This window comes from Hyperoodon ampullatus (assembly GCF_949752795.1).
Source record: "Hyperoodon ampullatus genome assembly, chromosome: 10".
Lineage (NCBI taxonomy): Eukaryota > Metazoa > Chordata > Mammalia > Artiodactyla > Ziphiidae > Hyperoodon > Hyperoodon ampullatus.
The window spans coordinates 74,058,297-74,334,082 of NC_136923.1; the positions used below are offsets into that span (position 1 = coordinate 74,058,297).

General features: G+C 52.5%; 16 protein-coding genes, 1 long non-coding RNA gene and 2 pseudogenes across 39 annotated transcripts in view; 12 read left to right on the forward strand and 7 right to left on the reverse strand.

Annotated features, from left to right (window-relative positions):
• Positions 1-6,581: 6,581 nt before the first annotated feature.
• Positions 6,582-12,392, forward strand: PTCRA (pre T cell antigen receptor alpha; the record flags this gene model as incomplete). Its single annotated transcript, XM_079713683.1, has 5 exons — positions 6,582-6,639; positions 9,245-9,277; positions 10,102-10,422; positions 11,251-11,295; positions 11,902-12,392. The coding sequence occupies 5 exons, from the start codon at positions 6,582-6,584 to the stop codon at positions 12,390-12,392; spliced, it is 948 nt and encodes a 315-aa protein (XP_079569809.1).
• Positions 12,393-15,767: 3,375 nt separating this feature from the next.
• On the forward strand, positions 15,768-24,245 carry CNPY3 (canopy FGF signaling regulator 3; the record flags this gene model as incomplete). 2 transcript variants are annotated; one of them, XM_079713836.1, is made up of 7 exons in its annotated part: positions 15,768-15,942; positions 19,739-19,862; positions 20,519-20,570; positions 20,648-20,770; positions 22,533-22,655; positions 22,891-23,008; positions 23,566-24,245. In XM_079713836.1, 7 exons carry the CDS (start codon positions 15,768-15,770, stop codon positions 23,787-23,789), a joined length of 939 nt encoding a protein of 312 aa, XP_079569962.1. In that variant the 3' UTR covers positions 23,790-24,245. The 2 variants fall into 2 exon arrangements, with proteins under 2 accessions (XP_079569962.1, XP_079569963.1); XM_079713837.1 differs by lacking the exon at positions 20,519-20,570 and having other exon boundaries at positions 20,674-20,770.
• Positions 24,246-31,277: 7,032 nt separating this feature from the next.
• On the forward strand, positions 31,278-34,263 carry GNMT (glycine N-methyltransferase; the record flags this gene model as incomplete). 4 transcript variants are annotated; one of them, XM_079713835.1, is made up of 6 exons in its annotated part: positions 31,278-31,522; positions 32,574-32,737; positions 33,175-33,291; positions 33,437-33,579; positions 33,686-33,807; positions 33,900-34,263. In XM_079713835.1, 6 exons carry the CDS (start codon positions 31,278-31,280, stop codon positions 34,069-34,071), a joined length of 963 nt encoding a protein of 320 aa, XP_079569961.1. In that variant the 3' UTR covers positions 34,072-34,263. The 4 variants fall into 4 exon arrangements, with proteins under 4 accessions (XP_079569961.1, XP_079569960.1, XP_079569958.1 ...); XM_079713834.1 differs by having other exon boundaries at positions 32,610-32,737; XM_079713832.1 differs by having other exon boundaries at positions 32,646-32,737.
• A 135-nt stretch (positions 34,264-34,398) lies between these two features.
• On the reverse strand, positions 34,399-46,388 carry PEX6 (peroxisomal biogenesis factor 6; the record flags this gene model as incomplete). 2 transcript variants are annotated; one of them, XM_079713504.1, is made up of 17 exons in its annotated part: positions 34,399-34,828; positions 35,023-35,162; positions 35,315-35,392; positions 35,516-35,632; positions 35,933-36,041; positions 36,265-36,326; positions 36,444-36,649; positions 36,731-36,863; positions 37,013-37,089; positions 37,287-37,482; positions 37,860-38,068; positions 38,435-38,546; positions 39,184-39,317; positions 39,680-39,782; positions 43,259-43,342; positions 43,816-43,979; positions 45,771-46,388. In XM_079713504.1, 17 exons carry the CDS (start codon positions 46,386-46,388, stop codon positions 34,692-34,694), a joined length of 2,679 nt encoding a protein of 892 aa, XP_079569630.1. In that variant the 3' UTR covers positions 34,399-34,691. The 2 variants fall into 2 exon arrangements, with proteins under 2 accessions (XP_079569630.1, XP_079569629.1); XM_079713503.1 differs by having other exon boundaries at positions 45,507-46,388.
• A 5,394-nt stretch (positions 46,389-51,782) lies between these two features.
• Positions 51,783-70,191, forward strand: PPP2R5D (protein phosphatase 2 regulatory subunit B'delta; the record flags this gene model as incomplete). Of its 6 annotated transcripts, none has more annotated exons than XM_079712408.1 (16): positions 51,783-52,037; positions 56,925-57,002; positions 65,689-65,905; positions 66,155-66,354; positions 66,453-66,563; positions 66,685-66,777; positions 67,217-67,347; positions 67,485-67,544; positions 67,651-67,759; positions 67,968-68,021; positions 68,330-68,500; positions 68,609-68,736; positions 69,380-69,481; positions 69,576-69,648; positions 69,791-69,907; positions 70,054-70,191. In XM_079712408.1, the coding sequence occupies 16 exons, from the start codon at positions 51,783-51,785 to the stop codon at positions 70,189-70,191; spliced, it is 2,037 nt and encodes a 678-aa protein (XP_079568534.1). The 6 variants fall into 6 exon arrangements, with proteins under 6 accessions (XP_079568534.1, XP_079568539.1, XP_079568538.1 ...); XM_079712413.1 differs by having other exon boundaries at positions 51,847-52,043; XM_079712412.1 differs by having other exon boundaries at positions 52,011-52,037; positions 65,689-65,823; positions 66,169-66,354.
• A 948-nt stretch (positions 70,192-71,139) lies between these two features.
• Positions 71,140-72,742, reverse strand: MEA1 (male-enhanced antigen 1). Its single transcript, XM_079713873.1, has 4 exons — positions 72,685-72,742; positions 72,029-72,308; positions 71,843-71,945; positions 71,140-71,535 (listed from the first exon to the last, which is right to left on the reverse strand). The coding sequence occupies exons 2-4, from the start codon at positions 72,296-72,298 to the stop codon at positions 71,384-71,386; spliced, it is 525 nt and encodes a 174-aa protein (XP_079569999.1). The 5' UTR covers positions 72,299-72,308; positions 72,685-72,742; the 3' UTR covers positions 71,140-71,383.
• Positions 72,743-73,208: 466 nt separating this feature from the next.
• On the forward strand, positions 73,209-79,095 carry KLHDC3 (kelch domain containing 3). The gene is made up of 11 exons (XM_079713656.1): positions 73,209-73,259; positions 75,528-75,740; positions 75,919-76,095; positions 76,248-76,363; positions 76,552-76,623; positions 76,732-76,945; positions 77,024-77,110; positions 77,257-77,365; positions 77,493-77,566; positions 77,690-77,768; positions 78,891-79,095. Exons 2-11 carry the CDS (start codon positions 75,587-75,589, stop codon positions 78,955-78,957), a joined length of 1,149 nt encoding a protein of 382 aa, XP_079569782.1. The 5' UTR covers positions 73,209-73,259; positions 75,528-75,586; the 3' UTR covers positions 78,958-79,095.
• An 823-nt stretch (positions 79,096-79,918) lies between these two features.
• RRP36 (ribosomal RNA processing 36) lies at positions 79,919-84,585 on the forward strand. The gene is made up of 7 exons (XM_079713092.1): positions 79,919-79,992; positions 81,996-82,143; positions 82,275-82,341; positions 82,421-82,525; positions 82,815-82,889; positions 82,996-83,113; positions 83,588-84,585. The coding sequence occupies exons 2-7, from the start codon at positions 82,007-82,009 to the stop codon at positions 83,722-83,724; spliced, it is 639 nt and encodes a 212-aa protein (XP_079569218.1). The 5' UTR covers positions 79,919-79,992; positions 81,996-82,006; the 3' UTR covers positions 83,725-84,585.
• Positions 84,586-88,447: 3,862 nt separating this feature from the next.
• CUL7 (cullin 7) lies at positions 88,448-101,808 on the reverse strand (the record flags this gene model as incomplete). 6 transcript variants are annotated; one of them, XM_079713494.1, is made up of 25 exons in its annotated part: positions 88,448-88,839; positions 89,063-89,268; positions 89,358-89,484; positions 89,601-89,746; positions 90,424-90,715; positions 90,830-91,046; positions 91,209-91,369; positions 92,925-93,107; positions 93,208-93,314; positions 93,575-93,757; positions 94,097-94,230; positions 94,353-94,528; positions 94,663-94,758; positions 95,062-95,167; positions 95,341-95,512; positions 95,616-95,706; positions 95,983-96,210; positions 97,559-97,664; positions 97,751-97,982; positions 98,541-98,769; positions 99,041-99,237; positions 99,335-99,473; positions 100,006-100,503; positions 100,644-100,795; positions 101,229-101,808. In XM_079713494.1, the coding sequence occupies 25 exons, from the start codon at positions 101,806-101,808 to the stop codon at positions 88,516-88,518; spliced, it is 5,082 nt and encodes a 1,693-aa protein (XP_079569620.1). In that variant the 3' UTR covers positions 88,448-88,515. The 6 variants fall into 6 exon arrangements, with proteins under 6 accessions (XP_079569620.1, XP_079569618.1, XP_079569621.1 ...); XM_079713492.1 differs by having other exon boundaries at positions 97,751-97,988; XM_079713495.1 differs by having other exon boundaries at positions 89,063-89,280; positions 97,751-97,988.
• A 1,570-nt stretch (positions 101,809-103,378) lies between these two features.
• On the reverse strand, positions 103,379-106,846 carry MRPL2 (mitochondrial ribosomal protein L2; the record flags this gene model as incomplete). The annotated part of the gene is made up of 7 exons (XM_079713072.1): positions 103,379-103,627; positions 103,988-104,061; positions 104,340-104,450; positions 104,527-104,642; positions 104,752-104,893; positions 105,442-105,610; positions 106,751-106,846. The coding sequence occupies 7 exons, from the start codon at positions 106,844-106,846 to the stop codon at positions 103,415-103,417; spliced, it is 921 nt and encodes a 306-aa protein (XP_079569198.1). The 3' UTR covers positions 103,379-103,414.
• Positions 106,847-108,807: 1,961 nt separating this feature from the next.
• KLC4 (kinesin light chain 4) lies at positions 108,808-119,372 on the forward strand (the record flags this gene model as incomplete). Of its 2 annotated transcripts, XM_079712268.1 has the most annotated exons (15): positions 108,808-109,065; positions 110,068-110,298; positions 111,950-112,031; positions 112,639-112,849; positions 113,289-113,376; positions 114,629-114,730; positions 114,971-115,144; positions 115,459-115,558; positions 115,758-115,810; positions 116,024-116,094; positions 116,275-116,383; positions 116,980-117,120; positions 117,422-117,537; positions 117,892-117,955; positions 118,825-119,372. In XM_079712268.1, the coding sequence occupies 15 exons, from the start codon at positions 108,808-108,810 to the stop codon at positions 118,873-118,875; spliced, it is 1,851 nt and encodes a 616-aa protein (XP_079568394.1). In that variant the 3' UTR covers positions 118,876-119,372. The 2 variants fall into 2 exon arrangements, with proteins under 2 accessions (XP_079568394.1, XP_079568395.1); XM_079712269.1 differs by lacking the exon at positions 110,068-110,298.
• Positions 118,539-119,916, reverse strand: LOC307058681. The gene is made up of 3 exons (XR_013811102.1): positions 119,695-119,916; positions 119,144-119,269; positions 118,539-118,719 (listed from the first exon to the last, which is right to left on the reverse strand). It is a non-coding gene; the product is annotated as an uncharacterized lncRNA (long non-coding RNA).
• A 782-nt stretch (positions 119,917-120,698) lies between these two features.
• On the forward strand, positions 120,699-180,517 carry PTK7 (protein tyrosine kinase 7 (inactive); the record flags this gene model as incomplete). Of its 4 annotated transcripts, XM_079712264.1 has the most annotated exons (20): positions 120,699-120,798; positions 157,779-158,066; positions 158,440-158,542; positions 158,906-159,096; positions 159,192-159,342; positions 160,314-160,462; positions 160,712-160,978; positions 164,575-164,708; positions 164,865-165,000; positions 165,112-165,231; positions 166,764-166,913; positions 167,031-167,181; positions 167,279-167,406; positions 168,735-168,938; positions 170,023-170,178; positions 170,807-171,039; positions 172,029-172,109; positions 178,718-178,869; positions 179,686-179,864; positions 180,357-180,517. In XM_079712264.1, the coding sequence occupies 20 exons, from the start codon at positions 120,699-120,701 to the stop codon at positions 180,515-180,517; spliced, it is 3,234 nt and encodes a 1,077-aa protein (XP_079568390.1). The 4 variants fall into 4 exon arrangements, with proteins under 4 accessions (XP_079568390.1, XP_079568392.1, XP_079568391.1 ...); XM_079712266.1 differs by lacking the exon at positions 167,279-167,406 and having other exon boundaries at positions 167,031-167,150; XM_079712265.1 differs by lacking the exon at positions 165,112-165,231.
• Positions 143,099-144,088, forward strand: LOC307058813 (large ribosomal subunit protein uL10-like; annotated as a pseudogene). The gene has a single exon. The product of its transcript is annotated as a large ribosomal subunit protein uL10-like (transcript).
• An 8,585-nt stretch (positions 180,518-189,102) lies between the features above and the next one.
• SRF (serum response factor) lies at positions 189,103-196,067 on the forward strand (the record flags this gene model as incomplete). 2 transcript variants are annotated; one of them, XM_079713398.1, is made up of 8 exons in its annotated part: positions 189,103-189,621; positions 190,532-190,606; positions 191,244-191,510; positions 192,982-193,243; positions 193,804-193,923; positions 194,970-195,161; positions 195,559-195,635; positions 195,861-196,067. In XM_079713398.1, 8 exons carry the CDS (start codon positions 189,103-189,105, stop codon positions 195,954-195,956), a joined length of 1,608 nt encoding a protein of 535 aa, XP_079569524.1. In that variant the 3' UTR covers positions 195,957-196,067. The 2 variants fall into 2 exon arrangements, with proteins under 2 accessions (XP_079569524.1, XP_079569525.1); XM_079713399.1 differs by lacking the exon at positions 190,532-190,606.
• A 4,747-nt stretch (positions 196,068-200,814) lies between these two features.
• Positions 200,815-236,508, forward strand: CUL9 (cullin 9; the record flags this gene model as incomplete). The annotated part of the gene is made up of 40 exons (XM_079712818.1): positions 200,815-201,409; positions 201,960-202,114; positions 202,420-202,932; positions 203,451-203,586; positions 203,736-203,929; positions 204,201-204,600; positions 205,018-205,210; positions 207,636-207,843; positions 209,661-209,857; positions 210,422-210,639; positions 211,472-211,718; positions 211,808-211,913; positions 212,445-212,672; positions 212,931-213,021; positions 213,145-213,316; positions 214,764-214,869; positions 215,160-215,255; positions 215,459-215,634; positions 215,880-216,013; positions 216,377-216,553; positions 216,738-216,847; positions 216,928-217,110; positions 217,236-217,396; positions 217,660-217,888; positions 217,977-218,166; positions 226,886-227,031; positions 227,182-227,311; positions 227,460-227,659; positions 228,115-228,365; positions 229,345-229,690; positions 232,582-232,722; positions 232,851-233,015; positions 233,181-233,344; positions 233,712-233,805; positions 234,332-234,406; positions 234,555-234,665; positions 234,797-234,914; positions 235,244-235,377; positions 235,992-236,065; positions 236,148-236,508. 40 exons carry the CDS (start codon positions 200,815-200,817, stop codon positions 236,359-236,361), a joined length of 7,578 nt encoding a protein of 2,525 aa, XP_079568944.1. The 3' UTR covers positions 236,362-236,508.
• Positions 236,509-237,066: 558 nt separating this feature from the next.
• Positions 237,067-239,601, reverse strand: DNPH1 (2'-deoxynucleoside 5'-phosphate N-hydrolase 1; the record flags this gene model as incomplete). Its single annotated transcript, XM_079712647.1, has 4 exons — positions 237,067-237,200; positions 237,381-237,493; positions 237,662-237,734; positions 239,190-239,601. 4 exons carry the CDS (start codon positions 239,599-239,601, stop codon positions 237,067-237,069), a joined length of 732 nt encoding a protein of 243 aa, XP_079568773.1.
• Positions 239,602-251,781: 12,180 nt separating this feature from the next.
• TTBK1 (tau tubulin kinase 1) overlaps positions 251,782-275,786 on the forward strand; it is a gene marked incomplete at its 3' end in the record, with an annotated part of 39,118 nt that continues 15,113 nt past the window's right edge. The window contains exons 1-13 of the mRNA XM_079712292.1: positions 251,782-252,079; positions 255,061-255,222; positions 260,136-260,283; positions 260,531-260,604; positions 260,805-260,945; positions 261,738-261,842; positions 262,279-262,344; positions 262,805-262,897; positions 262,984-263,109; positions 264,411-264,565; positions 265,496-265,727; positions 265,962-266,140; positions 269,278-269,839. Of these exons, the coding sequence (XP_079568418.1) occupies positions 251,783-252,079; positions 255,061-255,222; positions 260,136-260,283; positions 260,531-260,604; positions 260,805-260,945; positions 261,738-261,842; positions 262,279-262,344; positions 262,805-262,897; positions 262,984-263,109; positions 264,411-264,565; positions 265,496-265,727; positions 265,962-266,140; positions 269,278-269,839 (2,340 nt within the window). The 5' untranslated portion in view covers position 251,782. The remainder of the gene's footprint in view (positions 252,080-255,060; positions 255,223-260,135; positions 260,284-260,530; positions 260,605-260,804; positions 260,946-261,737; positions 261,843-262,278; positions 262,345-262,804; positions 262,898-262,983; positions 263,110-264,410; positions 264,566-265,495; positions 265,728-265,961; positions 266,141-269,277; positions 269,840-275,786) is intronic.
• LOC307059580 (small ribosomal subunit protein uS8-like) lies at positions 258,739-259,150 on the reverse strand (annotated as a pseudogene). The gene has a single exon. The product of its transcript is annotated as a small ribosomal subunit protein uS8-like (transcript).

Sequence of the window (275,786 nt, forward strand, 5' to 3'; positions counted from 1 at the left end):
TTCCTCGACTGCAAAACCGGGATGAAAATACCTGATGCGTGGTTGTGAGGATTAAATGAGATGTCTGTGAACATGGCCTGGCTCTAGGTAGCGGGTCTGCAAATGGCAGGTTCAGTCCCAAGTGAGGAGCTCAGAGCAGGGTTTCAGCTCGGGGATCTAAAGCCAGCATGTCAGGGCATCCTCACCGCCCTGGGGGAGGGCATCTTTAGGACCAGCAAGACTGTGGAGTCAGGGGGAGATTCCTGGGGCTCCTGGAAGGAGGGAACCGTTGTAAGAGAGGGCAAAGAAAGCTTCCAGGCCGGCCTGTGTCCAGGGAGCTGGGAGTGGGGCCAGGGGAAGGGTAGCTGTCTCAGCGCTAGGGGGCCCAAGCGGGCAGCCAGCGAGGCAGGCGGCTGGCTGCGCGGGGTGGGGGTCTTCGTCTTTCTCGTCCTGGGAACATCTTGAAACTCAAAAAAACGAAGCAAGCCGGAGGGCTCTTCCCCATCTGTATTGTGGTAACTGAGCCCGAGCTAGCACCTCCCCAGGATGGAAGGCGGGAGAGTCGTTAGGGACACCTGCCTCTCTCCCTCCCCCGCCCGGCGGGAACCCACCGAGACTGCGCGCACCTGGGCACCCGCTGCGCCTGGGAACACTTGGCGCCGGAGGCCGCCAGGCTGCCCCGAGGGAAAAGGGGCGGGAGCGCAGCCCTGGCTGCAGGGAGTCCCTTAGGACACCGGAGAGTGCTATTGACATGATTATTAAAATAACCATCCAGAAGGAAACGGAGTGAGGCTGGCACCAAAATAAAGAAATCCGGGAGCCAGGAAGAAGTAAATCCGCCAATGTAAAAGACATTAACACGTAATAGAGAATGTTTTGCAAATAGTGGGGACAGAAAGGATTTTTTTTTTTTTTTTTTTTTTTTTTTTTTTGCGGTACGCGGGCCTCTCACTGTTGTGGCCTCTCCCGTTGCGGAGCACAGGCTCCGGACGCGCAGGCCCAGCGGCCATGGCTCACGGGCCTAGCCGCTCCGCAGCATGTGGGATCCTCCCAGACCGGGGCACGAACCCATGTCCCCTGCATCGGCAGGCGGACTCTCAACCACTGCGCCACCAGGGAAGCCCCAGAAAGGATTATTTATGAATAATCCTGGGATAACTGATTAGCTCTTTGGGGAAAAAAAAAGAAATTTAGATGCACATCTTCTATAATACACCAAAATTAATTCAATTCCTGATGGGGTTAAATTGGGGGCGGGATATTAAAATACAAGTGCACAAAAAGACAATAGAAGTAGGAATGTATTCATCCTTTGGAGGAGAGAGGACTTTCTAGGCTTGAAGGAATGAGATAAATCCCAATAAGGAAGATGGACATGTTGGTTCATACAAAACAAAACAAAAACAAACTGTAGGCTTAAAAACAAAGTGAAATTAGAAGTAGTCAGTGAGGAGCTTCCCTGGTGGCGCAGTGGTTAAGAATCCGCCTGCCAAAGCAGGGGACGGGCTCAAGCCCTGGTCCAGGAAGATCTTACGTGCTGCGGAGCAACTAAGCCCGTGCGCCACAACTACTGAGCCTTGTCGCCTAGAGCCGGTGCTCCACAACAAGAGAAGCCACCGCAATGAGAAGCCTGGCACCACAGCGAATACCCAACGCAGCCAAAAATCAAATTAAATTTTAAAAAATACATTAAAAAAAAAAAAAAGGCTGGGGCTTCCCTGGTGGCGCAGTGGTTAAGAATCTGCCTGCCAATGCAGGGGACACCGGTTCGAGCCCTGGTCCAGGAAGATCCCACATGCCACGGAGCAACTAAGCCCGTGCGCCACAACTACTGAGCCTGTGCTCTAAAGCCCACGAGCCACAACTACTGAGCCCGCGTGTCACAACTACTGAAGCCCGTGCATCTAGAGGCCGTGCTCCACAACAAGAGAAGCCACCACAATGAGAAGCCCGCACACCACAACAAAGAGTAGCCCCTCCTCCCCGCCTTGCTGCAACTAGAGAAAGCCAGCACACGGCAACGAAGACCCAACACAGCCAAAAATAAGTAAATAAATAAATTTTAAAAATAAGAAAACTAGTAAGACACTAAGACTACAAGCAGACAACAAACAGACAATACAGTGAAGGAAACAAGTAAGATGGGAAAATAATGTTATCAGAGAAATGAATACCATTTTAACTGAAGAAATTAAGATTTTTTTTTTTTTTTTTTTCGCGGTACGCGGGCCTCTCACTGCTGTGGCCTCTCCCGCTGCAGAGCACAGGCTCCGGACGCGCAGGCCCAGCGGCCACGGCTCACGGGCCCAGCCGCGCCGCGGCACGCGGGATCCTCCCAGACTGGGGCACGAACCCGTGTCCCCTGCATCGGCAGGCGGACTCTCAACCACTACGCCACCAGGGAAGCCCGAAATTAAGATTTTTAATTTTTTATTTTATTTTATTTTTTAAAGAAATGTTAAATGCTGATGGGGATGAAGTGGACCTTTCATACATTGTGGTGGTTTTATACTAACATAAATTAGTACAACAGGTGTATCAGGGAGACTTAAAACACAGAGGCCTCTGATGCTCAACATTACTAATCATTAGGGAAATGCAAATTGAAACCACCATGAGATAACACTTCACACTATCAATTATGATGGCCACTATCAAAATTAAAATTAAAATTAAATTACCATATGATCCAGCAATTCCACTTTTGGGTATATACACAAAAGAACTGAAAGTACGATCTTTTTGTTTATTTGTTTGTTTTTGGCCATGCCACGTGGCTTGCTGGGATCATAGTTCCCTGACCAGGGATTGAACCTGGGTCCAGTGAGTGAAAGCACGGAGTCCTAACCACTGCACTGCCAGGGAATTCCCTGAAAGTAGGATCTTGAAGAGAGATTTGTATGCCCATGTTCACAACAGTTAAAACAGGGAAACAAATGTTGAGGGATGTCCACTGAGAGATGAATGGATAAGAAGCAAAATGTAGAATGTACGTACAGTGGAATATTATTCAGCCTTTAAAAATTTTTTTTAATTTATTTAATTTATTTATTTTTGGCTGCATTGGGTCTTCGTTGATGCGCACGGACTTTAGTTGCCGTGAGCTGGGGCTACGCTTCGTTGCAGTGCGTGGGCTTCTCATTGCGGTGGCTTCTCTTGTTGTGGAGCACGGGCTCTAGAGCACAGGCTCAGTAGTTGTGGTGCACGGCCTTAGTTGCTCCGCGGCACGTGCGATCTTCTCGGACCAGGGCTTGAACCCGTGTCCCCTGCATTGGCAGGCGGATTCTTAACCACTGCGCTACCAGGCAAGCCCCAGCCTTTTTTTTTGTTAATGTATTTTTATTTTATTTTATTTTTGGCTGCATTGGGTCTTCGCTGTGGTGCGCAGTCTTCTCATTGTGGTGGCTTCTCTTGTTGTGGAGTACCGGCTCTAGGTGACAGGGCGCAGTAGTTGTGGTGCATGGGCTTAATTGCTCCGCAGCATGTGAGATCTTCCTGGACCAGGGCTCAAACCCGTGTGCTGTGCATTGGCAGGGGGATTCTTAACCACTGCGCCATCAGGGAGGTCCCTCTTCAGGCTTTAAAAAGGAAGGAGGGGGCTTCCCTGGTGGCGTAGTGGTTGAGAGTCCGCCTACTGATGCAGGGGACACGGGTTCGTGCCCGGGTCCGGCAAGATGCCGCGGAGCGGCTAGGCCCGTGAGCCATGGCCGCTGGGCCTGCGCGTCCGGAGCCTGTGCTCCGCAACGGGAGAGGCCACAACAGTGAGAGGCCCGCGTACCACAAAAAAAAAAAAAAAAAAAAATCACAAGTTACAACATGGATGATGAACTTTGAGGATATAGTGCTAAATGAAATAAGCCAAGCGCAAAAAGACAAATACTGTATGATTTCACTTTAATGATGTAGTCAAAATTACAGAAACAGAAAGTAGAATTGTGGTTGCCTGGGGCTGAAGGAAGGAGGAATGGAGTGTTTAGTTTTGCAAGAATTCTGGAGATGGATGATGGTGGTGGTTGCACAAGAATGTGAATGTACTTAATGCCACTGAACTTGAAATGGTTAAGATGGTAAATTTTGTTATATGTGCTTTACTACAATTAAAAAATTTTTAAGTTAAACAAATCCCCCCCCAAAATCACAGACGCCTTTAAGCCAATTTTAAGGAAATAAGTATGAATTTGGAAAATACTTTATGACCAAAGATATTTATTGCCCCAAACTAGAAAACCCAAATGTCTGAAAGTAAAGGAATGGCTAAATAAACTATAGTACATCTGTAGTTTTATGTTTTAATAATGTTTATTTTCCTGATTTTAAAAATAATAGATTCATCATAGAAAATTTAATAAATGAGCAATTATAAAGATGAAAATAAAAACTATCCAAAAGCCTAACATGCAGAGATAACCATTGTTAACATTTGGTCTGCATCCTTCTAGGAATAGTTATATATTTCTTATACAAAATTGGGTATATATTGTCCATTTAAATTTGCATCCTGTTTGTTTAGACTTTCTGTGTATGTAATTATGTATACACATATATAAAGAAAGGGAGAACATTTATTGACTTCTTACTATGTATAGAGAATAATGCTAGAGCTGCTTCATGGATGATCTTGTTAAATATCACAGAACCCCTTTGAGGTATTATCATTCCCATTGTACAGATGAGGAAATGGAGGATTAGGGAAGTAAGTAATTTGGTGAAAGTCATACAACTCCTGAATGATATAGTCAGGATTGAAAGCCAGGTATTGTGGCTTCACAGCCCACACTCTGAACCAAACTCTCTTCTATATCCCATGTCATTAAACATTCTTTGAAAACATGTTTTTAAAAGCTGCTGCATAGGGACTTCCCTGGTGATCCAGTGGTTAAGACTGCGCTCCCAATACAGGGGGCCCAGGTTTGATCCCTGGTCAAGGAGCTAGATCCCGCATGCCGCAACTAAGAGCCCACGCAGCCAAATAAATATTTTTTTAAAAAGCTGCTGCATGGGGACTTCCCTTGTGGCGCAGGGGTTAAGAATCCGCCTGCCAATGCAGGGGACACGGGTTCGAGCCCTGGTCCGAAAAGATCGCACATGCCGTGGAGCAACTAAGCCTGCGTGCCACAACTACTGAAGCCCACGTGCCACAACTACTGAAGCCCACGCACCTAGAGCCAGTGCTCTGCAACAAGAGAAGCCACTGCAATGAGAAGCATTCGCACTGCAACAAAGAGTAGGCCCCACTCACCACAACAAAAGAAAGCCAGCGTACCGCAAGGTAGACCAACACAGCCAAAAATAAGTAAATAAATTTTTTAAAAAGCTGCTGCATAATATTCACTAATATAAATACACCAAACATCACTGAACCGTCTCCTAGCATTTAACAATTAGGTTGTTTCCAATTTCTCTTGGTTTTTTAATATAATACTTCAAAGAATATTTTTGTGCATAAATCTTTGTCTTATAATGACTGAATCTCTTATTATTCCCTCAGGGTATTTAGATGTAAAGTTTCAGGGTCAAAATAACAGCTACAGATAAAATTTAGTGGAGTCACTGAAAATAGAATTTATAAAGTTTTTTGCGGAGTGGGGGCCGTGCCCTACAGGAACTTAGTTCCCCGACCAGGGACTAAACCCAGGCCCACGGCAGTGAAAGCGCCAAGTCCTAACCACTGGACCACCAGGGAATTCCCTAAAAAGTTTATTTATTTATTTATTTTTATTTTTTATTTTTTTGCCATACGCGGCCCTCTCACTGCTTTGGCCTCTCCCGTTGCGGAGCACAGGCTCCGGACGCGCAGGCCCAGCGGCCATGGCTCACCGGCCCAGCCGCTCCGCGGCACGCGGGATCCTCCCAGACCAGGGCACGAACCCACGTCCCCTGCATCGGCAGGCGGACTCTCAACTACTGCGCTACCGGGGAAGCCCAAAAGTTTATTTTTAAGAAGAGGTTTGATATGACGGGGCAGGGAGTATGTGGGAAATCTCTGAAATTTCTCCTCACTTTTGCTATAAACCTGGAATGGCGCTAAAAAATAAATTCTATTTAAAAGGGTTGTAACTACATGGAAATAAGTTTATTGGGCTTTTTGGCTATAGTAAGGCCAGCCATCAGAAAGCAGTTCAAGCCCTGGCTCTGCCACCTGCCAGCTGTGTGGCCTTGGGAAGGTCACTCAATCTCTCTGAGCCTCAGTTGCCCCATCTGTGAAATGGAACTCACAGTTGTTGGCTGGATGGAGTGAAATGCTGTATGTTAAGCCCCTAACCTACTGTCAAGTGCTCTGGATCCTGTAGATGGCAGGGGCAGTGACTTGGAAAAGGCTTTGCACACTGTGAAGTGCTCTTCAGATGGGAGGGGGTGTGGCATCTGACTCCTGGTGTGGTGGTGGCACTCTGAGTTCCCTGGACCCGTGAGAGAGTGAGAGAAGGCTGGGTTTGGGGGCCAGGGTGAAGGTGGGAGGGGCCCCTCACCTGGGGAAACGGCTCCGTGGTGGAGCAGCTGAGATGCAGCTGGGCCTGTGGCCTGCGAGGCAGTCCTGTGGCCGCCTCCTCCCCCAGCCCACAGCCCAGGTCTGCAGTTGGGTCCTGCCTCCTCTCAGGTGGGCCATGCCTGGGACTTGGCTGCTGCTTCTCCTGGCCCTCGGGTGTCCAGCCCTGCCCACAGGTGAGCGCCCTCCCTGCATCCCTCTCTGTGCCCCATTAGTCTGCCCAAGCCTACTCCCTCACTCTGGGCGTCCCTAGGTGTGGGAGGGATGCAGGCAGGCAGGACAGAGGTACCTGGGTCCCCTGGGGAGGGTCTCACCAGAAGCCCATCATCCCCTTCCCCATTGTATACTACCTCCCAACTACCTTGCTCTGGGGCCCCCAATTCCTGCTCCCCTGGAGTCCACAGTGTTGGGAGGAAGGGTACTCACCTCTCAGAGCAAGCTGGACAGGTGTGTATGATGGGGTGGGTAGCCTGTCTGTGTTGTGTTATATGGGGTGATGGGGCACGGGCAACATGGTGAGGTCCCACCCTCCTTACTGTCCAGTCTCCTACCCTCAGGGCTCAGGGTGTCTCACATTCACCCCCTGCTCCCCCTAAAAATGGGCTCTCAGAAGTCTCAAGGCCTCAGTGACTTCCCAGTGTATTGACCCCCAACCCCGATCCCAGTCCTCCAAAGATCAAGGCTGGAGACAAAGGAGTCAAATTCTGAGAATTCCAGCTTCATCTAGAAGCTTGTGCATGTTTGCATGTGTGTGGTGGGGATAGGTCCTTGACTTTGAGTTGGGGCATCTCCTTGTTCTAAAGCTGGCCCCCAGTATGTCACCAGCTCGCCCTCGCTAGGGAGATAAACCACACCCATGTGGATTGGGGAGAGCCCATGTCAGGAGGCCTGAGCTCTGGGAAAGAAGCACCTAGGGTGAGGAGGAGCAATCCTGGGAGGTTTCATGGAGGAGGTAGATGCTGAACTCAGCTAGGGGAGTGTGTCTCTCTGTACAGCTGAAAAGACTCAGGAGGTTGATGGTCCTGGAGCTCATTGCCAGCCTTCTCTCCTCTCTTTGTTTGTGATGCCTTATCAATATTAGTATTGATGATACTTATCTGCCAAGGTATTTTATATTCATGATTTTTATTCTTCACAGCAATTTTACTGGGCTGGTGTTATTAACCCCATTATATCACTGGGACAATTAAGACTCTAAATTAAGTGGACAAGTCAAGAGTCAAATCAACTCTGTCTGAGGCCATGTCCCAGGCTTGGTCCACTGTGTCATGTAGCAAATCTTAGTCATCCTTCCAAGTGGGGTAGTATGTGGGATTTGGAGTCACAGAGGTCTGAATTCAAATCCTGAGCGGGCTACTTACCATACTTCTGCTTCTAGGTCAGTTATTCGACCTTCAAGAAATCTTTTGTGAGGGAATTCCCTGGCAGGCCAGTGGTTAGGATTCCTCTGCAGGGGGCACAGTTTCGATCCCTGGTCGGGAAACTAAGATCCCACATGCCACGTGATGCAGCCAAAAAAAAGAAACGTTTTGTGAGCACCCCCCACCTCTAAGTCCCCACGAGATTCTATGGCCTCCCTTCCCAGCACCCTGGAGCATTTCTTTAGCCTGGCTGCACCTAACTCATGGTGTGAATTTGTTTGTAGGTTTTTGTTTTTTTTTTTTGATTGATTGATTTATTTTATTTATTTTGGGCTGCGTTGGATCTTCGTTGCGGTATGCAGGCTTTTCATTAGGGTGGCTTCTCTTGTTGCAGAGCATGGGCTCTAGGCATGCGGGCTTCAGTAGTTGTGGCACGCGGGCTCAGTAGTTGTGGCTCGCGGGCTCTAGAGCACAGGATCAGTAGTTGTGGTGCACGGGCTTAGTTGCTCCGCGGCATGTGGGATCTTCCCAGACCAGGGCTCAAACCTGTGTCCCCGGCATTGGCAGGCGGCTTCTTAACCACTGTGCCACCAGGGAAGTCCCTTGTTTGTAGGTTTTAACCTTTGAGATTTTATTTATATGAAAAGATATCCAACTGTTCTTTTTTTTTTTTTGGCCACACCAAGTGGCTTGTGGTATCTTAGTTCCCCTACCAGGAAGTGAACCCAAGCCATGTCAGTGAAAGCACTGAGTCCTAACCACTAGCCCGCCAGGGAATTCCCGATGTCCAACTATTCAAAAATAAGATTTTGTTATATATTAAATGAGTCATCTTTACCAAAAAGAATAAGTTTTTGGAAAATCAGGACTATTCTGAAAAATATAGGACAAATGTTTGCAATACCCACATGACTTATTTTTGTTTTTTTTAATTATAAAATATATAGACGTACACTTTGTTTTATTTATTTATTTATTTGGCTGTGTCGGGTCTTAGTTGCGGCACTCAGGATCTCCGTTGTGGCATGCGGGATCTTTAGTTGCCGCATGTGAACTCTTAGTTGCGACATGTGGGATCTAGTTCCCTGACCAGGGATCAAATCCGGGCCCCCTGCATTGGGAGCGCAGACTCTTAGCTACTGGACCACCAGGGAAGTGCCCGGACATACACTTTAAATGGGTGAATTGTATGGTAAGTGAATTATATCTAAACAAAGCTGTTAAAAAATACTACAAACTTACAGAATAGAACGGGGAATAATACAACAAACAACCATGCATACTCCACTCAGATTAGCAAATAGTTAAAATGTTGCCATATTTGAATCAAATATTATTTAAAAGAAACAAAAAGTTACAGATATGTTTGAGGCCCCTTTTGATCTCATTCCAGATTCTATTTCCTCCCTTTCCTCCTCAGAGGTAACCACTCTCCTGAGGCTGGCACAACAAGGTACTATAAATATTTGTTTGCACCTGCTGTCTTTCTCATGGGACTGAGATCATTGAGAGCAGGGACAATACTTTAATTAATGTTGTATCCCCAGTGCCTGGCACAGAGAGATTCACATATGATAGATAGGTGACAGAAGGATGGAAGGATGGATGGATGAATGGAAGGAAGGAAAGATGGATAAATGGATGGATGGATGGATGGATGGATGGATAGACATATAGATGGAAAGTAGAAACAAGAGATGTGGAGAAGATGGATGATGGAAGAAAGGATGGATGAGGGACTTCCCTGGTGGCGCAGTGGTTAAGAATCCACCTGCCAATGCAGGGGACACAGGTTCGAGCCCTGGTCCGGGAAGATCCCACATGCCACGGAACAACTAAGTCCGTGTGCCACAGCTACTGATCCTGTGCTCTAGAGCCCGCAAGCCACAACTACTGAGCCCGCGTGCCACAACTACTGCAGCCCACATGCCTAGAGCCTGTGCTCCGCAACAAAGAGTAGCCCCTGCTCACCGCAACTAGAGAAAGCCCGTGCGTAGCAACGAAGACCCAACGCAGACAAAAATAAATAAATAAATAAATAAATAAATAAAAAAGAAAGGATGGATGAATAGATGGGAGAATGAAAGGATGGAGGGAAGGAAGGTGGTTAGATAGGTAAATGCAAGGAGAGAGGGATGGATGAGTGGATAGAAGGATAGACTGATGGTTGGTGGAAGGATAGATGGAAGGAGAGAAATCCAGAGGGGAGGATATGAGATGCTGACCTGGGAGGGCATGGACAGACCTAGCCCCCTACAAGTGTGTGCTCTCTTGCAGGTGTGGGTAGCACACCCTTCCCCTCTCTGGCCCCACCAATCACACTGCTGGTGGATGGGAAGCAGCAGACTCTGGTGGTTTGCCTGGTCCTCGACGTTGCACCCCCTGGCCTTGAGAGTCCCATCTGGTTCTCAGCTGGGAATGGCAGCTCACTGGATGCCTTCACCTATGGCCCTTCCCCAGCAGCTGATGGCACCTGGACTAGCTTGGCTCAGCTTTCCCTGCCTTCTGAGGACCTGGTAGCCTGGGAGACCTTGGTCTGTCACACTGGACCTGGAACTGGGGACCACAGCCAGAGCACACGGCCTCTACAGCTGTCAGGTGGGGACAGAGCCCGGGCCCCTGTGGTTGCTCCCTGCCCCTTTCATACACCCTGAAACCAGGATATGGTGGCAGGGAGGGCAGAATCCAGGCCATGGGGGCGTGAAGGGCATCTAAGTGCCAACCATAGGAGGGTGGTTTCAGGGCCCTGAGTTCTGGGATTTAAAACAGTGATATCTCATTCAAATCCAGGCTCTGATGCATGACTTCCAAGAGGTAATAATGTCTCCTCCCTCCTAGGTTAATATCTTTCTATGTATACCCAGGGTTAATATCTATATCTATATCACCCTAAATATGACACCCTATTAGAATCAAACAATAATTAAATATTAAGTTGCTCTCACTTACTTATTGTTTATTCTGTGCCAGCCACTGATGTAAACACTTTACACTTATGAAGTAGGTCATATTATTCTCCTCATTTTATAGGCACAGAAAGGTTAAGTAACATGTCCAAAGCCAGCTATTATTATTATTGACCAGATGACTTACTTTCTCTTTTTGAATTATGTTTGTTTTCTCATCCTCCAAATAGGAATGTTTGTTGAATAAACGTACTGCCTTCCAAAGAAGGCTGCTAAGAAAATTGATTCCTTGTCTAAAAGTGCTGAGGTATCTCTAGGGGCAGGAGGACAGCCAGGAGAGAGGGAGATCTGGGCCCCTCAGAGGACTTGCTGCAGATGGGCTCAGGATTCCCACTACTGGTTCATTTGTCCACTTATCCAGTGCTCCAAGAAGAGCTGCCCTGAGCAGGGCCAGGGCATAGCACTGGGGTGGAGGGCACAGCCCACCCCAATGACTTACTCCTTTCTCCTTGACTGGCAGGAGAGTCTTCCTCAGCCAGGACCTGCCTCTGGGAGCCTCTCAGGGGTGAGTACTGGGAACCACGACCTCAGTCCCTGTTGGGCTCTGGGCCTGATGGGTCCCCTCAAGAGGCTGCCTTGCTGGGTTGGGGCACTGGCTAGCCTGGGCCTCTGTCTACCCCTGGGTCAGGTGGGGATAGATCCTCTGACCCCAGCATAATTCCTGGACGCCAGTTGAGAAGCACAGGTGAGAGCTAGCAGAAGGGTCCTTGAAGCTCTCCTTGGGCAGCTCAGAGGGATGGTCTCAGCATCCGAGCCTTGGGAGACTCTTGGGAGTCTAGGGAGCCTCGGAAGACAGAGCGGAGGAAAGTCCCACCCCCCGCTGGATGCAGTCATGAGCCAGGTTCTACTTCCCTACCAAACAGATAAATCTGAGCTGGTGTCTCTTCTCTGCAACCAAATGCTAATTCCTGCCTGGCTTGCATCCCCTTGGTTGCTGGGGAATAAAATTAAATGAAGGCTAGGAAGGTGTGTGTTATTATCACCAGTCAGAGCTGAGGTTAGACACCAGGAAGGACGTCCCCTGGATTCCCTCTCCTCTGGTGAACCTTCTCGGGTGCGTGGCGCTGAGCGCCAGCCTCCAGGCCGCTCACCGGTTCCTTCTCTCCTGCAGGGACCCGGGGCCAGGCGCTGCGGCTCGGGGCGCTGCGGCTGCTGCTCTTCAAGCTGCTGCTGTTGGATGTGCTTCTGACCTGCAGCCGCTTCCGCGCCCCGCCCGCCGCGCGGAGGGACCCGGCCCGGGCGCCTCGCCCTGGGGACCCCGGGCTCCCCGCGGCCCCGCGGGCGGACCACCTTCTCCTCCCGCAGCCTCCGCCACCGGAAGGATCGCCCGCAAACCCCACCAACTGGATTCGCCGCAATGATGGGTGGACCACAGGCCGAGGGCTCAGCCTGTCCACCCCGCCGGCGCTGCAGCGCCGGGACGGCCGCTGGGTTCACACCCGCCCTCCGGGTCAGGATCCCAGGAGCCCTGTCTGGGAGGAGGGCCCGCTGGTGCTCAGGGCGTGGCGCTCGGGACCCGCCCTCAGTATTCCTGCCTCCAGCCTTAGAGCATTTCTCTGCGATCTGCCTCCTCCAGTTGACCCGAGCTTCCCCGGGGGCTAGGCTCCGTCTCCCCCTTCAGACTGACGGCTTTCTGAGGGAAAAGGCTTTGTCTCTCCCATCAGATTGGAAGCCCCTTGAGGGTGGTGATTGACCCAGACACTGGGACATTTGAGGTGCTGATAACTGAGAACAATTAAAGGAGAACTTATATGACACAAGCAAATGAAAATGTCTGCTCTGGGAGGAGGGAATTTGGCAGATTTACAGGAGACAGAAATCTGGGAAGGCTTCCTGAGGGTGAGAGCCTGGAAACTGCAGAGTGGGGCTGGGTGTTGGGGTGGATGTGGTCCCAACTCTGTCTCCTTTCCTCATCACCAGGCATGGGGCAAGGCCCCCTCTCTGTCTCCTCACCCTCGCCCTGACCTCTCTGAGAGGTCAGGGTGAGGAGCCCAGGAACCCAGGAAGATGGGGCGCTGGGCCTGATGTGAAGTCTTGTACAGACTTGACAGAAAAGAATAGGACCAGGGGCTTCCCTGGTGGCACAGTGGTTGGGAGTCCTCCTGCCGATGCAGGGGACACGGGTTCGTGCCCCAGTCCGGGAAGATCCCACATGCTGCGGAGCGGCTGGGCCCGTGAGCCATGGCCGCTGAGCCTGTGCGTCCGTAGCCTGTGCTCCAGAACGGGAGAGGCCACAACAGTGAGAGGCCCGCATACCGCAAAAAAAAAAAAAAAAAAATAGGGCCAGGATTCCAGAGTAATAGGATCATAACCACTGCCAAGAGCACAGATAGTAATTCCAAACTTATACATTATTAATCAATTAAGGGTCATTATTCATTTGACAAATATTCACTGAGCTTCAACTCTGAGCCAGGCACTAAAGAGGTTTTAGTTTCGTTTTGTTTTGTTTCCTAAAGAGGGTTCTTGCACTGATAGAATATGAGGCTCCCACAATGGGGTGTAACCTGTGTGTCTTCTGTTAGTCCAGCTCTTGCAGGAAACCCTGCCTTTTCCAGAGTTTCCTCTCCAGTAATCACCCCAAGAATCTCTGGGTGCATTCATGTGAATCCAGATGTCCCCTGGGGCAGTGCAGGACAGTTCCCTGGATCAATGGCCCTACTTCAGTCTTCCTTCCGCCAACGTGGCGGTGAGGAACTGTACTCTAACACTCCCCACACACATGGCGTCAGTGACTCCCAGCTTGCCAGAGCCCCTTTGCCCTTTTAGCTACTCTTCCACGAAAACCCTCACCTCTCCTCCACTGTTCATCTCTCACCAGCCTGTAAGGAGATTCTCCCAGCTCTTTTTTGGATCCTTCAAGGAGGGAGAGGGCAACAACTTCTGGGGAATCAACCTGTCCACCATCCCCACAGAGCCGGCTCCTTCCCTAACACACAGAATGAGGGAGGGGTAGGCTGGGTGGGGGTGGGGGCGTATCCAGCCATAATCTCAAAGTTTCTCCAGCCATTGTCCCTTCCCAGCTCTCAGCCCAGATGTTGAGCCCAGGGCTCCTGCCAAACTAAGCTGTGCCTCAGTAAATGTCCTCTCAGAGGCCCTTTTGTTTATTCTGGAAGCAGGCTTCCCTTAGCTTCAGTGCTCCTACCCATCTTGCCCCCCTTCCCCCAATCCTGCCCTGCCCCAGACTCTGAATCCCCACTGTGGTGGCTTAATGTTATTTCCCAAGAGGGCTCCTGGCCAGACTCTTGAGCCTCCTCAAGTCTTTTGAAGCCTAGAGAGCATGGAGGACCTCAGGACAATGTCCTGTCCCTCTACACTGTAGTATGAATTCTACATACCACAGCTCCTGCCTAACCAAAGTGCCTTGTCACCCACACAACTGTTTTGAGCAAGAAACTAAGATCAGGGGCTTCCCTGGTGGCACAGTGGTTAAGAATCCGCCTGCCAATGCAGGGGACACGGGTTCGAGCCCTGGTCCAGGAAGATCCCACATGCCTGGAAGCAACTAAGCCCGTGTGCCACAACTACTGAGCCTGTGCTCTAGAGCCCAAGAGCCACAACTACTGAAGCCCGCTCGCCGAGAGCCTGTGCTCTGCAACAAGAGAAGCCACCGCAATGAGAAGCCCATGCACCACAAAAAAGAGTAGCCCATGCACCACAAAAAAGAGTAGCCCCTGCTCGCAGCAACTAGAGAAAGCCCACACATAGCCAAAAATAAATAATTAAATAAATAAATTTTTTTAAAAAAGAAACTAAGATCAGGAAATGACAAGTCAATGGACTGAGCATCAGTGCTTTAAAGTCTTTATAAAATAGCATAAATATCCAACCTCTAGGAAGGAAACAAGAGGCACTGGGAAACACAGATTTATGGACAAAAATGGAATTTGCAGACAACCTCCCAGAGAAGCCAGCCTTGGTCTGTGCGTGTCCATAGAACACTGAGCTCAGGGGCAGCCTGAAGCAGCCCCAAAGACCCAGAGAGTCCTCCTCTTGATGACACAGCACAAGGGGGTTTCACTCAGCAACTCCTTGTGCTAGGCACCCTGTTGCTGGGGAGATGGAAGGGAAATCAATCATTCATTAGCCAAGTCCCTGCCTTGTGGGAGCTCAGAATCCAAAGAAATAAACAATAGGCCAGAAAAGGGAGCCAGATTACACACTAAAAAGAAAATTATTGCATGAACTTTTTACAATCTGCTCAATAAGCTTTAATTCTATTAACCCCTTTGAGCGTCACAGGAACAGGCAAGTCTTGAACAGCAGCTAGGAGGATCACTTTGTCATCATACAGATAAAAGCTGAGGCTCAGAGAAGAAATTATTTGTTCTAGTTCTCACTGGGACAAATCTAGGGTTACTGGGCCCTAAGAAAGCTGATTGAAGGCTGGGGACTCTTTGAATCGTCCAGGTCTCATCCACAGCGCCTACTGGAGTGACTGGCAATTAGAACAATAACAACAGCAGCAATAATAATAATAAAATTTAAAAACTGGTTCTCTGTAAGTACTAGCTTCATAATGACCCCAGGGGAGAAGCGACGTGCAAGGAGGTGGCGAAGGCAGTGAAGACTGTCTTTCCCATACCTTTCAGGACCAGGGCGCTGCTTCCTCTCCCCTAGCCCTGATCCTCCAACCCCTCCCAGAGCCTCCGTTATGGGATGGGAAAAGATGTTGCCATAGGTCACTGAGGGCACCATCCACTCTCTCATTGGCCGAGGACGAAAAAAGATCGTCCTCCCTTTCGCTAGAAGGCAAACCCCGAAAAGCCCATTGGCTGACTAGTCCGCGGGCCTCGGTCGGCTCTGGGGGCCGGACGAGGCGGCCTGAAGCGGGAGCAGGCGAGGGCGGGGGGCTCCCCGTTGGCCTGGTTACGCTGAGGCACGTGTGCAGTCCCGGAAGCGGCTCCGGGAAGCTGCCTAGCTCGCGCAGCCGGAGGAAGCGCAGCCGGGTCCGCTCGGGTCGGGTCCGGCTGGGCCATGGAGCTATTACCTGAGCCCGCGTCCCCGCCCCGGCCCGGGCCCAGGCCCCGCTGTCTTCTGCTTCTCCCCTTGCTATTGCTGCTGCTGCTACTCCTGGCGGCCCCGGAGCTGGGCCCGAGGCAGGCGCGAGCAGAGGAGACCGACTGGGTTCGACTGCCCAGCAAATGCGAAGGTGAGGGGGCGGGGCTTGCGGAGAAGCGTCGGGGGATCGAAGGTCCTGGGCTCTCCAGCGGGTCTCCACTCCCTGACCCTGGTATGTGCCTGGCCCTGTGCTGGACGTTGGGGACACAGGGGCGGGCGAGAGTTCAGGTCTCAGTGCACTTGGAGCTCAGAAGTCGGTGAAAACAAGCACTTATAATCGGGGTAGTAGATGCCGTGATAAGGGAGGCACAGAACTTTGGGGGCTGGGTGAGGAACATCTAAATCTAGCCCAGAGATGGGGGGAAAGGCTACGTCCAGGAAGCCCTGAATGATTAGGAGTTAGCCGGGTGAAGAGAAGCGAAGCCACAGATGGAGAGGCCTACAAGCAAAGGACAAGTTTGAGGAACTGAAAAGATCCATATGACTGGTCTTGGGGGAAGAAGAGCTTGAGACGCTCCCTTTGTGCCCTCACCGCAACCTACTTTGTGTCACTGGAAGTCTCCCCCACTAGCTGTGAGCTCCTTGAGGGCAGCGACCTTGACTCAGATAGCTATTCACACAGTGCCTAGTAGGCAGCCAGTAGTTGTATTTGGAATAAGTATGAGTGAAGGGGGGTGGGGGTGCTGTGGGTGTGTGGAGGGGGGAGGAGGGTCTGAGCCCGAAGGGGTCACTTTAGGAGAAGAAGAGAGCTTGGGGGAACTTCCTGAGGGAGGAAGATTTTAGGAATATGGGAAAAGAGTAAATCCCAAAGGCCTCCCAAGGTGTGGCACTGGAGAGAGAGAGAAGGAGAGGGCGTGGGAAAGAGAGAAAAGAGCGCCAGCACACAAACCAGCGATTCAGGACTGCGAAGGGCCTACCTTTTTTTCCCTCCCCTCCATTTCTGTTTCCTCCTCAGGCCTTTACACCCACTCCTTCCTTTTCCCCTCCCTAACCCCAGCCCCCCACGAAAGTTGGCTATAAATCTGTTGCATCCTAATACAAAGCGTACAGTCGGCCAGAGGTTCCCCAAGCACTGGGAAGTGGGGGTAGTTTGGAAGGCGTAATCTTTTTGTTTGAGAGATTAAAGGTGAGATGCTTCAGAGATGAGCTGACCTCACTGGTCGGCCTCCCAATGTGGATTCTAGCCTCTACTTTCTCCCTCACTGCCTTGAATAGACAGTCAGAGGGTTATGATGCCTTCCTTTCACTCTTCTTTTAGTCATAGCCAACATCTTTTGGGGGTTTCAGTTCCCCTTCTCATTTCCTATCTTATTCTAATACCAAAGAGCCCTTACTGTTTCTCTTATTATTCTCATAGCCTAAGAAGCTCACATTTCTTTTCCTAAGACTCAAAATAGCACAGAGCTGGCAAAGATCTTTAGATCATTCTAGTCCGACCTGATTTTGTAGGTAATTAATAAAAATAATTTTAAAGGGATTTTCAGTCATAGGATGGCTTGGCAAACTCCAACCCTTTGGCTCCTCTTAATCATGTATATTTACTTTTACTTACCACTGTGACATCTTTGATATTAAATGCTGACTATCTGGCCAACAAATCCTGCCTCCTGGCTCAGTAGCCTGAGTGGAAGAGGCCTTGGCACAGAGGAAGGAGAACCTGCCCAGAAAAAAGTGGGTGGATGTCCATGAGGATCTGGGGTCTGTGCCATGGGTCTCCTCCAAGTCTGGTTCTGGGTGTGACCCCCAGACGGGGTCTTGAAGAGGTAAGGTTTGGAAGAGTTGGGCAGCAAGGTTGTGGTTGATGGGTATAAGAGAGATGAGTTGATGGGTTCCAACCTCCGGGGCCTGGCATACTGCATGTTGAGGGTGTGGAAGAGCGGGGCACAGGAGCCATAACAATGATGAGCTTGCACACAGTACAGGACAGAAGAGAGGAGGGAGCCCAGATCGTCCTGGATGGAGAGCCAGGGAGGTGAGACACCCTCAATTCATTGCAGACTCTGAGGTCACTGGCTTACATTTTGGAATTTTCATGTGTTCCAAGTTCTCCAAGCCATCTATTAATGCACATGTTATAAAATTTCACCAAACAAGCCTGCAGGGGATTTATTTGTTTCAGTAGTAAGTTGCTTTCCTCCCCAACTCTGCTGTTGGTGTTATAACAACGCTGATGGCATTTAGCCTGCAGACCATGTTCCACTCGGAGACATCAGAAGCTGCTCGAGCACCAGCACAGTCTCTGTGAGCAATATTTATCAAGTATCCAACACATACAAAGTCCAAGACTAGAGGAATAAAGAAAAAAATCCAGTACATTATCCTCATTTTGAGTGCCCTTGTAGTCGAATCAGAGAGACACATGAGATGACGGAGGCCCTTAGTGAGAGCATGGATCCTACAGAGTCTCAGAATGAAATCAAGAGCAGGTGGGATTCATCCAGAAGGGCTTCCTGGGTGAGGAGGTTTTTAAGGTGAGGTTAGGAGATTGGACAGACAACCCCTGAAGGGGGACATCATGCACTTTCCTGAAGCCCCAGGCACTGCCCACTTTCAGTGCTAGCACTCCTTATGCAATGGTAATTATTTGTTTACACTTCTCTCTTCTCCATTAGACTGAGTATCTGGAAGGGAGGGACCTTGTTTCTGTCTGTGTATCCCCAGGCAGTGCCTGACACACAGGATTTGCTTAATAACTGTTCGAGGAAGTGTAAGAGGAAATGTGAAAATAAATGAACAAAAACAGTAGAAACAGGCCTGTGGGGGGAATGGAGCAAATAAACTTGGTAGGAATAGAGTGCTCGTGTTGGAACAACATATGAAATCAAGAAATAAAACAGCCATGAAAGACATTTTGGGGGGCTTCCCTGGTGGCACAGTGGTTAAGAACCCACCTGCCAATGCAGGGGACACGGGTTTGAGCCCTGGTCCAGGAAGATCCCACATGCCATGGAGCAACTAAACCTGTGCACCGCAACTACTGAGCCTGTGCTCTAGAGCCTGCGAGCCACGACTGCTGAGCCCGCATGCCACAACTACTGAAGCCCGTGAGCCTAGAGCCCGTGCTCTGCAGCAAGAGAAGCCGCCGCAGTGAGAAGCCCGCGCACCGCAACGAAGAGTAGCCCCCGCCCACCGCAACTAGAGAAAGCCCGTGTGAAGCAAAGAAGACCCAACACAGACAAAAATAAATTAATTAATTAAAAAAAATTTTTAATAAAAGATTTTAAAAAGACATTTGGAGAGCAACTGGGGAAATTTGAATGTGGACTGAGTATTAGATGATATTGGAATTGTTGCTAATCTTCCGAGTATGGTGATTTTTATGGTTAGGTAGGAGAAGGTCCTTGTTCTCAAGAGATGCGTGATGACTTGTTTAGGAGTGATGTAAGTCTACTTACTTTCAGAATGATTTAGCAAAAACAATGTGTATATTGTTGATATCTATTATTATCACATTGCTTTATATTATATATTGGGGAGAGAGTGATAAATCACTAACGACTGTTTTTTTGTTTTTACTAACAACTGTTGACTGTGAGTGGAAGGTATATAGTTATTCATTGTACTCTTTCAGCATTTCAGCTTTTCTATATGTTTGAACATTTTTTAAGTAAAATAAATGATTGTGGGGGTGGGGAGCAGGAAGGAGCTGGGAGAAATGAAGCCAGTAGGAATAAGGGCCAAGAGTGGACAGGGGACAGTGGATCTTGGAGCCCGCTTTCACCTACTGAGCTCCATTTGGTGGTCTGGTGCTAACTCCTTTCTGTGCTCCAAGCATTGACTCAACCCAGTCTGGGAGAGGCGTCCACTTGGGTCTGTTTTGCTGGGAGCCAGCTCCCGTCAAAGGCTCAGATGCACTCAGTAGGCTGTGCTGTGTCTCCTTCCCCCAGTGTGTAAATACGTCGCAGTGGAGCTGAAGTCAGCCTTTGAGGAAACTGGCAAGACCAAGGAAGTGATTGACATGGGCTATGGCATCCTGGACCGGAAGACCTCAGGAGTCAAATACACCAAGTCGTAAGTGAAGTGGTAGGGAGGGGGGCACTGGCCTGGTCTGCTTTTTCCTCGAGGCATCAGCAGCTTGAAGTTCCCTTCTCCCTTCTGGCTAGGCAGACCCACCAAAGGGAGGCAGCTCTGAGACCTAAGTTTGCCCACTGGTTCTATCCCCAACTAATTGTGTGGCCTTCATAAATCCCTGAATGCCTCTGGGCTTCACATTCCTCATCTGTAAAAGCAAGACTGTTGGACCTTATCAGTGATTCCCAGGCTCTTGGATTTTATGGATTAATTTTTTTAAATATAGGATTACTGGGGAATTCCCTGGCGGTCCAGTAGTTAGGACTGGGAGCTTTCACTGCCATGGCCTGGGTTCAATCCCTGGTCAGGAAACTAAGATCCTGCAACCCTCACAGCGTGGCCTAAGGAAAAAAAAAATGACCAACTTTTAACTTTGCCAGGTATAAATATTAAAAACAAACCAAAAAACACTTCCATCAACTATGATCATCCTTTCAAAATGAAGTGATATCCTAACATCAGACTTTAATACATTTTGCTTTATTTTTTAAAAATATACTGAATCATTTAGCTTTATTAAAACAAAGCAAAACAAAACTTCCTTCCCGTAGAGCTGTTAAAATTGTGTCTCTCTGGTCTGTGTTCCAGCATTTCAGAGCCCCCCCGCCCCAGATGACCTATCTTCCTTCCAGCTCTGCCTTCCCGTTGGTGAGATGTGCAGGTGTTGGGGTAGCAGGGCTGGAGGGACAGACCACTAATCCACCGGGGTGAGGAGGGGAACTCAGGCCCTCTCGTGCTGCTGTCTCGGCAGGGACTTACGGTTAATCGAAGTCACTGAGACCATTTGCAAGCGGCTCCTGGACTACAGTCTACACAAGGAGAGGACTGGCAGCAACCGATTTGCCAAGGTTGGGTTTATGCTGGCCCTTCATCCCCACCGGGGCCAGGCTGCATGTTTAAGTGTGTCTGCTGGTCTGGGTGCCACTGGAAGATCGTGCCCTGGGAGCATCCCTCCTCGGTCTCTCCCCATTCTTCATCCGTTGCTGTTGGCACCCCTCCCCTTCTGAGCAGCCTGACTTTTCAGTGGCAGTGGGCACATCCCTGATGGTCTGGGCCTGCCCACTGGGGTCTTGCCTCAGCCCCAGATAGAAATGCTCCCGGGTGGCAGCCCCCTCGGAGGCCTAAGCACTTGCACAGAGAGAACTCAGGCTGTGCCGAATTGTGAGGGTTTAGAGGAGATGTCAGAAGACTCTTGGGGGGCGGTGACTGCCACGTCCCTCCTCTGGGCCCACAGGGCCCCTACCTGGACCTCCATCATGGTGCCTTTGTGACATTTATTGTGCTTACTGTGTACACGAATGCTTCTCTCCCTGGAGAATGAGCTTTCTTGCAACAAGGCCCATGTTTCTTTGTCTCTGCATCTTCCATGTTTGGTAGGAGAGTTGTCTCCCACATTTCTCCACCTAAGTACCCTTACAGCAAAGGAGATCCATCAGAAACCCCTGGGAAACCTAGATGAATAGTATCAAACCACAGAAGTCTTAGGTTTTATCTTTATAATTGGTGTTAATGTTGTACTTGGTAATAAATCCATGTTTAATGTAAAAATGTTTAACATTATTTTCCATAGCAAAAAAATTAGAACCAACCTAACCATTCACCAGTGGTTAAATAAATCAGTGTGGCCGTTCAGTAGGCCATTTTGCAAAGTGTAAAACGAAGAATGAGATAGCTTTTTATGAACTGAACTAAGATCATCTCCAAAGTATATTATTAAGTGAAAAAGGCAAGGTGCCGAATGGTGTGTATGATACATACTGCTGCTTGTGTAAAAAGTGGGGGTGGAAGAGAGGATATATTTGTGTGTATATTTGCTTCTAGTCACGTGCATGATCTCTGGAAAGACAGAGGAGAAATAGATAGTGTGTTGTCTCCGTGGAGAAGAATATTTTTTACGCAACCAAGAGTCCTCCCTGCTTCGCTTGTGCCTCTTCCCCGCAAGGAAAGACACAAGCCATAGGAAGAACCGAAGCAGGGAGTGGGCTTGGATATGGGGGAGGCCACAGTGAGGGGAAGGAGCCAAGACCAACTTATTTCCTGGAAAAGGAGTATTTGTCCAAAGGGCCTGAGGGCAACAGCAGACTTTTTTGGTTTTTGGGTTTTTTAATAAATTTATTTATTTTTATCTGTGTTGGGTCTTCGTTGATGCATATGGGCTTTCTCTAATTGCAGCGAGCGGGGGCTACTCTTCATTGCGGTGTGCCGGTTTCTCATTGCGGTGGCTTCTCTTGTTGCGGAGCACGGGCTCTAGAGCACAGGCTCAGTAGTTGTGGCACATGGGCTTAGTTGCTCCATGGCATGTGGGATCTTCCCAGACCAGGGCTTGAACCCGTGTCCCCTGCATTGGCAGGCAGATTCCCAACCACTGTGCCACCAGGGAAGCCCCAGCAGACCTTTTGGAAAGGAGTGTGGGGAGGCAGGACAGGGCGTGTGTGTGGGGGGGTTGTGGGATGCAGGCCTCAAAGAGGGGAGGGGAAGGTCAGGACAAGTGTGAGAAGCTGTAGGGGGTCTTGACTTCCAGCTGGGTCCTTGGGCCCCCAGCTCCACCGGGAGAGGAGGAGGCAGGGAGAGGAAGGGTCTCTGCCTCTCATGTCCGGTCGCCTCTTCCAGGGCATGTCGGAGACCTTTGAGACGCTACACAACCTGGTGCACAAAGGGGTCAAGGTGGTGATGGACATCCCCTACGAGCTGTGGAACGAGACCTCTGCAGAGGTGGCTGACCTCAAGAAGCAGGTACGGACCCCTCGGCCCTCAGAGGCCAGCTGTGCCCCACAGAGCTGGGTGGTGGGGGGTCCTCGGCTGAGGAAGGCCACCAGGAGCCGGGGGACCGTGGTCAAGTCGTTTCACCCCTCTGGCTGCAGCCTCCTCGGGAATCAGCCACCAGCCTGGTGGGCGGCGGGGCTCGGCTGGGCTCCTCTGGGAGAAGTCGGCGCCAGGCTTTGCCAACGCGAGGCGTTGTGGTTAACAGTGTGACGTGCTGGTGGAGGAGTTTGAGGAGGTGATCGAGGACTGGTACAGGAACCACCAGGAAGAGGACCTGACTCAGTTCCTCTGCGCCAATCACGTGCTGAAGGGCAAGGATACCAGTGAGTCTGAGGGCATGTCGGCCCTCGATCGTGTTGTTTGCCTCCCCCTCAGGGGACGTGGGTAGGGGGAGGACGGAAAAGAAATAAGAAGTGGGGGGGGCCTCCCTGGTGGCGCAGTGGTTGAGAGTCCGCCTGCCGATGCAGGGGATACGGGTTCGTGCCCCGGTCTGGGAGGATCCCATATGCCGCGGAGCGGCTGGGCCCGTGAGCCATGGCTGCTGAGCCTGCGCATCCGGAGCCTGTGCTCCGCAACGGGAGAGGCCACAACAGTGAGAGGCCCGCGTACCACAAAAAAAAAAAAAAAAAAAAAAAAAAAAAAAGAAGTGGGGGCATCGTAGCATCTGTCCTCAGGGAGCTGGATGGGACAGGGTGGGGTCAAGGCCTAACATGCCCAGTGCAGAGTAACGTGCGGATGCCTCAGATGCCCCAGAACGGGCCTGGGGCCACAGCGAGGCAGAGCTGGGACCCGTTCCAGTCGCCGCCCCCAGTGGCTCCGCAGCCAGTTCTCCTCACCCAGCAAAGCAGTCTGTTGACGGTGTCTCTCCTCCTTGCCCCAGGCTGCCTGGCAGAGCGGTGGTCTGGCAAGAAGGGGGACACAGCCGCCCTGGGGGGGAAGAAATCCAAGAAGAAGAGCGGCAGGGCCAAGGCCTCGGGTGGCGGCAGCGGTGGCAGCAAACAGAGGAAGGAGCCGGGTGGCCTCGAGGGAGACCCCAGCCCCGAGGAGGACGAGGGCATCCAGAAGGCTTCTCCCCTCACCCGCGGCCCCCCCGAGGAGCTCTGAGCCTAACTCAGCGCTCCTGCTGACCCAGAGCCCTGACCTGGGAGCTGAAGGATCTGGGCCCTGCCTCTGGCAGACAGAGCGGCACCGGGCTTCAGCTGTGCCTGCCTGGGCTGCGCCTCTTCTGCCGCAGACGGACTCCAGCCCTGGAAGAACTCAGATCAGCTGCAGGCAGCCCAGGCCGGCCTTTTCCCTCTGCCCAGCGTTCCTCTCCTGACCCAGACTTCAGGCGGGCTCTGCGCTCTCAGGACTGCCCAGGACTCCAGTGTGAACTCGGGCAGGCAGGTGTCGAGCTGGGCCCCGGAACTGGGGCTCCAGAGCCCCGCACGCCCTCGCTCCTCCGGCACTGACACCGGGAAGCAAGACTGAGGCCCCAGCTCCTCCTCTCTGCACCCACCCCTCCTGTGGACACCTTGCACTCTGCCCGGCCCTGCCCAGGGCTCACGGAGTAAAAACCTTTCGGCCTTTTTCCGTTGGATTTCTGAGTCCTTTTCAGCCCCTCAGAGGGGCCTGGAGCCCCCTGTGGCTCTTCCCTGCCCCTCACCTTCCAGCCTTGGGGGCTGAGGATGGGAGGCTGTTCCCATCCTCCCATCACTGAGGCCGAACCTGCTGACTGTGGGGAAAGCAAGTGCAGGGAGGGCCCGGGGGGGCTGGGGCGAGGGGTGGGCCTTGGGTATGCGGTGGGGCCAGGCACAGTGCTCCGGTGCTGCCCCTCAGCTGCTCTTGGTCTCCCCGAGCCCCCCAGGCCGGGAGGGGCCTCACTTGTGCCCTGGCACCTGGCTGCCCTCATTCCTTCCCTCCCTCCCGCCTCTCCTCTCCCCGCCACCAAGGCCTTCCCGTTGGTTGTGTAAGGTGTACGCCAGTGACCCCACCAGCTCCCGCCCCTCGTCTCCACCTCCGCCTGGCCCTGCCTGTTGGTCTTGACCCTTGTTCCCTGATGACCACACCTGACCACTCCATGCTCCCCAGCTGTTGTGCCCGGAGCCCGCAGGGGAGGGAGGACACCCCAGTCCCCCCAAAACAGCTGGTTGCACCATGTTCTCTGGGAGTAGGGGAGAAACAGGAAGGCTGGCCTCTGGGGAGAAGGGATGGGCGGCTCCGGCACCTCCCTGTCTGTCCTGAAGGCAGAGATCTGTGGTGGGTCAGAAGCATTAGTGGTGACAGCTGCGAGTAGTCAGTGCTTTAACCCTGCAGTGCACTCGGGTGGGTGCTGTTAGCCCCATTTTGTAGAAGAGGGAACTGAGGTTCAAGTCACAGGACGCGCTCGAAGTCCTGTTGACAGTGGCACAGCTGCCCGCGGACCCTGGCTTTGAGACCCCCGCCCACTGTATTCCCGCAGCCCCAGGGCCCCTCTCCCAACACCTGGCATCAGCCATGTGATTCGCATTGAACTGGTTTGGTTTCTTGCCCGTAACCCATGCCCACCAACAAGTCTCTTTCAGAAGGAAAATAGGACGAAACCCCTGCTTCTGGAAAGGAGAGGAGGGTGGAAGTTCCCGCCAGTGCTGCGCCCACACCACATCCCCTGAGCACCCGCACCCAGGCTCCCTCACGCTCCAGGCTGGGCCCAGCAGGTAGGAGGGGTCACTGCTGAGGTGCCCCAGAAGGATTTTCCCAGCTTCTGGCAAAAAGGCTCTGGGGTCCCCCCAACTGGGGCTCAGCCCCTCCCCCCTCCCCAGGGCTGGGAACACCAAGGCCATAGAGAGTGGAGCAAATTGGAAGCTGCTTCTCTGGCCCATGAGGCTTAGAACAGGCCCTTGGAGGATAATACTTTTTGGTCTAGCGCCCCCCTCCCCATCTCCAGCACTGATACTGGCGCCTGTTGAAGGGGCTATGGGCAGAGATTCCAGCCTAGACTGTGGTCCCATCCTGGACTCTGGTCTGAGCATAGGAGGTGACTGCGGGGGTCCGGGATTGGAACCCAGGGCTGGGGAACCATTTGCAGGCCCCTGGACTGTCTAGGATTTGGTGGACAGTCTCTGACCACCCCCATCCTGTCACTAACCCACAGCACTTCAATACTTGGCTTAGGTCTGTCCACAGAGCTTCACTGTCCTTAGAATAGGATGAGACAAAGACCTATCCCCTTACTGGGGTGTTGGCCCAGGGGCCCAATCCCAGGCCTAGGCCCAGACCAGAGGGAGGGCAGCGCTGTGACTGCTTTGCTCTTTGACCTGTGGCTGCTGCAGGATGAGTGCCCTCACTTGCCCCCCATTCCCCACAAGGCCAGGCGTGTTGCACACTCACTAGCTCTCCACGCACCCACCCCAGCAGGCAGCTTCGCCCTGGCCCAGCCTAGAAAAGAAAGAAGGCAGGATCTGGCTTCCCAGGTTTTACTTTTCCTCTCCCCACCACACACACAAGCCTTTCTGAACTGGAGTACTGCCTCCCACTTTGCCATAAGGTGAGGGGTCTGGCTGAGCTCGAGTGAACCTGATTTCAGTCCCTTTGTTAGAAACCCAATTAGAACGGGGTCTCCTACCCTCACCTGGACATGGGAGTCACTTGGATGCTTGTTAAACATGCAGATGGGCCCCCCTCAGACTTGCTAGGTTGGGGATCTAGGAGTCTGTGTGGGTCCTAAGATGAGGCCAGCTGGAACCCACTCCACCAGGAGAAATTCGGGTGTTGTGCTAAGAGGGGCCAAGACCTCAATGAAGCCACACTGGAAGGAAGTCTTGTCCTCAGAAACATGAATTATCAGAACCCCAGAGGGGATCTGTCTCTCTGTTGGAGACTTTCATCATCCAGAACCACAAAGGCTGATGGACAAACCACAAGGCCAGTTTGTTCCAGTTCAATGACAGTCAAGTCTCGGGGGTTGGGGTTCAGTAGCCTCAGAAGTGGCTGCATCGGGGCCTCTGTGTATTCGTTTTAAGGAACAGCTCCTAGGAGGCAGGCTCCTCTCTTTATTTCCAAGTTCCTGGGTGGTATTTTCATGCAACATCTTTTCACAAGTTAGAAAGTGGTGCTTTTCACACCTTTGACTGCCATCTGTCAGAAAGTTGTTTTAATAAAAGTTTTGTTAGAATAAGACACTTGACTGCCAGAATTCCTGCCAGAAAATGATAATAAGTATACAAGCCCATGAGGTTTGCAGTTTGAGTGGAAGCCCTTTAAATAAGGACACCTTGTGCAGTTCACAACTTGTCCACATGTGCACAGCAGCCCTAAATCACTTTAGTTCACAGGTATGAACAAAATTCTTCATATCTTTGATCTTGAAAGAAAAACACATTTTTTCGTGACAGGTGCATGGTCCATGCCTATCTGGTTTGTGGAAGGACTCTGTGTACTAATCCTAGCAGCAGGGCCAGCTGAATCCCTCTTGAACATCCACTGATGGCCTGGTTTGCACTATTAAGAAACTTCACTGGAGTAATAATAGTAGCCACTGTTTTTTGAGTGCATATTACTATGTGGCAAGCACAGCTCTACATGCTTTAGTTAACTCATTTAATACAGCTGTGATCCACACAAGGCCATGGATTTTTAAACACGTTATCGAAGTAAAATACACATACAGAAAAGTACACATAAGTGTAAGCTCAATGAATTTTTACAAGCTGAACACCAAAGTCACCAGCATGCAGATTGTGAAACATTATTACCATCACTCCAGAAACATCCCCCCAGAAACATCCCCCACACACCCTACAAAAAGAACAGGGATTTTTGTCTACTTTGTTCACTGCTATATTCCCAGTGCTTAGTACAGCGGTGCCTGGCACAGAGTAGCTGCTTTCCCCCCCACCACCGGCCATACCACAGGGCTTGTGGGATCTTAGTTCCCAGACCAGGGATTGAACCCGGGCCCTCGGCAGTGAAAGCTCAGAGTCCTAACCCCTGGAATGCCAGGGAATTCCAAGAGTAGCTGCTTAATATCTGTTGAATGAACAGAGCACAGAAAGGTTACACAACTTGCCCAGGTCACACATTTAGGAAGTGGCCCAGCCAGGTTTTGAACCCAGATGGAATGGCTTCAGTGCCCCGGGGCATAGCCTCCATGCCATAGAATCTTGCAGCCATAGCTGGTTGGCTCATCCACCATCCTCCCTTTAGACATGGCTCTCTCTTCTAGAAAGCAGACCAGCTGCTGTCCACTAGTCTATTTATGTCCTCAGAGTTTAAGGTTGGACATGCAGTTAGGAGTGAATTAACCTTCAAGTTTTTCTCCCCTTTCAAAGTTTACAGTTGTGTATAGCTTAAAGGCAGCTTGACCTTTAACGTTGCCCTCAAGAGCTGGCTTCTCTTTACAATTTCTTTAAGAGGAATCCGATTTTACTCATTCTTTCTTTAAAAGTGTACTCTCCATCTATCAAGTTTATACAGGCCAACAGAGCTTAAACTTCTGCTAAAATGGGTGTGATGTGATTCTCTACAGGAGATGTAGCTGCACATTGAGACCTGAGAAGTGGGCCAACCCCATCACCAGCTCCAGGGGTGGCAACATCTCCTACCATCATTACTTTTCTAAAATAGAAAAGGTTCTCTGTCCGAAAAAGAAAACAAAACAAGACACTCAAAAAGCCAGGTGTGGGAATTCCCTGGCGGTCCAGTGGTTAAGACTCCGCACTTCCACCACAGGGGGTGCGGGTTCCATCCCTGGTCCAGGAACTAAGATCCCACATGCCATGCAGCCAAAAATGTAAAAAAAAAAAAAAAAAAAAAAGTAATGTAGCCACCATTAATTAGTGTTATAACCCACCAATATAGGGACCAATTTTATACTCATTTGATGGGGCTTTATTAAAGCAGAGTGAGTCATATCGTATATTGAAAAGGCTAAAAAAGGATCCATTGTAATAAATCTGCTAGCAGAGTTCATGTGGGTGGGTGGCATCCCAATGGTCAATCTGGACAGATAATCAGCAGAGAAGAGTTTTTTCCAGCGGCTTGGACTAGAGTTTGGAAATTGGCAGCCCTCCTCTGAACAATGTATTTCTACCTGTTCTGAATCAAAACAAAACCAGCCAGAATGTCTTCCATTTGTAGCTACTGTATATACATAATTCATAATTCTAAGATTTTAATGTGTCCTCAAATAGGTATAGCCTTGGAGTTTGTCCAGTTGCAGCCATGTTCCCAACCTAAAATCTCTTTGCAAACATATTATACATTTGGGGATGAAGAATTTAGTCTTTTCAGCCTGTTGCAAATAATAAGCATTGCATTTAAAAAATATCACCTATTCTTATTTTCAGCTAAGTCAAACTGTAAATTGATTTATATTCTGTGACCTTCTCTTCCATGGCCCAGGGTTATCTAAATTTGGGTTTGGGTTATCTAAAATTCACATAGAGTAACCAAGTAAAACAAAAGGCGGTTTTGATATATTTCAGTGGGTAGAAGACATGGACAAACAATTTAGCAATGAAGGACTGCAATTACTTGGTACATTTTGGTGGTAATTAAAGAAGATTACAACAATTAAATACAATTTTCTACCCAATGAAATATCAATGAATAATATCTTCATGTAGAGAAGGTTGAAACAAACATTTGTTTTGGGTGACAGCATCAATTAATAGAAAAATTTCATTTGGAAAATAATTTCATCATAACCATCCACATGTTCACTCTTCTGAAAAATTGTGGGAGCATTTTAAATGTTCAGAGCTTGGGGAGTGAGTAAACAAGTTGCAGCACATCCTCTCAGTGTAGCCAAAAAATGCTTAAGGCCAAGTAATTTATGGTCAAGAGAAGAAAATATGCTTTTGATAGTTAAAAGCAAAAAAAAAAAGAAAAATGGTCCATGCAATTCCATGTGTACTGTGATCTCGACATTTTTTTTTAAATGCCTCTGGATGAGAAAGAAATCAAATAATTACTAACTTCAGGACAAAAATCTTGTCTTTGAAATGATAAGTACGTTTAGAAGCTATTCACAACCTATATATTTTTTTAAAAAATCAAGTTTACCATCAGCATTCATATTATTTTAAAAAATCATATTATAAACTCCCCAGTACAGTGTCTTTCTAAGCCTGTAGCCAAAGACCTGTCTGTAGGGTCAGTGTGAGCACAGACTCCACTGCTTGGGCATGGGCAGGCCCATTTGAGGTCGTCTGTGTGCTAAAAATAGAAAGGTAAGAATGATTACATATCTTTGGGATTCCTCCAGCTCCCGGATTCTATAGATGGTAAAAGGGGGAGGGGATGGGAAGGCTCCTTTGTTCTAAATTCCATACCTCTGCTTTTTCTGAAGCCAGAAGAACAAAGACAGGTGGGGAAGGTTCTTGCTTCCCTGGGTGGCATCATTTTCCTGAATCCACCTCAGTCCAGGGTCTTGTCCCAGGAAGAGACCTTCTGCTTTGGGGAGGAAGGATGGATGTACAGTAACCAAACTAAACGACCAATTTATGAAGTGACAGTGAGCAATACGATAGCAAGAGCACCAAGCACTCCCAGCCCTGACCCTGGACTTCGCACTCTGTGGGCACCTCCATGGAAGGCAGTTGGTCATTGGAAGGGCGCTTGGTTGGAGAGGAATTGGAACCAGACTTCACCTTAGGCAGCTCAAAAAAAAGCTTGATGCCTCACCTACAGGACAGAGGAACACCTGCCCCCAGGTGGGTGGAATGATTCCTTGGGCCAGAACTGCTCCTGGACTTGAATGGCCAAGCCAGCATTTACCCAGATACTCCCCATTCCTTCCTTCCCTGGCTGACCAGGCCCTCCTTCAGCTGGACAGGTTTTTTTTTTTTAAGATTTATTTATTTTATTTATTTTATTGTCTGCTTCCGGTCTTAGTTGCAGCCCGTGGGATCTTTGTTGAGGCACGCGGGGTCTTTCATTGTGGCGTGCGGGCTTCTCTCTGGTTGTGGCGTGCGGGTTTTCTCTTCTCTAGTTGTGGCGTGCGGGTTCCAGAACGTGTGGGCTCTGTAGTTTGCAGCAAGCGGTCTCTAGTTGAGGCCCGCGAGCTCAGTAGTTGTGGGCTTAGTTGCCCGCAGCATGTGGGATCTTATTTCCCTGACCAGGGATCGAACCCGCGTCCCCTGAATTGTAAGGGGGATTCTTTACCACTGGGCCACCAGGGAAGTCCCTGGACAGTCCTTCTTTATTTTATTTATTTCTTTATTTATTTATTTGACAGTCCTTCTTTAGATACTCGAATACCTTTTTTTCCCTGCTAGGGAGGGTCCAGCCCTGGGCGCCCATCTCTGTGGACTTAAAGTTTCTTTCCAGCTTGGGGCGGGGGTAGAGCGGGCACTCTCACTTCTCCCCTTTCTCCTGGCCCTTCCTGGGCCCTCCTGCGACCTGGGTTAAGTGGGCAGGGGTCTGGGAGGGTCCCTTCCCGCCGAGGGATCGGCCAGAGGGCCGGATCTTCAGGCGGGCGAGAAGGGCTTGTCTAGGATTGCCGTGCAGCGCCCTCCCCGCGGCCCGGGCAGCCGCGGCCCCGGGCCCGGAGCCCAGCAGGGGCGTGTCCCCGCGCTCACCTGCCATTGGGCAGGTGGGGCAGCCGGAGCTTTGGCAGGGGCCGTATTATAAATGCGGAGCCGGTGGCAGCGGAGCCACGCACGTCGCAGGATGGTGGACAGCGTGTACCGGACCCGCTCCCTGGGGGTGGCGGCTGAAGGGCTCCCGGACCAGTACGCGGACGGAGAGGCGGCGCGCGTGTGGCAGCTCTACATCGGGGACACCCGCAGCCGCACCGACGAGTACAAGGCCTGGCTGCTCGGGCTGCTGCGCCAGCAAGGCTGCCAGCGGGTGCTCGATGTGGCCTGCGGCACTGGGTGAGCCCGGGCAGGGGCCAGGGGACCGGAGTGAGCGGGAGCGGGTAGTGGGTGGCGGGTGGGGACCCGGGTGAGCGGGCGCCGGGGGACCGGGGTGAGTGGGGACCCGGGGCATTGGGGCGACGGAGTCGGCTCGGCCCGGGCAGCCTGATCGCAGGACTACGGCCGGGCACGTCAGGGCAGCCTCCTCCGCCGACCCTGAGCCGGGCGGGGGCACGACGCCAGGGCCAGGAATGAGTGTTTGCCCAGGCAGAACAGGCAGGGCGAGGCCGACGATGGCAGGACGGGGCCCAGGAGACCCAGGGTGAGAGCGAGGGTGTGGGCACATCGGGTGGGGAAGGCGGGTTCCGGAGGGCGGCGCAAGGGCCAGGCTTTGGGGCCACACGGACGTAAGCTCTGTTCGGGCTCCAGCGCGGCAGCGTTAACACTTGTTCGACATGTGCCTCGAACAAAGTACTGTGCCAGGTGCTTTTGATACATCAGTTTTTTAAATCCTCACAAAACCCCATGAGGTAAGAAGTGATATCCATTTACAGCTGTAGAAATTTGGCCTCAGAGAGGTAAAGGTGGAGAGAAGATGCGGACCCGGGTTGTTTAGGGTCTGACCTGTGCTCTGAACCACCATGCTGGGAGTTCCCCGGTGGCCTAGTGGTTAGGATTTTGCACTTTCACTGCCGAGGGCCCGGGGTTCAACCCCTGTTGGGGGAACTGAGATCTCACAAGCCCTGTTGCCCGGCCAAAAACAAAAACAAAAAAATCATGCCATATTACCTCCTGTGCTCAAGTTACCTAACTTCCAGGAGCCTCAGTTTGCCCCATCTCTCAAATGCGGATAACACCATCTACCTTACTGGATTGCCATGAGGATTAATGCACATTTGTAGAATACCTGACTCGGTGCTAAAACAAAAAAGAAAAGTTGCTACCGGGTTCTCAGCAACAGATTTGCCAGGTCAATTGAGGTCAGTGGAGAGAGGCTGGGGACAGGATATAGAGGAGACAGAAGTGTCCAGCACAGGGTCTCCTCCTTGCTTTCCCAGGCCCCCCTGACTGCCCCTCTCTGCCTGTCATCCCTGGTCCTGCCCAGGGTGGACTCCATCATGCTGGTGGAAGAGGGCTTCAGTGTGACAAGCGTGGATGCCAGTGACAAGATGCTGAAGTATGCGCTTAAAGAGCGCTGGAACCGGCGGCACGAGCCTGCCTTTGACAAGTGGGGTACGTGGGTCCAGCCAGGTGCCCTCAGCCCAGCCACCAAGGACACGGTTCTCTCTGCCCTGGGCTCCTTAAGCTCCTGTGGTGGGGTGTTTGTTTTCCTCAAGGGAGACAGTAAAACCACTGTCATTTCCCTGAAAAGGGAGGCTTAGGCACCAGAATGAGGTATTGAGTATGAGGGGCTAGTTTTAATTATGTTTATAGTGTCTTGTCTTTCCCCCATAAGCACAGAGCCTTCCTTCCCACCCATGGCTTCCTCCTCCCTGGGCCGCTCTTCCCCTTCACCCTCCATGTCCATAATGATCCCCTCCCCCTGACTGGATGGGGAGTCCCTGGGTGTGTCTTGAAGGGGAAACTGAGGCAGGACTCCACTTGGTGGAGGTGGGTACTACTGGTACCGTGGTGCCACCCTGATCCCTCTTCCCCTTCCCGGCCCCCAGTCATTGAAGAAGCCAACTGGATGACTCTGGACAAAGATGTGCCCCAGCCACCAGGGGGTGGCTTCGATGCTGTCATCTGCCTTGGAAACAGTTTTGCCCACTTGCCAGACTGCAAAGGTGAGAGAGGATGTGGCCTTGGGCATGGACACTGCTTTGAACTGTATCCTTTCCAGGCCCCTGGGGAGGAGAAAGAGGGGAGGGAGACTGGTGCTGGGGGCCCTGAGCAGACGCAGCCTCTCTGTCCCTGGCCGGCGGAGTTCAGGGGACCAGAGTGAGCACCGGCTGGCCCTGAAGAACATCGCGAGCATGGTGAGGTCAGGGGGTGTGCTGATCATCGATCATCGCAACTACGACCACATCCTCAGCACAGGCTGCGCACCGCCAGGAAAGAACATCTACTATAAGGTGGGGCCCCTGGGGGAGGGGCCGCCCAGAGAGGGAGGTGTGGTACTGGGGTCCAGGTCCCACTGGTAGTTGCAGAGGCTAACGCAGCTGGCACCACCACCTGCAGAGTGACCTGACCAAGGACATCACAACGTCAGTGCTGACGGTGAACAACAAGGCCCACATGGTGACCCTGGATTACACGGTGCAGGTGCCAGGGACTGGCCAGAGCGGTTCTCCTGACTTGAGGTACCCACCTGGCAAGGCAGGGCGGGTGGGGGGGGCGGGGTGAGGGTGCTGAGACCACCGGTCCTCATGGCTGGTCGGGGGCTCTGTTGCAGTAAGTTCCGGCTCTCCTACTACCCTCACTGTCTGGCATCCTTTACGGAGTTGCTTCAAACAGCCTTCGGGGGCAAGTGCCAGCACAGCGTCCTGGGTGACTTCAAGCCTTACAAGACGGGCCAGGCCTACATTCCCTGCTATTTCATCCACGTGCTCAAGAAGACAGACTGAACAAGCCCTCAGCCCTCTGCCCAGGCGCTGCCAGGCTCTGTCTGGGGAGGAGGGGACCAGTAGCCCCACACCAAACCCAGCTCCCTCCAGTGCAGATCTTGGGGGTGTGGGGAGGGGCAGACTGCAGCTGGGGGCCAGGGATTTGGGTTCAGGCGGATGGAAGGCTGAACAATATAGTTTATGCCTTTTTCAGGTCCTGTATACCTTGTGTTTGTATCAGAAGGATCAGGCTCCTGCGGTGCCCACCCTGCCCTCCCCTGAGTTTACTCCGCCACCGGCTTGCTCTTCTCCACACCAACCTTTTACACCACAACACCAGCAGGGGGCGGCATACGCTTTATTTTCAGCCACAGATGGGGCTCCCTCAGGACCTGATCCTTCCTCCTGAGCAGAGGGGTCTTTGTCTTGGAGCTGGCCTGGAGGGCGGACAGGTGGGCAGAGGATGCCTCCTGAGCTCTCTCGGGGCTCCCGATGCCACTCGGCACTCAAGGCAGTGCCTGGAGGTAGGCAGCGTTCAGGTGGGTCGGTGGCACTGGCCTGAGAAAGAGCCTTTGCTCTCTCAGGTCTCTGTGGAGATACCTTTAGCCCCTGCGGGCAGAGTCCCAGGCTGCAGGAGGCTCCTAGCAGGCAGCAAACTTGCGCTGGATGCTCTTGTACCGGAGCAGCTCGTGCTCGCTGACCGAGGGCTGTAGCCGGGCCGCAGCCTGCAGCAGGTCCTCCATGGTGAGCAGCAGTGCCGAGCTCCCGGGCTCCAGGCCTGGGGGTGACAAGGGGAGGTGAGGCCAGCTGGGGCACAGAGGCTGTGGTCTCTGCCCAAGCAGGGGAGCACCCTGGTAGGCACCTTCTTGCCCAGAGTCCCCCAGTGGTCAACAGTCCCTCCTCTGAAATCCAGAACCAGGCCTGGTGCCCACTAGGTCCTTGGCTGACCTCTGGGGCTGGTGAGTGGCTCACCTTCCTCCAGGTCCCGAACCCTGCGTTTGAGGGCAGCTGTCATGGCATCGGAGCATAGGGAGTAGAGGTCTGCGCCCGTCAGCTGGGGCGGGCAGTGGTCCAGCACGTCCACCAGGCTCACAGAGGGCTCGAGCCTGAATCTGTTGTGGGAATACAGGAAAGAAAGAGACTTACCTGGCATCCCCTACTCTGTCAGAAGGCATCCCTGACCAGCTTATTGTGCACTCTGCACTTATCCCCTAACCATCCCAAGGCCCAAGCCCTATGGGGGTCTCCCTCTAACAGGGCATACTTGCGCGTGATGGCGCTCAGAACACGCAGCTGGGAGGCGCGGTCCTCGCTCACTCCCACAAACACCAGCTTGTCAAACCTTTAGGGAGACAGGTGGGTGTGAGTGCCAGGGTGCCTGGCATGGGGGTGGAGAGGCACCGAATGGGGGTCAAAGGACAGGCCCAAATGGGCCTGGCGGAGGTGAAAGGTATGGGGCGCACACCTGCCGGGCCTCAGAAGGGCAGAGTCCAGGAGGTCTGGTCTGTTGGTGGCTCCAATCACAAACACATCCTGAGTGCTGTGAAGCCCATCCAGCTCGGCCAGGAGCTGAGACACCACCCTGTAAAGGAGGAAGTGAAGGTGAGAGTGTGCTTGGTGCATCCTCAGCCTCTGCCCTGCTTGTGGTGCTCCTTGCAGGCTGTCTCCACAGGGCCCCCTGCCCGGTTGTGCTTTGTGTACCCCTCCACACAGGCCTCCATCTCCTCAATGCCCCACACCCAACTCCATGGCCCCTTTTAGCTTCCGTTATACTATCGCAGAACCAGAAGGGCAGGAACTCTTTGGGCTCCAAAGACTAGTGCAACCTGTCTCACATCCCTCTGTCCTGGACCCCAGATTCCATTCTGGCTCAGACCCCCACCTGTCCATCACACCTCCAGAGTCTCCACTTCGCCCCCGGCTTGGGGCCAAGGAGTCCAGTTCATCAAAGAAGATGATGCATGGAGCTGCGGCCCTGGCCCTGGCAAACACTTAGGAGAGAGAAGGGCCCACAGGACGGGGAAGCCCAGGGGGGTTTGAAGTCAGGAGATGGGGAGGGAAACCCATGTTGACAATTCCTCACTAGCAGTTCAGGTAAGAGGCCCCACCCAGCAGGAACCTGACCTGGGGAGAGGAAGACTAGCAGTGACCGCGAGCAGCCTGAGGGTAGGGGCGGCTCGAGGGCCAGAAGCCCTGCCCCCACACCCCGCTCACCTTGCCGTACATTCTCCTCACTTTGGCCCACGTACATGTTGATCAGCTCCGGCCCCTTCACGCTGAGGGAGGGGATGGGAGAGGGTGAGACTCCTCAGATGCAGAAACACACAACACACCTCCTGCCCCCTGCCGCTGCCCCCAATCCACCCGCCCTCCCTGCCAGGCCCCCTCGCCACCTGAGGAAGGTAAGGCTGCACTCAGTGGCTACTGCCTTGGCCAGGAGGGTCTTGCCCGTGCCAGGGGGCCCGTGGAGCAGAAGGCCGGAGCGCCTCAGGCCCAGGCTCAGCAGCTCAGGGTGCTCTAGAGGGAGCTGAATAGTCTCCAGAATCTCCTTCTTCACCTCCTGCAGCCCACCCACATCGTGCCAGGACACCAGGGGGATCTAGGAGATGGAAAGGGCACAGTTGGGCACGTGCTGGTGGAGGGAGCTCTGGTCCCACCTCCAAGGACCTGGAGTGTCTACCTTGGGGGCTCCGACAGCCTGGGAGTGAGCTGACTGCAGCTGCTCCAGCGCCTGCCCGAAGTCCTCAGCCAGGAGAGGAAAGCCAGCAGCACACAGCTCCCCCTCATCCTCCTCACTCAAGCCACCTGCCCAGCTGCAAAGGAAAATCCAGGGAGGCCTCTGGAGGACCTAACCTGAGGTCTCCTCCCCATAAGGGCCCTCACCCTCCTCCCTTCCTCACCAGCCCCTACCCACCCATACCGCCTCTTGCCGCCTTGCCCCTCCTGTGCCCAATTTCTTTACCCCGAGTTCTTGATCCTGGTGCAGGCTGCCCGGCTGCTGTGGGTCAAAAGGGCATAGAGATCCCCTACCACAAAGCCCTGGGGAACCACAGAAGAGGACACGTGAGCAGGGCACAGTAGGCAGGAACCCATGGGGGGCTGGACCCCTGGCTGGAGCAGAGGCCCATCACTGACGCCTCGGGTTTTCTACCCTCACTCGCACACTTGCATGGCAGCAGGACTGAGTACCCCCGGCAAAGAGTGCAGGGCGGCCCGTATCCTGCCTGGGTACTCACTGCACACCGCCGTGCCAGCTGCGCCAGGTTCACCTCTTGGCCCAGCGGGAGGTGGGCAGTGAGGGCCCGCAGTATGCTGAGCCGCTGCCCCTCTGACAGCACAGGCACCTCCAGCTCGTGAGGAAACGCTGTCTGCACATCCACAGGCAGGTCCTGGGCCCGGCTTGTGGTGGCCACGACCATCAGGGGAGGGCAGCTGCAGACAGGGAAAGGGCAGCACTCAGGGCAAGAAGGTGGCCGGCAGGCCCTGAGCACTGCCTCGTCCTGAGGCTGGTGCAGGAGGGCAGGGAGGAGGGCAGGGCTGGGATGGGACCGGGAGATGGGCACCCCAAAGCTTCCTGGATGGGGCATCCCCCCCACACAGGGCGCTCAGTGAGGGCAGAGGCTGTGCTTTAGTGTCCCCCAAGAAATACCAGGGACTGCATCCTCCTCCCTCTGGGTACCCCCATGCCCCTCAGCTCAGGGTTGCCTGGAAAGCTGCCAGATGGGCGGTAGACGTCTAAGAAGCCACTGAGGGGGTGGTGAAGAGAGGGCTGGACCCTACCCCCTTCCAGGCCCAGCGCTGGATGATACCTGGTGAGGGGGTCTTCATCCAGGAGGAGGCGACGCAGTGTGGCCACCACACGGGCGTCCTCGCCTAGCCCATCACGGTCCCGGCCCAGCAGGTCCACAGCTGTCAGCAACAGAACCACAGGCCGGCAGCGCCCGGCCCGGGAGAAAGTGGCCTGCAGCTTTGTCTCCACAGCCCCGCTACTGTCTGCACAGAGGCTGGAGCAGGGCACCTGGGGAGGGGGTCCCGATGGGCCTGTGAGCAAGGGGGCAGGGGTGACTGGGGCAGGAGAATGGGGGGAGGAGTCACAAGAAGATACAGGCCATCTCTCTTTGGAGGGCAGGGATGGGGGAGGAAGGTAACACTGCCCGAGCCCTAACTCTTCTTTACCCTAACCTCATTTCCTGGACTGTCCACCAAAACCTGGGAGCATCGTCCTTGTTGAAAGCATCTCTCAGTAGCTCAGCATCATGGGACTATGCCTGACCCACTGGCCCACTAGGCTGAGGTGGCAGGGTCAGGCTTGTAGCCAGGGGGAGAGGGAGAATCCGGGCTGGGGAGGAGACGTGGTTGGGACCTACTCTCCAGGGACCCTCACCTTCAGTAAGTGGAGCCCGAGGCGGCTGCAGGCGGCAGCGACTGCAGTGGTCTTCCCACTGCCTGGGGGGCCCCGTAGAAGAACACTGCCTGTTCCTGTCAGCAGGGCACCCCTGCAACCAGAGAAGAGACGTCTGTTTCCTCCATTCTGCCCAAATGTGAGAGTCCCCAGTGACACAGGGCCCTTTGGATCCAGAAAGCAGACACCGTCCTTGAAGCAAACCCCCTCCCCAACCCCCGGGGCTGTCGCCACATGGTGAGGCCATATTTCCCACACCACCTTGGTACTCTGGTAGGGGCATGGAGCATATCCAGCAGCTGAGACTAATTCTCTTTTGTTATCAAGAAAGCCTTGGCTATTCTGTCTGGTTTGGATTGTACTGGGCGGAATTAGGGAGGCGTGTGTGGCTACACTTAGGCCAGTGGTATGAGGACCTGTGTCTTTCAGGTACAGGATGGTGAAGGTCAGGATGGCTAGTGGGCTCCCCAAGGGGGATGGCAGTCTCAGAGACAGTTGTCCCCGATGGAGATTCTTCCTCCATAGCTGACCCTGGAGGACAGTGGTTATCCCAGGAAAGGAGCCTGGGAATTTGCTTACAGAAAGGACATGGGCTAGTGGCCTGGGCCTAACAGTTGGAGGGAGGTCCACCTAATTCCACTCTGAACAGGGCATTAGGAACTAGTTGTCTGGCCTGCCGCTCCTCCAGGGACGTTCTGAGCAGGTTTTTCTCACACAGAGGCCTCACTCACCCTGGCTGGAGGCGAGGCTTCAGGGCAGCACAGAGCTCGGTCACCAAGCCCTCCAGGCCTGGAGGAGACAAGCTGCTCCAGGGAGTGGATTCACCTGAAGGGAGCCTTGGAACAAGGCTCAGGGTAGAACCCACCTGTGAAAGGTGGGAGGAAGCTTTAGTTTCTAGAAGTTTTTTTTTTATATTTATTTTATGGTTAATTTACAATGTGTTAATTTCTACTGTACAGCAAAGTGATTCAGTTATATAAACATACACATTATTTTTCATATTCTTTTCCATTATGGTTTATCCCAGGATACTGAATATAGTTCCCTATGCTATATAGTAGGACTTCGTTGTTTATCCATTCTATACATAATAGTTTGCACCTGCTAATCCCAAACTCCCAGTCCGTTCCTCCCCCACCCTCCTTCCCCCTTGGCAACCATAAGTCTGTTCTCTAGAAGTTCTTTCTGCTCCTTTCCCCAAGTCTACCCCCACCGCTAGGGCCTCACCAAGTACAAGGAGGTGTGAGTGGTGTCAGCTACGTAGGCCCTGGTTGGCCCATCCGGAGCTTCCCCAACTGTTTTCTTCACTTTAAAAAACATCTCCCGCCACCTGCAGGAAAGAGGCCCAATGAACCCCAGATCCAGAGCACACACACCCCTCCCCAAGGGCAAGGTGGCTGTCTCAGTCAGAGGTCCACTGCAGGGACAAACTCAAGAGCAGCATAAATAAATGTCCCTAGACATGGCGGAGGTGGGGAGGAAGTGGGGGACGTGGACGAAAAGGAAAGCAGATGGTCTTTCTTATCTCCCTGACTGGATCATATGCATTTTTTTTTTCTGTGGTGCGTGGGCCTCTCACTGCTGTGGCCTCTCCTGTTGCAGAGCACAGGCTCTGGACGCGCAGGCTCAGCAGCCATGGGCCTAGCCGCTCCGCGGCATGTGGGATCTTCCCGGACTGGGGCACGAACCCGTGTCCCCTGCATCAGCAGGCAGACTCTCAACCACTGCGCCACCAGGGAAGCCCAATCATATGCATTTTGAGCACAGGAACTGTGCCTGTCCTCCACATCCCTCATGACAACATCACCTGAGGGTGTGTTTCTTCAAGTAAATGGCCTGCCCACCCACTCCAATGGGAGCAGCCACCCCTGCACCAAGCAGTGACCATCTGTTTTCACTGGCTTCAGAACACAGTCTCTCCCTCAAATACGTACCCACCAAGGCCACCCAAAACCTCAGAGGAAAGAGTCCCTTGGCTCTTATTCAAGCATCCACAAAATCTAATTGCAGGCAGATTCCTTCATAATGACATTTAATGATTAATGATTCTCTATTTTGGCTGCACATTAGAATTATCTGTGAAACTTAAAAAGAAAAATCAATACTCTCAAATATTGTATGATTCCATTCAGTAGATTAGTGGCTGCCAGGAGCTGAGGGAAGGAGGGAACAGGGAGTGACTGCTAATGGGGAGGGGTTTCTTTCTGGGGTGATAAACATGCTCTGGAATTAGTGATGTTGATGGCACAACCTTGAGAATATACTAAAAGCCACCAAACTGTACACTTTAAAAGCATGAATTTTATGGTATGTGAATTATATCTCAATTTAAAATTAACAGGGCTTCCCTGGTGGCGCAGTGGTTGACAGTCCGCCTGCCGATGCAGGGAACACGGGTTCGTGCCCTGGTCTGGGAAGATCCCACATGCCGCGGAGCGGCTGGGCCCGTGAGCCATGGCCGCTGAGCCTGTGCGTCCGGAGCCTGTGCTCCGCAACGGGAGAGGCCACAGCAGTGAGAGGCCCGCGTACCGCAAAACAAACAAACAAAAAAATTAACATTTTCCTTCCTTTGGAAAAAAATAAAGACTGCACAGGTCCCAGCCTCACCCTGCTGCTCTAATAGGTCTGGGGTGGGACTCAAGCATTTGTATTTTTCAAAAGCTCCCAGCCATAACCAGGGCTGTGCAGTCACTGGCTAGTGTCAGAGTGAGTTAGGGTTACTCAGCCTACTAAGGGGGTGGGTAGCAGAGAGCAGTCACTAGTCCAATTTTCCAGGTAAAGAAATGAACTACTCCCATCTTTAATCCTCAGGCAGAACAGCAATGACAGAACCTGGGCCTCTTTAAGGTCCAATCAGGGTGCAAATTCCTTTGCTCAGCGTCGCACAGTCACAGAACTGCTCCCTCTGGCAGCAGAGGAGGGTGGGGGTGGGAATGCTTTCAGGTGGAGGGGGAAGCATACCAGGTTAGTATTATGAAACTCATGTAACTATAACCATAGGCAGTGACTGTGGTAAAAACTAGAACATAAGGAAAACTGTCCTACTGTTATTCATTATAAATAAATGATGGAAATAAATAAATAAATAAATGATGGGTGGGTCCATAACCTAGACTGTCAATCAAGCTGAACATCCTGAGTCAGAGTGCATATGGCAGGCAGTGGAATCCAAGGAGGAGCAGCACTGGGGTGGGGAGGGGGGAGGGAGACATGCCCACCCCTCTTCCACGGAGAGTGGAGGGACCACCTCAGTGAGTACACGGGCCAGACCTCTGGAACATATCTGGACACTGCTGGGGAACACCGGGTTGCGTTCCCGAGAGCCAGATGGGAAACAGTGGAGCTGGAACCCATAGGCCTGGTGTGGGAAAGTGGAACGCTGGGGAGTCTGAAGGGGCTATAGTGGACTTCCTTGTCAGGGATCACAGAAGCCTCCCTGCAGGCCTTCCCTTACCAAGTCCAAGAAGTGTGGCTAAAGCACTCATCTCTGTCCTTGGACCCACCTGTCCACCCCGACCCTGCTTTCCAGGACCTGCTCAGGGGGGAAGAACCATGTGCTCAGCACCCAGAGGAGGGAGACAGGTCTCCAGGGGGCTGGAATGGCAGAGGTCCAGGAACAGGACGGGCTTGCCAGTCTGTCTCAGGAGGGCCTAGTGCCTGTTTTCCTTTCAAAGTACAAAGGGTGGGCATTCTGCAGTTTTCCTACAGAAAGCTAGCTCATAGACATTTGCTATATTTAAGATGGGATACAGAGTAGGAAGTGACGGACAGCAGCCTGGCATTCTCCACCAGGACCCAGTTGTAGATTTGAACTGGGAAAGCTCAAAGAGGTGCCCTGCAGCGCCAAGTGGGATTACATGGGGCACTACCAGCCCCTTCCTCTGGGTACCATAGCCCTGAGACTGGGGAGACAGAGTGCTGGCCAGAACCCAGCTCTGAATACCGACCAAAGACGAATCAGGTGCTCCAGACAAGGCGTCCCTCTCTTGGCAGAGGGCCCAGGCTGGCTCGGCCCGGGACCTTGGGCACTATGGCTCTTATGCCCAAGTTCCTGCAGGCGGGTCCCACCACCTCAATGAGATTTCCTGGCAAGTTGGGTTAGTGTGCCTACCAGCTGTCTTCACCTTCTAGTAAATCCCTACAGGAAATCAGTCCTGGGGTGTGGAGCTACACATTCTTCCCCCTTCACATAAGGCCAAGTGGTCTCTGAATTCTTCGTCTCACCATCTTACATGCAACTTCTGTAGTCAGAGTCAACAGGAGGAGGAGAAAGGCTGGACTCCTTGTTTTGGGTCCCTAGCTCAGTTATGCTCTATTTCTCATTCTGTTGAGGATAAGGAAAGGGGGAAGGCCTCCCAAGGACAGCAGAAATCCCTCCCTCCCCTGCCTTGGGAGACAGGATTGAAAGCAGCATGTGCACATTCCATCCATTAGGATAGAAATCAGGGCCTGGGTCTCCTCCTGCTGAGTGTATCGGAGGTGTGGCCTAAACAACACTGGTTAAGAATGGAAAGCAAGGAATCCCACCTTGGTCTAGGCCATTAAGCTGTTCTAAATGCTTTACTTTATCATAGGACCACCAATCGATTTGAAGATAAACACCCCCAAAAGCTAGTAGGCTGTGGTTCTTAATTCTTTTTTCAGTCACACACCTATTTGAGAACCTGAAGAAGGTATGTGCCTTCTGTCCAGAAATATGTGTGACAACAACAAAATGTTCCTATGCACAAAATTATTCCATTCAAGTTGAGGACTCCTGCACCCAGGTTAAGAATCCCAGCTGTAGGAAAGGAGGCAGCTGCATACCTGGGCAGTTTCTCTGGGCTTCCTTCCAGGATCTCTACTTGCCCGACTGTTGGCACACACAGAACATCCCCTTCCTGGACTGCCCTGTAACACAGCAGTGGCCCTGGTCAGCTCACAGTGGGAGTCAAGAGCATGGGCCTGACACGTGCCCGCACAGCCAACCCCAACATGCAGACTATTCTTAGGGGCCTACTGCCCACCCAGAGATCCCAAGTAGTTGTACAGAGAACAAGTCTGACCTAGAAAGAGCTGCAGGAAATGGCAGAGAGGCTAGAGAGGGGATCAGAGACCAGAGAGGGGCAAAGCAGGATCCCGGCTGCTTTGGGGTCCTCCCAAATCAAAGTGGTTTCTCAGTTTAGGATGTCTGGATTCACCTCCTGGTCCAGATTACTCTTCTATTGTCCGCCTGACACAGCAAGAGGCTTCTAGCCACAATATTGCCTTAAACTGTGGCTTTTTAAAATCAGATGCTCTGTGGTACCTGAATCTAAGGCATGGGATAGGAGGAGAGCAATGAGGGTAAGGTGCTATCCTCCTGAAAGGGGGACGCAGCTAACCTGGGTGTCTGAAAGTGCCGGTAAAGAACATGGTCATAAGTTCCATTAGTGCTGTAGTGAGGAGAGGACACAATTTCGATGTGTAACTCTTTGGCAAACGGAGGCCCAGGCAGCACTGAGCAGCTTCCTTTGTCTTCAGGGGTGCTGGAGCCCTCCAAGTATCTCTATTAGAGAAATAACCACCACCTTGTAACCTTCTCCCAAGGAGTCAGGCTCTACCCAATCCCTTAGCAATCAATATTTCTGCTTCCATCCTTTATCCTTCCCATAACCATAAGGCTTGTGGGAGAGGAGACCTAAGGTAGCAGAGCTGAATACCTATATCTTCCTGAGAAAACAGAAACCTCTCCTTCTAATGGGCACCAGGAAGAGATTTCTGACTCTGACTTTTCTCACTCTCCCTCCAAAAAGTTCACCAGGAAAGATAACCATTCCGTAATACCTTTATACTGGCCCAGAGCCAGAGAAATAGTAAAGACATTTAATGTCCACAAGTCATTTGAGTGACACCAGGCAGCCACTGGGAATATTAATTGGACATTAGTGGGGACACTCTGAATTCAGGCTGTAGTTAAAGGATATGATCACAATGAAGCTGAAAGGGCTGCGTTAGCTGAATGAGCTCCAGTCTGAGTAATCCAGTATTTTTCCTCCATTCAGAAGGAAATCCACACCTAACTCCCATTCGTGCATATCTTATATCTCTTTTTGACATCCCATAGCACTAACTGGCTACGCCAGCATTACCTAATATAACTTTCTACAGTGATAGAAATGTTCTATATTAACATGTGGCTGTTGAACACTCAACATATGACTAAAGCAATTAACGAACTGAATTTTTTACTTCATTACTTTCAGTTATTTAAAGTGCCACCAAGGGGCTAGTGGCTTCCATACTGGACAGCGCAGGCCTAAACCATACAACCAGGTGCTTAATTAAACAGTAGACTATATTTGTACCCCAAAAATAATTACCTTCTTGAAGTAAGCTTCTTAAAAGGCAGAAACCAAAAACTCCTCCTGGATATATTTAATAAAATATTAAACTTAAACACCAAGCACTAAAGATAATAAAGAGCCCTTCCCTTCAAGGAATTTACAATGTACAGTTGAGGATTAGACAGATTACATGATCATAACAAAACAATAAAATAAATGCTCTCTGAAAGGTACAATACAAAATGCTATAGTAAGAAGAAGTAATGTTAAATTTGTGGTGGTGAGATTATATAAGGCTTTGAGAAGATAGTGCCACCTTTAGATGGGCCTTCAAGGAAAGCATGGTAGTATTTTAACCGAGGAGGCTAAAAGAATAGGAAGGAACTTGAAGTCAAGGATAGCGTGAGCAAAAGCTGGAGGTATCCTCCTCCATACTACCCAGTACAATACTGGATACACTGCAGCAATTCAACAAACAACCGATTAGATTTAGTAGATTAATATATACAAGTGGTAATTTGACCGTAATTTTCACCTTTCACCCAAATCGTGAAAGCCCTTCCCATGCACCACCAACATGTTTTAATTGTAGAGAATGGGTAAACAAGGCTAAGAGGCAGTAAGTGAAAAGTCCAAGATCTAAGGAGTAAGGGACCTAAATTCTACAGCTCTGATCTTCCAATTCAGTTAAGACAAAGAAGAGGGAATAAAGACGAGGAAGCATTCCTGACCTCAGTCTGGTATCCTACCTGAATTTTAAGCTCTCCCACCTCCAGGGGCTCACAGCCGAGATTAAAAGCCAGAGTAGCAGGCACGAGGGCCAGTCCGTCAGCGAGGGGCTCTCCCAGCTGCCCAGAGCTGGGTCCCAGCCTTTCACAGAGGTCCCAGCGAGGCTCTAGGACCTGCACCGTGGCCAAGTGTGGCTGGGAAGTGTTCGATGACTCTCCAGCCCGGGTCACCCACACCCATTCGCCCTGGAAGAGGCTGAGGCTACGAAGACAGCTCCGGCTCACCCCCAGTGCATCTCCAGTCCCTCCCAGAACTCCCCGGAGTCGCCGGACTGTGCCAGAGGCCGCGAAGGAGGACACCACCGGCGGGGGTGGGGGCCGGCTGCTGTCCTCAGTCTCCGGACCCAGTTTGGCCCGCCCACGGAGCTCAGTCACAGCTAGTCGCGTCCCTGGGCCCAGCAGCCCTTGTAACGCCGGCCGCGTCTCCAGCACCCGCGGTCCGGGTACTGGCAGGGTCTCTCCGCGCCTCACCAGCAACGGCCCGACTCTCGGTCCGAGCCCGGGCCCAGACGAGGTGCCGAGCAGCGCCCAGCCCAGCGCCGGGGGCCGCCGCACCGGCCGCGCCCGCACCCATGCCCCGGAGCCCAGGGCCAGGAGCCGCAGCAGCGCGTGGCTCACCAGCAGCTGCGGAGGCCCCGGCCCCTGCTCTTCGGTGCCCGCGCCCGGTCCCTCCAGGGCTGCCACTAGCAGCGCCGGCCCTGCCGGGCTCTCCCCAGCAGGCCGCAGCGCCAGCACCAGGCCCAGCCCCGCCGCAGGCCACGGGCCCCCGGGCGGCAGCAGCACCGCCAACGGGGGTGTCTCCGTCGGGAAAGGCTCCAGGACCCGCAAGACTGCCAGCGCCATGGTGACAGGAAACCAACAAGCACAGAGCACAGCGAAGGAGGGCGCCTTCGGGAGCCGGAGAGCCAGACGTCCAGGCGGCTCACACGCCGCTTCCGCTTCCGTCAGGGGAGGTGCGAGGGGAAGTGGGCAGGACGTCGGATGCAAGAGCTTGCTCCGGGAGGGTGAGCTGCGCCTTGGATCGATCCGGGTGGTGTCTCGGTGGCAGTAACGCAGTCACTGTGGTCGGGTAGTCTACGCAAGCACCCTTTGAGAAGTGTTTACAGGGATTTACCTTCCACCCCTGCTTGGGGAGTAACGTCCTGTCAATTACTCTCCCCATAACATGTACTTAACAGTTTATTGAATGATCAATGAACGGTCATTGTGTTCTGCACCAAACTCGGCCCACTGCTGGGAGCTATGGGTGGAGTGTTTAGGAAGGAGTCCACTCTGTGGAACTGTAGGCACTGAGGTTTGAGGGTTGTGGGGAAGGTTGCAGGAGGGAGTGGTAGGATTATAAAACTGCCTCAGACGGGCTTAAGGGGATATGTAGTGGCTGCTGGCTGAATTACTACATGTGATTCATGTAGCCCTGGAGTGTTTGGTGCTGCCACACCTGTTCCAACACATCCTACACAAAACCCACGTTCCAGTGTTTTTTGTCCTGTTTGTTCTACTCCCACCAAGCTTGAAGCAACGACAAAGTAGCCTCACTTTTTCATCTCTCCAAAACCAGATGCTCTCCCCCCACCAATCCTTGCAGACTGGAGATCCATTCCTACTTTCACCCTACAGAGGAGTGGGCAGCAGAGCAGACAGAAGAGAGAGGTTCAAGGCTTCAGTCATGAGAACCAAACCAACAGCTTGCTTCCCATCTGCGCTGTTACTTAGAGTTCATCCTTGTCTCCACCTCCACTGCTCTGTATAAAACACTTGGACACTGGCTTGCCTCACTTTCAGTTATTAACAATATTCTTGCATTTAGAATCAATGGATTGGGGAATTCCATGGTGGTCCAGTGGTTAGGACTCCGTGCTTCCACTGCAGGGGGCACAGGTTTGATCCCTGGTTGGGGAACTAAGATCCCACATGCCGTGCGGTGTGTCCAAAAAGAAAAAAAGAAAAAAGAAAAAAAAAAAGCATCAGTGAATTGGTTGGTGGCAATCTCCTCTTTCTGGACCTTGCATTCTCTTCCTTGCATTCCCTGCCTAACCTCCTTTCCTTCATCTTGAGGCAGTCTTCTACTTTGTACATTCTACTTTCGTGCAAATCTGAGAGGTGAATATTAGATTTACATGTTATAAGGTATTTTTTTTTGATGTGGATCATTGTTTTCAAATTAATTAATTAATTAATTAATTTATGTTTGGCTGCGTTGGGTCTTCGTTGCTGTGCGCAGGCTTTCTCTAGCTGTGGCAAGTGGGGGCTACTCTTCGTTGCGGTGTGCGGGCTTCTCATTGTCGTGGCTTCTCGTTTCAGAGAATGGGCTCTAGGCATGCGGGCTTCAGTAGTTGTGGCACGTGGGCTCACTAGTTGTGGCTCACAGGCTCTAGAGCACGGGCTCAGTAGTTGTGGCACACGGGCTTAGTTGCTCCGCGGCATGTGGGATCTTCCTGGACCAGGGCTCGAACCCATGTCCCCTGCATTGGCAGGCGGATTCTTAACCACTGAGCTACTAGGGAGGTCTGATGTGGACGATTTTTAAAGTCTTTGTTGAATTTGTTACAATATTGCTCCTGTTTTATGCTTCGTTTTTTTGGCCGTGAGGCATGTGGGATCCTAGCTCCCTGACCAGGGATTGAACCCACACCCCCTGAACTGGAAAGTGAAGTCTTAACCACTGGACCGCCAAGGAAGTCCCTATAAGGTATTTCTATTCCCTAGAGAGACAAGAAAATATTTTTTAAATGTTTGATTATATTTCCTAGTCCTAAACCTGAAATTGCCCAGTTCTACATCTTTAAAACAGCTTGCAAGAGTGTACTAGGGGAACTTCCCTGGTGGTCCAGTGGCTAAGACTCCACGCTCCCAATGCAGGGGGCCTGGGTTCAATCCCTGGTTGAGGAAATATATCCCACATGCTGCAACTAAGAGTTCACATGCTAGTTCGCATGCCACAACTAGAGATCCTGCACGCGGCAACGAAGATCCCATGTGCCACAACTAAGACCTGTCACAGCCAAATAAATAAATATTAAAAAAAAAAAGACGGACTTCCCTGGTGGTGCAGTGGTTAAGAATCCGCCTGCCAATGCAGGGGACACAGGTTTGAGCCCTGGTCCAGGAAGTTCCCACATGCTGCAGAGCAACTAAGCCCATGCACCACAACTCCTGAGACTGCGCTCTAGAACCCCTGCTCTGCAACAAGAGAAGCCACCGCAATGAGAAATCCGAGCACCACAATGAAGGTAGTCCCCCACTCACTGCAACTAGAGAAAGCCTGTGTGCAGCAATGAAGACCCAACACAGCCAAAAAAAAAAAAAAAAAAAAAAGAATGTACTAGGTACCTGAATTCACAAGGATGGAAGCTCCCATTTGATAGGTCTAAATTATTATGTGGCTCTGTCCCCTGCCTCTCAGAGGAACCAAGAACTGGGAGGATGGTGGGGTGAGTCCAAAGAGGACATGCCCCCTTTACACAGTAGGAGGCAAGCTCCAGGCCTCAGGGCTATCATGCTCCTTGAGGTCTTGGGAATGGGTAAATACATCTGGTATCCTGCCTGGATCAGCATCCATACAGACACAAATATCCATCCACAAATAAACGTGCTTTCCTCCTAGGCTTTTCCCCCAGCGAATAATGGTTGGCATGCCTTCCACTCTGCATTACCTTGAAATCATCATTTGTCACTGAATGCCAAATATTACTTCTGTAAGATAGCCAGGAGCCTAGATTTTGTTGCCTTTACTTCCATACCTCTTGCTCTTCAACCTGCTGTAACATTCCTTCCATTCTTCTGAAACTTTCCTACAAAGATCATCTGTAACCTCTTAACTGCAGAATATAGGTGAGGTTGTTTGATTTTTTTTTTTGACAAAAAATGTATTTGTTTATTTGAAATTTAAATTTCACTTGTTTTCCTATATTTTATCTGGCTGCCATGCCAGGAGCATCCTATTTTACAATGAAATCATGCCTAAAAGGAAGACAATCAGCAGCAGCCTAAGTTTCATGATAAAGTATTTAAAACCACTACGACATGCATTGTTGAAAGAACACAAACAAAAACTTATTTTAAAAAACATAGGCTATACTAAAGTAGAAAACAAAATCCAAAGGGAAAGATAAGTCATCACTCAAAGATCCTTTTAATACACATGGATGGAACCCCACTGGGTTCCAGTATCCTCCTAAGTTCTTCACATGTCATCCATCCTTTGTATCACAGAGGTGACAAATCATCCTGAATTCCCTTCTTGGAGCAGAAGGGACTTGGACCTGAGTGCAGGGTCCTGGGAAAGTCATTTGCAATGTGTTTTCTGGTGGCGTTTGAAAGTCCCCAGCTGACAGAAGGCACTGTGACACTTGGGACACAAGTAGGGTTTGTGCACAGAGTGAGTGTGTCAGTGACTGTTGAGGTTCCCGCTGTGGCTAAAGACTTTGTCACAGTGCTCATGTCGGAAAGGCTTCTCCTTGGTGTGGATCCTCTTGTGAGCATGCAGCGTGGAGTCGTGGGTGAACTTCTTGGGGCAGAAATCACGGCAGTATGGCTTCTCTCCTGTGTGGATTCGCTGGTGAACCTGCAGGTCCGAAGGCTGCATAAACCCTTTGGAACAGATATTTCATTTAAAGGGTGTCTCTCCCATTTGTGTCCTCTGGTGAAGGGTAAGCTGAGATGGATAAGGAAATCTCTTCTTGCATACCATATTCATAGGGTGCCCATCCCCAGGCTTCTTTTCCCTCAGGAAGACTGGTTGGTCCCACTGTGCTAGGTGTACCAACAGAATGGGACCCAAGTTGTCCTGAGAATTCTCCTTTGTCCAAAGATGTGGCTTCTTCCTGACGCACTTCTTGGGAAGTGGGACTGTTGGCCTGTTTCCACTTGAAACATCTTAGACTCCTCGAAGAACCTCTTCTGTATCCACTGATAGTGGAAACTTCTCCCTCAGGACCCTTGAGAATTTCAGGCTCTTGAGATGCTGTTTGATCTTGATCTTACTCAATGTTTCTCTGGAATCTGACACTATTGACCAATCCTCTTATACTTCCTTTGCCATTATGACACCAGTTTACCTCCTACATTTCTGATGGCTTCCAGAATTCATCCTCAACTCCTCCCTTTCCCTTACCATCCTCCCCACAATCCTGTAATCAACAAATCCTGAGCAACCACAGGCTTATTCTTAAGCCTTCTCCAGTAGTCAACCTGCTACTGGAGTTGACTTTCTGAAACATATTCCTCCAGCCACCTCTAGGTTTGTGTAATTTATTACATTGTATCTTTTTAAAAATAAATTTATTTTATTTATTTTTGTTTGCGTTGGGTCTTTGTTGCTGCTGGCAGGCTTTCGGAGAACGGGGGCTACTCTTCGTTGCAGTGCGTGGGCTTCTCATTGCCGTGGCTTTTCTTGCTGCCGAGCGTGGGCTCTAGAGCGCAGCCTCAGTAGTTGTGGCCCATGGGCTTAGCTGCTCAGCGGCACATGGAATCTTCCTGGACCAGAGCTCTAACCCGTGTCCCCTGCATTGGCAGGTGGATTCTTAACCACTGCGCCACCAGGGAAGCCCTACTACATTGTTTCTTAATCATCTATTTGTACACGGCTGTTAACTTCACCAGACTCTGAACGTCTTGAGGGCAGGAACTGATCTTATCCATTAGGACACTGGCTTTGGCAGGGTGGGGAGTAAGGGATGTATTTCCGAGACACTCAGCAATGAGGTAGCATTTCCACTGCGTTCCCAAGTGCTCAGGTCTAGCCGGTTCCCCAACCCTAGGGCATATGCAGTAGGAACGGGGATCCTCTTCCCAAAGTTGCAACAAACCCTAGATTCTCATCTCATTTCACCCCGGTCCCGGCCTGCCAGGCTTCCCCTTTGATCCTCCTCAAGCCTTGTCTTGGAAAGGATGCCCTCGAGAGATCCTGGTAGCTCTCTCCACCAATTTTGCGTAGGCAATTAGTGTTACGTTACCCTGAAGAAGAAAGGCACCCTTCATTTTAGGGCTTCTTTCCTTCAATTCGGACTGGGCGGAGTCGCAGTGGGGAAAGAGTGAGAACCACTTTAGAACTGAACGGGCCGCGAAGAACGGCCGAGTCTGAAGCACACCAGATGCCGAAGTGCAGCACTGGGTGCAAAGCCCGGGCATCCCCTGACCCGCGCCTCTCACGCTAAGCTCGACCCCCTTTAGGGCGGGACCTCCCACTTCAGCCAATACTGGGAGCCGAACCCTGGCGGTTTGTACTCTTCCTTTCCAATGAGAAAAAAAGGAAGCCGCTTGCTTCCAATGACCAATCGGAGAAGGCGGCGCCTGGTTGTCAGGCAGGTTTGTAAGAGTTCGGGCCAATTGGAGGCACAGACACCGCTCGACCCGGGCGCAGCGCGCAGGCGGTGGCGAAGAGAAGCCGAGCGGGCCGAGTGCGGCCGAGCAAAGCCGGAGCCGGAGCGGGGCCGCAAGAGCCGGACCGGGTCCGGACGGGCCGAGATGCCCTATAAACTGAAGAAGGAGAAGGTGAGCGTGGCCCTTTTCCCCGCGCCTCCGCCTCGGGGCCTGCGCGGAGCTCTGGGAGGGGCCCGAGCCAGGCCCGGGACAGCCCCAGACTGACCCTCCCGTCCGGCCCCCGCAGGACTCCCGGGGCCGGCCCTCCGCCCCGGCTGCTGGTCGCACCCCCAGCCTGTGCCGCAGCTGAGAAAGCTCCCTCCCTTGTCCGGGGTAGAGTACCCCCACATGCACCTCCCTCCACCGACCCCCGGCCCAGGGTAACCTCCTCCCTCCAGATCCTGCCCCACTCCCAGGTTACTCCCCTGCCTTTTCTGCCCTCATCCCCTCCCCATCACCTCCCCATCCCCCACCCGTTTGCCGTTTGGGACAGCCGCTTATCTGAGACTGCACCTCCCTCCAGAACTAACCCACCTCTCCAACCCCGCGCAGCCCCTTCTCTTCCCTCCTCTTCCCGCCCGCCTGGGCCTGGGCCTGGGCCTGGGCCTGCCTTCTCCACCGTCCCCTACAGCCCCTTCGCCCTCCCTGCCAGGCTCCTTGACCTAGAACGGCTCTGCTTTCTCTCTCCTCCACCGAATCTGGCCTAGGCCCCTCCCTCTAGTTCTTCCTTCACACACAAACTTGTAAACCAGGACTGAGCCCTTCCTTCTGCCGATGGAACCTCGGAACGTCAGCGTGTCTGAGCGCATCCAGTGCAATCCCTAGTGATACAGATGAGGAGACTGAGGCCCCGACAGGGGGACAGGGGAAGGGACTTGGCCAAGGTCACACAGCCTACTGGAGGCCCAGCTGTAATATCAGGTCTCCTGACTTAAAGGCCTCCTCTGTTCCAAAGCCCCTCTAACAGGCATCAACCCACTCCCAGGTTCATCCTCAACCAGTCACCTTTCCTAATCTGGGCAGGCTACTCCCCTTATTCCTAATTGAAGATAACCTTTGCATTTTTCCTTTTTTGTACCAGTGCTGGGTTTCTGTCTTTCCTGGGCCACACTGTCCTCAAATTGGGAATCTGCCCTCACTATCAGATTAGCTGTCCTTCTTACTCCACAGGGCAGCCACCCCTGGACACCCTTGCCTTTGTCTTGGTGTCTTGACACAGGGCGTTTCTTGATGCTGCCTTCTTTCGCCTTTCTCTTCTACCTCCGAACTGCCTTCTCCTGTTCTTCATCCCTGTCTTTCCCTACCCTCTGTTTCCTGCTGCTGCTGATGTCTGACTCAGAGGTGTGGTTCCTTTGAGGTACAGACTCACACAGAGGATGCTAGGATACCAGTTCCAGCCTCCCCCAGCTTCTTCTTTCCTGGGGCTGGTCCTTCATGGTGGGCGCTAGCTCTGGCCTGGTGTTCTGCTCACCCACTTTATGACCCCAGAGGTGTCTTGCTTTCATTTGCCCTCTGATTGGCTGGGTTGCTGGGTTGCCATCTCTGACCTTATCAGTTAAACTCCCTATCCTGGGGCTGTTGGAGATTTGCCAGGCAGCTCTGATTCTGGATTGTCCCCATAACCTCTCAGGGCCTGAGAGTCTGAGTGTTGAGTTGGTGATGGTATAGCAGGCATTGAACCTCCTTGGGTGCTGAGCTGGGCAGGTTTGGGTGCCCCACCGAGGCCCTGTGTCCTTGGGGAGCAGGCATGCTGAGGTGGTTTGGGCAGCTTAGCTGTAGGTGATGCATACAAAAGTCAGCCACACCAGGAGCTGAAGGGCTCCTACAAGGAGTGTGGAGAGCAATGCAATTCAGGGGAAGCTGGTGAGGTCCTCACTGATCTGTAGTTGTTAGTCTGATGGAACAGGTACTGTCCCATCCACAGAAAGCCTTAATCTACTAGAGGATTGAGAAGAAGAAGAAAAATTCTTAAGACTTGCTAGGACCACAGGTGTTAAGTGTTTGGTTGGGAAAGAGTATGGGAAGGATTGGTGTGCATGGGGCCAGGCATCTCTGATCCCCTTTAAGGTTTAACTTTCCACTTTTGATTTCTAGTTGCATTTGGCCTCCTTCAATGGTTGACAAGTCCTGACGATGTCACTGGGGTTTGCCTAAAAGAGGTGGGGGCAGAGAGGAGGCGGGGGATGGATGGTCTGTATTGCTTATCCATCACCTCTCCCCTTTCTCCTTCATCTCTGCTGGTCCCATGCCTGGCCTAACCTCATGGCCTCCTCCCTGAAGCCCGTCCTGAACCCTTAGTTGGGGGTGAGCTCTCCCTCCTCCCCTGGATTTGCAGAGTACTTGGTAGGTCATTTATGGCCCTTTTGTGTTCCCTTGGACTGGAATTAATTGTAGACAAGTCTTTTCTTCCCCCTTGAGATAATAACTAAGTTCCATTTTGGTTTGGCATCTCCTTGTACACAGTAGGTGCTCAATGGATGAGTGCTGAGTCAATCCTTGGGGAGATTTGCATCCTTCCTCTTCCCTCATGTTCTGATCTAGGACTTCTCTCTTTTAGGTTCCTGGGTGGTGGCGTGCCTTTGCTCCCTCCCACTTTCTTCTTGTTCATAATAATAGTAATAACATTGACTAACATTTCATTTTTCATGTGCCAGACACTGTGCTAAAGGGAATTAGGGGTACTTCCCTGGCGGTCCAGTTGTCCCGTGCTTCCACTGCAGGGGGCACGGGTTCGATCCCTGGTCGGGGAACTAAGATCCCGCATGCTGTGTGGCACAGACAAAAAAGAAAAAGGTTAAAAATTAAAAAAAAAAGGGGGGGGGAATTAGGTACTTTGATTATCAGCACTTAATAGGTGAGGGAAACAGGCTCAGCGAGGCTAGTTAAGTTGCCCATGATTGTATAGCCAGTAAGAGCTGGGCCTGGAACACAGGGCTGGCTCTAAACCACATTGCCATGCAGCACTGGACAACTGGGCTGGGCTGAAGTGTGTGCATTTCACCTGCTCAGCGGGAGCCAGGAAGCAAGGGTGGTGGCCTGGTTCCCACGCCCACCCCCCAACGCCACCCCCCAGGCAGCCGGGATCTTTCTTCTGCACATTGCCTGAGAGATATGTCTCAGTGCTGCAGGGTGGGTGGAGGGGTACAAAAAGGAACAAGGAGCTCACGATCAAGGAGAGAGGTGAGACGTGGGTGCAGATGGGCCAGCTTTGTCCGAGAGGCCCACGTCTGGGGTGTGTGCAGACGGTCACCTCAGTGTTGCGTCCTGCCTGCACCCCCCTCATCCTTTTCCTCTCCACCCCACACTCTGCACCACTTGCTGGCCCCTCAGCAAGGGATGAGTGTGCCCCGCCTGGTCAGTGGGCCCTGGGAGAGCGCCTAGCCACCCAGAGCACAGGGCTCCTTCCTACTGCTATGACTGCCTGGAGCTGCTCCACACCTGGGAACGGCTTCCTGCCTCCCCACCCCCACGAAGCCTTCCCCCTGCTCCAGCCTACGCGGAGCTCTCTTCTCCCTGAAATCCTTTTGCCCCCGTGGGCATCATCACTGGATTTAACACTTCTCACTGAAGGGGCTCAGGTGCTATCAAGTGGCAGAATCTCAGAGCTAGAAGTGATTTCCAGGGTCCTCCAATCTGATCTGCATTTAAGGCTCGGGACCCTTTTGCATCATGCCTTGGAGGAGGCATGAATGCACCTCTGCTTGAATGCTCTTGGGTTGGGGAGCTTACAGCCTCACTAGGCAGCCGGTTTCTGTGCAGCTGCTCCAGGAGAAAAGTCTTCCTTCTTTGGAGCCTCAGCCTGTCTTCCTGCCACTTCTGCCCGTGGCTCTTGGGCCTCTGGATCCACATAGAACAAGTTGCATCTTTAGTCCACATGGCAGCCCTTCATTTATTCGTAAAGATCCCTCTTGTTCCCCCACCCGCCATGACTCCTCCCTTCCATTGTTAACTATCACAGTTCCTGCAGCTGTTGCTCTCAGGACCTGCTTTTGAATCTACTCCCTGTATGGGTTGTATTTTCCCCCGAAGAAAACCTAGCATTTGTCTTTGTCCCTCCCAAAGTGTGATGCTCTCGACTGAACCAGATCCTCCAGAATGGCCCTATCAGTGCCAAGGATGGGGCACTTCCATGTCCCCTGGTGCCAGGTGCTCTGCACAGGTCTGTTAACTGGATGGCAGGTCACATGAGCTGCCGTGGCAGCCACAGCACATGGATGATTTGTGTTGAGCTTGCAGTCAGACCTAAATCCCCAAGTCTTTTTCACATTTTCCTCATCCTGTCCCTGGGCAGTTGCTTTTTTTTGGCCCAAAGCATAGGAAGAGATGCTGGGCAGGCCAGGGCTCTGAGCCAGCAGCTAGGTTCCCAAGGGAGACTTTGGACTAGTGCTCATTCTTTATAGCAATTCTGGGCCTTATCCCCATCCCTGTCCTTGTGCTTGTCTACCGAGGCATTCTTGGGACGATTCCTATACCTGTTAGCATCCCTGGGCCCCACTGATTATGCCAGTAGCAGTTTCTAGTCTGGATGCTGTTTGTGATATCCAAAAAAGGCTTCCAGGTCTTTCCAGATGGCCTCGGGGGTAGAGTGGTGACCCCCTTCCCTCCAGCATGAGAGCCTCAGGCCCCCTCTGCCCACTTTAGCCAGAAGCCAGTCTGAGCAGCTTCTTCCATGTTGTTCTTCCCTTGAGCCTCGTCACCCTGGTTCTTACTTGACAGAGGCCCTAACTCATACAACAGCCTTGTGAGGTGAAGGAGCACGGTCATGCTGGATTATTGTGTGTTAGAGTTGTCTTCCTAACCAGATTCTGAACTTGTTGGTACCTTTGAGGGACTGAATCTCCCTTTGTGTACCCAACCTGCCACCCCACCGCCCCAGGTTTAAGGTAGGTGCTCAGTGGTGCTGATTGACTCATTGATTCAATTGGACAGAGGAGAATTACAACAGAGACCTGAGGGATGAGGATGAGGCCTCTCCCTTCCTTGGCATCTGTTAACTCTACCTTCGTCTTCTCCCTTCAGGAGCCCCCCAAGCTTGCCAAAGGCGCAGCCAAGCCCAGCAGCTCGAGCAAGGATGGTGGAGGCGAGAGTGCTGAGGAGGTAATGAACGTGGGTATAGCCCTAGTTATGGTGCAGGCGCCAGTTCCACCTGCTTGATGGCCAGTGGGGTGAGGGATCTCAGGGGGCCGGAGATTATTGGGGCAGAAGGGAAGGATACTTTCATAGCCAGGGAGGGGCCTGGACAGCCCATCCAGACTGCCCTCAGGCAGGCTTTCCCTTTGGCGGCTATGGACCAAATAAGCCCTCCAGTTTTTCTGATTCCGCAGGGATTCCTGTGAAAGTCAATTCTCTGTCTACCAAAGTGTTGAGAATTCCATTTCTCTTAGGGCAAAAAGCTAGGGGTACTGAGTCCTGGGGAGGAGGGAAAAGTACATGGGAGCACATGGGTGCTCAGTGGGGTGACTTCAGTGTAGCTCTGGGTGGGGCAGGGGTGGGGAGTGGCTGATGTCCTTGAGTCGGGCAGGGCTGGGCCCACCTCTCTTGGTCCCGATCAGATGGGAGCTGCTGAAGGACAGGCATGAGCAGAGGTCAGCGCAGCTTGGCAATCTAGGGCTGTAAAGCAATAAATGACAAGCAGAGAGCACACAGGAGGGTGGAGGGACTTAAGGAAGTCCAGAGTGTGTCCATGGAAGTTTGGGAGTGTGCTCAGTGGGATGCTTGGATGCTGAACGGTCCTGGGAGCACACTGAGCAAGCGCCTGTGTTACCCGGAAGCTGGTGATCCTTGGTTTCTGTGCTTCCTCCCTCCTGTGCTAAACTGTTCAGAGGGATGGAGGTGAATAGGAAATGGAGCTGTCTAATTCTGGGCAGGTCTTGTGGGTTGGGGGCGGGTCATGGAGAGGAGATAGATTAAAAAGTGTTTGGTTGGGGTTAACTCTGGATTTGGATTTTTCTGGATACTTCTGGTCCCTATCACCTCCAAAGAGAGCCAAGCACTTTTCACACCATCGCATCACCAATGATGCGACCATCATTTTACCCTCACTTGAGTGATGCGAGGAAGCAGGGTAGGTTGTCTCCATCTTACAGACGTGCGAGTTGAGGACCACAGAAGAGAAATTCCTCCTTCCTCTGCACATACACTGGCATCTGAACATGTCTCTAGGCCAGTCCTTATCACTCAGTGCTGGCACTGTTGGTTCCCAGATGTGTTTCTCCCCACCAGACTGTGAACTCTGAGGGAAGGAGCTTGCTTCTTCCCCACACCTGTGTGCTGACACCCTTGGTTCACAGGAGATCACCAGGAGATGCTTCTGGAGGGCACACCCTCTGGGCTCAGTCTCCCCTTCAGGAGCCGTGACATGTGTGGGACCCACAGGGAAGGTGGTCGGGAGCTGGCAACTGATACTCAAAGCAGCAAGAGACTTGGAAACAGGATTTAAAGGGACAGAAAGGAATAGCTTGGGGGGCCACTCCTGCCTTCTGCCGGACTCCCTCCTGCTCGTTCAGTTACTAGACAGATTGGCTGTCATTTCCTGGAAGCAGCCCTCCTTGACCACCCGCCCCCATCCCCATGCCCAGGACGCAGTCAGGGCCCCTGGTACCCAGCATCACTCCACGGCAGTGCTTAATCACAGCTGTAATGAAACAATTCCGTGGGAATTCATTGTGTGTCAGTTGTCTCCTGTGTTAACACTTAGCTCCTGAGAGGCTCTCGCTCACACCGAAGGGCCTGGCCCACTGGAAGCACCAGCATTTGAATGCATTAGTGAATGGATGAGCAAACAAACCAACTTCAAATTAGACCTGGAAGGAACCCTCTCCTTTCATAGGTAGGAAAATGAAGGCTCAAGCAGCTTAAGAAATAAGCTGAGACCAGCTGCTGTGATTTCTCCACCGCCCTCTGGAAAAGAAGAGTGTCGTGTTCACCTTGGGCTCTGTTTTATGAAATGCCACTCAGGGCTCACCTGTCTGAGGCAGCTGCAGGAATTCTGCTCCATGATTTTGCAGAAATGCACCCAGGTGGCCCCAGGCAGTGGGACATGGAATAGTTGGGGGCCAGGCTGTGAGGCCTAGGTCATCAAAAGCTGTTTGTCACAGTCCTTCTCTTGCCCTTTTTCTTTCTTTCTTTCTTTAGTTTTTTTTTTTATGTGGACCATTTTTACAGTCTTTATTGAATTTGTTACAAAATTGCTTCTGTTTTATGGGTTTTTTTTTTTTTTTTTTTGGCTGCGAAGCATGTGGGATCTTAGCTCCCGACCAGGGATCGAACTCTCAACCCCTGCATTGGAAGGCAAAGTCTTAACCACTGGACTGCCAAGGAAATCCCTCCCTTGCCCTTTTTCTAGTCCAGAATTTTGGGTTCTTACAGCCAAACTTACCCTGTGTCGAGCATTTGCCAGTCTTTCCAACTGATCTTAATAATTTATAGCAGCCAACATTTACTTTATTGAGCAGTTACTTGTGTATTAGTTTCCTAGGACAGCCATACCAGTTACCATGAATTGGGTGGCTTAAAATACCAGAAGTTTATTCTCTCATAGCTGTGGAGGTCAGAAGTCTGAAATCAAGGTATCAGCAGGCCTTGTTCCTCTGAGGTTCTAGGGAAGAATCTCTTCCACGCCTCTCTCCCAGCTTCGGTGGCTTTCTGCGATCTGCTCCTTGGCTTGTAGAAGCATCATTCCAATCTCTGCCTCCGTCTTCACTAAGCGTTCTCCCCTGTGCCTCTGTCTCTGTGTCCAAATTTCCCTCTTCTTATAAGAACACCAGTCATGTTGGATTTAGGGCCCACCCTAATCCAGTATGACCTCATTTTAACTTGATTACATCTGCAAAGACCCTGTTTCCAAATACAACCACATTCATAGATGTTGGGTTGATGTGAATTTCGGGGGAACACTGTTCAACGCAGTGCACTCTGTCTCAGGCACTGTGCTAAGTACTTGCATGCATTTAATCTTATAATCTTCTCATTTAATCTCTACAGCAGTCCCTGAGGTCATCTGTTATCATTATCAGCCCCATTTTACAGAGGAAACTGAGGCTTAGTCATGTTAAGTAGCTTTTACTCGGCAGTAAAACAGCAGAGCTGGAATTCAGTCCAGGTCTGTGGCCAGTCCTCCTGTGCTCTTAATGACCTAATAGGCTGGTTCTAAGATTCTAGAAGAGTCTTAGAATGGAAAGGAGCCTTGAGAGATTAGGTCGGACTCTGCTACAAGGCAGGGGTTTTTCCTGGCCTGTCTTTGGAAAAACCATTTCAGTGCTGTGGACTTTTCTATGTGCTGTGCCCTGTCCTGAGTTCTGGGAGCAGGGACAGAGGGAGGAAGAAACGATCCTGGTCTCCCCCACTTCAGCCTGACATCACTGTAGCCAGAGTTGTTACCCTAAAAACATTTTTGGTCCTTTACTTAAAGGACCAATCAGTCCTTTACTTAAAAGCCTCTCTTGGCATCTCATTGCTCACAAATTCAAATACGCAGGCAGCCTCAGGCCTCCTGAGCTGGCCCCGCCCTGTTCTTCCAGCCCCTCTGGACTTTCCATCTTCCAACCCGACAAGCCTTTTGTGGCTCAGGGCTCTTATTGGTGTCATCCCATTGGCCTGGACTGCTTTATCTCTCTCTTTTCATTCTTTGCCTAAACCCGTGTTTATCCTTTAAGAGCCAAAAAGTCACCTCTTCAGGGAGGGCTTCCCTAATTCTTCAGGCAGAGTTTGTCACTCAGCCCTCTGAGTTCCTGAATCCTTTGCGGCGCTCTGGTTTTGCATTGCCCTGTACTAATGGCCGCTTTCATGTCTGTCTTGCCCACTGGACGGTGAGCTCTTCGACGGCAAGGGCCATGTCTTATTCACCTTTTAATCTCTAATGTGTAGCATGATGTTTATTGAATAAATGAATTAAGAATGGGTTTTTTGTAAGCTGTTATGAAAAACCCAAACGAACTCTTTGGCCAACCCAACAGCGCTCTAGGTGTCAATACAGGAGAGAATGCCTCTCTGATTTTCAGGATTTGAAACTAAAATGATCTTCACTCAGCTAGTTAATTCATTTTGCAAAAGCTTTAACATTAATCTTTGCATTTTTCACTGATAATTTTATCTTTCATCTTTCTACTACAGTACCTTCTATAGTGCTTAAATTATATTTCTACGTCCTACTTTATGTTTAAATATATGGGTTTAATGATTACCGGTGTCTGTGTTAGGGTCAGGTTGGAATGGAATTGGTTCAGAGTGGGCAAGTGTAGTTGCAGTCTCCTGAGTGTGAGGGTGGTGTATAAATTCAAAGCCCCACTGGAGGGGCTTCCCTGGTGGCGCAGTGGTTGAGAATCCGCCTGCCAGTGCAGGGGACACGGGTTCGAGCCCTGGTCCGGGAAGATCCCCCATGTGGCGGAGCAACTAAGCCCGTGCGCCACAATTACAGAGCTTGCACTCTAGAGCCCACGAGCCACAACGAAGAGTAGCCCCCACTCACCGCAACTAGAGAAAAGCCTGCATGCAGCAGCTAAGACCCAATGCAGCCAAAAATAAATAAATTATATTAAAAAAAAAAAAAAAGCCCCACTGGATTGCAGGAGGCCTGAATCTAGGAAGGCTTCTTGGAATTTGGATCCTGTTGCAAGTTTAGAAGTGGGAGGAGACGGTTGTTCAGGCAGAGGAGACAGCCACTGTGGAGTCTCAGAAGTGAGAGCAGGCAGGTCACCAGCTTGCCTTTGGGCCGTGTCCACCCATGCTCTGATGGCTGCAGAAGGTTCTCCTGGGGATGCAGCTGCCTCTCATCTCCAGCCCAGGTCAATAAAGGAGAAGTTGGAAGCTAGAGCTTTTAGGAGAAAGGGTTGAACGTGAAGTGAGTTGCTGGCACACACCTATACTCCCTTCTGACAAGTATGTTTCCAGGGCTTTGCTGGCCGGCCCAGCTGTCTCTCAGCTGCTCCTTGTATCTGGGGCCTGGGAGCCAATGGTCCTTATAAAACCAGGGTGGCCCAGTGGGCTGGGGGCGGGGCAGACTAAGCCGGCTCAGCTGCTCTCCAGCCACCCCAGCCTTCAATAATGCCATCCTGAAGGGGAAGGGACCTTAGGCATCAACTCATTGGGTGGCTTTTTAAACTATGATTTTCAGCCATGCAATCTCTGTTTTCTTAAAACCTTACTTGGAGAGTGTTTGGACTACTGATCTAGTCCAACCCTCTGCTCGTTAGCAGAGAAAATTGAGGTCTTGCTTTTCCCTTTTTGGGAAGAAGGCCTCCTTTCTCTGGATGTCCCCTCAGTGCGAGGTTCATGGAGATGCAGGGTTTCTGCATCTTATCCGGGAGGATGGAGAGAGACATATTCTTCCCGAGTCTTTTTCCTCAGTTGCCACTGAGCCCCTCAGCCTAGTATCTCTGATGTTTCTCCTTCCCACTCTGCTCCCACCACTGTGCAGGGCTTTGTTCTGAAGGTCCCCAGTCAGGACAGGAGGGACCTATGGAGATGGGCCTGGGCTTGGCGTCCCCCGCCCGCCCCCATCAATCAAATAACCAGTCATTCGCTGAATGCCTGTTAGGTGCCAGTGCCAGTGCTGAGGAGACCCAGAGGGGCACAAACCAGGGTCCTGGCTTTAAAGGGACTTGCTTTCTAGTGGGGAGATGACACATGAGCAAAGTGATCAAGAGGTGTCACTGGGGATGATCCCAGAGCCAATGGAACAGACAAGCAGTGTCAGAAGGTTGAGGGTGGAGGGTGGACATGCAAGCCCTGGAGTGATTGGAGAAGGCTTTTTGGAAGAAGGGGGGTCTTGAAAGATGCAATGCCTTCTTGGGTTCTCCCATTTTATTTTATTTTTTTGGCCACGCCACGTGGCTTGTGAGATCTTAGTTCCCCACCCAGGGATTGAACCTGGGCCCACAGCAGTGAAAGCACGGAGTCCTAACCATTGGACTGCCAGGGAATTCCCTGGGCTCCCCCGTTTTAAAACAAGAAGGATAATGAACTCTAAGGAACATTTGAGGTGTGCTAGTTTCAGGAATTTCCAGGCTGTATTCCTAAAATCCAGGGATGGGAAATAATAATAATAATAACGATAATAGTAGAAGATACTGCTTATAAGACACTTCTGTGTGCCATATACTGTTCATTTAAATCCTTATTACAGCCCTGTGAGGTAGTACTATTGCCATCCCCACTTTACAGATGAGGCACAGAGAAGCTATATGACCTCCTGGAGGTTACTCAGCTAATAAATGGCAGAGCCAGTAGTCAAACCCAGACAGTCAGGCTCAAGTCTGTGCCCTTGAGTGTTAAGCTCCACAGATAAGGATTGGGTTGTTCCTGCGATAGGGAAATGGGGAGAGTCTGATGCACACCAGGCTCTGGCCCCCTGGCCTTTTGCCTCTCTCCTTCATCCTCTACCAAGGTGTGATCCATCCTCCGTATACAGGAAGAGAGACCCCAGACTTCAGGGTGCCTTGCACTGTCTAACCAAAAAAATCACACTGGTTGAGTGTAGTCATGGCAAGGGAAGTGTGTGATGACTGCTCTTGCCCCACTTCTTTGCATTCCCCTAGTCAAATTGGTGTCTGGGGCTCATTTCAGGAGGAGGAGGGGGCCAGATGGCCAAAGCGGTAATGAGCTACACTGGACCCAAGGCCTGCCCTGGGCTGGACCCATCGCTCCTCTCCTGCCTCTGACCCCCAGATAGGTCACAAGCTTGACATAATTGTTTCTATAAAAAATTCAAGGGCTTTCCTGGTGGCGCAGTGGTTGGGAGTCCGCCTGCCGATGTGGGGGGCATGGGTTCGTGTCCCGGTCCGGGAGGCTCCCACATGCCGCGGAGCGGCTGGGCCCGTGGGCCATGGCCGCTGGGCCTGTGCGTCTGGAGCCTGTGCTCCGCAACGGGAGAGGCCACGGCAGTGAGAGGCCCGCATACCGCAAAAAAAAAAAAAAAAAAAAAAAATTCAAGAGCATACAAAGCATAACATTTGTCTTCCTCCTTGCCCCTTATCCCAGAGAGTTTCATATTCTCCCATTCTTATTTTATGAAGTAAGAGTTTATGGAGGGGGCTGGAGGGGAGGCGGGGATGGCAGGTGTGAGCACAGGAGGACAGTTTTCCTGTGGTGTGGGGACCCAGCTGGACGTGACCTCACTCCTCTGGTCCTGCTGCAGTCTCTTCTCTGGTTGGGGGGAAGGGCTGTCCTGTGGCTCAGCCTCTCCCCTCTGCCAGCAGGGGGTTACCTGGACAGTACCTATGAGTGGACAGCCCTGCAAACACCTGTTTGTGTGCTTCTGAAAATGGGCTTCGTGGGGCTGTTGACACCCGTGTCTGGGAGGAAGTAAAGAAATAACTTTTGGAAATTAGCTGTATTTCTCCCATTATATTGTCTTTTTTTTTTTTTTTTTTTTTTGGCCATGCTGCGTGGCTTGCAGGATCTTAGTTCCCTGACCAGGGTCCTAACCACTGGACTGCCAGGGCATTCCCTGTTTCTCCATTATAAAAGCAGTGTCAGCTTGTAAAAAATTTAGGAAAATAGGAAAAAGTCATGTCTCATTCTGTCATTACAGGAGATAGTCATGAACACAATGCACTTGTTCTTTCTTTTTCTTAACTGGATTTTGGGTTCTGTGCATGTTTTAATGTGGGTGAGCTCATTTTGTATATACAGGTTTGTATTATCCTTATTTAACTTAGCATATAGGAAGCAATTTTCTCTCATTCCATAGTTTTAGGCTTTTTGTTTTGTTTTTAATTTTTATCAGCATGGTAACAGGTGCATTGTTCAGAAGGTCAGATAATACTCTGAGGCTTGTAATGAGCAGGGCAGCCCCTGTCGCCGGCCCCTCTTCTCCTGTTGTTTTGTGGCAACCACATTCAACTCCTAACTCTTTCCTTGCAGATTGACTTTTATACCTCCAAATAAGATCCTTTTACTGCTTTTTTTTTTTCCCTTTAATTTGTGAGCTTTAGATATCTCTTGACTTCCTAATGTGGAAAATTAAGGCCCCAGTGTCTTATACCTCCGTGCAGACTTTTCCCCTCCTCTCAGAATACTTATCACCCGTTTTGGGTAAATTACTCTGACTGTGTAAACATTTTTCACAGCTGAACCATGTATGATTACATTTAGTACATAGTTTTCATAAACATAATTTTAACTCCATGATTTCCATGTATTTATATATTTGCCATTATAAATAAGACCATAAAAAGTGTTTTTGCACAAAGCCTTTTTTTATATTTAGGATTTTGCTTAATCTATATTTCTAGTAGTTAAACTGCTGAGATATGGGAAGGAGTTTTTTTAACTGAAGACTGTCACACGTTCAGTAAATGATAAAACAGAGTAATCTTCGGTGTACTGCTAGATGCATTTTTACATATGTTTATGCTATGAACCACCTCCCAGACCCAGTCAAGATACGGAATGTTTCCATTAGTCAGAAAGGTCCTCATGCCCCTCCTCAGTCACCACCCGCATCTCCCCAACCCACACCGCTGCCACCCCCTCCCTGGCAGGAGAGCCACTTGTCTGACTTCTGTCACCGTCAGTCCATCAGTTAGCTTTGCCTGTTCAGGAACGGGAGTGAGCGTTTTGAAGGCTCTTGATGCACAGGCAGTGGGCATCACTTTGGGAGACACGCCTTCTAGACCGCTCCCTTCCAGGGCCACATCCCGCAGTTATGTCTGACCCTGGTCTTGGCTCCTTCAGGGCAGGAGGCAGCTGCTTGCTGCCCAGGCCCATAGAGGGCGGTGGGCCAGGCCTGGGGTGGGAAGCCTAGCTTGGCGAGTGCACTCCAGTGACTCGCTCGTTTGACCAGGCCCAGCCCCAGCCCCAGCCGCAGCCGCCACCGCAGCCGCCACCACAGCCGCCGTCATCCAACAAGCGTCCCAGCAACAGCACGCCGCCCCCCACACAGCTCAGCAAAATCAAGTACTCAGGGGGGCCCCAGATTGTCAAGAAGGAGCGACGGCAAAGCTCCTCCCGCTTCAACCTCAGCAAGAACCGGGAGCTGCAGAAGCTTCCTGCCCTGAAAGGTGCTTGGGAAAGGTCAAAGGGGCTGGGGCATCAGACCTAAGGGACAGTGGGTATTGGCGGAATGGAGGTTTGGGGATGTTTGGGGGAGGGTGGAAGCCCTAGAGAATGTGAGGGGGAGTTGCACTGGGGCTGGGCGTCAGGGGAGCAGGATGGTGGCAGGAAGGGATCGGGGAACGGCCTGCGAGGTGAGCAGGGCATAGCAGTGAAGGACCACAGAGGATACCTGACAATGGCCCATCCGCCCCTAGACTCACCGACCCAGGAGCGGGAGGAGCTGTTTATCCAGAAGCTACGCCAGTGCTGCGTCCTCTTTGACTTTGTGTCGGACCCACTCAGTGACCTCAAATTCAAGGAGGTGAAGCGGGCGGGGCTCAATGAAATGGTGGAGTACATCACCCACAGCCGCGATGTTGTCACCGAGGCCATTTACCCTGAGGCCGTCACTATGGTAGGCACAGGGAAAGGGGAAAGTGGGCAGGGACGGGGGCCCCGGAAAAGCCCAGACCTGCCCAGAGAGCTCTCACCTGAGCCCTCCCTACCCCTCAGTTTTCAGTGAACCTCTTCCGGACGCTGCCACCTTCCTCAAATCCCACTGGGGCCGAGTTTGACCCCGAGGAAGATGAGCCCACCCTGGAGGCCGCCTGGCCGCATCTCCAGGTACCAGAGCAAAGGGGGCAGGGGCCTGGCTGTGGGCAGTGGGGCACTCTGAGCCCTGCAGCAAGGGGGCTCTCCCAGTCCTTGGGGAATGCCCCTAAGTGATGTTCCTTTCCCCCCGCAGCTCGTGTACGAGTTTTTCTTACGTTTCCTTGAGTCTCCTGATTTCCAGCCAAACATAGCCAAGAAGTACATTGACCAGAAGTTTGTCCTTGCTGTGAGTCCCTGAAATTCCTGCCTTCCCCTCCTTCCAGTCATTGAACTCTAGCCCCACGTCCCCTGACTCCAGTCCCAGCTGCTCTTTTTGCTTCTGCTGAATATAGGTACTGTATTGGGTTTCAGCTGTGTCTGGTGCAAATTGACCATGGGGGTTAAACAAACCTACTCTGTCCATAAGAAGCTTCCAGCATAATGGAAGGAAACAAAAAAGCAACACTGTTACCCTCCCCCTCCCCCCCCCCCCACCCAATGGGGAATGCAGCATGTATTCCCAGACATCACCTGGGGTAGAGCAGTACAATAGAATCACTCTTCCCAGAGACTCGTCTCCACGCACCCTCTTCAGAGGGCTTCCTCTGGCCAGGACCCAAGTCACCCCAGCCCTGGCCTCCTCCGGCTCCTTCCTCACTGCCGCCTCTCCTCCCGCTTGCCCCCAGCTCCTGGACCTGTTTGACAGTGAGGACCCCCGAGAGCGGGACTTCCTCAAGACCATCTTGCATCGCATCTATGGCAAGTTTTTGGGGCTCCGGGCTTATATCCGTAGGCAGATCAACCACATCTTCTACAGGTGAGGCCAGGAGCCTGGGCTCAGGAGCAAAGCAAGCCCCGCACTAAGATGGGGTGGGAGAAGGGTGGTAGGCGGGACTCCACAGAATGCTGGAGGGGCATCAGGGGTTATCGAGAGAGTCTTTGTTCTTCCCTCAGATTCATCTATGAGACAGAGCATCACAATGGGATTGCCGAGCTCCTGGAGATCCTGGGCAGGTGAGAGGTGGGGCGGGGGCACACATGCCTAGAAAAGGTCGGGAGGATTGGTGCATTGAGCTTGGACCTGGCCCTTTGGTCCTGACAACCCTCCCTTAACTCCCAGCATCATCAATGGCTTTGCCTTGCCCCTGAAAGAAGAGCACAAGATGTTCCTCATCCGTGTCCTGCTTCCCCTTCACAAGGTCAAGTCTCTGAGTGTCTACCACCCTCAGGTGAGCTGCCTTCCTCCTGATGATCCCCGGCCCTGGCTGCGGAGAAAAGAGGGAAGGGGAAGCATTCCAGCCGTGATGGGGCAGCAGAGGGAGCAGGGGGCGGAATTCCTCTCTATGCCTCCCCTTCTGGGGTCTGGTTTCTGTCACCGAACTCTCTGTGACCTTCTGAACCCTGCACCTCACTCCTTTCTGTCTCAACCTTCTGCAGCTGGCGTACTGCGTGGTACAGTTCCTGGAGAAGGAAAGCAGCCTCACTGAGCCGGTAACTCCCCTGCTGGGCCCCAGGGTCCACCTCTCCCTGTCAGCAGCACTTGCCAGTTGGTACCTATCGAGCAGTGCCGTAAGCACTCAGGGGGGATGTAACCCGACAGGTGACGTGGTTTCCTCTCTAAAGGAGAAGTAAAACCTTTGTACACCTAGGAAGCATCCAAGCTGGAGAAACATGAGCACTTGGCTGAGGCCACCCAAGCTGTGCCCACCAGGGTTGGGAGGAGAGGGCAGGATGGTTTCCTGGAGACCCAGACAGGTGTTGAGTGAGAATTTTATTCCTGTGTGCTCCTCTTCTCGCAGGTGATCGTGGGCCTTCTCAAGTTCTGGCCCAAGACCCACAGCCCCAAGGAGGTGATGTTCCTGAATGAACTAGAGGAGATTCTGGATGTCATTGAACCTTCAGAGTTCAGCAAAGTGATGGAACCACTCTTCCGCCAGCTTGCCAAGTGTGTCTCCAGCCCCCATTTCCAGGTGAGACCCAGACCCAGAACATCCCAGCCCCTGCCTCCCAGAAAACTGAGGAGGGTCTCTAGCACAGCGAGCCATATCCCCACTGAGTCTCGCCCGTGTCCCCACCAGGTGGCAGAGCGTGCCCTCTATTACTGGAACAATGAGTACATCATGAGCCTGATAAGTGACAATGCTGCCCGAGTCCTTCCCATCATGTTCCCTGCACTCTACAGGAACTCCAAGAGCCACTGGAACAAGTAGGGAACTGGGGTGGCACTGGGCACTGAGGATGTGGTTTTGGAATGTGGGAGGGTGTGGATGGACTCAAGAGCCAGTGGTCTCATCTGGTCCCTCAGCAAGCGGGGCTGGTGCCCACTGCATATTAATAGGGCCTTGAGGGACTGACCGGGGAGAAAAGATACCCATGTGAGAGATCTGTGCTACCCAGCAGCAGAGCAGTGGCCTCTGTCGCATCTCTTCTTGAGGTCAGATATTCTGCAGCTTTGGAGATGTAATTCCATGTTGTGAGAAGCTGATGTGATCCTCTTAGTAGGTATTAAATCCCAGTGTTATAAAAAGGCTTTCCTGCTTAAAGCAAGTGCGCCGGGAGGCCATTAGTGTGGGCTAGAAGAGTAGGAAGTAGTGGGGAAAGGGAGCTCTTGGAGCACGGGGTGCGGGAAGGATGCGCAGGCAGACTCATACCTGTAAAAGGCCTGAACTGCCAATCTCAAGTCACGTGATTTGGCCAGAGCGATGAGCTTACACTGTACAGAGGCTGGTGGGATGGGAGTAGTACATGAGAAAGCTCTTGGCAGAGACACCTTGTGGGAGAGACCAAATTGAGGTCCCGGCACTGAGGGCAGGCTCTGGCCTCTTACACGTCTTTCTTCCTGGCGGCAGGACAATCCACGGCCTGATCTACAATGCCCTGAAGCTGTTTATGGAGATGAATCAGAAGCTGTTTGATGACTGTACCCAACAATACAAGGCAGAGAAGCAGAAGTGAGTCTCTCTCTCCTTGGGGGTGTTCCTCTTCCACACCAGCCCCCTGTGCTTCTCTCTCAAGCCCGCCCCAATCCTGTCTTTGCTCCCTCAGGGGCCGGTTCCGAATGAAGGAGAGAGAAGAGATGTGGCAAAGGATTGAGGAGCTGGCTCGCCTTAACCCCCAGGTGAGGTGCTTCTGCCCTTGCCCTGAACTGAGGGGTCCAGCCTGGGCGGGGGGAGGGTTTGTCTGAGGGGTGGCAGGAAGCAAACAGGGTCCCCAGACTTCCCGAGTGGCTCTCGCCACTTGTCTGCCTCCTTTCCTCTCAGTATCCCATGTTCCGAGCGCCTCCACCACTGCCTCCTGTGTACTCGATGGAGACGGAGACCCCCACGGCAGAGGACATCCAGCTTCTGAAGAGGACGGTGGAGACAGAGGCCGTGCAGGTGGGAGGGCACGGGGAGCAGAAAGACAAGACAGCCCTGGGAGGGAGAAGAGACAGGAGCCGCAGAGCCAAGGAATCAGGGCAGGAAACAGTGGGGTTTCTCGGGACTTGGTCACCATTCCTCACTTTCTGCACATCCCCACACAGATGCTAAAGGACATCAAGAAGGAGAAAGTGCTGCTTCGGCGGAAGTCAGAGCTGCCTCAGGACGTGTACACCATCAAGGCACTGGAGGCGCACAAGCGGGCGGAAGAGTTTCTAACTGCCAGCCAGGAGGCGCTCTGACCTCCTCACCCTCCCACCACAGGGCCACAGCCCACTCAGCCCTGGGACACTGCCCCAGCCCTCCACCTTCTGCTCCCCACTGGCTGACTTGGGGCAAGGCAGGGCCTCTCTGCTCTAGGGAGGGGGATGAGGCACTTGAAGCGGGGACACCCACAGAGTGGTCCCTCTTCTCCCCCCAAACGTGTTCATGCCTCCCTGCGGCTAGTACAGACCGGCTGAGCGCGGCACTGCTCAGCGCTCAGACAACTTGGGGACGCCTGGCCCCCTCCTGCTCCTTATCCCACAGCTGCCTGAGGCTGCTCTGAGAAATACACACGGGAAGAATGTGCTCCTCTCCCCTCCCCTGCAGCCCCATTGGAACTCCAGGTGTCTCCTCCTTGTCTCCCTCTCCTGCAGGCATATAGGGAGCAGCAGGAGATGATTCTCACCAAAGTTATGTCAAACCCCATTGGCCCCTGGAGTGAATTAGCTGGAGGGGAGCCAACCCCCAACAGCACAAATAGGCCCCCAGCCCCAGCAGTGTGCAGGCTGATGGGGTTGCATTATTTCCTCTTAGCCCTGCCTGATCAAGACAACATGGGAGAGCAAAAGGAGAAAAGCATAGGCTTTGGACAGTAGATGATGAATATAAGGCCCAGATGGACCAAGAGAAGGGGATGAACAAACACCCTACCCTGTACCCCCTCTTTGGTGAGCAGCAGCCCTGGGATCACTGACATGGAAGGGACCATCCTGGGGCTGACTGCTTTCCTGTGCTGTTTTTGGTCCCCAAAGCTAGGAAGAAGGAAGCAGGGGGCAGTGCCCTAAGCATGGCTCCCCCCAACACCTATTTATTTCCCTGTTTGTGCTGATGCTGGGCAGGCTCTCACTTGTCCCTTTCAGGAACCTTGGAGGGGCGAGGGGTTGGGGGGGGCCGGACCCGGGTTCCAGGGGCACAGGCAGTGCAGCTTTTGGCTGTGTACATAGGGTGCTTTATTCCCCACACAGTGATACATGCTAAGGTGGGTTGGGCTTGGACCGTTGTCCCCATATGTACAGAACTGAATAAAGTGGGTCTCTGAGAAGAAGTCTGATTTGCCTTGACGTGGAAGGGAGATGGGGAGGATGGAGATGGACATTACAACCAGGATGTGTTCAGTCCTGTGCTGGTTCCGGCCTGGGATGCAGGGAGATAAGGCACCTCTCAGGGTGATCACTTCCAGGAAGGGGCAGCCTGCCGGGCTTGGAGGGCCTTCTGTACCACATCTTCCCACTGGGCATCTGATATCTCCCGAGCCCAGGCAGGAACCCCTGGCGCAGGCAGGCTTACACCAGCCATCGTCCTTTTCACCAGCTCCACGTGTTCTGAAATCACAGGCAGACCAGTTAGGGGGTAGAGACAATAAGACCAGCTCCCCTCCCCGTTCGTTGAATTAACCCAGAGCTTTTGGGCTAGTGAGGTCAGTGAATCTGTCCTGTTATTCCTAGGCAAGCCTGCCCATCCCCACCCCCAGCCTAGAAGAATAGCATCTCACCTGGATTCTGAAGTCTGCAAAATCTTAGATTACCAACTTGTTTTAGAAACAGGGTGTTCCTGTGACTTCCCTCTACTGGCACTAACCAGTTCCCTTCCTCCATTATTACTCCAGAATAAAAGAATGATCTCTTTTACCTGGGTCCATGGGAATAGAGCTGTGGTTGCTCGATGCTATAGCTCCCTCCTCATCTTCATCCTCACTTTCTAATGGTGGGTCTGGCAAATGAAGCCCCAGGGCCTGCAGAGCCAGAGATGACAGTTCAGGGCCAGTCCAAGGACTCCAGCTTCACCTGCTCAGGAACAATGCCTCCTCCACCATACCTGGATCCGATCCTGGATATCAGCAACTACATCTTCTCCATCCCCCACTGGTGCCAGCTCCACCTCCTCTTGTTCAGGATCTTGGTTCAGGGGCTGGTAGGAGTAGCCAGCTGGTCCTACCCCCGTTTCCTCTTGCTCTTCCTCTGGTTCCTCACTGCTCCAATCCCCAGTGCCTTCTGTAGGGCCCTGGTGTGGCCCGAGTTCCTCAGTCTGATTGGGGAAGATACGTTCAGGACCCATGGTGTCTCCCCCTAGAACTACTGCTGCCATCGGGCAGGGGCTGCAAGAACAGGGCGGCAGGAGAATAGTGATCGGATGAAATTAAGTCCACCTTCAGCCCCTCATCCAGCTCCTTCTGGTCTCCTCCTACGTCACGAAACATTTAAACGCCCCAAGTTTCCTGCCCCCCTCCCCACCATCCAGCCTCTCCTGGGCCCTTCACCTCTTAAGCCGATTTATCTCCAACGGACGCCCACCCGCCTTACTCCGCCAATTCTTAACAGCCCAGCCAGAGGCTATGCCACCTCCCAAAAGACACCCCTTCGAGAACGCCCCTCCCCCCCAGTCCACTCAGGAACTCCTGGTCGCCAAATAAGCTCCCCTAGACAAGGCGTACCCGCCCCCTTCTCTCCTCTCCAAGGGGTTCCCCTCTGTACCGCCTGACGAACGCCCTTCGGGTCCCAGAGGCTTCCTTCAAATGGCCCCAGCTGCGGCGTCCCCAGCCGCCCCACCGATTCTCGGCGCTGGCGTTTCCGCGCGCCTTACCCGCTCAGAGCCCGCTGCCAAACTCGCACCTTCACTTCCGGCGCGGCAGGACGTGCTGGGGTGCCTAGTCCTCCAACCCTGCCGCGCGCTCATGATTGACGCGAGCGAGGACGAAGGGTCCGCCCCTTGCCCCGCCTCCACCGTCTTCTTCCCGGACAACCAAGGACTACATTACCCAGTAACTCCCGCGATTTTTTGACACGTATCTGGGCACATGCCCAGAATCTCCTCAGGCTCCTGCCCACTCTTCAGCCCCTGACGTCCCTCCGGAGCCCCGTGAACTACAAGTCCCGACAGGCTTCGGGCACTTAGCTCTGACTGCATGTGCGCAGACAGCTGCCCGCCGGAAGGATAGAGGCTGGTTGTGTTTATCTCGTTGGGGACCGAGTCGTCGGTTGGCGTGCAACGGGTTCTAGGCTGCAGGCAGCGTGAGGACCCGCGGCCCCGCCCCGGCCCGGCCTGGCAGGTAGCCCGGGGTGGGTTGAGGGACAAGGAGAATTATAGGGGCTGGGGACGCCCATGCTTAGCGCTGGAGTCGTGAGGGAGGGGCCTGAGAGTGAAGAGGTGGGGGTGGGGAGGGAGCTAGGGGGATGATGGGAAAGGAAAGTGTTAATGGGGAAAGAAGGGCTCCGGGAGGATGGTGAGGAAACCAGTGGGGGAGACCTGGTAGCCGGAGGAGGCACTAAAGGAAATTGGAAAGAAGATCGGGTTATGAGGAGAACAGGGAAGCTCAGGATAATGGAAGAAAAGGGCGGGGGGTGTCTGGAGTTGTGCGGGAGGGGAGGTTGGGATGACTGGGAGACGACAGGGATAGCGTCACATACAGGGAGGAATATCTCCGGCGGAAAAGGGTCAATGGATATTAGCTTTTTTTCCCTTAGTGGAAGAGGGAAAATGGAGGGCTGTCGGGGTGGAGCTTGGAGTTGTGGGAGAAGGAAGAAGGAGAAAACGGCAAAGCTCTCAGGAGATCAAGAAGGGCCAGAAACGGGGAGTGAAAATTGCAAGAGAATAGGAAGGGGGGTAGGTACATGAAGGGAATTGAAGAAGCTTGAGAATGCGGCAGTGATGGAGGATGGGAGAGACCCAGGGATAAGAGGAGCCCCTGAGACCCTGGGGGCTTGTTCTCCATGAGCTTGAGTTGTTTTTTTTTTTTTTTTGGAGGAGAAGCTAAGGTTTTTTTCTCCACCTTTGGATGGAATTGCTTCTCTCTTGTCCTCTGAGTTCTTTGCTTTACCTTGATATAGCTGAAGTGGGGAGTGGAAGCTATGGGGGAAGACGGACTCCAGTTCTTAAGCTCTTCAACCTCCTTCCTATCTGTCCTTACAAGCCCAGATCCAAGAGCTTTTGGATTGAGGACAGGAGTAATGAAGTGAGAGTGGTTTCCTGAGGGGCTATTTCAGGTTTGGCAGAGTGGCTATTTAAAGCATGGGGTTGGGGGTTGAGGGAGGTTGGGCAGGGGCAGGAGGGCTGGCAAGCCAGCTGAAACCTGTGTGTCTTTCTTGCGAGGGGCCTCCCTTACTTGAGCTTTTTCTGTGCCTGAGATTCTGCCTGGCTCTTCCTTCTGCCAGGGCTTCTTTTTTTTTTTTTTTCCCCCTTCTGCCAGGGCTTCTTTCCCCCCTCCCCCTTCTGCCAGGGCTTCTTTTTTTTTTTTTTTTTTTTTCCCCTTCTGCCAGGGCTTCTTGAACAGGGAGCAGATGATCTACCCAAACCCAGCAGGTGCTGCCAGAGCAGGCAGTGCCAGCTGCAGGATTTGCCTGACAGAGCCTTCAGATGTACCCATTATCACTAGGTTAGCGGATTGTCTTTAAGAGACCATGATCTCTCATGCCTGGGTCTTTTTCTTGTCCTGCCCAAGGGCATTTTGCTTTCCTTTCCCTTTCCAGTGCACACCCCCACCCCTGTCCCCTTTCAGAGACCCAAGTGGGAGAAGAGCTGCTGGAAATAGCTTGTTCTCTACCACAATGGCTAGGTTGGGCAAGTGGCAAGAGGAGAAAACCCTACCCCCTCAATCCCCAGCACACACATACCTTTCTGGCTTAAGTTCTTGGCAGCATGCCAGGCACAGCTGTCAAAGGAACTCCTCATGCCTGTGAGGAGCCCTGGGTGACCCCAATGACAACAGCTCTGCTTGACAAGAGCCCCCTATGAGGGGCTAATCATCCATGGAGGTCCCTGTCCAGGATCAATCCCACCCCATCCTGGACAGAGGAACTGTTCCACTCTAAAAGCCTAAAAGCTTTTCTGCTTGGAGGCACTCATGCCAGCTTTCAGTGGACTGTCTGGGGTTGGCTGGGCTATTAATAGCTCTGAGTATTTTGAGATCCCTCTCCCCACCTCAAAGAGCACGGAGATTCTTAGAGAGGTGGCAGTAGGCAGAGCAGAGTCAGAAAGACAAGAGAACTCACTGACCTTTGAAGGGGGCTTGGAGCTTGGGCCAGGCCAGTGACAGGGTGCAGCCGCCATGAGTAGGGGACGACCACGTTGAGCCCTTGATCAGCAGTCTGAGCTGGCAGTCAGGTCAGAGTGGCCCCACCCTTTGCTGTTGGAGAACACAGGGCCAGGGCTAGCTTCCTGACCTCAGCAGCTCCCCTGGGGCAGAGCCAGCCACCTGAGCTGTGGAGGGGTGGTGTGGGAGGGCCACCAGGGTGACACTTAGAGGCAAGGCTAGTCCTGGGCAGAGTTGAGCCAGGCAAAGGCTTTGCCTGAGGAGCCCGTGGCCCTAACTTGTGTGCAGGTAGCAGAGGCAGCAGGCCGTGCCGGGGGGGCATGTTGCTGTAACCAGTGGCCCAGGGGATGTTACGGTGGACGGTGCACCTGGAGGGCGGGCCCCGCAGGGTGAACCATGCTGCAGTGGCTGTCGGACACCGGGTGTACTCCTTCGGGGGTTACTGCTCTGGTGAAGACTATGAGACGCTGCGTCAGATTGATGTGCACATTTTCAATGCAGGTAAGCTAACTCAGGAACCATCCCTGGGTGCCCACATCAGGGAGGTCAGTGGGTGGCTGAGTGAGGTTTGATGGTGGCCCCCACAGCCAGAGGGAGTGGAGGAAACTAACATGTGGTTTGGGAAATAGTGGACGGCCTGAAGGGAGGTTCCCAGGGCTGAGCAGAGCTGTGCCCACAGTGTCCTTGCGTTGGACAAAGCTGCCCCCAGTGAGGCCCGCCACCCGCGGACAGGCTCCCGTGGTACCCTACATGCGGTATGGACACTCCACCGTCCTCATCGACGACACAGTCTTCCTTTGGGGCGGGCGAAATGACACCGAAGGGGCCTGCAATGTGCTCTATGCCTTTGACGTCAGTGAGTATGAGTCTCTGGAGGCTGTGTTCTGCCAAATGGTGCCTTGCGGGGCTGGGGAAGGTGTGGGCTGAGGGGGGCTGGGAATAAGGCGCCCCAGAGTCGAGGAGGGAGCACCTGCTTGCTTACTGGGCCCACCCTCTCCCCTCCTTCAGATACTCACAAATGGTCCACACCCCGAGTGGCAGGAACAGTTCCTGGGGCCCGGGATGGACATTCGGCTTGTGTCCTGGGCAAGACCATGTACATTTTCGGGGGCTACGAGCAGCTGGTAGGTCTGGGAAGAAACTAGAGGTTTCCCTAGGGTGGGAATGAGAAGGAGGAAGGGGAATTGAAAGTAGTGGAATGGGAGGCTTTGGTTTGCCTGCAGGTTCTGAGGTGGGAGGGACGGAGGGTCAGAGAGTGACCCCTGCTCCTCTCTTTTATTCCTTCCTTCACTTCCTTTCTCTTCCTTGTCAGGCGGACTGCTTTTCCAATGACATTCACAAGCTGGATACCAGCACCATGACATGGACCCTGATCTGTACAAAGGTTGGCCCTTTTCCTCTCTCCCAGATCCCCACCCTCAACTTAAGGAACCATAGGGAGCTCAAACAGTGAAAGTTGACCCCTCCCCCTCCCGTCTCTGCTCCTGCCCAGGGCAACCCTGCACGCTGGAGGGACTTCCACTCGGCCACAATGCTGGGCAGTCACATGTATGTCTTTGGGGGCCGTGCAGACCGTTTTGGGCCATTCCATTCCAACAATGAGATTTACTGCAACCGCATCCGTGTCTTTGACACGAGGACTGAGGCCTGGCTGGACTGTCCACCCACCCCAGTGCTGCCCGAGGGGCGCCGGAGCCACTCAGCCTGTGAGTGTCTGTTAGGTCCCTGCCGAGTCCCCGTCCCCCCATTGCCCCTACATTCTTGACATTCCTCTCTCCTTCCAGTTGGCTACAATGGGGAGCTGTACATTTTTGGTGGCTATAATGCAAGGCTGAACCGGCACTTCCATGACCTCTGGAAGTTTAACCCTGGTAAAGAGCACTGCCCTTAAGGGAGGGACAGGGAGCAATTGAGGGGGTGTGGAAAAGAAAAGAATAATCCTGAGTGGGTGAGGGGCGGGGGTGGAGAGGATATCTGGGCTAGCGGGTGTTGAACCTCCATTTAAACTTCTCTTTAGTGTCGTTTACCTGGAAAAAGATTGAACCGAAGGGGAAGGGGCCATGTCCCCGCCGGCGCCAGTGCTGCTGTATTGTTGGTGACAAGATTGTCCTCTTTGGGGGTACCAGGTTAGGAGGAGAGAGGGGAGGCTTCCAGGAAGGGCCTAAGCCTGTGACTAACATGGGAGACATTTGAGCGAGAGGGTCTCGTGGGTGGTCTTCACTCCTTCCTTCATCTCTCTTTTGATCCCTATAGTCCGTCTCCTGAGGAAGGCCTGGGAGATGAATTTGACCTCATAGATCATTCTGACTTACACATTTTGGACTTTAGTAAGTACGCTTATTCTCTAAATGCTTTTGCCATCAGGGTCCCCGTCTTTGGGTGGTGATATCCAGGACTGGACCCTTTCCTCGGCTTTGACCATCTCCCTCTCCCCCACTCCTCCTTTAAAGGCCCTAGTCTGAAGACTCTGTGCAAACTGGCTGTAATTCAGTATAACCTGGACCAGTCCTGTTTGCCCCATGACATCAGGTACAGTGAATGGTTGGAAAGGAGGGACTGGTTGAGGGTGAGTGGGCAGCACAGGCGTGACCTGATTGGCTTGGTCTCAGTGTGCAGGAGAGAGAAGATTTTGTTCCGTAGTGTACTTGTGGAGAGGGAGCTAGAAGGAAATATAAAACTGTCAGCTGGGTAAGTTTTGTGGAAAAAATGTCCAGTTTTCAAACCAAGCTCACAGGCATCACTTCCTAATTCCTGAGCTTATGCAGTTATTTTTGTTAATATGCTGAGAAAGTTTGATTAAACCTTAGAACCTCGCTGCAGAGAAAAAACAAGTTTAGGAGCCTCTGGATCACATTAATTCCAGAATTAAGGGAGGCCCTTCCTAGCTCCTTCCCTTTGAATTCCATTCTTAGGTGTAAGTCAAGCACTGAAAGTTGTCTTGTGTATAATTGTGCCCTTCTGGGTCATTCTGCGACACTTTCCTCTCCTTGATTCAGTTCAGCTTAATTCTTACTTGCTGAGGGTCTGTGTGTTCAGTATTTGGTGATAGAGTATACAAGGCTGAACAGATGGATCCCAGGCTGGCCCAAGACGAACACATGTGCAAGTGCCTAGTACCAAGTAGAGTAGAGCCTTGGCATAAGGAGGTACTTTGTAGAATGACAGTTGTCAGAAAGAGAGGAATTTAATTTTAATATGGTGGGATGGCTGGGGAAGGCCTCAGGGAGGATAGGAGAGCTGAATCAGGGCCTTAAAAGGATGGGAGTTGAGAGCAAAACCCGACATTCCTGGTGGGGGGAGGGGCATCCTGGTTGGATCTGGGCAGAGGAGGAAAGGTAGGTTGGGACGTTTACTGAGATGTATACACAGATGTTTTTCTCCAGGTGTTGGGCACAAGAATATCAATAGGTAAACATAAACAGGAAGTCCACATGAGCTTGCAGGTGCACTAGTGGGTGGTAGTGGATTTGGTGGTGGGTGGAGGCCTGATTGTTAACCCTCATAGGGCTGTAAGGAAGAGGTGGCCGTGGGTGGTTGAGCTTTAGGAAGTTGAAGGTACTGGTGTGTTCATTGCTTTGTTTGAGCAATTCTGGCCTTGGGGGCGGAGGCTCCCCCTTCTGTCCTTTCTGCCTGTCATTTTTGGCCTTCCAGGTGGGAGCTGAATGCCATGACCACCAACAGCAATATCAGTCGCCCCATTGTCTCCTCCCATGGGTAGGAGGAAGTTTCTGCCGCCTCCCTTCCTGAGCCTGCTGGTGTCTTCACCGCCCTTGCCCATCTCTCCCCCGCCTGCCCCTTTGGACCCTGGACTTGGTATACCTCCACATGGAGTTGTTGGACTAGAGGTGTTTTCTGTGCTGTGAACTTAGTGGGGAGCTGCAGGGGGGAGGGCTAGGTCCCTTCCTCCTTGGGCCGAGGGCCCCTTCCCCTTGGTGCTCTGTCCCATTCACCTCCCTCCAACTGCTCCTGGGCCTCTGCTCTGCCCCAGGTCAGCCATGCTCTGCTGGGAAGCGAAGGGAATGGGGAGGAGGGAGAAGCAAGCAGTGTCAGCCTCAGGAGCTTCCCCTCCCCACCCCTCTTTCCACCTCTTCCCGCTGCTTGAGCCCTGAGCATTGATTGGGAGCTGAGAGGAGTTGCAGCTGTTGGCATGAAATCTCCTTCTCCCTGACCTGGGGAGGGGAGGACCAGCAGATAATCCCACCCTTCCTTGAGCTGTTGCTGTACCCTGATGCTCTCAGCCAGCTCAGATTTTATAAAAATGAATTGAAAGTCTCCAAACGTGTGATGTCTTTTGTGTGGAATAGACAAGGGACGGCAGGAGTTTGCAGTGGGGCCAGGGTGCTGAGGTTCTGGCTTTTCAGCCAAGAGCATTAGGAAACCAAATACCACCACGGCCTGGCCGGAGTTTCTCTTCGGCGCGGAGTGCAGCCCAAGCGACAAAAGGGAGGGGGCAACGTTATTTACGGTGGGCGCCCTTTTCCGCCCAGGGAGGGCTCCCCGGCTGCCCACCAGCGGCCCGCCCGGCGGTGGGCAGGATCTGCTCTATCGTCACCAAGCCTCGCGGACTCGGCCTGCCGGAGATGCCGGAAGGAGTGGGGCGGGGCGGCGGCCGCCGGAGCGGAAGTAGCGCCATTAGTCTTCGGCGCGCCGTGCGAGCAGATGCTGGGTGCAAACTCCCGGGAATGGGCGGCCTCCGGGTCGCCTCGCGGGGCTCGGGACGGCGGGGGCCTGGGGCCCGGGGACCTGCAGAAGGGTGAGGGGACGGCGCCGGGCCGAGGGGCAGCCGCGGGGGCGGGGTGAGGGGCTAGTGGCACCGCGTGTGGTGCGGGCTCGGAGCCTGGAGACGCCGTGACCGTGAGACTCAGTTCTCTGAAAGATGCAAACACCGGGAGCGCCCCCAACGCACCGGAAAGTGGGGAGTGAGAGAGGATGCTTCCTGGATTAGGACATCCTGAGCAGTTTTTTAAAGGGCGAAGAGGGTTTTTCGCAGGGAGGAAACGTTATGTTCAAAAGCGGAGTCAGGAAAGGGGATGGATTGTTGGGGAAGGCTTAGTAGGTGAGGATTCAACAAATTTTGCCAACAGTATTGAGCATCTGTTGTGTGCAGGCACAGTTCTAGATGCTGGAGATAACAGTGGTAAATAAAGCAGCACAACACTGTCCTCATGAAGCTTACCTTTTAGGGGTTTAAAAAAACCCAAGCAAATTAATAAAAGACAATAAAACACGGAATTGCAGATTTTTAAAGGGTAAATTTTTTGAAAAAGGTGATAAGAGCTTTGAAGAGAAAGCAGGGGAGGAGTTACTGTTTTAAGTAATCACAGAAGGCCTCACTGGGTAGGTGACATTTGAGAAACCGTTTGAAGGAGGTGAGGGAGCAAGCAGTACAGCTGGAGTAAGTGTTCCAAGCAAAGTCAGGTGCAAAGGAACTGAGGTGGGAGCATACCTTCCTGCTTAGGAACTGCTTGGAGGCCAGTTGACTGGAGAGGAGTAGGAAGGAGGAGATGGTAGGAGATGAGATTAGAGCCAAAACCCAGGCTAGGTCACATGGGGTCTTCAGGCTATTACAAAGCCTAGAGCTTTTCCTCTGAGCAAGATGGAAGCCATCGGGGAGTTTTGAGTTCTGGAGTGACATGATGTGTAGGATATGTATGTGGAAATGAGGTGGGAGTGATAAGATTTGCCTTTCTCTTTTTTTGTTTTGGAAAGAGAAAGTTATTTTATTAAAGACTTAAAGTGAAAACTTCAGGTCTGAAGTAGTTTTGTAAAAAAATTTTTATTGGGAATATGGCTGATTTACAATATGTTAGTTTCAGGTGTACAGCAAAGTGAATCAGTTATACATATACATATATCCACTCATTTTTTTATTTTATATTATTTTTGGCTGTGTTGGGTCTTCGTTGCTGTACGTGGGCTTTTCTCTGGTTGCGGTGAGTGGGGGGCTCCTCTTTGTTGCGGTGCGCAGGCTTCTCATTGCGGTGGCTTCTCGTTGCGGAGCACGGGCTCCAGGCGCGGGCCTCAGTAGTTATGGCACACGGACTTAGTTGCTCCGCAGCATGTGGGATCTTCCCAGACCAGGAACAAACCCGTGTTCCCTGCATTGGCAGGCGGATTCTTAACCACTGTGCCACCAGGGAAGTCCTATCCACTCTTTTTTAGATTCTTTTCCCATATAGGTCATTATAGAGTATTGAGTAGAGTACCCTGTGCTACAGTAGGTCCTTATTAGTTACCTATTTTATATATATCAATACTAGTGTGTATATGTCAGTCCCAATCTCCCAATTTACCCCCTCCCCAGGTTTTGCTTTTCAGATGCCTCTCCCAGGCTGAAGCGGGGAGCATAGCTTTGAGAGGAGTGAGACTGGAGGTTGGGAGAGCAGTGAGGAGGCTAGAGTACTGATGGAGGTGAGAGGTGCTGAGCGTATCCTGAACCAGAACAATGGCGACGGTAGCTGAGCAAGGGAGACAGAGGTCCTTATGGGGAAACCTGTGAAGGAGTGATTTAAAAGAGCCTTACATATACACCTTCTTTAGCAAGGTGAGGCCCCAGGTACCTGGAACCGATGGGGAGTTAGGTGTCAGTGTAGCGCCATTACAACATGTGCTGCCCAGGACCTTCAGTGATGGGTCTGAAGGGGATGTTGGAAAGGATCAGTTACCTAAGGAATGAAGATGGGATGGCGTCTTTGCAGCAGTGGCAGATGCTGAGCTGAGTTGCGGTTCCCTCCCACCCCCACCTACCTTTCACAGGCACATCTCACATGTCATTTGAGGAGCTGTTAGAATTGCAGAGCCAAGTGGGGACTAAGATGTACAAACAGTTGGTAACTGGAAACAGCACTAAGAAGCAAAGTGCCAGACCACCTGTCCAAAAAGCATGTGTTGCAGATAAACACAGGTGAGGCGCAAGGCCTGCCCCAGGAGTTGGAGGGTAGCTGGGACCTTGAGTAGGTGTCTGCTTTCTTGGGTGGCAGGTGGGAGGCCTTTGACAAGACTGGAGTTCCCTTGACCTGTTTAATTTCTCCACAGGCCCCTGGAAATGTCAGCCAAGGTCCGGGTGCCATTTTTGCGTCAAGTTGTTCCCATCAGTAAGAAGGTGAGGAGGAGCCAGTAAGCTCTTTCTCAGTGAAAGGAGACTGAACAGTTCTTTTACATTCTCTCTGTTCGCTCCAAAGGTAGCCCGGGACCCCCGCTTTGACGATCTGTCAGGGGAATATAATCCTGAGGTGTTTGATAAAACGTATCAATTCCTAAATGACATCCGAGCCAGAGAGAAAGATGTGAGTAACATGAGATTGGTCTGTGGGGATTCCGAGTGGTGAGACTGGAGCACAGGTCCGAGAGTCGGGCAGAGGGGAGCGGGGCGCGTCAGTTTCCTAGCTGTGTGATCATTGACAAGTTACTTAACCTCTTTTTGCTTCAGTTTCCTTATCACAGAAAGATAATAATTCCTATCTCATAGTGTTTATGTGAGTTAACATATGCGAACCTCTTAGAATAGTGCTTGGTACAGAGTTTCACCTAACATTTACAGAATGCTAACTGTCATACTCATCTTCCAACGTGGAGCTTGTGAAAAAGCAGCTGAAGAAGCGCCGTTCAGGGGAGGAGCGTGAGAAACTGCAGCAGCTGCTTCAGCAAATGGTGAGTAAGTCAGAATACGGGGGAGGGAGGTGAGAGCAGGTCGAGGCAGGAGGTGATTCAGTCCCTGCTATTCACCTGTCTCACCGATCTCATCTTTGCTCCTCAGGAGCAGCAAGAAATGGCACAGCAGAAACGGAAGCGGCAGCAGGAGCTGCACCTGGCCCTGAAGCAGGAGCGGCGGGCTCAGGCCCAGCAGGGCCATCGGCCATACTTCCTGAAGAAATGTGAGTGGGGCACAGCTATGACAGGCTAGTTCCAGGAACAGGGGTTGGGTGGCCATAGAGGCTAGTTACAGGAACAGGGGTTGGGTGGCCATAGAGGCAGGATACTGTGTTGGGGGTCCATGAGCTCCCTAAGGGAGGCATGAAGGCTGGATCCCATGGTAAGTTGGAGGAAAGTAGAAATAGTAGGGAGTTGTTGTTTGTAACCATTCTTGTATCCCTAATGACTATGGGCAGGGAGTGTCCTTTTTATCTCTGTCCCACCCCCACATATGTGGGTAGGGCACAGAGAAGGAGCTCATAGTTGGTTGAATTGAGAAAGAGTAGATTCATAGAAGTCAGCTTGCTTACACACGCCGGTGAACTCCAGATGAGTCACATATCCCTGCATAGTGGTTGAGAATTACTGACCTGGGGAAAGGGAAAGAAGCGGGCTTCCTCCTTTGCTTACCAGCTTTCTTTCTCCTTGTCCTCTAGCTGAGCAGCGCCAGTTGGTCCTAGCTGAGAAGTTCAAGGAGCTGAAACGAAGCAAGAAGCTAGAGAGCTTCTTGAGTCGGAAGAGGCGCCGAAATGCAGGCAAGGACAGAAGACATCTCCCTTTGAGCAAAGAGTAGTAAGGAGCTGTCCTCAGCTCTGCCACTGCCCCAGTGAGAAACGCATCTGTGGGGACACATTTGGTCTTGGCCCGTTCTGGTCTTTCCCATTCAAGGGCAAGGGTCACAGCTGCCTGGGAACCCAACTGGCTCAGAGATGACTAGAGGGCTCTTGGACTGCCTGAGGGCTGGACAAGAAGAGCAGCTCAGCCTTCTGCCATTCCACCCTTCTTCTGCTTGGATCTGGGTCATCGTGTCCTCAAATCCTCCCATTCTTGCCTTAAAATAATGATTATGGTATAGAAGGAAAAGGACTGGTGAGTGACCTTGAGGCCAGCTGAAAGCCATAGAGTCTCTGAGTGGCTCCCGGGACTGGGACTTTATGTAGGAGCCAGTTCATAAACACTCGTGTCACTCATCTTTTTATTCTGCTGCTTTTGTGGGTGGCCTAGAATTACCATTTCAGGGGCCACGTGTTGGATGGGCAATAAATCTTATGCTCCTACAAAGTGGGAAGTCAGATCAGAGACCCTTCCTATTTAAACTGAACAGATGACACGATCATTCAAAGACGGAACCAATCCCACAACTCATCTACTTAGCTTTGGTCTTGGATGCAAGGGGAGGTAGAAGGTGGGGACAAAAATATGATAATATGGGGCTTCCCTGGTGGTGCAGTGGTTGAGAGTCCGCCTGCTGGTGCAGGGGACACGGGTTCGTGCCCCGGTCCGGGAGGATCCCACATGCCGCGGAGCGGCTGGGCCCGTGAGCCATGGCCGCTGAGCCTGCGTGTCCGGAGCCTGTGCTCCGCAACGGGAGAGGCCACAGCAGTGAGAGGCCTGCGTACTGCAAAAAAAAAAAAAAAAAAAAAAAAAAAGATAATATGTAAGCACAGCTGGCTCTCAGTACTGTTTGGGTGGAGAATTCATATTGTCTATGTGGACTGGAAAATCCTCAAGCTGACAATTCAGTTTAAAGTGATCTCAGGTTGATAGTGCCTTTAGGCACCTGGCAGAGGCAAATGCATTCCTCTCTTTAGGATTGTACTTTAAACCCAGGCCCCAAGGAATTCCTTCAGATAAAATTTCAAGGAATCTAAGCTTACAGTGAAAACAAACAAGGGAAAAAAAAAAACCCATAAGCAAGGGTCATTAGGAACAACAGGCAAGAGAATCAGACCAGCAAAGACTGAGATGTTAGAAGTATAAAATACAAAATATAAAATGTCTTACGTTTAAAGAAAAGCTATGACTGATGAAAAAAATATCAAAAAGGACCAGATTGATAAAAGAAATTTTTTTAATGAAAAATATGCTATTTGAAGTTAGAAACTTTATGGTTAAGCTGCCGATTAGACACACCTAGAAGGAGAATGAACTGGAAGTAGATGTGAAGTTACACAGATGGAGCCCAGGGATAGAGAGAAATGGAAACTGAGGAAAAGAGGTTAAACAACACGGAGGATAGAGTGAGGAGATGTGAGACAAATCAAGAGTTCCAGAAGGAGAGAGTATGTTAAAGGGGATGAGAATTATAATTGATAATTTATGAACCCTAAGAATCAGGAACACCAGTTAATCACAGACGGTGGGGTTGGGGACCTAGATAAATCACAAAAACTACAGAACATTAGAAAGATTAACATCTAAAAAGCAGCTATAGGGAATTCCCTGGCAGTCCAATGTTTAGGACCCAGCTTCCACTGCAGGGGGCCCCCCTGGTCGGGGAACTAAAATCCTGTGTGCTGTGTGGCGCAGCCAAAAAAATAATAATTTAAAAAATAAAAAGCAGCTGTAAGGGAAAGGAAGAGGTAGAATTAGAAGCTACGACATCTGTTATTGCTTGATGCTTCTGGGATGGGGGAAAAGATGTAGTTCTGATGACAGAAATGCATAAAATGCGCTTCTCCCAATGATTGTTAGATGAGGGCTCTAGCTAACCAGGATAGTTCGCCTGTCCCAGGGGGAGTGAGGGAGCCAGTGCTACAGGGTCCCCAGTGTCACGTGTGTCAATCCTAGTTTAAAGCCAAAAGACCGATTCTGGCTGATAAAAGGAGAAATAGACTATTGAACTACTGGGCTCACAGAAACACTAAGAAGGCTGGAGAGAAGCTCCAAAAAAGGAGTGGGGGATAGAGCAGTTAAAAGCACTGTAAGTCCTACCTGGGAACCAGTGTTGATGCGAAGATGTCAGTGCCGACACCAGAGGTGCCCCACTTCCCCCTGCTCTGCTCTAGACTGAGGCGTTCCTGGCAGAGGCGTCGAGTCACCTGGCTGCAAAGGCGATGCTGGGAAAGCCAAGTGTCTGGTCTTTCATATGGTGGGAGGTGGGCTCTACCTTCTCCCTAGGTTTGTGGTAGGGAGTTTCTAAGCACAAGAAGGGGGTTCAGGTGAAGGGCAGTCAAGAAACCGTAATGTATGTCCACCACACGGCTGTATTGGTCCCCAAGCCTCCAAACTGCTACTTTTCCCCTTCAACGAGGAGCCAGAGGAGATGGAGAGCTCTGAGCTTCAGCTGTGGGTTGGTCTGGTTGGTTTTGGTTTTTACTGTTAAAAGCTTTGTTGAGATATCATTCACATACCATACAGTGTATCCATTTAACGTGTACAATTCGGTGGTTTTTAGTATATTCACAGAATTGTGTGACCATCACCACAATGTTGTAACATTTGTGACACCTCAAAAAGAAACCTGGTACCTTCTAGCAGTCACTCCTCAGTTCTTCCCAATCCCCCCAACTCTAGGCAACCACTAAACCACATTCCGTCTCTAGATGTGCCGATTTGGGGACATTTCATTTAAATGGGATCATTATGTGGTCCTTGGTGTGCAAACCAGCTAAAGGGATATACGGAATTGAGGCTGTGAGGATGGTCTCATACGGGGATCAGGGAAGCAAACTTTCATCCCCTGAGTCAGCCAGGAAGTGTTTGCCCTGTAGAGATGGAAGGTCCTGAGGGCAGGGAAGGAGGCTCAGATCTTTACTGGTGCTGGTGAGAGAAGGGTAATCAGGACTGCTCGCCTGGGTGGCTGGATTTGGGTACCAGATCAGGCAGATCAAAGTGGGGTTAGACTGTGTGCGGAGGACAATGGGCAATGTAGGAGCTGGACTGCAGACAGGAATGTGCAGGGTTTTGGCGTCATGGCTGGTGTGCTCTTCCTTTAAGGACTGTTGGAGGTTTGTCCATTGCAGATGAGCAGGTGGGTACCCTGTGAGAGACTTCGGGGCAGGGTGACTGAGTGGGACGAATAAGGGGTTGAGCGAACGCCGTGGATGCGACTAGTGGCCTGGAGCTCAGCCCACACCAGAGCCCGTGGGGGCAGCAGCAGCACAGGAGGTGGCAGTGGGAGAAAGTCCCACCTGGTCCCCGCATGTGGTGCATGCTGGCCTGGCTACTAGGGCTCTCTGGGTTTCTGTGGAAAAGGATAGGCTCATAAAGAACATGAACCCAGAGAAGCAAAAGGCGCTGGCCCCACAGAGCTGGCTCAAAAAGGAGGACGTGGCCTGGGCCAGCGAAAGAGAGACAGGCCATGATCTCTGGCACAAAGGTGGAGGAGCAACCAAGTGACAAAGTGCAGCAGCTCCAGTGTGCCCACTGCTGCCCCAGCCTGATGCTGCCTCAGAATAGAACGGACCAACAGGGCAGTTCTGCTGTGAGAACCACCAACGGCACCACGGGGCCACCACACTGCAAAGCAAGCAGGGGCCCTCTGTGTCCACACTTTGCTTTGTTGCCTCATCCTGGGCATCCTGACTCCCAAGCCCTGGCCGCTTTTTCCCTTACAGTATCTATTCCAAATGTCAGTCCTGGGTGGCACCCAGTTCGCTACGGCCAATGTGCCCTCTCCCACCACCTGACTCTTCTGTAGCTTTTTCCTAGTCACCTAGTCATGGATTCAGGACGCCTGGGTCACTCCTTCCCTCCTGCACTAAGGGCCCTGCCCAGACACAGAGCTCCACCCCTGGCACCGGGTCCCCTAGCCTGACCTGCCCTGCCTCAGTGTGGCTGGGGCCAGGGGGGCCAGTCAGCACAGAGCAACAGGCCTGCCTCTGGAGCTAGCTGGGGTCCAACTCTGGCGACAGTGTGCAGCTCTGCACAGCCAGAGGCGGGCAGAGGCAGGGGAGTAGAGAGGGGCAAAGAGGAGGAGCCCGTGGGAGCTGCAGATCCTTCTAGGTCGGCTTCTAACCCAGACCCTAGAGCGTCCGTGGGGAACACATTAAGGTCCTGGGTGCCTGTAGTGGCCGCAAGGGTCCTTTACCTCACCGTCCCCTTGTCAGCCTTACCTCGGGACAGCGCCGTGCACACTTCTGAGCGTGGTGGCCAGAAGAGGGACTTGGTGGCAAAGCCTTCACCGTGTCAAAGGCTCCCACACGAGTCCCACAGTGACTGTCCAATTCCACAAACAAGTGAAATGGAGCCCTGCTGGATGATCTGCCGAAGTTGCAAGCCATCCAGCGCATGGCAAGATGGACTCGAATCTCCACCCTGCCAAGGTGAAAGCACTTCTGACCACATACCCTCCGAGAAGACCCATCCCCGGAGTCCACTTAATCCCCCGGCCAGGAGGGGGATGCTCAGTCACACCTGACTCCCTCTACCCCTCTCCCCAGCCTGCCATCCTCACCCGAAGAGAGACTCCCGGCACAGCATGAGACTGCCTCAGAGTGGAGGGCTCTTCTCCCCTTTCAGCCAGGAAAGCCCCTGCCCCTGTCAGCTCCCTAGCAGTCACCACACAGGCCAAGTAATCAAACTGCTGCATTTTATTCTGTAGAAAGCGCTGCCCTACATAACCCTGAGCCTGTCTCCAGGGCTACCGGAAGGTAGAGAAGCTCTGGGTGCTTGTGCAGGAGGCATAGGGCACGCCCCGGGAGCGAATCTGCAGGGTGTGGAAGGTGAGGGGTGGGTTTGGGCCCGAGGAGCCGGGGTTCAGGGACTCGGTGTGAGGCTCCATCACAGTCACGGGGACTGCATAGGACAGCATCTGGGGCCGGTCATCCTGGCGTCTCACCGTGCCCTTGCCCAGGAGGTGCAAGACACAGGAGAGGACATCAGCACTGCTGCAGGTGGACCCCCTGCCAAGGCTGCTGACCAAGCCCCTGGAAGGACACGGGCCCTTCTGCCAAGCCTCCAGCACCTGGTATGGAGCGGGGAGGGGAAACGATATGTAAGACGCCCAGCTTACTGCACCTCTAGCTCTCAGCCCCAGAACAGCGAGGCCATGAGGGGCACCCCAACCCCACTCCTCACCCACTACAGGCTCTACAGTGAGCCAGAGACTTCAAATGTGGATCCATCCTCCTGTGGACTGCCCCCTGCCTCCGGCAAAGCCTCCTCACCCAACGCCCACCCCCGCCTACCCGGCAGACGAGCTGGTCAATGTGCAGGCCCTCGTCCCCGTGGGCCTTGAGGATTCGGAGAATGAGGCAGTTGAGAAGGTTCCGTCTCTTCTCCAAGTTCCGGCCCTCTTCGTCCTCAGCTTTCAGGTATGTCTGAGCTGGGATGAGCCACACGTTGCCCCTCCGAGGCCTGGGTTCCTCGCTACCATCTCGAATCTTGAGCAGCCCTGAAATAAGCGCTGGTCACTTGGTGGGGGGGCCCTCGAGGAGGCTGGCCCCAGCTCAGGGCAGAGGCCCCGGGGCCCTAAGTACAGACCTCCTGGGGCATCCTTTGTCTCGTGAAGGTCCAGGGGGCCCCTTGAAGAGGTAAGAGGCCCAACTGCCTGATTCAGCATGTCTGGAGAGAGCCCGGAGAGCGCCAGCAGACTCTCCGTGGAGACCGCCTTAGGAAGAGGAGGCAAGCGTCAGGGCCTCCCCAGGAGGTGGAGCAGAGAGGGTGGAGGGAAGGAAAAGGAGGGACAGGTGGGAGAGAGCAGGGAGGCGTGAGGGGCTGGGCCACCTTCAGCTCATTGAGACGCAGCAGCAGCCACATCTGCACGGTGGACACATGCAGCGTCTGGTCCCCAAACTGCAGTTCAGCCCGGCCCAGCCATGTCCACTGCAGTCGCCTCTGCGGGGCCTGCTCTAGGGCAGGGTAGCTCTGACCTGAGTGTCAGGGAAGAGGAGGGAGTCAGGGGGGCTGGTGAGGACGCACCATCGGTGGAGCTTTGGCCCCGTTAATCTCTGCAGAGTCTGGGGCCCAGTGTTTCTGGACACTGTGGTTCCTGGTCTGAGCTTCCAGAGCTCAGCCCTCTCTGTGTCTGCCTCCTGGGTAAGGGGAGCCCACCCTGTGCCAGGCAGGCTGTGATCAGTGCCTTCGAGGAGTTCCCCAACTTTTAAGGGAGACAAAACCATGAAGTGAGGAAGGACTGGGGCTCTCATCAAACTGGAAACGTCTCCCCCAGTAGTGTAGGAGCTCCCTGAGGGCAGGGTCTAAGTCTCACCACCCGCTCCTTTGTCGCTGCCCAGCCCAGGATCAGCCCCCACTGGGGAGATTAGGTTACAATGACTGACCAGGAACGAAACACCCACCACTCTCCGGTGGTCTCAGGTGCCTCCTGCCTCCATCCTCCCCACCACCCAGAAAGGGAGTCTTGGGTCTTATTTTAAAGACAGAAAAGACAACAGGCTGGGGATCTGGCACCTGTAGCCCCACCCCAAACCTAAGCTCCTGCCCTTTTCCTCAAATCTACCCCGTGAAGGCTGCCAGCCCCAGGGGCCACCCCCAAGCCCAGGTTCTTTCCCGGTGTCCCAGCCCCCAGTTCTCTCGGCCAGCTGCTCACTCTTGCTGTAGAAGTTGGAGTATCGGTTCAAGGTGCCCCTCAGGTAGGCAGGCAGGCAGGTTCTGGGGTTGAGCGTGTGGCAGATGGAGGCAGTGGGCCAGCAGCGTGGTGACAGGACGAGCACAGACACTTCTGGCATCGCCCCTTCATAGTAAAGGTCCTCGTTCTCATCCTCCTCCTCCTCCGCCGCCTCGTCTCCCGCCCCGCCGGCCGCCGATGCTGCCCCAGCTTCCAGCTCAGCTTCCTCTCCGGTCCCTCTCTCGTGCCCCCTGCCGCTGGCCTCATGGCTCACCTGAAGACGATGAAACACAGGGCGCCCCAAAGCCAGCGGCTCCTCTGGTCTGCCCCGTGCCTCTCTCTGTGCCTCCCACCCTCCCACTTGCTAATTCCCTTCCCCAGCGCCCACCTGTATTTTCTTCTCTGTGTCCTCCAGCTTCAGGAGTTCCTGATCAAGCCGCTGGAGCTGGTACACGTGGAACTGGCGCTGCAGCTCCTCCGAGGTGCTCAGGCTCCGCAACATCTGCTGGGGGAGGCGGTTGGGGAAGCAGGGGCCGATCTGCTCCAGCACGGCCCCCTCCAGCCAGCTCGAGCCCACGCTCAGGAGACGGTCCGCCATGTAGTGCCTGCAGCGCGCACAGCCCAGGCCGAGCCTCAGTGTGGGTGCTTGGCATGGCCCCCCCGCTCCGGGACTCCAGCCTGCCGGGACCCCGGCCTCCCAGCCCCGAGGGCTGGCCCTGCCCGTCATCCTGCCACCCCCAACTCCCACTCCCTTGGTCCACACTCACTGGTAGTAATGCTCGAAAGTGGTCGCTATCTCCAGGCCAGAGAAGATCAGGACGGTTTCCAGGCATCGCTGCAGTTGGGCCAGCATCTCCATCCCCCGGGCCCCACCGATCCGGCTGCCCTGGATCCGCTGGTCGATGTGCCGTGCAAACTGCTCGCTTACCTGGGCAGTGGGGAGAGCACAGGAAAACTATGAAGGAGAGAACGGAGGAGGTGAGTGGGAACAGGGGGAGGGTCTGAGGAAGGAGATATGAATGGCCAGCAGGTTCATCAACTGGTCAGCGATTTTATAAAACCCTTATTTTTTATTTTTTTAAAGAAGATGTTGGGGGTAGGAGTTTATTAATTTATTTATTTTTGCTGTGTTGGGTCTTCGTTTCTGTGCAAGAGCTTTCTCTAGTTGTGGCAAGCTGGGGCCCTTCCTCATCGCGGTGCGCGGGCCTCTCACTATCGTGGCCTCTCTTGTTGTGGAGCACAGGCTCCAGACACGCAGGCTCAGTGTTGTGGCTCACAGGCCTAGTTGCTCTGCGGCACGTGGGATCCTCCCAGACCAGGGCTCGAACCCACGTCCCCTGCATTAGCAGGCAGATAACCACTGTGCCACCAGGGAAGCCCCGAAAACTGTTTTTTTCACACTTAGCATGTCTAAAATCAAACTAACAATAGTAACTCAATGCAAGGAGACACAAGCACACCTCAGAGATATGGCGGGTTTGCCACCGCAATAAAGCAAGTCACGCAAATTTTCTGGTTTCCCAGCGCATACAAAAGGATGTTTACATTATACCATAGTGTATTAAGTGTGCAATAGCAGTATGCCTAAAAAACAGTGTACATACCTTAATTAAACAATACTTTATTGCTAAGAAATGCTGACCATCACCTGACAACACAGGGTTGCCACAAACCTTCAATTTGCAAAAAAATGCATTATTTGCAAAGCACAATAAAGCGAAGAGCAATAAAAGGAGGTATTCCTGTAAGTTATGTGCACAAAGATGGTCACACCACGTTGTTACAGCCATGCTTCTGGCTCCCACTTCGCTGTTCTCTGCTTACCAGGGCACTCTGCTTAACTGTGCATCTTCTCTAGGAGACTGTAAACTTTGAGGGAAGGGATTTCGTCTATCTTCAGGTCTTATCTCAGTGCCTGACACATTTTAAGTGCCTATTAAATATTTGTGGAATGACAGGAGTGGTGGAGTAAATTATAGTATCGATACATCTATTGGATGGAATTTATACAAAACTTTGAAGACAAACAGCAACACTGAAAATGGCTTTTCATGTTAAGGGTCAAAAGAAAACAGGATAAAGCATTTTAGCTACTTGTGAGTAAACTATATGAAATCAAGCACCCAAGTAGAAGAAAGTATGCCGAGATGTATTAGGATGGTACAAAGTGGGTCATTTCTTTCTTTTATCTTCCTTTTTTTTTGCGGGGGGCGGGGCGGGGGGGGAGGTGCTGTGGGCATGGCTTATGGGATCTTAGTTCCCCGACCAGGGATGGAACCTGGGCCCACAGCAGTGAAAGCGCAGAGTCCTAACCACTGGACCACCAGGGTATTCCTGTTTTTTTGAATTTTTGAAAACATGGTTCTATATTAGTGTTGTACATGCTCCTTGTTGAGTGGGAATGGAAGGGTGGGCCATCCTGAGGAGGGGAAGGGAGAGTTTAGGGGCAGAGGCCCCAGGGGAGGGGAGGATGGGAGGCTTACGTGGGCAGCTATGAGGAAAGGGTGCTTCAGCAGGGCACCAGCACAGCCGTTCTGCAGCGCCAGCAAGAAGGCTGCCCGTGGCCCAAACAGCTCGGAGCTGGACTTCTGCAGATTACTGAAGTGTTCGCAGTAGCGGGGCACAAAGTCATCATCCCGCCAGTGTGAGGTCAGAAAACTGTTGACCTGGAGGGTGGGAAGGGGCGGCAGTGTGAAGGGCAACCCAACAAACCGCCGGCACCGTTCCGCCCTCCCTCCCCGCCCCCCCTCCGCTGCTCCTGCCCACCTGCTCCTCCACCACTGCCCGCCAGCAGCGGGTCAGGTTTCTCATGATGCTGCTAGGAAGCCCCCGGGTGGCCAGGGAGCTCCAGTCATGGCTTCTGTTTCTGCCCTCTGTGGAGACAGGGGAAGGGGCGGAGGCAAGGCGGTGGCAGCCCTCAGCTCCTGGGTCCCCATTCGAGCGTGAGCCTGGGGTTCTTTCCTGACATTCTGCCACCCAAAATGATGCTCCCAGGTGGGGGTGACACAAACCAGAAGATGAACAGGCTGAGCATGCAGGGAGGGGGTGGTGAGGAGGGACAGACGCCTGTAGTATGTGAGTTGGGGGAGGGGAGGCCCCCAACCGAGCTCCCGCCTGAGCCCCCAGCACTCACTGGGCCGAGGAGCGGCCACCACTGGAGGGGCTGCCTCGCAGGGCTCCACGTGCACCAGCAGGTGGGTGAGGCGGCGCACCCGTGAGGAGAAAGCTGCTGCGCGGCTCTGCGGGTTGTGGGCAGCCTCCCGACACTCCAGGTACTGGTCCAGCAACCAGCCCAGGGGGCTGACCCCATCCTCATCTGGAGGCGGGGGAAAAACAAGCCAAGGCAGGGCATGTCTCCAGGGCAGTGGGGAAGCTGGGCTGGACAGGAGTGCCAAGAAAGAGCAGCAGGACAGGACGATACGGCAAGGGAGGTAGCAAGGTCCCTCCTGACCATGTGGTGTCAGCAGGCAGCCAGGAGACACGGGAAAGGAGGCAGCCCCTGGGCTGTGAAAAGGGAGCTTGGGGGTACTGAATGAACGCAGGTATCCACAGGGCCAAGAGCATAACCCAGGTGGCTCTAGGCCAGAGCAAGAAGGGGCTGATGAGCAGGGCCGAGCAACGGGATAGTAAAGGGGCCAGGGGCAGGGACAGTTACCGGGGGAGGTGATGTTCTGCACCAGGGGGCTGACCAGGGCCTCCCAGCAGGTCTTGCCCAGTGCTCGGGCAGCTTCACTGTCTGGGAGGAAGCGATCAGCAAAATTCTGCTCCTGACGTAGAGCCCCGTTGAGTCTGGGGAGAAGAGTGGGGAGGAAGGTGTTGGGGGCTGGAGCCTAAGTGACTCCTGTGTCCACCAGCCTAAGATCGCCAGCTACCCCTCTCATGCACACAGGTACACACGCACTCACACACACCTAGAGCTCAGGTGCAGGAGGCTCCTGCGGTCCTCCGCGATGTCCTGGCTCCAAGCCTGCGCCCTGACCATGTAGAAGAGGCGTGTGTGGCGACACAGCTGCTCCCGGAACACCGGCCAGAACGTGGGCTTGGGGCCCAGGACCTCTAATCCCCGAATGCGCGTGTCGATGCCGCCCTGCAATGTGCAAAGGCCCATTTCCGCCGGCCCCATACCCTCCTCAGGAGGCGCTGGAGAGGTGGCCCAAGATCTGCAAGGGTTACGGGCCGCAGAGCCTCCTGCCCATGGCTGCCCCCCTCCCCCGGCCCCACCTGCTGGCAGCGCTTTATGCGGATCTGGATGACTGGCCAGAAGCGGTTCAGGTTCTCCAGGAGGACCAGCCGGCTGGCGGAGGGCATCACGTTCACCTGGTGGCAAGGGGGTGGCAGGCAGAGAGCGCTGTCACACGTGTGGATGGGAGTGCTGAAAGAACCCTGGTCTGCTCCCGTTAACTGCTGTGTGCCTCCCTCCCCCAGCCCTGGGGTGTGCGGGGTCCTGACCGAGGGGTCCTAATGCCACCCTCACTGCTCGGGGCCTGATGCTGTCACACGGGCACAGGGATGGACTTCATCTACTATGGGGCTCAAAGCAGGGAAGAATATAGGCATTTAGGGGTCTGGGCAGGAGGGTGGATCCCTTGAGGGGTGGCCTAATGGCACAGGGGTCCCTACCGAGTTGAGTTCCGTGTTAAGGGAGGTGGCGCTGTCGCCCCCGAACACCACCACCCTGGCCGGCATGTAGCTGGAATCTTCGCCAGCCACCAGCAGAGCCAGCTGCCTAGGAGCGGGGCAGAGGGACCAATCGGAACCGATCCAGTCGTGTCCTCACAGACACAGCTGAGGGGACTCTGGTCACCTTCAGGGGCGTGTGGGTGCTTCCCCAGGACAAACGGCAGGGAAGTCACGGGACAGCGTGGGTGTGTGTCTAGGCACAGGCATGGAGCGCGTTACCTGACGAGGACGCCCTGGTGCATGTGTAGGGTGATGTAGTGGGAGCCGGCGCTGCCACTGGACTCCCAGTAGGTCTTGGGGTTGCGGTCCGTCAGCTTGCTGGCCCGGTGCGGGTTGGAGGACACCTCCACCTTCTCCCAGCACTTGTCCTCCTTCACCTCCACGCTGGAGCCTGCGGGCAAGCGGGAAGGGGTGGCGGTCACAGCCCTGGCAGGTGTGGAGGGAAAACACACAGAGGTGTGGGGACGCGGGGTGATGGGGGGACAGGCACGAACCCTGGCAGAGATGCCTGAGGAACACGTCAAAGAAGGGGATGTTGATGGGGCGGTGCGTGCGTCTGTGGTCTTCGATCTGGCCCAGCACCATCTGCAGCCCGGACATCGGAGAGAAGGGGTGCGGGGAGGGGGAAGAGACACGGAAACACACGTGGAGGAAAAACCCCAGGAGCAGCGGGACTAACTCCGTAACACTGGCAGAGCAGGACCAGCTGGGAAAGCGGGGCCAGGAACAAACGCCCCCAGGTTCACTAGATTCACCTGCCTTCCAACTTCAGGAACACACCCCCTTCCCCTGCCACTGCTTGGGTTTCATACTCTTACTCAGCTGTGAACCCAAAGGCTTCCCCCTGCCCTTCCTCCTGACCTGGATACAGCCTCCCAGGATGTTGGTGGTGAGTTTCCGGTAGAGGTGCGCATGCTTCTCACACTTGAACACCATGTCCCGCAGCTCCTGAGCCAGCTCCAGCTTTCCCAGGTGCTTTTCCAGGGCTTTGGAGATGGCATCTCGGGCTCCCAGCTGATTCAGCACCACAGCATAGTCCCTGCTCACCGAGGCCAGGTGGTGCAGGAAGAGGATCAGCTCCTGGAGCACCTGGGAAGGAGGCAGGGGGAGGTGAATAAAGGGGACAGACCACAAGCGTCTTCAGTAGTACTGACTACACACGTACTGTGTGCTGGGTGCCAGGGCTACTGCAGTTAACAGAGTGAGGAAGTAAAAAGACAAGGATGAGGAGACATGAGGGCTCGGTGGAATTAGAGAACCAAACAAACCGCAATGGAAAAGCCAAGAGGTGCCCTGGACCCTGGGGTTCTTAACTACTGATTACGCTGGCAATAGGCGCAGGGGGCATCCCCGGTTGTTTCTTTTCAGGCCCAGCTGTCCCAAGAAACCTTGCTGTGGGGCTGTGTTATGAGATGCTCAGCCCCCAAGCACAGACACCTGACAGCAAAGAGGGGGCCGAGAGGGACCGGATGTATGTGTGGACACTCAGTAAACCCACCACAGAGCTAAAATCTGGGTAGCCGCCAAAGGTGTGTGCTGCAGACACCCGCTGCCTCCATGACCCTAGTTCTCTGACTGCTTCCCAAGCCTTCTGTGCCCAGGAGTGCTCTGTGGCAGGGGACTCTGGGATGTGATGGTCCCCTCTGCCTTCTTCACCCCCCTTTCCTTCACAGGCCCAGCCAAACAGGAGCCACTGAGGCTCTTAATGTAATATAGGTATCGTCCTTTAGGTAACAAAGGAGATGGCAAATAAGATCACACATTTGGGGGCTTCCCTGGTGGCGCAGTGGTTGAGAATCTGCCTGCCAATGCAGGGGACACAGGTTCGAGCCCTGGTCTGGGAAGATCCCACATGCCGCTGAGCAACTAGGTCTGTGAGCCACAACTACTGAGCCTGCGCATCTGGAGCCTGTGCTCCACAACAAGAGAGGCCACGATAGTGAGAGGCCCGCGCACCGCGACGAAGAGTGGCCCCCGCTTGCCGCAACTGGAGAAAGCCCTCGCACAGAAACGAAGACCCAACACAGCCATAAATAAATAAATAAATAAATAAATAAATAAATAAATAAATAAAATTTAAAAAAAAAAAAAAAAAAGATCACACATTTGGGTTACATTTGCATAATGAAATACAGGAAAGATACATAAATTAATACAAATGGTTACCAATAAGGGGCATGTGGGTGGCACTGGGAGGACAGGGACTCAGGTGGGAGTGAGAATTTTGTTTCTACCTTGTTATATTGTTTTGATTTGTGAACTGTGTGAACGTACCATCTATTTTTTAAAATACAATTCGATTTTAAAAACGAAACCCAAACCAAGAGCACAAAGGCTCCACGGTGCCCTCTCAAGCCCCGCCCAGGGGGTCTGCCTTTCCAGAAGCTGCCTGGCGTCCTCCCCCTCTCAGCATCTCCCCAGGGCAGGGCAGGGGTACCTCTCGGTCAGTGTCTGGGGACCGCAGGCAGGCCATGCAGGCGTCCATGGCCTCATGCCAGGGGAGAAGCAATGCCTCAGGAAAGTCCACCAGCCGCATCAGGATTCTGGGGAGCAGAGGGCAGTAGGAGGGAGATGTGCAGCCTGCCTCGGAGACCCCTCTGCCCAGCCCCGCCCCTCACCACCCCCTCACCTCAGAACAGCCAGGTGCAGGGCCTTGTTGGCCACAGGAGTGTCGAGGCTCCGCATCAGTGCGAGGAAGGGCTGGGGCTGCCGCTGCAGTTGCAGCAGGAGTGCCTTGACCTCGCTCCCACGGGGCCCCTCTGAGCTGAGAGCTTGCTCCAGATCCAGGAAGATTTTCCCAGCCAGACCGTAACCCTCCACCAGATGCTGCAGAGGAGTGTTGGGGCACTGAGTCGGGGCTTCTTTTGCTACAGGAAAGGGGAAGTCACAAGAGTTGGCCATCGTTAGTGATGTGAAAGATCATAAAAGGAGAGACATCCATAACTCTCAACTCTTGTTTCCTCATTTCTCCTAAAAATATTTTTAATTTTTTTCCCCCTGAACGCCAGGTTTTGGGGATCTCATAGCATCTCTTAATGTACTTTTAAGACAGCTTCATGACAAACTTTTTATTTTGTATTCTTAAAATAGCAAAGGAGCTTCCTATCTGCAAATAGCAGAGCATTTCCCTGTATCTGGAAGCATGCAATAATCTGTTTTTCTCTACAATAGAAAAAATTCAATGTGAGGGCTTTCAAGGCTTCAAATTTCTTGCAATGTTCTAACTTGACACTCCTTCATACTTCGGAGGGAGGACAATGTCTGCTTCTCCATTCACTGCTTATCTCGAAATTTCAGATTCTTCCTGAAGTGCCATCTCTTCCAGAGAGGACTGCACAAAAACCAGCACAGACATCTCTCTTGGGCTAATGCCCTCCCAGAGGCCAGTGTGCAGAGCTGCTGTCTGTTTGGCAACCCACCTTCCACTCTGGCTGCGTCTGCTGATTCCTGAGGCTGGGCCTGGGCTTCCAGCAGGGATGGGTAGGCCAGCTGCCCTGTCAGGGCCTCGGGCCCGTATTTCCTGTAGACATGGCAGTTGAGCAGGTCCCTGAGAGCGCTGTCATCGAGTCGCTGTGGCAGAGCCAGCAGCAGGTCCTGGGCCAACTCCATGGGCATGGCCAGCTCAGCCAGGATCTCGTCATCCAGAATCTGTCATCGGGGAGAAGCTCTCACTGCAGGCGGCTCTGCCGGCGCAGAGGCTCCAGAGGCACTTGCCAGGGGAAGGGAGTTCTGCACACGCCTTCTCCATCCCAAATCTCTCATGGGGTGTCCTCCCAAACATCTCGCCAACATCTCCGAACATCCTAGACCCCTCCCCTGCAGCCCTTACGCTATCACCCTCCACTTCCCATCCTGAGCCTTCCAAATGCTGTGTCACAGTCCAGCCCTCCAACCTCTGTGTGTCTCTGGGCGGCTCTACCTCCCCATCCAGGTTCTCCTGGAGGATCTGGAGAACCTCCTGATGGTCGGGTCCATCCAGCTTCTTGATGAAGAAGAGGAGCTCCCACCACTCGGCCTGGCTCAGGTGTTCACTCTCCTCAGCGTCCTCATCCTCAGGCAGCACGCAGGGCACGGCGTAGAGCTCTGCCATGGGCTTCCACCGCCAGGAGGGCAGGGCTGTGGAAATGAAAGGGGCACAGGGATGTCACTGCCCGCCCAGCCAGACCACCGCTCCTCTGCACAGAGCTGATCCCTGCTTCCCCTCTGGGCTCACCTACACCCACAGCTCCACTGACCGCTGCCCCCTGGTACTCATCAGCCTCAACCACGTCTTCGGTGTCTTCTTCAAAGCCCAGAATCTCGAGCATGTGCCAGTGTACCCAATAGGTGCGGCCTGTTGACTCCCACAACACCTGGGGGATATGGGAAAAGAGGGAAGGGGAAGAGAGCTCACCTAATGACCGGCTGTGGCCCGATGCTGAGGACACACAGCCCTCACAGCCCTCAGGGTGACCACCTGGCCAGGTTTGGAAAAACCTCTAAAGAGCAAAACCCGTGGTATATGGAGAACACGTACACGCACACAAAGGATGCCTTCCCCAAACGGGAACGGGCTCTCTCCCCTCACCTATCCTTGGTGGCTTATGCCCCATACTTCCTCCTGGCCTTAACCACACTGTCTTCCTGAACTTGACCTTGGGGATGGTCTTGCCGTATCAGTCTTGTTCCTGGGAGTGAGTCCTCCTGACCTCAGTCTCCTAAAGGCAGATTTTCTCAGCCCTCCAAATGGCTCCCCTCTCAATTGCTGACCCCCTTTTACCGTACCCGGCTTACTGAGGGTTTTCACTTTCTGAGTGGCCTGCCAGAGGCCCCACCTTGAAGCCCCAGCTACGCCCCACCCAAGACAGACCCCCAACGGTGGCCCGCCCCCGCGCTCTTGCTCACCTGCACAGGGGGCACGCCATCGTTGCTCTGCCGGAACTCGCCCTCGTCCCCGGCACTGATCTCCTCGTAATCGTCCAGCATCCGCACTCGCATGCCCGGCTGCAGCGCGTCCCGCACGTACAAGGCATAGGTATTGCCACTTGCGAACTCGGAGCGAGGGCGAAACCGCCTTGACCTCCTAAGGGAGGGCAGGGCCTGGGCGGGTGGGTGCCCTGGGCCTGCATCTGCCAGCTGGGGCTGGAAGATGGAACAGGAGGGTCGTGCCGAGGGCCCCTGTCTGCCCGAGGCCCAGTCCCAGCGCATGGCCTGTACCAGCTCCGAGATCAGGGTGCCCATAGCCATGCTGAACTCCAGCTCCAGCCGACCCCTCTCCCCACTCAACTCCTCGGGAGTGGAGCTCTGGGCTCCTGGTTCCACAGCACTGTCATTCAACTGATCCAGGAGGGAGGTGACGTGCAGATAGCGCTTCACCAGGGAGAAGAGCAGCCTTCCTGGGACCTGTAGGACACAATCTTTGGCCTATGTCCCCCTTGCTCCAGCTTTAGTGCCTCTCTCCACACTGTCCTCTGCGGACAGGTGCAAAGGCCTGATCCCGAGATTTTGTCCACAGCTCCCTCCCAACACTCTCCGTAGAATACCTGTGGCAGCTGAATGCCCTCGAAAGACATGGGATGTTCAGAGAGCGTAGCCTGTGCAAACAGTGCCAGCAGAGCACAGCGGCTGTCAAAATCCAGGTGTTTCTCAATGGCCTCCTGCTGGCTCAGTGACAGAAGGATCTGGGTCCGGGTCCCTGTAACCCACACCCCAATCAGTAACAGCTCCCTAACCTTGCCCTTCCCAGGCATCTCTCTTAGACTCTCTACTCTCTCACTCCTTCTGCTGCCACACACTAAGAATGACATGATTTGCTGATTTGCTTCAAAAGCCAAAACTTACTATCTTATCCTATCCTATTACTGTCTCATATGCAATAGTCTAATAGTCTAAACCCTTCCTCTGCATAGAAAGGCAGTTAACAGGAAGTTCTTGAGGATTCAGTCTCCCCTTTCTGCCGAGATGCCCACACTCACCTTCCCACCTCCTTTTCTTCCAATCCTAAGACAAGGGCGACAGAATCATTTACGTACTGATGAGATCAGAGGCTTCTGTCACAGGGACCTGTGAGACGCTAAGCTGACCCAGTCCCTCTCCTGCTCCCCTTTCCTCCCCACACTGCCCCTCACCAGCATCATGGGAAGCCAGGGCTTGTATCATCCGGCCTGCGCTCCAGCGAATTTGATAATCGGGACTACTGAGCATGTGCATGAGCAAGTCCAGGACCCTTGGGTCTTTGAAGACCCCCGTGAGGGGCTCAATGCTGGCATAGGCGCTGAGCACATGGACAGTGTGAAGCAGAGGGGCGGGAGGAATGGTGCCCTCACATTCCTCCAGCTGCCGAAGGGCCCTCTGAATCAGAGACTTCACATCGGTTTCCATCTCCCCCAGCACAGATTTGTCCAGGGCTCCAGCCTCCCCTGCTGTCTCCTGGGAGGGCCCGATGACCTGGCCATCTTCGCCCAGCATCTTGTGGCAGTTGGCATAGATCTCGTCATTGGACATCCATAGCAGGATGTGCTCAGCCTTGCAGTCCACTTGGTTAGAACCCCCTTCCCCGTCATCCCCACGCCGGAGGATGAGCCAGCGGATCTGGTACTCAGGATGCCCATCATGGCCCACTCGCTGGCGTATCAGCTCATCAGGATAGGCGTGCAAGCCGGGCCCCAGGGGCACCCTGAATTCCCTGTAGCGGAGTTCCCCCACCATCCTGGCACCTGGCAACACAAGGAAAAGAGAATAGGCAAGCTAGAGTGAGATGGGAGGTCAGAAAATCAAGGACACCCAGAAGTTGGGACAGCAAATGTGACAACAGCTGTCGGGCTGGGTGGGGTAAAGCAGGGCCCAGGAGTTGCCTGCTGCATGCTGGGTGGGGCCAGGCCTAAGCAGAGGAACACTGGGGTGTTTGTTCTGAAAGAACTCAAAATTTGGGGGCTAAAAGGAGGGTCCAAGGCCCTGCATGCAGCATGGAGCGAGTTGGTTTGGAGCAGAGGAAAGGGGACAGTGGAGGCAGGGCAGCCTTAGAATTAAAGTGAATCCCAGGGCCCAGGGACAGGCGGCAGCAGACCTGAGAAGGGGGTATGCGAAGCCCAGAGGGGTGTGTGTTTCGGGGAGTTGGGATCGAGACCCCGAGTGAATATGGGAAGGGGTGATAGCTCCAATGATTGAAGCATCGGAGAGTGAGTCTGCAAGGGCAAAAGACCCAGAGACCTGGTGTGGAGTGAGGGCGCAGGGCGCGACGGGCTGGGAGAAGGGGCTGGTAGGCTGGAGGCGCCCAAGATTGGAGGCGCTTAAGCAGCAAGGCCAGTGGGGGCGACGTGAGGCCCCGAACAGGGTGCACAGGAGACCCGATGGGTGAGGGGCGCGAGGCTTGTAGGACCGGGGTCGAAGACAGGAGAAGCCAGGGGCGCGCGGCAAGGTGCGGGGGAGGGGGCTAGGCCAGATAAACAAGAATCCCGAGGCGCGGCGGAATCGGGGGCGCGAGGCCCGGTGGGCGAGTGGGCGGAGGAAAACCCGGGCTCGGGGCGGGGGGCCGCGGCGGGGCTGTGGCCACCTCAGAAGTCGATGGGGGTCCCGGCGTGAGGCCTGTCCTTCGCCGAGCTAAGGACGCGGCGCAGGCTATGGCGGCGGCGCTGGCAGAGATTTGGGCCCCGCCTGGGCCCCCCGAAGGGGTCGAGGCGGAGAGGCGGGAGGGGGCGTGTTTCCGCAGGACAGGCGGTCGCAGGGGGCGTGGCGCGCGGGATCGAACGCCCTGGGGGCGTGGCGCTGCCAGCTCCCGGCCTGCGCGCGGGTCTGCGGCCTCCGGGGCCTGGCAGGGCGGGGCCTGTCGCCAACCAGCGGCGCCGCCCGCCTAGCTCTGGGGGCCCGTCGCCCGCCCGCCCGGAGCCGCCGCTCATTTCCGCCAGGCCCAGCGGAAAGCTAGGGGCCCTGGGAGAGCGCCGGGGCGGAGCCGCCGGTGCCACCTCGGCGACGCGCGGCACCTCCTCCTCCGCCCTTTCCTCTTCCTTTCCGTCTCCCTCCTCCTGTCACCGGAAGCGCCTTCCCCGCTTCCCGAAGTCAGAATTGGAAAAGACTTTGGAGGTCATTTATTCCCCCCTCCTCCATTACATATAAAGGCACGGAGCAAGGTGGGGGGGGGCACTGGAAATGAGAGGGGAACGGCCCGTGTTTGCCCCATACTTTTCTTTCCTTTCTCCTTCGGCCAACGGTTGTTTGCTTCTGTCCCCGCGCCCCCCCTCATCCAGTATGTACCTCCTCCCTCCCAAAAAAGACAGAAGGATTAAAATGGGGGACATTTTATTAGAGTCCAGGGATATCAGCTTTGGGCAGCAGCTGAGGGCAGCTTCACGTAACTCTTCATGGGGGGCAGTGGCCGGATCTTTCGGCCAGCCCAGCCCCCCTTGCGGTGCCATCGCCCACTGTTGGGCCTCTTTCCCAGCCAGCGGTTCCGCCCGGCCTTGCCGATAACCCGTTTGTTATGATCAACGTTGGATACTCGGCCCACTGTTGCTATGCACGTTTCCAGCACCTGAAAGAGAAAGCAGATGGAGGGGAATGCACCATGGGGGGAAAGAGCCTGACACTGTTGAGGGCATGGACTCTTGGGAGACTTCTTACACTCGAGAAGAGAAGGGAGAGGAGAGGGGGAAAGCACGACATAATTGAACCTGAGTGCAGGTCCTACAGTAGTTGAAAACAAAAGGCACTGTTCCCTACTCCATCATGGTGCCAGCCTGACAAGGCACGCCTAGTCACATGGCAGAAAAGGACAGACCCAGCTCGAGGCAGTTCTCAACATAAAACACCTGGGAGCTATCCTGGACCGGTTAGGTACATTCCAAAAATTCCTCCCTCGCTGATCCCTCGCACCTGCACCCCCGACACACACCTGCATCTGCCTCTTAGAGGGCAGCTGGATGATGGCTGTCCCATTCACCTTCCGTAGCAGCACACCACAGGTCCCTGGGAAAGGGAGAAACAGCTTTGCGACCCTCCACAGAGCAGGAGGTGGGGGGCAGATTTCCAAGGGGCCACACCACACACACTTTGAGGAGGAGAAACACTGAAGCAGGATACATGTAAGGTTTTAGGTCAAAACACAAGCACCTCTTCAGCCTTGTTTTTCCTTCTTTTTCTCTGCCAGTGGACCAGATGTGGGCCCATGGGTTCAGAGAGTTGCAACCTCAGGTACCCCTTGGCCTTCCAAACTGTAAGATCCCAAGCAGCTCCTTTCTTCATACCTGCGGCTCGGATATACTGGGCACCCCGGCCTGGCTCACTCTCCACATTGTTGATGAGGGTCCCTACTGGCAAGGCCCCAAGAGGGTGTGCATCCCCTTCCCGAGCAGCAACTAAAAGACAGAATTTCATCAGTACCAGAACCCCTGCAGCCTCCCAGCCCACACACATCTGGCAGCCATCTCTTACCTGCCATTCGGCCTATGTGGTCAGAGTTCATGATTGTATCTCCAGCTTGCATGTTTTCTGTGGCAATGATCCAGCGTTTCCGGTTGCCCCCAGCAACCAGAGCTATGTCTGCTGACCTGTTCAGAGTGAGGCACAGGTAAGCAGACCATCTAGGCAGCCTCATGTCTCCTGAAAAGCCACAGGGCAGTCATTCAGCCATACTACCACCTCACATCCCAAACTTGCCTACAGGGATCATAGCGGACAGTGATGACCTTCTCCTCAAAGGGTCCTGGCTTGGATTCCTGCTCGGGCCGGAACCGCAGAAAGTCAATCATTCGATAACGTTGCTTGTGGCCCCCACCAATACCGTGCACTTGGATTCGGCCTGTGGTCAGGACAGTGCAGGGACATGACCCTGGTCAGACGAGTCAGTTCCCAGCATTGGGAACAGACCCATCCTAGGCAGAGAGCAGCGCTCCCCAACATTATGACACAAGCAGAAAATGATAAAAATTTGCACAGCACAATGGGGTGAGGGTGAACACCTACATGGAGCTTGGTAAAAACATAATTATGATATTGAAATTGTATAAAACATCCAGATAAAGTCTCTACAAATTACAAAATTCAGTAAGTTTACTGAGAGCCATGTAACTCGTGTTCAATTTCAACTATTGTCAATTTTTGAAGGGTGTGAAGAGAAATGTCATATAACTTCCTGAGTACGTCCAGTTTTCTTCAACTACCTACATTATCTTTAGAAGCACAGACCACTTGTTTGTTGCTTTGTATTCTACTCTTACACACGTACTACATGCAGGAGTCCAATAAATGCTTTTTAATTACATTCCTCTGCCTGTATCAAAATACAGGCCTAGGATCCTACCATGTTTTTGCCCTTTACTGCTGAAATCTTCTTGTCCTTGCTCCCACCTGTGTGGTTTCGGCCCCCAGACTTCCTCATCTTCACTGGCATAACGGTATACTTGGTACGACTCTTCCAGGACACAAACTTAGCACTAAGGGCCACAGAGGTAAGGACTGGGCGGCAGGGAAGCAACATCGAGGGAGAGGGCAGCTGAAGAAGGACATTGTTTGTCACCTAGAGATAAACAGAAATCTCTTTCACTTGAAAGCTAACTGAAGGAAAAGCTTCAGAGAACCAAGGGAGAGGGCACAAAGTTTAGCTTGTAGCCTCCTTCCTCCTGGAAGTCCCAGACCAGCTATCCAAAAACTCCACCCATCACAGCTTGCACAAATACCAGTTCGGAATGTTTATCTAGGTGTATGTGTGTTGATTACCTCTCCTCATCTGATCCTCTCACCTCTGAAGTATTCCTTCAATGGAATGTTCTCCCCTTGGTGCACCTTCTTCCAAATTTGGCTCAAAACTCTCCTTCTCCAAGAAACTTTTCCTTCCCTAAACAACTCCCTTCTCCAGGGCTGGTAACTTCCATACACCCATGTACCACCATTGCCATCAATGCCTTTTGCCCATTTTGCTGCATGTTTCTGAGAGTTTTTCAGATACGAATGGAGGGGAGAGATCATTTATGTCTTGTTCCCTTTTGAATTCCCAGCACTTCACAAAGTAGGCTGGTTTGGTTTTGAATTTTAAGTATGCATCTGCCAAACTCTACCATAAGTCTGAAAGGTCCAGGGGAGGTAAGACTTAACTTCTCTTTTCTGTAACTCACCAGTCGCCCACTAGGAACCTTGAGATATCTTCATGTTAGGCTCCTATTCTTGGTATCTTGCCCTGAATTCTCTAATCTCAGTAGTAACTCATCCTTAATGGTTATAATAATGGTTAAGAGCCCAGGCTTTGAAGCCAAATTACCTAGCACCAATGGAGTATGACCTTCGACTACTTATGTTTTCTCATTTGTAAAATGGGAATATAATAACTAATTTATAAAGTGATTGAAAGGAATTCATTTATTTAAAACGTCTATTACTTATGCTTGGCTTATGAGAGACAATAAGTGTTAGTTATTATTGAAACCTGTACATTTGTCTGTAAAGCACTTTCACCTCCAGTATCTTGTCTGAGGAATCCAGGGACCCTGTGAGATAGCAACACTTATACAGAGGAGAAAGCTGAGGCTGAGAGTGACTTATCCAAGGTCACAGGCCGGCGTGACTCCTAAGCAGACTCGCATCCCCCACCTCGCTTCTCCTGGAGTCCCCCTCTCCGGCTGCCCGAACGGAAACAGCCACATTCCCGGGTACGGTGGATTACCTGGGAGGCCAGGAGCAGGCTTGGGCCGGGGACGGCGGCAATCCGGGGTGTCAGGCTCACAGAGCCAAGAGCGCGGGTCAGTGCCCGCAGGGCCATGAGTTGGACCAGGCTCAGCTTGGCTCACCACGCCACCATTACCTTTAGCCAGGCCGCCTGGTGCTACTGGATGACGCTAACAGGTCCCCGTTCTGTCGCTCCTTAATGACGTAAAAAGAGGCGGTCAGAGAACCCGAGACAAAGCTGGACACACACCTCTTACGCTCCCTGCTCGTGGTAGAGCCAATCCCCGTGTGGCTCTTAGGTCGCGTGACTGTGGAACAGGCTCCGCCCCTTGGAGCCGTCAAAACAATTGCCTCGAGCGGCAGCCATGATGGATTTAAAGGCGCAGTACCGGCAAGAGCGGCAGCGAGATCGACGGACTGCGGGTGAGTCTTTGAGGGTACCTCTGGGGCTGAGAGTTGAAGTCTCGCTACCTCTTTCCTGCACTCCCAGACAAATGAACAAATGAGCCTCTCCGACCGAACTTACACAACTCCAGTCAGCCTTAAAAACTCCGCCCCCCCCCGCGATTCTTCCCGCCCCTCGGCGTCCAGACAGAGGGACAGACGGCCTGCCCCGCCCCCTGCGCTACAGACTGACTCAGTGACCTCGGGATTGTCAGTCCCGGGCCCTCGTCCGTGACACGGACCTCGGCCGTCCACCCGCACCACCTCCCGTCACCCCTGCCCATCTCACTCTATCCCCACCCTGGGCCTCAGGGCAGGTCGACAGCCTGGGACACCTCTCCACCGCATTCCCAGGCCCGGGAGACCAGCTCCCAGCGCCGCGTTTCCCTGTGATCCCGCAGCCGCTCAGCAGACTTGCCGTTCTTCCCTGCATCATCGGGCGTCTGGGAGGTACCCTAAGGTGACTCCTGTCAGAGCCTGTTAGTATGTGATCGTGATAGACACAAAACCATAGAAATGACTGGGTTAGGAGTGACCAGGTCTTCCTCCTCACCCTTTCCCAGACACGCCCCTTGCCGCAGGTCTCAGATCAAATCTTAACTCCCTTCTTGGGAGAAAATAGCTCCCCAGGCTTGGGGTGGGACGTTGGCTTGGGGAAGGAGGAGGGACATTGGTAGTCTTTGAAGACCTGTAGGCAGGGGAGGGAGGGCGTTTGTCCTGGGTGGGGCTCCATGCCAGGTCCTCTGGGTGGCTGTGAAGTGGTGAGAGAAGGGGTGGGAACTCTGGGCTTCTGGACTTTGGGCAGGGCAGATCCTTCTGAGTTCCTGGCTGTTTGAACAGAGTTTCTTCTGAGCTCCTGCCTGAACACCACAACCAAGGGCTATATACAGGTAAGAAAACTTCAAAGATGAGAAACAAGGCCCTTTTGAGGAAGTAGGAAGACAGCCTGAGACCTGGGGTTTCAGGCCAGTGGGGAAAGAGGCAGAGCTGACCAGGTTTGGAGATGCTGGGCTTAGCCCCGTGGGTGATGCAACCTGAAGACTTTGAGCCTCTAGGCCCCTCTCATCTGGGTCTTGTGATGAAGGCTCCTCTCTTTTTCTTCTCCCTCTCTTTCTTGGTTTAACTTTGAAACCTATTCGTTCCCCTTTTTTGAAAACTCTGCGCTATTTTCTGCATACCTCTGGTCTGCTTTAACTCGATTTTCTTTGCAGCTCTCTCAGACACCCTCTGTGTTCCCTATAGTGCTGTCTCTACACTCCTGATTCCTTTTCCTAACCCAAGCTCTCTCTCCAGCTCCTTTTCTATTGTGTTCCTTAGTTCTAAATCCCTCTGCTACTTCTCAGCACCTTTGTTCTTTCTACAGTTTTTCGTTCAAGTCAATTTGTCTCCCTCTCTCTTTCCCACGACCTTAGCTTTGTGTCTAGTGTCATCACAGGCTGCCAACCCACTGGTCACTCTCTCTCTCCAATTAAGCCACAGGGTCCCCCCCTACTGGTTCTTGTCCCTTCATTTGGATCCCTCCCGCCCAAGGCGCTCAGCCACTCTTTCCAATCTTTACCCCACCTGAGCTCTGTTGTTTCTCTGTAGCCCAGGCAAGGTCCCCCAGCCAGGATGTCGGGCCTGGTATTGGGACAGCGGGATGAGCCTGCAGGGCACCGGCTCAGCCAGGAGGAGATCCTGGGGAGCACTCGTCTGGTGAGCCAAGGGCTGGAGGCCCTCCACAGTGAACACCAGGCTGTGCTGCAAAGCCTCTCCCAAACCATCGAGTGTCTGCAGCAGGGAGGCCATGAAGAAGGGCTGGTGCATGAGAAGGCCCGGCAGCTGCGCCGTTCCATGGAAAACATCGAGCTGGGGCTGAGTGAGGCCCAGGTGAGGGGGAGGAGGTGGTGCCAAGTGGCCCAGGGTAGATGGAGGAGCAGTTGTCTGATTAGGGCTTGGAGGTCACTCGGGATCCCCTTGTCCTAATAATTGCTTGCATTCATTCACCCAGTAAATATGTATTAAGCTTCTACCATGTGCTAGACACTACTCTCCTGGACACTAGAGACACATCACTGAACAAGAACAGCCATAAACCTTTGCCATCTTGGAGCTTACATTCTAGCTGGGAGAGGCAGACAATACACGAAGAAATAAGTGATTCAGTATGCCACAATGATAACTGTTAAGGATAAAAGGATAAAAATAAAGCAAGGAAGGGGACTGGGGCGTATGGGGAGAGGATACAGTTTGAGATAAGGTGGTCAATAAAAGCCTCATTGAAAAGGCGCCATTTGAGCAAAGATTTGAAGATGAGGGAATGAGTCATACAGTAAACAGGGGAAGAGCATCCTAAACAGAGTGGACGGCAAGTGGAAAGGCCCCGACCTGGAGCCTTCCCGATGAGTTCACTGAGGGGCCAGTGTGGCTGCAGGACAGTGAATGAGGGCAAGCAAAATAGAAAATGAAGTTGGAGAGGTGGTGGAGGCAGGGGACAGATCCTGTGGAACTGTAGGCCATCGTAAGGACTTGGCTTCTACTTTGAGTGAGACGGAGGCTATTGGAATGTTTTGAGTGGAGAAGTGATGTGGTTTAACATTTTAAAAGGATCATTTGGCTGCAGGGTTGAGACCAGACTCTAGGGGAACAAGGGCAGAAACAGGGAGGCCAGTGAGGAGGCAATTCTCATAATCCAGGTGGGACTTGATGGTGGCTTGGCCCAGGGCGGTAGCTCTGGAGGTGGTGAGAAATTGGATTCAGGGTATGTTTTGAAGGTAGAGTCATCACTACCCAACCCTGCCTCCTGGCCCCTGCCAGTCTTGCCGGCTTCTCTCCCGCCTATCCCTCAACACTCTTATCCAGAGCCCGGCGCTCACAGGATTGCCCACCTAGGTGATGCTGGCTTTGGCCAACCACCTGAGCACAGTGGAGTCGGAGAAACAGAAGCTGCGGGCTCAGGTCCGGCGGCTGTGCCAGGAGAACCAGTGGCTCCGGGACGAGCTGGCAGGCACCCAGCAGCGGCTGCAGCGCAGCGAACAGGCCGTGGCTCAGCTGGAGGAGGAAAAGAAGCACCTAGAGTTCCTGGGACAGCTGCGTCAGTATGACGAGGATGGGCACACCGCGGTGAGCATGTGCAGGCGAGGCTGGCTGGGGGGCGGACAGCTGGGAGTGACCACAAACGTGGGGGCAATTGCTCCATCATCCACAAGGGCCAGCAGCCCTGCCCAGCCTGCCCCCACCTGGCAGAATTCAGGTCCTGACACCAACTCCAGAAGACAGCAAGGGAGAAACAAGGGTCACTCATTCAGGCAACATTTCATCAAATGACTACTATATGTCAGGCGCAGTGCACTCTGCTGGGGATGCAAAGTAAACAAGGCAGAGCTCCTGCTCTGACAATAATAGGTTTTTTTGGGGGGGAGAGATAGGCATTTGGACAATTCCAATTCAGAATCCTGAGCTCTGCAATTAGGGAAAGCGCAGCCCCGTTGAGCAAGTCCTAAAATTTGCTCTCAAAATGTGTGGAATTTAACCCTCACTCAACAGGCATTTCTGTATCTCTGTGCCTTAGGCAATGCAAGAAGATGTGTGGCAGGTAGATGTAAGGAACTACAAAAGAGAGTTTCTGCCTTCTTGAGTTTATAGTGTAGCTGTAGGAACAAGGCTTACATGTGAGAACACGTATGTGACAACACAAACAGCAAGTGCCCAGTGCTGGAGGAGCGGTTCAGTCAGTGTGGGAGGGCTCCCAAGGAGATAGGTTCCTGGGGGCTGGAATGGTCTGAAAGATTCACAGAGGAGGCGGGGAACAGGGATGGGCAAGATTTAGGTTGGATTTTTAAAATGTGATTTTATTTATTTTTTTATTTGGTTTAGGAATTGGGATGGATTTTGGTCGTCTGTGAGGGAGAGGGAGGAGCTTTCTAGACCGGTGTGTGTGTGTGTGTGTGTGTGTGTGTGCGTGTGTGTGTGTGTGTGTGTGTGTGTGATAGATTCATAGATAAGGTGCCAGGGCTGGAAAGGTGGTCTGACCCAGGGAAAGTGGGATGATTCGTATGGGACACACTGGTGAATCTGGGCAGGAGAGTTGAAAGTGTTTGTACAAGGCTGCAGTGCCTGGTGGGGTGAAGCATTTTTGCCTGGTGTGAAAGTAGGTTATTCAGTGAGGACTGGGCACTACATACAGAGTGAGTGGTGGCAGATGAAGGGTGTCAGGCTGAGCTAGACACTTTGGGTTCGTGTCAATAAGATAGGACACACCCCTGCCCTCAGGTGAGCCAGGACAGACATGTAATCAGTGTAAACACACAGGGATCAACACGGGACTATAATTACAAGAGTTGAGGGGGAAAGAGGTGGAGGGTGAGGGTGCTTAGGAAGGAAGGAAGCTCTCTGGATGTGAAGGAAGGGAAAGTCATGACATTTTGGCTGAAGCATCTCTTGTTTTTTTTGTTGTTGTTGTTATTTTTTGTTTTCTGGGCCGTGCCGTGCGGCATGCAGCATCTTAGTTCCCAGACCAGGGATCGAACCCGTGCCCCCTGCGTGGAAGCACGGCATCTTAAACACTGGACTGTCAGGGAGGTCCCCATCTCTCATTTTTTATGAACAAGAGAGGCCTAAGCTTGGCGGGACAGATGCTGGCCTTCCCAGGGGCAGGGACATGAACAAGGGACTTGTCCTAGGCCCCACCTGTCAATGATTTCATGGTTTAGAGGGGGCTTGAAGAGGCTACGGAGGCTATCTTGGCCCAGACATGCTGCTTCTTCCCTTCCAGGAGGAGAAGGAAGGTGATGCCTCCAAGGATTCCCTGGATGACCTCTTCCCCAATGAGGAGGAAGAGGACCCCAGCAATGGCTGTGAGTCTGCCTCTGGAGTTGGAGGGTGAAGGGAGGGCATGAGGAGGCTGGTCGCAGCTGTGGCCTACCCTGAACACAGGATGCTCACCATCCAGGAATAGGTTTTCCACTTCCGCTGGAGATGGGCCAGGGACCAGTACTTTGATTTCCTCGGCTTCCCCCTTATTCATCAACATGTATTAAGCACTTAGCCTGTGTCAGGCACTGTGCTGGGCACCAGGGAGATGAAGATGAGCACGACACAGGTCTCGCCAGTAAGGAGTTCACAGTCGAGTGGAAGAGTGACCCTGGAGGGGAAGAGCATGAGCTCCTCAAGGGAAAGGACCAGGTCTTTCTTATCTTTGTATCCCTGGCACAGCCCATGCCTCATGCTTATTGAGTAGTTTGTTGAATGAATGAATGACTGGGTGAACAAATGGGATTGTGATGGGCACGGGGCAAGGGAATAGGCAAAAGAGTAGCAGTTGAGGCAGGTCTATGCAGGGAGCCTGGTGGGGGGTAGGCACAGGCACGGAACAAGTCTTGGAGTGGGGTGGGGAGGGCAGACAGCAAAGGGAGAGGCAGCGTCATCTGAGGAAGTCTCCCGTCTTTTTCTGTGACGGTGTAGTGTCCCGTGGCCCGGGTGCCCAGCACAGTGGCTATGAGATCCCGGCGAGGTTGCGGACACTGCACAACTTGGTGATCCAGTATGCAGCCCAGGGTCGCTATGAGGTAGCTGTGCCACTCTGCAAGCAGGCACTGGAGGACCTGGAGCGCACGTCCGGCCGTGGCCACCCCGACGTGGCCACTATGCTCAACATCCTAGCTCTGGTGTATCGGTGAGTACGGCCTCCTCCTCGCACGAACCTGCCTCCACGTTCCCGCCTTGATCCGCCTTTGGCTCTCATTCCTCCTCTCCACAGGGAACCTCTTCTCCCTCCCACCTGGGGGCTTTCTTCTATACCAGACTCTTATTCTTTCATACCTGAGCCCCGACCTCAGAGAATACTCATCCCTCAGGTTTTTTGCTTCTCTCATCTCTCCTCTGGGGAGGATCTTCTTCTCTTGCATCTTATGCCTTATGGCCTTCCCTGGGCATGGCAACTCTCAGCGTGTGTCAGTGAACCCCTCTCACTGCTCCCACCAGGCTTCCTGTCTCCTCGTGGGGGGGGGCCCCAATCCCTAAATGTACCTCAGTTGTCCCAAAGGGAAGGAAGTAAGGAGATGGCTTAGGGCCGGAGTTCGGGCTAACCCCTTGCCACTTTTGTCCTCTTACAGGGACCAGAATAAGTATAAGGAAGCTGCCCTCCTGCTGAATGATGCCCTCAGCATCCGGGAGAGCACCTTGGGCCGGGACCACCCTGCTGTCAGTATTCCTTGCTCTCCTTCCCCTGTGCTCTCTCAGCTTGTTCATCTGCTTCCCTCAGCCCACTCCCTGGGGCTTCTCAGGAGGGAGGCATGAAGACTCATTTCTCCCAGGCTCTGTCTGCCGTTCCCAGTGGTTCTCAACTCTCTGAGACCCAATGACTCCTTCTTATAATGAATATTTGCCTAAAACTTAACTCGTAGATAATGTAACCAAGCTACCCGTATAATTTCCTCAAAAGTTGAATGATACCCTATTAATATAAAAGAGAAACAAGGAAAGTAATTTATAATAAAATAATATGTATAATACATTACAGTAAAATGAAAATGCAAAACAATAACAGTTGTGTTGAGTGCAACAATGCTAGAAGACATAATGTAGTAGTCTGATATATAATGACTGAATAACTTTAGATTTAGAAGAAGTAAAACCAGTAAGTCATTCTACATAGAAGTACGTATTAGAAAAATGACAGAGCAGAAGAATTGGCGCATGCAAGATTAAAATCCAGTGTTAGAATAAGTAATAATGAACCAGATTTATTTGTCTGTGATAAGAGAGAGAGAGAAATAACCTTAAGTAGGGATAGCATGCCAAGACAAATGCTAGATTTGTCAAAGTGGAGACAATGAGAAATAAGATATTTTTGAAAATGAGCTGACTGTGGAAAAAGAATTCCCTGTGTTATGATGCATGATAGGCAGGGATGATGTATCTCAGAAAACATAACTCCTGTCTTGATATCCCACGAAGTGTCAAAGCTTACATTCAGCGTTTGAAAGTCTGGCAGGACATTCAAAAGATGCCTGAGCTGACTTTGGGAAAAGAATTCCCTGTGTTATGACGTGTGATAGGCAGGGATGATGTCTCTCAGGAAACATAACTCCTGTCTTGATATCCCACCGAGCATCAAAGCTTATATTCAGTGTTTGAAAGTCTGGCAGGACATTGAAAAGTTGCCTGAGCTGTCCCACACAGGCAGTCTGTAGCATCCTTGCCTCCCCAAAGGCCCCCAATATTTATGGCAACCAAAAAAAACCCCTGCCTCCAGAAATGTCTAAAAATCTATTTAGAGGGTGATGCCACCCCCATGGAGAACCTCAGAGCCACGGGGGTCAGTACTTTCCCCTCCGCTGCCTCTGGTTCGGGTGGCAGAGTCCATTTGTCTGGGCATTGTGCAGCATGGGGCCCTGCTGTTCAAGGTCCTTTGCAGCATGAGTTTCTGATGGGGGCGGGCCTGTCTTCCTAGGTGGCTGCCACACTCAACAATCTGGCTGTGCTCTATGGCAAGAGGGGCAAATACAAGGAGGCGGAGCCGCTGTGCCAGCGGGCCCTGGAGATTCGAGAAAAGGTGCCTGTGCCCTCTGCCTGTTCTTCCCTGTTGCGATGACCCCTCCTCCACCATCTCTCTTCTGATCTACCCTTGCCCCTCACTTCTTTTCGTCTCACCCCCATCTCTGCCTTATTCCCTGTTCCATCATTCCCTTCCCCCTGCTCCCTGCATGGGCGCGTGCACACACACACACATGCACACGCACACACACACAAGCACACACATAATCACAGCCATCTGTCCTTTGTACTCCTCCAGGTCCTGGGCACCAACCACCCAGATGTGGCAAAGCAGCTGAACAACCTGGCCCTGTTGTGCCAAAACCAGGGCAAGTATGAGGCTGTGGAGCGCTATTACCGGCGGGCACTGGCCATCTATGAGGGGCAGCTGGGGCCGGACAACCCTAATGTAGCCCGGACCAAGAACAACCTGGTGAGGGCAAAGGTGGTGGGAGGAGGGAAGGGGAAGCATCATAGTCTGGTACACTGACCTCATCGCCTTTGTGCCCAGCTCTGGGGCTGCCTCTGGGGCTGAGGGGTCTGCTTCCTTCCCGTGGGAAGGCAGAAGTTCCGTAGCCTCTTGGGAGTGGAGTGGAGTGGGAACACCCCGGACCCTGCAGCTAGACAAAGAGGTGTGAGGTGGATCTCTGGGGAAAGTCATAAAGAGACCAAGAAGTGGAAATCCCACGCCTGGCCAAGACCTTATCTCTACCTCTTGCTCCTGTGTTTTTGCCTTCCTGCCCCCAGGCTTCCTGTTACCTGAAACAAGGGAAGTATGCTGAGGCTGAGACACTCTACAAAGAGATCCTGACCCGTGCCCATGTGCAGGAGTTTGGGCCTGTGGATGGTGAGTGGGGAGGGCCTGGGCAGGGAGCTTCAGGGAGGAAAGGAAATGCAGATCAAAGGTCGGGGGGTTGACCACAGTGGTTCCCAAGGGGGAGCCAGACCCCTTTAGTCCAGCCCTGTCGGCCTCTGGGTCCTGGCCCCCCCGTACTGTCCAGCTCCGTTCTCTAACCTCGCCACCCCATCCCATGTATCACCCCCAGACGACCACAAGCCCATCTGGATGCATGCAGAGGAGCGGGAGGAAATGAGCAAAGTGAGTGGGGGGCCCAGCCTGGGGAACCCGAGGCTACCAGGGCCTCTGACTTACTCCTGCCCCAGCCCAGCTCCTCATTTCCCATCCGAGCACCAGCCCCAGGTGCATGGTGCCTTCCCCAGCCCAGCCTGCACCCCAGCCCTGCGCCAGCTTGTACCCCAGTGTCTCGGTACTCTCATCTCTGGCTTCACCTCCCCCTCTGTCCTCCTGCAGAGCCGGCACCGTGAGGGCAGCACGCCCTACACCGAGTATGGAGGCTGGTACAAGGCCTGCAAAGTGAGCAGGTGAGCTGCGGGTGAGCAGCCGGCTTGGCCTCCGATGCCCTCCATCCAAGCCCGGCTTCCGGCTTCCTGGACCTTCCCCTCTTCCCTCGGACCTTCCCTCGGCCTTAGCTCTGCTCCCTCTCTCTCCTGCTTGTTTTCTGAGTCCATCTTCTTTTCCTTCCCTGGTCTCCCCTGCCACAGCCCCACAGTAAACACGACTCTGAGAAACCTCGGAGCTCTGTACAGGCGCCAGGGAAAGCTGGAGGCAGCTGAGACCCTGGAGGAATGCGCTCTGCGTTCCCGGAAACAGGTCAGAGACCAAGAGGGGAAGGAGGTCTGCAAGGTAGGGCCCTGGGGACAGGATGGAGGACCACTGAGGCTGCTTGTGACTCTCTGAAGGGTAAGGGGAGAGGCTGAGGAGGAAGACAGGACAGGCAGGTGAGACTCTTTTGTGACTGTGGTGGTTTTTTAAGTGTGTTCTTACCCCCTACCTGCCCTTTGTGGTCAGGACTCCAAGTTCAAGGTTCACTTCACTAAATGGGACTATTATGGGAAGCCCTGCCTTTTGATAATGTGAAGAGTCTTCTGAGGCGGGGCACAGGCAGTGTGGGTGAGAGGGTTGTGGTTGAGGGGAGCCCTGAATCGGAGTTTCTCAAATTGAGGGTCTTGACTCAGTGGGTCCTGAAATCAATTCAGTGTGGGCCTCGGCTAAAGATCGATGTGTATCTTTATGTAGGAAAGCATTGCAAATAGAAAAGGTGAGTGTCTCCTTTCCAGTATGTGTGTACTGGGAAGTCTCAAAGAAAAATGTTTTCTTTATTGCGGCTGATGGTGAGAAAAAGTTTGGAAGCCCCATCCTGAGGAGTTCAGAAGTGGGAAGTCCCAGCTCCTTCCTTTTCCTTCCAGGGCACTGACCCTATCAGCCAGACCAAGGTGGCTGAGCTGCTTGGGGAGGGTGACAGTGGAAGGACCTCCCAGGAGGGCCTTGGGGGCAGTGTGAAATTCGAGGGAGGTGAAGATGCCTCAGTGGCTGTGGAGTGGTCAGGGGTAAGTCTGATCATCGCCCCTTCATCTCTCCTGCCTCTCCTGCTGGTGGTGGTGAGAGGCTCTGAGCCTGTAGGATGCGTGTAGGACGTGCGTGTCGGAGGGGACGTTGTCCCCATCCCAGTTCAGTTAGCCCATCCCTCTCAGGGGTCTCTCTGCAAGCCACCTGTTGACCAGGCTCTTGTTTTCAGTCACTGGGCTTTTGGGGGGAGGGGGAGGTGTGCAGAATAAATGGCAGGAGTAGACTCAGAGGCCAGTCTGCCTGGGATCCCTTTAGCTTCTGTTCCCCGTCCCTCTCTGCCAGGATGGCAGTGGGGCCCTGCAGAGGAGCGGCTCTCTGGGCAAGATCCGAGATGTGCTTCGTAGAAGCAGCGAACTCCTGGTGAGGAAGCTCCAGGGGACCGAGCCCCGGCCCTCCAGGTACACACTGAGACTGAGATATGGCAGAGTAGGCAGGTGAGCCCTGGCCTCCAACTCCGCTTGGCCCCTCATCTCTGGAGGAGAAGAATCTTGGAGAGAAACGTGGAGGAGGTCACTGGGGTGGCTGTGGAGAGAGAGTGTGGGAAAAATGGGTGCCCCAGTGCGGGGACAACAGTACCTGAGCAGATGCTGGTGACTGATAAAGATAAGAGAGTGCGTGTATGTGTGCGGGGGGGCGGGGTCAGATGGTGGGGAGGCAATGATCTGAGTGTGTGTGGTGGTGCCCAAGAGTCCCAAGCGTTAGGGCCACCCATGAGAAGAGAAGAGGCCTGGATTCTTTCTTTTCCATTGTAGCAGCAACATGAAGCGGGCGGCCTCCTTGAACTATCTGAACCAACCCAGTGCAGCACCCCTCCAGGTGAGAGCAGTGCTCGTGAGTGTATTGGTGGGTGAGAAAGAAAGGATAAGCCCAGTGGGGAGAGGGGAGAGTCATCTGGGATGAAGGCTTTGCCAGGGAATTGGAGGTGGGCAGACAGGAATCAAGCAGCTTGTTGGGGGTGGTGACCGCCAAGGGACAGTTTCGGGCCAGAGATAGTAGCAAATAAATTAATCAGGAGGGGAACAGGAATGAATGTTCTCTAAATGGGTACTTTGGAATTATGAATAATTCAGGAATGATTTGGGGATACTAATTGCTCTCCCCCTATAGCCACCATACTCCTCACCTTGGGGACTCAGCAGTAGATGAGAGGGGAAAAAGAAAAAAAAAGCATTAACTCATCTCCATTTGAGAAAACAGCAATGACTTTTTTTTTTTTTTTTTTTTTTTTTGGAGAAGAGTTCTCTGCTTTATTTTATCAGCGATGTCAGTGAGAAATTATGCAAAGGATGTATTGATGAGAATTAGTCTCTATAATGTTACCCCGAAGCACTTTTATATCATGATATTGTAGAGATCGTATAAAGACTGTACAAGTTATATAACAAGAAATGAGTCTCTGTTAAAGAAGTAGCAATGACATTTTAATGGGAAACGATCACCTGTATCAACACATTCAAAGTATATGCCAATATTCATGTGGTTCTTCCAGGTATTTTCTCCACCAGATTGTGGCCTTCTGGGAAATCGTAGCAAAGACTAAACAAAGCCCAGAGCTTGGGGTTGAGGTTACAGGCTCCATCCTAGGTCCAGAGAGAGACTGCAGCCATGAGATGGATAAGACTCCAGGGGACAGTCTTTGGGAGGCTGAGGTCCCTGGGCTGATGGCATGCTATTGTCTATTTCAGGTCTCCCGAGGCCTCAGTGCCAGCAGTATGGACCTCTCTTCAAGCAGCTGACATTCAACCCACCCCCCCAGGTCTGCTGGGTCCCCCACACAGTCCTCACAGCATTCCCTATTGCTCCTGGCTCTTCCAGCCCCAAGGTGGGACAGTGAAGGGGGAGTGGTTAACCAGAAGATTGCTGCTGCCCTTAGGGTCTCAGCTCCCTCCTCAGGAATCCCCCTCAGGAAGGACCCTCAGGACATCCTCTCCCCACCCTGTGGTCCTCTAGAGTAGCTAGCTCTACTACTAGGGGCCCCAGAGTGGGTAAGGAGCAGGTATGCACCTCAGAGATGCAGCCTGCTGCTGGCTTTTCTGTCAGAGGGTTTGGGGCTGGCCAGCCAACCTGCCTTGCCCTGGCCTCTCTTGTTCCCTCTGCTGCCTCACTTCAGGTCCATGTATTTCACTTTACCTAAATAAAAGAATCAGGTAACCATTCAGCCACTTGAGTCCTAACTGAAGAGGGTAGGAAGCAAGGGTGGTGTTGGGGCCCCTCACAGAAGGGTGAGGGGCAGTGATGGATGGGGCAATAGGAGGAATGTTGCTTCTTGGATCTCTCCTCTCTTCCTTCCCCTGTTCGTGTATCCTCTCCAGCAGGGCCTGCAGGCAGGCGTCTGGGGGATGGGGGGAGGCCCACAACCCAAGGAGAAGGTGCTGTGGACTGCGTTGTCAGGGACATGTGGCGGCCATGTGGCAGGACCCTGGAGTCCTGGCGCCACTGCTCCTGGCCTGTGAGGCCCTCTGTGGTGGCCCCTCCTCCTCCCAGCTGCTTGGGGGAAGGGAGGTCTAAGCAGGCCTGGGGGGCCCTCTGGAGCCAGAGGGGGATGAGGCACTTACTATCCATACCCTCTCGGCATATCCTGGAGGCCCAGCAGCAGCTGGGGCCCATCTTCCAAAGCTTGACTCCTCCTGACCCGCCTCCTACACCCCTTGCTGCTTTCACAACAAAGAAAGAATGTGGGGGTGGTGGCGCTGGGGGTGGGGGGCGCCTGGAACAAGGGCTGTACTGGGCCTCCCCACAGCTGGAGACTTGGCCATGCCCTGACACAGCCCAGACTGCCTGGAGATGGACTTGGGATGAATTTGTCAGTTTAACAGCCTTCAGCCTGGTGTTCAGAGAGCCCAGTCTCTCTCTACCTTTGGGTTCAGATTGGTCCAGGGCCAAACCAGACCCTAGCCATGCACTGGTCCTCTTCTTCTCCAGGCTACTTCTCTCCTGGGGCTCCACAGTATCTCCAGTTTACCTTGCTTGGGGATACCAAGGACACCCTTCTGTTCTGGATCTCCCTCCGGATTTCAGGTTGCTGAGAAGTGAGCCAGAGCCCACCCTTTCCCCCCAACCCGGAGAATTTGGGGGAACTGTTGGTCACAGCCCTCAGGAAAGCCCAGAAACCACGATCTTCCCCAGGAGCCACGGAATCACAAAAGTCACTTTAGGTCCCCTGAGTCCCTGCACACTAGGTGGTAGGCACGGCATCCGTTCCCCTATCTCGCTCAGGTCCCCACACTCCCCCAGGGCTTCCTACTCTCTGTCCCCCATCCGTCTCCAGACCCCTCCCCCAAGTAGGAGCTCCTCCCCACAGCGGCGGGGAGGGGGGCGTCGAGGGGGCGTCGCGGGGCGGGGCTTGACCGCGGCGGCGGCGGAGACGGCGGCGGCGCGCGACGGCTCGGAGGTACCGGGCGCGCGCGGCTCCAGGTCGGGACGCCTCGGTCTCTGACTCCGGCTGCGGCTGCTGCAGCGGCACCCGCGCTCCGGTGTGCTCGGCCTCTTGGGCCCGCCGGGGAGCGCTGACCGCTAGCCCGCCGTGCGCCCGCCCGCCCCCTTTCCCGGGCTCGCCGGGATGGGAGCCGCGCGCGGAACCCCGAGCAGCCCTCGCCGGCTGCCTCTGCTCAGCGTCCTGCTGCCTCTGCTCAGCGTCCTGCTGCTGCCGCTGCTGGGCGGTGAGTCCCGGCGAGCTGGGGGAGCGCGGGAGCCCCTAGGGCCAAAGGGGGCGCCGTGGAGGTGGGCTTGGACAACTGGAGCGGGGGAGTCACCCGGGCGTAGGGCAGGGGCTCTCTGGGCGGGGGACGAGGTCCCGGCGGCCGGGAGATGGCGAAGCCCCCGCTTACTCGGCCGGGCCCCTCTCGCCCCCGCGCCCGCGAGGACGCGTTTCCAGCTTCCCCGGAGTTTTCCCGGCCCGAGCCGAGAGTTTGCTCGGGAACTGCCGGGAGTTGCCGGCTCCCGGGCTCCAGTGGGGCGTTTCTTTGCGGGGGAGAAACGGCGCCGCCCCCCCACTTAGGGGGTGCAGCGCGGTGGCTGAGGGTGGGGGAGATGGAGTCCCCCCGGCAGGCTCAGCCTAGGTGAGGGAGGCCGGCCTGTGGCCGGATGCGGGACCGACCGGCGCGCGGGGCGCGGAGCTTTGTTACCTATGCCGGCCGGACGCTCCCGGCTTCCCTCCTCCAAGTTTCTGGGCCAGGCTGGGACCCAGACGGCCCTGCTGGTGAGGGCGGAAGAAGGGAAAGAAGAGTGAGGGTCCGTCCCATCTCCTCCAGCTCCCGGCCCGAGCCCTGAGCCCACTCCCTCCCAGGGTCGGATCTGGGAGCTGAGAGTCCCAGGCTGTCTCGGTGACTCATGTGTGAAGGCCGCTGCCAAAATCGGGCATGGCCGGCCTGCAAAGGTGCGGACGGGGTTGGTTCTGCTCCTTCCTGGATTTCCATCCTCTCTCTCCCCAGCAAGGAAAGAAAATCTCTCTTTCTACGGGCAGAAAGGCAAAGAGTTCATTCTGTCTTCTTGGAGGGCCTCAGCATTTTGATGAGGGTGTGGCCCCTATCTCTAGGGCAGACTGGACCCGAACCCTCCCCTCGCTTTATTTCCTGGCTTGGTCACACCTGAGAGTCACCACCGAGGTGTTGAAGTGCTTTAGAGGAAAGCGCCAAGGTACCCGCACACCCCAAACACTCTGGACTGGAAGTATGCCCCTCGCACCCCGTACCCGCTTCCAAAACCCACGATCTTTGGTGATGTTCCTGGCAGCAGCCCTCTCTGGGGGAACTCTGCCCAAGAGACCTGGTGCGAGCTTATCACTTTCCTCCTCTTTTGAAGAGTGGCCGTGGGGAGGGTGGGGAGAGTTGCCTTTTCTGACATCTCCCTGGCCTGCCAGCTGTTGAGGGGTTTGGTGCTGATGGAATGGAACATCTCCCACACCCCTAGTTGTAAAAGGAGAGGTAATTGTAACCCAGGACCGAGAGGTAAGAACAAGTTCCCCGGATTCGGAGGAGGTGTTTCTGGAGCTGCCCTGTGTTCCTTCTGATGTGTGGGGTGGTAATGCTCACGGCAGAACCCACATCTGCTCCCGGAGGAAGTATGGAAGTTTTTTGCACAGCCAGCATAGGGGGCCCAGCCATATGGGCCGGTAGTCCAAGCTCACAGGCTTCCTAGGTCTGCAGGCTGTTTGGGTTTTGGTGTGTGGGGTGCCAGATATGGCTGCCTTCACTGCTGATGTTTAGAGTTCTGGGGAAGATTCTGGTGGAGACAGGGCTCTTGTTCAACAAATGCTAAATTCCTAAATTCCTTCCATGAGAAGACGACTCTGATGTTAAGCGATGTTAATCCGGTGACTGGTGTTTAGCGAAGGGGTGGGTTCTGGTGGGGGGAGTTAGGGCAGGCTGAGGGCTGGGGACTGGAGGCCTGGAATCTCCTCTGGGGGTGGGGAGATGTCTTGTGCTCAACAAAGGAACATTTTAATGAGAGCCTTAAATCAGTTCCATCAAATGTGTCTTCGTGTGGAACCTGCCCATGCGCTGTAAACAGTTTCAGTCGAGGCTGAGGCGCTTGCTGTCTGTCTTCTGGTGAAATCCGGGGGCTCAACCCACCCCTGGATGGCATGACTTCAGGGGGCAATGATTTTTCAATAGATAACAGTAGATGTTTCCATCTCATTGTGTAATTAGGTGGATTTGTAGTGAGACCCCGCTGCTAATAAGGCAGGAGTAGGGGACCTAGGCTGGCTAGGTTTGTGGATTAGGCCATTTTGAAGTTTGGGTAATTATGCTGTAAATGGCTGAGGAACTTTCCGAACTTTGAGATCCCCGTTGTGATAAACATGGTGGAGGAGGAGGAGGAGAGGGCTTGACGTTTGAAACCTGGGATTCTTCGCCTCACGGCTGGAATGGTTGGTTGGGGTCACTACCCATCCCTCTTCCCACCCCCGTCTCTGGGTTCTTTCCTCCAGGATCTTGTTTCTTTGGGGAAATTGAATTGTCACGTCCTGAGATGGCTTCTGCAGCCTGTAATTCAGCCCTTTTATCAGTGATGGGCTTTCTCAGATGTTGGGAAGTATGGCGGGAGGGCTAGAGTAATTTCTGCTCATCACTTGCCAAAGGATCTAGTCAGACTCCTGGCGTTCAGAGCAGGGCTGAGTGGTGGAGAGAGCCCAGGCCATCGGGATGAAGTGTTTGCCAAAACAGCAACTCAAGGTTCTTTGACAGGCCCTGTGGCCCTGGCAGATTTCTTCACCTCACAGTTTGCCTCCTCTGTAAAGGGACTTACTTCCTGGAGTTGTGCTGAGGATTAAATGTAACGAAGTATATAAAGGGCCCCTTTCTTGTTCTTCCCTCTCTGGTGGTGTGCTGCCAGCATTACCTTTCCAGCATTACAGTCACCTCCGACAATAAACGTGTTGCATTCACTGGGACCCTCCATTCCAGCCCAACTAGTCTCTTTCCCATCCCCTAAAACATACGGGGTTTTGCAGACCTTTCTTTTCTCTCTGGCCGGTCTCCTGGTATGTGCCGCCTTCCCCATCTCTTTTGTCCAGCCCCACCTCCACTTCCTTCCTGAAGCTGTCCCATCTCTCCTACCAGAAGGTGGATGCCTGGAGAACCTCTGGACTCTTAGGCTATCTTCCATATTTTTGCCCCACTTGGGTTTTAACTTACTGAAGGGATTTAACTTACTGTAGAATTCATTATGGTGGTATCTTATTTATAGTAGATCCTTATCTAGGTTTATTAAAAAGTGAATGAAGCATTTGAGTACAGGGCAGAGTGACCAGTGGCAAAGGTAAACAGCCCCTGTGACTGCTAGGCAGTGGGGGGGTCTTTTGTGCCCTTTCCCACTTCTCTGGGTTGGGGTTGCCTGTCCCCTCTCCTTGTGCCTGTTCTACTGCCACCCAGTCAAGGGACCCGATCTTCCTTCCCTGTCTCTGGGCTGTCTGTTCTCTGCGGCGGTTTTCTGAGTTTTGATGTGGCAGGGCTTCTGGCTTTCTCTGAGAGTGCTGGGCATGGGCATCCACCTCTGCATATGGAGCTGACCTGCCTGGAAAGGCCACAGCTTAACCACCATGAGCTATATAGGGGCCTAGATTATCTACAACTTTGCCACTCAGAACAAGGGCCAGGGACTTCCCCGATGGCACAGTGGTTAAGAATCCGCCTGCCAGTGCAGGAGACACAGGTTTGAGCCCTGCTCCGGGAAGATACCACATGCCGCGGAGCAACTAAGCCCGTGCGCCACAACTACTGAGCCTGTGCTTTAGAGCCCGCAGCCACAACTACTGAGCCCGCGTGCTTAGAACCCGTGCTCAGCAACCAGAGAAGCCACTGCAATGAGAAGCCCGCGCACCGCAACGAAGAGTAGCCCCCGCTCACCGCAACTAGAGAAAGCCCGCGCAGCAACGAAGACCCAACGCAGCCCAAAATAAATATAAAATAAATAAATAAATTTATTTAAACAACAACAACAACAACAAAAAAAAAACCATGGGCCAAAGACCAGCATCATCAGTTTTCTCTGAGAGCATGAATCGGAGTTCCAGACTGCATTTTAACAAGCTCCCCAGGTGACTGCACCCAAGGTTTCAGAAGTCCTGCTCTAAGCATCCTTCCTTATATAGAAACTCGAGGTACAGAGCTTTCCCGTTGCAGCCGTACGAACCAGGAGCCCTAGATCTTGCACAGTATTTGAAGACTTAGCTTAAATAACTTTTAGTTCATGTGAACTCTCCGGTGTGATATTATACACTTAAAAATGACCTCACTTTGGGTTGAATTTGAATTAGATTTTGTCAGGAAACTTGTCCATTAAAGGTGTGACTCCAGAGGATTTGCAACACTAAGGGTGGAGCTCTGTCCCTCTGGGAGCCTTAGCTTTTCCTAGAGGAGCGTGTGTCTCAATTTATAAAGAGAGCCAGTGGAGAAATTGGATTTGTTAGGAAGAAGTTTGGTCTGTGGACGACTTTTCAGGAATATGTTTGGTTCATAAAGGGAGGCAATGTCTCCACTGGGCTGCAACAGTTGTAGTTGTTAAAGTTTTGGAGGATTTCATATTTTGGAGTGGGGCGGGTTTGGGTGAGTTGTGTGTTTTTGAGCCAGTACAGCTTCTGTGAGACTCATCTGGGAGGGAGGGTGGCCGGTTCAAACTCTAATATTTGAGCCAAGAGCAGTGTGGGACCAGGGATTCAGTCTTTGGTGTGTTCCTGATGGAGGAAAGGGTCATTAAACCGGGCTGGGTATCCTTGGCCTGCGTCCCTTAGCCTCCCTCGGCTCTCCCTAACCTCAGTACATGCCTCTCTGCTCTGTTGCCCGGCAGAGCCACGTGGTGGGAACACGGTTGCTGGCGCGGGCTCTGGCCTTGCCCGCGGGCTGCCGGCCTGCCTCTCTCCTTGAGTCCTGCGCTGCCCCCCACCCCCCAGCTGTCTGATCCTTTGTCCCGAGGGTATGGGGGTTCTGCCACGTGGGTGAGGTAGAGTCCCGCGTTGGGGTTGTTGGCGTTCACTGCTCAGTGCGCATTCAGCCCGGCCGAGCCCCCTGGCGCTTTGGTGGAGCTGGCACAGGAGCTGCTACAGCTAATCAGTGGTTTGAGGAAGCCCTCTGTAGTCTGTCACTTTTTCCATCCTCTTTTCTTCTCTGAGTTCAGGCCACTTCCCTCCCAGTAATGCTACACAGCGGCAGTGGGGCAGGGAGGAAGCTGTGCTGGAAGGGCTGACCTATGCGGGCGCCTTCCCCCTCTCGCAGCTTGGTTTGGGGTCCCGGAGCTCTCGTGTCCCTGTGTGCATTAACTGAGTGAACGCACAGGTGAGTGGAATGCAATCTACCGGCTGTCCTGCAGATCCTACGTTCCCTGCCAGAAACTTAGACCCTGATGTGCAGGACATGAACTGGCTGGCTTAGGTGTGTATGTAACTTCTGATAACTGGGTCCTGAGTCTTTGGGGTAGGGTTTGTGAGTCACACGTTAAGAAGACGTGGATTTGTGTTTCTCAAATACGTGGTCCAGAGACAATTGGGGAATATAGTGGGAGGGCAGGTAGCCAGAGGTACTGGTTAAAATTTGAGTCACCTGAGCCTTAACTGCAGGTCTGCCCATCAGAATCGTTGGGGGAGGAGCCAGAACGTGTAGTTTATTTTCCCGTTTGTTAGATTACATTGTATTGTTTGAATAGCCAATCCTGTCACATAGTTCAAGTCTCAAAAGGAAACTGCATTTTAAAAGAGCTTCCCAGGAGATTCCTATCTACTCTCAAGTTTGAGAACCACTGTGTAGCCATAAGGAGAATTTGTCTGTCTAAAGTGGCGGTGTGGTGATGAGAAAGAGGTATTAATGCTGAGGGGTTTAGGATGGGCTCAATTCAAAGCTTTTGGGTGTCTTCTTTGGGTGAAGCCGTTTCAGGTGGCGCAGGAGGCAGGAAGGCGACAAGATGATGAGAATCAGATGAAGTATAATGGGAGGCTACACTTGGTAAAGTGCTAAGTAGATGGAATAACATTCCAGAATGTGTAGGAAGGTGAGTCCATGATGCAGGAGCAACTGGGGGCAGTGGGAGGGCTTCAGAGAGGAGAAAGGATTGACTTTGCTAGTAGCTGTAGTCTGTGGTGACTGATCAGAATGATGGAAAGGCATTGGATCAAGAGTCTGAAAACTTGGGTGGTTCTCTGCTGATACCACACATGATAAAGGAAGAGAAGTGACATCTATTGGCTCACTGCTGCTGGTCACACGACCCTGAACTGGTTAATTAACCTTTCCGAGCCTCAGTTTCCTCATCTGCAAAATGCAAATGATGCTGACTCCTGCCTTGCCCGCCTCTGGGAAGTTAGGGTGTAGCAGTCGCAGCTGTGAAGGTGGTTGACCTGGGGAAGCAGCCCCTCTGGTCAGCCCTGCTGTCTCTTCCCAGAGACGGTCCTGACCTTCTGTCTCCCTTTAAGGTGTCAGCCTTTCGTTCCAGTCCCGTCTTTCTAGAATGGTTTGCGAGGGCTCAACTTGGTCACTCTTGACCTATAGCTTTAGAAAACGTTTTCTCATTCTAAAGCACAGATTTTCTAAACGGGTCTCAGTATTCCAACAGCAGCTCGGAAATGTGGGCACAGCCACTTCGCGTTTCCTGGTAGGAACTCTTCCTCCCTCTATCCCGGTGGCAGATTCTCCCCAGGGTGATGAATGCTGGTTCAGGACCACCTCCCTCAGCCTGCTGAGGTGCTTCCAGGGAGTGAGTAAGAAAGTGAGCTTCTTGCAGCCGAGGCGGACTTTTATAATACCCAAGGGAGGGTGTTTATCATCACAGGATGGCTGTGGGGGTCTCCCCCGTCAGTTACTCTGTATAACGTGCAGGAACTCCTATGAGAACCATGGGGAGGTTCCCGAGGTGCGGTGTGGTCTCCCCATGAGGGGGTTAAGGTGGCCAGAGTGGGCGCTGGCATGCACCGCTTCTCCTCCAGGAGACACACTGACTCTTTTGTCCCCTTCTTGGGTTGGTGGTGGTGGTGGTGGGGGCAACGAGGAGAATGCTTGTCTGCTCTTGGGACTTCTGGGATGTCCTAGCAGCTAGCTCATAAGGTGCCTTTGTGCAAATTAGAAATAGGCACCCTTCCTCCAAGTGACTGCAGCCCTGCATGAGGACACAGGGCTTTGGCTAGTGGAGCACAGGCAGTATTTCAATAGTACCCCCTTGGCCGGGCATTTGAGCAGTGCACAACCTGTACGGTTGTACATGGCTGTGCCATTGGAATGAGAGCCTTGCAACTAGTTGCTCTTTGCTTCCCAGTTGGTAGGCCAAGATGATTTTGGCGACCTCTATTCTAATAATATGTTTCATAGGAACCCTTTTCACTACTGTTCTCCTGCCTCCTGTGGTGGGGGCGTGGGGCACTACTGCTCATAGCATACACTAGGAGAAGCCTGGGAGGCTGGGACCCCAGTGCTGTACCCATTCCACAGTATATGTCTGTGGCTGCTGAAGTCTCGGCCTGTTTCTGGGCTCCTTTCCCCGCCAGAGGATTTTGCTGCCTTGCAGAATCAGGCTTCTAGCCTGATGTGATCACTGATGTAGAAGGCTGTCTGTCTTCAGGGAAGAAATGCTGCTCAGAGTTTATTTCCCATTTCATTAAGGAGCTTCATGCTTACCTGTCTCCTGTGTCCTCTCTCCCTTGGGGCCCCCGGGGCCTCCCACAGCCCCAGGTAAAGTGTGTGGGCATTCCTGATTCAGAGGAATTCCTGCAGTAGAAGTGGTGTCACTTCAGCGGAAAGGATGGGTCCTAGGTCTTGCTGGACTTTAGTTCTGGGTACCCTACGGGTGTTCCTCCCTCTTAGCCTGAGGAGACATTGTGAGGAGCACCGGGTTGGGACTTGGGAGATGTGGACCCTGCTTCCACATTTGCCCCAGATTGCTCGTGTGACCTTGGGCAAATCCCACCTACCTCTCGGGCCTCAACTTGAGAAGCCCTTGGAGGACCTTGCCTGTGGTGACCGTTGAGGCCAGCGCAGCCTTACCATCCACAACCCCCAGCCGTGCTTCTGCCACAGCTTGTAAGGTCGTCCCGCTCGCCCTCAGTGTTGGGAGAGCACTTGCATCTGAGGACTGCGTTTTATTCTGGAGTGTCTAGTGCATGGGCACAGATGCGTCTGGACTCGATCAGCTGGAATTAGGGTGTCTTTCCCTGGGTGCCAAAGGGAATGAAGGGTTTGGAGAGTTTGGGGAGGGAGTTCTTATGAGAAAAAAAAACACACGAGAGTTTTTATCTGAGTATGGGAAAGCAGCCATCTTTACCTGGTGCGTTTCAGTCCCAGTATTTGAGGAACCAGTGTCCAGGTGGGGAACCCCTTTTCTTCTCTTGCGCAGAAGGGAGGACAACTGGAGGGAGGCTTGGAGTTGGGAAGAGGGGTTGGGTGTGCTTTGGGAGAGCCTCGTCCGTGATGACCGACAGCTGTACTCAGCTCTGCAGTTTACAGAATGCTTTCACTCGCACTGACTTTCCATCCTATCAAGAAGCCACAGAGGCAGGATGCGGGTGGTTGGGTTTTGTTTGTTTGTTTGTTTCTGGAGGAGTGGGGGTGGGAGGCATTTGACAGGTAAAGAAACTGAGGCACAAAATACGATCCGCTCAGGACTGCAGAGCTGGTAAGTAATAGAGCTGTTTCCGTGCTCTCATATGTCCTTGTATGTATGTCATCACTAGAGTCTATGAAATGTTGCACACACGCCTTGGAACTAGGTGACTACTGGGGAGTGGATTTTGCAGCCGAGATAACTCTCTGGGTGGGCTTAGAGGCAATCCTGCTAGAGTCAGAGGGAGTGTGTCCATAACTTAAACCTGGAGAGATCTTTTGGGACACAGCATTCAGGATTGCTCATTTTTCTCCCCCCCACCTTTTTGGTTACAACAGTCAGGTTAAAGTTTTCAATGGCCCATTCAGAGGTTTGTATACGTCTTAAAGTTTTTAGTGTTATGATCAGACTATATGTAATCTAGAAGTCCAGAACACTGCCTGCATCCCCAAGATTGGAGCTTTTCTCATGAACCCATGAGTCCTGAGTCTCTTCCGCCTGGTGCTTCTGGAAGGTCATGGGCAGTTACAGGCCCGGGCTTGCAGGTGTGCTGCCACATTCCAGACCGGTGTGCCTGCTGAGAGTTGCATACTGGGTTATGCTGCGGTGGAGACCACGTAGGTGGTAACAGAATCATCTCTGCTCTCAGTTTACCTCCTCTGATGTCTTTTGTACAGATAGATGTGCCCGTGCCCTGGCACATAGTAGGGGCATGATGGATGTAGGTTTCCTTCCATTTCTGACTTTGGAGGCAAGTCTTAATTCTCAAGAGGTTTCAGAAGAGGTTGAACAATGACCTCGACATCCTGAGAGACGTAAGTTCTTTGGTGCCAGGTGTATCTCCCTTTGGCTCAGCCATTGACTGCGCTTGGCAATCCTGCTAAGTTTGTTCTTCCGCTTCTGAAGTTCTCAGGTTGCAACACGGGAATTTACGCTCTATCATGGAGGGTGCAAAGCAACACTTCAGTGTTCTGATTCTTTTGTAGTTCATCTATTAAAAAAACACACAAAGATGAGCTGTTTCCCAGCTGGGAGAAGAAAGAGTAGGCTCCTTCAGGCTGGCAGTTCCATTGAGAGGTGGTGTGCTAGGATGGCATTTGTGATCCCAAGTTCACTTCCAGCCACCTGAATAACAAAACAAATCACAGACAAAGAAAACGGTTGTCTTACAGTCTTGGGGGTGGGTGGGCGGGGAAAGGAAATGCTGTTGGTCTTGGAGCTGCAGCTACAAAGAGCAAATCATTCTGTTTGGTTAATTTAGCAGATTAAACCAATTGTTAAACTGACCAATTTAAAAAATGCCCAACTTGCCAGCAGTTTTGCAGCTTGTGATCTGGGCTCCTCCTCTACCCTAGGGGTTCGGGCCTCCTGCAGGAGGAGCTTGGAGGGGAGGGGGGAGTGCGGTGCCTTGGAACAAGCCCTGGGGGCCTGGAGGAGGATCTCTGTCTTTTCTTTACCCCCCCCACCAAAAAAAAAACTCCTTAAAACAAAAGGCTTTTATTTAGTAAACACCCGCATGGCACCCAGCCCAATGCAGTGTCCTGAGTTGCTTGGTGCCGCAAGGGGGATGGGTGGGGAATTTGCCTCTTTATTTCTGTGTAAGAGGTTGGGGTGTTGTCAGCTGCTTCTCAGCCTTCGTGCCTTCCCTTACTCTCTTCGCCTTTGTTTCGAGGGCCTCTTGAAGATGGTCCGAGAGGTCCGCTCAGCTGGCCTGCTCTGTCTCCGGTGAGTCTCTACTTGAGCCTCCCCATGAGACTCACTTTCCCAGGCACCCCGAATCTGCCACTGGCGACCCAGGAAGGGGGCAGGAGAGCCTGGGCCCAGCCGGGCCTGGGCTTGGGTGGCACCTCCCTCGGTCCCCTTCCCACCCGGCCGGGATCAAAGCAGCCTCCTCAGGGAGCAGGGAAATGCCTCTCCCAATAGCCCCACCAGTGAGTAAACAGCCAGGGCCTCTTGCAGCTTTTGAAGCGCGGTGCTTCGGCCCAGAGGAATGCAGAACATTTCATTTTAGGAGTGGACTTAGGTTTCCAGCGCTCTTGGTATTTGCAAATTTGAAACAAATGCCCTCATTTAGCAGCAGGCAGGCTGGGCAGTAAACCGGGGCTGTTTAAGGGCGTTTATGACGGTCACAGGTATTTGTGGGAAGAGGAACCCCAGCAGGTTTGGGAGAGGACAGAGGGTTTATGGTGAGGTGGGTTGTACAAAGGCCCCAGCCAGGTCTCCGGTGGAGGGTTGTTGTTAGGTGGGCTTTGCCATAAAAAGCATTGCTGCCTCCTGCCCCCCAGGAAGTATCTCCTTCTGGCAGACAAAGGGGTTTGGGATGGTGTTTAATCCCCAGGGTTGATGCTCAGGGCCTTGCCCCTCTCACTTGGCTGACAAAGTATCAGATTTCCAATGAACCCTTCCTTCTCCCACTCCCAGAGCTTGAAAGGCTCATTAAATGTGCTTTATGTATAACAAGTTGGCTGAGAGCTTCCCCCCTTCATTTCCAGCCAGTTTTGTGAGGAAGGAGCTAGGGAAACCTGTTTTCCTTTTGTTGTTTTTGGAAGTAGGATCTGTGAAGGTGCAATTGCAAAAAGACCCTAATTTCAGGAATCAGCAAGCAAGTGTTGTTTGCCCTTGAAGGGGCGGGGCAGCTTAACCAAGGCTGGTCTGTCTGAGGCCTGGCTGCCCCGCGCCGGCCCCCATGCCCCCAACCCCGGAAATTCAGAAATCTGTTCAGGAACTGAGTTCTGGCTTTGCAGCTTGCTCCCCGGGAGACCTTAGTTCACTTTGCCTCTCTGAGCCTCAGTTTCTTCTTTTGTAAGATGGGGATGGTAATACCCATCCCATTAGAGGTCTCGTGAGAATTAAGTGAGCTAGTACTGTATTTCACGAACTCTAAGGTGCTCTCTCTCCCCCTCCCCAGTTTCACTTCTTTGGTTGTGAGATAATTATGTAATGTTGTGTCTTAGTTTAACTGGTACCATTTCCTTTTGCTGGAACATAAATAATGGTGCATCTTAAAATCAGTGACATCTTTGAAATTCAGTGTATGCAAAGGACTTCGTCTGTCCTATTGTGAATACTTGATAAAAGGTAGTTAGAATGTGATTTAGTTACAGACCTGTTTTTGCTTCCTATCTATTAGTAACTTCCAATAGAAGCTGTCTTCCTTTTAGTCTGGCACATAAATAACAAAAGATGTTTAAGGCAGATGGCCTCATGCTAGGTAATGTGGGAGGGGAGGTCGGGGAACTTCTAAATCCTTAAAAAGCAAGCGATATCCAGAAGAGGAGGTAGCTGTCCCTAAGAGGGCAAACAGTCTCTTGTGGAAAGAAAATACCTCTCTTATGGTAGAGTCTCCGGTTATTTATTTATTTATTTAGCCACACCACCTGGCATACGAGATCCCAGTTCCCCAACCAGGGATTGAACCTGGGCCCCGGCGGGGAATTCCCCTAGAGTCTCCATTTTAAAAGGCTAAGTTGAGGGACTTCCCTGGTGGTCCAGTGGGTAAGACTCCATGCTCCCAGTGCAGGGGGCCCGGGTTCCATCCCTGGTCGAGGAATAGATCCTGCATGCTGCAACTAAAAAAAAAAAAAAAGATCCCGCATGCTGCAGCTAAGACCCAACACAGCCAAATAAATAAATAAATAAAATATTTAAAAAAATTAAAAAGGCTGAGCGGGGAATTCCCTGGCGGTCCAGTGGTTAGGACTTGCTGCTTTTACTGCTGGCGCCAGGGTTTGATCTCTGGTCAGGGAACTAAGATCCCACAAGCCATGCGGCCAGAAAAAAAAAAAGGACATAAAAAGGCTGAGCTATTCCAGGGGGAGACTGGAGACTCACTCCAGGAATGGATTGTCTGGTAGGCAAACTGAGACAGAACCAGAGGAGGGTAATGAACAAGGCAAGGACACAGAGAAGCACCAAAAGGGGGGACACAGTAAATGCCAGGTGCTCAGAGGGTGAAGACCTGAGGGTGGCATGCGGGAGACCCCCAGGGGGTGGTAGCATGGGCTTCCGCTCACAGCAGCACCGTTGCGTGGGGTTGATCTGAGCTTTCTGGAGACAGCTGGTGCTAATCATTCTGCTTGGTGCTACCTGAGCATTGGCTGGGCGGTGCGGTTCCCCCTCAGGACACAAGTGGCCCAAAGGCTGGGGAGTTCTTCCTTTGCTTGAGTTTTGGTCCATCTGATGGTGGGATGGATTGGCTGTCAGGTTGGGATTTGGATGGCACATGAGAAGACAAAAATATGTCCCTTTTGTATGTGTCAGTGGATATCGAGAGCAAAGCTTTTTTTCTTTTTTAGTGGATTGCTGTGTAGATATGTGTTTTAGGCACCTCACCTTACAGGAGTTTCAGAATGCATTCTTTCTGTGTGGTTGCCCAAAACTTTAACCCTTGGTAGGTGTGCCCAGCTAGGAAAGGGGCTGATTAAGGGCCCGCCTGGAGGGCAAGAACTCAGAAGTCCCAGGGTCTAGAGACCCAGCCCCTCCAGGGAGTCAATGCTCTGCTTTACTTCCTTTGGGAACGTTTTGAAGGAGAATAAAGCGTTGCAGATGCTGTGCCTTGAACAATCAGGAAGAAGGGCATTGAGGTTAAGAAAATTCCAGGGCTCTTTTCAGGGCGTTTCTGATGATATAAAAATGTATTTTGACAAAACTCTGAAACTTCTGGGGAAGCTGATCTTCCCATCGCCTGTCCTGGGAGGCAGGGGTTCTTTTCAAACCAGGTCAACAAATTCTTTGAAGCCCTTTTTGTATCTCAAGCACCCAGAGTACTACCCGCGGGCCCTCCATTGTCCTGAGCGTAACTAGTTGTCCAGTTTGAGAAGCCTTGAGAGGACTTGCCTGGACCTCCGTGGGGCTCCTGCCAGCTGCCGGCCTTGAGGGTGACGGCTGTAGCAGCTGAATTAACAGCCGTCTGTTCTGGGCCAGGCCGCTGCCTCAGCCTTGGGGAGAGGTGTTGATCAGGCTGATGGGGCAGCAAATCCCCCTGAGCCCCAGGTTGGAAGTACATTAGTTAAACGTTGCTCTTAGACTCCTGACAAATTGCTTTCAGTTTTTGCTGCCAAAAGAGAACTCTGAAAACAGGGTGTAAATTGGGTTATTGACACTGTCTCTGTTTTTGTTGCTTCCATGAGGTTGGTGGAGGAGGGCGCCAGTCCAAGGGAGCTTTTCAGGTTCCTCTGGTACCTGACATCAGGTGAAGAGGAGGAGGAGGGCGTGGGCATGTGGGGTGAAGTGCCCTTGAATGCAGGAAGTGCGGTGACTGGACAGGCCTTTGAGGTGCCTGGGACCAGCCTCTTTCATTAGATCAAAGAAATACCTTTTGTTTTTCTGCTCACACTTTCCTCTGCCCTGGAGCCAGAGTCGTAAAGAGGTGGAGTTGTGAGGGTCTGCATCTGGTAGTTGGGGTGGTAGGTGGCGGCGGGGTGGGGGTGGGGTCTTCCCTCCCGCTGTGCGCTTCCTGCATCCTGCTCCCACTGTCCTGGTGTGCAGGGGTCTGCCTGGGCTAGCCTGGGCACCCCGGGCTCTGCTGGGCTGCCCTCCCGGCAGGGCCCCGCCTGAGCTGGGCTATAAGCTGGAGAAACCAGGCGCACAGAGATGGATCCCATTGCAGGCTAAGTGTTTTGTTGCTGAATCATTTGCATTCATTAAAAGTAGCGAAGGGTGAGTGATATTTAAGGCAACACCATGGGTTTGCTGGGGGCTGCTGCCTTAGAGCCTCATTAAGAATTCTTGGGGCCGGGGAAAGGATGGGCGTAGCTCATTCAAAGCTTACTTAACTTCTGACTGCCTTGGGCATAGGCCAGCTGCTAAAATATGAAAAATGTCTGCCCAGAAGCCCCCAGAGCTTGGCCAGACTGCCCTGGCCAAAGAAAACATACACTTACAATTCATTATTTAGCCTCCTCCTGCGAGTTTGCTCGTGTCTCTTCCTCCCCTGGGACCTTGCTGAGTTGGGGGCACAAGCGGGGGCAGGAAGGCTCCTATGTATTTTAAGGGGAAGCTTAGCCTAAAGCAAGTGCTGTCTACATTCACCCCACCCACCCCCTGTTCCCTACTGATGGACTTTAGGCTGTCTCTGAGGGTTTGCTCTTGTAAACAATGCCACCACAAATATCCTTGTATCTATCTGTACCCTTGGGCTTGTGTACCTGAAGGGTAGATTCCCAGAAGTGGAGCTGCTCTGTCAAAGGATAGGAATATATCACAACTGGGTACAACATTCTGTATTTATGTTATTTTTCTGGGGAGGGTGTTTATACCTTTCATCAAATTTCTGAATCCCTGCTGTACAGTGGGCCTGTGAAAATCGCACGGGTTAAAGTGTGAAAACTAGTAAGCATGGTTAAGGTGTGAGACATTGCTGGGGTGACTGGTGAATTTATCATCCAACCTGGGGCATTGTTAATAATTATGCCAAGACAACCAGCATAAGCCAGGGTTGTTCCAGGTAACTTGGGAGGATGGTAGCCCAGTGCCCAACAAGATCTTTTCCCCTCATCTCTGGGACCATGTATGTTCTCTCTTCTACACCATGGAGCTCTGAATTACCTGCTCCATTTTCTTTTCCATTCTAGCAGCTGTGTTCTTTTTGTTGCTCCCAACTTGATGATGAGCTTGGTAAGGTGGGTCCAGTTCCTGACCTTTGTTTTCCCAGATGCTCAGTGGTTGTTCAAGTTGTTCTTGGATTCCCAAGACCAGAATTTGAGTCCTGGAAGCACTGTAACTTCTGAATTCCATTTCTCTTCTTTTCTTTTTTTAAAAAAATATTTATTTATTTATTTGGTTGCACCGGGTCTTAGTTGCAGCAGGCAGGCTCCTTAGTTGTGGCATGCATGTGGGGTCTAGTTCCCTGACCAGGGATCGAACCCGGGGCCCCTGCATTGGGAGCGTGGAGTCTTAGTCACTGTGCCACCAGGGAAGTCCCTGAATTCCATTTCTTAATCTGCAGGATGACAATGATAATATCCACCTCATAGAGCTATGGTGAGGATCTAATGAAGGAACGTTTGTGCAGGGGTATTGCGGCGTGGCCTTTGTTTGTGGGAGGCAGGCTTCAGGGACACGCATATTGACATGTGTTGTCACTCCTTATTGACATAGACTTGGGAGCTCTTGAGCATTGCTGGCTTTAGATTTGTGTTTTCCACTTCTCCAGTTATTACCATCCCTTTAATTGCTCTCGTATCTATTCCCTCCCCTTTTATCCTATTGTCTGTGGCTTTGCCATTTCTCCCTTGGAATACTGCTGGAAAAAAGAAGTGAATTTTTGAAGGCAGCATCTTTTTTTCCCTCTCAAAAATGTCAAGAAGACACGTACTTCATGAAACCTAAGATAAAAACATCCGGTGAGTCGCAACAGACTGAGATAAAAAAGAAGCTTACCGAGAAGGGTGAAGAAGTAATAAGAGGACTGGCTGAGATAATGGAGTATGAGGAGACAAAAAAATGCAATAGCAGAATTCAGTTTCCAGTAGTCACTTTAAGGAGCTGAATCAGCACTGCAGTTAATCTAATCAATGTCATGCAGCTGAGGAGCTCTCAGAATCCAGAGGAAAATGTACAGTGAGGTGAAAATGATGAAAAAATGTGATAATTAGAGAAATAGATTCAAGATTTTAAAAAGGAATAAACAAAGGATATACAAGTAGAATTAAAAAGCAGATCCGAAGAGGCAAGTAAAACACAATACATATAACAAAGGAAGAATTGTAGTATTAAAACATAAACCAGTTAAAAGCAGAGATAAATATAGCAGTTAGTATGATAAACTTCAGTGGAATATGTCTCCACAGAGGTAAGACAAAATTAAGATTGAGTTAGAAAAGTTTCATGTTCTTTTCATGAGACAAACCTAAAATACAGACAGAGTTCATTTTATTCTTTTTTTAACTTTAGACCAATAGCTTAATTTATTTCACTTATTATTTAGGAAAGAATATTAAGGTTATGAATTTTCTTCTGAGTACAGCTTTGAAATTAATAAATTTGAAATGAAAAAATACAGAATTGGTAAGTTCCATTGCTTCAGAAAAAACAAAAGAAAACTTCGGCAAATGCAGTCAAGAAAAGGAGAGAAATGGTCAATAAGCAAAGCAAGAAAGGAAAAAGAAGCTTTAACCTCATTCCTGGCCTCACAACAATTTCTTGAGGCCAATTTCAACATACTAGGTACCTGGTAGATTCTGGGGACTTAGAGCAGGGAATGAGATGGAGCTTACCATTTAGTGGGAGGGCTTATGAAAATGTGTACTAATAATTACAGTTGTGGTAATTGCCATGGAAAAGATTTTTTAAGTTACAAAGGGTTACCATGTTCAATGCTGTGCTGAGAAATCAATGTTAGGAGAGTATAAATTATTGAAATGTAATGAGCCATTAGGATGACTAACTAGACCAGTAACTTAAAAACAATTGAAAGATAGTGAGAAAACAAGACACCCCCCACCAAACTGTTGTATCAGAGGGCCTTGAGGGGAAATTTTGAAAAATGTAGAAAATAGAGCCTTGTGGAGTGCTTTATAGGCAGTCACAGAGCCAAGGAATAGGTGGATGGCCACACCGTGCATGTCACAAAGTTGATATGACCTTGATCCCAAATGCTGACTGACAGTGCGGAAGAGGAAAGTACACTACTTAGAAATATTGGTATGAAAGTCTAAAGAAAATACTGGCAAATACTATGTTAAAGATAATGTACCATAAATAATTGGGATTTACTCCAAAAATGGCATGGATGGTTTAATTTAATGTAATTCATCAAAATAAGAAGTCAAAGGAGTCACACAGTTATCTCAGTAGATGTGAAAATGACATTAGATACAAATTAACATCCATTCCTGTTTTTTTTTTTAATCTTAAACAACAACTAACGTATTTAAAAATGAAATTATAGGGAGTTCCCTGGTTGCACAGTGGTTAAGAATCCGCCTGCCAATGCAGGGGACACGGGTTCGAGCCCTGGTCCGGGAAGATCCCACATGCGGCAGAGCAACTAAGCCCGTGCGCCACAACTGTTGAGCCTGCGCTCAAGAGCCCGCAAGCCACAACTACTGAGCCCGCGTGCCGCAACTACTGAAGCCCACGCGCCTAGAGCCTGTACTCCGAAACGAGAAGTCACCGCAATGAAAAGCCTGCGCACCGAAACGAAGAGTAGCTCCCACTCGCCGCAACTAGGGAAAGCCCGCGTGCAGCAGCAAAGACCCAACGCAGCCAAAAAATAAAAAAAAAAAAAATAAATTTTAAAAAATGAAATTATAATGCTGTTCTCTTTAAAGAAGTCACTACATTAAAATAATAAAGTCCCTACTATTTAACATTATTCTGGAAATTGTAGCTGAAATGATACTGTAAGAAAACGAAAGTCAAAGTAAAGTTAATGGTCTTTGCAGGTGGTGCCATTTTTTTTTACATGTGAAACCCAAGTGTCAACTGAAAACCATTAGAATCAGTAAGAGAGTTGAGTCATTTGGCCAAATACAAAACTACACAAAACCCAGAAGTTTCACTAGTTATCAGCAAGTAACCTTTTAGAAAATACAATGGAAACGTTTATCCCATTCACAAAATCAACAACAATAAGAAAACCCATAAAATACGCAGGTGTAAAGCAATAGAATGGAAACTGTATGTTGAAGGAGTCAGTAAATAACACCCTTCTTTCCTCTGAATTTTAAACCAGTGGATGCAGGGAGGAAAGAAAGACAGACAGGAATTAGACAGATGGAAATTAGTGTATCACCTTTATTACAGATAAAGGTTAGGTTGAGGAACAAGGTTGTAATCTGAACAGGATAAGCTTGTCTGATTCATCCCTGAATTTGTGTGTGTGTGTGTGTGTGTGTGTGTGTGTGATTCATCCCTGAATTAGGGTGTGTGTGTGTGTGTGTGTGTGTGTCTGTCTGATTCATCCCTGAATTAGGGTGTGTGTGTGTCTGTCTGTCTGTCTGTCTCTCTGTCTGTCTGCAGGGGGTATATTCCCCCTCCCCCAAGTGGGCAGGAGAGGAAGGATCAGAGCCAAACATATTCGGTGAGACATCACGCCTCCCTGGAACTTCTGGGAGGAGGTGGAGTGAGACTCCAGTGGTACCCCCTCCACTGAAATGGGGAAGAGTTATTCCTCCTTAAAACTTCCTTTGCTCCCTGAGCTCACCGGGGCTTAATTGTTGAAGGCCCTGGACTTCTAGGGGGTGTGGGTGCCTGGGGTGTGGCTCTTCCTTTCAAGGAAAGGGCACAGCTGTCAGCTATTCCTGCTTCCACCTTCACTAACCACACTGCTCCTTTGTGGGTGCTTCCAGGACACCTGGAGAACAGAGTACATTTCCCTCTAAAAGACTCTTGAAGCAAAACAGGACAGTATTTAAATGAATTCCAAGACAGCTTTGCACCCAAGGGTGAAAATTCACTTCCTATCTATTTCCAAGCCCAAATCATGTGCAAACATATTTTCTTCTGAGTAAAGTAACATTTGAGAACAGGAACCCTCACTGCCCTGTTCACTGCTGTATTCCCAACACTTAGAACAGTGCCTGGCACTTAATAGGCATTCAGTAACTTAATGACGATTCTCAGGGGGGAAAAGTGTGACATGTAATGCAGAAAAGGCCTTATATTAGTGATCTTATTGATTACAAATTAATAAGAAAAAGATAACAGTAAAAATTAGGAAAAAAGTAGACAAAGAAATTGAATAGAAAATTCAGCTAACCAGTGAACATACAAAAGATGGCTTTATGTTGTTAAGAACAGACAATGTCTTAAATGAGTTGCAGAATAAAACAAAGTATCATTTTACATCTCTCAAATTGGCAAAGGTTAATAAGTATCAGTGTTGGTAAGGAAGCATAAATTGGTACAGCCTCTTTAAAGAGCAATTTGTCATTTATCAGAGCCCTGAAATTGCATTCTCTTTGGTCCAGGGGGAGTCCTATTTCTAGGAAGTCATACTACAAGAAACATTCCCATTACCAATGTGCATAGGTACCTGTACAGAGAGATTCAGTTGGGGCATTGTTTTTAATGGCAAAAAATTGAAAACCATCTGAATGTCCATGATTAGGGTGTTAGACAAATAGATTTTGGGTCACCGATACAGTGAAATAATATACGGTGGTTGAAATGAATGGGCCAGAACCATGTGAACAGACACGGAAAAATACCTGTGGTTAGCTGTAGGGCAAAAAAAGCAGTTTGCAGAATAGCAGGTGTTAATAGGTTGAATAGTGTCTCCTGAAAGGATATGTTCAAGTCCTAAGCCCTGGGACCTGTGACCATGACCTGATTTGGAAATAGGGCCTTTGCAGATGTAATCAAGTGAAGAGATGTCATTAAGGTGGGCTCTAATCCTATGTGACTGGTGATGTCCTTACAAGAAGAGGAGAGACACAGATGCGCACAGAGGGAAGAACGTCACGTGATGACGGAGGCAGAGCTTGGAGTGATGCAACCACAAGCCAAGGAGTGCCAGGGATTGCCTGCAACCACCAGAAGCTGGGAGACAGGCATGGAACAGACTCTTCCTAGAGCCTCCAGAAGGAACTAGCCCTGCCGACACCTTGATTTGGCAACTCTGGCCTCCAGAACTGTGAGAGAATAAGCTTCTGGTGTTTTAAGCCACCCAGCTCTGGTGATTTGTTACAGCAGCCCTAGGAAACTAATAGACCAGGTATGACATTATCCCATAATCATGCCTCTGTGAATGTACCTTGACAAAGAGCTTCTTCAGTCTATTTTCTAACCTAACAGCCACCTCCTTGGAAACAGGGACTCACTGTGTTGGTGATGTTTTTTTTCCGGGGACAGCCTAAGCAGGGTAAACTTGGATTTCACCTCCTTTGCCTGCTCCACCCCTCACAAAACAGTGTCCTAGTGGCCTTTTCCTGTGTTCCCCCTCATCATCCCTTAAACTCTGAGCATCCGGAATTACCCTGAGTTCGTGTTTTGTTTTTGTGCTTCTTTTTCTATTTGCCAAGCCCTGTTCCTTCTTTTTTTTTTTTTTTATTTTTTATTTTTTGGCCGCTCTGTGTGGCATGTGGGATATTAGTTCCTTGACCAGGGATTGAACCTGTGCCCCCTGCATTGTAATTGCAGAATCTTAACCACTGGACTGCCAGGGAAGTCCCCAAGCCCCGTTCCTTCTTAAAATCTTGTTTTGAAGAGCCTTCCTCCAGGATGCTTCTCTGCCCCCTTATACCCTCACTCTGAGTTAAAAGCCTGCCTTGTGCACCCACCCATCGTGCACCCACCCATCATGCTGTGTGATAATGTGGTAAAGCCTAGTGATTATGATAGGTTTTCCTTTGGAGCCAGATGACCGGAGATTTGAATCCTGCATTTGTCGCTTATTAGCTGTGTTACCTTGAGCAAGTGGCTTTACCTTTCTGTGCCTCAGTTTCCTCATCTGCATAACGGGGGTCGTAGTACCTACCTCACTGGGCGGTTGTAAGCATTAACAATGGGGTTAAAGCTCTCGCAATAGTGGCTGGCACGTAATAAGCGGTCAGTAAGCCTTTGCTATTGTAATTATATGTTTACTTGTCTGACTCCCCCACTAAACAGAGATACTTAAAGGCAGTAATTGTATTTTTCTCTCTCCATCCCCAGTGTCTTGCAGAGTACTTGGCACATGGTAGGCATTAAATAAATGTTTGTTGAATTAATAATGATAATTAATGTAATTGCCAACCAGGATCCCATATTGGGCTCAACTCAGTTTGGATCCACATCATGCAGGGGCCAGTGAACCCGCCACAGATCAGCTGGTATTTCCCAAGCTCCTCCAATGGGCAAGGCGTCCACAGTGGAGGGGATGGAAGAGTGGACGTCCAGCCCCTGACCTCAGGGAGCTGAGAATCTGGTGGAGAAGATGGTGGAAGCGCATGAAACGTTAATAACAATATTAGGTCTTAACCGTTTGTGGGAGCAACAGAAGAATGTGCGTTCACAGTTAACTATTTCAGCCCTTGTTTTCCAAATTCCTTCTAGAGAGCTTCTTTTTTTAAAATAAATTTATTTATTTATTTTTGGGTACTTTGGGTCTTCGTTGCTGCGTGTGGGCTTTCTCCAGTTGGGGCGAGCGGGGGCTACTCTTTGTCGTGGTGCGTGGGCTTCTCATTGCGGTGGCGTCCCTTGTTGCGGAGCGTGGGCTCTAGCCACGCGGGCTTCAGTAGTGGTGGCACACGGGCTCGGTAGTTGTGGCTCGCGGACTCTAGAGCGCAGGCTCAGTAGTTGTGGTGCACAGGCTTAGTTGCTCCGTGACATGCGGGATCTTCCCGGAGCAGGGCTTGAACCCTTGTCCCCTGCATTAGCAGGCGGATTCTTTTTTTTTTTTTTTTTTTTTTGTGGTATGCGGGCCTCTCACTGTTGTGGCCTCTCCCGTTGCGGAGCACAGGCTCCGGATGCGCAGGCTCAGCAGCCATGGCTCACGGGCCCAGCCGCTCCGCGGCATATGGGATCCTCCCAGACCGGGGCACGAACCCGTATCCCCTGCATCGGCAGGCGGACTCTCAACCACTGCGCCACCAGGGAGGCCCTAGCAGGCGGATTCTTAACCACTGCGCCACCAGGGAAGTCCCATAGAGAGCTTCTTTTTAATAATGAAACATAGATCTGGAGGCTTCGTCAGGGTCAGATTTGATTTTTTTTTTTTCCAGGTATACTTTCTCAGTAGGCACATAACATCTGGTTGTCTCTCTGGAATTAGCAGCCGTCAATAATCATTGCCAGATCCAGTATTTCATTAGGGGCTATACAATGGTGATATTCTATTTATCAGCTGGAGACTTCTATAAAGATAAACCGTCCCTTATTAACTGTTTGGTTACCCTGAGGTATAGCTGTTCACGAAAGGGAAAGTAAATGCTTCTTGACCAGTTTTTAAAATAATGAGCCTCTCGCCAGGCGTCCTCGAGTGAGTGACATCGTCTTTAAACCCTGCGTGGCAATCCCTGACGCACTGCCGCGATGCCCAGGGAAGACAGGGCAACCTGGAAGTCCAACTACTTCCTTAAGATCATCCAACTTCTGAATGATTATCCGAAATGCTTCATTGTGGGAGCAGACAATGTGGGCTCCAGGCAGATGCAGCAGATCCGCAGGTCACTCCGCGGGAAGGCTGTGGTGCTGATGGGCAAGAACACGATGATGCCCAAGGTGATCCGAGGGCATCTGGGAAACAACCCAGCTTTGGAGAAACAGTTGCCTCACATCCAGGGGAACGTGGGCTTTGTGTTCACCAAGGAGGACCTCACTGAGATCAGGGACATGCTGCTGGCCAATGACGTGCCGCCTGCCGCCCTGCAAAGTCACTGTGCTGGTCCAGAACACTGGTCTGGGCCCTGGGAAGACCTCCTTCTTCCAGGCTTCAGGCAGTACACTAAAATCTCCAGGGGCACCATCGAAATCGTGAGTGATGTGCAGCTGATTAAGACTGGAGACAAATTGGGAGCCAGTGAAGCCACGTTGCTGAACATGTCCCCCTTCTCCGTTGGGCTGGTCATCCAGCAGGTGTTTGACAATGGCAGCATCTGTAACCTTGAAGTGCGTGACATCACAGAGGAAACTCTGCATTCTCGCTTCCTGGAGGGTGTCCGCGATGTTGCCAGCGTATGTCTGCAGATTGGTCACCCAGCTGTTGCATCTGTACCCCATTCTATCATCAGTGGGTACAAGTGGGTCCTGGCTTTGTCTGTGGAGACTGATTACACCTTCCCACTTGCTGAAAAGGTCAAGGCCTTCTTGGCTGATCCATCTGCATTTGTGGCTGCTGCCACCACTGTTGCTCCTGCTGCTGCTGCTGCAGCCCCAGCCAAGGTTGAAGCAAAGGAAGAGTCGGAGGAGTCGGACGAGTATATGGGATTTGGTCTCTTTGACTAATCGCCAAAAAGCAGCCAATTCAGCCGGCTTTATTTGTGAAACAAGGAAATAAACGCTTATGTCTCTTACCAAAAAATAAAATAAAATAAAATAAAATAATGCGTTGGTTTTCTATCATCCTTCAAAGGTGACCAATGGAGGACTTTGGGCTCTTTTTTTTTTTTAATTTTAAAAATATTAAAAAAATTTTTTTAATCTTATGATTTGGCATTACCGGTGTCTTTTAAAAAATTTTTTATTGGAGTACAGTTGATTTACAATGTTGTGTTAGTTGTAGGAGTACAGCAAAGTGAATCAGTTATACATATATATATATTCACTCTTTTTTCAGATTCTTTTCCCATGTAGGCTATTACACAATACTGAGTAGACTTCTCTGTGTTATACAGTAGGTTCTCATTAGTTATCTATTTTATATATAGTAGTGTGTATATGTCAATCCCAATCTCCCAATTTATCCCTCCCCTCTGGGCTCTTTTTTTTTTTTTTTTTGCTGTACGCGGGCCTCTCACTGTTGTGGCCTCTCGTGTTGCGGAGCACAGGCTCCGGACACACAGGCTCAGCGGCCATGGCTCACGGGCCCAGCTGCTCCGCGGCATGCGGGATCTTCCCGGACCGGGGCACGAACCCGTGTCCCCTGCATCGGCAGGTGGACTCTCAACCACTGCGCCACCAGGGAAGCCCTGGGCTCTTTTTTTCTTTAAACATCATTATGAACTCACAGATTTTAAACTTACCAGTGTGTTAAGGCCATGTGGTTCTTACCATTATGAAGCTTAAAAGGTCCCTTCTTGGCCTTCCCTGGTGGCGCAGTCGTTGAGAGTCTGCCTGCCGATGCAGGGGACACGGTTCGTGCCCCGGTCTGGGAAGATCCCGCATGCCGCGGAGCAGCTGGGCCCGTGAGCCATGGCCGCTGAGCCTGTGTGTCCGGAGCCTGTGCTCCGCAACAGGAGAGGCCACAACAGTGAGAGGCCCGCGTACTGCAAAAAAAAAAAAAAAAAAAAAAAGGTCCCTTCTTGGCCTCGCGGGAGCCTCTTCAAGCTGGCCCTGAACCTTTTGATGCGGCCCTGCTTGTCTTTGCTCATTTCCTCGTATGATAAGATGTTCCAGGTTCATCCGGCACATTTCCTGCCCAGACCTGGAATCAGGTACTTCTCCAAGGAAGAAGGGCATGAATTTTTTAGGATATTGGTACAATATTACCAAACCACTTTCCAGAAGGACATTATTATCATTTACACTCCCATCTGCAAGGCATGAGGACCATTTTCTCCATATACTCAACCAGTGTTGAGTGTTATTTTAAAAACTTGGCATTCATTTGATAGGGCAGAATGATTTGCATTTCTTATTTGCATTTATGTTCCAATTTGCATTCGTTAGGTTACTGGTGCATTGGAATGTTTTCTTATATTTATTAATCATTTATATTTGTTTTGAGAAGACATGCTGTTTTGACCATGTTACTATTAGAATTTTAGTAGTTATTATGATCGATTTGTAACTGTGTATCAAGGCCAGCAGCCCCTTTTCTGTCAATTGCTAGAAACCATTTTCCTAATTGGTCGTTTGCCATTGGGAGTTGTTTACAACTTCTATTTTATGTAGTCAGATATTTTCCTTTATAAAGCATTTTCCAGTCCTCTCTCACTGGGGACTTACGGGATCAGAAAGCTGAACCCTAAGAGTTATCTCCAGGCATTAGTTGGCACCCAAACATTCACTGTGCTGTCCTCACCTAACTACCGTTGGGTCCCTTGAGGCCAGAGGCCTGCCTCATTCCAACATGGTCTGGATCCATTTTCACCCAGACAGACTCGCTCTGACTCTTCTCCATATTGAAGGTGGGAGAGTGACTGAAACGATGAGCAACTGCTAATCTGGGCACTGCCTGGAGGTTCCCGGGGCAGTGGACCAGAGAGCGCAGAGGTCCCAGCAGTCAGCTGCTTCCCTGTGGAGACCCACTTAAGTGACCCGCCAGCTCCAAGGCTCCAGGGGGCAACTGTGGGACAAAGTTTTGGACCCCAGGGTCTGTTCAGAACCTATACACCCACATGGCAGAGATTGAGTGGGTGGCGAGTCAAACAGGGCAGTCGGCAGCTGCACACGGTCTGCGTGAGAGGGATGCCGACCAAGGCCTACACTGGGTAAGAGGTGGTTGTCATGGGACGGAGGCCCTTAAAAGATTAAAAAAAAAAATCTCGAACATAATAATGACGAGCAAGAATGGCTAAGAGCCCAAACTCATATGATACTTAATACGTGCCAGGCACTGTTCCAAACATGCTACATTGGTTAACATGTGAATTTACTTTTCGCAAGCCTAGGAGGTAGATACTGTTATTAGCACCATTTTATAGCTACAGAAACGGAGACACCGAGAGGATAAACAGCTTGCCCAAGGTCATATGCTCGGTAAGTGGGAGCGGAGAATTGAAGTGCAGACAGTCTGACTCCAGACTCTGAGCTCTTGTCACATCTCCGTCCTGCCTGTACACTGTGAGCCAGGGCCTTAAAGTGGTGCAGCTCTTCAGACTTTCCAGGGGGCATTTTGTCCCTGCAGGGTAAGGAGCAGCTGGCTTTACAGATGGGGAAACTGAGGCCTGAAGGACAGAGTGATTTGCTCAGAGCTGTCTGTGCAAGTCAGATGCAGGTCTTTCTTAATTTTTTTTTTTTTTTTTTTTGTGGTATGCGGGCCTCTCACTGTTGTGGCCTCTCCCGTTGCAGAGCACAGGCTCCGGACGCGCAGGCTCATCGGCCATGGCTCACGGGCCTAGCCGCTTCGTGGCATGTGGGATCTTCCCAGACCGGGGCACGAACCTGTGTCCCCTGCATCGGCAGGCGGACTCTCTACCACTGCGCCACCAGGGAAGCCCCAGATGCAGGTCTTTCTGTAGGTGACACTCATTTGGCATCAAAGTCAAACTCTTTGAACCTCCTAGGAACAGAATTGCTCTTAGACAGGTACAGACGGTGGTTGCCTTTTCCCTTTGAGAGGGCTGACCCCTCCGGGGTCTGGTGAACGGGGAGGGGGGGTCTTACTTAGGACTTTCCTGGGCTCCTGAGGGCTGTGGAGGCGGGCCTGCTCTCGGGATCTCATGGTCTGAGCCCAGGCTGGCCGTATCTGGAAGTTGACTTCTTTGCCCTTGTGTGAGGAGCAACAGAGTGTGTTCCAAGAGCACCAGGACTGCTGGATCAGCGGTTCTGGAAAGGTTGGGTAGAAAGTGCCCTGCTGTCTTCTTGCTCCTGGCCTAATGGCTCAGACCATTTTTAGATGTCAGGAAGTGTAACAATATGGTACATTTATCTTGGTGAATAATGGATGAGCCCAGGGAAGGTACTGTATTTTTCCTGGTGAATTATTTACCAGGAGCGTCTAATTTGAGGCTCTCCACTATGAGTGGTCTGAATTGGGTGTATCTAGAGTCCCTCCCGACTCCTCTCACTCCCCGGGTCTCCCAGCTACAGGTTCGCTGTAACCTTCCGTGTCTAGTGTTACACGGTGGCCTGTAGCCAGGGACTCTCTGAGTTTGGAGTCCCTGTGGCCACTGGGTTGGGTGGCAGGAGGGAGTGGGGAGGACCCTCCCTACTAGAGATGCAGGGAAAGCCCTGTGGGGGCTTTACTTGGCCGGGGGTGGGGGGGGAAGCTGGGGTCAATGTGGGGCTGGGGGCTGCTCTACAGGCATGGGGAGCCTTTTGTGTGCTTACGTGTGTGTGTGCACATATGTGTGCTCTGGGTCTTTGTTTCTCTTGTCCCTTTCTCTGGGTCTCTCTAGGACTGTATGTTACTCTCTGTCTCTCAGTTTGTCTCTGTCCGTGTCTCTCTGTTGATCTGGGTCTCTCTGTGTCTCTCTGTCCCCGTCCCTCCCCCCTCCCTCCCTTCCCCCGCTCCTCCCTCCCTTCCCCCACCCATACCATCAATCTCCCTCCAGCCCCCTTTTTCTCATCTTCCTGTCTCCCTCTGTCTTTCTCCATCAGTGTCTGCTTCTCCCTCTCTCCCTCTCTCTCTCTCTCTGCGTGACTTTAGAGGCCTGTAAGAGGCACCTCCTGGGATGGAGGGGCAGCCAGTTCCAGACTTAAGTGAAGCCAGATCTTGGTACCTTCCAGACCCTGACTTCAAGATCGACAGAGTAGGCATAAAATAAACTTTAGGTCTTTGTCATTTTTTTGGCTATTCAGTTATTGCATCAGCCACTCTTAGGGGCTTTTTTTTCTTTAGCTATTTGGGTGTGCTTTATGTTTTATAACACCACCCCGCCCCCCGGCCCCCAAAAGTCAGTTATCCCTAGGCTTTAAGCATCTGGTAATGTGTTGCAAGTTTTTGGTGCTTTTAAAAATAACTTACAAGGAATTGTTTCTGTCTGTTATTCATCAGATTGTATTTTTTTCATCTGTTGTTACTGATTTGGAGATTGAAATACATATTTTGCCATCTTTAGCCAGAATGCTTTTTCAGAACAGCTGATTTTTCAAAAACGACTATTTTTTGGTTATTTTCTTTTAAAAAATAAAGGAGCAAATCATCAGTGATGCAGTTAAGAAATAAAGGAATAAAATCGGTTTTGTCTTACTAGAGAGTTTATATTTTAAGCTGTAAAGTGAAGTTTATAAGGAGTCTAGGAAATGTCTGATGCTTTGATTCTAATTAAGCAGCTGGCCTGCCTTCCCCTCCCCCTCTCTGTCCCCTGACCATGCCCTCCCCCAACTGGGCAAGCATCAGTTACATCTGAGTGATGTTGGAGCAGTGACCATGGCCACGGTAGTCGATCCCCACCTCCAGATAGCTTCCCCCTCCGACATTTTTCCAGCCACACGTGGTAGCAGAGGTGACTGAGGAGAGGGCCTTTGATGGCAGCAGCAGGTCTACCTTCAGAAGAAGGCAGTGGGCACTGTGCAAAATCCTGCCCCCCACAACCCTCCCCAGCAGCCTAGAGGCGAGGAGGGCACCCTTGCCTCTTGAAGACACTGGCTCTTCCAAACCGCCTCCTTCAGTCGGGATTCTTCTCTTTGTGTTTCAGATTGAGGCTTAAAGCCAGGAGCAACCCTTTCCCTGGAGAGAAGGGTTGGTTTCCAGAAGCAGCTGTTGGTCAGACAGGTGGAGAAGGAAAGAAAGGAAGGCTGGGAGAGGGGCACTTGGAGGACGGTGTCCGGCTCCAACTCCTGGGCCCTGCCTTGTGCCCTGGCCCCGAGGGGATGGCCAGGCTGCCGAGGGCCGGGTTCATCTCTGCACATGTGTTTGGCATCGCCTCGTGTCATCGGGTGTGTGGTACACGCAGCCCATTGCTGCAGGCCCTGGGTGGCTCGTGCTTTCCACATCACACATAGCAAAGCGATGTCCTCACATTCCCCACTCTTGTCTGCTCCAGGAAGTGGTTTGCAGAGCGCTTCTAAATATAAAAGTATGAGCCTGCCTCTTCCTCTTATCCCTTTGGAACCAGCTGAGGACCAACCTCTTTAGTCACTTTTGGGGTTTGATGGGAGGAGGAAGGGGCACGGGAGAAGCTGGGGGGTGCGCCTGCATGCGTGTTTCCCCAGGCTCTGCTGATACCCATATGCGTGCGGGGGCACAGCGTGAGGCTAGGTGCAGTGCTGAAGGCCTGGGCAGGGTGCCGGGGCAGACAGACAGGAGGGTGTAGGCTCAAAGACTGATTTTCAAACTGTGGGCAGCTATGTTCAGCCACTTAACTTGTTTTCAAAAATTTCATTTTCTTCTTGCTTCCCCAGACCCAACAGTGTGTTCTTCTACTGGGAAAAACAGCAGGATGTAGGCGATGGCCACAGGGAAGGCACCTTGAAACATAGTGCTACATGGAATAAAGTGAGAAGCAGAATGAGAGATAATGCAAGACCATTTATATGGGTTAAAAATAGCCGCACACGGGCTTCCCTGGTGGCGCAGTGGTTGAGGGTCCGCTTGCCGATGCGGGGGACACGGGTTCGTGCCCTGGTCCGGGAGGATCCCACGTGCTGCGGAGCCGCTGGGCCCGGGGGCCATGGCCGCTGGGCCTGCGCGTCTGGAGCCTGTCCTCCGCAGCGGGAGAGGCCACAGCAGTGAGAGGCCCACGTACCGCAAGAAAAAAAAAAAAAAAATAGCCGCACACGAAACAACAATCACATTTGACCAGAGCACATACAAAGAGAGGATCTACCTTAAACAGGACAGAATGGTTGTTGGGGGGACTTGGATAAAAGGGGATAAAGTGAAAGAAATGAAGAGCAGCCAGCATGGCAGCGTGGAAAGAACACAGATGTGGGAGCCAGACAGATCCAGGGGCAGTTCCCGACCCTGCCATTACTGGGATAGCCTTGACCCCAGTTTCCTCCTCTGTGAAATGAGGCTGGTCCGTGTGGAGGGTTCTTTGGATGAGAAATAATGTGTCCATGTAATAAGGGCCGGCAAGAAGCAGACGGTCAGAGTAGCTAAGGCAGTGCTGACTGATGGAACTTTCTGTGGGGACAGAACTGTTCTACATCGGCGCTGTTCAGTATGGTGGCCGCTAGTCACATGCGGCTCCCGAGCACTAAAAATATGGCTAGTGGGGCTTCCCTGGTGGTGCAGTGGTTGAGAGTCCGCCTGCCGATGCAGGGGACGCGGGTTCGTGCCCCGGTCCGGGAGGATCCCACATGCCGCGGAGCGGCTGGGCCCGTGAGCCATGGCCGCTGAGCCTGCACGTCCGGAGCCTGTGCTCCGCAACGGGAGAGGCCACAACAGTGAGAGGCCCGAGTACCGCAAGAAAAAAAAAATACGGCTAGTGGAACAGAGGCAATGAGTTTTCAGTTTTGTTTCATTTTAATTAAGTTACATTTGAATAGCTCCATGTGGCTAGTGGCTGCCATATTGGACAGAACAGGCCGAAGGGATATTTTACTGTCTTTAGGAGCCAGGGAGGATTTTCCCTCATTGAGTGCGGTTGAGGCCACTCCACCTAAAGGGCAGGGAATCATGTTCTCCCTGCATAGGGAGTTTAGGGTGTGTGCCTCAGAGATGAGTAAAAAGAGCTCAGAAAACAGAGTCTCCCAGAGTTTTCTGAGCCTGTCTTGAAAATTAATAGATGAAGTCAGGTCCAACCAGTCCCCAGACTGTCATTTAGTTTGCCCTCAGCTTGCACAAGAAAGACCGTGGGAAGCTCACCCCCAGGCTCACCCTGGCACTGTTCTTGCTGTGGTGTCCCTGGGCCCCTCCCCACTGCACCGGGAGGAAGACCTGGTTGGGGCCTGGGTCTGGGCCTGCCTAATGAATGGCTGTGGAACCTGCAGCGAGTCCCTTTCCATCTTCTCTAGATGATGAGGGGCAGACTCTGACCCCTCTGGGGTCCCTGAGCACACCATCTGAGCATCCCAAAAGTCTTCCTGGGCCTGAGCTCCTGGCTCATTTCCCAGTCTCGTGGTCCAGCAGCCCCATTGCCTTCCCGCAATGTAGATTATTTCTGCAGGCCGCTCACTGGTGTCTTCAGGAGACAGCTGGCTGCTGTCTCTCTCTCCTTGGAGCTGAGAATGGGCATACAAGGTGCCCATTCAAGCTCACCTTGAGCTTGCAGTCTGGCTTGGAAGATATGGCTCTTGGTCACAGCACAGGCGGGCATATCAGGGGGGTCACGGGCAGTGAGCTGTCAGTGCAAGTGTGTGGCTGAGGCAGGCAGAGGCGGGATCTCCTGGGGAGGCAGGATGCAAGCTGAGCCGCGGGAATGGGAGTAGCTCATCAGCAGTGATGCTGGGTCCCAGTTTGCAACTCCCAGCTGCCTCTAACTGCACACCTGCCATTTATAGCATCACTTTTAATCCCTCCCGGGGCTGGCCCTACATGTGGTGTGTGGGCTTTAGGGGCCGGCTGTGCAGCTGGAGGCTGGGGGGCAGGAAGGGGACTCTGGGGAGTGAGCGCTTTGTTTCTGTAACTGCCTCTCAGGCTCAGTGCCAGCGAATCCAGGACTAGGTCTTGGTGACTGTCCAGTCACATCCTTTCAGTTCTCTAATTTTACGTATAATAAAACTCCCTGGTGGCAGGTGGTGGTTGGTCAGGGTCACCCTACTTGTGAGGGATTGTATCGAGACTAGAACCCAGGTCTCTCTACCCCATGTTCCTTCTGCCTGATCACACCACCTCACTCTGGCTGAGCTTTTAATTTATTGCCGCTTCCTTGGAGACATCGCAGCCATCTGAGGGTTACTAAGGGCGAGAGGTGTGTCCTAGGTATGGCCCTCTGAGCCCCAGCAGAAGATAGGCTGGTGCGAGGATCAGGTGGTGTGGCTGCTGGCTGAGGAGCTTCTTAAAGCACATCTCCCAACCGGTGTATCTGCCCCTCTGGGCTCGGATGCCGCATGATACTGGACACGAGGACCCGCTTCTGCCGTCAGAGGTTGATCTTCCCCCTCCAGGGCCTCCCAGGAGCGGGCAGGGCAAGGCTGAGTTGTGGTTTTCATCTAAGGTAGAAGAGCTGGCCCGCTAGGTTGTTTCTGTGCTAATCCCTGGTGATTTTGTTCTGTTGCTCTCATCCGGATGTGGGAGCCTCTCCAGATATTTACAGTTAAATCCCGGGACAGGAAAACTCAGCTGGGCCCCTGGCTCTGCTCCCGCCCGCATGGCTCCAAGCGAGGGCTGTGATGGCTTGTGGAGGGCTGCGGGGCTGCTGTCAGCGAACCTGGGGCCTTCTGTAGACACTCGGGAGATGGGGCCGAGGTGGGGGGCAGCTAGAACTTTGTGCTCTGCCTCTGGGTCTCTGAGTCAGCTGTGGTGGATTTTCAGCAACCCTCTGAACCCTGGTTTTCTGGGGCTTATCACCATACAGGGTTGTTGGTGCTAAAACCACATGTGGTATATTGGTGGTGGACTGGTGGTGGTGGAGGGGGACATTCCAGATCCCCAGATTCACAAACCCCACTGCAGCATTCTGTGTTCCTGCCGGCCCAGGTGAACTGGGGAGATGACTGGGCTTGCTGTTCATGCAAACGACTTGTTCTTACAGAGACTGAGATTTGTTCCTCAAAAAACTGACACATGCCTATGAGCCGTGGACCCTTGGAGTGTCCCAGAGCAGCTGAAAGTGCACCAGTTAGACCCTGAAGGCCAAAGTCCTGTGGTGCATTGGCCCCTTGGGGAGGAGAAGTGGGGCAGGGACCCTGGTACCCCTGGGGCCTCTCATTTGGTGTCCTTAGAGTTTCCACATGGAGGGGACCTGTGAGCAGGGCCATCCTCATGTGGTGAGGAGGCCTGGGGCTGCCCTCTCTCCTGGAACAGAGCATTTGTGCCTCTCGGGTTGAGGGCTGTCTCTCCTGGCCTGTGTCCTGATGCTGTCGCCCCAGATGGGACACAGGAAGTTGGCAAACCTCTCCCTCAGGGGACCATATGCCCAATAGGAGCTGTCTTGGCCTGTGCTCTCGAGGTCATCCGGGAGGCAGGATGTCCCCACAGGGACATGGGCCCTGGAACCAGGGACTGAGTCTTGGGTATGGAGGAGTCAGCTTCCTGCCTGTGGCTGGTTGGCCTCGTGCGTGAGAAAGGTCACCGTAACTCGGGATTACACACATCCGTGCAGAATGCCCATGCCAGGGCCACCCAGGGTCATCTTGGTACCTCTGCCTGGTCCCAAGGCAGCTGTCCGAAGGATAGAATTTCTTTAGTAAGAGGGAGAGAAGGTAGATGGAATCAAGTAGTCGGGTTTGGCAGGTTCTGGGACCTGTACAGATTCAGGGGTTGTCTTTCCAAGACTAAGAGGACTGGTCTCTGGGAGACAGGTAGTTGAGTGGCCCAGATGGTTACTTGGACCGAAGTAGCTGAAATTATCAGAGCAGAAAAACTTCCTGCTGCTCTCTGCTCTCCACAAAATCATGTTTACACATGTGTGTGTGCAGATGCACACGTATATACATGTGGGTCGACTGGGCCTGGAGCCCAGAGAACATCAAGGAAGGCGGGCACCAGACCAGCCGCTTGCTGGTGGGTGGGGAGCAGGAGTTGGGCTGCTGCCCACACAGCCCTTTCTCAGGGGGCTGGGGCCAGGGTGCAAGCAGAGTGAGTGTCTGCATGTAGATGGCTCTTGAGGAGCCAAGGAAATGGCTTGGAAAACATCCTTACTGGGTATTTGCAGCGCCAGCTCTGTTGGGGTCGTGCCTGATGTGGGCAGATGACTCTGCCTGCCGGTCATGGTGCCAGTGCTTCCTGGGCCCACCATGCCCCCTCTGTGCTCCGGGCTGTGCTATGGGCTTTGCGTTTATGAACCCACTTAGCCTCACACAGCCCCCGAGTGGTAGGCTTGGGGTCCTCACTTCACATCAAGGGAGAGGCCAGCGGAGGTGGCATTGCTAGGGAGCGGCAGGGCCACTGGCTGCTGCTATGCTCAGTGGCTTCCTTGAGGGGCACGTGGGCCAGGTGTTCCGTGAGGGCCTGGGTGTAGAAGGTGTCATGCACGGAGGACTGGACTCTGAAAGCGGGGAGGCTTTGGGAAGCCCAGGACTGGTGTGCTTCCAGAGCGGGCCTTCCCCAGACCACAGCCCTGGGGGCATCCTCAAGTCAGGTGGTGCAGGGACAGGGATGTGCTGGGGACTGTGCCACCTTGAGGCAGGTACCACCTCGATCCCCAGAGCCTTCCTCCTTCTCTGTCATTCAGCCGAAGCTTCTGAAGAGTCCCTCACTTCCCAGCCCCTCCATGTCTGGAGTCTGGCATATCTGCCAGGGGCTCCTCGGTCTGCCTGTTTCCCCTCAAACAAACAACAGACCAGCCTCTCCTGTAGACCATGCAGACGGCCAGACTGGGCACAGTAAACGTGGGTGCCACAGCACTGGGCCAGGCTCCTGCGTGAGAAGCCTGGTGGCCAGGGGTGTGGGCTCAGAGCAGGGGCCAGGGTCTTAGAGGAGGCCTGGTGGCCGCCCTCCCTGCCTTTTGTAACATCTAAAGTCTGCCCCAGCCAAGCACTAACCAGGACCTGCTGTGAGCTGACGTCAGGACAGAGGGCCCCGCGGGGCTGGCTTTGATGTTTCCCAGGCCCTGTCTTGGGGGTGCGGAGGGGGCTCTGAGTGGCAGTCTGGGAATGCAGCGTCTCACCACAGCTCCTGCAGCTCCAGCCCCGGGACAGGACGGGATGCTGGAGGCTGAGCTGGGGTCCCTCTGAGTCATGCCATCTCTTCTGCCAGCTCGGGTTTCTGTGGCAAGTGGTCTGTGGTTCCTGCTACCCCACAGCCCCTTTCCCTCCATCCTACCCCCCACCTGATTATCCCTTTCCCATCTGGGGTCTGAGATGGTGCTGGGCCTTGCATGGGGGGAGCTTTCTAATATCCCTAAAACTCGAGTCCTTGGGCAGGACGGGTGATAGAGGTAAGGATCACGGTAGCCACCTGCCGAGCGAGCTCATCCAAGGCACTTCACACGTGTTACTGCGTTTTTGAGTCATGACAGCCTCACGGGAGAGGCAGAGGAAGCTGGGGCACGGTCTGTGTTCCTTACCCAAGGTCAGGCACACCGAGTGTGATGGTCAGGATCGAGTCGGACCTGACTGCAAATGCTTAACTAACGCTCCTGTGTGTGGACGAGACTCCTGGCCCCCACTGTGTCTGGAGAAGCTGAGTTGGGAAGTGGGGAGTCATCTACACTTTGAGGCGGCTGATCTCTCTCTGGTCTTTGATGAGCATCTTTAGTTCTGGGTCGAGGGTCCCAAGATTTGGGTGAGTCACGTTTGCAGAGGCCTGCTGAGGCCTCAGTGCGAGGTTGCCCATCTGTGTCAGGAGTGGGGGTCAGGAAGTGTTCCGGACGCCCCTGTGTCTGCCAGCTCTCGCCCCACACTTCCTCTGAGGTCACTTCAGTTCAGCTAGTGTTCGCTGAGTGCCTTTGTGAGCCTGGCGTTGTCTGCAGGAGGTGTGTCTATCTCTCTACCTGGCTGCGGGGAGTGAGACCCATTCTGAGATCAAATACTTCCAGGATTGGTTTTGAGTTCCTGGGCGGGGCTGGGAAGAGCGTGGGGTATGGAGTTGGCCTCCTTGGGTCATGGTCCTGGCTCTGCCACAAATTAGCTGTTTGATCTCGGGCAAATCCCTTCATCTCTCTGGACCTCAGTTGACCCACCCATCTGTACTACACAGGGGTTGTACCACGTTGCTCAGCCGGGGCAGGACCGCACTCCTGTTCAGAGATTGGAAGTGAGCGGGGATGTTTGGGTTGTTAGGGTGACTGGGTGCAGATTTGCTAACTTGCACAGTGGATGGGGTAGCCCAGCATGGTGGAGAATTGTCCCATCCAGAGAGCCAGCAGGAACCCAATGAGAAGTAATGCGGGAGCTCCCAGCCCCTTTCAGCTCTGTGTGTCTTGCGGGTCGGCCCCTCTGGAATGCTGGGAAGTGGACCAACATCGGGTCAGTCCCTCCTCTGGACCCAGCCCTGGGAGATCCTGAACTTGTCTTGAAACTGACTTTATGAGGAGACAGGTTCTTGTGCCCTAAAGAACCAAATCCCCCTCCCCCCGCTCCGCCCAGGGACTTGGAAGGGTGCTCTTTGGGCCAAGATCAGTCTCCAGTGGTTTGGAATGGGATGGGCAGGACCCCATTAGCCTCTTCCTTCCTGCCCTTGCTGGGCCCAGTTTGGCCAGAGGCAGAGCCTGCTTCTTCATGTAGCAGCCCCAGGTGGCCTGTTCCTTCTTCCTGGAGGGGCAGCACATCCTCCTCTGTGCCATCACCGCCACCCCCCCAAACTCCCCAGGCGGCTGGTGTCCCGGGCTCTGCAGCTCCAGGCCTCTGCAGGGCGCCCACACGGACCAGGAACAAAGCCCAGTGTATTATTCCTGCTTGGAATATGCCACCTGCCTGGCCCTGCCCTCCACCTCCCCAGCCCATCTGCCACTCTGCACAGGCTCTTCACTCTCCCCTTTGTTTGGCTACAGTTCCACCTTTGATTGCAGGGCCCCTTCCTCCGAGGGTGCCCCCCTGACCCCTGCCAGAGCTGAACTGTAGCCATGCAGGAGGGGGAGTGGATTCAGGTGAAAACCTGGGACCACTTAGCTCACCTCTCACCTAGCACAGAAGAGCCAGCCTTGGCCACAGACGGATCCTTAAGGATGGAGAGAAGAACGTGGGGGTGGCCCTGGCATGTCTTTGGGAATAATGCCAGTTCAAGAGCATATTGGCTTCTCCTGTGATGGGATGGGTTCTCCCAAAGACGCCCCTGGGGAATGGTGGGCTGCAGAGCAGTCTGTGGATGGGATTCAAAGCCGCCTCCCTGACCTGTGGCCACCTCTGATGCTGGACCCTCAGCGGGTACGTGAGTGCCAGTAATCCTTCCAAGAAGCTCTTTGGATCATGATTTAACTTTGCTCAGTGTCCTGCATTCTGAAGATGGTGGGAGCGTTGCTTGCTAATGTTCCCCGCTCCTTGGTCTGGCATTTCCTATGATCTGGTCCCACAGCTCCAAGGCCCTCTTCCTCTAGGGAGTGTCCCATGTGGCATTAATCCCCTCCTTTCCCTAGCCCTTGGGGCTCCCTCCCTCTTCGGTGTTCTAGAGGCACCGACTGCCCACATCATTCATTTGGCACGAGCTTTGCTTTATCCTGTGTCCGCCTCCAGATTAGCGTCCTGGAGGGTACTGCATCTTTGTATCCTGCGGAGCGCCCAGCACAGTGTAAATGTTCCTCAGTGGACACTTGGCAATTGTGGTCTCATGACCCTTCAGACTTGCACTTATTGGACGTCTCCTGTGCACAGGACAGTGGGTGACCTGTGTTAGCACAGTGGCTGCAGCTCCCCCTGACCCTGCCTCTCCCGTGTTCCCCATCTGCAGGTGCCCAGGCAACCATTGTCTTCATCAAGGAGCCATCCTCCCAGGATGCGCTGCAGGGGCGCCGGGCGCTGCTCCGCTGTGAGGTCGAGGCCTCAGGCCCAGTGCACGTGTACTGGCTGCTGGATGGGGCCCCTGTCCAGGACACCGAGCGGCGCTTCGCCCAGGGCAGCAGCCTGAGCTTCGCAGCTGTAGACCGGCTGCAGGACTCGGGAGCCTTCCAGTGCGTGGCTCGGGATGATGCCACCGGAGAGGAGGCCCGCAGTGCCAATGCCTCCTTCAACATCAAATGTGAGAGCCGGGGGCTGTGCCCACCCCCTCCCTCTAGACCCTCAACTCCTGAGCCCTGCGGGACTCCTCCTTTGCCTCAGCTTCTCCCATTTCCAGTTGAGTGGGGCAGGGAGAATGCAATTGGGGTCAGCTCTCTGCTTGTGTGGATAAGAGGAAGTTAAAAAGTTTTAATTTTTTCAGAATTTATTTTTTCTCCCCTTCAAGTCTCGAACCCATTGATCTGCCAGATACTTTTGCAAATGGCAGGGGCAGTGAGGCAGTGTGCCCCGGTGTCTCTTGGCTCCAGAGCCTCCAGGTTCCATCGTTTCCTGCTTGTCCTCCTTCTCCTCTGCTTCCTCACCCTTGCTCTGCCCCGCCCCTCAATCTGCTCCAGGGATTGAGTCCGGTCCCGTGGTCCTGAAGCATCCAGCCTCGGAAGCCGAGATCCAGCCACAGACCCAGGTCATGTTGCGTTGTCACATTGATGGGCACCCTCGGTAAGGAGACGTTGAGGGTGGGGAGGGAAAGGGTTGTTCTGGACTGGCAGAGCTGTCTCCCCAAACTGTGGACTCTGCCACTGCCCCTGCCCCATGCTGCTCCACACTGGGCCCTGGTCACCAGAGAAGGGGCAGCATTGTGCTGTGGAGCGATCCTGGATTCTGGGAGCTGGGAAATCTAGAATCTCAGCCAGATTCTGCCCCTGAATTGTGTGCCTTTGTGCAAGTCACGGTCCCTCTCCAGGCCTCAGTTTCCCCATTTGTAAACTGAGGGGTCTAGCCTCGACCCTCTGATTCTGGCCCTCCCTACCGGCCACCTGAGAACCCCCTGCCCCCCTGCTGCTGACCCCCTCGGCTCCTCAGGCCCACCTACCAGTGGTTCCAAGATGGGAGTGCCCTGTCTGATGGTCAGAGCAACCACACGGTCAGCAGTAAGGAGAAGAACCTGACCCTCCGGCCAGCCGGCCCTGAGCACAGTGGCATCTACTCCTGCTGTGCCCACAATGCCTTTGGCCAGGCCTGCAGCAGCCAGAACTTCACCTTGAGCATTGCTGGTGAGCCTGGGGCGGGGATGGAGAAGGTGAGTTGGGGATGGGGGAGGGGCCTCCCCACCTTGCCTGCTCATGTGTCTGTGCCTCCCTCACCCCAGATGAGAGCTTTGCCAGGGTGGTACTGGCTCCCCAGGACATGGTAGTGGCGAGGAATGAGGAGGCCATGTTCCACTGTCAGTTCTCAGCCCACCCACCCCCAAGCCTGCAGTGGGTCTTTGAGGATGAGACTCCCATCACTAACCGAAGCCGGTAAGGCATCTGGCAGCAGCTTTCCAGTATGGTGATAAAAGTTGTGTATGGTTCTCTAAAAGGGAATGAAGTTCTTATCACAGATATCATAGATCTATACATGTATTACTTCGACTTTCCAGCAGATGGCAGTAGAATGTCTTCCTGTTACAAAATGAGTCCAACAAAGGGAAGGGTCTCCAGGAAGGGCATCTTTTTCCAGTTCCCACAGACACACTGTGTGAGCCAGCGGTGGCTCTGCTACTTTCTCCCCTCCGCTTCTGCCCACATGGGTCTTCTGGGATGGGGGCGTAGAGACCCAAGGATGGAGGGACACAGGGGACCTGGGGGATCACAGTCTGCACAGGAAGGTCCCGGAGGGCAAGGGTACGTTACTTACACACATGCACGCACACACACATTTTTTGGAAGAAGCAAACATTACCAGAAGGTGCTGGGAGGTGTCAGGCCCTCTATAGGGACTTCTGTCCTCATCCAGGCCCTATGAGAGCAGAGACCACACCACCTGTGTGGTGCCAGGTGTGGCCATGGGCCTTTGGAGGTGTGGCTCCCTAGGCTGTGGGCTGGGATCCCGCCTGGCTGCAGCCCTGAGGACATCATCAGTAGTCCATCTGGTGCATCTGAGGGACTTCTGGTGCTGGAGCTGGTGCTTTACCAGCAGGCGTATCTTGACTCAGCGGGAAGGTGGCCCCTCTGTCTCCACATTGATGGCTTGCTGCCTCCCACTTGCACTGCTGCTCGCCTGGCTGCCCCAAAGCTGTGTCTCTTGTAATTAGAACACACACCTCCACATACACACGAACAAGCGCACGCACACACCAGAGTGGCGTGTTGGCTTCCTTCTCTCTGCCCTGTTCCTGGTTGATTCCTTCCTGCATATCTGACCTGTGCAGGATGGGGTTCCACTGGCTGCCCTCCAGAAGGAGGCCTGTGGGCCACTCCTTTCAAAGAGCAATCTCTCCCCTCCACAGCCCCCCGCATGTCCGCAGAGCCACGGTGTTTGCCAACGGGTCCCTGCTGCTGACCCAGGTCCGGCCGCGCAATGCAGGGGTCTACCGCTGCGTAGGCCAGGGCCAGAGGGGCCCTCCTGTCATCCTGGAGGCCACTCTCCACCTGGCAGGTGGGTCCCTGGGTCTGGGGTGCCGAGGTGGGAGCCGCCTTCAACGTTGTGGGCTTGTAGAGATTTAAGCTCCTGTTTCCACTCAGAGCAGCTTGGAGGGCAGAGGGAGGAAGAGGATGCTGGGGTTGGAAGAGGAAATGCTGAAGGTCATGGGGAGGGCTCGTGCTGGAAAGGGCAAGGCTTGCTGCGGGAGAACATCAGGTACCCTGGGCCCCACAGTAACCAGGCTGTCTGCTCCCATCCCTGCAGAGATTGAAGATATGCCACCATTTGAGCCACGGGTGTTCACGGCTGGCAGCGAGGAGCGTGTGGCCTGCCCGCCCCCCCAGGGTCTGCCGGAGCCCAGTGTGTGGTGGGAGCACGCGGGAGCCCGTCTGCCTGCCCATGGCAGAGTCTACCAGCAGGGCCATGAGCTGGTGTTTGCCAGCACTGCCGAGAGCGATGCTGGTGTCTATACCTGCCATGCGGCCAACCTGGCTGGTTGGCGGAGACAGGATGTCAACATCACCGTGGCCAGTGAGCAACTTTGCCCTGAAGGGCGAGGCGAGGAGGGGAGCCCAGGTCCCAGGAGGTCTTGGGCTCTGGGTGTGATGGATAGAGGCTTCCCTGGTGCTCACCTGAGGCCCCACCTCAGCTCTGAGCCCTGCCGGCTTGGGAACCAGTCAGCCGCTGGGAGGTGATATTGGAGTGGACAGTGGCGAGCCAGGCACAGAGGTTGCGGTGCCAGAAAAGTGGTCCTCTGGCTGCAGAGGACAAAGCAACGGAGTGGGAGTCTTGAGACCCAGGTCCCACTCTGTCCCCAGTGCATGGAATGACCATGGGTAGAAAGTCACCTGCCTTGCCAGGGGTCAGTTTCCTCATCCATAAAATAGGGCTTAATAACTCACTACCTTCCCTACTAGATGGCCAGAAAGATCAGTGAAGTAGATAAAAAAGATTTTTCCTTTTCTTTTTGGGGAAGGTGATGTGTCAGAGTTATAGGTAGGAATTATTTTATTTGTTGTTATACTTTCCAGATTTCTACAGTGAACATATGACTTGTGAAATAAATGATAAAGACCTATATACCCTTGCTACAGGCATATATACCCTTGCTACAGGCATGGTACTTATTCACACCATGCCTGTGTCAAACGTTTGTGATAATTTTAAAGGATATCCGAGACAAATTCATACACACACACATACCATTTTGCAACCTGCTGCTTCCATTTACCTCTACATCTTTCCAAGTAGGTAAATTGCAAAAATTCAAAAAGATTTCAAACATGAAAAGAGCTTTGTACACTTGTAAGTTGTGATGGTATTATTCCCATTAAGTTACTAAAACCCAGGAGACATGCGCTTTCGTGCTCAGGTACCTGGTTCAGGTGGGAAGCTGCAGCACCCAGGTAACACGCGCTCAGGACACTTCCACAGCGACATGCAGACAAATGCAAGCAGCCATGATCAGCCTTTCTCCAGTCGGGGTCTGTTGTTCATCTGTTTCATTGGGGATGCTTTTATTTTGTAATTTTGCATTTTATTTATTTATTTATTTATTTATTTACTTATTTATTTATTTTTATTTATTTATTTTTGGCTGCATTGGATCTTTGTTACTTCGTTACCGTTTGCGGGCTTTCTCTAGCTGCAGAGAGCAGGGGCTGCTCTTCATTGTGGTGTGCAGGCTTCTCATTGTGGTGACTTCTCTTGTTGCAGAGCACGGTCTCTAGGCATGTGGGCTTCAGTAGTGTGGCACGTGGGCTCAGTAGTTGTGGCTCATGGGCTTAGTTGTTCCGCAGCATGTGGGATCTTCCTGGACCAGGATCGAACCCATGTCCCCTGCATTAGCAGGTGGATTCTTAACCACTGAGCCACCAGGGAAGTCCCGGGGAGGCTTTTTAAAATGCAGAATCTGGGACCACACTCCACATCTCCTGCCCCCAGCCTCTCTGGGGGTGGGCCCAGACAAAGAGTGTGCAGCACATGCTCCAAGTGAGGCATATGCATGCTGGAGGTGGGAGTGCTGGCTTTGATCAGTCTTCTGACAGGCACCAACAGTGCCCTGTGCCTGCACTGCTCCCTGAGAAGAAGACCTGTGGAGTAAGAGTGCGTGATGCACGCAAGGCTGGACTGGTGCGAAGGGGTAGTGGGTACAGTTCGGAGGAGGGAGGACTCCATCCCTGAATTCCATCAACAGATTTATCGAGTGCCTTCTTTGTGCTAGGCACTGCTCCCAGCACTGGGAATGCAGCAATGAACAAAGCAGACAAAAATCCTTCCCCTTGTGGAGTTTGTAGTCTAATAGGAGCAACAAAGCAAGCAAGGAAAACAATTGAATGAACAAATATATGATTTTAGGTGGCAGCAGAGGCATGAAGAAAAATAAAATAGGGTAAGTGACAGAGAGATGGCATGAGGGCCAGGGGGAGTTTAGAGAAGACTTCTTTAGAAGATGGTATTTGAGCTGATGCTTAAATTAAAGAGGGAACCACGTGGACGGGCCCTGAGCAAGAAATGGGCTTGTAAATTGAAGGGACAGCAGTAGCCTGTGTGGCTTGTGTTGAATAAGTGATGGTGAGTGTGGTTGAGGTTGTCTGAGAGGCAGAGATTAGATCACATGAAGCTTTGTAAGAACATGGTAAGGACTTTGGTTTGTAATACAAGTGTACCAGTTATCTACTGCTGTGTAACAAACCAGTCCAAAACTTGAAACAACAGCCACTGATTTGCTCATGATTGATTCTGTGGGTATGGTTCAGCCCCATGTGCTGTTGGCGGCAGCTGATACGTCAGCTGGTGGCTGGCTGTTCCCTGATGTCCTCCCTCAGGTGCCTCGCTCAGTCTGGCAGTTGAGGGACGATATTGACCAGGGTGCCTTGGTTCCCTTCCACACAGCCACTCCAACAGACTAGCTCAGGCTTCTCACGTGGAGGCTGGGTTCCAAGAGTGCAAAAGTGGATGCTGCAAGCCTTCTCAAGGCATTAGCTTAGACATTGTCCACTATATTCTATTGGACAGGGCAAGTCACAGGCCACCCAGATTCCAGGCAGTAGAGAAATAGACCCTGTCTCTTGATGGAAAAGTGGCAACGCCACATTACAAAGGGAAGCGAGAGATGGAAGGACTGTTTAAAGCCATCTTTGCAGAATCTGCCCCACCAAGTCAGAGGATGAAAAGTCCTTGCAGGGATTGAATGTGAAAGTGACATTTTCAAAAGGTGACTGGCTATTCTGAGAAGACTAGACTGTTAGGGGCAAGAGTCCAAACAGGAAACCAGTTAATAGATGACTGTAATCATCTAGGGGAGGTGTTTAAGGGGCTTGAACAGAGGTGGTAGCAGTGGAGGTGGGAGGTGGTGAAATTTAGGATACATTTTAGAGCTGAGGTAGATGAGGTTTGTATAGAATGAATGTGATGGCGGGGGAGGGCGTAGAGAGAGAAGTCAACTAAGTTTTTGGCTTATACAATTGGCTGGATAGTGGTGCTGTTTACTGAGATAGTGAAAACTGTGATGAGCAGGTTTGGGGAGAAACTGAGCATTCTCTTTTGCACGTATAAAGCCTGAAGTGCCTATTAGATATCCAATTGGAAATGCCGGTAGGATTTGCAGGTCTGAAGTTCACTGGGGGGAGGTCAGGAGCCAGGCTGTGTATTTGGGACTCATCCACTTCGATAGTACTGAAGGCCGTGGACTGGATGAGATCATTCAAGGGATGAGCATGGCTAAAACAGAACAGAGATTCAGGGACCGAGCCTTGGAACGTTATGGTGTAATAAAGAAAGCAAGGATTTTGGAGTCATGCAGACCAAAGTTTTCAATCCTCTCTCTATCATGGATTAATAAATCACCATTACTTCTTTGAACCTCTGTTGTCTTATCTATAAAATGGGTATAAAAATAAATACCTTGGGGGTATATTGTGATCATTAACTAGGATAATATTCAAAAGGTGCCGGCACATGAGCCTGCACTAAGGGGTAATGGCTGCAGTTATCACCGGAGCAGACAAGGGTTTCTAAACTCAGGGCCGGGGTTGGGGGGGAGGGTATTAGAATTTCTTGGGATTGGATCTGTTGGTTTTGCAGATGTGTTGGTCAACCTTCTGTTTCCTCCCTGTCCCTCTAAGCTGTGCCCACGTGGCTGGAGAAGCCCCAAGACAGCCAGCTGGAGGAGGGCAAGCCAGGCTATTTGCATTGCCTGACCCAGGCCACACCCAAACCCACAGTCTCCTGGTACAGAAACCAGATGCTCATCTCTGAGGTGAGAACGGGGATTACTGCTGGTGGGGGACGGGGACACGGAGTCCTCTGTGCTCACCTCCAAGGCCCGCTTCCCCCCACCCCGAGACTGCCCCCAGGGAGATGATGGTGGGGGGCAGGCCGAGACTCGCTCTCAGGCACATCTCCTGTGCTGCAGGACTCGCGGTTCGAGGTCTTCAAGAACGGGACCTTGCGCATCAACAGCGTGGAGGTGTACGACGGGACGTGGTACCGCTGCGTGAGCAGCACCCCCGCTGGCAGCATCGAGGCCCAGGCCCGCGTCCAAGTGCTGGGTGAGCTGGCGCCTGGCCTCCTGGGCAGGAGAGGACCAGGGAGGGAGCAGCAGGGTCCAGAATCTTCAGGCCTGCCACCTCAATTCCTCCCCTTTTCTGCTACTGAAACAGAAAAGCTCAAGTTCACACCACCGCCCCGGCCGCAGCAGTGCATGGAGTTTGACAAGGAGGCCACGGTTCCCTGCTCAGCCACAGGCCGAGAGAAGCCCACTATTAAGTGGGTCCGGGCAGGTCGGTACTGTGTGAGCATGGGGTGGGGGGCAGCAGGCAGTCCACTGGTCAGATGTATGCCTGTCTGAGGACCAGCTGAGTGCCCGAAACTTTGGGATAGACAAGAAATGTAGGGGCCGATTTATGGTCCAGTTAGGAAAAAAAGCCAGACACAAAAGAGGTCAGGTTACAGCATTAGACAACATATAAGACGACTCAAGGCAACAAATGATTGGATTGGTCCAGACAGGGCCGTAAAGTCCTTCTTTCCCCCTTTTCAAAATAGTCATCCTTTCCAATGTAAAAGTCATCCTTTAGAAAATTTTGGCAGAAAATAATGCATGATCCCACTATCAGTCATCTCTGGGTGTGTACCTTTTTCTGTGTACGTCTTTTTGTTTTTACATAGCAGTTTTACTGTACATATAATTTTCACTTATTGTACTTCCATGAGTAAGTCATGCTTACTATAGAAATGGAAGATGCAGATAACTGTATGTAATTTTATCTTTTTTTACTTAACATTATCAAGCATTTCCCTGTGGTTTTGTACATAAACATTGGTTTTGATGATTGCAATAATATTCCAATGATTGGATTCACTGTAATTTACTTAAATATCCCCTAAATGTTGGACATTTGGGTTGTTAACCACCCTCCCTTCCTCCCTCCCTTTCTCTGTCTCTCTCTCTGTCTTTTTATTGCTGCAATAAACATCTTGAGGCAGAGTTTTTTCTGGACTTGGGTTTATTTCCTTTGGGAAAGAGTCCCAGAAATGGAATAATTATGTATAAAGGGGTATGCACATTTTTACAACCCTTGATGCAAATGGCCAAGCACATTTTTACAACCCTTGATGCGAATGGCCAAATTTTTTTTTTTTTTTTTTTTTTTGCGGTACGCGGGCCTCTCACTGTTGTGGCCTCTCCTGTTGCGGAGCACAGGCTCCGGATGTGCAGGCTCAGCGGCCATGGCTCACGGGCCCAGCCGCTCCACGGCATGTGGGATCTTCCCGGACAGGGGCACGAACCCGTGTCCCCTGCATCGGCAGGCGGACTCTCAACCACTGCGCCACCAGGGAAGCCCCAAATTGTTTTTTAAAAAGGTTTTTACATTCCCATTAACAGTGAGAGAGAGTGGGGTTGTAGATTCTGAGCAGCAAGTGGGCTGTCTCTGCTCAGGTGTCTGGGGGAGCTCTCTGTGGGGGGGTGGGACTCAGAATGGGTGGGACGATGGCAAAGAGCAGGAATGGGTTCTAGGAGTGGAGAGTGACAGGCAGTGAGGGTGAGAGCAAGGCAGATTCCAAGCCCAACCAGAAGTCCAGTTGGGTGGAAGTGGAACGTTATACAGGGCAGTAGAAGGATGTGAGACTGAAAAATTAGAAAAGGACTAAGTAATAGGGACTCCCAATGTCTGGCTCAGGCGTTTGGATCTTGTCTGTGAATAGCCAGGAGCGGTGGCGTGTTTTTCAGTAGAGGTGAGTGACTGAGGGCATTGCTGGCCACTCATGGGACTCTGGTCCATCCCATCATTCCCCACTGTTGCCCCTATAGATGGGAGCAGCCTTCCAGAGTGGGTGAAAGACAACGCCGGGACCTTGCACTTCTCCAGGGTGACCCGCAATGACGCTGGCAACTACACTTGCATCGCCTCCAATGGGCTGCAGGGCCAGATCCGTGCCCACGTCCAGCTCACCGTGGCAGGTGCGGCCGTGCAGGGGGCTGGGGCTGGGGCTGGCGGGCCCTGTGGGGCAGCTGCCTGCACCCCGCCAGCCCCTTTGCTCAGTGCTCCCTGCCCCTCACCGGGCTCTTCCCATCCAGTGTTCATCACCTTCAAGGTGGAGCCGGAGCGCACGACCGTGTACCAGGGCCACACGGCCCTGCTGCGGTGCGAGGCCCAGGGGGACCCCAAGCCACTCATTCAGTGGAAGGGCAAAGACCGTATCCTGGACCCCACCAAGCTGGGACCCAGGTAGGCTATCTCCTTCCCACCCCCACCCTGCCTCTCCTGCAGCCCAGTCTCCCTGGAGCTGGCCTGGTGGGCAACGCTGTGACTTCTCTCCTGGCAGGATGCACATCTTCCAGAACGGCTCCCTGGTGATCCACGATGTTGCCCCCGAGGACTCGGGCCGCTACACCTGCATTGCGGGCAACAGCTGCAACATCAAACACACGGAGGCCCCCCTCTACGTCGTGGGTATGGGACCCGGAGGGGTGTCCTGCACAGGAAGTGGGGGCACCTCACTTCTTTCTCATCCTTGTACTCATCGGCCCCTGTACACAGAAGGCACGAAACCATTTTTGCGGTGCGTGCGGGCATTCAGCTGTGTCCCCTCCACCAGGCCACCTCACCGTCAGTCTCAGGCTCCTTTCCTGGACCTGGGCTCTCCCTTAAACATTCCACAGCTAGTGGGTATGTGCCTATTCTGGGGAAGTCAGGGGGATGGTGCCCTTGTCCTAAAATGCTTCCTCCCAGGTCTCCCTACAGGTCCCTGGGTGGGCGGGCAGGGGATCAGGCCAGGATGCAGCAGCACAAGTTTCCTTTACCCTGGAGGCCCAGAGAGGATGATGTGTCAAGTGAAACACCCTGACTAGGGTCAGGGACTTGGGGTTTGGGTATGGCCTCTCTTGCTAACCACCTCTGTGCCCTTGGAGGTGTTATTTCCTCCCCAGGGGCTTTTTTCTCTGTCTGTAAGGTGGGAGTGGTTTAAATGAGAGGTTTCAAACTTTTTGGTTTAGCAGCAGAATTGGTTTTCTAGACAAAGTTTTATGTGGAACTTTAAATGGGTAAGGTGAAGTGACAGCCTCCTTGGTTGAAGCCACTGGGTGTGTGTGAGAGTTGGGGGATCCTGCATGGCCTCCCCCTTGGGCCTCTCTCCCTTCTGGCACGTCTTTCCCAATGGGACCCGAGGCCACTGAAAGCCCCTAGACTAGAAGATCCCTTCTGCAAATACGTTTCTCTTTTTTTTAATTTTTTGGCCGTGCCGCACATGAAAGATCTTAGTTCCCTGACCAGGGATTGAACCCATGCCCCCTGCAGTGGAAGCGCAGAGCCCTAACCACTGGACCGCCAGGGAAGTCCCTACCAATACATTTCTTGAAGAACCACTCTGTGCTGGGTGATGGCTGGGATTCTAAACCAAAAGTTCCCAGATGCAGGCTCCTCAGAGCCTGACTCATGATGTCAAGTCACTAAGGAAGCTTGTTAACAAACAGTGTGGGTTTGTGGTGGGGCCGACAGGTGTGCTTCTTAGGTGTGTCCCCGGCCTTGTGTCCTGATGCAGGGCCAGCTTGGGAATCACTGGCCTCAACTCCTGCAGAGCTCCCTCTGGCCTTGGTGGGGCCCTGAGGACCTGGCCCTTGTTGACGCCATTGCTGGTGGTGACCCTCCCTGGGTCGCTCTGGCTTGGTCAGGCCAGGTGTCTGGGAGGTTGTCTTATGTGTGCAGTAGGGAGCGGCCAGTAGAGAAGTAGGGCTGGGCTTGCTTCAGCGGCCCCTGCTCACGGCTATCTGTATGTCTCTCAGACAAGCCGATGCTGGAGGAGTCGGAGGGCCTGGGCAGCCCTCCACCTTACAAGATGATCCAGACTATCGGGCTGTCGGTGGGCGCCGCCGTGGCTTACATCATTGCCGTGCTGGGCCTCATGTTCTACTGCAAGAAGCGCTGCAAGGCCAAGCGGCTTCAGAAGCAGCCGGAGGGCGAGGAGCCAGAGATGGAGTGCCTCAACGGTGAGGGGCCCTGGAGGAGGGAGGCCCAGGAAGAGGGAGGCGGTGCTGTGCGCAGGTGCTGAGCGCCCTCCCGTGGCCACGGAGGACAGCGCTGTGGCACTGGAGGGAACAGCTGGAGCCAGAGCAGAGCCGCTCTGCCCCCTCCCCCTCACCCCGCCCCAATCCCAGCTGGAAGCCTGGAGTTGGCCGATTCCCTGGGCTTGGCTTCTGCGCAATCTGGCTTACATCTTGCTCATTGGAGCCTCTTGGGCCAGCCTCCTATGTTTCCCTGCCTTCTCCCTGCAGTTTGAAACCACAGATATAATTTAAGTATATGTGTTCATGTTTCTTTGTACACCTTGTCTCCTCCCATTAGTCTTTGAGTTTCCCCAGGGGCGATCTGTCTGCCTGTTTCCCTCCTCCTGCATTTTCTCCTCCTACTGGGAGCCCCCTGGGGACCTTGCTGGGTCTCCCCTCTCAGTTTAGGAGTTCAGGAGCAGGGCCTGGGTTTCCCTTGTTGTGATTTTCCCTTTGTGCCCGTAGGAGACCCTATGAAAGCAAAAACCCTTATGTCACCATGCTGTCCAGGGACCATTGACTCAGATGAGACTTGTGCAGTTTGTTCCATTTCAAAAGTTGTAATCGGGGCTTCCCTGGTGGCGCAGTGGTTGAGAGTCCGCCTGCCGATGCAGGGGACACGGGTTCGTGCCCCGGTCCATGAAGATCCCACATGCCGCGGAGCAGCTAGATCTGTGAGCCATGGCCGCTGGGCCTGTGCATCCAGAGCCTGTGCTCCGCAACAGGAGAGACCAAAACAGTGAGAGGCCCACGTACCGCAAAAAAATAAAAAATAAAAAATAAATAAAAAAAATAAAAAAAGTTGTAATCGGCTGTGTCAATAAGTGGTCATACCCTAAGGGATGCCTGTCTCCCTCACCCCAGCCCCATCAGTTCATCGGTTGGATTGTGTGTGGATTTTGTGTGGGACCCCAGGATTGGACCCCTTTGGTGGAAGTGGGAGATTGTGGAAAAGAACTGCAGTCCCCACCGTGGTGGCCAGAGTGTCAGGTTTTATCCTGACACCCTCCCTGCCTCTTCTTCCCAGGCGGGCCTCTGCAGAACGGACAGCCCTCAGCAGAGATCCAAGAGGAAGTGGCCTTGACCAGCTTGGGCTCCAGCTCCGCAGCCACCAACAAACGCCACAGCACAAGTGACAAGATGCACTTCCCTCGGGCCAGCCTGCAGCCCATCACCACACTGGGTGTGTTGCCTTGGCCATCATCACCCCTGCTTAACTACAGGCTCTGGTCTGTCTTGGGGCTGCGCTAGGGCTGGTGGCTCTGGAGTCCCTGAGGCCCAGAACATCAGAAATGGAGGGAGCTTTGGGGAGGCCCGGTCCAGTGTGTCCCCCACCTGTTGTCCACACCCCACCTCCACAGATTTTGTCATTCCTGTGTATTATTCACTTGATGTTTTCTTTAGATTGACTCTCCCTCACCTTTAAAAATAAATCTAACTAAAGTTAGCTTTGTTTTAGGAAGAGCTGTGAGAAGTTACGGATCTGTGCTAGTTAAATGTTTTCTGAGCATAGGTTAGAATGTAGGACTAAGATCTGTTTATGGTGAACGACCTAAAATTCTCATACAGACCACCCTCTAGAAAATACTGTTAATCTGACCCCTTCATTTCACTGTTAGCGACTGCCAAGCCCAGGGCAGAAGGGGAAGTGGTTTGCTCAGGGTCACCCACACAGCTGGGGCCACCGCCTGGTCCAGGTGGGTGGAGCAGAGAGACTCCCTGCTGTGTGACACAGGCCAGGTGCCTCCCAAGTCAGGGGCTTTTCTCTGCTCAGGGGAAGGCTGCTAGCTGACTCAGATGTGTGCCCGCAGGGAAGAGCGAGTTTGGGGAGGTGTTCCTGGCAAAGGCGCAGGGCTTGGAGGAGGGGGTGCCAGAGACCCTGGTGCTTGTGAAGAGCCTGCAGAGCCGGGACGAGCAGCAGCAGCTGGACTTCCGGAGGGAGTTCGAGATGTTTGGGAAGCTGAACCACGCCAACGTGGTGCGGCTGCTGGGGCTGTGCCGGGAGGCCGAGCCCCACTACATGGTGCTGGAGTATGTGGACCTGGTATGCTGCTGGCCGGGGCCCTGCTTGTCTCGGGCTGGGCAGTGCTCTGACCTGGGGGGTGGGGGGCACCGTGGGAACCTGCTGTCACCACCTTGAGATGCTCAGCCTCCTGTCCCCCCAGCTCTCTGACACCCACCTTTCGTTGACCCGCACCCAGTCTGCCAGCCCCAGGTCTGGGGGTGGGGCCCAGGTTCTTCCGGCCTCTCCCTCTGCCCGCTGCCTGGATGCCTTCCAGGTCCTCTTCTCTGACTCTCGTTTTCTTTGGTTTGTCTTTTTTTTTTTTCCTCCCCAGGGCTTGTCAGCCCTTGAGAATAAACACGTCAGAAACTGGCTTTCCTTCTTTCCCTGCAGCCCGTACCACTTGAGGGACAGTGTTAACCCAGCCACTAGCCTTCTCTTTCCACCCTGCTTGTCACGCCCAGCTCCACCCCTCACTCTTCATTCCCTGGCCCATCTAGGCCTAATCCCCTTGGTCTTCAAACTGCTGCTTGTCAATCTCCCCAGCTCGGGGGGCAGGAAGGGGGCGGAGTGACCCTCGTCTTTCCGTTAGTGAGTGCTGATGAGCACTTTGTGCATGTTTTTGCTGCTGGTGTCCCCTCTTCGTTATGTCTGGAGGACACAGCCATCCTGTCTGGGGTCCGTGAAGACCCTGTGAAGACAGAGGGTTGGGGGCTGTGGGGTTTTCCTCTTGGCTCCCTCAGGGCAGGGGCTTCCTCACCTGCCCATCTGGGGCCTCCCCTGAGGGTCGCAATGACCGTCCTCCTCCCTTTCCGACTGAGAGTGTCTAGGAGGCACTTCCTATAGTTTTTAATTCCCACTGGCCTCTCCCCATGGGAGGGGGTCTGGGCTGGGGATTGGGCATTCAGGTCGGGGCTCCTCACCCCCCCACCATCCCCCCGGGGCGGGTACCTTGTGAGCACCTGCTGGGTTGGATGTTTTGGAGATAACAGGCTGGACTGACTTGACAGAGACGCTTGGCTTTTCCTCAGGGAGACCTCAAACAATTCCTGAGGATTTCCAAGAGCAAGGATGAAAAGTTGAAGTCGCAGCCCCTCAGCACGAAGCAGAAGGTGAGGACGGGGGCAGGTCGAGGCCCCCAAGGTGGGCTAGGACCCGGGGCGTTTACCTAACAGAAGTGCACTGGTTGAATGCAGCCTGTGGGCCAGGCCCCGTGTAAGTACTTACCTCAGTGATCACGGTGATCCTCTGCGATACATGTCGCTATCCGAGTTGTGGGTGAAGACGCCAAGGTTTAGAGAGATTAGGTGACTTGTCCCAGTCATGGAGCCTGTGAGTGCCTTTGTGTGGCCACGTTGCCTTCGGAGAGAAGAGCTGCCCTTCACCTTGGCCGCTGCAGCAGGACGTCTGTCGCCTGCCTTGGACGCTGAGCTGGAGGAGCAGCAGGCAGCCTGGGCGTCTAGGGGCCTTTGGGGCTGGGCGTGGCCCTGAGCATGTTTCTTCATCCTCCGCGTGTGAACTGGCCTCCTGACATGGTGCCCCTGCCTCCATCTCTGAGAATCCACAGGATTGTCTGCTGTGGCTGTATATGGAAAGCCACAGGACAGGACGTGCTTCTCCAGCTGGGTGGGATGTCAGGACCCCAGAGCTCACAAATCAGGACACGCATGGAGCCAGTGAATCTGGCATCATGGGCCCTTGGGGATGCAAAATTGAGACTGCCACACGTCCTTGGGGCACTTAGGATCTAGTGGGAGAGCTTGGGTAATTGAGTATGGCGTGTGCCTTACAGACTTCAGGTAAGACACAGAAAGCAAGTGAGAGACATAAAATAAGAGACATTGAAGACGTCCACGTCCTTTAGGTGGACAGACAGTGTGGTTAACAAAGAAGGTCCCCTGGTAGAGAAAGCCATTCGAGTTCAAGTCTCAAGGACAAGAAGTAGGTGAATGGTGGGAAGAAGAGGAGTTTAGGTATGTTGCTTTGGCTGGGACAGGGGTGTAGGCAGGTGACAGGAAGTTATTTCCATCACGTGACCCGAGGGACTGTCTTTGGCTGAGAGTCGTCACCACTGTTGCTGAAGATTTCTCCACACTTTTTTGCCCAAGTGTCTTGAACTTGACGGGGAAAATTCAGTAAGTTGGGTTTCATACTCTCCAAGGACAATATTCTGCATTGGATGGTGGGGGAAGGGCATTGCTTTAAAAAAAAATTGTAGATTTATGGACCGTACCTCAGACTTAGGGCGGAATCTGTGAGAGTGGGGTCTGAGGATCCGCATTTTTTTTTTTTTTTTTTTTTTGCGGTACGCGGGCCTCTCACTGTTGTGGCCTCTCCCCTTGCGGAGCACAGGCTCCAGACACACAGGCTCAGCGGCCATGGCTCACGGGCCCAGCCACTCCGCAGCACGTGGGATCTTCCCGGACTGGGGCACGAACCCTTGTCCCCTGCATCGGCAGGCGGACTGTCAACCACTGCGCCACCAGGGAAGCCCAACGTTCAGTTTTTAAAGGGAGGTGGAGTGGTAAGCAGGCTGCTCCCTGGCCAGCTAGAGCTGGAATGAGGGTGCTGTGCCTGGATGGGGAGGAGCCTCAGGAGGATTCCAGGACAGCTGTGGGATCGCGATAGCAATCAAAGACACAGGCCCTGGGTGGTGGCATAATTGTAGGTGATGCATGTTAGAGTAGCTGATAAGATGATGGAGATTTTGAAGTTTGAGCACTGTAACCTGTGATTTCTCCATGGATCACCTGCAAGCTAATGATGGGACCAGGAGCAGGGGCAGCTTAGCACACCTGGTGGACAGCGCTTTGCTTTAAGCAGTCAGATGCCGGATAGGAAGCAGCAGCCTGTTTGGGAAGAGCAGGGAAGTGTCACAGTGGCTTAGCCAGAACTCAGGCGAGCCCCCAGGGTGTTAAAGTTGGAAAGGAGGGGTGGATCTGGTCTTTACCAAAGTGCAGGTGTTTATAACAGCATTTGAAAATTAATCCCGTGGCCATCTGATGGCGGCTTGCCCAGCAGTAAGGAAACACTTAACTGGCTTGGGTTAACAGAATTCCCTTTTACTGTCCTCGCTTAGCCAGTATTTCCAGAAGCACTGCTTCTCTGGAAAGATAGCAAGTTAGTCACTGGGCCAAGACCTCTGTCTTCTGTTCCCATGACTAATAGCAGATTGTTTAGCTTGTGAGCCAGAGCAGAGAGGGCAGGCTGAAGGGAAAGCCAAGTCTGATGAGGGCTTGTTACAAAAGCCATTGTCTGCCCCTTACAGACAACCGGGCAAGGCTGGACAAATGCCCTGGCGTTTTGAAGCCTGAAGTAGAGTGTGTCCATTTATAATGCCTTTTACCACCAGTGCCACTTGGGGCTTCCTGAGGATGGCAGCCTGGGAGCTCTTTTGGGAGCATGACCTCTACTTTTCCTTGGAGATCCAGTGCCCAGCTCTGCACCCAGGGCTGGCTCAGTAATCCTGGTGGACCTGTTCACCTGACCTCTTCTCATTGGCTCATGCATTTGGTTGGAAGCTCTCCGGAGATTTTGTGGCTTCACTTTTGATAAAGAAAATGCACCAAGAAGATGAGATTTCCCCTAACTCTTGGTAGTGGCCCGCGTTCAGCCCATCTGCACATGCAGTGTCAGTCGATATATTGGATATGTAATGGGTCCAGACTGGTCGTGGTTGGGATCAGTGCTGCCTAATAGAACTTCCCGAGGTGGTGGAAACATTCTATACCTGTGCTTTCCAGTGCAGTGGTCACCAGCCCCATGTGGCTACTGAGTACTTAGCATGTGGCTAGAGAGACGGAGGAGCTGAATTTTTTATTTTATTAAGTTTTAATTAACTTAAATAGGCACACGGGGCTAGGGGGCTACTGTTTTGGACAGCGCAGGTGTAGACCATTGTTTTTAAACTTTTTTTGACTGAGACCCACAGTAGCAAAAAAAAAAAAAAAAAAGGAAAAGAGAGCACGTTTTACATCACAATGCAACACAGACGTGCATATTTATTTATTTATTTTAAATATTCTAAAGTGTCACTTTTTAAAAATTAATTTATTTATTTTTGGCTGCGTTGGGTCTTTGTTGCTGCGTGCGGGCTTTCTCTAGTTGTGACGAGTGGTGGCTGCTCTTCATTGCAGTGCATGGGCTTCTCATTGCGGTGGCTTCTCTAGTTGCGGAGCACAGGCTCTAGGCGCACGGGCTCAGTAGTTGTGGCTCGCGGGCTCTAGAGCGCAGGCTCAGTAGTTGTGGCGCACGGACTTAGTTGCTCCTCGGCATGTGGGATCTTCCCGGAGCAGGGCTTGAACCGTTGTCCCCTGCATCAGCAGGTGGATTCTTAACTACTGCGCCACCAGGGAAGTCCCAGATGTGTATATTTAAAAAATGAAAAAAGTTCCATGAATGATAGTTATCCTTACCACGTGTGATACACTCTGATATTTTCTATTCCTTTAAAAAAAATGCTGGTTAAGATTCACTAAATGGGTTTTATGCCATACTAGTAGGTTGTGACCACAATTAGCAACTCTCCAGTGGAGGCAGTGGGGCCTGCAGGGATCTCACTGGTCAGAGCACACAGACTGAAAAGATCTGTTTTTGGAGTGACCCCTCTCCCAGTGTTTGGACTCAGCTCCTCTCCTGGCCTTTCTGTGACTCTGGGAGCCAGGCTGGTGAAGCTGCTCGGAGCCAGCCAGGGATGCCGAAGGGCCAGTCCACAGCCAGCACCCCACCCCTGGGGTCACTGATGGCAGACAGCCCTTCCTGTGCCCCCATCCACAGTGAGGTGACCCAGGAAAGGTGGCTGCAGTGTTGAGGAAAGAGCCAGGCTTTGGCATTTGGCTGGGACTGTGTGCAAAGCTGAGGAGGAGCCCCCCTCACAGAGAGCAAGCAGGGGAGCAGCTAGTTTGGCTCAGGGCCCGGGCGCACAGTAGGTGCACAACAAGTGTTCCCACCCCCTTCTCTCTGACTGGGTGGTCTCCTTCTTGCCCTAGGTAATGTGGGAGCAGCCCTTCTACCACTCACATTCACCTTTGTTCCTTTTTGAACTTCAGGGACATAGATAAACCATAATCTTGGTTAATCTGTGACATACTCTCATTGGTCCACACACAGGCTGCTTTTACTTACTTAGTTATTGTTATTTTTTTAATGTGTTTATTGACGTGTGTATGTATGTGTGTATGTTTGTTTCATTTTGATATTTCAAACTTAAAAGACTGTAAGAATGGTTCAAGGAGCTCCTACAAACCCTTTATCCAGATTCAATTGTTTACATTTTGCCCCATTTGCTTTATTATTCTCTGTGTCTGTATATTATTATTTTTATGCGTTTTTCTGAACCGTTGGAGGTAAGTTAGAGGCCGACTTTTGACCTTTTGCAATCAGATGTGTGGCAAATGATACCTTGTCGGGTCTTGATTAGTATTTTCTTGATCACCCATGATACTGGTCATTGGCCACATTTGTCTCTCCGTGATTTAGTATGTGGTGGGTGGCTTCTCCCTTATGGATCCTGAAAGTGAGTCTGTGTGCTGGAAGAAATACACAGCTGGCCAGTAACTTGTTAAATAACCTTCCACGCAGACCTCTTTGCGTTTCTGTTTGCCTTGTTTTTATACACAAGGAAATGCTACATGTCCTGTGTCCCTTGGTGTTGCTCCCAAGGATTGGATAAGGTGACAGAAGCATAGGGACCATTGGTCTTTACAAGCACTCTGCTGGTGTTCTGATTTTACCTCTGTTTGGCATGGCTCACCTTCCCCCAATTGGTGGCACCCTTCTGCAGGTGCAATTCTTACCTCCCTTCTAGACTGCCCTCTCACCAGGAGCCTAGTCTTGCCATCCCTGTTATATTCCATCAGCACCCAGTTGTATGTGGTATATAGTAGATGCTCAATTGATATTCGTTCAGTGCATTGGTGTATATTTTTTAAATGTTAGTATTTCTTAATTATAATTACATTTAATATGTTATATAATGTATTATATGTAATACATTCACATGGCTCAAAAACTTTTAAAAGGTATCAGTGAAAAATCTCCCCAACTCTCTTACACTTTGGAAAATAGTTTTGCATTATTTTGTAATGCTAGAGCTACTCACAGTCCATGACCCACCACGAGGTATCTTAGAGAAACTCATGCATGTATACACTCATAAGAACATTCATAACAGCACTGTTTTTTTTTTTTTAAAGAGGGAGGGAGGGAGGAAGGGAGGAAGGAAGGGAGGGAGGAAGAGAGAGGTCATGCTCTTATTTATAATTTATTTATTTATTTGGTTGTGCCGGGTCTTAGTTGTGGCCGGTGGGCTCCTTAATTGTGGCTTGTGGGCTCCTTAGTTGTGGCTTGCCAGCTCCTTAGTTGTGGCATGCATGTAGGATCTAGTTCCCTGACCAGGGATCGAACCCGGGCCCCTGCATTGGGAGCTTGGAGTCTAACCACTGTGCCACCAGGGAAGTACCCAGCACTGTCCTTTTTTTTTTTTTTAAATTTTATTTTTGGCTCTGTTGGGTCTTCGTTGCTGCACGTGGGCTTTTCTCTGGTTGTGGCGAGCGGGGGCTACTCTTCGTTGCAGTGCATGGGCTTCTCATTGTGGTGGGTTCTCTTGTTGTGGAGCATGGGCTCTAGGCACGCGGGCTTCAGTAGTTGTGGCACGTGGGCTCAGTAGTTGCCCAGCACTGTTCTGAATAGTGAAAATCTGGCGGGGCGGGGGAAACAAATTTCCACTGACATTAGAAGGAATAAATTATGATGTATTTATCATGAAAAAGAACTAAGTACAATGATATCCCAAAAAAAGGATGAACCTTGCATTGTTAAGTGAAAGAATCAAGGCACAAAGGAATATACGTATTTGTATGCTTGCAGCCTTATCTGGTTCTAAAACAGGCGAAATGGAATTGTATTGTTTGTTTAGGAACATATGCATAAGCAGTAAAACTGTAAAGAACAGACAAGACATTCTTTTCATAAAAGTCAGGATAGTGATTACCTCTTGAGGAGAGAGGAGAATTTGTGATGGGGAAGAAGCCAGTGGGGGGCTTCTGGGGGCCTATCATTGGGTTTTTTTTTTAACTTGGTGACTGTTACCTGAGTGTGGGCGTTATAGTTATTCGTGAAAGTAGACATATATTTTATGAACTTTTCTATATGTAGTTCACACCAAAATATAAACCAAAAGTTTCCCTACCTTTTCTCTCTGGCCTCCAGCTACCCTTCTCAGAGGCAACCAGTGTGTGTGTGTGTGTATCTATCTACCTTCGCTCACACATATATTTTATATATAGATATATATGATTGTTTATTTTGTTTTTTATGAAATGCAACTAGTAGAAAATATGTAACTTTGAAGTAAAAAAAAAAAAAAAGAGGAGCAATCCATAAAGATGTGAGCTCTACTTACTGCCCAGTTATTTTTCACTCAGCAGGTGGTCACTATGTGTCCTCCCCACCCCACCTGCCACTCACTTAATCTAGCACCTGCTGTGCATGGGAGTGGGGCCGAAAACTTTATTTCATTCAATTCAGTTCTCCAACAACCCAGGAGGCAGGTCCTGTTATTCCCATTTTACAGAGAAGGGAACAGGCTGTTGTGCCTTTGTTTTGGGGCTTCCTTCAGCATCACATTAATGGTGCTGAGACCCCACCAAGAGCTGTGTCAAGGGCGGTCCGCCAATACCCCTGTCCTGATCTGCTCTGACAGCCTCCTTTCTCATTCCAGGTGGCTCTGTGTACCCAGGTGGCCCTGGGAATGGAGCACCTGTCCAACAACCGCTTTGTGCACAAGGACCTGGCCGCTCGAAACTGCTTGGTCAGCGCTCAGAGACAGGTGAAGGTGTCGGCCCTGGGGCTCAGCAAGGACGTGTACAACAGGTAGGGGGCACAGGTGGGGTGGCCGAGGGGCAGAGGGCAGACACAGCTGGTGGGGGTGGGGTGGGAAAGGGCTTAGTCCAAAGCTGGAGGCCCCGGGAGGGGCAGAACCTTCCCACCCTCTCCCAAGGGTGCAGTAGGCATCCCAGCCAGTGAACCACAGCTCCCTGATCTTACACATTTTCTCTAGTGATAAAAAAATTATAAACCTTTTTCAAAAGTAACTAGTCACACTTTATATAGTTTTATATAGAATTTAACTATTCATATGGTTCCCTCTGTAACTTCCTGAATTCAGTAGTTATTATTTTTAAGGCTAAGACTTAAAGCTCAGCACCCACAGCCAGAGATCGCGCTGGAATATACATTACCTAGTGCCTCCGGGAACTTCCCCTTGAGTCATCCCAGTTTTGACTCACCCTGGTTTGTCTGACTGTTGCTTTAGTCATGATTGGGTTATCACTAGTAAAGCTCTTTAAGATTTCTTTTCATTTAACATGTTCATTTTTCACACTTTTAAACTAATAGAAAATATGTATGATTATTAGCTTTTAAATATTGACATTAGGCGAAGTCTGATTTTTAAGGGAATTTTTTAACTGTCAGACCCCATGTGGATGCCTCCAGATTTCATCCAGTATACAACCCCCCACCCCACCCCTTGCTAAGCAAAAATGTTTCCAATTTCCCTGAATGCCTTGATACAGAAAATCTGGGCTGTAGCTTGGGTATGAGACCCAGACCTGGGATGAGGTTGGGATCCCAGGCTGTGCCCCTCACGCCCCCACCCCCATGCCTGTGTGTCCTCTTGTCCCGCAGTGAGTACTACCACTTCCGCCAGGCCTGGGTGCCGCTGCGCTGGATGTCCCCTGAGGCCATCCTGGAGGGCGACTTCTCCACCAAGTCTGATGTCTGGGCCTTTGGCGTGCTGATGTGGGAAGTGTTCACTCACGGGGAAATGCCCCATGGTGGGCAGGCAGATGATGAAGTGCTGGCAGGTAGGCAGCTCTGTTTCCGAGAGACAGTTCCAGATGTTCTCTAGGTAGAGAGCTTGCTCAGGGTCCCGGGGCCAGTTCAGCGCCCACCTCCCCTCTCAGGGCTGGTATCAGCACGTACACGGATATGGCCACTCCACTTGTTAGATTACCGAAATACCTTCATACTGGTTTGTAAATAGCCCTTGTCCCCAGCGTTCACTCTAGCTACTCTGGTGCCTGCCTGTTGACCCCACTTCAGCCCCTGTGCATTGGCTGCTTCTTGTGCTGCTTGGACCCTGCCCCCGCCAGCCAGAGAGATCTGGGACCAGGGGAGTCCTCCCCTTTGCTTGCAAGATGCTTTCTATAAACTCCTTGAATCCTTGCTCATCCACACTGGCCAGCGTCCCTCAGAGTCTCCCTCACGTGGCTACCTGTGGGAACTGCAGGCTCCACAGAGTATTGGACAGGTGGTTAAATATTTTGACTAACCCTCTTCCCACCGTCTTTCTGCAGACTTGCAGGCTGGGAAGGCCAGACTCCCGCAGCCTGAGGGCTGCCCTTCCAAGCTCTACCGGCTGATGCAGCGCTGCTGGGCCCTCAGCCCCAAGGACCGGCCCTCCTTCAGCGAGATCGCCAACACCCTGGGAGACAGCCCCGCGGATAACAAGCCGTGAGGAGAGAGTCCAGGCAGGCTGTGCCTCAGGATGGTGTGGGCAGGGGAGGACCTCCTGAGGGGTGCCCACAGCATGATGGGCAAGATCCTGGTCCTCTTGGGCCCTAGGGGCCCCGCCCAGGCACCACAGGCACTGCTGAGGTCAGGCAGGGCCTGGGCTTTCTTCCTCTTCCTCACCCTCAGCCCTTGGGGAGGCTGATTTGGACCCAGACTGGGTGACTGGGGCTTTGGGCTGGGCAGCTTTCTCTACCACCCCTTCCCCCATCAGGGGCAGTGTGGGTGCCTCAGGTAACCCCAACTTCTGGCCTGGGTCTCCTCCCCTCCACCAGGTCCAGTTCTGCCACTCACCTGCCAACTTCATCGGGGGAGGGCTAGGCTGGAAGTGAGCTGGCTTCAAGGGGAGTTCCTTAATATACTCAAGTCCTGGATTGTTCTGGCCCCTGGGGACCACTTTGGGGTCTGCACTAGGATCATGGAGGACCCAGCCAGCGAGTCCCCCCCCCGCCCCGCCACGGACATGTGCACGCTGACCCCGACCTGCGCCTCCTCCCTACCCTTCTCTCCTTTTCTCATCCTAAGTGCCTGGCAGATGAAGGAGTTTTCAGGAGCTTTTGACACTATATAACCCGCCCTTTTTGTATGCACCGTGGGCGGCTTTTGTATGTAATTGCAGCGTGGGGTGGGAGGGCATGGGACGCAGGGGTGGGTCCTGGAGGAGATGAGACAGTGGGCCACCCCTGCCTCACACCTTTATTGTTGTTGTTGTTGTTGTTTGTTTGTTTGTTTTGATTTTTTTTTTACACTCGCTGCTCTCAATAAAGAAGCCTTTTTTACAACCTGCTTCTGATGCTCATTCCCTACTTTTTGCCCATAAATGATGTGCCTTCTTCCCTCGCCTATCAGAGGGGCCATGTGCCTTCCCGGAGTCTTGGGGGGTGCTTGGGCAGGGATAATTGGCAGACACTGGTCCTTCTCTCTGGTTTGTGGAGCAGTTGAATACTTTTTTTTTTTTGGCCACACTGCGTGGCTTGCAGGGTCTTAGTTCCCCAACCAGGGATTGAATCTGGGCCACAGCAGTGGAAACACGGAGTCCTAACCACTGGACTGCCAGGGAGTTTCCTCCCGGGGAAGTTGAGAATGTGGGCTCAGAGGAGGTGAGACCACCTCTTGTTCATGTGACCCTGTGTTGCTCTTTGATGCCAACTAATTATTCTCTGCTGGCTGGCCTGGTACTCACACTCAGGTACTGAGTGTAGAAGTGTGAGGAGGGAACTAGTTAGAGTGGGGTTGGAGAAGGAGTTAGTGACAGATTCAGGTCTCTGAATCCCTTTAAGACTCTAGGAAGGTGATGGAGGAGATAGGACTGAGCAGAGATGCGCTTAATGCCTCACTGCTCCAGGGCTTTCAGCCCTCGGCTGGTTTGATTCCTGCCTCTTCATTACCTAGACCTTGTGTCATCAGTTACACTCTACCATGTCGTAACTTCAGCATGGTTCCCCATCCTAAAGAGATAAGTCCTGACCTCTGGAATTGTTCTAGTTCCTTCTGTTCCTCACCAAATTTCTCAGTAATGAAAAGAACAGCTAATATTTATTAAATACTTGCTCTGTACCAGTCACTTTGCTAAGCACTTAACGTGCATTATCTTATTGAACTTCTGTGACCACTCTGTTAGCCAGATATTATTGTTCCCATTTCAGAGATTAGGAAATCAAGGCTCAGGGAGGTCAGGTAGTTTCCCTAAGGTTGCACAAATGGTAAGTGAGCCACTGTTGTAGATATACAGTGTAGTACATCCCTCAGGTGTGTTGGAGTGTAAAAAAACAAAAACAAAAAAATTTCTCTAGAGCAGTGCTTTTCAAATTGTGGGTTGTAACCATCATTTAAAAAATATGAAACAAGGGCTTCCCTGGTGGCGCAGTGGTTGAGAGTCCGCCTGCCGATGCAGGGGACATGGGTTCGTGCCCCGGTCTGGGAAGATCCCACATGCCGCGGAGCAGCTGGACCCGTGAGCCATGGCCGCTGAGCCTGCGTGTCCAGAGCCTGTGCTCCGCAACGAGAGAGGCCACAACAGTGAGAGGCCCGCGTACTGGGAAAAAAAAAAAAAAAAGAAACAATTAAAAACTATCTGAGTACATTGTATACCTTATGGGTAAGTACTGTTTTACAAAATTTTGTTTATTATATTTGATATGTGTTTGGGTATGTTAGCTTATGTCAGCTATGGGGGTGGTGCTGCAGCATAAAACCCTCAAATCTCACAACAATTTATTTTTCTCACAGGTCTGCAGGTTGGTGAGGTTTGGCTGATCTTGGCTGGACTTAGCTGAGTTCAGGCGGGCTTGGCACCAGGTGGTATGTCTGGTTTGGGTCTACTCTGCTGGCCCCCAGAGCATGCTCTCATGCAGTAGCAGGAGCACAAGAAGTCCCGCCAGATCATGCCAGCACATTTAAAAGCGTCGGTCTATTAACATTTTATCAGCCAAAGCAAGTCACATGTCAAAACCCAACATCAGCACTAGTAGGATGTGACTGCAAAGGATGTGGATATCTTATTCCAACACAGGGTGTAAAAATGGGGTACAATCATTGAATTCACTCCATGTTGTGATGTAAAAATTATTTCCTCCTGTGGGATGCACTCAGAAGTACTGGGAAGGCAGTACTGTAGAAGGTCATTTATCACTAAGCCTCTTCTTCGAGGCATCAGGGAAGATGCCTGGTCTTCCTTGACCGCTCTGCAGCGGCTAACACTGCTGGTCACATCTGCCTTGTCAAATTCTCATCTCTTGCCTTTGGTGATGGTACGCCGTATCCACCTTCTCTGACCAGGCCTTCTCCAGCCCTGCTTGTGGCTTCCTTCTGCCTGCTCCAGAGATGGCTGTTCTCCTGGCTTCTGTCCTTGGCCTTCCTCTCTCTACATTCTCACCCTCAGGAATCTCATCTTACCTCATGTGACTTTAACTGGCCCTTCAGTGTGGACAGTTCCCAAAGCATTAGCTCCAGTTCCAGCCTCTACCTCAAGCTTCAGACTCACACTCCCCTTTTTCTACAGGACATTTCTCTCTACCTGTCTCCCTGGGCCCAAACTGAACTTACCTCTCTCCCAAACCTGTTCTTTAAGCCAAGTTCCCTGTTCCCTTTATTGGTGGAGAATAGTCACCCTTACTTAGAATCTCAACCCATCATGAGCCCTCTTCTCTGTGCACCCCCTTGCCATGCAGGCCATCACCAAGATCCCTTTTTTCTACCTCTGCCCTGTTTCTATCTTTGCTTAATTTTAAGGGAAAAATTTTCGCATAGAAGTAGTACTGATCATGGAAGAAGTCAAGTGGTACAGACTTGCATAAAGCAAAAAATAGATTCCTCTAGAAGGAACACACCCAAGCTCATTCTACAAGGCCACTATCACCCTGATACCAAAACCAGACAAAAATATCACAAAAAAAGAAAATTACAGGCCAACATCACTGATGAACATAGACACAAAAATCCTCAACAAAATACTAGCAAACAGATTCCAGCAACACATTAAAAGGATCATATACCATGATCAAGTGGGATTTATCCAAGGGATGCAAGGATTCTTCAATATATGCAAATCAATCAATGTGATACACCATATTAGCAAATTGAAGAATAAAAACCATATGATCATCTCAATAGATGCAGAAAAAGCTTTTGACAAAATTAAACACTGTTCTATGATTAAAAACTCTCCAGATAGGGCTTCCCTGGTGGCGCAGTGGTTGAGAGTCTGCCTGCCGATGCAGGGGACACGGGCTCATGCCCCGGTCCGGGAAGATCCCACATGCCGCGGAGCGGCTGGGCCCGTGGGCCGTGGCCGCTGAGCCTGCGCGTCCGGAGCCTGTGCTCCGCAACAGGAGAGGCCACAGCAGTGAGAGGCCCACGTACCGCAAAAAAAAAAAAAAAAAAAAAAACTCTCCAGATAGTGGACACAGAGGGAACCTACCTCAACGTAATAAAGGCCATATATGACAAACCCACAGCAAACATCATTCTCAAAGGTGAAAAACTGAAAGCATTTCCTCTAAGATCAGGAACAAGACAAGAATGTCCACTCTCGCCACTATTATTCCACATAGTTCTGGAAGTCCTAGCCATGGCAATCAGAGAAGAAAAAGAAATACAAGGAATCCAAAAAATGAACTTATTTGCAAAGCAGAAATAGAGACACAGATGTAGAGAACAAACTCATGGATACTAAGGGTGGAAGAGGGGGGTGGGATGAATTTGGAGATTGGGATTGACATATATACACTACTATGTATAAAATAGATGACTAATGAGAACCTACTGTATAGCACAGGGAACTCTACTCAATGCTCTCTGGTAACCTAAATGGGAAGGAACTCTTAAAAAAGAAGGGATATATTTTTATGTATAACTGATTCACATTACTGTACAGCAGAAACTAACATGACATCGTAAAGCAACTATACGCCAGTAAAAATTTAAAAAACACATTCCTCTCGTCTGATGGAAAGCACGATGAGTGTTTGCAGCGTGGCTTTTCCTGACATTTCCTGGGCACACTGACTCATGACCTTTCCATTCCCCCTAATGCTGCCATCACCATTGAGATCTCTTTTCTTCTATGTGAAGTTAAGAATCCCTGTGTAGAATTCTGCTCAATCTTATGTGGCAGCCTGGATGGGAGGGGAGTCTGGGGGAGAATGGATATGTGTATATGTATGGCTGAGTCGTTTTGCTGTGCACCTGAAACTATCACAACGTTGTTAATTGGTTATTTCCCAATGAAAACAGTTATAGAGTGTTACTAATTTTTTTTTTTTTGGTGATAGCAATTTTTTTTTTTTTTGCGGTATGCAGGCCTCTCACTGTTGTGGCCTCTCCCGTTGTGGAGCACAGGCTTCGGACGCTCAGACTCAGCGGCCATGGCTCATGGGCCCAGCCGCTCCGCGACATGTGGAATCTTCCCGGACCGGGGCACGAACCCGTGTCCCCTGCATCGGCAGGCGGACTCTCAACCACTGCGCCACCAGGGAAGCCCGATAGCAATCTTTTAAAAAGCAATCTTGGACTTCCCTGGTGTTGCAGTGGTTAAGAATCCGCCTGTCAATGCAGGGGACACGGGTTCAAACTCTGTTCCGGGAAGATCCCACATGCTGCGGAGCACCTAAGCCCGTGCACCACAGCTACTGAACCTGCTCTCTGGAGCCCGAGAGCCACAACTACTGAAGCCCATGTGCCACAACCACTGAAGCCCGCGCGCCTAGAGCCCGTGCTCCACAACAAAAGAAGCCACCGCAATGAGAAGCCTGCGCACCGCAACGGAGATTAGCCCCCGCTCGCTGCAACTAGAGAAAGCCCGCGTGCAGCAACAAAGACCCAACACAGCCAAAAAATAAATTAAAAAAAATTTTTTTAAAGTAATAAATTTTTGTTCTGATTTTATTTGGGTGATAAAAATCAGGAGAAAGAAAGTTCAGGGTGGGAATGTTGTAGAATGAGGGGATCTGGCTGAAATTCTGATGCCCTTCTGGAGGTCCTTCATGGTCTGGATGGACAGGGGGCTACTGCGATTGAGGCCTTATCGGAGACGCACCAAACTCACATTCCAGGGAGGCCAGACAGGGGACTTATCTGAGTTCAGTGGGCTGTGCAGAGTCTATAGTGAACCTGGGAGCAAATGCCTCTTCTCTGGCCACCGTTCAATTCTGCTGCATGATATTGTGCTCCTGCAGGCGCGTAGGCCCGGGATTGCTGAAAATTCCAATTTTTTTGAGAGAGGCCAGATAATCAGATTTCTGTGTAAAATCTCCTGATTTTAAAATAGTCTATGGTCCAAAGAAGACACACCTATGAGCCAGTTTTTTATTGTAACTTTATCCACATCAGCAGTTTTGTTCCCTGAACCTGCAGTGATGTGGTGTGGGTGGAGTGGTGCCCTCCTTCCCCCGCCAGTGATAAAGGGCTGTGAAGGAGCTGTGGCACTAATGCTGCTGTGCAATTGTCCTGGGGTTCGGTGAAATGGGAGAGATGGCAGCCTCTGTGAAGGGAAGCTGAGTACTGTTTATCATCCTGGACCCCCTTCCCTGTGGATGGCAGACGGCTGTCGTTCTCTGCTGAGTGGAGTGCCACCGCTTAGGGCTGTCCACCCTGCGTGTCTAAAGTAGGTTTTTCAAATGGAAAAATCTTTAGAAGCCAGGCAAGAATGAACCCCAACGGCTGTGATTTTGACTGTGCGGCTTAGACAAATCCCAAGCAAACATTTGTGGCCCCTGAAGCCCGTCTGGAACCTATTTATCTATTTGACCTGTTCTTCCTCTTGAGCTAACACATTCCATATGTTTAACTACCTGTTGTGCAGAGTAAATTAGGAAAAGAGAAAAAAAAAAAAAACTCTTTAAAAAACTATTGGGAAAGGGGGGAGAGGAGGGCTCTTAATTCCTGTATTTAGGGGTTTGATGAACAAGCCATGTTTTTAGTATGTATGTGTATATGTATGTATATATACACACATGATATCTCACAAATCACTTGAACATACTTTATTTCAGTATTTTTCAGTCTTTGGATTGCGATTCACAGTAAGAAATGCAGTTGACGTTGTCATCCAGTACACACACATTGAGTCATATGAAACTGACAGTATCCTACCCTCTTGACCTATAAAATGGCAATTTTTTATGGTTCAAACTAAAAATAATGCAAAGAAAAGTTTTATGCAACAATATTTACTCTTGTCTCTTTTTTTGGTGAGACCCATTACTTTATTAATTTAAATGCTGGTTGCAGTATACTAAATTGATTTCACTATCATTACCACTTTATTCACAACTGACTGCTTTATTTAATCTTCATAGCAATTTTTAAGGCAGGAATCATCACCCTATGCCATCCCCTTAAACACAAGAGGCTGTTTATCCTAGGGACAAGGTGATTAACTCCCTAACCACTTACTTAGACCACCACTGCACTTTAATCTATATCTCATCTAATCTTTTTAAGGACCTCCTACCGACAATGAGTAATGTGGAGTTTGGAGAGGTCAAAAACTTGTTTCCAGGCACAGGGCTAGGAAGAGGCAGCTTCCAGATTTTAATAATTTCTGTAATAGTAAAGCTCAAGCTATTTTCACTGCCTTGGAGCTAAGAACCAGACCCAGACCCTGAACCTGGGTTTTGCAGCACTCCACTCTTTTTTTTTTTCCTCCTGTGGGCTTTTCTTGGCTTTCAAGAGAAGGGCGTGTGTGTGTGTGTGTGTGTGTGTGTGTGTGTGTGTGTGTGTGTGTGTGTGTGTGTGTGTGTGTGTGTGTGTGACGCATGCACTTGCTTGCTTGCTTAAACTTTCTGTCCGGCTACACTTTTTCCCAGGCCTTTGCACTAGTTGAGAGGTGGGCTTTATCCCCGCGACCACCCCCTCCCCCAGCCCAGGCCGCAGCTGGAAGTCTTTACAGATCATCATCTCTCCTCCCTGCCCCCATTGGGGACCGGGAGGCCGACTGTCTCCCCCGGTCTTTTCCAGATGTACGTCTGCCAAAGATCCCCGCCCCCCCCCCCCCAAAACCAGTATAGAGAATGATGAATGAGGACCGGGGAGCCGGCCTGGTGGGAAAGTGTCGTCGCCTTGAAAAGAGAGGGAAAGGGAAAGGAAGTGGTGGTGGTGGGGAGGGGAAGCGGTGGAGCAGAGAGGCCGCAAGGCGAAGAGTGTAGACAGAGGGGACCAAGCCCCCTTTGCTCCGCCAGTAACGTTGACTCCCTCGGGAAGGCGTGGGGAAATGCTCTAATCCCTGCAGTCCCTGGGAATTTGGGCTGCATATCATTTACTACAATCCGCACAATCCACTCAGGGACTATCCCAGTGTTAGCTTCCAGCCCTTCCAGCACCGGGTTCCCAGTACCGCTCCCTCTCTTCCGCAAGACTGCGCTCGAGTGCTCTTCCAGGCTTCCCCTACCGCAGGTTCCTCCCAATTCTCTCTACCATTCTCTGGTCAGGGGGGCGGAGTCGTACCTCCTCTCCTGTTCCTTTAAGAGGCGTCGGCTCCTCCCCTTTCGGAGTTGCCGTCTGACGCCTGATGACAGCACCGAGTTCGGTATGTCTATGCAAATAAGCGCTCCCTGTGGGCCAATGGGGAGCGGAGGTGCTGGAACCGCGGACCAATGGGGCGGGGGTGCAGGGGCTCACCATATAAGGAGCGGCCTCGCCATAAAAGGAAACATTGTATCTCTTTATATGGGGGGAAGGGTCGGGGGATCCCTCGCCACCAGCGCGTGGTCCCGGCCCCCTCCACCCGCCGTCTCGGCCGCGGCCAGCAGCCCCTGCCCCCCGGGGGACGCTGACGGCCGCCGGGCGCGCCGCCCTAGCGTACGGACAGGGGGCGCTCCGCACGGCCTGGGGCAACCCGGGCCACAGGGGCAGGAAAGTGAGGGCCCAGGTCGGCCCGGGCGTGCAGGGGCCCCGGGTTCGCAGCGGCAGCGGCGGCAGCGATAGCGGCACTAAGCAGCAGCGGGAGCGCCGGGTTGAGCCGGGAAGCCGATGGCGGCGGCGGCGGCTCCGATTCCTCGCTGACTGCCCGTCCGCCCTCCTACTTTGAGCGCCATGTTACCGAGCCAAGCTGGGGCCGCGGCGGCGCTGGGCCGGGGCTCGGCCCTGGGGGGCAGCCTGAATCGGACCCCGACGGGGCGGCCAGGCGGTGGAGGCGGCGGCGGGACTCGCGGGGCTAACGGGGGCCGGGTCCCCGGTAACGGCGCGGGGCTCGGCCCGGGCCGCCTTGAGCGGGAGGCTGCAGCAGCAGCGACAACCACCCCGGCGCCCACCGCGGGGGCCCTCTACAGCGGCAGCGAGGGTGACTCGGAGTCGGGCGAGGAGGAGGAGCTGGGCGCAGAGCGGCGCGGCCTGAAGCGGAGCCTGAGCGAGATGGAGCTCGGCGTGGTGGTCGGTGGGCCCGAGGCGGCGGCAGCGGCCACCGGGGGCTACGGGCCGGTGAGCGGCGCAGTGAGCGGGGCCAAGCCGGGTAAGAAGACTCGGGGCCGCGTGAAGATCAAGATGGAGTTCATCGACAACAAGCTGCGGCGCTACACGACCTTCAGCAAGAGGAAGACGGGCATCATGAAGAAGGTACCGGGCCGGGAGGCTGGCCGGCCACGGGAGACCGGGAGGGTGGGTACGCGCAAGGGGAGCCCGGGAAGGAGGCAGAGCCGAGGCGGAGGTGAGAGGCGGCGAGTCCGCAGGAGGTGTGTGGGAGGGGATGGCTGTTGCCCCAGGAGGGTGAAAGGGGAGGGGCCGCCAGGGAAATGTGGGGAGAGGGGAGATGCCGGGAACGTCCGGAAAAGAGAGGAAAGGCGCCGAGGTGGGAGTGACGGGCGCCAGAGAGGAACGGGGCCCTCGTAGAGCGGAGGAGTGAGGAGTGGTAATGGGAGGCTGCGGGGCTGCCCGGGAGGTGGTTAATGAGACCCGGGGGTCAGTAGGTCCAGTGCGCTCTGGTGTTGGGGGGAAGGCGCCGGAAAAGCAGGGAGAAGAGAAGGTATGGGGGTGAGGAGGTTGGAGCTGCATAACAACAATGAGCGAACATGTGTGGGAGGAAGGTGGGCATCACTAGAGTAGTGCTGGCTGGAAGGATCGGCAGGGCTGATGACCGAATGGGGCTCAAGGGCCCCAGGTAAGGGAGCAGGGCAGGAGAACTGATGCTACCCTGAGCATCAGAAACCAAGTCCTGAGATGGCCATGTGTCTTCCGTGCATCCACTGGAAGCCGGCACACTCCCTGCAGGACAGGCTTCAGAACCATTTGTCCTTGGAACAAGTGGGATTTCCAGCCCTAGGGAAAAATCTGTGCACGGAGTTTGGGGAGAAGGTTTGCAGAGGTACCTAGAAATGCCTCCTCTTCTAGTTGATTATCCAGTGAAAAGGATGAGGAAAGGAGTTGTCTTGGGGTATAGAAGATATGGGAAGGGATGAAAGCAGAGGAACTGGGAAACAAGAAGCTAGAACTCTGGGAACATTGGCTGGTTTATATTTATCCCATATAGAAACCAAGGCTGCTTCCAGTGGGTTGTGGAACTTTGTTGGGAGTGAGGATGCTACCTATGGGGCCATCCTTGAAGGTCTGTGAAGGCCCCCTTCCTGGGTTTATGGCAGGGTAGTAGCTGCTAATCTAGCTGCTATCTCCCCTCACTCCAGACACTGTTGAGTCAAGACAAAGAAAGAGAAAAGGGGGAGCAGAGTATTATAGAGCAGGACAAAATGGCAACAGGTTAGTGCCTGTGCAGTTTCTGGGAAGAAACATGGGACATTTTAGAGCTTAGGTGGCCCCTTATCCCTAACATCTATGTGACTTCCAGTGTAGTAGCGACTTCATCCTGGTCCCTGTGATGGTGAGGAGGTAGTGGGAGCCATCTCTTCGTGAGGCTCTGGGCACCAAGCTGTAGTTTGGAGCAGCTACCTGGGCCCCTCCGTGTCTGCTGAGGTGTTATATGTTCTGTCACCGGGAGCTGTGGCTATTTGCTTGGGGTATCTGCAGGTCAGTGAGGCTGTTCCTCAAAAGAGAAGCATGGGGTTTTTCTACTCTTCAGCTCACCTTCAGATATCCTTCAGATAAGACCCTATAGAGTCACTGGAGAGGAAGGTAATTATGGGAGTGGGGGCTTGAGATCACTGTGTACTTCCCTCTCTTTCCCACTACCCAAGGAAGGTCGAGATTAAAAGTTTTGCTGACCTACCCATCTCCCCCCCTACCCCCAGGCCTATGAGCTGTCCACGCTGACAGGGACACAGGTGCTGTTGCTGGTGGCCAGTGAGACAGGCCATGTGTATACCTTTGCCACCCGCAAACTGCAGCCCATGATCACCAGTGAGACTGGCAAGGCACTGATTCAGACCTGCCTCAACTCGCCAGACTCTCCACCCCGCTCAGACCCCACCACAGACCAGAGAATGAGTGCCACGGGCTTTGAAGAAACAGATCTCACCTACCAGGTGTCGGAGTCCGACAGCAGTGGGGAGACCAAGGTGTGTTTGGGTCCCCTGTCTGAGGGGAAGGAAGGGGAGGGACTTGACTGGCAGAGAGGGGAAGGGGTCTCTCTCCCTCGCCCAGGACAGGTGGATAGGTGCCTACTGATGTGGAGTGGTGCCGGGTTAGTGCCCCGCATCTTCGGGTACAGGTGTCCATCCTCTCTATCCTGACAGGAGGCCGGCCCCCTAGATAAGCGGGCGGCCTCCGTGCCCATATAAGGCCGGCTCCGGCTCCACGCCGGCCTCCCGCCTGCAGCCCGCCTGCCTGGCAGGGCCCTTGCATTCCTCCCGCCAGCTGTCTCCCTGCTGGGGGCGGGGGCGTCGCTTAGCCCTGCCCTCCTGGCCGGCTGGGTGGCCGGGGAGTAGGAAGGGAGTGCTCATCGGTTCCAGGGTCTTGGGAAGCCAGCACTGTCAGCAGGCAGGCTGGCTGACTAGGCTGGAGACTACCTTACTAGCCAGCCGCCTGCCTCTTCAGGATGTCCGGGTCTGCGCACGTTAGGGAGTGTATTCGCCCGGCTGCTAGGGATGCCGGCCGGGGTTGCGCCTCCCCCTTCCTTTTCCCGGTAAGGAGAGGGGGCGGAGCTTCCGCTCTTGCTGCTCTGGGGAGCCCCACCTTCTGGGTGGCCCTTCACTAACTGGCCAGTCGGAGGAAGCGGCACTGTTTGCCTTAGCAACGCCTCCACCAATCAGGGGCTTCGAGCTCCACTGCTTCGCAAACATCCCGCGCTGATCCAGCTCCAGTATCGGAGCCCCCTCAGTTCTCTGGGCCTGGTTCTCAGCTCGTGGCTTCCTCCTTCCTCTTCTAAAAACAAAGCCTCCCTGAGGGGAGAGTCAGTGCTCTAGGCTCCCCACTCTTTTAGCAGTAGGGCTAATTTATTCCCATGAAATTTTGCTGAATGAATAAATTCTTTTGGTGCTTCATTGCCAAACCCCCAAGATCGCTCTCAAACCCTAAATTCCCTGAAAAACTGTCGGTCCCTATTCAGAAGCCTGGCAATTCAGATCTGGAAGGACCCTTTTAAGGATGACATAGTAGCCCAGCCCCCTCATGTTTACAGAAGAAGAAAACTGAAGCTCAGAAAGAAGAGGTTTTCCAAGGGTCACACAGGTTATCATTGCCAGAGCTGGGAACAGACCTCAGGTGACATTATCATTGTCATCATTATAAGAGCAGCAAATACTGCTTTTTTTATGAGCCAGGCACTATTCTAAGTGTTTTACATATGTTAACCTATTTAATCTTCACAACACCTATGGGGTAGGTATTATCCTTCTTTTACAGACAGAAGACTAAAGAAAAAAGCTCAGCAGCTCAATAACTTGTCTAAGAGTCAGGCTGCAGGTAAATGGTGGACTTGGGATTTGAACGCAAGCACACTGGTTCCATTCTGGGCTGTCAGTCCACACAGTTTCTTGAAGGGGCAGGGTCTGGTAGAGGCTCACCACTCCATCTTTACTCTGGGTGTAGGATACACTGAAACCGGCCTTTACTGTCACCAACCTGCCGGGTACCACCTCCACCATCCAGACAGCACCCAGCACCTCTACCACCATGCAAGTCAGCAGCGGCCCCTCCTTTCCCATCACCAACTACCTGGCACCAGTGTCTGCTAGCGTCAGCCCCAGTGCTGTCAGCAGTGCCAACGGGACTGTGCTGAAGAGTACAGGCAGCGGCCCTGTTTCCTCTGGGGGCCTCATGCAGCTGCCTACCAGCTTCACCCTGATGCCTGGTGAGTCACAAGGGGCAAACTCAGCATGCTAAGAGTGGGTTTAGGGCTGGCCCAAGGAGAATGACTTTCCTCGCTCAGAAGGAGGGTGAACAGGGGCCAGAGCCTGAGAGGAGCCTCTTATGTCCCATTGGTAGGCACTGGGTCCCTCCCCACTGGGACTTGAACTATTCTTGTCAGTAAGTTTCAACCATATGCTCTGGCCTTGTCTAGCAAGCCCAGCCCTGTGCCTCCATCGCCACAAGGACAGCAGACATTCTACCACTTCCCTACCTTGACTGGAAAGCAGATCATGTCCTTGATGGGTCAGTGCCTGCTCCTGTGTCAACCGAAGAGGGTAGAGTCAGGGCCTAGGGCAGGAGGAGGAGGGAAGGGCAAGAGCAGAGTGTGGAAGCCCCTGGAGACAAGATTCTGGTCATGAAGGGCCTCTTTGGCTCCCAGGAAAGATAGTGATGGGAATCGGGGATAGAATGCCAGACCTTGGGCCTGGGGGTGTTTGAGGGTGCTTGGTGCAGGTGGTGGCTGGGTAGGACAGAGCACGAGTAAGTCTCTGTGTCTCATAGGTGGGGCAGTGGCCCAGCAGGTCCCAGTGCAGGCCATTCAGGTGCACCAGGCCCCACAGCAAGCGTCTCCCTCTCGCGACAGCAGCACAGACCTCACGCAGACCTCCTCCAGCGGGACAGGTATAGCTCGAAGCTCTGTCACCTCCCTGCTCTGCCTCCTTCATGAGGCCTAGCAGCAGGTGCCCAGCAGTATCCATCCCATAACTAAGGTCAGAGAATTTCTTAATGTGGAGACTGAGGCTTTTGGGTTAACCCTTACCCTAATCCTTATGAGAAAGTCAGGTGAGGGTGGTTGGGTTTTGACTCCTGCCCTGCAGTAGGGCTGTGGATTTCAGGAAGAAATTAGGGACCATTGAAGCTACACTCCTTAGGTGAGAAGCCTGAGGCCCAGAAAGGAGAAGTTACTTGCCCAAAGACACACGTTTGCTCAATTACCAGGAAGGACTTCTAGAGTAGTTGTCTCCTTGTGGGAGGGTGTCCTAGGTTTTGAGTAACCATAATTCCCCTCTGTGTCTCTAGTCATTTCAGAAATGATGAGACACTTTCAAAATAAAAGTACTTTTGAGTACTTTAAGTTATTTACAACCTGTTACACGAAGTTTGGTCTGTGGAAGGAGGACCAGTATCACAGCATCACCTGGGAGCTTGATAGAAATGCAGACTCTTTAGCCTCACCCCAAACCTACTGAATCAGAATCCACATTTTTAACAAGTTCCCCTGGTCACTGTATGCACATTAACATTGGAGAAGTGCTTATTTAAAAGCTGAATCTGTTAGCCACATGTTGAGGAAGAGGGAAGAGGAGTGAGAACAAGTGAAAAATGGGATGAGGGAGCTCTCTCTCTAAAAGAAGAGTATCTGAGTTTCCTTGGGTTGGGTCAGTCATTGTAATCTTTGTTTTTCCCAGGGCCTTGGGGTCTTGGAACAGAGCAGATAGATAATGGAATAGAACGATGTGATAGGATACACTTAAAGGTTGGTGTTGTGTTCAAGAAAAAATAAGGATAGTCTTAGTTGATGACAGGGAACTGAGGAACAAGTTTATCTAGCTTTTGACCTGGGAAATGGCAAGAGGGCTCCGGAGGCCTGGAGTTCCTGGGGGTGGGATGAGGGATGTTAATATAGACCAGTGCCGACCTCCCTGACGTGTGTCTGTGTTTGCCAGTGACGTTGCCCGCCACCATCATGACGTCATCTGTGCCCACAACTGTGGGAGGCCACATGATGTACCCCAGCCCCCATGCAGTGATGTATGCACCCACCTCGGGCCTGGCTGATGGCAGCCTCACCGTGCTCAATGCCTTCTCCCAGGCACCATCCACCATGCAGGTGTCCCACAGCCAGGTCCAGGAGCAAGGTGAGTTTGGGGGGGGCAGGGCTGCCGAAAGGAGGGCCATTTCCTCCCTTACACACACACACACACACACACACACACACACACACACATTCAAATGCCTCCCCCAACTCAGATGCACACACTCACACATACCCAAGCCAGGTGCTCACACATATACCTACACATTTATACACACAGATGCTTGCACACACACTCCACCCAGGCTGTCCACTTGGACACTCATGCACACTTGAACACCCACACCCACATACATACTTAGACACATTTGGACGCTTACCTTTGGGCACTTACATCTGAGACTCACCCAGTCACTTGTGCATTTATCACCACACCTCCAAGATCTGGAAGTTTCTCTTGAGCAAGTGATTTGAGTTTCTCCTGTGGCTTTTTAATGCAGGTGGTGTCCCCCAGGTGTTCCTGACAGCGCCATCTGGGACAGTGCAGATCCCTGTTTCTGCAGTTCAGCTTCACCAGGTAGGTAGGGGCACCTTTCACCCCAGTCAGCCAGCCCCTTCTTTATCTTGACCTCAGGGATTCCATTACTGGGTGGTCCAAGCCAAGATCCTTAGCCGAGAGGCCTATGTATTTTCCTGGTCAGGCCTGTGTGGTGGGCAGGCAGGCAGGTGAGCAGGGGGCAGCCTGAGCTGGCTGGTCAGTTCCAGCCCCCTACCTCCTCCTCACACATCCCCTTCCCTCCAGATGGCTGTGATAGGGCAGCAGGCCGGGAGCAGCAGCAACCTCACCGAATTACAGGTGGTGAACCTGGATGCCACCCACAGCACCAAGAGTGACTGATCCGCCCTGCCGCCCTGGACAGATGGCCCAAGGGACGGCACCACTTATTTATTGTTGCCTTTTCACGTTTTCTTTACACACATGTTGACGGGCCGCAGGAGGGAGGCGGGGAGGAGCAGTGGGCAGCCACAGGACTGAGCCCTCTCACTCCAGCCAAAGAAATGGGCCAGCCTGCCCTCCACCCCATCCTCCCTCACCCTCCCCTCCTTCTAGCTCCACCTCCCATCTCTGTTGATGGTGGGGCTGTCCTGCCTCCTCAGACTCCCCTTGCCAGCTTGGCTCCGTGTTTGCCATGAGTATTAGCTTACCCAATGGGACCGTGCTCCCCCTCCCACACACAGGTCTCTGTGGGACGAGGCACTGTGTCCCCCTGAGGAAGCAGTCGGGGTCCTCTCCCCAGCCTCCTTGCTGACCCCACGTCAGCTCTGCGTCTGCCACAGGCTGGGTCAAAAGAGCCCTAACCCTGCCCCTCAGGGAGCCAGCTGGGGAGATGGGGCTTCTTCCCTCAAGACTTGCCCGTGCCCATGGCCCTTGCAGCTCCTGAGTAGCGGGGCCTGTGCACGGAGCAGATTCCTGGGGTGACCTGCCCTGCCCTGCCGCTCCCCTCGGAACTCCGGGGGCTACTGGGTTGGAGGGAACCACCGGTGTTCCCTCTCCCCCTGTCTTCCCCCCCTCCTCCCAGCTGCTTTACTTAAAGTTGATTTTGAACTTTTTATTTGAGGAGACGAAGTGAAAACAAATCTATAAATATATATTTTTAAAATATTTAACTTTTTTTTATGGCGTTTTTCTCGTCCCCCTCCCTGCCCAAGCTCCCCTTCCCTGGGGAGCCCTGGGGCTCCCTGGAGCTGGCTGGGCTTCTGGGGACAGAGCCGCCCCATGAGCTTGGGGCCCGCCAGTGTGTGGGGGAGATGCTGGGATCGCCCCGTCCTGGGTTGTTTCCAGGAGAAAACCGGGGGAGGGGCCCTCAGGCCATGCCCCAACGGGGTGGGGAGGGTGACCCACAGCTCTGGGCCTCTTTTTGTCCTTCAGGGCTGTTGCTAGGGAGAGGGAAAAGGGAGACCAAATGTGGGGATGGGGGTGGGAGGGTGTCAGAGGCAACCGACTTCATTTGTGCCACACGCATGGGCATTGCAGCCTTGTGTGCCCCCAGGCCTGCAGCTGCCTAGGGCCCAAGTTGCAGTGAGCAGGGTGGGGTCTGGGAGGGGGCGGAAGGCAGGAATGGGGGGGCAGAAGAAATGGGAGCAGCTCTTGGGCTGAGTGTGGGGATAGGGGAGCCAGAAATGGCAGCTCTCCCAGGGAGTGAGCAGCTACTGTAACTTTTTAAAATTAAGACAAAAAGCCTTGAAGAAAATGACTTTATTTTTCTAAGTGTAACCTCAGTATTTATGTAATTTGTACAGGGGCCGTGCCCCACCCCCTCTACCTGCTTTGGGGTAGACCTTGAGGGTGGGCCAACATAGGGGGAGGGTCTTTTACCCTGTGTCAGAGCCTACCTTTACCACCTGTATCCAGAGAGGGAGCTTTTTCAGAACAGGGCAGCGGTGGAGTGGAGTTTTATTAACCCCTTAGGACTGCCTTCAGTAGGAACAAGCCTGCTTCTGTGATTAGGTGAAGGGGTGGGGGACATTTTTACGCACAGCCTAGCTATCAAGGGGATGATTTGCCGACATGTTTGAGAACCTCCGAACCTCTAACCCCCGTTGCTGTCTTGCCCCAGTTTGGGGTGCCAAGATGGAAGTCATCTTTCTGGCTTTCTCCTGGAGGTAGCTGGGGGCTTATGGGTGGCTTACAAGATTGGGGCATGGCAAATCAGGGGCTAGAGAGTGGGGGAGCTTGGGACTCAGGTCTGTAACTGCCCAGCCCCTTTTCTCTGCTCTTGTTTTCACTCCACCATCACTCACTCACTCCCCCCTCCCACCCAGGGGAGGAGACCTTGATGAATTCCTCCTCTCCTTCCCACAAAAGACAGACCCAGTGAGTGAATCAGGCAAAGTGCTTATAGTGTGTGTTGTGTGAGCGTGGCCTTGGGAGAACATGTGTGCGTCAGGGATGAGGTGGCATTTATATGTGCAGCGACCCTTGGTGTTTCCCTTCCTTGGTGGCTCTGGGGTGTGTGTGTGTGCCTGAGTGAATGTGTGTGTGTGAATGTGGGGTGTGTATGTTAGTGGTTTCTACTTCCCTGGGATGCTGACCCAGGAATAGTGGACATGGTCACAGTCCTATGTACAGAGCTTTCTTTTGTATTAAGAAAAAATACTCTTTCAATAAATGTATCATTTTTGTGCACAGACTGTGGAGTCTTTGCCTTTGTTTTCCCATATTGGAGGGAGGGAGGTGTGAACATGAATCAAACCCCAAAAGTTGCTGCTCTGAGAAGCAAGCCTGGCTGTTTGATGAAATGCTAAGGGGTGCTTTGGGCTGTTGAAATTCTAGGATTAGACTTGAGGAACATTTCCGGGGGCGGGGGGCTCGGGCCTTTATCTTTGGCCCCAGCTGTGCTAGGTGCTTAGGTCAACACAGAGAGGAGCAATTTTAATTAATAGGAAAAGTGACGCAACCAATCCAAAGCATCGGGTTTGGGAAACTCAGGGCCACGTGACCTAGTGCAAAATAAGAGGAAAGCCCTAGGGTGGGAGTGTGAGTTTCAGTGGGGGATGAGGAAGGCAGACCTAGTGAAGGGAAGGGAGGGCCTCAAAGTTGATATTGGATGGAAAGGGCTGCCTACGGCTGCTGAGAAAGGAGCAACGTGACCACTACCCCGGGCTCCGCGGGCAGCCCCCCACTCACCCCTCCCCGGGCAGCTCGCCCCCAGCGCAGCAGGCCCCGAGTACTACGCATGCTCCGCTTGCGCGCTGCGGCCGCGCTCGGCTGTGGGCCGCGGTGGGACCCGTAGCCGCCCGGCCGTGCGTGCACTCGCGACGTGACCCGGAAGGGAGCTGCTGAGGAGGCGGGGCGAGGACGGCGGGGTCAGGACGGCGGGGCCAGGACGGCGGGATCAGGACGGCGGGGCCAGGACGGCGGGGCCAGGACGGCGGGACCAGCGCGGCGGGGCCAGGACGGCGGGACCAGCGCGGCGGGACCATCGCTGTGTACCAGCGAGGGCCGAGCCGGGCGGTGGGAGGTGAGAGGAGAGTTCTGCGCCGACCCGGTCCCTGCCTCGTTCCCTCCCCGGTCCCTTGCCCACTCTCCGTGGGGCTGACGACAGGAGCCAGGTCTTGCTGAGATTCGCTCGGACCAGTCAGCCTCTTCCGACCGCGCCTCTCCATCCTCACCCCGCCCCACAAGCCCGTTCCTGTGGCGATGCGGGCCTCCTCTACGGCCCCTGCTGGCCTGCAAGCTCGGGCCTGATCTTGCCACCTACGCCTATCTGCTGTCTCATCCCCGCATCCAGACCTCGTCTCCACACCTCAGTTTATTGCTCCTGTTCTAGGCCCTCCCTCTCCCCCCATTTAGGCCTTTCCGATGGTGTTACTTCACCCTGCTCATAAGTTGTCCATCGCACATCTCTGGTTACCTCCTTGTCCTGCCCCCCATGCTAACTGGACCCCTACCCCCATCGAGGTCCACATCCCATGTTTCCCCTCCTCTTCACGCCTTTCTTCTATTCTCATCTTCTGTCCCTGTACCCCAACATGACCCCTGCCTTATCACCATTTTTTCATCTTGGTTTATCCTCCATTCTATCCTTATCATTCCCTGTTGTCCCCACACTGCTTCATAGTGTTCCCTGACCACTAGCATAGCTATCACTCCACACGTATTTATAATCCTTTCTGGCTTAATAGCGTTCCGTTTATCTGGGGACTGATCCTACCTTCTCCTTCTCTAAGAATAATAATATTAGATTCTGTTTACTAAGCGCTCACTGTATGTTAGAGGCTGTTCTAAATGCTTTATATAGTGATTTTAGTTTTTACAACAACTTCGTGAATTGGGTATGAATATTATTACCATCTTTCAGAGGAGGGAACTGAGGCGTAGAAGTTAAGTAACTTGTCCAAAAGCATGCACACAGTAAGTGAAAGAGCCAGAGTTCAGAGTCCCATTTATCTGACTCTGAATCTGTACTGTTGATATATTGCCTCTCTAGAATCTCTACTGTCTCCTGACCTCATTCCCTAGCCTTCAACTCCATGATTACTACCTCTGTCTATAACTACCTGACTTAGAGCCTCACCGTACCTACTGCATAAGTGCAGGGTGGGACCTGATTTTTTTCTCCCATGATTTTACTTGGCCTCCTAGTCCCCTCCCCCTTTCACAATGTTCTCATACCCCTTTCCCGTCCAGCCATCTGCACGTGGGGGCCTCCTTTCATCTCTGTTCTCTGTATCTGCCGTGGCCCCCCCTCTTATATCCACAGTCCAGTTTTACCCTGTCATTTATACTCCTTGTCCTGCCACTTCGCCATCCTGACATTCCTGGCTTGTTCTGGCCCCACTGTCTCACAGGCTGCTGTCCTACCTGCTCACCTGTGTCATCCTTCTAAGTCCTGATCTGTACCCCTCAGCCACCCTACTGTTCTGCCCAAATTGTCCTGATTAACTGTCAACTCTTCTTGTTACCTTGCCTTTTATTCTTCTCATCCTCTTTTGTAATTTCTTCTATTTCTTAAATCTTTTCATTTCCTTCTATCACCATTTTTCACTCCATTCTCCTCTTATAAATCCCAAAGTATGTTCAAGTTATTCATTCCATCCTATTCTTGGCCTTTTCTCTTTGGCCTCTAAATTCCATGCAACCTACCAATCACCACCCACCCTGTCTACGCCTCAAGATTCCACCCCCTTCATGTAGCCTTTTCCCTTTCCAACACAGCCTCTGTCTTTCTCCTTGTGTGTCCCAGGAAGTCAGGATGGTGGGGGAACGGCGCCCTGGGGACCTCATGGTGCCCTTGGGGCCCCGGCTGCAAGCATATCCTGAAGAACTTCTTCGACAGCGGCCTGGGCATGATGGGCGTCCTGAATACCTGATCCGATGGAGTGTCCTGAAGTGTGAGGAAGTGGGCAGAGTGGGTGTGGAAGAGGGCAAGGCAGAGCACATCCTCATGTGGCTGTCAGCCCCCGAGGTCTACGCCAACTGCCCCATGTTGTTAGGTGAGCGGGCATTATCTAAGGGACCTCAGCATGAAACAGCTGGGGGTTCCGGAAGCTTTCCCCGAGATCCGGGAGGCCTGGATGATGTGGCAATGGGAGAGATGGAGGCTGATGTGCAGGCGCTGGTGCGCAGGGCTGCCAGGCAGCTGGCAGAAGGTGGGACCTCGAGCCTCACGGCCGCTGTGCTCCACACCATCCACGTGCTCAGCGCCTATGCCAGCATCGGGCCCCTCACTGGTGTCTTCAGGGAGACAGGCGCCCTAGACCTGCTCATGCACATGTTGTGCAACCCTGAGCCTCAGATCCGTCGGAGCGCGGGCAAGATGCTGCAGGCTCTGGCAGCCCATGATGCTGGTAAGAGACAGCCAGGGGAAGAAGGTAAACACTGGGGAGAATGAGGCTACAGGAGTAAGAACAGGAAGAGGAGGGATTTCCCAGCTCTGTAAGAATACCTAGTATTTGGTGGACATCAGTTTCCTTGCAAAGGGAAAAATATAAAATAAGCTATCACAGGTGCATAAACAGGATAAAATGATAGCACCTGGTTTATCTGTCCATTCTCAGTGCAGTGGCAGAGAAGGGAATACGTTTATATTTTTAAACTGGTTTGAGATTTGTTAGTTGGTTATGAAATCAGTCTGGTGGGTTATAACCAACATTTTTTAAAATGTAAAATATCAGTACATGGCACTTAGTAATGTAGGTTTTGTAACCTGAAATATATGTTTCAGTTTCATATGTGTACACTTGTATTAGGTTACCATGTAAAATGTGTGTGTTACTGTGAGTCTCAGTCACAGAGAAGTTTGAAAGCCTCTGGGGGTAGGGGATAGAGAGTCTGGGGGAAGGCAGCGGGTAAGTAGTGGGGATTGAGGAGAAGGTACAGATTGGGTGTGGATTACAGGAAGTCGGGCTCACGTCCTTCTGTCACTGAGCCAGCAAGATGGCATCGAGCAGCACATGGATTTTGACAGCCGCTATACTTTGCTGGAGCTGTTTGCAGAGACCACGTCTTCTGAGGAGCACTGCATGGCCTTTGAGGGCATTCATCTGCCTCAGGTACCCTGGCAGCTGTGGGGGAAATGCTGTGTACAAGGCCTAGGGCATCATTTCTGAAAATGTGGTTCAGGACTGCGTCATTAAAATGAAGGTTCGTGCTACCCTCCCCACTCAGAATCTCTGAGATGAGAATCAGGAATCTCTGTTTTAGGGCACTCCTTGTGTGTTTCTTCTGTAAATCACAGTTTGAGAACTACAGGTATGGGGATGAGGCCTTTATCTTTTTCTGGAGAGGGTGATATTGAGGGGAAAGGAGAGGGGCTAAAGCCGGGAGAAGAGGCTACACCATGGACTGTGTCCTCCAGATCCCAGGAAAGCTGCTCTTCTCCCTGGTGAAACGCTACCTATGTGTCACTTCCCTGCTGGATCAGCTGAATAACAGTCCAGAGCCAGGGACTGGAGACCGAGGCTCCCGATCCTCAAGGGAGGATTTTGGCCAGGAGAAAAGCCGGGGGCAGCGGGAGCTGGAATTCAGTATGGCTGTGGGCAACCTCATCTCAGAGCTCGTGCGGAACATGGGCTGGGCCCGGAACCTCAGTGAACAGGCCGCATCGCCACCCCGGCCAACCCGGTCCATCTTTCAGCCCGGCATTTCAGGCCCCAGCCTTTTACTCCCCACCAACGTTGCCACCCCCAGGAGGCAAGGGCGGGCCTTCCGCCAGCGCGCTGAATTCTCTAGCCGTAGTGGCTACGGCGAGTACGTGCAGCAGACCCTGCAGCCGGGCATGCGAGTGCGGATGCTGGACGATTACGAGGAGATCAGTGCCGGGGACGAGGGCGAGTTCCGGCAGAGCAACAATGGCGTGCCCCCTGTGCAGGTGAGCAAGAGCGCGGGGGCGGGCCACCGTTGGGGGTCTGTCTTGGGTGGGGCGTAGCTGGGGCATCCACACGGGACTCCTGCAGGCCACCCAAGGAGAAAACCCCAAGAAAACTGGAATGGTTTAAAGGGGGTCAGTGATGGAGAGGGGGGCTGTTTGGAGGGCTGAGAAAATCTGGTAGGAGTGGGTGGGCTGTGAGGTCAAGGAAACAGTTCTTCCTTCCCACCCAGGAAGCAGAACTGACATGTTCAGACACCCTGACCCCCACCAGTGGAGCTGGCTAGGAGGGAATGTGGGTGCGGAGGCCATACGGATTAGGAAGAGATGAGAGGCAGGGCCTGCCTGGTAGGGGAAGGGAGCCTTTTGCTGAACGGAGGTTTCCCAAGCCTAGCCAGGTGTGCCCCTGAGGACTGTGTGCCCAGGTCTGGGTCCAGCCATGTCTTCTCCAGCCTGCACAGCAAAGGGTTCACAGGGCTGAGCCCTCTTGTCTTCTCTCTTTCTTCCTCCCTCCATACTAGGTCTTTTGGCAGTCGACGGGCCGTACCTACTGGGTGCACTGGCACATGCTGGAGATCCTGGGCCCCGAGGAAACTGCTGAGGATATGGCTTCAGCAGCTGTGGAGAAGGGGGCGGGGGCTGCTGTGTTGGGCACAGGTGAGCCACGGAGGGGACATGGACGTCGTGTCTCTGAACAGAGGAGGAGTGGCTGGAATGAAGCCCTTCCCGACCAGGAACTGCCCCACAGATTCAGAAATTCAGTCTGTTCCTGGCGGAGCTGAGGCCCCTCATGCCTGTCTCCTCAGCACTTCCCTCCTGGGACTGGAAGCCGGTGGATGGGCTCTACTCTTTGCCGTACCTCCAGCCCGAGCCTCAGAAGAACGAGGAACTGGGATACCTGACCCAGGCTGAGTGGTGGGAGCTTCTCTTCTTCATCAAGAAGTTGGATGTATGTGAGCAGCAGCCAATTTTCCAGAATCTTCGGGAGAACCTGGATGAGGTATTACAGGCCTGCGATACCTGGGGGGTTTGGAATGGCATTGGAGGTGGGATCCTCTAAGGTAGTTCGCCATATGGGACTGCCTAGGGGAAGGCTGAAGCGAGGGGTTAGAGAGCCCGGGGGGTCCTGCTGGGGGAGGAGGCAAATGCCAGGAGGGTCTAGTATGTAGCAGGTGTGCAAGGCACGGGGGGAGGTGGCTGCCCTTCTATTCCTGTCCCCAAGGCCTTTGCATCTGCTCCTTCCTAAAAAATACATACCATTCTGTTGCCAGACCCTGGGTGAGAAGGCCCTAGGTGAAATCTCCGTGCCCATAGCGATGGCTGAGGGTCTGCTGCAGGTTCTCAGTAATCGGTTTGAGGGCAGTGCCCTCAGCGACCTGCTCAACTCTCAGATCTACACCAAGTACGGGCTGCCACCCAAGGCACCGAGCAGCTTGTCTTCTTCACGAAGTCACTCCGGTTCCCCAGATCTGGAAGAGGAGTCCAAGTCAGAGGCCAACTTCTCAGAGGAAGAGGCTGAGTCCCCCAAAGCAAAGCCCCTTAAGTTAGAGGCAGAGCCTGCCAGGGGAAAAACTGAGCCCCCCATGGCACAGAGTGATTCGCAGCTGTTTAACCAGCTTCTGGTGACTGAGGGGATGGCTCTGCCCACCGAGATGAAGGAGGCAGCCAGTGGTGAGTCAGGTGCTGGGAGGGGAGGGCAAAGAGGTTGGAGCAAGTCCCGGGTGGTCCCTAGAGAAGTGGGTAGTCAGGGCAGAGGGCAAGCCGTGGAGGGAGGTCACTTTTGTATGGGAAAATGCTTTGGAAGCATGCATCCATTTTCCTTCCTTCGACCTTGATTATCTGTAATTGATCACTGCTCCCTTTCTTCAGTATCCCTGGAAAAGGAGGGTCCGTATTCCAGAGTATCGTCATCTTCATTGCTTGACTATTAAATCCCTCACACAGGATAGGGAAAGTTCTAGGTGCAAGCTACAGTAGTGAACAGTGTGTTAAAATGTCAGTAGGATAACTGGACTTGACCTTTAAAGACTTCCAACGTGAAGGTGCCACAGTTTTTTTAAGGCACTGCCTTTCCCTCACCGCTTTCAGAAATGGCTAGAGCCTTGCGGGGTCCTGGGCCACGCAGTTCCCTGGATCAGCATGTGGCAGCGGTCGTGGCCACTGTGCAGATATCCAGCTTGGACACAAATCTGCAGCTTTCGGGACTCTATGCCCTCTCTCAGGCCGTGGAGGAAGTCACTGAACGGGACCACCCTCTGGTCAGTCCCGACAGATCCCTAAGGTTAGAACCGTGGAGAGGTGGAGGGGGTTATGGTTTAAGCGGTCAGTGGGGGAGGATGATGGGGGAGGGAAGGAGCTATGAGATCAAGAGTTAGAAAGGCTAGGAGGAAAGAAGGGTCAGCCTGAGGGGTAGCTGAGCAGGAGGGTGGAATATTAACGATGGTTAATATTCTTGGGCATATATATATTCTTTTTCATATTCTTTTCCCTTATGGTTTATCACAGGATATTGAATATAGTTCCCTGTGCTGTACAGTAGGACCTTGTTGTTTATCCATTCTATATATATTAGTTTGTCTCTGTTAATCCCCAACTCCCAATCCTTCCCTCCCCCATTCTCCTCCTCCACTTGGCAACCACAAGTCTGTTCTCTCAAATAGTGTTCTAATCGATCTGTTTTTCCTCACATCTGTCAGCACTGGATATTAATCATTTTTTAAATCTATCAGGTTGGCAAAATTTGAAGTGATTGGTACCTCCTTGTTTTAATTTCTTAGTTCTAGAGAAGTTAGGCATATTTGCATGCATAGTGTTTCTTCTACTATAAATATTCATATCTTTTGCCCACTTTCTTATTGGGTCTTAGTCTTTTTTTTTTAATGTATTTTTCTTAATTAGTTAATTTATTTTTGGCTGCGTTATGTCTTCGTTGCTGCTTGTGGGCTCTCTCTAGTTGCGGCGAGCGGGGGCTAGTCTTTGTTGCGGTGCGTGGGCTTCTCATTGCCATGGCTTCTCTTGTTGCGGAGCACGGGCTCTAAGCGCATTGGCCTCAGTAGTTGTGGCGCGCAGGCTCAGTAGTTGTGGTGCACGGGCTTAGTTGCTCCACTGTATTTGGGACCTTCCCGGACCAGGGATCGAACCTGTGTCCCCTGCATTGGCAGGCGGATTCTTAACCACTGCGCCTTAGCCTTTTTTTTAACTTACAGACATTCTGGATATTAATCCATTACTTCTGTTTCAAATATTTTGCTTGTCTTTTTCTTTCAAAATCATATTAACTTAATTTTCTGAATATAGAATACATGCTCACTGTAAGAAAAATAGAAAATTGTGAGGATAACAATCATCTGAAAACCCTTTATGCAGAGGTAGTCACTGTTAACATTTTAGTAAACATCCTTACTTATATTTATTTATTCATATTCATATGCATTCATATGTATGTTAACTTGTTTATAGTAAATCGTGGCTACAGAGAGGGATATATATTTAAAGCACGTTCGATTCACGTTGTAGTCATCAGAAAGCTCATGAGAGAAGACAGAAAGCGTCTCTACATGGGGAGGGGCTGTTAGCACTCTGACCGCTGGTCCCCATCGGCACCTGGTGGAGTTAGGGCTCTATGGACCCCAGGACCTCTGGACCTCGAGACCCCCGTACAATGACAACAAAAAAGACAGAGATAAACACAACTTTCTCAGTGCTTTTATTTGCCTTATTTCCCAGAATTTCTCTTTTTGTCCTCCTTTCCTTCCTATTTCCCAGGCCACCTCCTCAACATGCATCTCTGTCATTGTGGAGAAAAATGTCAGTCCCGGCTTTTTTCCTCTTGTGATGCTCACTGTGATCTAGGAACACTGGAGACACTTCTTCCTTCCCTTCAGATCAGCATTTCCACTGGATCCTTTCTCTAGCTTATGTGGCTGGGCTCTTAGTTTTGTGGATAGTACCTTTCATTATGCTGAAGTTTCAGATTTTCATGTTGCTATATTTTCAACTTTTTAAAAATGGCTTCTGGGTTTTAAGAGGGTCTATTTCATTCTAGGATTATAAAAATATTTCCTTATACTTTCTAAAAATATTTATGATTTTACTTTTCACGTTTAAAATCTGTTCGCGGTTTATTTTTGCAAATGGAGTGAAGCAGAGCTCCAGCCTTCGTTTTTTCAGGTAGATAGCCACGTGTCCCTGCCTCACGTTCTGTATGGGCCTTCCCGTCCTCACTGTCTGAGATGCTACCCTTATCTCTCTTCTCATCTGTTCATCTGTTTGGCTACCCTGTATTGTTTCCAGAGTTTTAATTATTGTAAGTTTATATTTTGATAAGCAGTAGGCAAGTCTACAATTATTTCTTTCCAAACATTTCTTGACAATTCTTGCATATTTTCTCTTCCTATACCTAAACCTGCCTGTCATTTTTTTTTTTTAAAAACCTTTTGGGCATTTTGATTAGCATTATACTAAATTTATAGATTTATTTGAAAAGATGAACCAGAGTTCATAACCTTTTTGCAGTAATCCCTACTTGATGAGGTGAAGAGCCTGAGACAGACTGCAGAGGAGAGGGCAGCAGGACTGGGACTGAGGCAGGGAGAGTAGGATGGAGGGGGGTGGGGGGGTGATGGACTGGATCTTGGTGGACAGGGTTGGGCAGGCAGTAGACATGACTCTTGGGATGGGGAACCCCGATGTCTCTTCTCTTTCAGAGAGAAGCTAGTGAAGACGCTGGTGGAGCTGCTGACCAACCAGGTGGGAGAGAAGATGGTAGTGGTGCTGGCCCTGCGCCTCCTCTACCTGCTCATGACCAAGCACGAGTGGCGCCCACTTTTCGCCAGGGAGGGTGGCATCTACGCTGTGCTGGTTTGCATGCAAGAATATAAGACTTCTGTCTTGGTGCAGCAGGCAGGGCTGGCGGTGAGTGGACTGGGTCTGGAGGTAGAGAGTGATGGGCAGGGTGGGCAGGTTGAGGGCGTGGCTGATCTCGAGGAGGTTCTCTGGTGATTCGGACAAGGAGGAGACATTGGGATGGAAAGATGCAGGTGGATGGGAGAGATCCAGCTGGACAGTCTTGGAGATTGAATGTGTATTTGGAGGAAGGGAGAAGGATGTTTTTGAGAATGACTCCCAGGTTGAAAATTGAGCAGCAGGGGTGGATAAGGTGGTCACTTGCCAAGGGGGAGAATGTTAGAGGAGGAAGAGGTGTGGAGAGAAGGTCAGGTTGAATTTCTAGGTATGCTGACTTTCCCTTGGCTTTTTAGTTACAACTAGGTGTCTGATTAAAGACTAAATTTCTAGATGTGACAGAGTATTTTTTAACCCTTTTGTCTGAGTGGTACTGGTACACAGAAAATACCTCCTCACCAGATGTGGGTAAAGCCCAGCCAGCATTGCCATTGCCTTGCCCACCCTGGGCTCAGAGAATGGTGAAAGGAGGCCCTCGTTCAGGGAGGAAGAATTGGCTTCCTGAGTACTCCAGACAGAAGGGCTGGCTGGTAGGGAGCTATGGGCAGGGGACAGGTAGGCCTTGTCCAGAGCAGTTCTGAGAATGGATTCCAGCAGTGTAATGTCAGCAGCATGGACTGGAGCACAGGTGCTCTTAGGGCAGGCGTCCCAGGGAGAGGCCGGGAGGCTCGTCCTTTATGGGGCCAGCCTGGTGCTGCTCCTCCCAAGAGCAGCCAAGCATTCCTAGTTGAGCCTGTGTCTGCTCAAAAAATTCCCTGATCCTTTCAAACCGCATGACCAAAATACGACATTTGCCTCTAAATTTGAACTCTTGCCCTATAACAGAATTGCATCTTTTTGTATATAACTTAAGGTCTACAGAATTCAGCTTGGGGGAGGGGGAGGTAGCTAAAGGGAAAAAGCCTCATTATGAGGTAGCATTTGCTTGAAGGGTCCAGCCCTCACAAAGGGTATTGTCCTGAGAATTATTTCTAATTTACTTCATCCTTAGAAGGTTTCTTCTCAAGAGTCAACCCTTTCACCAGCCAAGGCATTCTCCACCCTGATGGTTTAGTGTTCATCCTAATTTAAGATTCTCTTTAGTACCAGCAAACGAGTTGGCGTATTACCAGTATTTTTTCCTATAATTCAAGCTGCTCTGCCTGTGAGTCAACCCAGGTAGCCTTGTCCAGGCAGGCTGGATACTACCTTTGGAGGCCAGGGGACATGGGGGTGGGAGTGTTGGCACACAGGTGCTAGTGGCAGTTGGGGGAATGGCCAAGGTTGTGTGGGGAGGGGGTGCGGAGATCAAGGAGAAGGGGGACAAGGAACTTCCGTATTTGGGACCCGGCAGCAGAGAAACTCCAGAGAGGTAGGACGACCAGGAGGACAAGAAGTTATGGAACTCAAGGGAAGAGAGGTTTTTCAAAGGGAGGAGTGGCCAAGCGAGATGGAAGACAACTTAAAGGAAAGCCTTGAAGGCAAGTAGAGGCTATGAAAGGGCTCCGTCCTGAGGGGAAGCTGCGGAGGGGTGGCCACCCCAGCACTCGGCGAGCCTCGGTGCTGGCAGAGAGAAGTTACAGGCTCACATTACCATGGTGCCTTAGGTGTTTTTGGTTGGCTTTCCTTTCTTTCCTTTCTTTTTAATGTCCCATCACTACCTCTTTCGTTTCTATTTGCAAACAGCTTAGCTGCCCCAAAGTTTGAGGCCTAGAATGACGGCCCGGCTCTCCCCTCCTCTGCATGGTGGCTTTGCCCGCTCCTGACGCTGCCTTCACATCCTCTCGCAGGCGCTGAAGATGCTGGCCATTGCCAGCTCCTCGGAGATCCCCACTCTTGTTGCCGGCCGAGATTCCATCCACCCTTTGTTTGATGCCCAGATGACCAGGGAGATCTTTGCCAGCATTGACTCGGCCACACGCCCGGGCGCTGAGAGCCTGCTCCTCGCCGTCCCTGCTGCCGTGATCCTGATGCTGAACACGGAGGGGTCAGGACCTCCCCTTCCAAACTCCAAACTCCTGCTAAGCCCCAAGCCCTGCTGCTCCCCTGCCCAGGTCTCATGCATTCCACAGAAATTCCCCTCACGTTGTTGCCTCTGGATGAAATGTGGTGGCCCTCTCTGGCTGTTGTTAGAAGAGAGGCCAGTGGGCTTCCTTGGTGGCGCAGTGGTTGAGAGTCTGCCTGCCGATGCAGGGGACGCGGGTTTGTGCCCCGGTCTGGGAAGCTTCCGCATGCCACGGAGTGGCTGGGCCCATGAGCCATGGCCACTGAGCCTGCACGTCCGGAGCCTGTGCTTCGCAACGGGAGAGAAAAGAAGAGAGGCCAGTGGTTGAGGGTAGGGAGATTCCAGAGAGATCAGAGACACCTGCTCTTCCTTCCTGGAGTTGGGAGGAGTGACCTGAGGTCAAGAGGCCAGATGTCTGGCCTCAGGGGGACCCCCAGAGCCCCTCCCTCCTCAGCTGCAGGGCTCCTCCCTCCAGGAAGCTGGCTTCCTGCTTCCATTGCATTCACTCTCTTTCACCTTCTTCCTGGGTCACCTCCCTCCTCCCAGGTGCTCCTCTGCGGTGAGAAATGGCCTGCTCCTCCTCAACCTGCTTTTGTGTAACCACCACACTCTGGGAGACCAGATCATAACCAGAGAGCTGAGAGACACCTTGTTTAGACACTCAGGGATACCACCGGGGACAGAAGCCACGCCCACCACACGCACCATCCTCATGATGCTCCTCAACCGCTACTCAGAGCCACCGGGCAGTCCCGAGCGTGCAGGTACCATCGGGGAGGCGGTGGTTGTGCTGAGGAATTGGTCCCCGCCCACGGCCAGGAGGGCTCAGGTTTACATCCTAGGACCGTGCTGGAAAGACACGATGAACCTTCAGGAAATGAGTGAGGGTTTTGGTGCTCACATTAGGTCTCAAGTAGAACTTCCTGACCAGGAGGAGAGGGGGACTGTAGAACAGGTACAAGGAAATCGCCTTCTCCGAATGGCTTTAAACATAAAAGGGTTCCCATCTGTCTGGGCTGGGTTTGGTCCGCTCTTATTGGACACTGGAAGGTTGGTTGAAATGACTTCTAGAGAGGCCTTCTGTAGAGGAATTGTAGCTTATGGTACAGAAAGTTGGTGACTAGAATGTGAACTACTGATGCCATAGGGAAGAAACCTTTTGTATTTACAAACAAGTGAAACCTGGAAGTATGGGGGCAAATCAGAATAAGCACTGTGTGTCTTTTAGTCTGTACATCTGAAGCCACCATGCTAGGTAGTATAGGGATGTGACTGTAGTAGCTAATAGTTATTGACTTGTGTAATAGCAAAGCTGACAGTTAATAAAAGGTAGTTGTGTGACTGTATGAGATTAAAACTGCTGTTTAACTTGACAGTTTTTGCCATACTGATTTTTTTTTACAGATGTAGTTAGGTATATATTTGGTGCCAGAAAAGAAAATCCCCCACAGTTGAGTAGAAATTTCAGACATCCTCACAACAGGAGGAAAATTGGGTGGCGGCGGTTATTTTCTGCATCTGCTAGTTTCTCAGTTTGACCAATTTGTATGACTCTCCTTCCTGCCCATTTTTCCCTCCTGTGTGTCTGAGCAGCAGCACTGGAGACGCCTGGCGCCCAGGGCCAGGATGGGTCCCCTGAGCTACTGATCCGATCCCTGGTGGGGGGCCCGTCTGCAGAGCTCCTCCTGGACTTGGAGCGTGTGCTGTGCCGAGAGGGCAGCCCAGGGGGTGCCGTGAGACCTCTCCTCAAGCGCCTCCAGCAGGAGAGCCAGCCCTTCCTCCTGTTTCTGCGGACTCTGGACGCCCCCGGGCCCAACAAAACTCTGCTGCTGACGGCGCTGAGGTGAGAGGCCAGCTCGGGGGCACCCGTGCTTTGAGGGCAAGGGCAGCTGGCAGACTGCAAGGACTTCACTTGTTTCCATCCCTCACCAGGGTCATGACCCGGCTGCTGGATCACCCAGAGGCCATGGTCCTTCCCTGGCACGAGGTCTTGGAGCCCTGCCTCAACTGTCTGAGTGGCCCTAGCAGTGACTTTGAGGTACCAGAGCCCTGGCAAGGGTGGGGGAGGGAAAGGCAGCCTCTGGACACCAGCTACCTAGTGAGGTTCTGGAGGGCACAGTACAGCCTTCCTGGATGAGTCTGGAAACTGGGAGGGGTGTGTAGGAAGGAGACCAGCGTCATCTGAGCGTCTCCAGAACCGAGGCCTTCTGGCTGCACCTGAATTTTAAGATTCTGGGTTTAGGAGAAGCCCACGTTCACCAGTCCACGCAGTCCTTGCTCTCCGCCTTTGGGGTTTGTGCCTTGTGGAGCAAGGCTCAGACACTGAGGTCGGCTCCTGAGGTAGCTTGGTCCTGGCAGGAAGAAGCCTGGGGAGCTGCGCCCGAGCTCTGCCCCTGCCAACTCACTCTGGAGTCCCGGCACCCCAGTGTTCTGTGCCAGCCTGGCTTTGGTACTCTGCTTTCAAGTTCTCCAAAATCTCAGCCACCACATCCCCATTTGTAAACCCGCCCCTCAGCCTGTACAGCCTGCCCTTTGTTTCCCTACGTTAACCTCTGTGGCTCTGGGCCAGATTGTTCAGGAGCTGCTCTGCTTCCTGTATCGCCTGGCCTCCATGCACAAGGACTATGCAGTGGTGCTCTGCTGCCTGGGAGCCAAAGAGGCCCTCGCCAAAGTCCTGGACAAGCACTCGGCTCAGCTGCTGCTGGCCTGTGAGCTGCGGGACCTGGTGACAGAGTGTGAGAAACACGCCCAGCTCTATAGTAACCTCACCTCCAGCATCCTGGCTGGCTGCATTCAGGTGAGGAGGTGTGTGGGTCCGGAGCTGAGAAGTAAGCCAGAAGCAGGGGAAGGTGGTTCAGTGCATGTCCCTGTTTGGCATAAGTAGTAGCAAATCTAGGGCACTTGTTCCCCAACCTTTACCCCACATGGTTCTGTTCTGCCAAAATTTGGGAAGAAAGGGGTTGAGTGTTCTGTTGCCCCTTGATTCTTTCTCCACATGTGTTTCCGTGTCTCTTCCCCCTCCCCGCACCCCTTCTCTCCGATGTCCGGGCTGCAGATGGTGCTGGGCCAGATCGAAGACCACAGACGAACCTACCGCCCCATCAACATCCCCTTCTTTGACGTGTTCCTCAGGCATCTCTGCCAGGGTTCGTGCCCCCATCTACTTTCTCCTGCTGCCACCCCAGCATCTGTTCCCCCCTTCCCTTCCTGCTCCCTAGTCCCCTTCCTTTCTTCTCTCTCAACTGACCAGGCTTCCCGCCTGCCCGCAGGCTCCAGCGTGGAGGTGAAGGAGGACAAGTGCTGGGAGAAGGTGGAGGTGTCCTCCAACCCGCACCGGGCCAGCAAGCTGATGGACCGCAACCCCAAGACCTACTGGGAGTCCAACGGCAGCACCGGCTCCCACTACATCACCCTACACATGCACCGCGGTGTTCTTGTTAGGTGTGAGCGTGCCCATATCCATATGTGCATGTGTGCCCTCACACGCGCATGTGCACACACACGAATATTCTGATATGCCCCAGTACACATCCTCAGAGGATTGCCCACATACACACAACCCCGACTGAACCCCTATGCCTGAGGGACACGCTGAAACCCATTTTGTGCAGTGAACATAGACACGTTGGCCTCATCTCCCTGAGCTAAGTGTAGACGTCCCCTCAATCCCCAAGCCTGTGCCGTGCTCCCCCTACAGGTCACGTGTCACTGCCCTGTGGTTTTGGTCGAGGGAGAGCAATGACTCACTTATCCACTCCTCCCGTGGGTATTTGTTTATTGTGTACTGTGTGCCAGGCACCCTGCAAGGGTCTGGAGCTGCGCGGACAGTAAGATAAGGGGCCTGTCTTCAGGGAACTTACAGTCTTGTTGGGGAGCCAGGCTGGAAAATCAGTAAGAAATAGAGTAAGAAAAAAGTTACGGTTGGTGTGTGCACTGGTTCCTGATGCCAACTGAGAGCTCAGAGGAGGCTGCCGGGAGGAGGGGCTGACTGGGTTGTTTGCAGTAGAAATTGATGAGGTAAAGAGGGGGCAACGGATACTCCAGGCCGAGGGACAGCCTATGTGCAAAATGGAAGCAAGAAACGATGATGTATTTGGGGGAACCTTAAGTAATTGTGTTTGGCTGGAACGAAGGGTATGTGTAGTGAAGTGGCAGGAGAGGAAGCCAGAAACGGAGGCAGAGCCGGACCACAGAGCTCTGTGATCTAACAACTTTGAGCTTTATTCTGAAACTTGAGGAGCCCCCTGAAGGATTTTAAGAGGGAAAGAGACAAAAGTAGGCATTTTAATTTAGAGAACTCTGGCAATTATGTGAGTTTGGGTGGCAGGCTGGGAGAAGTTGGAAGGCTTACTGAGTGATGAACGTTCAGTGAGGCAGAGGGGACGGGAATAGATGGCGCGGGGGCGGTGGACTGGGAGAGCTTGAGAGATGGCGTCTACAGTGCCTGCCACTGACTGGATGAGGGCGGCCGTGAGGGAGAAGTCCTGTGTTCTAGTTGGAGAACTAGGTGGATGGCAGTTTTCTTTCCCAGGAGAGAGAAATAGGAAGAGGAGCAGGTTTCTACAGACAGATGACCGGTCCCTGTGGGCATGTAGGCTTGGAGGTGCCTGTGGGCGCGACATAGAAATGTCTGTTGGATGCGTGGCGTGGAAGCTCAGGAGAGCGGTCTAGGGTAGAGATGTGGATTTTGAGTCATTAGGGTGTGAACTTTCAGCTGAAACTATGGGTTTAAATGAAGCCACTTTGGGAGAGGATAAAGGGAAGAGCGGGGGTCTGGGGAAAACTGATGCTTAAGCAGAGGACAGGAGTCTGAAGAGGAAGTGGTGGGCTGAAGTTCTGAACCAAGACCAGGGCCCTGGTTCTGACTGATTGCTTTTTCCTCTGCCAGGCAGCTGACTCTGCTGGTGGCCAGCGAGGACTCAAGTTACATGCCAGCCAGGGTGGTGGTGTTTGGGGGTGACAGTGTCAGCTGCATCAGCACGGAGCTCAACACGGTGGGGACCCTGTGCCCCGCTTCCCCTTACTCTCCATCCTTCTGTTGGTCCCGGGGCCTTATCAGAAGGACCCAGTCCATGGGGAGCTCCCACATCCCTTCCTCCGAGGCAGGCAACTGCCTCGTAAGCAGCAAGAGTAGAATTAGGGCTGTGGAGGCGTGTAGATCCACGGGCGCAGGGCTGGAGAGGTGAAGGGCACACACTGTCACAGACTTGGTTGCTGTCAACAGTCCTTCCCGCTCCACTTCTGCAGGTGACAGCTCTCTACCTCTTCTCCCCTGCCCCACCAGGTGAACGTGATGCCCTCCGCCAGCCGGGTGGTCCTCCTGGAGAACCTGAACCGTTTCTGGCCTGTCATCCAGATCCGCATAAAGCGCTGCCAGCAGGTGGGGTGAGGGCAAAGGCTGGGGGCTGGGGACCAGGAGGAAGCACAGGGTCTCCGCAGTGCCTGGATTCTCCAGCATTCAGGCCAGGCTCAGGCCAAGGGTCCTCCTTGGTCTGCTTGTGGATGGCCCAGGAAGCTATTGAGTTCCAGAGATGCGGGAATGCCTCCAGGGAGCCGAGGGTGTGAGGCCTGTGCACATTGCAGGGCGGCATTGACACCCGGGTTCGGGGCGTGGAGGTCCTGGGCCCCAAGCCCACCTTCTGGCCACTATTCCGAGAGCAGCTGTGTCGCCGTACATGTCTCTTCTACACAATTCGGGCACAAGCCTGGAGCCGGGACATTGCAGAGGACCGCAAGCGCCTCCTCCAGCTCTGCCCCAGGTGAGTGGGCAGGAGGCAGGCAGGGAGGAGAGGGGATGGTTAAAGGAGCAGGAGATGTGCTTCAGGGGAGTCTGAAGGGTAAAGCAGCAGCCGCGATCGGGGACAGAGCAGAGGTGAGAAGTGTGTGCTGAGCGGGGGAGCAGGGTAAGGGACTGGCTCGGCTCAGGGTGATTGGGAGTTGAGCGTGCTTGAGTGGAGGCCTCAGGGAAGTCTTTAATCCTTGACCAGACACTCTTTGTTCCCAGACTGAACAGGGTTTTGCGTCACGAGCAGAATTTTGCTGATCGCTTCCTCCCTGACGACGAGGCCGCCCAAGCACTGGGCAAGACCTGCTGGGAGGCCCTGGTCAGCCCCCTGGTGCAGAACATCACCTCCCCCGGTAACCGTCCCCACCCCTGGCCCAACTAACCCGCTCCTCGTAATTATTCCCAGGGCTGACCTGAGTTAATGCTCTTGGCTCTTTTGGTTCCTGTCTTTATCCCTGAAGGCTTGTCACCTCAGTGTTCCTCTCCTTCCTGCCCCAGGGACTGCTCCCTGAGACTCTGGTATTTGAATTCTCACCCTCACCCCCAACCTGTTCCCATGTCCTCAGACTCCAGCTGAAGCAAACCTTGGTGAGGGGAGGACGAAGGCCCTGCTGCCCCCAAATCCTTTTTGTACAATCACGCCTTCTCTGTCCTTCTCCTGGGCTCTCCCTTCCCCATCACGCATGGAGACCTGTTCCTGACCCATCTTCTTTTAGATGTGGAAGGTGTGAGCTCCCTGGGGTGGCTGCTGGACCAGTACTTGGAGCAAAGAGAGAGCTCTCGGAACCCCCTGAGTCGAGCAGCAGCCTTTGCCTCTCGAGTCCGTCGCCTTTGCCACTTGCTGGTGCATGTGGAGCCTCCTGGGCCTTCTCCTGAGCCGTCCACTCGGCCCTGTGAGTCCCAGTCTGGCCAGTTGAACCAAGAATCTGGGCAGCGGTGATATCTGACTCCTCTCTCTCCTGGGTTTTACTCATCCTTTCTGCTTTGCCATGGGCCTTCCAAGGGGTCAGTTCCCAGGACGCCGGGACTCGCCCAGGGGCTGAGATGAAACCCGTCCTTTGACCTCTGTGTCCACAGTCAGCAAGAACAGTAAGGGCCAGGACCGGAGCCCTGGGCCTTCACCAGTTCTTCCAAGCAGCAGCCTGAAGAACATAACCCAGTGCTGGCTGAGTGTGGTGCAGGAGCAGGTGGGCAGAGGGAGCTGAGGTCCGGGCGGGACCGAGGCTGCTGGGCTGCCCCTTGGATGCAGTTTCCCCTTTCTCCTCAGGTCAGCAGGTTCCTGGCTGCAGCCTGGAGGGCGCCAGACTTCGTGCCCCGCTACTGTAAACTCTACGGGCGCTTGCAGAGAGCAGGCTCGGAGCTCTTCGGGCCCCGAGCAGCCTTCATGCTGGCCCTGCGCAGTGGCTTCTCGGGCGCCTTGCTACAGCAATCCTTCCTCACCGCTGCCCACGTGAGTGCTGGGGACCGCCGGCTTCCCAGTCCATTTCTGCTCTGCCTTTTCACCTCCTTCCACCCGCCACCCTTCTGCTCCACTCCCTCTTCATGGTTTGCTGCTGCCCTTCCTGTTGCCCCCAGATGAGTGAGCAGTTCGCCAGGCACATCGACCAGCAGATCCAGGGTGGCCTGATGGGTGGAACCCCTGGAGTGGAAATGCTGGCGCGGCTCCAGTGGCACCTGGAGCCCATCATGGTCCTCTCTGGCCTGGAGCTGGCCACGACTTTTGAGCACTTCTACCAGTGAGTGCAGGGCTGGAGAAGTAGGGCATGGGAGGCATAGAGTCTAGAGAAGGGGGAGACTTGAGACTTAGAGGGAAGGTGAGGGAGGAGCAGTAGGGAGGAGAGATTAAGATGCAGAGATGGCCGTGGCACTGGTGGGAAGGGCGAGGTGAGGGATGGCCTGTGACCCAGGCAGGCTACAACAGAGGTACCTACGTTCTGGAGCGGGGGGGGCCATGCCAAGCACCCACACTGAGGCTCGGCCTGGGCTGTGCGCGCTGCAGGCACTACATGGCGGACCGTCTCCTGAGCGTGGGCTCGAGCTGGCTGGAGGGGGCCGTGCTGGAGCAGATCGGCCCCTGCTTCCCCAACCGCCTCCCCCAGCAGATGTTGCGGAGCCTGAGCACCTCGGAGGAGCTGCAGCGCCAGTTCCACGTGTACCAGCTCCAGCAGCTGGACAAGCTGCTCTTGGAGCAGGAGGATGAGGAGGAACAGGGCCTGGAAGAAGAGGAGGTGAGAGCAAGGGAAAGAGTGGGAGAGCAGGGGAAGACTAGACCAAAGAAGGGAGCCCAAGAGCCCTTGAAATCCTTCTGTCTCTCAGGAGGAAGAGGAGGAAGAGGAGGCTGAGAAAGAACTGTTTATCGAAGATCCAAGTCCAACAGTTTCTGTACTGGTCCTGTCACCACGCTGCTGGCCGGTCTCTCCACTCTGCTACCTGTACCATCCCAGAAAGTGCCTTCCAACAGAATTCTGTGATGCCCTTGACCGCTTCTCCAATTTCTACAATCAGAGTGAGGAGATAGGGACAGGCATTTGGAGATTGGGGTGAGATTTGGGGTGGCATCTCAGAGAGGAAGAGGAGAGGATCTTTGGACAGGAATGTGCAGATATGAAGAAAAATACTCTCTAGAGAGAACCATCTCCTAAGGAAGGGTGGAAAAGTGTGGGTTAGATCTTCATTAATTTCTCTCTTATTTTCTTCACCTTTGTATGAATTTGTTCTATTTTTCTTTTTTTAACTTCAAGTTGCATGCTTACTTAATTTTTAGTCCTTTCAGACGTCTGATTTTCAAATGAAACTATTTAAGGCTATTCATGTCCCTCTCAACATTACTTTAGCTGCATTCAGTAAGTTTTTTGGTTTTATTTTTTTAGAGTTTTTTTTTTGACGTATAATTAGTATTCAATGAAGTGCACAAATCTTAATTATAGCTTAATGAATTTAATGTCCATATGCCCTCCCATAACCACTCCCCAGATCAAGATGCAGAACTTTTCCAGCACCCCAAAAGGCTTCCTCCTTCATGTCCCCTTTCTAGTCAGCATCTTCTTCCAAGAGAAATTATTCTTTTTCCCTTTATCATCATAGATTTTTGCCTTTAAGCATCAGGTAAGTGGAATCATAGAGTATGTATTCTGCTGTGTCTGATATCTTTTACTCAACATAACGTCTGTGGGAGTTATTCAGGCTGTCAGTTACGTCATTACTTTGTTCTTTTGCATCACTTAGTCATATTCCACTGCATGAATGCTGGACATTTGGGATGTTGCATAAGTTTTTATCATGTAGTACTTTATTATTGTTTAGTTCTAAGAATTTTCTAATTTCCATTTTTATTTCTTTGATTTATTAGCTTTTTTGAAGTATATTTTAAAATATTTATTTATTTATTTGGCTGTGTTGGGTCTTAGTTGCGACATGCGGGATCTTTCCTTGAGGTACGTGGGCTTTAGTTGTGGTGCACGGGCTCAGTAGTTGCAGCGTGTGGCATCTCTAGTTGTGGCACGCAGGCTCCAGAGCGGGTGGACTCCATAGTTGCAGCACGTGGGCTCTTTAGTTGTGGTGTGTGGGCTTAGTTGCCCCGTGGCATGTGGGATCTTAGTTCCCCGACCAGAGATCAAACCTGCGTCCCCTGCATTGGGAGGCGGATTCTCAACCACTGGACCACCAGGGAAGTCCCGGAAGTATATTTTTAAATTTCCAAACTTTTATTTTGCTTAGTTATCTTTCTGGTTTAGATTTTAACCTTCATTCCCTTGTGGCCAAAGAACATGATTTCTATGATTCTGAATCTTTGCAATTTATTGAGACTTCCTTTACGGCCTAGTAGATGGTCAGATTTTATAAGTGTTCTATGTGTGATTAAGAAGAATGTGTATTCTTCAACTGTTGGATATAGATTTCTGTATATTCCACTAAATTGACCTTGTGTTGTTCAAATCTGTAACCTTACTCATTTTTGTCTGTTTGCTCTATTACTTAGAGAAGTATGCTAAAATCTACCATTATAATAGTGAATTTTTAAACTTCTAATCATGTCAGTTTTGCTTTATATATTTTTTGACTGTATTATCAGATACAAGCTTAAAATCATTTAACAGTGCTGTCCAATAGAGCTTTCTGCAATGATGGAAAAGTTCTTTTCTGTGCTGTTCAATATGACAGCCATTTGTGTCTGTTGAGCACTTGAAATGGGACTAGTGTGACTGAGGAGCTCGATATTTAATTTTATGTACTTTAACCAGTTTAAAGTTAAAGAGCCACGTATGGCTAGTGGCTACCGTAATGAACTATGCAGGTTTAGAATCTTCATGGTCAGTTAAGCCTCATTATTGTGAAATGACCATCTTTCTTTCTAGTAAAGTTTTTTCTCTTAAGGTCAATTTTTTTTTTTTTTTGCAGTACGCGGGCCTCTCACTGCCGTGGCCTCCCCCGCTGCGGAGCACAGGCCCCGGACATGCAGGCTCAGCGGCCATGGCCCATGGGCCCAGCCGCTCCATGGCACGCAGGATCCCCCCAGACCGGGGCACGAACCCACGTCCCCTGCACCGGCAGGTGGACTCCCAACCACTGCACCACCAGGGAAGCCTTAAGGTCTATTTTTATCTGGTATTAATAGTATACCAGCTTTCTTTTTTTTTTTTTAATTTTTTTGGGCATGCCGCAAGGCATGCAGGATCCTAATTCACCGACCAAGGTTGGAACCCGTGCCCCCTGCAGTGGAAACACAGAGTCTTAACCCCTGGACCGCCAGGGAAGTCCCTATACCAGCTTTCCTTGATTAGTATCTTTCTAGTATATCTTTTTCTATCCTTTTACTGTTTTTTTTTTGGATTCATCATTCTTTTAGGTCTCTTTTATTGTGGTCAAATATGAATAGCAAAGTTTGCCATTTTAAGTATAAAATTCAGTTGTTCCTTTACTTGAAAATTTTTTTATTTGGAAATAATTCAAATTTACAGAAGAATTATAAGAATTATACAAAGAACACTCATATATTCTTTATCCAAGTTTACTTTTTGTTAACTTTTCCCTCCATTTGCTTTTATCATTTGCTCTTTGTGTACATATACATATCTATAAATGTGTATATGTATGTATATGTGGTATGTGTTTGTGTATCCTTTTTTCTCATGAACTGCTGCATATATGCTGGCTCTTTGCCCCTAAATAATACACATTTCCTCAGAATAAAATATTCTCTTTTAAAACTGCAGTACATTTATTACTTTCAAATATTTAACATTCATATAATACTTTTAATCTACTTTCCATATTCCAATTTTGTCAATTACTCCATAATCTTTTTTTTTTTTTTTTCCAGTCCAGGAGAGGATCCAGTCTAGGATCACCCGTTATGTTTAGTTGTCATGGCTCTAGTCTCGTTTAGTCTGGAACAATTCCTCGGCCATTCTTTGTCTTTTGTGATGTTGACATTTTGGGAGAATATAGTCCTTTAAAATTTTCTAAGTAGTTCCTATCTTAAGTTGGTATATTTCCTCATGATTAGATTCAAGTTATATATTCCTGGCCAGAGTACCAACTGATATTATATACTTCTCAGGGTATTACATCTGGAAGCACAGGATTACCATCTGGCCCTTGTTTGTGATGTTAATTTTGACAACCTGGTCAAGAGATTGTTTGATTTCTCCACTGTATAGTTAATATTTTTTCCCTTGCTACTATTAATAAGCAATCTGAAGGTCCTGCTGTATAGCACAGGGAACTCTGCTCAATGTTATGTGGCAGCCTGGACGGGAGAGGAGCTTGGTGGAGAATGGATACATGTGTACGTGTGGCTGAATCCCTTTGCTGTGCACCTGAAACTATTCACAACATTGTTAATTGGCTCTACTCCAATGTAAAATAAAAAGGTAAAAAAAAATAAGCAGTCTGTTGGCATTATACTTTAAAACATGCCAATATTCTACTCTCATCAGGATTTCCCCCAGTAGCATTTTACTTTTTTTTTTTTTGGCTGCCTCTGTGGCTTGCGGATCTTAGTTCCCCAACCAGGGATTGAACCCGGACCCCTGCACTGAGAGCATGGAGTCCTAACTGGACCACCAAGGAATTCCCTCATTTAACTTTTAACTTTACCATACTCTTATATTTTAGGAATGTGTCTTATAAATACCTAGAATTTGTTTTTTTAATCAACCTAATAATCTCTTTTTGAATTGTCAATTTTTCTCTATAATTATTATGAGTAATGATGTATTTGGCTTTTATTTTTAACCTCTTAGTTCACCCTTCTTATTAATTTTAAATTTTAGTTATTTCATATACACAAAAGAGTATATAAAATGTACAGGTAAAGCAAAAAAAAAAAAAAAGGAACACCTTTATAGATGTGATTCTGCCCTGAGATTTTATGCATTTTATTATGGATTTTAAAAATTCCTTTTTTGTCTCTATCAGTTTTGGAAGTTATGCATTCTATTTCTATAGTTGATTGCCCTTATATTTTTAATATAAACTTGACTTGTTACTATTACTTTGCATCTTCCTGAACAATAAAAGGACCACAGAAAATCTTAATTCCAGCTCTAACTCCCATCTTGTATCTTTTTTTACCTCCCAGCTAGTCATCATTTTTATTGTTTTATTCAGTTTGGATTTGCCATCATACCAATTGCTTTAGTCACCATTCCTCTTGCATTTTTTTTTTTTTCTTTGTGGTACGCGGGCCTCTCACTGTTGTAGCCTCTCGCGTTGCGGAGCACAGGCTCTGGACGCGCAGGCTCAGCGGCCATGGCTCACGGGCCCAGCCGCTCCGCGGCATGTGGGATCTTCCCGGACCGGGGCACGAACCCGTGTCCCCTGCATTGGCAGGCGGACTCTCAACCACTGTGCTACCAGGGAAGCCCCTCCTCTTGCATTTTTTAAAAATATTTATTTATTTATTTTTTGGGCTATGTCAGGTCTTAGTTGTGGCATGCAGGATGTTTTTGTTTTGGCATGCAGGCACTTTGTTGCGGTGCACGGGCTTTTCTGTAGTTGCAGCGTGAGGGCTCTAGTTGTGGCATGCGGGCTCTGTAGTTGTGGTGCGTGGGCTCCAGAGCACGTGGGCTCTGTAGTTTGTGGCACGTGGACTTTCTCATGAGGCGTGCGAGCTCAGTAGTTGTGGCGCACTGGCTTAGTTGCCCTGCGGCGTGTGGGATCTTAGTTCCCCAACCAGGGATTGAACCCACGTCCCCTGCGTTGGAAAGCAGGTTCTTTACCACTGGACCACCAGGGAAGTCCCTCCTTTTGCATCTTGATCCTTCTTTCTGAGTTCAATTTTCTTCCTAAAGTACATCCTTTAGAAGTTGTTTTTTTAAATTTTTATTGGAGTATAGTTGATTTACAGTGTCGTGTTACTTTCTGCTGTACAGCACATGAATCAGTTATACATACACATATAGCCACTCTTTTTTAGACTCTTTTCCCATATAGGTCATAACAGACTATTGAGTAGAGTTCTCTGTGCTGTATAGTAGGTCCTTGTTAGTTATCTATTTTATATATAAGGAGTATGTAAATGTCAATCCCAATCACCCAATTTATCCCCACCCCCCTTCCCTCCTGGTAACCATAAGTTTGTTTTCTACATCTGTGACTCTATTTCTGTTTTGTAAGTAAGTTCATTTGTACCATTTTTTTAGATTTCGCATATAAGTGATATTATACGGTATTTGTCCTTCTCTGTCTGACTTACTTCACTCAGTATGACAATCTCTAGGTCTATTCATGTTGCTGCAAATGGCATTATTTCGTTCTTTTTTATGGCTGAGTAATATTCCATTGTATATATGTACCACATCTTCTTTATCCATTCCTCTGTCAGTGGACATTTAGGTTGCTTCCATGTCCTGGCTATTGTAAATAGTGCTGCAGTGAACACTGGGGTGCATGTATCTTTTCGAATTATGGTTTTCTCTGGGTATATACCCAGGAGTGGGATTGCTGGATCATATGGCAGCTCTGTTTTTAGTTTTTTAAGGAACCTCCGTGCTTTTCTCCATAGTGGCAGTACCAATTTACATTCCCACCAACATTGTAGAAGGGGTTCCCTTTTCTCCACACTCTCTCCAGCATTTATTGTTTGTAGATTTTTTTTTAAATTTATTTATTTTTATGTTATTTTATTTTATTTTATTTTTGGCTGCATTGGGTCTTCATTGCCACGTGTGGGCTTTCTCTAGTTGCAGCAGGCGGGGGCTACTCTTCGTTGCGGTTTGCAGGTTTCTCATTGCGGTGGCTTTTCTTGTTGCAGGGCACAGGCCCTAGGCGTGTGGGTTTCAGTAGTTGTGGCTCGCGGGCTCTAGAGCACAGGCTTGGTAGTTGTGGTGCACAGGCTTAGTTGCTCCATAGCATGTGGGATCTTCCCGAACCAGGGCTTGAACCTGTGACCCCTGCATTGGCAGGCGGACTCTTAAACGCTGTGCCACCAGGGAAGCCCTGTTTGTAAATTTTTTGATGATGGCCATTCTGACTGGTGTGAGGTGATACCTCATGGTAGTTTTGATTTGCATTTCTGTAATAATTAGTGATGTTGAGCATCTTTTCATGTGCTTTTTGGCTATCTGTATGTCTTCTTTGGAGAAAGGTCTATTTAGATCTTCCACTCATTTTTAAAAATATAATAATTATTATTTACGGTTATGGGAAACAAATTTTTTTTTTTTTTTTTTGCGATATGTGGGCCTCTCACTGTTGTGGCCTCTCCCGTTGCGGAGCACAGGCTCCGGACGCACAGGCCCAGCGGCCATGGCTCACGGGCCCAGCCGCTCCGCGGCATGTGGGATCTTCCCAGACCGGGGCACGAACCCGTTTCCCCTGCATCGGCAGGTGGACTCTCAACCACTGCGCCACCAGGGAAGCCCCTGGGAAACAAATTTTAAACAAATTTGCATACATGTTTTGTTGCTGTGATATATGAGAGACTGATCAGTAAAAGACTGTCAGGCATAAAAATATCAATGTATTACATCAGGATAAAATTCTGTGGGGGAAGTGAAATGGAAATATAATTTCAAGGAGTAAAAGGAATGATGTAAAATGTCTGATTGTTAAAGAGCTTGTCTTGTACTTTTTAAATGGATGATGGTGGCTGTCACAGCATAATGATTTGTTTTTCAACATGTTTATTGGAGTATAATTGCTCTACAGTGGTGCGTTAGCTTCTGCCGTATAACAAAGTGAATCAGCCATACATATACACATACCCCATATCCCCTCCCTCTTACGTCCCCCTCCCACCCTCCCTATCGCACCCTTCTAGGTGGTCACAAAGCATCGTTCTGCTCATATTTTGTATATTTTGGAGATTAATCCTTTGTTGCTTTGTTTATGAAGAAGTCTCTTAATTGATGGAATATTGTTGGAAGACTTTTATCAGTTTTTATTTCAGAATGGCTTATTTTCACCGTCACTTAAAAAATCATTTTATTATGAGAAATTTTATTTAATTAATTAATTTCTTTTTGGCTGCATTGGGTCTTCGTTGCTGCACGCGGACTTTCTCTAGTTGTGGCGAGAGGGGGCTGCTCTTCGTGGTGGTGCGTGGGCTTCTCATTCTGGTGGCTTCTCTTGTTGCGGAGCACGGGCTCTAGGCGCGAGGGGCTCAGTAGTTGTGGCTCGCGGGCTCTAGACCGCAAGCTCAGTAGTTGTGGTACGTGGGCTCAGTTGTTCCGCAGCATGTGGGATCTTCCCGGACCAGGGCTTGAACCCGTGACCCCTGCCTTGGCAGGTGGATTCTTAACCACTGCACCACCAGGGAAGCCCTGTGAGAAACTTTAGACATACACAAAAGTAGACAGAATAGATAAACTTCAGTATAGCAACATATATCAATTCATGGCCGATTTTGCTTCATTTGTACCCCACCCGCTTTCCCTAGCCCTCAAATTTAAGGTAAGGACTCTCTTTTTAAAAGCAAGGACACTACAGTTATCAAACTTACAGAAATTAGTAACAGTTCCTAATATTATCAAATATACAGTCAATATTCATATTTCCCTAATTATCTCGAGCTTTTAAAATTAGGGTTTTTTTTTTTTTTTTGCCTGTTGAGGATCCAAACAAAGCCCACACATTACATTTGATGAGTTATATCTCCTGTCTCCCTTAATGTATAGGTTCCTGCCTCTGTTTTCTTCCCCCTTGCAATCGTTTGTAGAGTAAACTGGGTAGTTGTCCAAATAGAGTTGTCCACTGGCTGAATTTTGCTGATTGTTTCTACACGGTGTCCTCTAGGCACCGTACTCTGTCTGCTTTCCCGAAGACCGATATTTAGATGTAGGAGCTTATTCAGATTCAGGGTTGATTTCTCGGGCAAGGGCACTTCATAGGTAGTATCGTGTACTTCCTCCTGGAGGCTGTCTGTCTCTCTGATGTTAAAGTGGATCAGTGGATTTCACTGTTGTCTGTCCAATTTATATATTATGTATAATTTCCCATTAGCTGTTTGCTAGACGCTCATTCATTCTCATTGCCATTAGGGTTAGGCGCTAGTGACATTCTGCTTCTGTCATTCCCTCTCCATGTGTTAGCCAGAATGCTTCCTCTATAAAGAGAAACTTCCTCTCATCAGCTTTTTGGTTACCCTGAAGTACAGTTTATACAGGAAAGGCTTGATTCTCTTCTCCTCCCCCTTATTTTTAACCAGTTTTCAAAATAATGTGTTGGTTCTCTAGCTTCCTCCAAAGATGACTGGTGAGGTCTTTTAAAAAAATATATCATTTTGAACTCATGGCTTTTAAAACATTTCATGTGTTTCAGTTCATCGCAGGTGTTATTTTTTTTGATCTTCACATTGTCCCATCTTTGGCCAGAGAGCACCTCTCAGGCTGGCTCCTTTTGATACCCTCTCCCTTTGACAGCATCCTTGTTTTCTAGTCTGACCAAACAGCCCAGGCTCACAGAAGAAGGAAGAGACCTAGCCCAGCGGGTCTTTAAAACTGTCGGCTCCCTGGGAGCAAAACCCAGCTCTCCTCTCTGGTGTTTCTGCCGTGGAGCTCGCCTGGCGCAGGGCTAGGCTCAGGGTGGGCTCCCAGGTCCCTGTGGCAGACACAGAGGAGGCTGAGCTCTGGATGCTGGACGAGGCACCTCTGTGTCTGTGAATGCTGAGCCCTGCTCCCCACAGAGACGAGCAAAGTTGGGCGAATGGTGCACCCTCACCTCAACACTGACCCCTTGTTTCCCCTACTCTGTCTCCACATTTTCCCTCAACACTTTCCCAGGTCAGAACCATCCAGTCCTGGACGTGGGACCACATCGGCGACTGCAGTGGACATGGCTGGGCCGGGCTGAGCTGCAGTTTGGGGACCAGACCCTCCATGTGTCCACCGTGCAGATGTGGCTGCTGTTGAATTTCAATCAGACGGAGGTGCCTCAGCTCCTTGGCCTCTCGCTGTCTTCTTCTCTGCTTTGTCTGTCACTGTTCTTCTCAAGTCTCTCCCTCCTTCCTTCTGTCCTCCCTCTTATTTTCCTTTCCCTTGACTGTCTTCTCCTGACTGGCCCTGTTTCTCCTGACCAGGAGGTGTCAGTAGAGGCTCTGCTGAAGAATTCTGACCTCAGCCCCAAGTTGCTGCTCCAGGCACTCCTGCCCCTCACCGCTGACAGCGGCCCTTTGACCCTGCAGGAGGGTCAGGACTTCCCACGTGGAGGTAGGTCTGAGGGGGGCTGGGCTGAGCCTCTGCTCCGAGGGGCGGGGCTCCCCGGGTGGGGGTGGTGTAGGGGGTGAGGATGGGGTCCCCTTGCCCCCACTCCTCTGTCCCTTCCCCTCCTCGGGCGCTGACTGGGAGCGGGTTCCAGGTGTGCTGCAGCTCCGTGAGCCTGGGCTCTGGCCCCGTGGGGAGGCCCTGTGGCTGCTACCTCCCCAGACGTACCTGAACGTAGAGAAGGATGAGGGCCGAACCCTGGAGCAGAAGAGGAACCTCTTGAGCTGTCTTCTTGTCCGTATTCTCAAAGCCCACGGAGAGAAGGGCCTCCACATCGACCAGCTGGTTTGTCTGGTAGGCAGAGGAGACCATGATGGTGGTGGGAGAGGGAGGGAGTCGTGCTTGGGGGTGGGGTTGGAGGCAGGGGTCATCACAGGGAAGGTGAACTGTCTCAGCCCAAGACCTGGAAGGGTGACATTTCCATTTGGGTTTTCTATTCCCGACAAGCAGTTAGACAGAAGGTAGAGACCAGACATGAGTGCTGACCATGTGCCAGGCTCTATTCTAAGAGTTTACGTGATTAAGTCATTTAATCCACACAAAAATACTATGAGATAGGTGGTGGTGGAGTTATTATTATTATTACTATTATTATTGTTGTTCTCATTTGACAGATAAGAAAAATGAGGCATGAATTAGTAACTGGTCCATAGTCACACAGCTAGTAAGGGCAGAGCCGGGCATTGAACCCAGGCAAGCTGGCTTCTCTGGGTAAAAGCGTCCCGCCTGTTTCCTCTTCTCCCGTCCAGGTGCTGGAGGCCTGGCAGAAGGGTCCAAATCCCCCTGGAAGCCTGGGCCGCGCTGTTGCCGGGGGTGTGACCTGTACCAGCACCGATGTCCTCTCTTGCATCCTGCACCTCCTGGGCCAGGGCTACGTGGAACGACGGGATGACCACCCCCAGATCCTGATGTATGCCAGCCCGGAGCCCATGGGGCCCTGCCGAGGTCAGGCAGAGGTCCCCTTATGTGGCAGCCAGACCTCCGAGACCTCCAAGCCTAGGTAGCCACCCCTAGCTCTGTCCCCTTACTGCCACCCAGGACAGACAGCACTGCAGTGACATGGGAGGGTTCGTAGCGCCAAAGTCAGGCTCCCAGTGGAAAAATATTTCCTGTCTTTCTTTGTCTAACCTCATTTTCCCTGTCCCTGTTATCTCCCCCATTTTGCTAGCCTTCATTCCCCCTCCCAGCACTGTCATCCCCTTCTTTGCCTCCTTCCCAAGCAGGGGCCTTGCTCTCCTCAGCCTCCTAAAGCCAGCCCTTAGGCAAGGGACCCAGACATGTAAACTCCTTTCTGGATGTCTTTCATTCTAAGCAAAATTGAAATATTACGCAGATATGTATTGAGTACTAACCATGCACTTTGCTCAGTGAAATATACAAATTCTAGCTTTCAGGAAGTCTGTTCTACAGAGGAATTTGCTGTAGGATTCCCCTAAGTAGCTGGCACCCCTAAAGCTTTTTACATCAGCTCCAGTTCACCAGGAGTTGTTACGGCTCTATTTTTATGCCTGCTGTTCACACTGTGTGTAAGGCAAGTTCTCTAGAGTAATCTTTCTCCAACTTTCACATGCACACACGTTCAAATTCAGTTGAGCTCCCGGTGACACTTAGGCTGCTCGTCCACAGACCGCACTTTGAGGCGTAAAGCTGTAGCTTGTTTCTCACCAGACACGCTGGTAGTATTTTGGGCAGGACCTGCAGTAGGATTGTCCCATCCACTGTAGGTCAATCAGCATCGTGACCCCTGCCCACTAGATTCCTGTAGTGCCCCCAGTCATTGCAACTGCCAGCCCCCCACTCTTACAAATGCTTCTGTGGAGGCTGTGCTCTGACAGTTGGTTGGATGGTTATCCTCAGGTTGGTTAAGCAAGTGTGGATGGAGATGTGCAAGCGGGGACTGGGGGACCAGGGTGGGGTTCAGCTAGCAGGTTGGATAAGCAGGGCAGCGAGACTGACCGCTGACTCTTCTCTCCCTCAAGCCCGGAAGTTGTGGCCGCCCTAGCATCCCTACAGCTGCCTGCGGGCCGCACCATGAGCCCCCAGGAGGTGGAAGGGTTGATGGAGCACACGGTGCGGCAGGTGCAGGAGACGCTGAACCTAGAGCCAGACGTGGCTCAGCACCTTCTGGCTCATTCGCATTGGGGCGCCGAACAGCTGCTACAGCGCTACAGCGATAACCCCGAGCCACTGCTGCTGGCGGCCGGGCTGTGCGTCCCCCAGGCCCAGGCTGCCCCTGCACGCCCGGACCACTGCCCTGTGTGTGTCAGCCCCCTGGAGCCCGACGACGACTTGCCCTCTCTGTGCTGCATGCACTACTGCTGTAAGGTAATTTTGCTGCATATTATAATCACTGGGAGCTTTGAAAAATCCCGATGCTCAAACTATACCCCAGACCAGTTAGAATCTCTGAAGGTGAAACCCAGGCATCTGGAGTTTTAAAAGCTCCTCAGGTGATTCCAGTGTTCAGCCAAATTTGAGAACTATAGGTAGATAGGTAGGTAGATAGGTAGATAGATAGATACACACACACATACAGAATTAAGGTACTTTCTAAATGAAAAGTGTTATGAAATTGGTGATGACTGTAGTTTATGGTTTCCTTATCACCATTCAAGGCTCTTTGTCCCAGAACATCATCACTTATTTTTACCATATATACTCTCATTTAATATAAAAATAAGAAGGAATGGTTTAAACCAAAAAATAGCACAAAAGCAGAGGGAAGCATGAGAAGTCAGGCTGCTGTAAAGCTGAGGCAGAGAAGGCTGTAGATGGAGAGGGAGTGGTCCTCACAGGGGGAGGGGCTGAGGCAGGAAGCCGGGTACTGAGTGCCTCATCTTCCCTGCCTCACAGCTTGTGGGACCGGTGCCCAAACCATCTACTTAGCAGGATGAGCTCCCTTGTTGCCCTGAATTCTAGTCGCCTCTCTCAGCAGCGCTGCCCCAGTGGTGGGTGACCGGGGCTGTGTGCGTCTGCATGCGTGTGTCCTTGTACTTTTTTCTCCTTCCCTTTTGCTCGGCTTCAGGTTACTCTTCTCACATAACTGCCTCTGCTCCCTTTTTCCAGGTTCTTAATTATTTCCTTTACACTTTCACTTTTTCATTCAACTAATACTTGTCATGGACTTACTACGTGCACAGCTCTGGGTGCTGCGTGAGGGAGTGGGGAAACCCCAACTGGCAAGGACCCGAGAGCTAATACTAACCACAGCTAATATTTATGGGGGACTCACTCTGGGCCATTGTGCTGTTTTACACACATCATCTTGCTTAATTCCCAAAATAGTTCTGTGAGGTAGGTGAGCAAACTGGTGGGACAGCGGAAGGAGAGGCGATTTGGGAGGTGGACAGGGGCCCAGATGGGTTGGGTTGGTGGACAGTGGCCTTTAATTTATGGGAAGCCCTGGTGGGTTTTAAGCAGGGAGATGATATGATCTGATTTCCATTTTTGAAAAGATCACTTTTTGTGGAGAAAAGACTTGGGTGGAACAAGAGTGGAAGTAGGGACACTGTTGTACAAAGAGGCAAGAGTTGGTGGCAGCTGGGCCTAGGGACAGTGAAGAGGGGAGTGGACGGATTGGGACGCATTTGGAGATAGAGCTGACAGGTATTGGTGGCTTAGGACAAGGGAATCAAGGCAGTTCCTGGGTTTTTGACCTGAGCATCTGGGAGGAGGGGATGTGTCATCTTTTACTGAGTTGGGGAAAATGTTTGGGCTGAAGGGCAGATTTTTGAGGGGAAATTCAGTCTGTTTTGGCCAAGTGAAGTTTGAGCTGCTTTTGCTTTGTTGGACACCTGTGTGGGACTGGCAAGTGGACAGTGGAGTTTTGAATTTGGAATTAAGTGGAGAGGCCTGGCTGGCAACACCCAGGGAGAGAAGAGCAGGCCCAAGCTGTACCCCGACCCTGTAGAAGTGAAGAGACGGGGAGCCGGAAAATGGGACTGAGGAAAAGCAGGCTGATGGCAGAGGTCCCAGCCAAAGGGGAGCCAGTGGCAATGCAGGAGCGATCAGACAGGAAATCCTGGGGTCTGGAGCAGTCGGAGGTGGCTTCCCAGGGTGAGGCTTGAGTGGCAGAGGGCGGGAGGGGCAGTCCAAGCTGGAGACCATATTCCACTTGGCTGGGCAGCAAAAGCCAAGGGCACACCCAAAGCAGAGGGGCTCCTTGTGGCGGTGGAGTGGGCTCTGAACTGAGATGCTGGCCTTAGTCCTACAGGGCAGGGCTCCCACCCCATGGTGGTGAGGGGCCCTCATGGCCTGTGTGCTTGCAAGCGTGGGGGTCTGACTTTGGAGAAGTTTCCCCTGTATGATCTCAAAAATGCAAGAATTTTGCATTCAACTTCCCAGTTTATCTGGGCTTGTTTCACTATAGAAGGGGTTCGTTTTGTTTAGTACTTTGAGTGAAAAGAGTCTGGTGAAGTGTTTCTTATTTATCCTGGAGCTTTGAAACCACCTGGGGGACTCTCCAGGGGTTGGATGCATCATTTGGGGAAGCTCAGCCGCCCGTCGGCAGTGTGAGGGAAAGGGTCGTTAATGGAGTCTTTTGGAGGCTCGGGTGCTCATGGTGTCAGGAGCGATGGGGGAAGGGAGCGCACTGATGGGCCCGGCTCCCGCAGCAGTTGAGGGGTGAGGGGATGATGGCCTGGGTTGGCGCGGGGCAGTGACGTGGAAGCAAGAAAGGGATTCAAGAGTTGTGACAGCTCCAGCACTGGGGACTGGGGGAGCGGTGGGGTGGCTGATTGGGATTTGGGGGTGCAGCTGGCGAGGCTGCTTTGTGGAGGAGGCTGGGTCTGGGGAAGCGGGAGCATCGAGACAGGCACTGAGGTGAGCAGTGGAGCGGGAGGCGAGGCTGCAGCTGTGGCGCAGTGACCCTGGCCAGGCCCCCGGGCCTCCTTTCTCTCTGACCTTCTTGCTGTCTCCAAATCTTTCTTAGAACTTGAATCTTCTCCTTTTTCTTGATTCTCTTTTCCCATTCCCTTCACATCCATCCCAACAATAGTTATAATTACGTTACCACGGTCTGCACATCCGCAAAGTGAACTGTCATTTGGGCCAATCTCAGGAAGACCCATGGAGGCCGGAAAGCTTAGGGTCAGTTTCGGGGTTGTAGAAGCAGGCTTGTCCCTGGCCTCGTGCGCCATCGGGGAGGGGTGCTAGGTGAGTCACACTTGTGCTGCTCCCGCGCTGCCCCTGAGCGGCTGCTCCTGTGTCCCTCCCAGTCGTGCTGGAAGGAGTACCTGACAACTCGAATCGAGCAGAACCTTGTGCTGAACTGCACCTGCCCCATTGCCGACTGCCCCGCCCAGCCCACGGGGGCCTTCATCCGCACCATCATCTCCTCGCCAGAGGTCATCTCCAAGGTACCGCCTCCTCGGAGAGGCTCCAGTGCACAGCCCCAGGAAGTGGGCTGACACGCGGCGTGGGGGGGCCCAGAGGTGTGGCATCCGGAGAGCCAGGCCCTCACCTCGTGGCACCTGCGTCCCCACAGTACGAGAAGGCCCTCCTGCGTGGCTACGTGGAGAGCTGTGCCAACCTGACCTGGTGCACCAACCCCCAGGGCTGCGACCGCATCCTGTGCCGCCAGGGCCTGGGCTGTGGGACCAGCTGCTCCAAGTGCGGCTGGGCCTCCTGCTTCAACTGTAGCTTCCCTGAGGTGGGTGCCCACCCTGGCTCTGTCCTGGAGCCGGGATCCACACCTCTCCCTGCCACCCACAAGGACTCTTCCCTGTCCTCCCCACGCTGCCGTCCTCCAGACCTGACCTCCCCCCCTCCCCGCAGTAAGGGCTGGGCTGCGTCCTCACTGCCCCTCCTGCTCTAGGCGCACTACCCTGCCAGCTGTGGCCACATGTCTCAGTGGGTGGACGATGGTGGCTACTACGATGGCATGAGCGTGGAGGCCCAGAGCAAGCATCTGGCCAAGCTCATCTCCAAGCGCTGTCCCAGCTGTCAGGCTCCCATCGAGAAGAACGAGGGGTGTCTGCAGTAAGAAGGGGGCACTGTGGGCACCGGCAGGGTCGGGGGGCATGGGAGAGGGTGGGAGGCCTGGCGGAAGGAAGGGGCAGTGGGCCTACCCGAAAGCTCAGCAAACAAGGGCCGTTACTCAGCCCCCTTCGCTGCACCCTCCAGAGTGATTCCTGGGTCTGAGTGTTCCTTCCCCCACTTTTAAGCCTACGCTGTAGAGGGGAATTCAGAAGCCAGGGTGTGGTCAGTAAGGATTGGTAAGGTTAAGGAGACTAAGAGGGCATGAGAGGGACCAGGGCATCTTCAGTGGTGTGTCCAGGCCCTGGGCATTCCTGCTGTGGCCCTGGCCAGAGGCAGGAGCCCTCTGACCAGCTAGCTTCCTCCACAGCATGACTTGTGCCAAATGCAACCATGGATTCTGCTGGCGCTGCCTCAAGTCCTGGAAGCCAAATCACAAAGACTATTACAACTGCTCCGCCATGGTAAGGGCCCGGCGCCGGGAGGAGGGGCAGAGGCCCAAGGGCGGTGAGGATGAGGTGCTGCTGCAGGGCCTGGGCACAGACGTCTCTGTGTCCCAAGCAGCCGAACAGCTGTTGGGGCGAAGGCTCAGTGGGGAGAAGACAGAAGCCACCTGGGCCTACAGGTGCTGAGAGTTCTACCTTGGGAGGTCTGTGCATGAAGACCTTCAGCTCCGGAGTCAGACGTCTCACACCAAGGTGGCTACAGAGAGGCCAGGGCGGGCTGGTCGCTCCCAGGAAGCACCAGCCCAGAGCAGAGCAAGGACTCTGAGTCAGAGCCTGGCTCCACTGTGTACTCAGTTAACCTGTCCAGGCCTCAGCGCCCTTATCTGTAAAAGGGGATGATAGTCTGACCTACCTCACAGTTATGAGAATTGAATGAGAAAACCTGGGTAAAGCATCCGAAGGCCTCCATGAATGGTAGTTGGTCTGATTATTAACCTCCTGTCCTGCCAAGCACCCGACAGCCCTCTTGACCTGTCTTTACCAGGTAAGCAAAGCAGCTCGCCAGGAGAAGCGGTTCCAGGACTATAATGAGAGGTGTACTTTCCATCACCAGGCCCGGGTGAGCAGCGGGGGAAACGGCTGGGTCGGTGAGGAGGTCAGAGGGCTGGGCCAGATGGCCGGGCAGAGGCTAGAGGTCCCAACGGGACGAGCGCTCTTCTGACTGGGTGGGGATGCACGTGCTGGCACTGACCGCCTTCCCTGCGCAGGACTTTGCTGTGAACTTGCAGAACCGCGTGTCTGCCATCCACGAGGTGCCCCCGCCCAGATCCTTTACCTTCCTCAGTGACGCCTGCCGGGGTCTCGAGCAGGCTCGAAAGGTGTGGGGCGGGGCAGGGAGGTGTTGTGCCCAGGGGTCTGGTGGGCTGGGAGAGGGAGGGAGGGAGGGAGGGAGGGAGGAAGAAGCTGGTGGGAGGCGGCCTCAGCGGGAGCAGCGGCCTGGGCTCCGCAGGTGCTGGCCTACGCCTGCGTGTACAGCTTCTACAACCAGGACACGGAGCACATGGACGTGGTGGAACAGCAGACCGAGGCCCTGGAGCTGCACACCAACGCCCTGCAGATCCTCCTGGGTGAGCCCCCTGCCCACTCAGTGCTCTCTCCTGCCCCCTCTCCCCCAGCACCCACCCCCGACACACAAACGGGTGGGTGACCAGAGCCAGCTGCCCACCTTCATTCGGTCCCCTTCCTGTCCTTCATAGCCTTATCACCGTTACAAAGTTCCAGTCCTCAGGTACACAGTACACAGCCCTTCACCCGACCTTTGCTTTGGTTACGACCCGTCCCCACCTCTAGGCACTAGGCCCCGGTAGATGTGGGTGGCACATAGTGGGCGTCCAGTATGCATCTGTGGAAGGACGGGAAGAAGGGAGGGAGCCCCCGTGCCCTGCCCCCTCTGCAGAAGAGACCCTGCTGCGCTGCAGAGACCTGGGCTCCTCACTGCGCCTCCTGCGGGCGGAGCACCTCAGCACGGGCCTGGAGCTGCTGCGGCGGATCCAGGAGCGGCTGCTGGCCATCCTGCAGCACTCCACCCAGGTAGTCGCCCGCCCGGCCTGGCTGCCCTGGGGGATCCTGAAGGAAAGGTGTCAAGGGTAAATGGACCTGGCGTGCATCCCAGCTCCCAGGCCTGCCCCTTAGCCACCTGGCATTTCCTGCAAAATGGAGTTGGTTATCCCAGATCAAGGGTATTTGGCCAGTTGCTTGCTCCCCAGAATCACTTGGGGAGCTTCTTCAGAAGACTCTTTGCAGATGTGGATTTAGAATCCTAGGACTGGGGGCAAGGGACTGGCATCCACCAGAATAGGGGATCTGAGGTTCTTTCTGGCTCTAATACTCTGATGTCAAGTCTAAAGTAGGAATCCCACCCTCAGGGAGCTTACGGACTGGTAGTAACTTGGGCAGAAAAGGCGTGAACATACATGGGAAGTGGGGGTGGTGCCTCACCGCAGTATCCTGGGTCCCTGGAGACCACCTCTGAGTCACATTACACAGAGGCAGTGGCTTGTGGAGGGCGGTGCTGAGCGGGGGCATTCCTGGCAGGGGCCGGGCCCCCCTCGGCCCTCAGAGGACGCTGGGTGAAGCGAGGCTGGGCACAGAGGCCCCGTGTCCTCTACTCTCCTGCTCCCCGCATCCTCCCGTCTCCTTTCCAGGATTTCCGGGTTGGTCTCCAGAGCCCATCATCAGAGGCCCGGGAGGCGAAAGGATCCAACGTGCCCGGCAGTCAGTGAGTGGAGGGGGCGGAGCCACCGGGGGGGGGCGTGGGAGGCGCTCGGCTTCCTCTGGGGCTGAGCGAGGCGCTCTCCCAGGCCCCAGGGCTCCTCGGGGCTGCAGGTGGAGGAGGAGGAGGAGGACGACGACGACGACGACGACGACGAGGACGATGTGCCTGAGTGGCAGCAGGATGAGTTCGAAGAGGAGCTGGACAATGACAGCTTCTCCTATGACGAGGAGTCTGAGAACCTGGACCGAGAGACTTTCTTCTTCGGCGACGAGGAGGAAGACGACGAGGGCTACGACTGAGGGGTAGGATGCAGGGAGCGCTGGAGCCGCCAGAGTCCTGGGGCCACGGGCTCAGGAGTGCACCCTCCCCGTGTCGTGAGGGTAGGCGGTTACCAGTGTCTGTGGCACCGTCTTCTGTTCACTGAATAAACTTCTTTTTTTCATATACTTCTCCGGAAGCAGACCAGACAGCTTCCTCAATGGGCCACTTCAACTTGCCCCTCCATCGCACACACCCAACCCTCCTCCTCCTTTACTGTTTTCTTTAGGCGTCCAGACTTCCATCCTCAGAGAAAGCCCACGGCAGACCTGTGTGACTTACACCGATAAAGGGAAATAAAGGTCCACGTGATACAGGGCCAGGTACGGGCTGGCCCACTTGCCCCAGACCCAGCCCTGCATCAGAGACAGAGAGGAATGGCCACTCCCACGATCGATCAGCTTCCTCCACACTCCTGAGTGTTCCTGGGGGGAGCTTGAGGGCGTTAGGAAGTATCCTCGTCTTGGGAGCCTGTGGATCTTTAAAGGGTCTCTACATCTTGAAGTGAAGTGGGGTGTTAAGAGGATATTACGGGGGACCTGCCCCCACCCCACTCTCACACAGACGGAAAGTTAGAATGTAAACATGCCATGAATCTGGTACTGGGGCTAAGGGGTAGGAATGGTACTAGAGCAAGTCTGGGGTCAGGAGAATTTAATGAGCTGGGGTGAAGTCAAGTAGTGGGGTCAGGGGAGCAGCCACCGCTCGGGAGGATCCCCTGCAAAGTACCCATCCAGCACGGCCGCCGCCTCTGCCGCCTCGTAGCCCCACACCTGGACCTGCGAGCCTTCGGCTGATCCCCGGATCGTGGCTGAGAGCGCTGGGAAGGAGGAGGGAGGTGAAGGTGGCTGCCTCCCACACTCCCCCCTCCCCTCCCTTTCCTGTCCCTTTTTGGGTGGGCACTGTGCTCAGAGCCCCCACAAGGAAGGAGCGGAGGGTGGGGTCCTCAGAGAGCTGGGGAGGGAGGCAGGGGCGGCCATCCAGGGCTGGGGGTGCTCACCTTGGTCAGACTGCGGGCGGAACAGGCACAGGACTGGTTTATTGCGGGCCACGGCCCGGTCCAGCTCGTAGCCTATACCCAGAGAGGGCTGCTGGGCCACTTGTACACAACAACTGGGAAGAAAGAGGAGACCAAGGCTCACTTGGGCTTGTAAGGGAGACATGACAGAGTCTGGCTGTAATGGGGAGGGAGCTCTAGAAAGTCCCTTCTAGGTGGGGAGGCCAGGCGTGTCCAGGGGATCTAAGGCCCCAGGGGAGTTTGCAGGCAGGGGGGAGCGCCACTCATCCTCTGCCTGCTGCAGCCAGGCCAGGTCCTGCTCATGGATGAGCCTGTCGCCCCCAGCAGCCTCTTCCCCTGTGGTTGAGGGAAAGCTGGTCAAGGGCCCGCCCTGGTCCTCAGTCCCTCTCCTCTGCTGTCGACTCCCCCCGCAAGGCCCACCCTGCTCATGGAAGCGGGGAGCCAGAAGAGATGACCTCCAAGGGCCCACCCAACACTAAGATTCCATGAAAATGAGTGAGGAAATGAAACAGCCCGAAAGAAAAATTTACTCCTGTGCAGGGGGATGTGTGATTAGGGCCAGAGGAGTGATACAGATGAGATGAAGGGAAGGAAGAACTAATTCACCATGGGTCCGTGATCGGGGTGGAGAGAAGGAGGAATCGCATTCCAGGTGGGGGAAAGGCAGGCAGTAGCAAGAGGCTGGCCCCGTGCAGGGAAACTAGGGCCTCATAGGCTCTCAAACTGTGGTGGGTATGAGAACCACCCGAGAACTTGACCAAACTACAAAGACCCAGGTGTCAAAGAGCCCAGGCCGATCTCCAGGTGATTCTCATAGCCAGGTAAGTTTGAGAACCAGTGCTGGAATGCAGAGTGTAACCAGTAGGGGTGTTGGCAAGGAAGGCAGGAGAGGCGCTGGGGTCACGGCAAGGAGCCCAGCTTTCCAGCTTGATTAAACTCCACTAGGAGCACAAGGCTCACAGCCCCCCACATCAGAGCAGAATAACTGGAGAACTTCTTAAAAATAGACTCTAAGGCTGTATCCCATAATCTGCATTTTCAACATGCTCCCGCAGATGATTGTTGAGCACAGTAAAGTTGGAGAGCCACCAGGCAGGGGGGCACAGACCCTGAAACCAAAAAGACTTAAGCTTCAGGGTCCCTGGCTTGCACAGGCCCTTCCAAAAGCCCCAGCAATTGTGATTTCGTCTTTTTAAAGAGGTTGCCCAGAACTGCATTGGGTCCCTCAGATCCTGGATCTGCCCCTGGTGGGGAAAGGGGAGAACATTTAAGGTTTTCTGAGAAGTACAAGAGTTCTGGCACCATTTCCAAAGTAGAAAGTCAGCCAGATTCCGGGCCAATCACGCCGCAGGAGCAGCACATACTGGTAACAGATCAGAGGGCCTGAGAGAGACGGTGGTCGCGGGAGCTGGGGTCTGTCGGGTCTGAGGGAGGGCTGATACCTCGGCCCAAAGAGGGGTAGCAGGAGAGAAAGCTTTAGTCCTAGGGGGGAGACAAGATGCCAGCGGGTGAGGCATCTCGCTGAAGCTGCCCGGCCCACTCCCGTTCTGCTCCTCTCTACAAACGCCTCCGGAAAAAGCCCGACAAAGTTTTCCAAGGACCCAGAGGTCAAGATAGTAACTGAATGCGGAGAGTGGGCTCACAGGTCGGACGCACGCGGGCAGCCTTTCCTTATCGGGCAGGGGAGGGGCCCTGCCGGGAGCTTCCCCGCAAGAGAGCGGGCCTGGGTCGAGGGGCCGGACCTGGCCTCGCCCTTCTGGCCGTCCGCGCCCCGCGCCCCGGCGGCCTCACCGTCCGCGCCCTGATCGGCGGCCGCCAAGTGCTCGGTGAGCTCCGCCCCAAAGCGCGGCAGCCGCGACACGATCCGCCCGTACAGCTCCCGGTCCTCGCGTCCGCCGGGGATGCTCCCGCCGAAGTACAAGGAGGGGCCGCCCGGCTCCCCGTGCTCCGGCCGCCGCCGCCGCACTTCCCTCCCCGCGCCAGGGGGCGCCCGCCTACGGCACGTGATCCGGCCAGCCCGCGGGGCTCCGGTGCAGGAGTGTCCACACTTGTGAAACGGAGACGTCAACAGTACCCACGTGTGGGAATCCACCGCCTCCCGGACTTCTTTAACTCGTCCAGGCAGAAGGCGGGGTCCTCCCGATCTTATACACTGCTCCCCGCCGCCCCCAGGCCACCGCGTCTCTGCCAAAGGCAACTTCATCCTGCCAGCTCCTCAGCTCCCAAAGCTTGCAGTCAGTTTTGACTCTTCTCTTTTCATCAAACCCTACCTCCAATCCATCGGCAACCCCTACGGGTGGCTTCTCCTTTCCAAATAAATAACAGACTCTGACGCCCACCTGTTGGGGAACCAACCTTGGGTCAGCCCCACCCCCACCCCACAGTAAAGCCTCTCTGCAGACGCCTGGTTGTGGTGAAGGAAAGGGCAGCGATTACTGCAGGGCTCCAAGCAAGGAGTTCAGGACAGGAGCGCTCAAAAAACCCAAACTCCCCTTTGGGGTTCAGGAAAGCATTTTTAAAGGCCAGGCGAGGGAGGGGAGTCCCAGGGCAGGAGATTAACTTGAGCACAATTCTCTGATTGGTTGATAGTGAGGTAACGGGCCGTGTCACAGGGGTGAACATGATCAATCCTCAGGTTCCCTTAGGTCTGGGGGCTACGAGCTCATGGTCATCAGGTAGTTAATTTCTTCCATTTGGTGGTGATTTGAGCATCTGTCAAACAACTCAGAAAATGTGCAGATACTGTTATCTAGGTACTTCAGAGAGCAGCTAAAGCAGAGGATATGGGAGAGGAGTCTGTCCCGGGAAGACCCCATAAGGTCCTGCGTGGTTACACCTCCACCACCTCTCTCAGCAGCCTCCTCACGGTCACCTCACTTCCCTGCTACACAGTCTGGTCTCCAGCGGGGGAACCCTGTGAACACATTCGTTAGGTCATGTCCTCCTCAGCCAAACCCTCCAATGGCTCCCACCTCACTTGGGGTAAAACCCAAAAGCCCTGCAGTGGCCCACCAGCCCCACCCGATCTGGTGACCCTCTTACCTCTCTCATCCCAGCTCCATTACTCTCACTGGCTGTTTTGCAGCCACGCTGCCTTTCTGGCTCTTCCTCAAGCAAGCTGGACATGCTCTTGCCTCCGATCCTTTGCATTTGCTGTTCTCTGGAGCCCTTTTCTCCCAGAGAGCTCCCTGGTCACTCCCTTACCTCCTCCAAGTCTGTTCAGGTCACCTTCCCTGACCACCCTCTTCAATATGGCAGCCTCCCATCCCTATCACCCTCCTGTGCCTTGTCTTTTCTCCTCTCATTACCATACAACTGATTAATTTTGTTGTATGTCTTTCTACACTCAGTAGAATGTAAATCCCCAGAAGGGCAGGCATTTTTCTCTGTATTTTTATCCCCAGCTTCTAAAATTGTGCCTGGCACATAGGAAACATTTATCAAATATTTGTTGAATGAATGAGTGGATTAAATGAGCAGCTGCATTTGATAGCACTTTGTAATCTGCTCAGCCCTAGACTAAGCTAATAGAAGCAGAGTCTGCAGGGAGCCAGGCAAACACACCATGGCTCACTGGTAATAACAATGATTTCTCCCTCATTTTATTTTGAAAATTACACAAATATAGGACAAAAACTTCAAATGGAATGAGAGAGTACACAGTGGAAAGGGAGACCTGAGACCCAGATCCCATTCCCCAGAGGAGCGCATCATCGGAGGTTTCTTCTGAATTTTTCCTGATTAACTATAAAATACCAAAGCATGGGGTGACAGAGCAGACACAATAACCATTTTTTTATTTTTTATTTTTTTATTTTATTTTATTTTTTTTGCTGTACGCAGGCCTCTCACTGCTGGGGCCTCCCCCGCTGCAGAGCACAGGCTCCGGACGCGTAGGCTCAGCGGCCATGGCTCACGGGCCCAGCCGCTCCGTGGCATGTGGGATCCTCCCGGACCGGGGCACGAACCCGTGTCCCCTGCATTGGCAGGGGGACTTCCAACCACTGCGCTACCAGGGAAACCCAATAACCATTTTTTTTTAATGCAAAGACACAAAGAGAAGGCAAAGACATCTTAGGCTATCTCTGTCCTCTGATGGACCCAGCTCCAAAGATACACGAACCATGGGGCAAACGTGTGTGCACAGCTGTGCACTAGTGCTCTCAGCACCTTCGCACACACAGCCACAGGTGCATACTTAGGAGGCTGGCCTCAGGGGCCAGAGGCCTTGAGGGGCAACCTCCTTCACTCTCCCTACCCTCGGTCATGCCATCCTCTGGTTTTCACCACAGGTGAGGAACACACGTGCACATATAGACACAGAGCATCTTGTTTCTGCCTCGGTGTCTTCAAGAAAATAAGCCGGCCTCCGTCTCCTTAGCTCCCACACTTCTAACGTGCCTAGCATCCCCACCTCAGGCTGAAGGAGAAAGAAGAGAGAGATATTTTGTCTGTTTCTCTAAATGCGATATAAAGCCCTGCGATTGGTTCTGTGTCCACAGTTGAGTTGGGTGAGGATGCAGAGCCAGCCACGGCTGGCAGCTCAGATCCTTGCCTCAATGCAGAGAGGCCTGAGTCGGAGGGACAGGGCACTAAGTGTTGGGCTGGGGGAGCAACGGTGGTGGGCAGGTCAGTGTATCCAGCTTGTATAACAGTAAAGGGAGCAGCAGAAGACTATCTATTGCATGATTGTATTTAAGTGAAATGTCCAGAAAGGGCATATTTAGAGATACAGAAAGCAGAGCAGTGGAGGGCCGGGGTGGGAGTGGGAACTGACTGCAGGGTAGGGCCCAAGGAAATCTTTTGGGGTGATGGAGATGTTCGAAAACTGGACTGTACTGAAGACTGCACAACTCTATAAATTTACAAAATATTAAATTGTACACTTACAAACGGCAAATTTTATTGACATGTAAGTTATTCCTCATAAAGCTGTTTTTATTTATTTATTTATTTTTATAAATTTATTTTATTTATTTTATTTTTGGCTGCGTTGGGTCTTCATTGCTGCACGTGGGCTTTTCTCTGGTTGTGACGAGTGGGGGCTACTCTTCATTGCGGCGCACAGGCTTCTCATTGCGGTGGCTTCTCTTGTTGCGGAGCACAGGCTCTAGGCGTGTGGGCTTCTGTAGTTGTGGCACATGGGCTCAGTAGTGGCTCACGGGCTCTAAAGCGCAGGCTCAGTAGTGGCACATGGGCTTAGTTGCTCCACGGCATGTGGGATCTTCCCGGATCAGGGCTTGAACCCGTGTCCCCTGCATTGGCAGGCGGATTCCCAACTACTGCGCCACCAGGGAAGACCTAACGCTGTTTTTAAAAAGGCAAAAATAAAGTACTGAAAATAGTAAGTAGTATCAATATAATGAGATTCAACAATTATCAATTTATGACCAATTTATGATCTTGTTTCACCTACATGCATATTCAACTTCCTCGCTGTCCTATTGTGATGCAAATTGGCTACGTGTTCAACACTGTCTCCATTCCCTCTGTTAATATGTTTTCAAGTATTTTTTTGTTACATTTAAAAATCTGTATGACTTGACAACTACTTAAAGGGAAGATAAGATTTCTCTCTACTAAGTGTGATACTGTGATACTTTAGGCATTAAAGCACAGCTAGTTCTTCTTTTCTAGTTTCATACTGGCATTTTAACAGATGGAATTTTATTTTAACAGACGGAAGTAGCGTTTGTTGTAAGGTGTATGTAACCTATGTTAACTTCGTGGTCTGAAGTGTCTAGCTATCAAGCGGATTCTTTAGTAGACCAAATCTTTTGTCACTGAAGTGTTCTGAAGCATAAACCTTGATGTTTAAAAGAAAAATATTCGTTAAAGCAACTTTTCATCTTCTGGCATCTACTTTTTAAAACTTCCATCCCCTGTAGTTATCAACTGCATGTGCCAGGCCTCTAGAAATTAGTATGTTAAACTGAACCAACTTGATGGGAGTCACTATCCATACATAGGGCTTATTTTCCAAAGAAAAGTATTGTTTAGAGTAGCAAGATTATAAGCCTACCTAGGCACGTTGTAAAGCCGTTCGAAAAGTAACTGAGAGCAAGTTTTGTGAATGGAAATGTAGTGCTCAAGTCACATCCTCCTTTAAAAGTTGTAACAAATACAGATGAATTAAAAAGAAGTTATGTGAGAAAAAGCAAATTGAAGATTAATTCATTTGTAATTTTTTTTTCTCTTTTGCTGCGTTGGGTCTTCATTGCTGCGTGCGGGCTTTTTTCTCTAGTTGCGGCGAGCAGGAGCTACTCTTCCTTGCAGTGTGCAGGCTTCTCATTGCGGTGGCTTCTCTTGTCTTGGAGCACAGGCTCTAGGCATGCAGGCTTCAGTAGTTGTGGCACATGGGCTCAGTAGTTGTAGCTCGTGGGCTCTAGAGTGCAGGCTCAATATGTGTGGCGCACGGGCTTAGTTGCTCCGCAGCACGTGGGATCTTCCCGGGCCAGGACTCGAACCCGTGTCCCCTGCACTGGCAGGCGGATTCTTAACCACTGTGCCACCAGGGAAGCCCTGTAAATATTTTAATGTGTCTCTAAAAAATACTCTTTTTTCTTTAAAAAATATAACGATAATACTATTATCAGAGCTGAAAAATTTAGTAAGATTTTCTTACTGTCATCAAATCTTTTATCAGTGTTCAAATTTGAATTGTATGTTTTTATTGGTATATCCAATTATGTTATAAATGTTTGTTTACAATTTATTTGTTTAAAATCAGGAGCCACAGGACCTCCCTGGTGGCGCAGTGGTTAAGAATCTGCCTGCCAGTGCAGGGGACACGGGTTTGAGCCCTGGTCCGGGAAGATCCCACATGTCACGGAGCAACTAAGCCCGTGCACCACACATACTGAGCCTGCGCTCTAGAGCCTGCGAGCCACAACTACTGAAGCCCACGCTTCTAGACCCTGTGCTCTGCAACAAGAAAAGCCACCACAACTAGAAGCTCACGCACCACAACAAAAAGAAAACCCCGCTCTCCACAACTAGAGAAAGCCCACGCGCAGCAATGAAGACCCAACGCAGCCAAATAAATAAATAAATAAATAAATAAATAACTTGATTACAACCTATGAGAGACACACTTTGATTCCGGACTCACAGAAATACAGATAACAAATATTAAAAATAAATAAATAAATAATAAAAATAAAATCAGGAGCCACATCAAGTCCACATATTGTGATTGGTTGACATGCCTTTAAGTCTATTTTAATCAACACGTTCCCCTTGCATATCTTCTCTCCTCCCCTCATCTGTCCTGCAGAGGTTCTTACAGTCTGGAGTTGACTGATGATAAACCCATAGTGCCATTTAAAGTGTTCCTTTGTGCTATAAATTGGAGTTGGATCTAGAGGCGTGACCAGATTCAGGTTCAATCTGGGGCTAGACTACGTCACAGGTGGTGGTGTGTGCTCCCATCACGGGGCACAGAATGCCTGGATGTCTCTCTTGTTTGAAGTTAGCAACCATGGATGCTCAATGCCCAGACCCATTCATTCATTCATTCATTGGATATACCAATAAAAATGTCTTAATATTAAAATAAAACTCACCAGCAGAAAACCACCTTAAGGCAAATGAAGTATAATAAAATACTCTTATAACCACCACTCATGCATGTCAAGAAATAGAGCTTCTCCCACTCAGAAGTTTCCATGTGCCCAATCTCAATCTCTGCCTCCTCATTCCCTCCAAAAGTAACCACTGCCCTTACTTTTACGGTAAGGACAAAAATAAACTTCCTTATGTTTCTTTATGGTTTTATCACCCAATGTGCATCCCTCGTCATATACTTTAAACTTCTTCATTGTTTTATAGGCCTTTTAAGTCTCTTTTAATCTATAGCTTTGGGGATACATTTTTTTAAGCATGTGTTTTGTGTGAGACACTCAGTGGGCACTCAAAGAACTAAAAAAAAAGGAGTGAAGAGGAGTCTGAGACTTGAGACTCTGTTTGGCTTGGAGAAGGGCCAGAGTTAGCTCAAGAGTAGAAATCAAATCAATGTCATGCAGGGATGTGCGATGAGTGGAGAGATTCAAAGTAGAAATCAAGCATGGGGGGTATTCCTTCCGGTTTATCCTTGCACTCCAGCCATTAACACCCAGATCAAATATCACTTCCAGCCAAGAAGGAGTAGCAGGGAGCAGATTTACCCTCCCTTATATTTTGTTTCTTTGTTTTTCAAATGTGACTTTCCTTTCTCAGAATGTTGTAGAGAGAGCAGGGCTGAGATTTTCTGCCCCAGTATATACTATACCTAATATATACTATACCCACCTACTCAGGTACATTCTTAGTTTGATTTCCTCCCCATCCCAGCGTCTAGGCTGTTTTCTTGCTGGTGACGTCATTTATGAGGACAATTTTGTGAAAGTGGGGAACATCTGGGGTCCTAGTCCTCGTCTTTCCTGGGTTGGGAATCTATAAAGGCCAAAACAGGAGACTCAGCTTTAGCACTCAGTTTTGTATTTTCTTGTGAATAATTATGAATTTTAAAATTTATTAGAAAATTTTGCAAGTATGAGAAAAGAATGAAGAATAGTATATCAAATATCCTTGTATCCACTACCCAGTTTCATCAAATCTTAAAATTTTGTTATATCTATTTCAGATCCATATATATTATATTATAATATATTATAGATATTATAAATATACATATATTACACTATCTATTGTATATATAATAGATATGTATGTATATAGTATTGATATCTATGTATAAAAATAACCTAATACCTAAAATAGATATATAATATAGTAGATAATATATTATTTATATATATGATAGTCTATACACACATAGACCTTAGATCATGCTTGTTAGTTATAGTTTTATTTTCAAACCTTCTATATCCTTACAATTTTTTTTTGCTTATTTGATTTATCAATTACTGAGGTAATTTTGTTAAAATCTCCCTTTGACAGTGGATTTAAAATTTTTTTTCTTGTAATTTTAACTATTTTTACTTTGTATTCTGAGACTAGTAGGTGAGTACAAGTTCAGAATTGTTATATGTTCTTGGTGGTATGCATTTTGTCCTTATGAAGTGACCCACTTTTTTTCCTAATAAATTCTTTTGGACTCATATATTTTTACACCTTTTGTTTCAACCTTTCTGTATTCCAAGTGTGTCTTTAGTAAGCAGCTTATATCTGCATTTTTAAAAAGCCGATGTTCTATTAATCAATGAACTTTGTCAATTTATATTTATTGTGATTACTTATATGTTTGGAAGTTTTTCCTATTATCCTGTTTCATCCTTTATATTTACTATGCTTTTTCCTCGCTTCTTTTTGTTTGTCATGCTTTCTCCTATGGGATTTTTTTTTTTTTTTTTTTTTTTGCGGTACGCAGGTCTCTCACTGTTGTGGCCTCTCCCGTTGCGGCGCACATGCTCCGGACGCTCAGGCTCAGCGGCCATGGCTCACAGGCCCAGCCGCTCTGTGGCATGTGGGATCTTCCCGGACCGGGGCAGGAACCTGTGTCCCCTGCATCGGCAGGCGGACTCTCAACCACTGTGCCACCAGGGAAGCCCTCCTATGTGGATTTTTTAAAGTTTGAGATATAATTGACATATAACATTATATTAGTTTCAGGTATATAATATAATAATATGATACACGTATGTATTTTGAAATGATCACCACAATAAGTTTAGTTAACATCCATCACCACACATAGTCATAGATTGTTTTCTTGTGTTGAGAACTTTAAGATCTACTCTCTTAGCAACTTTCAAATAAACAATACAGTATTGTTAACTACCGTCACCATCCCCAGGACTTTATTTTCTTATTACTGGAAGTCTGTACTTTTTGACCACATCAACCTATTTCACCTACCCCCGCACTCCACTTCTGGCAACTATCAGTCTGTTCTCTGTATCTATGAGGTCATTTTGTTCAGATTTCACATATAAGTGATATGATATGGTATCTGTGTTTTTCTGTCTGACTTATTTCACTTAGCTTAATGCCCTCAGGGTCCATCCATGTTGTTGTGACTGGCTGGATTTCCTTTCTTTATGGCTGAATAATATTCCATTACATATATATATATACACACATCTCCACTGACAGGACACAAGTGTTCCCTTTTCTCCACATTCTCACCAATACTTGTTATTTGTCATTTATTTATTTATTTATTTGTTTGTTTATTTATTTATTTTTGGCCACACTGTGCGGCCTGATGGATCTTAGTTCCCTGTCCAGGGATTGAACCTGGGTCCGCGGCAGTGAAAGTGCAGAGTCCTAACCACTGGACCACCAGGGCACCCCCTCTTGTCTTTTTGATAATACCCATCCTGACAAGTATGAGGTGGTATCTCATTGTGTTTTTTTAAAATTAATTAATTAATTAATTTATTTATTTTTGGCTGCGTTGGGTCTTCATTGCTGCGCATGGGCTTTCTCTAGTTGTGGCAAGCTGGGGTTACTCTTCGTTTCATTGCGCGGGCTTCTCATTGCAGTGGCTTCTCTTGTTGCGGAGCACGGGCTTTAGGTGCGCTGGCTTCAGTAGTTGTGGCGCACGGGCTCAGTAGTTGTGGGTCTCGGGCTCTAGAGCGCAGGCTCAGTGGTTTCAGTGCGCGGGCTTAGTTGCCCCTCGGCACGTGGGATCTTCCCAGACCAGGGCTCGAACCCGTGTCCCCTGCATTGGCAGGTGGATTCTTAACCACTGCACCACCAGGGGAGTCCTCATTGTGGTTTTGATTTACATTTTCCTGATGATTGATGATGTTAAGCACCTTCTCACGTATCTGTTGGTCATTTGTTCGTCTTCTTTGGGAAAATGTCTATTCAGATCCTCTACCCATTTTTAAATCAGATTTTTTCGAGTTGTATGAATTCTTTATATTTTTTAGATATTAGCTGCTCATCAGATATATGATTTGTAATATTTTCTCCCACTTCGTAGGCTGCCTTTTCATCTTGTTGATGGTTTCCTTTGCTGTATACCTTCCCATGTTTAACAACCAAAAAACTGGGAGGATACATGAAACAATGACGTTTGAACATTGGCCATCAGGCGGCCTAAGACAGTGACTCCTGAAAGACGAAACAAGCCAGGTGAGTGTATTGTCTGCAGGGTTTCTAGGCTGCAGGCAGGAGGGATCCAGGCTGAGCCTCGCTGTCTCCTTGAGCTGAGGAGATGGAAGGGGAGGCCAAGGCAGCTAGCTTGCGGGACAGAGCACAGGATAGGAGAGAGAGCTCTGGAATATTCAGAGGGTTCCCTGGGACAGTCAGCTGAGGACTGATCAGCACATATGTGTGAGGAAAGTATCGGAGGTGGGAAAAGAACCATCTGAAATGAACAGAGAGAACAATCTTTGGAGCCCACACAAAATGGAAATCATGCCTTTCCCTCCAGCTGAAAGGGTAAAACCTCATAATTCTTGGGGCATTGGGTAAATGATACCAAAGTGTTTGCCTCAATGGTGGGGAAAATTAGGCCCAGACTAGATGCTTCTCAGTTCCCTCCTAACGAAGACTTAAAAAGTAAGCCTTGAAAGGATCAAACTGTTTCTAAGTAAATTAATTGCATCCCAGAACAAAGCTCAAGAGTATTTACTGAGGCACAAAAATATCCAGGACACCACAAGGTAAAATTAACAATATTTGGCATCCAATTTAAAAAATTACACTATGGAAAGGAGCAGAAATGTATGACCTACAGCGCAAAGATAAACCAACTGAAATGGTTTCAGAAATGATTCCGATAATAAAATTAGTAGACAGTTCATTAAAAGAGTTATTACTATTCCATGTGTTTAAGAAGTTAGAAGGAAAATTAAATATGGTAGATTTTTAAAAGACCCAGGTCAAACTTCTAGAAATGTAAACTACAAAAAAAAAAAAATACATTGAATGGGATTCATACCAGATTACATGCTGCAAAAGCAAAGATGAATAAACTTGAATAAATAGCAGTAGAAACTATCCAAAAAGAAACACGGTGAGAGAAAAGACTAGGAAAAAAATGAACAAAGCTCAGTGAGCTGCAGGACAACTTCAAGCAGCCTAGTAGACAGAGTATTTGGAGTCCCTGAAGGAAAGAGAAGAGCAGAAAAAATATCTGAGTGAATTGTGGCCAAAAGTTTTCTGAACTTGATGAAAACTATAAATCCACAGATACAAGATGCTCAACAACCCCCAAGCACAAGAAACATGCATACAGGGACTTCCCTAGTGGCCCAGTGGTTAAAGATCCACCTTCCAGTGCAGGGGACTTGGGTTCGATCCCTGGTTGGGGAACTAAGATCCCACAGGCCATGCCACAACTAGAGGCAAATAAGCCTGCATGCCACAACTAGAGAGAAGCTTGTGCACGGCAACAAAGCCCAAGCGCTGCAACAAAAGATCCCATGTGCTACAACTAAGACCAGACGCAGCCAAATAAATAAATAAATTTTTTTTTTAAAAAAAGAAACATGCATACAACTACACCAAGGCACATCATACTCAAGTAGCTTAAAAACAGTGATAAAGAGAAAATCATAAAAGTAGCCAGAGGAGTAGAAAACATTACATACAGAGAAAGCAAAGAAAAGGATAACTGCAGATTTTTCATCAGAAGCAATACAAGCTAGAAGACAGTACAGCAACATTTCTAAAAAGAAAAAAGTCAACCTAGAAGTCTAAGCTAATACTCAGATCAGACTGTCTTATCTCTGCTCACAGTTCTTCAGTGATTTCCTGTCTAAAAGTCTGAGTCCTCTGTACATTGACTCTGCGACAGAGATGCTCATGCAGTAGGCTTATTGGGATGTGCTCTGAGTATCAACATCTGAGGAGGACTGAAGGAAGCAGCACTGGGCAGAGTAGATGCTGAGTTTTGACGCAGCCTCAACAGATACCTTGGCTCACCCTATCGGGGGTTCGCAAATGGGTTGTTCCTTCAGAGTGGCCTTGAGTTGGGGTGATGGTGCCAGGCCTTTGTACTCACGAGTCTATCATCGATTGGCTATGGGATGCCCCAGGAAGGGCACATGATCTTGGGCATGGCAGCTCCCTTGGTCAAGGGCAATTCCAGACAGAGAGTGAGCTGAGAGAGCCAGTCTTCAGCACCCCAGGCAGCCAGGGAAATAAATCCCTGGATTCTGAAGGAGGATCTGGATGGCTCACCACATTGTCCACTATGCTTCCAAAAACTAAATGGAGAGAATCTAATCTCCTTAGCACAGCACACAAGGCCCATCATTCATAATGTTGCACACGGTCACCCCCAGCTCACCACACACTGTCTTCTCAGCCTGGAAGTCTGTCCCACCCTCTGCCCTGGCCCCACTCATCTGTTGAAAAACTCCTACTAATCCTTCAAATTACAGTCGAGTGCACCTCCTCCAAGAAGTCTCTTCTGGCTACTTTTGCAGATTCAATGATCCTTCTTGCCAGCAGAGAGGTTAGAAGCATGCACCCTGGGGCCAGGGTTTGAATCCCAGCTCTGCCACTTGTTAGCTGTGTACGTAACTTAAGGCAAATTATTCAAACTCTCTGCATCTTAGTTTCCTCATCTATACAATGGGTATAACACTAATACGCTACCTCAAAGGGTTGTTATGAGGGTTAAATGAATTAATATGTGAAAGGTCAGAACAGTGTCTGGCAGGAGTAAATCGTTACTGCTATTATTATTGTTGTTGTCGTTGTGGTTGTTGTTGAAGTTACTCAGTGTGCATTTGTTGAAGACAAGAAGGATGGAGGAAGGGACCTGAGAGAGACAAACTGCAAAAGTATGCTCAGGGAATGTTGAGTAATCCAATCTGTCAGAAGGGTAATAATAGCCTCTCTGGGCCCATATTGGGAAGAATGTTTCATGTCACAGTAAAGAGTGTGCATCTAATTTGCTAAGAGAAACGAGAGTTTGTCAACAGATGGGAGAAAGGACCAAAGAAAGAAAGGGCCAGGTTGAGCCAGGAGGTACGGTGTGTGTGTATATATATATGGCAAGGTGAGAGTTACAGGTGAGGGATGGTGTTAGAAGAAATGGGGGGGGGGCTTATGAGAGGATGGGTACAGGTGAGGGGAAATGAGTTTAGAGGAAAGTAATATGAACGTATGGAAGATTATGTGGCAAAATCAGCTGAGGCTGATGGGAACAGGTGAGGAGTGATAGAGACATGCTGGGAGTGGAGAGGATAAAGCAGGATGGAGACAGGTGAGGATTGTGGGGATAGGTAAAGAGTGACAGGGCCCTGCTGGGGGATGGGGGGTCAAGCGAATGGCAGAGACCAGTGAAGAGAATCTATGATCAGAAACAGGTCCATACGAGAGAGAGTCCTAGGGCCGCAGGAGTGGAGAAAGGAGCAGAGTAGACTGTGATGTCAGAGCAGGGCCGGTGATGTAAGAGCCGGGGCGGTGAGGAGGTGATGTCAGGGCTGGTGCTGATGCTGGCGGCGCAGTGCATTGTGGGCAGCTCCCCGCTCTGCCGCTGCCGCCGCCGTCGCCGTCGCCCGAGAAGGATACGGGCCGGGCCGGGCCGGGATGGTCCCGGTCGGGAGGCCGCCGCCACCGCCGCCGGAGGGAGCGGGACGCCCAGCACCGCACTGAGCCGCCCCCGCCCCCGCCCCCTCTCTGCCCCGTCCCCGGGGGATGCACCGCCCGGAGCCGCTGCCTCCGCCGCCGCCGCCGCAGCCGCAGCCGCAGCCGCAGCGGGCTCAGAGCAGGTGAGGCGAGGCGAGCCGAGGCGAGGCGGGGCGGGGCCGGCCGGCCGGGCGGGGGTCGGGGAGGGGTCTCCTTCTGTGAACCCATCGGGCCTCCGGCCTGGCTCACCTCCCAGCGCAGCCTTCTCCAGTTCCCCCTCCCTGTGCCGTCTCCGTCTCCGCCCGAGGTGGGACGCTGGCCTACACAGCCTGGGCCGCATCCCGAGGCCTGGATCGGCGCCCTGCCCCCAGCACACCCACCCTCTCCAGCCTGTCCTCCAGGGGTTTTGCTCCTCGTTTCTCACCTCTGTCCCCGTCCCTATGGCTTCACTCTCCTGGCATCCCTGACAGTCATTCCCTGCTGTCTCCATAACCTCTCTCCCTTGTCCTCCCACCAGCCTCCTTGCCTACTTCCTCATCCCTGTACCCAGAAGCCCCTCTCATGGTCCTGTCCCCTCTTCACCTGTCATGATTATCCCTCACCTGTCTCTGTCTTATGCAACCCCCTCCTCTGATCCTGTCACCCTTGTCCCTTGCGTTCCCTGTGCCCCCTTCCACACCTCTCTTCACCTGTTCCCATTACCCCTCACTGATCTCCCTCACCTCTGCTTACCTGGGCTCCCAGATTCCCACACACACCTGGCTTACACCTTGCATAGGTGCACACCAACACTTATATGCACATGCCATGATGAGCTCGCAACCACCTAGATATACACCCCCAACACACACACCTGCACGCACACACACACATCATCGGTCCCACACTCTCATACATACACACTTGCTGACAGATATAAAACCTCCTCCACAAGCCCTCTCTCTCCACACACCCATCCCTCCACACACTAAAGGGTCCTGAGGGGGCGGTCATGGGGCAGTCAGGTTCCTTGTGTCTGTGTCATCCAACCCTAGACTGGGCTGAGTGCAGTCCTCTGAGGCAGAGAGTGGGAAGGATGGTGGGCAGGGAGAGGCAGGGAACCCTCATTTATCCTCTTGCCTCCACTCCCCCTTTTCCCACCTCACCTGTTCCTCTATGCTTGCCCATCTATAGAATGGGAGCAGGACTCACATCTTCCTCATCAATCTATAGAATCCACCATCACAGGACTGGAAGGCCCACCAGAGGTCACCCTGTTTAACTCCTTAAGGCTCCCTCCCTACTGGTTCAATTGCTTCTTCAATCTTGTCCTCAACCTGTCTCTCCATCTTTATTTCAGAATCCCCCATCCCTCCCTCTCCCTTCATCCTGCCATTGCTCTCACTGCCCTCTGAATTCCTGATGCCCCATTTGCCACTTGGCAGAAGGAAGGCAGAGGCCTATTTAATATCCTCGCAGTCCTGATACTCTGAAGTTGTGTGGATTGGAGGAAACAGTCAGCTGAGTCATTTGGCAGAAAAAGAGTGACAGTGTCCCTCTCCCTGAAGATCCCTCACAGCACACCATGACCTGTGGAAGGTTGTTTCCACGCCTTCGCTATCCCACGCTGCCCCTGTACCTGGATGGTCAGACACAGGAGCCCTGGGGAATGAGTCCAACCCAAGTAAAGACAGGCTCATGGAGTTCCCGCCCCATCCATTGGTATCTTAGGCACTTTCCTCCTCTCCACCTCCCCCACCATACCCAGCCTGAGGAGCTTCCTTCTATCTGTGACTGTCCAGGGTCACTGGGAGGCCAGAGCCGTGTACTTATAAAAAGTGTAGGGCGAAGGGAGAGAGGAAAAGATCCATTCCTGTACCGGGGTGGCAGAGATCTCAAAGAGCCGTCTCTTCTGGCCCCTGCCCACACACGGGCACATCACACACCAACAGACACAAAACCACACATAAACACACGTGGACACAGATGTACAGACACAAAGACACAGACACATAGATAGACACACACAAAAAGACACACAAAGACATATACACACTCACACAGAGGGTACACACACAGACACACACATGCGCACACTGACATTTCCCTGGGTAACCCTGGCTGGCTTTCCCAGCCCTCACACTTGGGACACTCCCCCTGATATCCAACTTCTACCTATCCGAATGCGACAAGAGCTGTGTTTCTTCCTTAGCAGACACAGAAAAGTGTGGGCAGAGGCTCTCTCACCCGCTGGCCATCCAGACCCACTGCCCCCTGGCACATCTGCCTTCTCTTAGGCCGCTTCCACTTCCCCTCTGTCCTCACCTCCCCCCCAGTTCAGCCTGCCTCTCTCCCTCTGAGTGGCCACAGGGCTGCCATACCTCTAAAATCCATGTCTTGAATCCATCGCCTTATGTTCACCCCATCACTCACATCCTTGCTTCTCACCCCCATAGCCGTGTCAGTGGTTTGGGCTCAGCTCTGAGTACGGTGGCAGCCTCCTCACTCAGCACCATCCTCAAGGGGCTGTTGGGTAGCTCCTCATTTTCAGATAATCACATCTCCCATGGTTGATTGGAGGTCTCTGTCACTCTGGCGTGTGTCTTCCCTGGGTCACCCTTTGGTTCAGCAGGTCTCCCCTTTCAATATGCCTCAGATACACAGTTCCTTGGGAACGGTGTGGCACGGGAAATGTGCGGGTGTGGGGGCCACAGATCGAATCCCCAGACTGGTCCTTCTTGGCTCAGGTCTCCCCTGCCTAAGCACTGATTCCAGTCTGGTGTGCCCCTCGGTCAGCAAGTCTTCCCCACATTAGTTAGCGTATGTCTCTTTGGGAAACCCTTTCCCCACAGCCTGTTCACACATCATTTTCCTCTCCTTTTTCTATCACATGTGTGTGCCCGTTGCTGGTTTTCACATCTCCAGTTTGTAGTTTGTATCTCCCTTCCTGTGAATGGCATTTCTGTCTTCTCCTCTGACCTCCACTTGATTTTTACACAGTGCTTCCCCCATTGACCCCTGGAGCATCCGCCTAGTGGGCCAGGGAAAGATGCCTGCCATGAGAATGGAACTCCCCTCCTCCATATCTGCAAGTGGGTCCCGGGTCCTAGCCTGCCCCCCTCACAGTCCCTCCCCACTCCCCCAGGTAGATGGCCCCCTCAGGGCAGGCCCTGCGGACACCCCTCCCTCCGGCTGGCGGATGCAGTGCCTAGCGGCCGCTCTTAAGGACGAAACCAACATGAGTGGGGGAGGGGAGCAGGCCGACATCCTGCCGGCCAACTACGTGGTCAAGGATCGCTGGAAGGTGGTGAGTGAGTGACCCAGCAGGGCAGAGGGACGGGTGGGGGAGGATGGGAGGAGAGGATCTGGAGACCTGTTAAAACAGGTGCCCTTGGCGCCCCTACTCTAAGAGGGAGGTGCCCCTAAGCTCACTTGCGTATGGCTTGCAGGTCATTATCTTGCCTACACTTGTGGACAATCGCTTTCTCCCAGTGCCCTCTCTCCAACCCCGCCGTCTCTCACCCCTTTCCCCGCTAGGTCACGTTGGTCGGGCCCAGCCTGCAACAACTCCTGGTTGGATGTCAGAGCAGGAGCTGCAGAGCTCATTGAGGGGAGGAGGGCGGGGGCGGGGGAGGGGGCCGTTTCTCTGCTGGACCTTGGAGAAGGGCAATGAGTGAGCCCCTCCTCTTCCGCAGAGGACAGAAACGCTTGGGTTCGGGGAAAGAGGCCCTGAAGGCGGCTCCCACCGCATCCGCACTCCATCTTCTCTATCCACCCTCCTCCCTTCACTGCTTCCTGCGGCAGGTGCAACATGCCGAGACTCCATCTCCCAGTGTGCCTTGCTCCTCCAGCCCAGGACTTCGGGCTGCTCGGTCTGCTGGGAGTTGTAGTCCGACCCTCTTCAGGGCTTTGCCTCTCCGATGGGAGGGCGACACATGAGGGTCGAGGCAAAGGCAGTGTAGTGTACGTTGAGCAGAACCTATGGTAAACCAATCCCTGTCCCACCGCCCCCCCCTTTCTTTCCGATGCTTGAGGGCACTCTGATGTCCTGTTTTTATGTGGGCAGGATGATGTGGGGCAGAATTTGGGGTGCCTGTGAGCTTGTGGGTCTGCATAGGGTGGGTGCTCGGCTCACCAGAGGTGCCAGGTTGAGAGGAGAGTGGGGCCTGGCTGCGGGCAGGTCTCCAAGGCAACAACTACCCAGCGGGCAGGTCTCCGAGTGGCCAGGGAGAGGGGCAAAGGTGGCAACGTTGTCAGAGATGTCTCTGGGACTGGAGGAGGTGAGGGGCGGAACTGGAGGAGCCCAAGAGCTGAGGGAAAGGGCTGTCTATGTCCCAGAGGGGGACTTCCTGAGGGGGAGAGGAAGGGGACAGAAACTGGGAGAGGAGGAGCCAGGGCGGTAATCAAAGGCATGAGGGTCTGGCAAAGTGAGGAGTGTTCCTCCAAGACCCCACCCTCACCCCCTCCGGGTCCTGCTCAGGGCGTAGTTTCTGGCAGATTGGAGGCAGGAGGACTTTTGCATTGAAGAGGTGAGAAAAAGAGGGTATTCACGCACATACTGAAATTGGGTTAGAAATTTCCTGTGATTTTTGAGGGAGGGGGTGGGAGATGAGTGGGGAGAGAAGTGGCAGGGGTGGAGGGAAAAGGGGCAAGTCCTCAGTCTTTGCCAGGTGACCTCGCTTTCCCCTCCCTCCCTGGACCCTGGAGAAACAGAGAGGGTGGGGTGCCAGATGCCTCCCCTCAGCCAGTCTCCACGAGGGACAGACAGAGAGTGAGGCACAGCTCAGGAACCAAGAAAACTGACCAGATGGGCTGTGCCAGGAGAAAATGGGGGTCCGTGGCATCTGGTGGAGTATTTAAAAATAATAGCATTTTTTTCTTCTTGAGGGGTGCCCCTTAGAATCAGAATGTCAAACTATAATAACAATAAAAACTTAGCATTTATTTTGAGCACTTACTGTGGCCGGGCACTATGCAAAATGCCTTACATGCATTATCTCAACAACCTATGGAGTAGATACTGTTATTATCCCCATTTCACAGTTGTGGAAACTGAGGCACAGAGATTAGCTAACTTGCCAAGTTCCCATGACTAGTCGGTGGAACCAGGTTTGTCTCACTGCTGGGGCAACAGTCACTGAACTATGTTGCTTCCTAAGAATTAGCCCATCTGAGAATCAGGATCAGAGAGCCGAGGGAGAGTTGTGACATATATTCTAGTCCAACTCTCATTTTACAGAAAGGGAAAAGTGGAAACTCACCGCAGTTCACCCAGAGCTGGGCCAAGAAACCTGGTTTCCTTTTTCCTAAGTGAATGCTAGTCCTATTGTGTCGTGTTTCTTGAGGTCCTTCGGCAGGGGAGAGGGTCCAGAAAAAACTTAGGAGGGGAGGAATAGGGTCTGGTGCAGGGAGGTTGAGAGGACATTCCTGTCACTGGGTTGTGGGCAAAGCTGTTTTGTGATTTTCGTGGGCCTTACCGGCCCCTTCCAACATAATAAAGTACTAAAGACTGCAATTGTATGACTGCATTGCTATAATGAGGAATAAATGAATACTATATAATAAAACTTTTTTGATCTAAAGGTTCATTTTCCCCTTCTGATTGTAAAAGAAATGAAAACATTTTCATGGCCTCCTAAAAGTATTATTAGGGTGCCTGCTGTACTCCCCTGCCCCCAGAGGTTCTGTAATGGGTGGGTGGGGGGTGAGGAAGGAACTAAGGAAAGAGAAATAGACTCTGTTTGGAAGTGGAGGCGGTAGAGAAATACCCTTTGGCATCCTAGGAAATTGGAGAGTAGGTGTCAGAAATGTCTTGGGTGCCCCGAGCCCTCCTTACCATCTCCAGCAAGGATTTTGGAGCCTGGCAGATCTGGCCTTGAATCTCAGCACTCAGACTGTTAATCACAGTATAGACAATGGTTCCTACATTATTTCAGTTAAGACTGTGGGTTCTGCATCAGATTCCCTGGGTTTAAGTGAAACCCGGCTTTGCAACTTACTAGCAGTGTGAACTGGGGCAAGGTACTTAACTCTCTGTGCCTCAGTGTTCCTTTTGTGCAAAATGACAACTCCTGTGACCTTCCTTACCTGTGTTGCTGGGAGCCTCTGGGGATGAGCTGAGATGATGTCTGTGAGTCTGGAGCACAGACAACGAGGTGTTTCCTCCATGTTCCCACAAAGAAAACCGTAAAGGAATCTAGAAGATACTAGAATCTCCCCTGAGTTTCACGTTCCCAGAGGAAGACATGCCATTGCTTCCCTTGAGTCTGCATCTGTCTCCTCCTGCTCTGAAATTCTTCTAGAAGTCTGACCTTAACTTTCTTCTCAAGTAGAGAGGGACCCTGGTTTCTCACTGTTCTGCCTCCCTCCTCTTTCCTGGGCACAAGAACCCAACCAGCCTTCCACTTGTCTTCTAAATCTTCCCTTCATCCTTCTCTCTTTTTCTAGAGTGTTTACAACTATAACCTGCTGGGAACTCCCAGTCCTCAGCTCTGCCCCGCCCCCTATCTCTCACCATTCCCATGTTTCAACCCCCATTAAACATTTATTGGGCATCCGCGTGCTGAATAAATGCCAAGGGGCGGGCTCAGATGCAGGAGGCTTAGAGTCAGGAGTTTACAGATGCTCAGAGCAGCCTCCATCCAATCATGAGCAAGCCCAGCTGCGGCTGGCACGTTACAAGCCAACAGGACACAAGTGAGGACTCTGGAAGAGGGCAGGCCACCCATGGGTGGGGAGCTCCCTGGGGAGGTGAAAACTGAACTGTATAGCTGTTTTTTTTTTTTCTATTGAGGCATTTTCTTTGCACAGATGTGTTACATCCCTAGAAAAAGAACCCCAGGATTTTCCCTCCTGTGTTTTTTTCATCTTGCTTCCTCACTGTTCATGATGTCAGCTGAGGTTATCAGTACAATGAAACCACACTGACGGGACGGAAGCAGATTACTCTGCCATTTTTTCTAGATCTTTGAGCTGCACATCACATCTGGGGCTGATCACTCTACACTTGTTTAGCCTGCCTATGAGGTTCACAATAATTTTCCCAGCTCTGTGAGCATCAGTGATTTCAAACTCTCCAATGTAACCATGCTTCAGCATCCCAGTTAGAAACTGGATGGTGATTTTGGAGCACAGCCTAATAAGAACCTGGCATTTGCCTCACTTTCGTTGATGCTCTTGAGAGCATCAGCCAGGACCTTTGTGCGCACCATTATGATGACACGGAAAGATGGCGGAAAGAGGTGTACATTTTTCTTAAACCAAATGAGTCCCAACTTAGAACTCAGCACCTTCTCCCCTGTCCCCCCATCATTGCCAGCAGCACCCTCACTCTCCAAGACCCCTGGGCCCCTGACTTAATCCCGCCCCATAACTCAGCTTTGCTCATCTCCCCTGGCCAATTCTTCCTCTATCACATTTCTCCCCTCTGCCTTTTCTCACTGCCTGCCCAGGGATGCTGGGGGAGTGGGGGCCCAGAACATCAGAGTTCCACTGCCATGCTCCCTGGGAACACACAGATTCTCTTCAAACCTCCATCCCCACCATGTTCCCCTGGACAGGAGGCTCACCCTGGTTTTGGGCATCTGACCTGGGGCCTCGGGGGTGATGTGAGCTTCAGCAGGGGGCCTGGCCAGAGAACACGCTTTGCTGAGTCCCCTCCCCCTAACACTCCCCTCTAAATGCTCTCTGCCTCTGGTGTCATCTTTCAGGAGACTGCCAACCCCAGGAGCGGCTGGCCTCCCTGGGGGAGGGACCCACCTGAAGTTGCAAGGTTCTGGAAATTAGTTTTGCTTCTGGATGGAGGCCGCTCGGTCTAGGTGGGGGATGGGGGGAGTGTGATATTTATTGTCCTTAAAAGGCTCACGACGGCCCATTATCTCTTCAGAATCCTGCATCGGCTTGTCTCCTTGTCTCTGTGGAGTCTCAGGTCTCATAACTTTCCCACTGCCCACTCTGACATCTAGCCCCATGCGTGTGTGTGTGTGTGTGTGTGTCTGTGTCTGTGAATAGTTGTACACCCATGGACTGAGCTCTCTGTCTCCAGCACTAGGAGAGGAGGTGGGAGCACGGGTGGGTGGGGTGAAGAAGGGAGCCATGGGGTCCTCCCCTTCAAGGACAGCCCCTGCCCCCATCAGTGAATGTGACCCAGTAATGGGTGGGGTGAGGAGCTGTTCAGCCTGATCCCTGTGTCCCCTATTCCCCTTTCACCCATCTCTGTAGCTCAAAAAGATCGGGGGCGGGGGCTTTGGTGAGATCTACGAGGCCATGGACCTGCTGACCAGGGAGAACGTGGCCCTGAAGGTGGAGTCGGCCCAGCAGCCCAAGCAGGTCCTCAAGATGGAGGTGGCTGTGCTCAAAAAGCTGCAAGGTGCGAGTCCAGGGCAAGGTGGGAGGGAAGAGGTGACGGAGCCAGGGGCTGAGAGGTGATGGGTGAGGGGATATGGGAACAGAGCCCAAGAGTGATGATGGGTCCAAGGGCAGCGGGGGGTGGGAGAAGTGGCCATGCGGCCAGGGCCGGGGGAACCAGGAATCAAGAGTGCATGGGAAGCCCCGCTTAGGGCTGGGAGTGAGGAAGAAGGAGTAGGAGTTGGGAGACCCCTGTCTGTATCCCTCAGGGAAAGACCACGTGTGCAGGTTCATTGGCTGTGGCCGCAACGAGAAGTTTAACTATGTAGTGATGCAGCTCCAGGTGAGTCCCCGTGGCCCATCCTCCCTTCACTCTCCCCCAGGAGCTCTGGTGGTGACTCCTGGGGTGGGATGGAGACTGTGGCCCTGGGAGGAATGGGGAGTGGGCGCAAGCCTTTGGGGCGAGGCTGGGAAGAGTGTCATGGCGGTGGTGGTCGGATGGCAGCTGAGCTGGGCCTGTCCCCACCCCCACCCCCACCCCAGGGCCGGAACCTGGCTGACCTGCGACGCAGCCAGCCTCGAGGCACCTTCACGCTGAGCACCACTCTGCGGCTGGGCAAGCAGATTCTGGAGTCCATCGAGGCCATCCACTCCGTGGGCTTCCTGCACCGCGACATCAAGCCGGTGAGGGCTGCCCCCTCCTCTGAAGCACACACCCCACCTCCTCTCCTTCCCTGGGTCCCCTGGTTTCTTCTCCAGAACAGTGGTTGGGTGGGGACAGCCTCTTCTACCTGTCCCCTCCTCCTGCTCTCCATCCCATGTTCCATCTCTTCCTCTCCCCTGCCTCTCAGGAGCACCCCTGCCTGCCCCTTGGGCGTGCCAGTGTCCTCCCCTCTTTCTTCTTCTCTTCCTTTTCCTCACCCCTGACCTGAATAGTCCTTGAACCTGGAAAGGTGAAGGGGTTGGGGAAGGATGGAAGGATTGAAGAAGGAAGAGGGACGAGGGGCTGGGGCTTGGTAAGAGATTCCAAGTAGCTGATTTTGTAACATCTTGGATCTTGGTGCTTGGACCCAATTTAAAGTGGTGAAAACCGAGGCCCAGAAAGGTTGGTTGAATGGCCCAAGGTCACACAGCAAGAACAGTGCTGGTCTCCTGATGCCTCAGAGCAGGACAGTTACACTGAGCCACGCAGCCCTGCTGGGAGTTCCAAGGACTCGGAGCCAGGAGGGCCTTGGCTGGGTCACCTCTTGCTGTGTGATCTGGGAGAAGCCTGCAGTTTGCCCTCCGTTTCCTCCTATCTAAAATGAGCATACTCACACCTGCCCCTCAGATAAGGTCCGTGACCTGCTGTACATATTGATGTTTTACTCTCATGTGAGTGTATGTGGGGTGGAAGGCCCCTCACCAGAGCTGTTTCTTGGTGTCCCCTGAGGTGGGCCTGGAGCCCCAAGATTCACAGCTCCTGTCTTCCCCCAGTCAAACTTTGCCATGGGCAGGCTGCCCTCCACCTACAGAAAGTGCTACATGTTGGATTTTGGGCTGGCCCGGCAGTACACCAACACCACGGGGGACGTCCGGCCCGTGAGTACCGCCGCTCACGGGAATCCTGGCATCTTCGCCCCACCCGCTGATCTGGGGACCCTTCACCAGTTCTCCCTGCAGCTGCCTAGACAGGCCTGGCCTTGTGCTCAGTGTCACCCAGTGCTGGGTCCACACTCGGCCCGTCCCCCTCTCCCCCGTGGCCTGGGTGGATGCCACTTCCACGCCCTGCGGCCTGCCTGGTCAAGGGCAGACGCAGGGGCAGTGAGCGGGGTCAGGAGACGGGTTTAGGGCTGGGCTTGGTGTGTCAGGTTGCTCCTGACCAGGCTGGCTCGGGAGTGCGGTGGGGGAGGCGGGTGATGGGGGAGGAGGCAGTCAGGGCTAGAGTAGGCAGAATTAGGCTTGGTAAGCAGGGTTGAGATGTGGCCGAGGTCAGGGGCAGTGGGTGACGTTCCTGGTGGTGTTCTCCCCTCTGCAGCCTCGGAATGTGGCCGGGTTTCGTGGGACTGTTCGCTATGCCTCGGTCAATGCTCACAAGAACCGGGTGAGTGGCGGGGTGGGACTGAGGGATGTGGGGACAGTAAGGGCAGAGGTCAGGGGCAGAGGTCGGTGGCAGAGTATACTGCTGAGGAAGAGGGCAGGGCAGGCCGCTGTGATGGGAGGTGGGGAGAGGAGTGCAGGGCAGGGGCTGGAAGATGCCCCTCCAGAGATCCTGATTGGAAGAGGGCTCGGCGGGCGTCTCCCTGACGTCACCTTCTTCCTTGTTTGGGGGATCCCCTCCTCTCTGTCCCCACCACAAATCTCTGTGGATGAGAAAGCACACACGGAACTTTTGACTGTGGGATTCTGTGTGTTGGCGGGTCAGGAATGGAGCCGTGGCTTCAGGGAGACCCCAGCTCTGCCCATAGGCACCCTGACTGGTGTCCCTCGGTGAAGGGTCAGCCTCCACTCCCAGGGAAGGACCTGAGAGCCATGGGTGACCCCCTCCCTGCTCCCACCTCCAGGAGATGGGCCGCCACGATGACCTGTGGTCCCTCTTCTACATGCTTGTGGAGTTTGCAGTGGGTCAGCTGCCTTGGAGGAAGATCAAGGACAAGGTGAGGGGCAGTACGGCTGGGTCTGAGGGCAGGGAGGGGGTGTGGGGCAGCTGGGGCTCCATCTCCCAGTGCCCTCTTGTCTCCAGGAGCAGGTAGGGATGATCAAGGAGAAGTACGAACACCGGATGCTGCTGAAGCACATGCCTTCCGAGTTCCACCTTTTCCTGGACCACATCGCCAGCCTTGACTATTTCACCAAGCCCGATTACCAGGTGGGAGCCTGCCTGCCTGCTCCTGCGCCCCCGACGCCTCTCTATGGGTGACTGTCTCCAGCGCCACCCGTCCTGCTGAGGCCCTGCGCCCCTGCCGGCTCGGCCCTGAGCACCTCCCCCGGTCTTCCAACCACACGAAAGAAACTGTTCTGTGCTCTTGTAAACAGTAGTCACAGCTAAGATTTATCAAGAGCTCACCCTGTTCTCAGTACTTTGCCTGCATTAACTCATTTAAGCTTTAAAACAAGCCTTTGGTGATATTGCGTGTTCTTTATGTTACTATTCCAGCACTTAACAATTAATGAAGCCAAGTGCTTTCAAGGACTTTACACTGAAACTCTGCAGGAGGCCAAGTGGGATGATTATCCCCATTTCATAGATGAGGAAACTGAGGCCTGACGGCCTGGTTAGGAGCAGGGCAGGGCTCAGGCACACCTGACTCCAAGTCCAGTGCTCTTTCCAAGGCGCCATCACTACACCCTTATGGGACCCACTGATCAGAGAATGTTCTGCCCAGGATCCACTATGTGCCAGGCACGGCTACACACCGCAGGGAGCACAGATAGTGTCAGGCACACAGTGGGCTCGCAGTGAAGGGGGTCCTGCTAGCAGAGAGAACCCTCTGGAGAGAGCTAAGTCAGAAGCGGAAAGGTCTGTGGGGCCGCCACCTCCTGAACCCGGGGACCTGGTTGTTGGCAGAGATCCCTTACTCGGGCAGTGGGAGGCCAAGCCCCCCAGGCCTAGCTCAGCCTCATGGGTTCCCCCAGACCACACAGCTTCAAGCACACCCTGTGCTGGGCCCTGGGCTGGCTGCTAGAAATGTTGAGGTGGCAGAGAGGCCTGTGAACAATTCAAACCGCTGCTCTGTGCCCAATCGTGTGGGCGGGGGATTCAGGGAAGGCTTCAGAGTGGCGAGGACAGTGGGAAAGGCACTGCAGGCAGAGGAAGCAGCCTGTGCAGAGGCATGACCCCAGGTGGTGGGTTTGGGAAACTACTGCTGCTGCTTCTGCTGAGATGGTGGAGATGGCAGAGGAGGCTGGGGCTGGTAATCCGGGGACAGATCTCCAAGGGCTTGTGTCCAGCCAGTGGAGCTTAAGTCAAGATGATAATTTGCATGCTGATTTGCATACTTTGTGCATGTTTTCATTTAAAATCAATGTGCCCTTCTTTCAATGCCCCCTCGTGGCCCATCCCTGTCCTGGAAGGCCCCTCTCTTCCCCTTGCTATCCCAGCAACTGCCCCCTCCTCCTGGCTAGCCCCTGGGTCACCTCTCTGTCCTCCCGCCACCCCCATCCCTGCAGTTGATCATGTCAGTGTTTGAGAACAGCATGAAGGAACGGGGCATCGCCGAGAACGAGGCCTTTGACTGGGAGAAGGCGGGCAATGACGCCCTCCTGTCCACGAGCACCTCCACCCCGCCCCAGCAGAACACCCGGCAGACGGCAGCCATGTTTGGGTGAGTCTTGGGAGGGGCGACGGGGGGCGGACGACCCCGTCTGAGGTGTCACCTGAGAAGCCAGTCCTCTCCTCCTCTTCCTGCCTGGACACACCTGGCTGTCCCTCCTGTCCTTGGTGCTCAGAAGCGGGGTTCTTGAATCCCAGGAAGTTCTGCCACATCTCTACCTTCAATCTGGAGATGGAGGGGGCATCCTTATGTGGAGTTCTTGACCTTACTGGGGAGCAGGGAGCCCTGAGTGAGATTCCCCCAGCGCCACAGTCTGTCTGTTTCTTGGTGGTCACACGCATCCATTCAGGGAACAGGTCTTGAGCCCTGGCACCAGGCCCTGGGGGGGCTCAGAGAAGAGATGCGCAGCCCCTGCCCTCCAAGCACTCTCAGTTGAGTCTGGGATGTTTGTAATTGATGGGTCAGCGATTTCAGATCTAACTGAAAAGCACAAAGATAGAGTGGCCCAGGGAGGGGCCAGAGTGAGAAGGGCTCCCCACCCAGCCCCAGGGGTGACCCAGGGGACACACTGCGGAGACTCCACAGGACTTGCCAGCACATGAGGTGCCGAGTCTGTAAAGACATTGGTCCAGGAACTCCAAAGTGATTCTTTCTTTAGACCCATTTCCTAGTCCCAAGGAAGCCAGCCAGAGAAATGTAGTGGGGAGCTGGCAGGGCCGGAGAGCATCGAGATCTCCTAAATAAACAGAGCCAGGTGGTGCCGTAATTGCCCTTCAGCTCTCTGACCCCATGAGCCACCTGAGGGTGGTCTGGTCCCAGAGGGTTTGCAAGCCAGGGATGGAGATGGGCCTACGGATGCCCCGACCCTGCTGGACCTTGCCTGTGCCCACCCTCATGAGCGGCGGGTAGTCTCCAGGGCCTGTGCTAGAGGAGAGGGCACCCCTGCCAGCCTTGCCCATGGCCCCCTCCTGGCCTCCACAGGGTGGTCAACGTGACGCCGGTGCCCGGCGACCTGCTCCGGGAAAACACTGAGGATGTGCTGCAGGGCGAGCACCTGAGTGACCAGGAGAACGCACCTCCAATCCTGCCGGGGCGGCCCCCCGAGGGGCTGGGCTCCAGCCCCCACCTCGCCCCCCACCCCGGGGGTCCTGAGGCTGAAGTCTGGGAGGAGACGGATGTCAACCGGAACAAACTCCGGATCAACATTGGCAAAGTAACTGCAGCTGCGGAGGGGGACGCGGGTGGCCTTCCCCCTCCCACCTTGCTCCCCACCCGTGGGCCCCTCTCCCCAGCTGCCTGCCTGCTCGCCCTGCCTCCCTGGCCCGGCCCCATCCCAGGATCCCCGGCCTCCCAGTGCTCGGACCTCCCTCTCTCTCCTTCACCCCAGAAAACCACCTGCCCACAGCTGCCCTGTCAGCCCCCCTCACGGAGCTCCCCTGTCCTGCAGACCCCCTGTGTGGTGGAGGAGGAGCAGAGTCGAGTGGCGGGGCTCCCCAGCTCCCCGGTGCGTGCCCCCCCAGACTCACCGACACCCCCAGTCCGTTCTCTGCACTACCGGAGGGTCAACAGCCCTGAGTCGGAGAGGCTGTCCACGGCGGATGGGCGGGTGGAACTGCATGAGAGGAGGTGGGTCTGGAGCCACCTGGTCCCCTCCATCTTCACACGGCTGGTCTGGAGGAAAGTTCAGATTCCAGGCAGAGGTGGGGGGACCCTGGAAGCGTTAAGAGGGTTCTACCTGGGCCCGGGGTCAGACTCAGTTAGAGTCGGTGACCAGCCTGGAGAGGGGGTGGGGGATGCAGAGGGCCCGGCTCAGACCACGGAGGGGCGTGGGACTGGGGGAGGGTGTAGGAGGAGGTGAGAGCTGAGATGGCAGGTGGGCGTGCTTGCAGAGCCTCTTTCCCTGGGGACTAATCACAGATGCCTCAGAGCAGTTGGTGAGGCTCCCTTCAGCTCTGGGGAAGGGGCCTGGAGAAGGATTCGGGGAGTGCCTGAGGAGAAGACAGACCAAGTTTTGGGGGTCAGGCCTCAGGGATCTGAATGTCAGAGAGGGACCTGGTTGGTGGGTGGGAGTGTTGGAGACTTTAGAGTCAAGGTGAGCCTTTAGGATGGGGTATGAGAGGGCGGCTGGTTGACCTTGGGTGGCTGATGGCCGCTAGGGACCAGGGCCCCATCCTCACCTTAGATCTGATGGGTGGGACAACCTCGGGTGGGAGACATGACCCCACCTCCCTTGGCTCTGGGTGGGGCTTTACTTCACAGCAAGGCTGGGGCCTTCTCTGCACCGGGAAAGAGGTCTCTTCCTGGGGCCCAGCCCTGGGGTAGGAGGTCCCTGCCTCCTCATGCCCCACCTCAGCCAGGAACCCCGCTCTGGACTCTGCCCTGAACTGCACGCCCCCTGTGGGATGGGCACAGTGCCCCTCTGGGGTGTGGAGACGCCCAAGTCAGGGCAGCCCAGTGCCAATCCCTGTGGTGACCCCAGGACAAAGACACACAGGCCCTGTCCCGAGGGAGCCGACAGCCCTCACCACACACTCACATCCACACACACTCCCACGCTCATACACTCACACACACTACACTCCCACGCACACTCTCACACTCACGTCCACACACTCACACACACACACTTCCACACGCCCACCACGCTCATACTCACACACCCACACACACACTCACCACACTCACACACTCACACACACTCACTTTCACATGCCCACCACACTCACACACTCATACACACACACACCCTCGCCACACTCACACTCTCACAGGTTGAACTACCCGGGACAGAGGACCACATTTTCATCCATGGTCGCCCAGAGGGTTCAGGAAACAGGGAGGAGCAAGGAGGGGCAGTTGGGAAGGGATACGAGTGGAGAAGGGAGGTGGGAAATGCCCTGAGCAAAGACAGTCCTGAAGAGCACGTTGGTTTTGCTCAGACTGAACCCTTGTTTCAGGGATGCTGGGGAGAGGAGAGGGCTGAGGAGAGATTTTCTGGAAGGTTCAGGATCTCAGGCAGGGCAAAAGGGTTTGGGGTGCTCTGGGGCACTTGGGAGCAGGAGAACATATGAAGCTGGTGAGATCAGGGTGTCCCACCTCCCTGCTTTCTTCAATTCCCACTCCCCCCCACAATCTTCGGCCCCTCTCTTCCTCTGGCTTCCTTTCTCCTTCACATCTATTTAAACAAGCCATGCTCTTGGGAAAGGAAGTGACATTAGCCACTTACATGGGAGTATGAATGTAAGACCTGGGTGACCTCCCTCCGGGGGTTTTATTTTAAGCCTTATGAACAAGTTGATAAAAATGTTGTGCAGATTGGAGTTGGCAGGTCCCACATAGGCTGGGGTAGGAGGATGTTGAGAAAGCCCCACAGGAGGCTTTGATCTTTCACCCCTCCCCTCACAGGCTCGATGCAGCGGGGAGGATGGCAGTCCTGAGTGTGAGTGAGGCCTCAGTGGTTCTCAGGGGGGCACCCTGGCATCTGGGAGAGGACAATTCTTCCTTGTATAGCATCCTACAACCAGGAATACCCTCACCTTGGGGCTGGTACTCCCCAGTTGAGAACCTCTGCAAGTAACGTGAGATTCACAGCACAGGTTAAGATAACGATGAAAGAGATGTCCCCAGGTAGGATCAGGGTCCCAGAAGCAAAAGTCAGAAGGGACCCAGCCCCTGCCTGGCAGAACTCGCAGTCTCCTGGGGCGGCAGATTCGTAAACATACACATACTCCTCTCTGTGACGAGAGGGGACACAGGCAGCGCTGGGAAGGCAAACTAACCCCCATCAATGCAGGAGGGAACAGCTCCCTGCAGGAGGTGACATCGAGCTGGGGTGGACAGCAAAGTGTGGGAGGACAGGCTGTGTGTGGGGAGTGGCATTCGTAAAGGCACAGAAGTGTGAGCAATATGGGGAAAAGCAAGTGAATATGAGATGGGTCTGGCTAGGGGAAGGGGGAAATGGGGCCTTTGGCTGGCCGTCAGGGGCCTTGAATGCCAAACTAAGGCATGTGGGCTTTGTCCTGGGCTGGGAGTCACTAGAGTTTGTTGGAGGAGGTGAAACCAGCCAGGTAGGCTTGAAGGGTGGTGGTAAAAGAGGCTAAAAAACCATCAGCAAACTTGAGGGCCAGGTGGGTGTGTTTGCCCTGGGTGCAGCGGGAGAGAGCCCGCGTGGGGTGGGAGCCCTGGCTGGGCAAGCATCAAGTTGCCTTTAGGAAGATCAGAAGATCCAGTTTCCTGGGCGTGGTTTGGAGGACAGTGTTCCTTGGGCACAGGAACCAGATTTTACTTTTTGCCTGTTTAGATTCCTGGAACACAGTAGGTATTCAAAAATGTGTGTTGGGGCTTCCCTGGTGGTGCGGTGGTTGAGAGTCCGCCTGCCGATGCCCGGGACACGGATTCGTGCCCCGGTCGGGGAAGATTCCACATGCCGCAGAGCGGCTGGGCCCGTGAGCCATGGCCGCTGAGCCTGCGTGTCCGGAGCCTGTGCTCCGCAACAGGAGAGGCCACAACAGTGAGAGGCCCACGTACCGCAAAAAAAAAAAAAAAAATTGTGTGTTGAATGAATGACTAAATGAATGAATGAGATCTTTGCAGGGACTGAGGTTGGAGGGTGGCAACCCAGGACGTGGCTGAGCCTGGCCCAGGGTGGGAGAAGTGCAGTGGTCAGGGGGTCTCAGGCATCAGCTTCCACCTTGCCACCTCCTTGGGGTCCTTGGGGGTCCAGAGAGGCTGGGCACTGAGCCCCACGTTGGGTGGCTTTGCAGGTCACGAATGGATCTGCCCGGCTCACCCTCGCGCCAGGCCTGTTCCTCGCAGCCGGCCCAGATGCTGTCAGTGGACACGGGCCACGCCGACCGGCAGGCTAGCGGCCGCATGGACGTGTCAGCCTCCGTGGAACAGGAGGCCCTGAGCAATGCCTTCCGCTCGGTGCCGCTGGCCGAGGAGGAGGACTTCGACAGCAAGGAGTGGGTCATCATTGACAAGGAGACAGAGCTGAAGGACTTCCCCCCGGGGGCTGAGCCTAGTACGTCGGGCACCACGGACGAGGAGCCCGAGGAGCTGCGGCCGCTGCCCGAGGAGGGTGAGGAGCGTCGGCGGCCAGGGCCGGAGCCCGCCGTCCGGCCCCGGGGACGCGGCATGCACACGCTGGCCGAGGAGGACCTGCGGCTGATGCCAGCTCAGGCCCTGCCACCCCAGTTGAACCAGGCTGATGGCCGGTCAGAGACATCACAGCCCCCCACACCCGGCAGCCCTTCCCACTCACCCCTGCACTCTGGACCCCGCCCTCGACGGAGAGAGTCGGATCCCACGGGCCCTCAGAGACAGGTAAGGTTGGGCTTGCACCTCACTCCCCACCCCCGACGCCCACAGTCCTGGCACGTAGCCGGGAGTGCTCCTGTGTGCTCCCTGGGGGCTGCCGACTAGCACCCAACTGTTGCAGCTCTGATGAAGGGAGACAGGCTTAAGGGTCTGAAACCAAGCTTATGGGGGCAGCAAGGCTTCCCAGAGGAAGTACCCTCCCAGGTCTGAGTTGAGTCTTGCATTCTGGGTGGTGTCAGCCAGGTGACAAAGCAGGAGAAAGACCTCCCAGGCCAAGGGGACGGGGTGTGCAAAGGCCCAGAGGTGGCAATCAGAAAGCAGTGCTTTGCTTGCACTTTGCAGCACATGAGGCTGCGAGGCGGGTCCTGGTGCCCTGTCTCGGAGGGTCTTGGGGTTGGGGCTGGATTCTGAAGGCTTGGTGAGCCACCGCAGGCTTTTAAACAGGGGTGCGACATGATGACATTGGTACTTTTGAAGGATCCCTCTGGCTGCTGTGTGGAAAATGGATCGAAGGGGCACAAAACTATCAGCAGGAAGACCACATGGCAGGCGCCAGCGGGAGAGTGCCCTGGTGGCTTGGACCAGGGTGGGGACTTTGGATTCGGGGCAAGGTGGATGGAGCCGAGAGGTGTTGGGTGAGGAATGAGGGAGCTTTGACGGAGCAGAGGGGTTTTCCACTGGTGCCCGGTGTTCTGGGTGGGTGGCGGTGCCGTCACTGAGTGGTTTTAAAAGGAGTGTCAACTCAGATTTGGATGCAATGACCTCGTGGTACCTGTGGGATGTCCACTGTGGAGGCATCAGTGCTCAGGAGAGAGATCTCGGCAGGAGATATGGATTTGGGGGTCTTGTAGTCCACAGGAGTGGATGATGTCACCCAAGAGGGTGGGGAGAGCCAAGGGTGAAGGCAGAGCTGGGACACATTCACACCTGGGAGGGGAGGGGTGAAAGGAAAGGGAGCCCTTGAAAAAGAGTGAGATGAAGGGGCCAGAGCGTGGAACACCTGGGGAGAGGGCTCCTGGAAGTCAGCGAAGGAGCTGCTGAAAGAGGGTGAGGGCAGCAGGGGATGTCCTGTGGTCAGGGCAGGCTCCATGCGGGGGGGGGGGGGGGTGAGCCCTGAGGACCAGGACGCTCAGACAGTGATGGGGAGAAAAGGAGCCAGGGCAGCAGGGACCCTAAACTGGGCACAGGGGCGGGCATGTTGGGGGCCCTGGGTGGACCCGGTCAGGCTGCCGTGGCACCTTCTTGTGTGGGAGGACTGGGGGACAAGGCAGGACGGGCAGGGAGGGGCCAGATGGTGGTTGCATCATAAATGCCAGGGTGAGGGTCCGCAGCACATCTCATGGTATTTTGGTTAGTTTCTTCTGGTAAACATGGGGTGTCAGAATAGGCAGAAGGCCATTGGCCTGGCCTGGCTTCTCTGTGTGGGGTAGAGGCTGACCTCTGATCCCGGAAGTGGCTCCAACACTCACCCTGGGTGTTGAATGGGGTCTGTGCTCCCTCAGAGGACTGGGAAGAGCCAAGGAGGTGATGCTAGAGGGCTCAGGGGCTGTGCCGCGTTCCACTGGACTGTCCCACGTCGGGGGCATGCACGCAGAAGGCTCTGGGAGATGCCAGGTGCAGGGCCGGGGCCAGTTCCGCTGTGTGCTCAGAATCGGGAGGTCTGGCCGGGAGATCGCAGGTGCTCTGGAGAAGGCAGCTCCAAGTAGGGCTGTCTTTAGGCCCCATCCCTGTGTGTAGAAGAGACAACCTCTGACCCAAGATCCTGAGGAGTGTTCGTCCTGGCCATGCCCTGGACACTGGAAAATTGGGGGCTCAAAAAGTGGGGACCGTGAGCTTCCACCCAGAGAGGTCCTAGCCAGCCTGAGTTGGAGGCTCAGCTGCAGCAGGATGTGGGCAGCATGGCTGTGTTGCTGACCTGGACACTGTGCCCACCAGAACCAGCACTGGGAAGCAGGAGAAGGAGCAAGATCTGTTCGGGCTCCCTCGCTCCGCTCTCATTCATTCATCACCTAGTCATTCCCTACTTACTGTGCATCTACTCTGTGCCGGGGACCGGAGGCATCAGAGATCAGACACACAATAGGTCGTGCTCTTGGGAGGTGCAGAGTGGAGGAGAGGAGACGGGTTGGTGGTGTGGGGTGGAGAGAAAGCCCAGAATTAAAATCAGGAGGCCGAGTTCTGGACCTGGGCTCTTCCAGTCCCTTCCTGGTGACTGTCGGCCAAGTAGGTTTCAGAGTCGGGGTGCTGAGCTATCTGGGAGGTTTTTCTCGCCTTCAGATGCACCCCCGTTGTCCTAGGAGTCAGCCTCCCACCGGGGAATTCCAGCCAAGGGGGTGAGGAGAGATTTGGGGGAGCAGACTCAGGCCTGTCGTACAGTCAGTCTTGGGCTCAGGTCCTCCTCGTGACAAGGGCGGGCATTGCCTGTCTCAGTGAGCAATGAGCTGATGAGTCGTGTGAGTCTGGAGGGGATGTTAGGTGTGTGCGGGCCTTGGTTTCCCCACAGTGTACGGAAGGCAGGTTGGTCAGCATTCTATGGCTGCGTGTGTGCCATAGAATGTCAGTGTCAGCTTACCCAAGAGCGTGCAGCAGTGTGTGGGCTTGTCCGTGTGTGTACACACGCGTGTGGGTGCACATGTCAAGAGTGTCTGTGTAGAGAGTGTAGTGGGTCTGTGAGTGTGTGGAGATCCATGGAAGCCTAGAACGTCACAGCTGGCAGGGTAATCATCACAGTGATAGTTCTAATGAGGATAAAATAGCTGGCACAGCTCCCGAAATTCCATATTCTACATGTGTATTCCTCACAACAATACTGTGCAGAGGCCATCCCCATTTACAGGGTAAGGAAACTGAGGCACAGAGTAGCTAAGTCTTTAGCCCAGGGTCACCAGCTGCTAAGTGGTAGAAGCAGGATTTGAATCCAGGCAGCTGGCTCCAGGGCTGTGCCCGGAGCCACACAGCCTGAGGCCTGTGTGTTTAAGAGAGGAGCAAACACAGGCCAGAGAGAGCAGGTGACTTGTGCGGGATCAGAAAGAGCCTCTGTGGGGGCGGGGGGGTGTGTCGCATGCACACATGTGTGCGCCTGCTGGCTGGACTGTGGCAGCAGGTGTGCCTGTGGGCGTGTTATTGTGTGTGGTGCAGTCTCTGTGTGTGTCTGGGTGTGAGCACATGGGGCAGGACATGTCTTGGAGTGTTTCAGTACAGCAGGGTGAAGCTGACTCCTTCCTTCGCCAAGGGCAGGGGAAGAGGGAGGAATGGACTGGCACATTTTTTCCTTCTTTTGGTCTGGAAAGAGTCCTGAGCCCAGCCTGGGTGGGGGATCCAAAGCTGGCTGCACACTGGAATCACAGTTTGTGGAACTCTCCCCATCCTGTAATGTAACTAGATTAAGCGGCTCAGGGCAGGCAGGAAGTCTCTAGAGGGACCCCACCCTGCCGCCTTTCTGCAAGGAAGCCCCTCCTATCCCAGCTCCGTCTGCTTGGTGTCTGACGTGTGAACTTCCTCCTAACAGCTCCTAAGATAGGAAGGAGCACCTGCAACTCTGTCACCTACCCCCGTGGGGAGCAGGGACGAGGATAATGTGGAACCAGGCAGTTTTAGAGCATCTATTGTTCTTTGGTGTGCAGAGCATGGTACTTTAATTTTTTTCTTACACACACCTCATTTTTTTCTCTCCGGAATTTACGGTGCAAATTAGAAGTGACCGGGAAAGCCAGGGCAGAGGAGAGAGCAGCGGACAGAGTGTGATTTGGGGGAGGGATGTTTACCCTCCTTCCCGGTTGTCTCTGGCTGATAACCCATCGGGTCAACATTCCCTGAGTACATGGACATTTGTTTGGCAGCCCCTAGAGCATTTCCCTGCCACGTGTGCGAGGGGCTGGGGGACAAAGATGAATTGGATCCCACAGTCAAGGGGGTGGGGTGGGGATGCAAAGGTGGAGACACGATGTTTACAGTCAAGGGACATAGGGAGATAACAGAGAACTTTCCTCTGCTAGGAACAGGGAGCCAGCCTGCCTGGGAAGCTGGGGTGGCCTCAGAGACATGACGCTTCAGTGGGGCACTGAGGACAGGGAGGTGGCCACAAGAAGTACCTGGCCTGAAAGGGCAGGAGCACGCTGGGGTTAAATCCCTCTGGCAGCTGACCAAACTCTGGCTGAGATGCTGAACTTGAGCCACCCGCATGTGCTGTGAGAGGGACTGTGGGCAACTGTGGGTACCTCTGGCCCTCAGTATCCCCAGGTGGGCCTTGGACCCCTAACCCTCAGTGCAGACAGGACCGGTCCAGAAGGATCCTAGACTTGGCCACAAAGAAGCTGGAAGGGAAAGCAGAGTGAGGGCAAAGACAATCCTACAGAATACTGTGTCTCCTCACCTTTCTGCTGGAGGTTCCATGCAGGGTCCCTGGACCCCCATTCAATGGCCTCAGGGGCCCCCTCCTCCTCAGCCCTCCAGCAGCTGGCCCAGCCAGTCCTCACTGGCCCTGCCTAGAGCTATGTAAACTGGCCACAGTCCCAGGAAGAGCTAGGGGTCAGGATGGGAAACATCTGATGACAGCCAAGTCACCATTTCCATCCCCATAAGCCTGGGACACTGAGCCCCACTTTCCCTTTTCCCTTTGAGGGCACGAGGGCAGCAGGGCACAGGCGTGATTCTTCCCAACGGTGGCCAAGTGAGGCGGCCACACCCTGCCATGTGGCTCGACCTTGCAGAGGACAGGGAAAAAGCCACCTTGGAGAAATGATTTCAATCGACTCCTCCACCCCCCAGTCCTCTATCCCTTTCTTCATTCTCAAGAGTGATTTAAAGGGTAATAAAACAGTTCACATGACACAGCATTTACACCATGGCCAGCACTGTTCTAAGGGCTTTGCATATTATAACATCTGATCCTTATAAAGGTCCTATGATGTGGGAACCATAGTCACCCCCATTTTACAGATGAGGAAGCTGAGGCATGAAGAAGTAAAGTAACTTACTTGAGGTCACCCAGGTAGTAAGTGGTGTAGTTGGGATTCAAACGTAAGTAGTCGGACCTCAGAGTCCTACCCTCTGCTACATTGTCACTGAGACCCTGACTGCCCCTGTCATGGGGGCAGGAGTGCCACCCCAGAGGGCGTGTAGCTGGTGTTCTCTAGACCTCATGAAGGGCATGGAGTCCAGCCCGGAAGACAGATGGTGCACAGATGCTAATACATTTTAGAGCGGCCTTCCTAGGGGGCAGGATTTCCCCAGCCCAGAGGGAACCCCGAGCTATGTAGAGCTAAGCCAGGAAGGCATCCCGGAGAAAGTGAGTGACCAAGGTCTCTGCAAGGAGACCATGGTGTGAGGAGGAGGCCGGGAAAGGACATTGGAGGCCGGAGCCTAGATTGTGAGGCAGGAAAGTACTACAGTCTGCACCCCTCTGCACCCTGCCGGACCCTGCCGCCCTGCCCGGGACGCCGGTGCCGCAGGGGCTGTCAGCGGTGGGGTGGCCCCCCGAGACGGAGCTGTCGAGTCTGTGCCTGACGCCTCTTTTCCCTCCACTCTCTTGGTCTCTTTCAGTTGGAGGAGGACAGACTCTCGGGGCACTCCCTCCCGCGGTACAGCCCCCTGCGACGACTGGCGTCCTCCGTTTTCTCCTCCTCCACGCTGGAGACCGAGCATTACCCTCACCCTGGCGGCGGCGGCTCCTCCGGTTCCCTCATTCAGCGCAGCCGCTCGGCGGAGAGCAGCCCCGTGCGGGCGCCCCACCGGCGCCACGCGCCCCTGGCCGCCGGCAACCACAGACTCGTACCCTCGGTGCTCCGCATCTCGCGGTCACAGCTGCAGCAGGTGTGGGCCCGCTTCACGCACAAGACCTAGGCTGGGCCCCCCCCCTCCTGGAGGGGGCAGGTGGGGGGGGTGGGGAGCAGGCAGAGACCGTGGTTCCTTCCCAGGACGCAATAATCACACACTCAGACACCCTGTCCCTCCC

Excerpts from the sequence above, each read along its gene's own strand:
- MEA1 (XM_079713873.1), bottom strand. The coding sequence starts at position 72,298 with ATGGCAGCAGTAGTTCTAGGGGGAGACACCATGGGTCCTGAACGTATC. Across the intron at positions 71,946-72,028 it reads ATATCCAGGATCGGATCCAG|GCCCTGGGGCTTCATTTGCC; the intron begins GTATGGTGGAGG and ends CTGGCTCTGCAG. Across the intron at positions 71,536-71,842 it reads CTCTATTCCCATGGACCCAG|AACACGTGGAGCTGGTGAAA; the intron begins GTAAAAGAGATC and ends CTGTGATTTCAG.
- KLHDC3 (XM_079713656.1), top strand. The coding sequence starts at position 75,587 with ATGTTACGGTGGACGGTGCACCTGGAGGGCGGGCCCCGCAGGGTGAAC. Across the intron at positions 76,364-76,551 it reads TCGGGGGCTACGAGCAGCTG|GCGGACTGCTTTTCCAATGA; the intron begins GTAGGTCTGGGA and ends CTTCCTTGTCAG. Across the intron at positions 77,769-78,890 it reads TGTTTGCCCCATGACATCAG|GTGGGAGCTGAATGCCATGA; the intron begins GTACAGTGAATG and ends TTGGCCTTCCAG.
- RRP36 (XM_079713092.1), top strand. The coding sequence starts at position 82,007 with ATGTCATTTGAGGAGCTGTTAGAATTGCAGAGCCAAGTGGGGACTAAG. Across the intron at positions 82,342-82,420 it reads TTGTTCCCATCAGTAAGAAG|GTAGCCCGGGACCCCCGCTT; the intron begins GTGAGGAGGAGC and ends TTCGCTCCAAAG. Across the intron at positions 82,890-82,995 it reads AGCAGCTGCTTCAGCAAATG|GAGCAGCAAGAAATGGCACA; the intron begins GTGAGTAAGTCA and ends TTTGCTCCTCAG.